The sequence below is a fragment of the Dermacentor andersoni genome, chromosome 6 (genome assembly GCF_023375885.2).
Source record: "Dermacentor andersoni chromosome 6, qqDerAnde1_hic_scaffold, whole genome shotgun sequence".
Lineage (NCBI taxonomy): Eukaryota > Metazoa > Arthropoda > Arachnida > Ixodida > Ixodidae > Dermacentor > Dermacentor andersoni.
Window position 1 is genome coordinate 90917363 of NC_092819.1, and position 261183 is coordinate 91178545.

At 44.2% G+C, this 261183-nt stretch overlaps 8 protein-coding genes across 13 annotated transcripts; 2 read left to right on the plus strand and 6 right to left on the minus strand.

Moving 5' to 3' along the window:
• Nucleotides 1-2586: 2586 nt before the first annotated feature.
• On the minus strand, nucleotides 2587-52558 carry CNBP (CCHC-type zinc finger nucleic acid binding protein). Of its 4 annotated transcripts, XM_050171344.3 has the most exons (7): nucleotides 52271-52558; nucleotides 46207-46456; nucleotides 36050-36175; nucleotides 28982-29106; nucleotides 27983-28048; nucleotides 27826-27892; nucleotides 23753-24980 (listed from the first exon to the last, which is right to left on the minus strand). In XM_050171344.3, the coding sequence occupies exons 2-7, from the start codon at nucleotides 46379-46381 to the stop codon at nucleotides 24892-24894; spliced, it is 648 nt and encodes a 215-aa protein (XP_050027301.3). In that variant the 5' UTR covers nucleotides 46382-46456; nucleotides 52271-52558; the 3' UTR covers nucleotides 23753-24891. The 4 variants fall into 4 exon arrangements, with proteins under 4 accessions (XP_050027300.1, XP_050027298.1, XP_050027299.1 ...); XM_050171343.3 differs by lacking the exons at nucleotides 23753-24980; nucleotides 27826-27892; nucleotides 27983-28048 and adding exons at nucleotides 2587-6672; nucleotides 12937-13091 and having other exon boundaries at nucleotides 52271-52543; XM_050171341.3 differs by lacking the exons at nucleotides 23753-24980; nucleotides 27826-27892; nucleotides 27983-28048 and adding exons at nucleotides 2587-6672; nucleotides 12937-13115 and having other exon boundaries at nucleotides 52271-52538.
• A 585-nt stretch (nucleotides 52559-53143) lies between these two features.
• Nucleotides 53144-80970, minus strand: Ssadh (succinic semialdehyde dehydrogenase). Its single transcript, XM_050171333.3, has 11 exons — nucleotides 80795-80970; nucleotides 80330-80458; nucleotides 77069-77191; nucleotides 73887-73970; nucleotides 71402-71572; nucleotides 66061-66321; nucleotides 65102-65245; nucleotides 63199-63357; nucleotides 60234-60403; nucleotides 57840-57898; nucleotides 53144-54263 (listed from the first exon to the last, which is right to left on the minus strand). Exons 1-11 carry the CDS (start codon nucleotides 80825-80827, stop codon nucleotides 54055-54057), a joined length of 1542 nt encoding a protein of 513 aa, XP_050027290.1. The 5' UTR covers nucleotides 80828-80970; the 3' UTR covers nucleotides 53144-54054.
• Nucleotides 80971-81146: 176 nt separating this feature from the next.
• LOC126522568 (mitochondrial carnitine/acylcarnitine carrier protein-like) lies at nucleotides 81147-110429 on the plus strand. 2 transcript variants are annotated; one of them, XM_050171338.3, is made up of 9 exons: nucleotides 81147-81466; nucleotides 93629-93721; nucleotides 94791-94918; nucleotides 95608-95698; nucleotides 99219-99348; nucleotides 100651-100723; nucleotides 102294-102403; nucleotides 105551-105675; nucleotides 108193-110429. In XM_050171338.3, exons 1-9 carry the CDS (start codon nucleotides 81365-81367, stop codon nucleotides 108253-108255), a joined length of 915 nt encoding a protein of 304 aa, XP_050027295.1. In that variant the 5' UTR covers nucleotides 81147-81364; the 3' UTR covers nucleotides 108256-110429. The 2 variants fall into 2 exon arrangements, with proteins under 2 accessions (XP_050027295.1, XP_050027296.1); XM_050171339.3 differs by lacking the exon at nucleotides 81147-81466 and adding an exon at nucleotides 81745-82269.
• A 1522-nt stretch (nucleotides 110430-111951) lies between these two features.
• Arpc4 (Actin-related protein 2/3 complex, subunit 4) lies at nucleotides 111952-125241 on the minus strand. Its single transcript, XM_050171345.3, has 5 exons — nucleotides 125130-125241; nucleotides 121880-121998; nucleotides 113529-113736; nucleotides 112514-112684; nucleotides 111952-112067 (listed from the first exon to the last, which is right to left on the minus strand). Exons 1-5 carry the CDS (start codon nucleotides 125130-125132, stop codon nucleotides 112062-112064), a joined length of 507 nt encoding a protein of 168 aa, XP_050027302.1. The 5' UTR covers nucleotides 125133-125241; the 3' UTR covers nucleotides 111952-112061.
• Nucleotides 125242-125640: 399 nt separating this feature from the next.
• Nucleotides 125641-195831, plus strand: LOC126522559 (ubiquitin carboxyl-terminal hydrolase 15-like). Of its 2 annotated transcripts, none has more exons than XM_050171327.3 (21): nucleotides 125641-125808; nucleotides 126641-126771; nucleotides 132915-133081; nucleotides 134764-134854; nucleotides 134972-135117; nucleotides 136075-136130; nucleotides 136244-136312; nucleotides 138384-138528; nucleotides 145906-146079; nucleotides 151281-151439; nucleotides 154680-154904; nucleotides 156735-156818; nucleotides 158980-159071; nucleotides 159201-159266; nucleotides 162191-162319; nucleotides 165944-166014; nucleotides 173656-173918; nucleotides 178498-178760; nucleotides 181804-181907; nucleotides 187296-187384; nucleotides 193987-195831. In XM_050171327.3, the coding sequence occupies exons 1-21, from the start codon at nucleotides 125714-125716 to the stop codon at nucleotides 194128-194130; spliced, it is 2763 nt and encodes a 920-aa protein (XP_050027284.2). In that variant the 5' UTR covers nucleotides 125641-125713; the 3' UTR covers nucleotides 194131-195831. The 2 variants fall into 2 exon arrangements, with proteins under 2 accessions (XP_050027284.2, XP_050027285.2); XM_050171328.3 differs by having other exon boundaries at nucleotides 136247-136312.
• Nucleotides 195832-207110: 11279 nt separating this feature from the next.
• On the minus strand, nucleotides 207111-224626 carry LOC126522565 (isocitrate dehydrogenase [NAD] subunit gamma, mitochondrial-like). Its single transcript, XM_050171335.3, has 10 exons — nucleotides 224458-224626; nucleotides 223312-223442; nucleotides 221066-221181; nucleotides 219646-219836; nucleotides 217107-217240; nucleotides 215582-215684; nucleotides 213891-214037; nucleotides 210877-210971; nucleotides 210544-210604; nucleotides 207111-208745 (listed from the first exon to the last, which is right to left on the minus strand). Exons 1-10 carry the CDS (start codon nucleotides 224545-224547, stop codon nucleotides 208656-208658), a joined length of 1158 nt encoding a protein of 385 aa, XP_050027292.2. The 5' UTR covers nucleotides 224548-224626; the 3' UTR covers nucleotides 207111-208655.
• A 13908-nt stretch (nucleotides 224627-238534) lies between these two features.
• Nucleotides 238535-241882, minus strand: LOC140218772 (uncharacterized). Its single transcript, XM_072288533.1, has 3 exons — nucleotides 241780-241882; nucleotides 240768-241119; nucleotides 238535-239045 (listed from the first exon to the last, which is right to left on the minus strand). The coding sequence occupies exons 1-3, from the start codon at nucleotides 241880-241882 to the stop codon at nucleotides 238766-238768; spliced, it is 735 nt and encodes a 244-aa protein (XP_072144634.1). The 3' UTR covers nucleotides 238535-238765.
• A 1164-nt stretch (nucleotides 241883-243046) lies between these two features.
• On the minus strand, nucleotides 243047-259271 carry LOC126522564 (uncharacterized). Its single transcript, XM_050171334.3, has 8 exons — nucleotides 259233-259271; nucleotides 256682-256920; nucleotides 254940-255086; nucleotides 253218-253341; nucleotides 246934-247235; nucleotides 245979-246126; nucleotides 244265-244390; nucleotides 243047-243252 (listed from the first exon to the last, which is right to left on the minus strand). Exons 1-8 carry the CDS (start codon nucleotides 259255-259257, stop codon nucleotides 243047-243049), a joined length of 1317 nt encoding a protein of 438 aa, XP_050027291.3. The 5' UTR covers nucleotides 259258-259271.
• Between the last annotated feature and the right edge of the window lie 1912 nt (nucleotides 259272-261183).

Below are 261183 nucleotides of genomic sequence, written 5' to 3' on the forward strand. Positions count from 1 at the left end.
AGTTAAACCCTAATATAATCTCAATATAATGAAATTCTCCATATAACTTCTATATAAAAAGTATTCAACTTTTTATATAGAAGCTTATCCATAGAACACCACGTATTCTGAACTCCGATATAACAAAATGTGTATGTACAATTTCACTATAACAAAACTGCACTGCCCCAACGAAGGAATACCGAAGCACTAAATAGAAACTGCTGTGGATGCAGATGGTCAAGTGGTTGAATTGCATGCAGCTGCTTGCGAATGCACATCTGAAATCACGCAACAGGGTGGCCACCGAAACGGAGCAGCGCAGCAACAAGGCCCTCTTGCCGTAATGTTCCATATAAAGTCTAAGCGTCCTATCGCGCCCCACATGCATGGAAAGTGTGCAGGGCTAAGACCAAAAAGACCAAAAGTATGGTGAATTGATGCACAAGCAAGAGGAAGGGGGGAGGGGAGGGGTGGGGGGCAGCTGAGCATGCGTCTCACCTGCCCTCCACTACACAAAAGCTGCAAAGACTGCACAAGTCAAGATGGTGGTGGCTTCATGTACGTTTCTTCCCAAGTGTTCAGTAGTAGAGGTCATGTAATCTTGATATTCAAAGACAAGTTAAGGCGAAAAGCCAGACAAAGCATTCGCTCCCTTCTGCCTGCGCTTTTCATGGTAGTGTTGGACGCAGTGGGACAACACTATCGGCTGCGAGTGGACACGAAAGTGTTTCAGGCTTCGCTTCATACTGCTGCTGTGAAGATACTGTTGATACGGCATGAAGCTGTACCTTTGGTCACCAGCTCTCAAATTCAACAAAACTTCTTTTCTCATTAAAATTCGTTTTTTTATTATGTGATAATTCCAGAAAATATTGCAGTGCCTTCCGTGCAACAAAAGTCCATCGGCAACCGAACTTATCTGCATAAATGATCAAATTTCAACATAGCAAAATTTTAGTATAACGGAGCAAAATGATTTTACAGACTTCGTTATATGGAGGTTTATCTATATATTAAAGATTCTGCAGTCTTAATTTTTAGAGATTGTACAAAAAGAAAGCCTACGGGCTTCGGCATCTAAAAGAGTTGCTCTAAACTGCAAGGTTCAGGGGAACGGTGTACCATGGCACCATAGGTCCATAGCTGGCGTGCAACATATCACTGTTTGTTGTTGGGCTAGTTGGTTCATACTTGTGGTGTAATAGGCGATGTCTAAAACCCAATGTCTATGACATGTTTCCAATTCCCACAATCGCTCCAGCGCATGCAAGCAGCAAGAGCATAGCCATCCAGAGGGCACCATGTGCATGGCCACTGGCGCTCTCTGGCCACTGGTGCATGGATTCAAGATTTGGATACAGCCTTAGTATATGAAGTTTTCCATCCTGTTGTTCACATTATTTTGCATCCTATTACACAGTAAAAAAAAAGCTAGCATGCAGATATGTAAAGCACAAGCACATGATGCACTGACAAACTTGCACATTTTCACACTGCATTGAAGGAAGCACATACCCGCCGCGGTTGATTAGTGGCTATGGTGTTGGGCTGCTAAGCGCAAGGTCGCAGGATCGAATCCCGGCCACGGTGGATGCATTTCAGTGGGGTGAAATGCAAAAACACCATTGTACTTCGATTTAGGTGCACGTTAAAGAACCCCGGTTGAATGAACAATTCTTTTCAATTGTTTTACTTTCGTCTGTGACCTGTCTCCAGTGTTCTTTCCTCTTCCCTGCCTATCTTTTCATTAAGTTTCTGTTCCCTCTTTTCTGAAAAGTAGGTAGGTGTGGTGCCCCTTCCGGTTGCAATTGCCAACCTGTTTAACTTTTTTTTTTCCAGTCAATGGTTTACTTGTTTACAAACTAAATAATTCACCGAAATCACGCTATGTAAATGGTCATCTTATGAAAGCCAGTTGTGTCAACAAACACAGGCTAAGCACCCTTGCAGGGGGTGTGCTCTCAGTCTATTGAATGGAATGTCACGCAAAGATGGACCTTGATATAAGCTATTAATGTTTATTATTTCTTTCACAATATCTTTGAGAGAATGTTGATGCTGTTTGATAAAAGAATTCAAAATATATTCAGGTTCAGCTATAATACAATCGAAACATAGGATGTTGGATGCTGGTTCGGTATTTTCTGTGTGTGGAATGAATTCTGCGCTAAAATTGTCAAGTTGCTTACGAAAGCCATGTTCTCAGTAAAAGCAAGGCTTGGTACATTTCATAGCATATCTTATTGCTTCAGCTTGTCTTGGTGTTTGCCATTAATGTCCCTTAAGCTTCCTCAAAGAAATTTATTTAATTTAAAGAGTTTTAGCATGTCCAGTATTTGAGCAAACGCAAGCGGGCTGGGCATTTTACTGGATGAGCGGAGGTGCAAACACGAGTGGCTTGCATAGTGCAGCCACCTAGTGGCACAGAGTTCAACCAGACAGACGCAGCTAGTATTGCAGTAACCAAGTGTATTTTACTTTGCTGCTGGTGTAAATTTTCGGTAGCAACGTCATCACCTCATTTGCCAGGAATTGCAGAAAGCGCCAAGCACTTCGACCCAGTGCACATGCTTGTGACACTAAGAGAGAAGTCAGACATAACACTTTTTTTGGACCTTTTCCAATCCATTTTTATTCTTTTTTTTTTTCTCATTTCACATCCCAGTTTGTACACCTTGATGTCACTGGATAACATTAGATAGCACAGGTCTCCTCTGTGATTGGGGCTGCATGAATGCCCCGAAAAACAACGAGAACAAAAATTAAACCGAAAAAGGTACAATGACAGAAGGCTCCGGCTGCATGCGAGATAACACTGTGGACGTTCCAAGATGGCTGAGCAGCCCGGTCACCGAGGTCTGCGATTTACACGACTGGGCAACTTGCGACAAAGCGGAAAGGCATTGCCATACACTGCCTCTCCACTCCTACTGCCTGCCGCTTGCATTGACAAAACTTGCAGGCATCAAGTTTTCTAAGCATATCACATAAAGGAGTTGTTCACAAGTAACAGCGCGCATTGGGCTGCAGAACTTGGTAATGCAACATCTAAATCTGAGCCAGCTGGGACGTAGCAACGATTAACTGAGCCGAAGGGAGAATACGCACGGAAAGAACCAACGTGAGATCTCAAAACTGCTGATGCTGATGGTCACTGTTCTGGAGAAAACAAATTATCTCTGTTTATTGCGGTTGCTTACGATCTAAACTTTAACCCAACAAATATGGCTGCCATTAGTCAGCTGTGCTGGAAGGCCTAAATGTGAAATTAAATGGGGGGAAAAAATGCTGCCAAGTTTGTTGTAATTGTAAGATGAATGGATCTGCAGAAAGAACCAACACAAATGGACAATGCACACCACAACATAGTGAAGCATTTGAAGAAAGGGCCATTTGGCCAGGTAAAGCCACAGTGACAATCATAAACCTTAATATTACTTCTATGCATTGTCACTTAGTCACCACTTTCAATAGATCAACTATTCCAGTAGCAACTGCCTTGAACTGCTGGAGATGTCCATAGGGGACACTGAAACATCATTTTCGGCATTAAGAATAGTGACAATGTTCACAATTGCTGCAACTGACTATAATAGTTAGCAGATGTCTTGACCTTTCATGTTGATTCTGGGCATCAATTCAGTTGACCAATTACAAACTTAACATTTTTTTTCAGCTCTGTAATTTCAAATTTCTACTCAGCTGACCTTTACCAACCATGGTTTGTCAGTAACAGACTTCAGATTGTAAGACTCCATAATGTGAGAATGAAGGCAATTTGTTTTCTTTAGAAACGGTGCCCATGAGCATTTTTCATGACTTATCCAACTGTGTTTTGTCACCTTGGGCGCTCTACTTATCTGGCTTCGGTGTCAGACAGTCGGGCTCACTTAGAACTCTTCTGAGGCTTCAGAATATGCCTCGTCAGAGACGCCACCACACATGGCAATGTGTGTTTTAACACATTCTATGTACGCAATGTGCACCTGCCAGCACTGGTATCACTAGCTTAGCATTTGCAAAGCTGTTATACCAAAGACAAGTGCTTATGGCCTGCCATAAGCACTTGTAACCACTAAGCGGTGCAGACACTTTGCTGCCCAGTTCATCGAAGACGGCTCTCAGGCTATGCATTTATTGCACATTGGTATGGCTGCCCCATAGTGGGAGGTGCAAAATGTGATGTGTTGTTGATGCCACCACCAGGAATTTTGGGAGGAAGTAACAGCAATAAGGATGCATGCTAAATTTGCACCCATCATCAGTACGTTCGAGACTCTTACAAATGTTGAACAACCTCTTCGTCTACTACCAAAACGTACTGTGATGCCAATGCCAATTGAATTAATGGCTTGCTTCTGGTGTCATCGATGACGCAGCTCACACGGTATTGGCTACCAGTCACTAAACATACGGCAACACAAATGCACGAAAGCGTTGTCATTCCACCTTTCAAATCACAGCTAGGCATTCACAAGTATGCCAGTCATGTAAACCTCAGCCAAGATGTTTCTGGTGCGCATCTTGATCCCGGAGTGAGGTATACTTTTTTTTTTTTTTGGTCGTAATACGCAAGTGCTTGTAAAGAAGACTAGTGTTTTGTCGGCTGAGACATGTACGTTCCCCCCTTCCCCCCCCCCCCCCCCAACCGTACTTTTCTTTCAGTTGGTGGGTGTCGTGCAAAAAAAGAAAAGGAAAAAAAAAAAACAGAAAACGCAGGGTGCTTAACTGCGTCTCTACTGAAACTCTGCCTCTGGGATGGAATCCAAACAACCTCAGATAACTTGTGATGAACCAGCTGTAAATATCTCTGGGAAACTTTCTCTTCTTCAACAAATATTTACACATTATATTATTTATATATATATATATATATATTATATATATATACTCATGCCTCCACCTACACAACGTGCACATTGCAGCATCAAAGTACAGTTTGAGGGAACGGGCAAGGCTCAACAATTCAAGGTGTGGTGTGTGTGTGCGTCCACCTAATGGTCGTCACAGATCTCTGAAGCCTTTGGTCTTTCTCTGGAGCTGGGCCCCTCTTGTCACTTTTTTTTTTTTTTCTGTTACGAAGCTGTAACGCAGCACGCCCTACAAAAGGTACTCTCAAAAAGACTGGGTGCGGGAGCAGAGTTTGTCAAAAAAGCAGAGCTTCCTGGGCAAACACATGTAACACGCTCACACCAAACTAGAACAGTGCAGCAAGATCAGATTGCCAAGAGCCTCTATCCCCATGCCCAGAAAAGCCCTTACCCCTCCCCCAATGCAAAAATCCCCGCTGGAGAGGAACCCTCTCTCTCTCTCTCTCTCTTTGAGCGCAAGTGTCACGTCATCACTCTATCTCGTCTTTTCTTTTTGTACAATGCTGCTCGAAATCTCACTTTTGTACACCACCAATCCTTGGCATTCTTCCTCAACGAGGGGGTGGGGAGGGTTGAGGAAACAACAAAACCTATGGGCCCGCACAACAAACTGCGGAAGCGGAAACAAGCTATCCACCCCCTCCCCTCGTCGAGATTACGCCTCACGGAAGGGCAAAAGACCATCCGCCTTTTCTCACTGTTAGCAGTACAAGTTACACGGTCTTTATTCAACAAAAATAAATAATGTTTCTCATCCCCCCCACGTCACTTACTGGTCTTTGTTGCCACCTTTCCATCGCCACGTTTCAAAATTCAAGAGACTGCACGCTGCTTTTCACACTATTGACATTCCTGCAGAGTTTACTGCAGTCCAACCTTGTCATGACACATCAATGCTTCACAGACGAAATGAGACAGAAACCAGAAGCTTCTGCAAACCTGCATTGGGACTACCCTGTCCTTCAGGATAACACCCCTTTCTCGCTTTCTTTAAACTCTGCTCAAAGCAGAAGTCTCTCAAAGAAACACTTCAATACACCTTCTTTTCACATTCTACAAGGACTTTGATCAACTGTGCACATGCAAAGCTTTTTTTCCCCATTCCTGTTGGCTTGACAAAGGGGGGGGAAGAGAGAGGGGTCAAGGGCACTGAGAGAAGCTTACAGCAGAAACATCCCCACAACAATGTCAACAACAACAACAAACGATGGCCCCCACAGGATGCCTGCTCCCCCGCTGGCCCCCTCGCGATTGTGTCACAGAGAAAAGGGCAGGAGCCCGCCCCCCTCGCAAATCTGCTGCGCCTGCCAAACAAACACAGAAGAAGGAACACTCGCCACCATCGTGGAACAATGGTCAACAACAACAATAACGGCAAGCCAGCCCCCACCAATGACCAACACAGACCCTCAGCATCTCTTTGACCCTCGTGCCAAATAAACCAACATAATTCCACTTCTGGGCAACACTTGGGTCAGGAACCTTGCTCTCCATCCTTCCTCGCCTTACTAGAGACAGCATGTGGCTGCCAGCGTGCGATGCAGATGCAAACGGGGCTGTTGCGCAAGCAGCAGAGGGGGTGAGGGAGCAGCTACTTCTTTCCCAAGAGAGACGAGTGGGAGAGGAGGGCAGGGGCAACGGAACTGTCCGTCGCGCATCAAAGGTGGCGCTGTGCAGCGGCTCGAACAGCGGGAGGAGCGTCTCTCAGGCCTTCATCTCGCACTCCCGTGCCAGGTGGCCCACCTCACCGCAGTGGTAGCAGCGGTTGTTGGCGCGTGTGGACCGGCAGTTACGTGCTATGTGCCCACGCTCATTGCAGCTGCAATTTAGGAAAGGGAGGGGGTAAACGATGCAGCAGGTGTCAAGACAATGCAAAAAAACACTATGTTGGGTATCTAATAGGCAATGAGTGCTATTAACGAAGGTGTACCAACATTTATGGCCCAAATAGCCAGCTTGGGAATCTGGCAAGTTCTAGAGTTTGCCTCATGGGAGTAACCAGTCCACTAAACTGGAACTGAGTTTCTTTTTTTTCAAAATTTTTCAAGTGCCTACCCATCATGTATGACAGTAGCCGACCTTTATGCAGTGTGTTGCTTACTTTCCCAAATTACACATTATTAGCGCAAAGAAAGGACAAAGTTATGTTAACATTTTGGCAGCATTCAAGCTAGTGTCTTCACTATCAGCCCAAGGTTAGCAGACTTTTGGGCATAAAAACCTTTGGGCTATCATCACCTGTAGGTCAGCATACTCACTAACGAGCAAACCCCCCTCCCCAAATCATGATCACTTTACACTCATCTCACAGGCTTGAGATTGAGCATCAATGAGTGAAGAAAGCTGTGAGTGGACGTGAGGATAAACGAGAGTGAATATGAGCAGGGAGTGAGTGCCAGTTAATGTGGGTACGAACAAAAGCCACTGACCGTGATTTTAATCCACAGGGGGACTTGTTGGGCTAGTTGGTGTCTGCTTAACGACATATTGCAGTGCAAAGGCACAATCACAAAAAGAACACACATAGACACATGTCACAGGCATCCATGACATGTGTCTGTGTGTATTTGTGATTGTGCCTTTGCACTACAATATGTCATTAAGTGACTTTAAGTAGACCTGTGTATATGAGCATGAGTTACTATAGTCAAGTGTGAGTGGACCTGATTATGTAGTAAGCGGGTCGCCGGTGAATGGAAGTGGACACGAGTATGAGCGTGAACGGGTGCAGGTAAGTGTTAATGGAAGAGATCATGAGTGTGAGTGAATGTTGGTGAGTGTAAGTAGGCACGAGCAGCAACGTGAGTGAGTACCGACGAGTTTGACTACATGTGCGTGAGTACAGAGCCTGCAAAAATATTGGTGACCGAGTAGCCGCTTATTCATTGTAAGGTTCGTTACAGCGCAACACAAGGCACGGACAAAAGGAAGGTATAAAACGACACGTCGCTGACTGGCTAACATATATATAGGTGCCAGTTCATAACCATGACATGCACGAGACACAGAGATACATCGAGGGAACTGTGACCAGCTGACGCATAATCAAAATTGACATAGGTAACGCAGTTCCTTGTCATGAAGAGCGACAGACGGTCCACTGATACATGCCTTGTCCCTAATCTTTATATTGTAAGCCTCAGTGATTTCCCTTGTCAATTGGCTCTCGTGTTTATAAATGACATTAGTTCTTTTAAAATAGGGGCGACAACTAGACGACTTGCAATGCTCCGGGAGAGGAAGTGGCGCAACCCCTTGAAGAGATAGCTCATGCTCCTTTAAGTCTAACATTCACACAGCGCTTCGTTTGTCCCATGTACTCTCTAGGAATGGCATATACAACCTGCTTAACACAAGTGATGTACCCATTCACACGGTTGACAGTGCACTTTCCCTTTACTTGCTTATCCTTCAGCATATTATCAACTAACGGGCATATGTGACCTATCTTATGTTTCGCAGAAAAATGAACATCAATGCTGTACTTTGAACCAACGTTCTTAAGCCCATGCTTTAGATTGTGTACGTACGGTACTACTGCATTTTTCCTTTTTTTTTTCTAATTTAGTTTTACCACCTTGGTCATTTATGCTCTTGACGCCACAAACCATACTTTCACTCACAGATGAAATAATCGCTTCAGGGTAACCAGCGTCCATTAAACGATTTACCTGATCAGAAAAGGCAGCCTTCGACATATGAAAACACTATTTCTTTAACGCAGCATTTAGGATTGTCTTCGCTATAGCCCGCTTCACTACCTTAGAATTATCGGATTTATAGTTCAAAATGGGCTTAACCAACCTGGGATCATATTTTCAGCACACATGATTTTTACCAAAGGTTAATCTCAGGTCTAGAAACTGCAGTTGATGATCCTTAGGGACTTCGAAAGTAAAATCAAGGCCCATGCCGTTCTGCCTAAATAACGTTAAAAATTCATCAACACGCTCAGGGTGAATGCCACTGGTAAAAAATACAACGAAATCATCAACATAGCGGAAAACCTTATTGGAAAGCTTAGCAAGGTTGCCCTCTAGTTGTCTATCAATATAACCTAGAAAAATGTCGCTAATGATGGGAGCTACACACGAGCCAATGCATACCTCCAATTTTTGTATATACAGGCCATGAAACATGAAACAAACGTAGGTCTCAAGTAAACAGAAAGAAGTGCAAGAAAGGCTTCCATTGAGATACCGCAACAATTGATGAAGGCTTCTTCATCATTGTCACACTATGCTGTCTTTAACACATTTCATAACCAGGGCATGTGGAAGGGAGTAATATAAGTTTTCCACATCTATGCTGAAGGCACACCGGATGTTCAACAAACTGTCTTCCAGCTACTTGCACACGGTATTCTAATTCTCTATCTGGAAAGGATCAACTATATATTAAGCGCACAAGATTCCTCTGTAGAAATCGTGACATAACCCTTTCAGAGTCGATTTTTTTATTGCAGATTACAATTCTTCTGAGGGACCTATTTCGAAAAAAAAATTTACCGTAATTTTTCTAGGGTGACCGTAAAGTGAGAAAAAATATTTTGTGTTAGTATATATGTACTCTTTATTCATGAATAACAATAAAACAAGAAAGTAAACTTATAAGAATTAAAAATTTGATGCATTGCTATAGTTCAAGGCTTAGAATATGTGTACACGAGAATATTTTGCAAGTCTCAAATGTTCCTGCTCTTACATTAATATTTACGTCATTGCATAATGGAACTTGGTAGGTGAGTGCACTCAAGAAAACTGTGTGGTTGTGTGCCTGTCAAAAAAGCAAAACGTGTGAACAAATTTCCACTAATCTTCATCTTATCACCAACCAGAGGCAATTAGATATTGCGAGTCTCCCAAAAAAAAGAAAAGAAAAGGAAACGCATGCATGGCAGCATCCTTCCTATGCTCACCCCTGTGAGCAATAAACGAGCGAGAAACAGGCGGCTGCCCTTTGAGCGATTAGTAACGAGATAGCCATCAGTTTCATGAGCACAAGAAACCAAGACCGCCTGCGGAACAAAACCTAAATCGCCGGCCGCCAGCGCATGCACGCCAATGCGCAAGCGGTAGTATATAGACGTGCCGGAGCAAACTAGCTCTAAAACAAACCATGCAACGAAAACCGAGAGAGAGAGGCATGAGAAAAAATTCCCTGTATTCCACATAGTGGCAGCACATGCCAGGAGAGAAAAAATGAGGAAATTGGTGCGCTTTTTAAACGTACAGACAGCGCTGTAAATATACAGCATCGACCATTTTGGACTTGTTCTCGGTGCCGTATATTTACGTCATTGACCCTGAAAGGGTTAACTGCCAGCTGCCCTTTTCTGAGACTATGGCCCAGAACAGCATGCTTGGCATATTTGGCATGTTGCCAAATATGCGAAACTTATTATGCCATACCTTTTGCCTGTGTCTTGTGTTGTGCTGTAACGAACCTTGCAATGAATCCTAACCAACTGGCCCAACTTGCCGTCTTGATCTGCTTATTTTGCATTCTGCCGACCTATGTCGTCATCCCTGTGCTGGTACTGGTAGCTTAGGCAAGTGTGGATGTCAGGTTAACATAAACAATTACTAACTAGGGATTGCACCTTTAACAACTCTTTTTTAGCAAAGACGTGTAAATTTCACACATTGCTGGGAAATTTGGGGTCTGTAGCTAATTGTGGACGAAGCAAATAAGAGATGTTCAGAGCATGAAACTACAGACTACACTGGTTCAATGGACCTTTTCCAGGTAGACCTGTGCCCATGTGCAGTCACGATGCGATTATTATTGGGGGTCGTCCACACTCTACAAAGTGGGCGCAGTAGGATGTATGAACATGGGCTGGTGGCCCGATCAAATATGCATGTAGTGCACAATAAACGAGAACAATAGAAAGCAGCTGAAGGTTGGCAGTAGGTGTGGCCCTTCATCCCTCTTTTGTGCATGCGTATTGCTCACTGCAACGAAGCAGGCCATGCATTGCATCAGCACAGACAGATCACAGCTGCCTTCTAAACATTGCTCAACGCTCAAGAGTTAGAAGAAGCAAGTCAGTTCGAAGAAGCAAGTCAGTTCGAAGAAGCAAGTCACAAGAGCATGTACACATACACACAGAACATGACAGCACACGAACCTACTTGCATGCTCAATGCAGCTAAAAGAACACACACGGTCGGACCCATTGAGCCACGTTGGTTAGATCCCCGGTTGCGTTTTTGGCAGCAGCCACTAGCGGCACTTTTATGACATGGAAAAGATCCATTGCAGAACTGCCAACTTATTAGGCGAGTGTATGCAAATCCTGTGTATGTATTCTCTCACATTTCACGTTGGACTTGCATGGCGTTTTGACTGATGGGTCCTTTTCTATAAAGCAGTTTGCAAGTGTGAGACTGTGTCTTGTGTTTGTGAAAACCTACAACAAAGTCACTGCCTGAAATGTTTTTTGAGGTCATGCAAAATACTGCTATATGCCCTGACACTTCCGCACTTTTACTCCACCTTCGGTGTTGTCATGTTTGGTTTGTGTCTGGTATAAAACCGTATTTTCAGCTCTTGAGCAAGATACATTAGCAGTATCAGACTGCTATTACACCACAAGCATTGTAGGTTTTACCACAGCAGACCTATGTTTATCAGATGAACCGAATGTGCGTAAGCACATTCTGAAATTGCCACAATGCTTGTCAGATGATCCAGAATATGTGATGGCACCTCATGAATAGGAGGCCAATAATCAGCTGTGGCATTTGATTCAACACCTGCAGACCATGCCCTGCTAGTAGTCAGGCTTGATTTTTGAAGGCACAAGTTTGCCCATTTAAAAGTTTCCATTTATGATGTCCTCATCTACCGCCTGCCTATATCAATCACTTCCATATGGTGCACGTACAGTGCTGTCCACTATTAAAGGGAACACATGAATGTCAATCCCGTGCAATTTTTCCCCTCTGTAGGAATCCCCCCACTTTGCAGCAGATGACTTCTGGTTGGTGGTGCTGGCACCTTTCTACACATTGGTACACGGCATTGACGTAGCTTCAGCACATGCGTGCAGCTGCAGCACCAACAGAGCGAGAGCCGCACATTAGCGTGTTCCCTTTAACAGTGGACTGCACTGCACATAACGTTAACGTTGTAAGTCATATGTGGGGCTAATGAGGACTTGTATTTATATTCACAATGCGAAGTTGAAGAAGACATGCCCTAAGAAAGAAACAAAATAGACGGGATGAGTGCTGGATGAGTGCATCTGATAAGTGATGAGTATTATCTTGTTTCTTTCTATGCGAGCGTCTTCTTCAATTTTGTCTCGCTCCATGTATGAATGCAAGACTCCCTGCAACCAACTAGCCCGCACCTTACTACCCTGGCACCAATGTGGATGTTTTAACTTAGCATAAGCAGTTGTTAAGTGGGTATTGTTGTTCTTACTTGGCAGTGTACTGAGAGACCTGTGGACGTAATTATTACCGCACCATGAAAACAAGCACCACACAACACATTGTTTGTTTTCGTGAATCATTACGCATTATTTAATATTGCATACCCAGAAATATTCTCTTACTGCTCTATCTCAGGCAATGCTTGTCTCTACAACTCGAAGCATGACTCACTGTTCAGTGCCCCCATGATTCGAATTTTTGGCTGATTACACCTTGCTGTGCGATCTGCCATCCTTGTGGTTAGCCCAAATTGTAGAGCAACTAGCCTGAAAGGCATTGGCGCCTGGTTTGATTACTGGGCAAGGATGAATTTTTCTTTAACTGGGAGGCTTTCTTTTTGAGAAACCTGTATAAGTTTCCTTTGCAGCTGTGGCTACTGTTGGGCAGATGACAAATTTTCCCTTTCATAATTCTTCCTCTACCTTGCAGGCTTCTTCAGAACTGATTAGTGCTGTCTGTCATCTCTGTGAAATGTTACGATAGCTGAGCCAGTAGTTATAGCTATCATTACCTTCAGGCACGAGGGATTTTGAGTCATAGCTGGAAAGCAGACAGGATTGGTGTCAGCAGACAGCATGGCAAAAGGCAATGTCTGATATAAAAAGAGAGAGAGGGGGGGGGGGGAGGGGACCTCTCACCGGTAGCAGACGTCGGCGACCGCGTCGTTGCCTCCTGCCTCGGGGCAGTCCCGGCTGATGTGTCCCAGGTGTCCGCAGTTGTAGCACTTACGGTCATCTCGCTCGCTGTTGGGGCAGTCTCGGGAGATGTGGCCCAGCTTGCCGCACAGGTAGCACTGGAGAGACAGGCCAGCACCACTCTTGTGGGGAGGAGGGGAGAGCAGCGCTTTCGAATGAGTCCCAAACACAGGAGAAGAAAGGCAACAAAACAAACGCAAAAGAGAAATGAAACCGAGGCAAACACAAAAAGAGGATAGTGCAAACTAACGAAAAAGAAAAAAAATGAAAGATTCTAGTGATGGAGGGAATAGCCTCTTGTGCAGTCTCCTTCAGCGAAGATTTATGGAAAAGCACCACTGTGCAAGGGTGCTGCAAACAAGGTACACACACTATACTTCAGATGCTAGCATAAAAACACAACACTTTGGCTGAGTTTGTAGTTCTGCTGAGCTTTACTGAATTCTTAGTAGTACTAGAGAGTCCTGTCACAATGTATGCCTTCTACGTCTGACGCTGCACCTAATGCACGGTACCAAAAGGAGCACAATGTAACCGAACCAACAGGCTCCTTCAGATCTTGAGGTGAAAAGGACTGAGATTTCCCACCTACACAAAATATCTTCAAACATAAATAACATAGTATTTTCTCAGGACAACGTAGAGATAAAAACATACTGTTTCCCACTTTTTTTGCATGCGTGACACTTATCTCTTACTGCACACTCCTGTCCACAGCTGCGACCCGCAACACGTTAACACTGACCCACATTCAAGCTACCCTGTAATCATGTTAGCAAGAAGCACTGCACAAGAGGCCCAAATTGACACTGCCACAACAGCCGTAAGTTTTCCGAGCACTTTGCAGTGCAAGGCGCACATGGAAAGTACAAATGTAGCCTTACACGTCAAGTACTGCCTTCGAATTTCAAGTGAATTACTGTGCCCCGCAACATCCACACACCCGGTCATCTGCAATACTTAAAGGAGTACCAACACATTCTCAGAGGTACAAAAACGCTACCACATGCTCCTCATACATGTAAAGAGATGACACTCTGCAAGCGCGAAGGTTGTTAAACACATATAAGATATTTAAATTCGATGGTAAAGCTGGCTCAGAAGTGAATTTTCCGAATTTTGAAATGGAGGACTCGAATTTTTGTTGCTTTAGTTGGTAAGGACCATTAATTTCAATTCATGAAGCGTGGTCATTACTATGGGTAAACACCATTTTTAACACTTCTTTTCCTGCGCCACAGAGTGCTTCCAGGCAGCACTCATTCTGTAGCTCTGCCTGGTGTCATTCGACATTATTGTGACATCATGGCACAGAGCGAAATTTGCTGACATTGTGCAGCAATGAGGCTGCATATGATGGTGTTGCAAAAAGTTAACAAAAGCATTTCACTCACTACTTCTGGCTGTGGCCACTTGTAGCCACAGTGATCACAAGTACAGAGCAAGCCAATGTGTCATGACGATATGACGTGCCCACCTGCTGGGCATTGAAACTAGAACAGGTTCATTGAAAGAAATATAATAGATTATATAGGGCACTTAGACACTTGCCAGTATTTTTCTAAGGCTTGGAGGGTGTGGACCTTCTTTAAATGCAAACAAAAAAAGTCAAGTCAGGAACATCACGTCAGTACTCCTTTAAACACCGCAGGTCTTTTATAGCGGAAGCCAACATTTGCGAGAAAGCAAATAGGCACAAATAGCACTGCTAGTTCATTAAACTGTTGTGACAGGTCACCACAAACGAATTTAAACAGGGAAAACAAAGGGAGAAACCAAATGACATTACTGCAAAGAAATAACTGGCAAATAATAAGCAAAAATGAACACCCCAGGACTTGGACGTTGACGTTCCGAGCCAAACTATGTCCCTGAACCTTCAGGTACACAACTACACAGCGGATTTCGAGATTTCAAACAAACAAGAAGTCTGTATATTGCAGGGCCTGTGACTGTGTTTGCTAATGACTTTAAAAACAATTTGCATATCCTGTTTTTTTTTTTTTTTTTCAAGATAATGCAACAACAGTGTTTCCACTCATGAGGCCAAGGCATCATTATTTGAGAAAGGCATAAATACTTTACAACTACCTTTACATAAGTTGGCAATCTCACGCTTGGAGGCAACTTTTTCCTACAGTAAAAATAAGGCGACAGCTGCAAAGTAATTATTAGGGCATAGTAATATGCCTGCTTCTGTCACATGTTTTGCTGCTTCCATTGCACCAGTCACTGGTTTTCCAAGGCAGCATGTAGCATGTGCATTATGTGTAACACACATGCATAGCGTTATGCACAGCATGTGTAGTGAAGCGAATCTTCAATCGACTTCTAACTGCTAGAAAAGTTTGGCATATTAAGGTATGGCCAGTTTTTAAATCAGTTGCCACAACCACTGTCAAAAAACAAGCAAGACCACTTAAACATTCAGTGCTGTGAAGTCTTCGCTGTGCTGTGTCACATTCGTAGAACTTCTGGCACTATAAATTTCTGAAATATGAATGCCATAGTTAGTGACAACAAAGAATTCCATGCAAATACAAGTTGTACAGGTGAGCAGGCCAATTATATTTGCTAATTTTCGAGACTTCACACCAAAGTTCAACTTCTTTCGATGTTGGCATTCTGCTGGTACTATATTTTTGGAGGCACACAGGGCAAGTGCAGTGTAATTCTTGTGCTGTATTCTGAGGTTGTCGCAGGGAATAGAGTTTGCATCACTCTCCAGGTGCTTTTGAGCAGTGTAAGTGTAACAGGAAGTCAACTGGACACTACAGAATAGTGTAGCCACAACTGTCACAAGGATAGTAAACTATAGGGAAAGGAGAGTAGGAGACATTTCGTGGATCTAGATTCTTAATAAAGAGGTACTACGCACTCAAGTGAGGAAAAACAACCTAACTCGCACAACTCGAAAATGAAACAGAACTGGTAAGCAACATTATTTCCAGGACTACACATGCATAGTGAAATGAAGCCACTGTGCTTGTCTGCTAAGATTGCAGAAGCACAGAAAAAAAGTTCGGCAGCATGTTAAACTCCTGTAACATGTGAAGACAAAAGCCTGCTGCACACTTGGTAATGCATTGTTATAAGATCAGAGGGGTCAGACTAAGACATAACGAGCTGCAGTGTGAAGTACACACGTGGCAAGCCATTGTCTGAGAGTTTTGGCCACCTCTCCACGTTGCCATTTCGCATTGTCACGTTGCTGCTTTCACAGTTGGGTTTCTTTGGCTTGTTTTCGATGCTTAGCTGTGGCTTCGCGCGCTTGTATAGCAGACTCTCGCAAATGACATTCCTCTTCCACTTTACGCTACATCCTCTCAGCAGGGGAAAGCAGCACTCGCAGTCGAACGCCTTGCTCCTGCCACTTCACATGTCGCGCCTCATTTGTCGCTTGGCAAGCATCCTCGGCCATAACGTACTTCCTAGGGAAATGTGCAGTTTTATTGATGGTTCGTATGCTTGTTTTGGGCTTGTTTTTTATTGAAACATATGCTGTTTTGTATGTTGTACAGGTGATTTCAATAAATGTATGAGCCATTGCATTTTTGCTTGCTTACGGAGTTATGAGCCATTGATGATGATGATCATTTTTGTTCCACTCAACTAGACACCACCTTAAGGGGATATGAGCCATTGCTTATGGCTTTAACCTTAATAAAGTGGTTCATTTATTTCTAATTTGATATGCCTACCAAACAGATATTTGAGAAGTTCTTGGAGAATTTTTTAAACCTGGATTGAAAATCTATCAAATCTAGGCAGATTCGGATGTTATACTGGCAACTGGCAGCACTTAAAAAATATATATGTGCAAATAAACAAATACCACAGCTGTGCTAGGTGAAAACGGGAGAGGTGGTGGCAGCCATACTCCAGAGTCAAACAAGGATAATGGTTGACAGTGGCTTCTTTTCTACTGATAAAGGTTGTATACATGTGGTTAGTGAGCTTTACGAGGTAGATGAATGTTAATGTGGCCCCCACAATGACACTGCTTTCCATTATGGCATGCAACAATGTGTAGTCAGCACTTCTTTCAATGGTCACTACTGCTACCGTTACTCATGGCGTTTCTCACTGGTCGATTTGGAGCAGGATTTCTTGCTCCGCGGCAACGAATTCTAATTTCACTGGTCGGCCTGGAGCTGGTTCGCGCTTTCCACTGGTCGTTTCGGATCAACTCACTCTGCGCAAGATCACTCTCACTTGCTCCACCACCGAGGCATGAATTCAGGAGGAAATAGCTCATGTCACTTCCATCTTCAAGTGAAATGGGTACCTGGTGGGTATGCACAACATTTTGTTGCTTCGCAATGTGGCTGCTTTCTGTGCTGCTGTAGAGCTCGTGTTCAGCTATGAGAGCTTGGACGACAGTGATTACGAGGTGACGCAGGTGCTGTACAAAGCCTTTTATGTATGTTGTTCATGCACAGTCCTTGCGGGTGCGGCATGGAAATGACGGACTCTGCGACTGTGGCGGTCAAATTACGCACAGGGAACGGCAACTTTGCTTGCTGTGGAATTGTACAGAGCAAAAATCGGGCACGGTTTCCGAAACCGGTTTGTGTGACATGTACGCAGACTTTCTGTGCAATCCCCCCCGGAGCATTTTTGCGCTCCACTGGCCGATTCAGATTTGTGAAACCAGGGCGCTTGCTCAAGGATTTCGGCGGCTGCTCCAGATCGACCAGTGAAAAACGTTACTAGGAAAAAGGGCAATGTAAAGATACTTAAATGATGAGGAAAGGGTGTTAATATTATTGGTGAAATCTCCACTACCACCAACAATTACCAAAAATTTGTGAGTCTATCTTCTTTAAATTTTGCCACCACGAGCTACTCATAGCCTATCTCTCAGTGGCTGTGAGGGAGACGAATAAAGTGAACCTAATGGCTCGATTTCTAGCCTAGTAGCAACCACATTGAGCCAGCAAGTGATGCCAAGAAAAGCACAGAAAAATTGACATACTTAAAAACTGTGCTATTGAAGTAATTCGAGGAGAATGTTGAATGTGTGATAATCCGATCAATTTTTACAAAAGAGAAGGAAATTCAAAGTAGAAGAAAAGATAACTTGCTACCAGTGGAAGCTGAACTGACAACCTTAGTCCAACACATACAGTGCTCTCTCAATGGAGCTTTGGGTGCAGTTGAAGAACCCCAGGAGGCTAAAATATGGAGCACTGCACCGGTTAGGATGTTAACACAGACCTGCCCGTCAACCACCTGTCAGTCTTGTCCAGAGCAACCCAACAGCATATTTATCTATCCATCCACCCACTCACTCAATCAATCCAGCAATCAACCAATCAATGCTACAGTTTCAAGTGCCACCACCTCCATTACGTACATTTTGTTGTAGACTTTGTTGATTTTGTGTTTCAGGATGTGCAAATTATCCAGAGATTGTTTGTGGCAGACAGCAATTCTGTCACTTTAGCTGGATTACTTGAGGAAGCGGGGGCATTATTTGCACAGCAAATCACAATATAAGATTTGGCTAACATGGGTTCACCGATCATTCCTTCAATTATCTCTTTTATTTCATTTTGCAGCTGTGGAGTTCCAAGCCAGTCAGTGTTCATGACATGTACATTTCATGCGAATATTAGGACAGCACAAGCTAAAAATTATCAGCTTATTATTGTCTGCTGCAGAACAAGGGCCCTTCCCAGCAATTTTCTATTGCTATTGTCTTGCATAAGCCAATTCCATCATAGGCCTGTAAGCTTTCTTAATTAATCGCATTACCTGATCCTCTACCTCGGCGCCCACTGTTACTGTAACAGGCCACTTGCCATTTTCTCTGCACATTACAAAACATGCCACTCTGTATTCTCCTAGACAATGAAGTAACCCTGTCTGCTAATGTCCTGCCCATTTTTTTCTTCATTCCATTGCTCGCTGCGTGGTCCATAGCTTCATCTCAAGACACACTATGGATGCAAGAGATGCAAGATTTTTGAATAAGTACAATACTCTTGCTACCCATTAGCATCACATTGGCTGTTATTCTATCATTTACTACTGTTTATCCCCAGACCACGCTTAATTCCAAGTGCTGCCACAACACACATAAGGAGAAGGAAAAGGAAGGAAGGTAGGGAGGTCAACTAGATGCACGTCCGGTTTGCTACCCTACACAGGGGAAAGGGTTAAAGGAAAGAAAGGAGAGGGAGGGAAGAGGGTACTATCAGTGTGAATACGTGCGGTTGTGCACAACACATATATTTTCAAGAAGTTTGGTAAGCTTCCATAATGCCTGCCACAAGTGCTCTAACCCATATTTCATTAGTCTGAAGACGTCATGATACATGATTTTCCTGTTGAGACTTTTCCCAGATAAAAAGACTCAATAGATTGTGTAACCAATCACAAACATTTGTGCCCTTGGCAGGTTACTGAACCTTACCCGTCTTTTACATTTAATCTTCAACATACCCTTACATTTTGACAATTCAGATTTTCATTTATGGTTTAGATCATTTCGAGCATTGATAAACAGGACAATGCAATCTGCAAACTATATAGGTTGATTTCATATTAATTCTTACACCTCATCATTCCAAATCTAGCACCTAGAGTACTCCTTTGCAAGCATGCTGCAAATAACATTGGGCTTCATCTCAAGACACATTGCGTATGCAAGGGATGCAAGCTTCCTGAAAAGTACAATACTCTTGCCACCTTACCACACCAGCGGTTATTCCATCATCTACTGCTGTTTTTATCGCACTTCCACCAGACCCACAGGAAAGAAACAAGGCATCAATTCCTCAGAGAAGTAAAAAGGTATAAAAAAAGTATTCCTAAGGGGGGACACTCTTTCTGGCTGCAAGAAAATACTGTACCCATTACCTGTCTGTCCCACAAGTGAGCTTGTTGCCAAACTGACCATGTGTGACAATATGAGAGCCCCTTTTTTTACTGCTGCAGAGTGTATGTCCCTTTTTAAGTGCTTATTGCTAACTCTACTGCTCATCGCAATAATTAGCTAATATATCCCGTCGCTTTGACTTGTTTGCCGAAACCAGCCACAGTTGCTATTTACCTGCACTATGGTTTGGGGGCATGATATGGAGCTACTGAGGGTGGCTAGGATGGGAGCTTGCCTTCAGCCTTAGCCGTATGCAGGGTGTACCCTATAACCTTTTTAGGGCATATTTCTCTGACTGTAGTCACAGTATTCCTACTATACAGGCACAGACATGAATCAAGCACAAAGTTGCTTGATTTTACAATTGCAATGTATGCATTAAAATAAGTAAACAAAATGCTAATTTGTGATATGTGGTTGCTTAGGCAATTGAAGGGGCCCTGAACCACTTTTCATCGAAGTGGAGAAAGGCATTTGAAGTAAAAATAGGCTATTTCAGAAACTCTTTGCCGCAAAAAGTACTTCAATGCATTCAGCAAAAGCGGAGTTATTGGCAAACACGGCCTCCAATGTGCTCCTGTTCCTTCTTCTATGCCTTGGAGTGCAAAGGCTACGGCACAGTGGAGCGCGCCCACAACACTCTGCCTTCTAAGTGTCACCGTGGCACGCAGGTCAAATTTCATTTTGGATGTTAGATGTCACAACTTCCGCCTTTGGTGCCTACGACGCGCTATACATAAGCCAAACACGGTTGTCCTCAGCGAGCCGCAGTGTGCATAGTCAGTGGACTCATAGCAGCATCCCACGGCAACTGTGGTATCTACACCGTGTAGCCGGCCGCAGCTTGATGTCAGCTATTGGCTAATAGCAGCCGTCTAAGGGAATTATGAAATAAAGCGTCCGATGACGAAATAAAGCGTTCAGAAGAGAGTGAGGACAGGGCCTTCCGTTGAAAAGAGAGAAAAAGGCAACTTTGCAATTCGCTTGCGAGCTCCACGCACCACATACGACAGCAAAACTTGGACAAGATGTTCATAGCAGTGTATGCTACCTGCACGACTACGTTATTTCCCCAAGGCCAAGATTGTGGTACGATTGGTCGCTCAAGTAACGAAAGAACCCCTAGGCAATCCAGCTGAAGCGCTGAAGTGACGTACGAGAGGTTACTTCATAAAACCTTTATAAACAAAAGAATAACACGCGTGGCGTAGGCCATCAAACAAATATGATGAACTCCACATCTCTTCCTTGGGACATGTTTGCTTGGTACAGTTAATTTCGTTCTATTATTTACTTTGTGAAATGTTTGTGATTACATAATGTTGCAATCAGTACAGATACAGATTATCTTACAGTTCACTGGGTTAATGCATCTCCTTAGTGCTCAGCCATAAACACAATCACTGTTTATGCAGACCGATATGTAGTTGCAATATGAACTTGGAGTAACAATTATTCTTATATTATGTGCTGGGTGGTTTCATGCCTTGGAGTTCCAGCATTGCCTTATAAATGAATCGAGGTGTTTGGACTACAAAGAGTGCTACAAAAGGCCTAGGGACATTCAGGCACACTCTCTTTGTAATGCCCATAATGTGAACATATTTGTGGTTAAGCTGAACTTAGCCTATTGCTTTTCAAGCCTATTGCAGTTATGCCCAATCACAAGGAAAAACTAACAGCATTTATATACGCAGCATTAAACTCTGTTTCAAGCTCCCATAACCACAATTAGTGTGTTCGTGCAAACAGTGTGAAACGCCTTGAGTGTTTTGTATAAGCTTCTGACAATGAGTGATACAGCTAGAGTTGATACCTGTCCAGGTTTTCATAGGCACAGTCAGTCTTTACAGATGCTGTTGGTCACCGATTCAACCTCTTGGCTGACCACATATTTGACGGTTTCCTAGTATTGCCTGAATGAACATCCTAAAAACCATATCTCGAGAATAAATTTCAGGTAGATGGAGTCCATTAAAAAGCGATGGAAAATGAGCAAATTCTACTTCTGTACTATCCAATGCCAATTTTGGTTTTCAGGTTGTGTAAAACTTACTAGTTTGCTTTGTGTAAGCGTGTGTGTGCCTTTTCAAAAGCAAATGTACTATATTATTCCAATCCCCACCAGGAGGGTTACTGACCACTTGCAACATAGAACCGATACATATCGCCACGTGCACAATTGTGCATGCCACAGCAGTTCATCAACACCACTTATGAAAGTAGTATTTAAAATGTGTTGCATTCATATTGAAACAGTTCCGGTTGGGTCTGTGCTGCAAGTTTGAATACATAGTACGTTTAAAATGCTTTAGCAGGAGCTGGAACACACATGGTTGTGTGAGTGCTCTCAATATCAATATGTTTTCATGTAGCAGGTTTACTCTTTCATAGTTTTTATTTATGTTTTACATCAGGCATATTCTTCAAGTGGCTAGATTCCTTCTAAGTATGCTAAGCATAAAACAATTGATGTTATCGCATCTGATGTTCCTGTGAAGAGTTCTCGGATAAAGCCCACATTCTGTAAGCTTGAAAAAACTCACCCAAGAACTGACAGTGCTTAATCCCTTCTGCAGCTGTATGGTTTTCGCAGTTCTCAAGATGAAAGAAGTGTGGTCAAATTGGATAAAATTGGTGCCTGAAGGTGATGCGCATAGAATAAGGTCACAATGCTTGTAATGATGAAGAATTACATAAAGATGCCTTAAAAGGTGCTCTTTTCAACATTTACAATTGTACTGTCAAGTGCTAATGATGCATGACAATGACTTGGCACCAATACACTGACTGCCTCTTCCAGCTTCCACTATGGCCTTTGTATTGGCCTTTGGACACAAGCGCTCCTCCTACAATCGAATACACGTGCTTGCACATCAAAGAGCAGCTGTGATGACAAGGCTTGATGTGAATGATTTTAGTTTTTTTTTCTGGTATTAGTATTTTAATGTTTGCTTTCTTTGCTTGCTGTTCACAAGTCAGCAACAATTGCTTTACGCGTCAAAAGCAATCTGAACAGCTGCTATCAGGTTCTCGCATGCAATGCAAGAATGGCAGGAATTTGAAAAAGCCCCAGGCAAGCAAAAGCATAAAGCAACTCTGTAGGTTCCCAGCCGCACTTTAACGAACTATACCTGTCTGAAGTGTTCGCAGCAGCATTGCTAGCAAATGGGTGGGTATTTTACCTCATTTCACAGCGATGTTTTGACAGTCATCAGAATTGGGGGATGGCCATCTACACTGCCTAACTGATAAAGACAGCAGCACTGCTCTCTTTTTCTTCTGTTAGTTTTGCTTATTTTGTGCACACTGTTTTCAGCAACTTGCATTGCCTGTGTGTTTTAGGCACGCTTTAATTCTAAAAGGCATAAACCTGCTGGTAGTTAGCATTGCCGCCATATCCCTTGCTGTTTTAGCCTCGGCACTGTTAGTTCTTATGGTGAAAGACACCATGCAAGAAGAAATGTCTCCTGCAGTGTCAGGTCTCATCGCTCTGTGTGCCCCAGCGACATCAACTTCAGTGCCATTGACTGTTCACTTTTCCTTGTGTGCAAAGAGTCCAATGACTGTAATGCATAGGCATCGATTGACCACCTCCAGTGTGCCATTAATTCACGACCTCCCTTGCAGCAGGATTGCTGTGAAGGTAGCTTAAGTGACACCTACTTCACTCATGCGCATGCTTGAACATGGTGGTGTGCTGCTGCAGGCTAAGAGCTACTAAGCTTGTGGTGGAGAAAATTCAAGCTTTAATGCAAGGGGATGCCTCCATACATGCACAGAAACATCAGCATGCCCACAACTACAAACAGTTTCAACTGCTCTCATGCAAAAAAAGAAGAAAGAAAAAACGAAACTGCCCTTTGTTTTCTCTTTTTTTTTTAATCACTCCCACTTTATTTTATCACCTGAGTGAACAAGAAAATAGCTCCTTTATGTACAGCCAACGAACCACAACGCACAGCTTGTCTTTTCTCAGTGCAACACAGCCAACAAGTGACGAGGAAAAAAAGGCAGCCTATAACTTTACGCAGGCATTAACAGAAAACTACAATATCTAAATCTTAGAAGAGGAAGAAACTGAAAGCAAGGGGGAGAGAGGGGTGTACAAAGGAGAGAGAAAGAACAAAACACACTGCACCTCTTTTTGGCACTAGGAACTACTGAACTTCATCTCGAAATTAATGGAAAAAATAACCAAACAATTAGAAAAACTACACCCGCAACGTGCAAGGTTACAAGTCTACAACAATAAAAATTAATGCTTTTGACAAACAAAACTGCCAAATTAAACAAAGCAGTTACAGCAGCATTTGGCTAAACTGAACACCTGGGCCTCCTTTTAAGGGCAAAGTCTAGGGCCAAATATTTTCAATACACATCTATTTTCCGAGTTACGGTGCTGAAAACTTGCAGATATATAATTCTGTGCAATTTTTTCCAAATACATTATCTATTTTAGTCTCATTGGTTCCAGTATGCCAGTATGGGGGCGAAGGACTCCCTCAAGCCATCCTTGAATGGCTTTTCCCTTCGCCTCCCATCACATGTATATGTGATAAACCAATAAAGAATTAATAAATCAATAAATCAATCAGTTAAAATATTATATAAACAAAAAATAGGCTTCATTCAGAAAACGTGTATGTTACGTAACACAATTACATACATCCAGCTTTCAGCACCTTAACTCAGAGAATAAAGACTAAAAAGATCTGTTTTTTTCTTTTTGTCTAATTCCTAACTTGCCCCTTAATAACATGCACAAAAGAACAAAAATAATTAGAAAATAGGGAACAGATTCTCAAGGAGCATTTTCAACAGCGAGGGTGATACGAAGGAGAGCTCAGTTTCTGGGAAAGGCAGCAGCCGGAGAACAACACGCCGCCATCTCTCCATAGCAGCTGGGACAAGCAGCAGGGGGAGGCACGCATGGGATGGGGAAGGACGAGGAAGTGTGCGAAATTCCATTCCCGCTCTGTGCACGAGAAAAACGCTGCCGCCGTCGCGGCCTACGGTGATGGTGGTGGTTCGTCTTGGAGGGGGCTCCCGTTCTCTAAAGAGTCGACCCTGCCGCCCCCCGAATTCATCATTCGGGACGCTGAAATGGGGGGAGGGGGGCCAAAGTCAAGAAGTGAGGAGAGGGGCAAAAAAAAATCAACCTTTTTCAAGAAAAGTTGGGAAAACAAACAAAAATCCACCCCATCCACCCCCGAAATCAAATCAGCAACCACAATCAATGCCACCACAAAGCATGCAGCATGCAAGAGGACAAGCCAAGCACAGGATGTATGTGTGTGCAAGCCAGAGCAAGAGACCAAGCTGTGGCCTGCCAGAGACAGAACACACACAAGTACTTAGTAGAAGACAGAAAATTAACTGCTGGTCATTTTGACCACTATTATGCCATTTCCCCCCATGGTCAATAACCTCATGAGAAGTCATGTAATGTTTGTCTTTCAGAACTGTGCTTGCAACGACCAATCAACTCTTTAGTTATTGAATGCACATTGCAAGTCTATTTAATTCGTCTCTGCTCACTCAACTATTTCAAAAGGGGCTTCACTTCGCACAGATGTCCCCATTTGTTTTACAGTAAGGAATTCACGAGGCTTTAGGGAGGAGTCACCGGGGGTCACCAGGATCATGCTGTACCGTAGTGTAGATAGGTCTGTTCACTTTGTGAACTATCATATTTTCCGGTGTACAAGTCCCACCCCCCTCAAAATGGCAGTTTATGCAAAATATAGATATATGCACCTGTTCATTCAGTAAGCGATTAAAAAAATATACAGTGATGTTTCACTTCGCAAAAGTGGGTGATGCGCAAGCAATGATATGGACCCTCTAGGCACATTTCTGCCATCATGGTCACCGCAATGTTCTATATAAAGTCCAAAGGTGATGAGATTGTACCCGTGCACCGTATGCTGTACGTGCGAGTGAAGGCGTGCGATAGTGAGCCGAATCACACACGAGGGAGGAAAGCGGGAAGGTAGCGCGAGAGGGAGGGTGGCTTGTACTTTGAGAGCAACTGCATAGTTTGCGAACCGGTGCGTACCACACCTTGAAAGTTATCTGCAGATGCGACGACTTCTTCAGAGTCGGTTGACTAGCAGTCGGCCTGCCGCCGCTTGCGTTGCTCCTCCATCCTTCTCGCACAGTGCTCACCAACTCGATCACGAGAAGAACCTGCTACCTTAATAGCGCACACACAACCCGTAGCAACTGCCAGAGAACACCAACCCAGCGCACTTGGCGTGGCCATAGCATCCAATCCAATTTTGACGGCAGTTTTTTCTTTTAAAAGAAAAGTATATAAGTTCAATAAAACCCACCGATGAAAAATTCAGAAAGAAAAAGTGACTTATACAATGAAAAATACGGTAATCGGTTCTTGCCAGTTGAGTGCCAGTTCTTGCACTTGCAGAACTGGCATGGCACCACACCATCTGCAGAAGCCCTGCACTAGCTCTCAAACGAGTGCAAGGAATACCTAGAATGTGTCCTGCCCGAAGCCTGCACTGTGCAAAACGAATAGCCAAGTGCAGCACCTCCAAAACTAGCTCAGGAAGTGCAGGTAAATCGAAATGGTGTGATACAAATCTTTAGGTGCAGACACAGTGTAACAAATGCCGTTATAGCCGCTTCCAGATGGGCACTACCTTCACGCTTCCCTTAAAAACATCACTGATCACAGTGTCACGCATAGGCACAGCTGGTTAACTTTGCATTTTTCGTGAATGCATGCGTCTCTCAGAAATGCAGCAGACTTGAGTGATGCACAGTTAGCCTGGCTGAAAAATTATAAAAGCTAATTGGACACACAGTCATGCTCCTTCCGCTCAATCAACTCGGCAGTAAAGCAAGGCTACCGTTCTAGGGAGGAGGGACACTGCGCCTGATGTCTCTCAACTCTGCACTAGAGGAGAAGCCCCAAAGTCTTTTGTTTTTCGCAATTTCGGCAAGTGGTAGCCTACAAAAAGATTATAATTTTAACTAGCCTTTCACTCTTTTCTTTTAGTTCCTTGAGCAGGATCACATTCTCTGACTCGAAGGACCGTGGCTTTGCGAATTCCCCTCTCGAAAAGCACCGTTTTGGAAGGAGACGTATGTGCTTTCTAACGAAAGTGCTAATGGTTACTCGCGGGGACAATTGAATGGTGTGCCAAAAGTATGTCTTTCTAGTAGCTCTTGAGATAAAGTTGCTTCAATGATTTTGCATGAAGTTGCACACTGACAAACGTTTGACGAAGAAACAGTCACGTCATATGATTCATTGAGCTTTAAAGAGTCCAGAGAAAATGATGCCGGAACAGTGCACATTTCTCCTAGAAATGCATTGCCACCTCTCACATGGTAGACCTATGATCGGAGAGTCATCTCATGGCATCGACATTGTCAGTCAGTTTTACCTTACACCTTGCCGACTGAATTCTGAAGTTTTACATGCCAAAACACCGATTTGATTATGAGGCACGCCGTAGTGGGGGACTCCAGGTTAATTTTGACCGCCAGGGGATCTTTAACGTGCCCCCAATGCACTGGACCACGGGCGTTTTTGCATTTCGCCCCAATCGAACTGCGGCTTACCCTTTGCTCTGCACAAACCTGAAGTCAGTTCACACAGTGCAGAATTGGTGTAGCAAATCTGCAGTCATTTACTAGTTGGCAGAATGTGACATTTGAAGTGCCTGTTTCATCATATGGCTGGAACGTTACTTCTATGGCTACATTAAAATCCCCAAGATATGCAGCAGAAGACATCAGCACATTTTTTTTTTTTTTTCTTTTTGGCCAGTGCTTCACTGCCAATTTACATCAGCATCCTGTTCAATGTAGCATACAAGTCAAATGCTGACTAAAGTTCAAGCTACAAAGAAAGTGAAGACAGACAGAAAGGCACACAGAGACAGTACAGGTGTTAAGGTGCTGCCGATGCCTACCTGGAACACTGCCTGCCAGAGTGAACCGACACCGTGGTAAGCGAGACAGCAGACTGGTGAGTGCATGCTATTGCAGGACAAAGCTCAATTAGGCTGAGAGGAAAAAACAAGTGTGTCGAAATATGGGGGGGAGGCAGAAAGTGCTGGCGGAGCGTACCTGAGTAGTCCCAGCCAGAGTGAACCGACACCTTGGTACGTGGGACAGCACTTGTGCTAGTGCACGCTATTGTGAAACAAAACTGGACATGAACTTGCAGAGCTTGAGGCATGCAAAGTACAATGTGCGTTGTACAGCAGAGAATGCGTGCAATAGCTTCAGCAGCCTTCACTAGTCCACGCACTGAACTCTGGTTACTGGGAGTTCCGAGTGTGCTGTAATGCATTGTTTGTCATGTGTAAAGTCACATTAGAATGTCTTCAACTTTCTAACCCTAGAGGCATCCCAAAGCCTCACTGTCATGCGGAGATGCCTCTTGGCAGGGTAAATTTTAATGTAAGCTGACAGCTTAATGTCCGGCATGTTGGAACACTAATGTAAATTGATTTATGCTTTCTGGTTTCCTTCTTGCTCACAATGTGTGTGAACATGTACCAAGCATCCGGAGAATGCAACGGTACATCACAGTAAACTTTCACCTTTCTTAGCGATCAAACAAAACTGCATGTGAAGAGAAATAAGTGTTCTAGAAACTCTCATGAGAAATGGATCTTTCAAGTGTCCATTTTTAATAAGTCTTAGTGCCAGACACAAGTAAACACAAACACCTATCAAACAGATAACAGTTGAAAGGGGCAGCAGACACCAAAATACTGATGAAGCACATATATTGCAGTAGGGGAGCTGCTGTTACCTTGTGACAGGAGCCACAGCAACACTGCACACAGCCCAGCTGTTTAGCTCAAGCAACAAAGTGCCACTTGAAAGAGACAAGAGTTTACAGCCATACATCATGCACTGTGCACAAGGTTCACCGGGACCTTGTGATGGGTACATTGTGGCAAGGGGTTAAAAAAAAGGGAGGGAAGTACACAAAGGCAGGCACAGCAAATAGGAATCAAGACACCAGAGAGCATAGTGGTTGCACCTCCATGACAAACAAAACACGCAGGACAATGGACACGAGTTAAAAGCAGGAGAGACGACTGGAGTGCTCACCCTTCTCTCATCCTGCTCGCAGTCCCTGGAGATGTGTCCCTGCTTGTGGCAGATGTAGCATGTCTTCTCCTGCTCCTTGCACTCACGCGCAATGTGGCCCATTTTGCCACAGTTGTAGCACGACACTGGTCAGAGAAAAAGAAAAGGGTGCGAGAGTTCCGTGCTTACATGACTGCCCCCATATGCTTAAGGGCAAAGTGCGCCGAAATTTCACTTTGGTTATAAATGAATACTTACAGCATGACTACTTATAATGAAGAGCAGAATATAAGTAACAATAATAATAAATTCTGGCGTCTTATAAGCCAAAACCACAATCTGATTATGAGGCATGGCGTAGTGGAGGACTCCGGATTAATTTTGTCCGCCTTGGATTCATTAACGTGGACCTAATGCACGGTACCCGGGCGTTATCGCATATTGCCCCATCGAAGCGTGGCCGGGATTTGATCCTGTGGCCTCATGCTTGGCAGTGCAATGCCACAGCCATAGCTACTCCGGCAGCTTATAGTAGTAAGGTCTTGTCTGACTACCATTTACTCTCTCATAGAATTCAATTTATACATAACACTAGTGCCAGTTATAGTAGTCATAATGCAAAACACCAGTCATAATGCAGCTGTTGAAAAATCCTGCAGACAAGTGCAGCACTGCTACTATTTGTGTGCTTGTGTGTGCCTCGCACAAATACCAGCCAGACCAGGGCCTCGAAAATTTTCAGCATGCCACATCTCGGAGGTCATGCACCGGTATTACGCGGATTTTAAACATCAAGGAGCTTTGTCATTTTTTGCAAGCAATAAAGTTTCGGTACAAAAGCGCCCATTTCTGTGAGCTTCTTGCAACCCATCTATTTGTATTTCAATCATCTTACTTTTTGCAAGGAAGCTGTTCTATGTATATGCTGTTCTGGGCTTCTTACAGCACCCATTACAGTTGGCATTTCATTGCAGTTCGTTGGAGTTGGCCTTAAAGAGCTGTGTCATCAACATAAATTGAAATGCGAATGGAAAATAACTGTTTGGAACACTTGTTCCACATGGGCACATTGAAGTGAAACATGTACAGTAGAACAACATCGATACGATCCAGTTTCGTACAATGTCCTGGCACCAACGTTTGCAATCAAGAACACAAAAGGATGGGACCTAATACAGCTACAGTCGAACCCACTTATAACGAACCCAGATACATCAATAATGACCACATTTCACTGCACTTACGGCAAAGCCGAGAAGGCAGGCAAAAAAACAAAGACTTTCACTTTAACAATTGGGCAGAAGCAATCAGAGGATTATTATCAAGCCCAAGCAATAGCTTCCTAGCAGACCTACTGGGATACCAGTTGTGATATGCTGCTTGAAACACTTATTGTTTCTGTCTATTGCTTAATGCTGTGAGCTGCATCAATGTACTGTGACCTCACACTATCTCTATTATTGGTCCGCGGTAAACATCACGTTATAATTCCTGCGACGACCCATCATGAACTGGTATATCAGGATCAGTTCATCGAGTCAGCATGACAAGTGATGGTATGACGAAGCTGAAATGACGACGATGGCACAACCGCAATGACATGACGACGGTATGACAATGGATGCATGATAGCGACTGCATGACGAAAGACATCACGAAGCTAGAATGACGACGATGGCACTATACCGACGACATCACAACCATGAACCATATCACAACCATATCTAGTGGCCCAAGCAGGTAGACAACTTGGGAAAATGGGTCTGCACAAAGGCTAGATAGATAGATATAGCTATATAGGCTCAACGCAACTTAACTAGGCAAAGAATGCTAATTACATTAAAAATGGCAGTGACTGCACATGTATTTTTTAAATAGCAGGTGATCACAACAGGTCAGGTGCAGTTTTGAAATAGCTACAATGCCGCATTTCGTTCTTGAAATGACATTTTGTAACGGAAACTTGCAGCTTGATGCGATAAAGTGCCATGAATAAAAATTAAGATATATGTAGTGGAACCCTGATTATATGACTTTCTCGGGACCGCGAAAAAGCTTAGTAAAATGCGGGTGCCGTAAAATTCGAACATAAGTTATGCCTATAAAAATACTACTTATTTCGTGCGACGGATTTACGAGAAACTCCAATGTAAACTACTAACATACTCTGCAGTGCTTGTAAAAGCAAATTACCAAAAAAGTAAATGCGATAAGAAATAATGTTGCAGTACAGGTACCAATCATGCTTTATTCAAACGAACCTTTACGGCACTCCACTGCCCACTGCCGCGATTCCCGCCAGCTGGCGCGAAATTTTAAAAAGGTCGGTAAGTTTCTTTTGGACCTTGTTTGATGCGTGAACCAAGAGCTTTCGCTTCAGTTGGGCAACGTCCAAAAGGAGGTCCTCTGCGGTGTCGCGTGAACAGATGAAGTTCCGAATGCCGTCTATGTGCTGTAGCACCTCGGCGAACATGGTAGGCACAGGCACGGCATCTGTGGCGTCATCGTCGTCCTTGTCTAATGTCGCAGCAGTGTCGGCACTAGGCAAAGCCTCCTCGATGGCGTCATCCAGCAACACCTCGCTGCAGATCGCAACGTTCTCGTCGGCCTCCACGTACTCGGCGAAGGTCGTGGTAAGGTTTAAACCCTCGAACTCGTCGTCGGCGAAGCCTGCATCGGCCTCGAGCGGCATCGAGGTTGTGTCCCCAGCAGAGGAGGCAGAAGCCGCAGTGCTTGAACGAGTTAGTGATTGTGCTTCGCGACACTGTGTTCCTCGAACTGGCAATAAAATGCATGGCGTCGAGCACAGTGATCCTTTTTTCCAACTCACTGTGCTCCATTGCCGCCAGCCGACGCTGCACTAACCGCTTCCGGTACCCTTGCTTGACGCATTTAATGATGCCGGCATCTAGTGGCTGCAGCCGGCTTGTGCAGTTGGGCAGAAAAAAAAACAACCTTTATGTTCCTCAGACTGGACATATCGGGTGGGTGGCACGGTGCAATATTTTCCTCGCCTTAGCACCCATTTTGTTATCCAGCTGCTGCAAGAAATTGCTGAAGAACGAAGACGTCATCCATGCCTTTTTGTTGTAGCTGCACGGCAGCGTCTTCAAGTTCTTAAAGCACTGTGGCTTTGCAAACTTTCCAACAACGAGCACGGGCAGCCTCTCGAAACCGTCCTCGTTAGCACAGAATAGTGCCGTCACACACTCTTTACTATGGTTGCCACCATGACAGCTGTCCCCCTTAAACGCAACGGTTTGCTTGGGCTGCATATGGCAAAAAATACCGCTCTCACCGGCGTTCAAAGCGTCGCACGGCTTGTATGCAGCAATCATCTCCGGCAGTGACTCCATCCACTCATTCACCGTCGAAACGTCCACGGAAGTGCTTTCTCCGCAGGAGCGGCTGTACACAATCCTGTTTCGTTTTTTAAAGCAATCCAGCCACCCGTTCGATGCCTGCAAGTCGTCGATGCCCAGACGCAATGCCACAAGGTCCGCCTTTTCTTTTATAATGGTGCCGTTAACGTTGATCGCAGAGCTACGTGCTTGATGCAGCTGCTTGACGAGAACTTTTTCTAACTTTTGATCGAACGAACACGCTGATAGCGCTGCTCGGTCGGCTCTTCAAGGGGACGAAGAGGAGCTGATACCGTTATCAAGGACAGATGCCGCTCTAAAACTTCGAATGATCAGCCGTGACATCACGTTCTCCTTGTGGAACGCTGGAAGTTTTCACGACTACCGACTCCACAATCTTGACTCCTCTCTACGCCTTTGTATTCCACCTGGACTCTGCCGTCGCGAAGCTACCCTGCTTTGTCGACTAAGGCTAGGGGTGGCTTTCACCAAGTCTTTCGCTTACCGAATTGGATGGGCCGACGACGCCTCGTGTGAGGACTGTGGTGACGAGGAGACTTTTCAACACCTTCTTTGTGACTGTCCTCGATATAATTTACAGAGACAATCACTCGCAACCGCGATAGCGCGCTTCGACCAAAGACCTCTCACAGAGGAACTTATTTTAAAATACCGCCATCATAAGCCTTCGCAGCAGAGGGCGACGAGTGCACTGTTGCGGTTTTTGAGGGCGACAGAATTGGACAGGCGGCTGTAGCCTGAACAGATGTTGACAGTGCTTCAGGTGTCACTGTGCTGTGCGATGACAGTATTCGGTGACAGTGACTGATTGTGATTGTGTGTCTATGCTCCTTCCTTTCCTTATCTCTACTTTGTTACCACTTTACCTCTCCCTCCCTCTCTCCCCAGCGTAGGGTAGCCAACCGAATCTTTTTCCCTGGTTAACCTCCCTGCCTTTCCCCTTTCCTCTCTCTCTCTCTCCGCTTGAACCCGAACTTGTTGGCATCCTGCAATATCATTGCTTCGTTTGACAGGATCGTCTTAAGCAAAGATTCGGGTAACTTAAGGTCCCGGTATATGCTGGCTTTCGTGGATCCATGTCGCTTTTCCACTTCCTCGATAATATTCAGCTTATCACCGAGCGACAGAACTGTCCGCTTTCGGGACATCGTGCGTCGCGCTGCTCCACACAACTCAAAACCTCCGCTGAATGCTGGTCGCTAGGATTACAACGAAGAACACATGTTATAAACCTAGGCCTCTCCGCGCTACCTCGTCGGCGATCTGCTGCTGGGAAACTGGAAGGAGAGAAACGCTGCCCCAACACTACAAGTGGTGACACCGCTGAGAAGAGAGGGAGAAAGTGATTGTGGAGAAGAAAAGGCGCTATTTCAGCACAGTGGGCATCGCGGGCGGCTGCTGGTAGGGGAGAGAGAAACGAACGATGAGACGAGGCATGCGGAGAGACGGAGCGAAGAAAGAGACCCGCGGCACTTTTGTTTCGTCCGCCGTTCCGTCCAGCGCTTCACGAGGGTCATTGTATAACATCGGTCAGGTGTAAAATTGCATCCGATAACAGAGGTTTTTAATGCATTGCTTTTATGGGGACTTCGCCAGGACTGCACTAATCCGTCGTAAAACGCGGGTTGTCGCAAAACCAGGGGACGTATAACCGGGGTTCCACTCTACTGAAAATATGGTTTTCAAACCAAACAAATCACAACTGCAGATGCCAGCTTCAGTGTTGTTAATTTTTGTACGTATTGAAGGGCAAGTCCACATATAATGAGCTACTGATACAACTACTTTTCACGGAACTATCGAGTTTGTTATAAATGGATTAGACTTTTACACTTCCTTTTTACTGGTTAATACACTTCCGGAAAACATCTCTCGGCACCAATGTCCAGTAAATCGTCAAACTGCTATCGCATAATATGTTTTCTGGCCAGTAGATCCCGTGTAAATAAGAAACGCTGTGAGGCACACGCGATTAAGAGCAGTAATCGCCCTCAACAGCAGTTTTCCCACAGTACTCACCTGCCCGGGTCCACTGCATTAAGCATCTTCATTTATCTATTTAACAGCGCATGTGGCGTAGAAAGCGTACTGCATGCTTTTAATAAGCAATAACTCAAATGACCCAAATGTGACGCCGTTCCGATGTCAGTGTCATGTTTCGCTCTGGCAGAGATTCCCAATTGCCGCCAAGTGGGCACGTCAAAACTTCCCACCAAAATGCATGCCTGAAGAAGCTGCTGACCCAGGCCAAACTCAAGTAGCGCAAACATAAGCTTGCTGAAGCCTCAAAAACGACAATGCACATCTCGGGCCACTCAGGCCCCACCAGATAGGCGCTGATCGGCATCTCATGCCACAACACATCGCATTACGTAGATGTCAATTAGAGTTGAGTCTGTTGAATTTTTTAGCGACTTCGCAACGAACATTCTCCCGGTTAGCACATTTTTTTCTTAAAATATATACACATACTTTTCAAGGCAGCTTAAAGGGACACTAAAAAGAAACACTGAATCACTTTAGATGGATAAAATATTCTTTTGAAACAATTTTCATTTAATTCGCGGTAATACGTTGATTAGTAAAGAAAATTATGGTCAAAGCTCTATTTTCTTTCATTTTGCACCGAAGCTCCAGCAAAGGAGGTGTCACCGCCGGTCTTTCGTTTTATAGCACATCTCTTAGGCACCCGTCCCTGCAGCGAGTGTCGGCGTGACCAAACGAACAAGCCCAACAGCGAAGGATGAAAGAGAAACACAGCACAGCAGCGAATGAAAGGCGGCGACAGCGAAGAGAGCGTGCGGTAAAAAGTGGAGGAGGAGGGTGCAGCAGAACCATGAGGCAGAAAGCGTAGGAAGAGGGTATGGTGAAAGCGCAAGAAGAAAAACAGTGCTACGCAAGACGTGCTCTGCGACGACTGCTGCGAGATGGCACCGGAGTACCGTGCGTCCGTCTGTTCACTTCTTTAATCTTTCTTCAGTCACTACTTTTCACTGGCTAACAAATGTTAAACATTGTCCTTCAATGCACGGTGTGACTGCATGTATCAGAAGTTTCTCGAATGTTATAAATAGTTCTATTCTTTGGCTGTTGTCACCAAAGCTTTTTGTAATTTGATTGTATGCGCAACGCGAACTGTGTAGTGCAGTACTTTCTGAAAGCCATGCAGGCACCAGCAATTGCATTGGAACTTTCAACGATTCACGTACAAAATCCAATGTGCTTGACCCACAAATCAGATTTTAGACAATCGCCGACTCCGCTCGCTGTGCCCCATGCAAAAGCATCAATGCTTTACCGAGCTGCTGATCCATCACTATGTAATGTACATATGTAATGATATAAATATAAATACACTTCTCATCAGCATTAAAGCTCAATTAGGAGCTGCCACTATGTGTCTGGTTTGCATCAGCTGTGTCTAGCCACGATGTACTCTGGGAGCAAGTTTAAAAGTTTGCACTTTGAAAATTGCTTTGCGTGGCTTGTATTTCCTCAACATTTGTTTGTGGTTGTATGGCTTTTTCTGTGTGCCAGATGTTTTCAACTTCAGTCATTCCTCCAGCATCTGTCTACTGTACCTGTTAACACCTTTAAAATTACGTTATGCCTGCTCCATATTGACACTGAACACCATATTGACACTGAAGGTATAGAACTAAACAAATAAATATGAGAGAATGTAGCAGGCGAGGACGGCACTCACTTTCATCTGGGCCATGCTGGCAGTCCTTGGAGATGTGACCAGTGCCGTTGCAGCGGTAACACCGGTCCTCGGCCTCCTTGCAGTCCCTGGCAAAGTGGCCTATCCGGTTGCACTTGTAGCACTTCTCTGTCCCCCGCAGGAGGAAGAACAAGAGACAAAACAGCTGTTGCAGATGCCTGCCATTCAAAGTGGGACAAGCCCATCAGGAAAAAAAGACAGTGGCAACTTGCAACCAAGAAAAGAGCACACCCCTATCAGTGGTGTGGCTGCCCAGCCATTGCCAACACAAGGCCATTAACATTGCGAGTTAGTCTTGTGTGACAGCAGGGGCTAACACCTGATAACATTCTGAAAGCAAACTTGAAACCTTGTGCAAGAGCTGCTCCTTGCAGTATAATAATAAACAGTGTGGCTCACCTCGCACAGAAGCTAGAGACTCAACAATCTTGCTGGTTCATAGGTGTGTGCGAATACCAATATACAATAGATTACGCTTCAGAAATCAAAGGGACAGATAAATGTGTTCAGTTTATTCAAAGCTTAATTTATGCAAAGTGCACATAAACCATCAATAATCATTTTATTCGAAGAGTGTGAGTGTTTTATTATTACTGCGGAGAAAAAAGAAAAGACCTTCACAGGCTTTGTTTCTGATATAGTACAGCCAATTTCTATTAATTCGACCCTGATAGAACCGAAGAAATTGATCAAAGTATTCAGTGGGCTGAATTAAACAAGATGCATAAAAATGCCAAAACTAACTGCTGATTCATTTAGCAGCATTTGCTCAATTCTTACACCCACGTAAATAAAATATGCACCCACTTTCTATGTGTCCAAAGTAGAAAACTAAAGTAGAAATGACGTTAAAACTCCTAAACAAAGTAGAAATAACATTCACCTGTTTTCTTAGTAATAAAAATGATCAAAGGCCTATTATGTGTTGAACAGTGGCCAGTTTGTTAAAACAGCTTTGCCACATGGTTTTTAAAGTTGGCTTCGCCGCAATGTATGGTGCTATGCGGTAAAGCATACACACATTGCAGAGGTGGTTTTAGTATCATGTCGGAGTGCACTAGGCATGCAATTTTTGGCTCAAATTTCCTGGGGAGAAAAATGCAGCAGATCCAATGTGCCCTGTTTTAATGTATATAAAGTGAAGCTTACAAGGCGGTGTTCACACGCACTTTCTAATTTGGGTCATGGATGCACCGAATGAGGCGTTCTGCAATGCAATGCACCTTTCAATGAACCAGCATTATATATGCAATTTGTTCGGGGTAACCGACTCGACAGCGCCCCCCCCTTCTGGAGGAGCAGATGCGACTGGCCAGGCAGTTGCTAGGCGGCGCAATGCACGTCCAATGTGCTGCCATCTCCTCCAGTGCCATATCTTCTATCTCAGTGCAGCTTTCTTGTCACAGCCCCCTCGCCCTCTCTATCAGTGGCCAACGAACCACATCCACAGGCCGGATTCGCCCCTCTACCTTCCACTGCTGCGGGTAAGTAATGTGAGCCATCACTCCTAGATGGTGCCGTTGTCTCGCAGCCGAGTGTAAGCTATTTGGCGAGACAGCATCAGGCGGCAGTCATGGTCAGCAAGCCAGGCACAAGAGGTTTGCAAAGAAAGCTTTGCTTTAAAAGAAGATGCATATTACAATCGGGTAAATACTTTAATGAGACATTGTGAGCTATGCTTATTGCCTGAATATGTTCCTAGGGGAGGCCGAAAATAGCCATTTTCAATGGGAGATGACGCGTGTTCAACGCTTCACCGTCCCCCTAAGCTCTGCTGAGATAGATGCTGCCACTAAAAGGGTCGTTACTGGGGTCACCATAGGCATCAGGCACGTGCATGATGACAGTTCACGTTCGAATTATCCAGCAAAGGCAAATTTTAGGATTAGAATAACAGAAGTATGGGCCCATAGAAATGCATGGGCACTGGCCAGGACCTTCAGTTGAGATCAAATTAGCACAAACCTACTGCAGTTTCCTTTTTTTTGCAGGGTTGTGTTCATGAGCAAAACAATGACATGCAATTCCACACACTCCTCACATCCAATATAGCGCTGCAGACAATAACTGCCATCTGGTCGGACACAGCGACACACACACTAAAACAGCAATACCTATGTATCCTTCAATATAACCATGGCCTTCATCACAAACTTTAATATCTTCTCATCAGAGCAGGTAACAAAGGCATTGTCTGAGATCACTCAATCCTGGCGGCGTGAACAAAGCAGTAGCGGCAACCTGACTGGAAAGAAATTACCAAATCCATAGTGTTCTCTTCTTTTTCTGGGATCATTACTTGCCCAGTCTTCATGATAGAAACACTGTTGCAACTTCGGCATCCTTAATTTGAACTAACTATCCTACAACTGCCTTATGGATTGGATTTTCTCCGCCATTTATAGCATCATCGTTTCACATGTTTGTCCGACATTTCCTGTTCCATACACTGATGAGGTAGGGGGTATTTTCAGTTAATGTTTCGTTTAACCGAAGTTCACAAAAGGATGCGTTCCATTTCAAGCAAAGCTTGTTACCATTGCGCCTATGGGCGGCCAACCAACGTTGCTACCATCGCTTTGTTTATCCAGCATTTGCATTCGAGAGAGTTTAATCAAAGTGCACTGTATCACATATTAATTGAATAGTGCCAGAAGCAAACCAAATATTGAATACCTTCTGACGAGTTTTCAAATAACAAAAAGCCATTTTCCTCATTAATATAATATTGCTGCTCCCTTCACAGTATATTCGTAATGTTAGCGAGTTTATCATTACATTGCACATTATAAAGTGTTGTTTGCTAAAGGTACAAATGGAGCAGTAGGAGCAAATAAGCACTCTTTTTGCACACTTGGGACTCCCTGGTGAGTGCAAATAAAAGCGGTTTAGCCAGAAATATTTGGTTCCCTGAGCAACATATAGTGCCCACTACATAACTTCTTATGTTAGTGTATGTGCACACTGAGTGCTAGGATAAAATTTATCTCACTTTTTCTCCAATTTTACACTTGATCACCCAATGTTGGGGATTTGATATATTAGGAAAATTATTGGAACATATCCATGTTTAACAATGGGGCCCGAATATTGAATAGGGCAATATTCAATTTGTTATTTGAAAGTTTTGAATATTTGCACATCCCCAGGGCTGGGCAAAGATACTACTTTGCAATTATGATATGATACAAGCTACTTGGGCAACAAGTATTTGAGATACAGATACAAGATACAACCACAATTATTGTATCTGATACGATACTTTCCATCTGTATTTTAAGATACTTCGATACATTCACAGATTTCTTATTATAGATCTATACAATGTAGCAGCAATCGTGTGTATGCACAAAAATGTTTGCTTGGAGATTTCTCAATTTTGACTAACCTTGTTTCATTTGAATGAAATGTCTGTTAGTACAGTAAAACGTCGTTAAACTGTATCCGCTTAAAGAGTAGTTTTGTTTTAAAATTAGTAAAGTCAAATGCCCGACTCAGCGGCCACTGAACATAATGCGTTCTGTATTAGTATAAACTATACCAGCTTATTGCGTACGCATCGGTTAATGCGTAGTGCTTCCACTTTTCGTCGCGCAATCACAGCGGTGCATCGTCCCATAGAGTTATTACACTGACTATGCATCATCCCCATCAGGCAGCCCGGCAGAACAACAAGCCTCAGAGATCACAACGGCCTCCAAGCGCCCTGTTCTCTATGTGCCCCGTACATGTGTTTGCGCGTGAAGCCACATCAACATCATTCTGGTGCCATGCCAGAGAGTGTTGTGGCGTTATGCAAGCTACGACCCACGTCATGCCGAAGCAAAAAGCACTGGGTGCTGAAAGAAAAATTGGACATCATTCGTGCTATCGAACGTGGCACAAAGAAGTCGGCCCTGGCACATGACGTGACATTAAGCTCAGCATTACCGCTGCCGTTACCATGAAAAGATGTCTGCTACAAGGTTCGAGTGTTCGTCATCGTTTCCTCTGTTGCTGCCGAAGTGTAACCTCGTGACAGTGATGAGGAAAGTGAAGCACGGAAAGTGACAGCATGGGCGATTCAGACCCAACAGTGGCAGAAGCTGCGCATTAAGTCAGCCTCATGAATGCAATTATCACGACAAGAACGCTCCCCTCAGCGTACGTTAGTGGACTGCGCCACGTGCTAACAAAGGGAGACCGTAGGCCACCCCATGCTGCTGCTGGCCCAGGTTTTAGTCACCCCTGAAGAAGGGACCAAGCTGGTCCTGAAACGTTGGGTTTCAAATATGTAAATTATTGGTTGGAGTTAATTTTTTCAATTCAATAAGAAGCCTCTGGACGATGGCGCAGATACCGCTGTGGAGCTTTACCTTGTCCGTAAATGTATTACTGTTTAGGCATGTAATGTAGCCCCAAAAAATTGCTTTTGGTGCTTGCAAGCAATAACATACACAACATAGCCGCCTTGTACACAAGCCTCCTGGAGGCAGCACCAGCCATGCTTTGGTTCACAACAGTCAAAGTTGCATTCACGAGATCCTTCAAATCGCTGATGTGTGAAATTCACTATACCAGGGTGTCTACCAAGCTGACATTTCCAAATTCCCCGAGTTTTCCAGGTTTTCCCTGAGTGCCTTCGCGAAATTCCCTGAGTGATGCAGAACTGTGTTTTATGTCAAGACGGGCTGAAACCATATCGCCCGACGCTGTCACTCTCTAGCAAACATATGAAAAAAATACCGACTTAATCCAATTTGAATACAAAGGAGTAGGGTTTATGCTACTGAAAAAAAGAAAGTAGAAGGGAGGGGTTAGTAATATGCACAGCAAATAAAATGTCTTCGAAAAAAATTGCAAATCGAGTCGGACATTCTCAAAAAGAAATAAAAAGGGGATGCATACAGAAGCAAATATTTTCGAATACGAGCTTTTCTATCAACTGATAGCAAGCTCAGTGGTACCGAACTTTTTCACAATTGAGATTCTCTCTCAACAGCTCGTAAGTCAAGCGCAACTGTCCTGACATACTTTCAGCCCACGCACGAAGTCTGTGTTGTTTCACTGCTTTAAACAGTTTACTTTGGTTTTGGTGAGGGACACCTGCATCTCGGCATCAGCCAACACTTTGTTTTTTGAGCTCAGGCTCCTTCAAAGAAGCAGTCGCTTACTTCATTCCCCGTTCATTCCTCAATGCGCCAGTCCTTTCTGTTCTCATCCTCCTTTCGCCGCGCGTTCGCCCCGCGGACCATTTGAAGCATACTTTTGGTCAGTTTACAGTCAACGTCCAATTTCTTGGACCCCCTAGGGGCCGTGAAAACTTGAGAAAAATCAGGCAGTCCGAAAAAATAAATACATGTCTTTTACTGCCCTTTAGGGCTCAAATCGACAAGGGAACGTCTGAAAAAGATCTGAATGCCTGCCAGTATACATATTAGGCATATCGGTGCTCCTACTGTGACAGGAGAGGGCAGGTACAGGCATGTCAAATTAAGGAATACATACAGTGTCCCGCCCCTTCCTACGCTTGTTAAGCTTCACCGCAATACTTTGCTAAGGCTTCACCGCGTCACACAACTGTATTGAGGCAAAACTAACTTTCGGGACCAAGTATTATGCAATGCGTTGTGCTTTCCGAGCTTCGAAGCCAAAATTATTGCTGATAGCGGAGAAATGAAGAAACACGGAATCGAACGGCAAGAAGCTTAATAGCGAACGTCGAAGCAGCTAGGCCTAGCGTTGCCGCAGTGGTGGCTACGACTGGCAGCGGATCTGTGCGCGAGAGCGCCAGTTCGTGGCGGCGAGGTAATCAAAATGGCAGCGGTGGTGGCTTCGGTTAAAGGGACACTAAAGGTTACCAGAAACTCAAGTTAAAGTGGTAGAGCAATGTTCTAGAACATCTAAGGCGTCAATTTAATCGCGAACAGAGCTTTAGTAACAGAGAAATTAAGGTAAATGCACGACACGATTTGAGACCCCCCAGCGACATTCCGGTACTAGCCCGATGACGAAAGGACTCCTCATAATTTGTGTTACTAATACTCAACTACTCGTATTAAAAATTTTTCATTCGATTATAAGACAGAAAAAAATGCTACTTGTCTACGTCTATTCGACTCTAAGAAAAAATAACATTTTGACGTTACCCTTCAGTAATATGGGTGTTCAAAAGGTTTCGTTTTCGCTCGACTCTACGCGCTCGACTCTGCGCCGCGCACGCTTTGGAGTTTCAGTATTTTCGTTATCGCGTCGTGCTGTGAGGGTTCTGCTGGCTCGCGAAACTTTCATTTGGAACAAGCAGCGAGAATGCCACGTCCATGTGATGTGGGAAGCCCTCGTTGCTTTCCCGCTCCGGAGAGCCGGTGTCGAGGCCTCCGTCGTAGTACGCAACGACGCCGGCAGTGCGAGCCCTCAGCAGCAGGTCGCGCTCGTCGGTGCTCAAATCCCTGACGTTGAGCCCACCATCGCGAGCCAATCTGTCGGTGTCGGGGTCCATTGCGACAAGCGTCGAAGTTTGCGTCATAGAATGAAGTACCAGCTTATGGGCGTCTTGCGCTGGAGTTTGAGGTATAGTAGCGGCGCCTGGTGGCGGTGCGGGAAACGACATCTGGGTCGTGCCAGCTTGGGTCGTATTGAGCCCTGGCTGTGGCGAAGCACGTTTCTAGGCCGATTTTTGCGTCGATTCGCACTTTTTTATGCCCTGTTGCGAGTGCGAAAAGGCTCATCACTTCTCACAGACCACGCCGACCACGCTGCGAGCTCGCTGCAGCCTATAGTTTAACGAAAACGGACTCTCCGTGTGCCGTGGGACGTAATTCGTTTCTCCTTCCGCTAGCCACCATACTCCCGCTTTCGTTCTGCTGTCGGCTCTGTCTTGGCTCTGTTTCTGGCCGCGCGTTTGCGTTTTGTGCAGAAAAGCCGTAGCGTCGTCTGCGGACGCCGTTCTACTCACCGATGGCGCAACGTCACTATGAGACCATGATGTCAGTACTCCTCGATCGGAGGGCGGGCGATTTGAACTGCGCTGGAGGTACGCGGACGCTTCAGAACGCATTTTCTCTTGAAATAAGTCTCTCCTTGGCACGAAACAAGCGTTTCGAGGTTTCTGTGATGGTATTTCAACAGTCCACGTTGACTTAATAGTAACCTTTAGTGTCCCTTTAATGCCGTTTCAGACGGCGAAGAGTCCTTGCGTCCGAAATTTCCGACATCTGATACATTGACTCTATGGGGTACGTGGCGGTGCCACGAAGCCGTCCAAATTATCGGGAATCCGGAAAGTCGGTCGTTGACTGTACACTGGCAACTCCTCCAGCCGAGGACAGGGCGTCAAAGACGATTCGTTACGATTCCTGTGTGTTACTCCAGCCAGCATTGCCGCGACTTTAGACCCTTTCAATAAAATTACAGCTAATTTTCCCTGATACAGGCACAAATTCCCCGAGTTCTTCCAGACTACTCAAAACCCCTGAGAATTCCCGGATTTCCCGGTTTGTAGACACCCTGTATACGCAAAGCAACCCCATTTTTGCATTCTTCAGACTGCGTAACAAAGCACCACACAAGAGAAACTTTGATAGCGACACTATAGCGGCATCAGAATTTGTGCGAGAGACGCCGCACGCATCACAGTACAGTGGCTACAAGCATCATGACAGCGATGCAACTAAAAACAAAAAAATCAAGGAAGCAAAAGATTGGTTGTGTGCAGACAGTTGAGTGCTTGTTTTGTCGAGACAGCGCAAGCACCACCACCTGACCATGTGACACCAATAGAGACGCACAGACCTCATCACCTGACCTCACTGGAGGGCTCTGGTGTAAAGATAAAAGAATGTCACTGCTTTTAGTTTTAATCAGGTGGCTCAGTGGTAGCAGTATAATCTTGAGAAGTGGAGTTTAGCAAACATTTATAGTTTCGCATGGTGATGTTGCAATAGCAGTATCTTGTATATTCAGATACACTATATACGCTTTCGTGTATCGGCAACACAGTGTTATGTTTGCGCCCTGGGATTTGCCTGACGGGAGGCCAGTGCTGTGGTGGGTCGACCGTGGAGGCAGCATTCATCCCCGCATGGTGCCTGCTTCGGGCACACGACGACTACGTGCATGGCTCGGGTTTCCTCGCAGCTGCACGGCATCTACAACGGAAGCGGCCGCCGGCTCACGGACTGCTATTCGGCCCCTCCCCGTGCCGGCAGCAATGCAGCCCCCCCCCCCCCCCACCTCCTTTGTGTGGAGGCGGCCAGGGCACCCCTTGGACCGACCACCCAAGGAGGGCTATGTTTCGACCCCGTGCCTTGCAGTTGGTTCCCCTTGTCCTATGCCGGGCCATAAAACTTGCCCGGCGCACCATTCCGACCGACTGCCAGATTGGCCTGACGACGCAGCGTGGTGCCCGGAGGCGCTGGCCACTGAAAGCGGCGTTGGGACCACGGAGGCTGCCCGGACCCACTCTCTCTCGACCATGTTCGTCCTTAGGGACTGTCTGGGGAATCTTGGTACTGAGGGGTGTTATTTAAGATGCTTGTAGCTGCTCTGTTGGTCTCTCCTGATAACCACACCAACTTGTAAACATTGTACAAAGAATTCTTCGCCAAGAAAGCTCCCCTAGTCTCTGACTCTGCGTGAAGTGGGGTCAAGACCTCCTGCCGGCCACGTATACCTCGGCACACGCAACAACAGATACATGTCTTGCCAGACACTGAAGCTTCCTTATTCCTTAACACAAAGCGGTGAACTTATTAATATGCTAGCAGCGAAAGCACTTTTCAGTTACATGAAAGGTTTTACTGCAGTCCTGTTAAGCTGACCTTCCCGTAAGATGAACTGATTTCCAAAGTGCCTTCAAGCATGTCGAATGACAAACCATACAACGAAATTTTTAAAGCAAGCTACTTCCTGAATTAAAGAACCTTGCCAGCCTGGCTGCTTGAAGAGCACTTTTTCAGCTGACCAGAAACTGAAGGTGAGCTGTAGCTCTTTTTATCATTCAGCTGCTCAGTTGATTTGACATGCAAATAGCACTGCATGTACTAAAGAACATACGATTTCATCTATACTACCTTTTCTGATTTTGTTTCACTGTAGGCAATAACGTAGTCATTATCTCAATATATATCTAAAGCCTTTATTTTTCAAACATTGATTCATAGTTGACGGCAAGCAAATTTGTCTCTCATCTTTCCTGTGTTTTGATTACCTTGCGAGGCAATAACTGCCACATTGGGGACATACATTTAGCTATTGCGCTATTGGGCACATATATTTAAGCACTTCTGCTGATAGCATAACTTCACTGGCACGAAAATGAGTTTGATAAATCAAGGATTATGCACACACTTAATCAAGCTTTACAAACTTATGACGTGCATGGCCACTTATTCAATGCTCCACAAGGTGCAAATAACATTATAGTTCTGGAGATGTGGGGAACTGGGGCCATAATGCCAATGAATCACTTTCGGAGATGTCACTTTTAGTGTACACGGACTGGCGATTAAGCCAACAGAAGGCCGGTGTGACGAAAAAAATGGCACAGCTCCAATGAGCATTATTTTTTAGTCGCATAACTTTCAACTGCATTGACAAGATCAGTCTTGATCCAGCAAAGCCTTCAATCATGGGCCTCATATCGTGAAACAGTAAAAATATGCCCACGGGTGACTGAATGACAGCACATGCTCCAGTTAAAAGCATCTGCTCAAGTTACGATGCAAAGAGTAGCTTTAATGCTGAAGAGTGGTAGCAAGACTATATATGCTTAGGCTACAAAAACACTGACAGTTTTCAGGGAGCTGACATGCCCAACCTTCACTTTAGCAGCAGCCTTTGAACATTAAAACTTCGTGAAAATTCAGGTGGGTACCACACCTTAAGTCTTAAGCAATCCAATGCACACCATTGAACTTAATTAGTAGATCCTTAACAGACAGCTTTTCTGGGTAGGCCGCACACTAACATGGAGAAGAAAAAGCAGGACTCAATATAACACTACAGTTTTACCACAGCAGGTAAAGCCCTCCAGTTGTCTCACCCTCACCTAGACTGTCACCACTTAAAAGTGCAAACCAACAGAGGCACATCCTATTGTGCTCGGCAAAATGAACAGCATTCGGTACAAAAAAAAGCGAACAGCTGACAGGCGTGCTCACCTCTAATCGGAGGCTTGTAGTCCATGCGGCCTCGGGAGGCGCCGCGGCCCCCGCCCCGTGGTCCCCCTCCGCCCATGCCACCTCGTCCCCCTCCCCCACTGCCACCATCCTGGAAGCACTCGCGGGCAAAGTGTCCCAGCTTGTGGCACTTGTAGCACTCCGTGGTGGCACTCATACTTCCCTGGCCTCCTCACCCTCGGCTCTCGACTCACTCCACCCGCCCCTCGGCGCCCACCTGCTGCGGCTCCTCCTGCATTGAGGGAGAAAACAGCATGGCAATTACTGATAAAGATCAGCCAGAGAGTCTCATACTGATTTACTGATTCACGAGTAGTAACATCCCAAAGCAATACTGGCTTTATGAGACACACAAGTGGACGGTTCCGGAATAACCTTGACTGCCTGGAGTTCTGTAATGTGAACCTAAATCTAGGTAAATAAGCTTTCTTGCATTTTACCTATATTGGAATATGGCTGCTGCAGCCAGGTATCAAACCCACAAGCTCTTGCATGCTCACAAGCAGAACACCATGGCCAATGAACCTCCGCAGCAGGCAAGTTTCGTACTGATATCAGTGGAGAGAAGTCTAGCAGTGCTCCAATCATTCTACCACAATAGGAATCGTGTGTGGTAGAACATGTCCAAGACGTGTCTAACAGCATAACAGGGGCTCGGAGAAAAATAAACGTTTAAAAAAATATGCCTTGAAAACAAATCTTTCATGATACTAGACTTCCACTGCTTTTCTTGCGTGTTTCAACTCTTAATCACACGTCAGCAATTCATTACAGCTATTGTACACATTCATATTTGTCGTAATCTCAATTAAGACAATTTTGCCGAGTGCCAACTGCTGGAGACTAAGATAACAAACGTGCAATGTTTGACTCAAGAAAAAAGAAAGGTAAGGAAAACAAACATGAATAGGAGGCCAGGCTTAGTTAAGTAGTAGTTTTGCAGCTTTTTCTCACTAGCCCCTTTTGCTCAAGAAAAATTAAATTTTGATTCATTGAATTCACATAACTACCAGTGCTCTGGGCTGTTCACTCAACAGCACAAAAGAGCAACAACAGGCATTTGTGGCATGTACTTAACAATGTGTGAAAAGGTTATCTTATAGGTTTTCCTATTTAGCCAGTAACTAAATGGTACAGTGGTGGTCACTGCCCAGAATAAAATGGATGAAGTGATTTCCAGTGTACTATGCTGAAAATTCGTTCCACGCAGTTGAAACTTAAATCCTTCCCATTTTTTTTTTTTTTTTTTCATTTTCTATGAATACTCAGTCATCACCGTTTGCATATCCTGTTGCCATGTCCAAAAAATTTGGACCAACATACGATGTAACATTGCCGAAAGTTCACTCAGCACTAAACATGTTACTATTACAATACTCCCACATCCGTGTCATTTACGTGTCCTAAACAAACAAATTTCTTAACTCCACTGGCCACCTCCGAGCGCAATAGAAAAACCTAGCTTACGTGGAAGCCCACCGGATATCTAAGAAAGATCATCGTGCGGCAGGCTATTGTGTCTTGCTGGACAGCGCTTTGCCCTTTACAGGTGCATCAATCACCCTGAGCTTGTGGCACGACAGCAACAGCTGCAAGGCAGTATTCAGGCCTTGGGCGACAAGGTTTGCTGCCTTTGCACTGCTTAAAATTTCATTCCTCCAGCCTGCCAATAAGAGCTTGCTTCTCATAACTTTTTGTACACTTGCACAACTCTTCAAAATATCTGGTCACGACTGTCTTTCCACTCGAAGTAGGCTACTTTAATTGATCAGCAAAATTGCGAGGAAAAACGAAATCTGGTTAGTAAAACTTGCTGTTGGGCTAGTTGGTCAGTGATAACTGGTGTGAAATAAGACGTGCAAGGACCACAGAGGGGTGAGGAGAGAGAAAAGGGCAACACTCGCAATTGATTTTTCACAGAAAAGCAGCTTACTATACAGCCGTTCCAAACATGCGCAAACCACATCACTTCAAACGTTCCATCAAATTACACCATATAAGAGAATTCCCAGAAACTTTCTAATCTAGTTGAAGAATGAGAAAATTTGTATTTGCCACCACACAGAACCAGACACTGACACATACCTCTTTTCTTTTTAATGTAGCACGCTTCCATCATCTCACATACCAGGGTATCTGTACTCTCACCGAGAATGCAAACACCAGAAAACCTCAGCTCACACATACACAAATCACAATGGACAAGCAAATGTGCTGAAAGCTTGTTTTTTATCAAAAGTTTGTGTTCTCTAGCTCTGTCATCTGGGCACCAGCCTGTTTGGTCTATGTAAACCCTACTGCCGCTAAGCAGGATTTCATACACCATGCCAACCGAGCGGGCGGCCTAGAGTGCCTCTTCCCGCACAGGGAAGGCCTCGGTGCTCTGGAAATGTGTGGGGGCAGAGGCTAGTCAACTTAAGTGGGGCCAAGAAAACCGCAGGTACCTTGTACCTGTTAGCCACACTCTCACGGTTCTGCGCAATCTTATGAACATAAGGCACAACCATTGACCTTTTGTCTATTGACTACCCCACTTCTTGAAGGAGGGTTTCAGAAACAGTGACGATGACAGAGCTAGTATAGCCAGCTGAATGCAGCCACTTGACCTGATCATCGAAACTTTCCTGCATCTTGCAAGGACAAGATTTCACCAGTGCCCCCTCCAGTCACATGGAAGCAATGGCCCTCTTAAAAAGTTTGGAATGGGCTTTAAAAGCTCCTTGCGTCAGCCTGGGCAATAAGATCAACATATGTGCTGCTCCGAGAATGTCAGGCTCGGGTCTAAAATCTGCAACTTGCCATTAGTGGGAAGCATGCGTAAAAGAAAGCCCTTTGGCACCGTTTTCTAGATAGTGCTAAAATTTTTTCCACAAAAGGACTAGCTGTTAAGATCACTGAAAAGTCACCATACCTAAAGGTCTTCATTTTTTGCATCGTCAAGTACCTGAGCCAATTCTCTGTCAAAGGCAGCTAAAAACGTGTTGCACAAAAATGACGCGACACACAAGCCAATGCGGATCCCTTTTTGCCGAATATAAAGGTGATTATCGTAAGAGACAAACGTTGAGCACGGATAAAATTTTAATAAGTTGTCAAGATAAATGCCTGTAGCCCTCTCAGAGGCGAGAACCCCATCTTGTTCAATGCAGGTTCTTGCAATTAAAAACAGCTCTGTGTGTGGTACAGAATAAATCTTCGACGTCAACAGAAAAGGCACCGCCACCACTGTGAAAGTTCTGCAAGAACTGCATAACATCAGCTGACATGAGTACATAAATCAAAGTTTTGCATCATGCAAATCCAATCAATGTCTGTTTACATCTACTGCTTGGCTTTAAGGATGTTTCATATATAGTTTTGTGTTGTGGACATTTTGATGCACCAGCAATGTTAGAGATTATTTAATTACACCTGTTAAAATTAATTTCTGATCAAAGATTATCACAGTCCTTTCAACAGTTTTAATGGGAGGCTACCATAATAGGGAAGTCTAACATGAACTTCTCACGAGGAGTCTAAGGGGCTCAAGACAATTTGCATGCAGACTTGGAGTATAACATGCTATTACTAGGTATAAATGCGTGAATAATATTCTATATATTATGCATATGTGCTTTTTTTTGCAATGGTATATTCTGAACCATGCACAATAAATATAGTTAGTAATATGATGTCCCTTTCCACATCTTATGCACACACTGTGGTATACTGCACATAATTATCAGCTAGTCCAGCAGTCCATACACAGCACGGCTCCCACATGATTGATCTGTCTTTGTGTGGTTATAGTGTTTGTATGTAGTTGAAAAGCGGTTTGTGCTGACAAAAGAGGCAAATGATTGAGACACCGCAGAAGTTATGCACATCCTGCTTAAAGCATTTTCTTTGCTCCTCTTTCGAATATGGACATTGTCACATAAGGGCTGGTATTTTGTAAAAATTCTATTACACCTATTTTCCTATTCCACACTTTGCCAGTGGTGTGGGTGGCGCTACATTTGCAGTATCACCAGAATATTCAAGTTGCGAGTGCTAGAGAAGAAACATAACTGAGTGACAGGAATCACCACATTAAACCTGCCCAGTGGAAAAGTGAAAACACATGCGATAGTTACTAGCTTTGCAGCCACTTTCTAAAAAATCCTGTGGTCTACAAGAAGGCAACCAGATGCCAAGTGCATAAAGCAATTCCACTGCTTGCAGTGCTTCGTGACAGAGCTCACCTTAATGAATTGTGACAATTGCATTTTCTTCCCTCTTGACATTAAAATACTAAACACTTTGGTGCACGACCCGCGAGATGTCATATGAATGAACTGACTGCCAAAAACTGGTTGCGAAAACATGACAAGACGCAGACGTGCTGAAAAACAAAAATAATAATGGAAATGTAGCATGTAACCTGAACGCCCAGGTATTTAACGAGTCACTTATGCAATCTCAGCAGCAACGACCGCCGCCGACACCGTTTTCACAACAACCAGGGCGATTAAGCAATCCACAACCAGCTGCGGGCGTCCGAGAGTGTTGCAGCGCAAACTGCGATGTAAACGAGATTCTGGTTAGCTCGATCGATGCACATACGATCACTTCAGTATAGTCGCAATGAAGCTACCCCGCTTAACGAGGTCGGGACGCCGCAAAAAAACACTTTGAAGAGCTTACGTGCCGACAAACGGCACGATTGGCTAGGCACAAAACAAACGCTCCACAAAACCGCGGGAACGCACGAGTCGTCGCTCCGCTGTTTCGGCCCCTCGCGTTTCCGCCTTCGACCGGTCTGGGGGACGCTCGAAGCGTTTTATTTCTCGCGTTCTCGTGCCGATTTCCCAAACGAAACACGCCGGCGGAGGAGCTGCGCCAGGACGGCCATTGCTCGGATATTTACACGCCGGTTCGTCGCTGCCTCGACCACGAAATCCCGCCGCGCTTCCGCGATGGCGAGTGCACGCGTTTGCAAGGGAAGGGCAGAAAGGGAGGGGAGGCGACCTTCGAATCACCGCAGAGAGTGCGGGCAAACGCGCCCCTGCGACGCGCTGAAGTGACGCGGTCCCCACCGTAACCGTTTATAAAGGGGTCCGTCCCATCTTGTTTTGGAATGCGCGAGGTGGCGACAGAGTTCAAGGTCAGCCCCCTCGAACTGGGTCATCATCGTTGCTGCGGGAAAGAGGTGCTCTCCCGCGTCCTCCCGGCTTCGCACAATCAGCTGAACCACCGAAGCTCTCTCTCTCTCTCTCTCTCTCTGTTTGGCCAAAGCTACCGCGGACGCACACGAACGCATGAGCCGAACCCCCAGAGCGACAATCCCGACTCGCTGCAGCAACACACTGCGCCTTCAAGCTTTCTCGCACCGACGCTCCTCTCTTCCGCGTCGTAGTTGAGACAAGCGAAATGAAAGATCAAGAAAAACAAAACAAAAAAGCGAAAGAAAGGTGAGGAGGGAGCAGCAGCGAATACGAAGACGGAGAGTGGAGCAAGACCGGGAAGCGTTATTTCCCCGCTAGGAGAACAGCGCGGCGACCAGCGTTTCGGATTAAAAAGCGAGATTCTACACAACCGCGCGACCCGAAGGAGCTTATCGAAGGGGAAAGATAGTACACTAAAAACAAACACAACGGAGCAACAGCTGAGAGCGCCACGGGCTCGCTCGAAAGAGAAACACCTATCGCTCCCGGAAAGACAGCTACTGCTAACCTTCGGAACGAAACACAACATTAGGCTTACTTTTATTTGTTTCCTCCCCTAGCAGCGCTGACAGCCACGGTGTTGGAGCGATTACGAAAGCAGCGTCCCGGCGGGAATCGGCGAGCAGCCTCCGGTAACCGCTTCAAACCAGCTGTGATTCGACCTGGCCGCCAGTTAGACGGATAGGCTTAAAGGCCCTTTTTTTTTTCTCTCTCTCTTCTTCCTTCCTCACCTCGCGCCACGGAGTCGTCGGGGTGAACGCGGCCCCTTGATCGCCCAGGCTCAACTGGCTCCTAGCCACCGAGAGCGGTGCGCGCACAGGTCGTACGGGGCTTGAAAAAGTCTACCCACGGGTGCTTACCTGGTTTGCCGGCCTGATCTTCGTCAGTTGAGCGCCGTGTTTGTTTTACAATATGGAATAAAAGGTAACTACGGAAGGAACCGCGCGTCACACGTGGGATTTGCACACGGCCCGCCACTTTAATGTGGAGGCGGAGTACGCAAGCACGTTTGCGCACAGCCGATGCGCAGCGGCCACCGCGACTCTGGCGAATGCTCGGGGAACTACAAGAAATGTACCGCTTTTGAAAGCTTCCCGGTGCATTTTGCGGTGCAAAATGCGTGCCGGCGAAGCGGCTCCAGATCGCGCGTAAAGCGACGTCAAATAAACCGCTCGCGGCTTACCAAACCGCGATTGCATACGTTTGCGCTTCTCCTCGCCTCCGCTGGAGAGAGCCACATGATAAGACGCAGCCACGTGACCATGCCTAGCCAACGGCAGTGAGTCTTTTTGGCGCGCATGCATTCAGCTGTAGTCCATGTGTAGTCTGCTGTTGGAGGAAGCTTGCTTGCGTGCTGTTGACGTGGCATTCTTCACCGATTCAAAAATGTGACCTAGTCATTTCTTTCACTACCGCACGTTTATTGAATTGCGCCTCCAAAACATGCAGCAGACGATTGATGTGGGCGAGTTGGTTTTGCACACTTGAAGAAATGAGCGCTACGAAGACGCGAACCATAGGGAGCCTCCGCGTACCGCGTCATGGAGGCTCCCTAGGGGACCAAAGGAGGAACAAAGGAGCGCCTTGTCCGTCGTACATGTTCCTCCTTAGGTCCGCGTCTTTGCAGCGCTCATTTCTTCAAGTATGCAAAACATGCGTTGGCGCTATCAGGACAGGTTACATTCTTTAAAAGAAAAACTCGATTTTCACCAGATTGCAAGCATGTATAGTGCTTCTGGATGACAGTTTTTCGATATATTTATTTATTTATTTAAAATACCTTACAGGCCCTATGGGGCATTGTGTAAGGGGGGTTACAATATCATATATCTACATAAACCTCGAAAATGTCCACTGGCGTTATCTGGGTAACAAATGGCGATTTTTTTTTTGTCAAAAACAAATAATTTTATTGCAATGGAAGACAGTTCAGGAAAGAAATTCCACCCTCTATGACAGTATTAAAATCCATGAGCACGTACAGTAATCATGCTGGAAGCAATACGTACAATTCTAGAGTGATACTTCTAGACACTCATGGGCATATTGTGAAGGAAGCAATTCTATAGAATGAGCAGAGGTGTCTGAGCTCAAATTAATTGAATGGAACAATCATGGTGTTATAACCACTAAACTAGCTGCAGTTCCATCTAATCTGTATTGTGGTCCACTGTTGAAAAGAACGCCTAACCAATAAAGCCAATGTAACTGCAACATTTCTTCACCTTTATCAGAAAGAAGTGGCTGATACAATCAAATGGAAGCGTATACATATCTGTGGACCTTTGCATCTTATCTCAGCAATAATCAATGGTGGAATATATGTTCCATTTAACATTTCACTTACCAGTAGTACATACCATACAGAACCAATGATGTATGTTTGATGTTCAGATTTCTATTAAGGAAATGCTCATATAAATATGTCACTCTGTCTCGGTTTGTTAAGGGCCATCACAGTGAGCGCGGAGCAGAGACAAACAGTACAATTTCTAATTGCCATATAATGCAACAATGCTGACCATTTAAACAAATACAGGGGAAGCAGAGCTTTTGGCCCTCTAGCTTATATTCACATATGGAGGCTCGTACGTGGTCCCTATGTAGTAGCCACAGTGTGATCCTCAACCAAAATGTGACGTGTTCACTCTAAACCACCGAAACAGATGTATTTGATATGTGTAAATTCGTCGAGCCCATAGCGTGACCCCTCACGGCCAAGTCCAGACTCCTTAACACCACCGAATGCTGCTTCAGCACAAGATATTATGCCTTCGTTGACACCAACCATGCCCACTTCGAGTGCTTTGGCAACACGCCAGCCCTGTGCAATGTTCTCTGTGTAGAAGTAGCCTGAAAGAGAAAAATGCATAGACATTGTTCAGCTTTGTTTTTCATGTACAGTGCAGGCAGCTCACTTGGAAACAAGAGATAGTTGTTTAATAAACATTATCTAGAGAAAAAAGAAAGCAAAAACAGAGACATACATGGCAAAGCATTCTTAGCAAAAGCCTGCCACTGTCAATGTTGCTATAATGTCAAATTTGAACTTTATCACAGATTTTTACTGTGATAGCGATTATATGGAAACTCCAGGCGCATTTTTGCCATCGCCTTATGTTCCATATAAAGTGCAAGGGCGATAACACCATCACCGTGCACTCTATGTTGTACATGCAAGTAAAAGTGTGCGAGGGTGAGCCAAAAATCGGGGCTCAATTTTGTGCGCACTGGGGAGGAAGTGTGCCGCCTCCCACTGCGTGCAAGAAACTGGAGGGGGGGTGGGAGGTAAGGGGTGCGTTCTACTTTAGTAGCAACTGCGTGTGGTGTGGTAATGCAGGCTTTATCTTGAAAGCGGCCTGCTTTGGGGGCAGAGTATAGATGGGCTGACAGATTGTAGCTTTGTGGTGCTCTGTTGTCACCGCCCAGTTTGCATCGAAGCGACAGACAGCCTGAATTAAAGTTTTGACAGTGAGTGTCTGCAGTCATCGAGTGTGATGTATGCATGTTTGCCTGTTTGCACAGACACCATGCTTGTTAATTTAGTTAGCAAGCGAGTGTTTACAAGCTTATACAGCTGATAAACCTACTGTTCTTACTTATTATGGCTGTATACTAATTTGGTATTGCAATCGATGCTTCGCGTTTCGGACGAAACTGTTAATTTTTTCAATGTAAGCTGTCAGTTGCAGAAATCTTTTACTGTCTGACAATTAGCCTCGAAGTATTGCAGTTTGAATTAAATTCACTACATTTTTAATAAATATATGAGGTTAACAATGCAATAGCAGTTTCATGTAAGAGCCTGGGACAGAGTAACATTCCACAAGGAAGCGTAGAACATTTAGCCAAGCTGCGGTGAGTTTTAGCACATTTAAGCCAAATGTGTACGTAAAAAAGAGATCAGTAATGAAATGTAACTTTATCAGAGGTACGTCTCATTGGTGGATGCGACTATAACCCTTTCAGGTGCCAAATAATTCTGCCTATGGAAAATTCGTTTTGACCACATTTCCGCCATATTCAGAATCACGAAAAGCATACAGCTGCAGAATAAACTAAGAATTTTCAGTTCTTCAGTGAGGTCTGCCAAATTTGCAGAATGTTGACTCAGCGCAACAACTCTCTACAAGAACATCAGATATGAGAACGAACTATTTTGTGTCTAACATAGTTGGAGAATACTTACATGACGAATTGAAGAATGTGCCGAGTGTAAAACATTGTGAACGATAATGAAAGAAGTGAACTGCTGCATGACAACATAATGACACCGAGTGCAAACATCCAGTCGTCTACTTTCCAATGCGTCTTACTTAAATACTTCACATGTAATATTCAAGCTTGCAACACAGGTCTAATCAGAAGTGTTTTGAGATGCATGCGGTACATTTCAAATATCATTATTTTCATCACTCATCTCGGCATGCAAACAGCGCCTGAAGGGGATGTGCACCCTCGGCAAGTAGGCAACAGGTTGTTTACTAAGCACTCAATTGGTCAAACCAGTAAGCCACCCATGCCTTACTTGAAGTTTTTAACAGCCATGATCTTGACTCATGGTTGCAAGCAGACCTTACAACATTTCACAGCATTTTCGCAACCTCCATGCCCTGCCATTTGTCCTCACTGTCACCGTTTCACTCAAGGCCCTCTCCACTGAACATATTTTTCTCTTTCATATATACTTGGAACGAAAGAGCAAAACAACAAGGAGGTGAAAACATTTTTCTGAGGATCTGTTCAGTCCGAGCACTATGTTGCATGAAGACCACAGAAAAGTGGTCTCAAACTTTGCGAACTTAAAAGCTCATCTGCAAGGGGGAAAAAAAAAAAGAAAGCTGGCGCAGATACAACTACAATGTACACAAAAGAAAAAGAGCAACAGCATGCCATGTAAGATTTCAAAGCCACCACAGTCCATGATTCTGTATTGCAATATGCGTCAGTTCAAAAGGCTACATTGGAACACATTTCAATGTGCAACTTGTACTTGGGAGCAGTTCCACTTGCATACGACGAAGGTTTTGAGGTGCCATTGATAAGCCTGCAGAATGATTCGAGAATTATCTTCCCCTTCTGTAATGTCGCAGGAATAATTAATGTTCATTTTACAGTTGACATCCCTGTTAGTGCTGAGGTTGACAGAATAATATATTCTTAAAATATGTTAGATTAAAGGATAAACACACAAAGCAATACATAGGGGCTATGAGAGATGCCTTATATAGCTGGGGGCTCCAGAGTAATTTAGACAGCCTGGGGTTCTTTAATGTGTTCCCAAATCTCTGCACATGTTTTTTTTTTCCTTTTTCTTTTTAATTTTGCCTGCATCAGAGTGCTATCGTTTGAGCCGGGAATCGAACACACAACCTGATGCTGAGGCAGTCACCATGGCGGGTTAGCAGAATTACCGACTGTTAAGTTTTGATGCCTCACAACCATCGACTGTATTGGCCATGAAGGATACCACATTCTGGGCATTCATTTTGACCCTCTGAGGTTCCTCAACATGCGTCAGTCTCAGCATGCATGCATTTCTGCATTCCACCCCCATGGAAATGTGACCATGATGGCGGAAGCAAACTTGCAGACACTTGCCCAACAGCAGAATTCCATAGACAATGAGCTACCACAGCGAGTGTCGATAAGATGTATTTGCTATAGTGGGTGACTGCCCAAGAATGTAGTTGCAAATACAGAAACTTGATCAGAATTTACATAGATGCGTCAGTCAACTACGCTTGCTCACTTCAATGATGTCGAGGCAGAGGCAATCTTCTTTCAAGAGAGGTGCCTCTCTATAACTACGATATTTACTCATGTAAGACCCACCCTCATGTATAAACATCTGCTTCCATACTTTCACGGTCAAATATATGGAAAGAAAAAAAAAGAAAGTTTTGTCAAAGACTGGATCTTGAACGCATGATGTTTTGTATCAGCTGGTACCACTGCTAGATGTTTTAATGTTGTTGGAATATTTAACAGCATGGATGCCACCAAGGACAACCATCTTTAGGAATGTGCCAATGAGGTAGTAAGCTTCAGTGGGGATGGCAGCAACACAGAGAGGAGAAAGATGGAAAATGCGTTGGAACTTGAACAGTGGTTCCGAATTTTGAATATAGATGTGCGTGTGCAGTATGTAGCCAGTGTTATCATTGTTCTGAACATTATTCACAACAGTGTCCATGGTTCAAGCATCTAGTCATATGCCTGATTCATGTAAGAGCCATACCCTGCCAATATTTCGGAAAAAAGTACAGGTCTTACACAAGTAAATACGATGTTTTGCAACGTGGAGGCATAGGCCAGCTACAGTAGGGTGCTGTGCACAAAGCTTGTAGTACCTAATTTACAGACTGTCAACATGTACAGCGCAGATGGTAATGTCGCTCTTCACCTTAGTTTCAAAAACCCCCTTACCTGCAAGTCCAACCCTGGTGGAGTTTGCAAGCTCTATGGCTTCCTCTTCAGTTTTGAACCTAATTGGCAGCATACACAACAGATAAAAATTGAATGTTATTGCAGTCACAGCACTTATATTGCAGTTGACACCCCAATTTCATGTAGTTCAATCATACAAACTTCTAAGTTTCACAAGAAATTTTCAATTGTATGATGATAAGACATAGAGCTCAATGTATCAACAAACTTGATCTTACAAAATAAGTTTTACCTGAAGCCTGCTTCTATGAATCGTTGCAGAATAAGTGGGAATAATGCCACGGAGAACGTTTATGTGCACAAAATGGCATGAAACAGCAATCAACCCCAAACACAGCCTGAAATCTCAAATGCAATGTAATTAGCTATAAAGCATAGCAGATCTTGTGCAGCCCGGCAACATGCGATCTAATTCAATCAACAGGATCGGGTATATATTGTGGGCAGCCTGATATACAAATTTTGCTCACGTCTTGGCAATTAGCACGCCATGTGCTGTCACATGCTATGGAGTTTTCAAGAAAGAAACTTAAAGAAAGGTAACCAGTTGACCCTTCGGAGGTTTGGTGGCCTCCACAAAGAAATTGAGGATATGAACTCAACACATTTGTTACAGCCAAAAAGCGCGTAGCCCCAGTCTCGAAAGAATGAAATTGAGAGTAGAATAATGGTTCTACTTGACGTCAACGAACTTAGCACCCAACTGTCACGTAGTATTTTTTCAGTTTTACTAAATTTTTCATTTCGCAAAGTTCACCCACCCCATAGATTTCATAAAATTGGGTCTAAACAATTTACGTTGACAATCTGGCACCCAGCATTCTTACCCATACTTCAATTCACGTCTACACTTGGTTGAGAGTAGAAATGCAATGGATGAAACATGGTGCAATATACAGCAGAAAATGCAATAAGAACAGAGAGTGTACGTTGACATTAATCATGCAATCATTCAGCTTGTGCTAGGAAGTAAACTTCCTTCTTGGTCAATATTACCTATCACACCACATTAGATTTGGATTGGACTTCATCAAACCATGCTTGAATGAGCAAACTCTAAACATTACAGTTATTTTGAAAAGGCATGTAGTAGGGCCGCTATGGTAGGTAAATACTGAGTGCTGCATAACTATGTATATGAGTGCCGGATATACATGACTTCGTGCTAAGCCATTGTCTGATCTAGGCTTAAATTTCACACAGAAGTACCATTTTGCCTGCAAATTAAGTGAAGTTTAGACAGCAACTTCACTTCACAAAGCATTTCTATATGCACAACACATGTGGGACATCTTTGTACTTTTATGGAAGGTTGCATTGCGAATCTGGGCACAAATCTGTGCGCGCTACTAAGGTCTTTCCTCATCTCGATTGAGTGAGTGTCTGACTGATTGAGTTTAATGTTCCAAAGCAATACGGCAGCTACAAAAAAAAAAATTATGGGGTTTTACGTGCCAAAACCACTTTCTGATTATGATGCACGCCATAGTGGAGGACTCCGGAAATGTCGACCACCTGGGGTTCTTTAACATGCACCTGAATCTAAGTACACGGGTGTTTTCGCATTTCACCCCCATCGAAATGTGGCTGCCGTGGCCGGGATTCGATCCCGCGACCTCGTGCTCAGCAAATACGGCAGCTACAGAAAGATGTGTAGTAATGGACTCTGGACTAAGTTATACTGACTGAGGTTTTTCAATGTGCACCCAAAGTTTGCAAGTACATGACCATTTTCACATACCACTTTAATTTGAATGTGGCTTTGTGTGCTCAAGAGCAAAATCCCATAGCCACTGTGGCAGGTTCTGTGCATAGTGGGCCACTCATTGCACATTTAAAGCCTGGGACCACACATCAATGGCACACGCCATATTGGCTTCTGAGACTACGGTCTGTGTTCTTGGAGCTTATTTCACAACACTTAATTGGGGCACCAACTGTCTGTTGAATTTTTTAAGGCACACACAATCTACATTAGTTTAAGCAATGCAGGACCACTTTTAATCTCATAACCAATTTTATCACTTAACTAGAAAAAAAGTGCATCCATCCTATAGGCTGTGCATTCGTACACGTGTGAAATTCACTATTCTCTTAATTGGAAGCTCATAGGGTTTGATTCTTGGGTTTGATTCTTGGCCGTGATGGTTGCATTGCAATAATGGGCAGAATGCAAAAACGCTTGTGTACACTGCTTAAGGTGCCTGTTAAAGACCCCAAGGTGGTCCGAATAAAATCAGAGCTCCCTGTAGCATTTCTTTTAGCCCAGGTGCTGCTTCAGGACATTAACCCTGCCCCCCCCATCAAAATCAGACAGTGACATCACATTTCCTTCTACATAACTGTTCGAACATACAAACAGAGGGCCCTCACTTGATAACTGAGGCCACAGGACCAAAGGTCTCCTCCGCACAGACCAACATGCTTCTGTTAACATTGGTGACAAGCGTCGGTTCAAAGAAGTTTCCTCCAAGCGCATGCCGCTTGCCTCCTACGAGCACCTTGCCTCCTTTCTTGATGGCGTCTGCCACATGGTGCTCAACCTGCAAGTTTCCAAGAGGAACGCCCGTACATGACCCGGGCATCCTGCGAGGGTAGGGCTTTGTCTGCAGCGCCCTCTGCTCGGGGCCACGGCTGAGACACCATCATGCTGGCACAGGAGCTGTGTGTACGCAGTGTGACAATGTGAAAGGAGACACCAGATATCAATTTCCAGTGTTGCAATAAATAAATTACCATAACTTGAACTCTAAGCATAAGAATTTTGCTGCTAATAGACATTATTAAGCCGAAGATTTCTTTGCCTACACTGATTTGCTCAACACTGATTTCCACATATGTGTCATCACCAGCCCAATTTTTTTCATCATCAGCCTAACTTGCATCCACTGCCGGATGAAGGCATTTCCCAGCGATCTCAAGGTATCCCTGTCCTGCATCAGCTAGCTCCATCCTACATGCCTGCAAATTTCTTTATTTCATCACACCACCTGACCACATGCCGTTCTTGACTGCATTTTCCTTCCCTTGTCATGCATTCAGTTACTCTAACAGACCAACAAATATTTGCTGTAAGTGCAATGCGGCCTGCTCCATTTCTTCCTCTTAATGTCAACTGGAATACTGGCTACCCCCATTTTCTGTCTAATTCACACTGTTTCCACACATTGTGATGAATAAGGGGGATCCGTGGGGCTTAATGTTTTGTCAATCACAACCATATGAAGAAACAGACAGTGAAGCCAGAGAAGGTGTAGGAGAACTTAATGATTATGGTTAATCTAAATGTAGGAATAATAAGTTAAAGGGAAGTGAAAGTGGATGAAAATAACACTTGTTGCAAGGGAGGACTGAATCCACATCTTCGACATTGTGCTAGCCGTGCTTTGCCCAAAAGGATGTTCCACAGCCCTGATACCATGAATGGCGCTAGCTAACACTCCCAGAGCTTGTCTTGTATACATACAGAAATAGCCAAGGAAATGGGTGGCAGGATGGCCACTGCGGTATAGCTTAATCTTTAAAGCTGCACACTCACAACGTGGAAGCAGTGTGTTCGACTCCTACCTGCAGCAAGATATCTTTTCGTCCACTTTCATTTTCCTTGATCTTACTATTTCTACACTTACATTTAAGAAACATAATTGATTTGAATAATTTCCCCCACGCTTTCTCTGGCTTCAGTGTATGTTTCTCCACGTGCTTGTGGCCACTTTGTTTCTGTCTCCCAACATTACGTCAATAGTTTTTTTGTTCTATCTCATTGCGCAGTCCTCAGCCTTCTTCTCAAGTGTCTCTGTTATCCTGCAAGTTTTCATCCTATACATAAGTACTGGCAAAAATATTTGCTGGCAAATAAATACATTCACTACTAAAAGACTCCGAACGAAAGGTAGAGCGCATTAGCTATGAAATAAATGGACTCTTGTGTCATCACTACTGTTTTCCTTTTGTGTGTGTCCTTTTAGTGTAAGATATATAGTTTACCAAATGCCCACTAGACCAGGAAGCAAATAAGGTGATGACACCAATTTTGCACACGCTATACCTCACTTGATCTGTACTGTATGAAGAACTCTTTAAATTAAGCAGTCTAAACAGCCAGGCAAAGCTAACTACTTGCATTACCCCATTCCTTTGCGACACCTCACTCGCACTGTCAGCTGACAGGCACACCTCAGTGCCTCCGCTCGAGCTCCTGCCGATGTTCCTCGTGACTTGAAGTTTTATTGAGCTGTTTACTGAAAGAGGCTAGTGCAATGCAATAATGTCCTTCAGGTACACCGAGACAGTTCGTGAAGCTGAGCTTCTTAAAGGACAGCATCATCGTTTCAAATGTTAAAAGTTAAGATTCAATTTCAACAATTCACGTACAAACTTTTTTTCTTGCTCTTCTTCTCTGAGAAATAGATGGAAAGCACTTAATATTCTATAGGTGCTTACATTTGAGAAAGTGAAATATTGCCACATGCATTGTCTCAGATGGAATGTGGTGTCCATTATCACTTTCAGTGTAGTGCGAGATGCGCTTGCCACATTTGAGTGTTCAAGCATCAGGAATGTTGTAGCTACTCGGAGAACGGCCGGCCTGTCATATCAGAGGGCATATATGAAAACCAACTACTGTACCTTGTTCTCAAACTTGTGCTGTTATTCTCACAATATAATCCAGACTGTATGAATACACCTTTACAAACAGGGAACAGCCCGATAGCCATGTCATGCGATTTGCCAACTGCACTGTTTTCTATTGCCACTGCTGAGTTGTACTCTGGATTACAGGGCACAAGTTCACCCAGTAAAGAGTTTTCTTCCAAGTTGGTTGTTTGTCTGCCTGCCAGCACTCACCAATACCATGCAACAGTATTGTGACGTGAAAAGTGAGCACGTGCACTAGACAGGAAGCCGGATGGGCAGAAATGACAGATTTCAGAGATGCAGACTATCTACCGGGGCAAGCTCGAGCATGATCAATGAAGGAACGAGCAGGCACCAGCGTTTGTAACTGGCACGATCAGCAAATGGAATACATATATATACTATCAGCAATGGTACATGGCTGACATATTGCTCCTGTTTATATATAGAGTGTCACTGCACATTCTCCTTAAGCTAGTAGTTATTGCAGCAATACCAAAAGCCCCGACAAGCATCACAACAAGTTTTCCAAATCTTCATACTCAGAAATTAGCCTTATCCTCTGTTTTTTCTTGCAGCTTAAAAAATTACTTCCATCAACAGCAGCAGTAATTCGCTTCCCTGGATGAATCTCAATTTTTTTGCAAACGAGACAGGAGTGGAGCAGACTTTTCTTGTCAGAGGACTTTGGGTTCTTTACCTTTTCAATTGCCTTAGAGTTGATGAGCGGGCCGAGAGTGGTGTCTGGCTCGAATCCATCGCCAATCTTCATCCTCTTTGGAATGGCCTCCGCAAGGGCAGCAACAAACTTGTCGTGGATGCCCTCTTGAACCAGAATTCTGTTGGCACTCACACACGTCTGGAAAGCAAAGTTTAAGATGTTTCCTCAAATATAGCACACTTCCTCCCAAATGTTCTCCAAACAAAAAAAAAAATCTTGAATGCACCTCGTTTGCACGAAGTTATATTGGCAATCAAATGCTTTGCTCGTCAGGCCCTTGCAGTGTTCCCATTACTTTTCGACATTCCTGGCTCACTTGAAACTGCGTTGTAGCACCGACTCAAAACAACACCTGCCATGTTCCCTCTATTATTACGCTCGGCTTTAATATTGGCATAGCCTCCAAGACAAGTCCAACGTTCCACCCAATCTTGGAGGCCACAACAATATTTGGCCCAGTGGTAATCGTCTTCACCACCATATGATGCCACCACTTTAACAGCCATGAGATATCTTCGTTTATGGTGAGATCTAAAGAAATCTAGCCAACGGTCATGGTCTTCATCCCTGGATACCAATATACAAGACCAATTGTGGAAATTTCAGAAAGTCTAAAGAAATAGCAGCCAGTCGTTTAAGTGCAGTTATAGCTTTTCTGTTATGTGTACGATAATAATCTTTGGATCAGGTGGTCACAAGAGCACCGCATAGTGAACAGGCAGGCCTCTTTAAAACATATTGCATGCATTTGAAAACACTTTCGGTGCGGGAAAACAAACGCCTATAAACACAAACGCTTGTGTGGCTGCTGACAGTGCCAGCGTGCAGTCACCTACAAGTTTCTATGCTTTTGTCATTTTTCTCATTTATTAATTATGCCAGGAAGGCCCCGCAAAGGCCTATAGAATGCTTTTTATTTTTTTTCCAAGAGCATTTCATGTGAAACACAAGTGAACTTTTTCCATAGCTCCACTATTCTTCTAGTTTGTGGCACAGAGTTAACATTATGTACGTAATGAATGTCTTTGATAAATTCAAGGTCTAGCTCTGTTCATATCCTGTTGCCTGCTTTTAATGATGGTGAAGGTATATCGAGTGTGGTAAAAAAAAAGATCTATGAGCAGAGTTAATTGATGCTTGAATGGAATAACTGCCACATAATTTTTTTTTTTGTACTTGCAATAAGTGCACGGTAACTTAATTCTGATTAACCTGGTGGCGACTATACTTGAGAACTGTGCTTTATTACTGTGTTTGGATGTCTCATTCTTTTTTTTATATAACAAATTAATGATTTTTGTCATGCACAGCCAAGATGGCCTTGCTGGATCATTATATATAAAAACAAGGAAACAAACATCGCATGTGTAACGACTGCCAGGCAACAAGACCACGCAATAAGACCATGCAATAAGACCCATTTTCATTTCCACTTTTTCCAAGGTTTTGCTATAACAACATACAGCCATATAAAATTATTGATACATACATAATCCAAATTAGTCCACATTATGTTAATCATATCAAAGTACTACCATAGGACAAAATCGAATTGTCACTAATGTATGCATTCCTAAGTGACACTTCAGTTTTATGATAAAATTCTGAGATGTGATATTTTGGCACGTTGCTGCATCAATCTGTATCTACGTTGTTACAGTGAAACAGAGAAAGAGTGCCATGTCGCACTTTTTCGCTGTTTGCAGCGACACACGACAAGGCAGTTTCGGCACATTCGGTGGCTCTTCTTGTGAGGAAATAAAAACAATTGTCAAGGAGGTCTCAGTTTGCAGTCTTCACTTGACCCTGCACTTGCACCGTAACAATACGCTTCGGAGTCTAAATTTCTGGTACTCCAACTGTTGAGAGAACAATAGCCGACCTGGCCGGTGTTTCTGAACTTGCAAGCCAGGGCTCCGTTGACAGCTTTCCCCAGGTTGGCAGAGTCAAAGACGATGAAGGGGGCATTCCCTCCGAGTTCCAGCGACACTTTCTTCACGCTGTCAGCACATTGTGCAAGCAGGAGCTGCAGAAAAAAAAATTTGCATTTTCATTGACTAAACCAGACATCCCAGCTGTCATGCAGTGAGCTTTAGAAACACACGGATTATTCTACACAAATAATCCCAAGTATATGTTATTTCGAGTCTTGTTGAGAAACCACCAGCAATTTTTTTAATCCCTGACATTCAATTAGTGAATAAAAGCAACAAGATACGTAACTATTTAGTTGTTGCTCTAATTGTCAAGATGTGAATTAAAGGGTTGTAGAATATTCTAAGAAACGTAAAAATGAAGCGTTTGCAGCAAAATTTACATAGTGTGTTTACTTTTCCTAGCAAATAGAGAAAGCCCGCAAAATATGAAAAAAATTCCCTGTGTCTGTGCTTCCATGCACATGCAATAAGCAGTGCCATCAAAAGGTCTCAGTTGGAAAGCAAGTTGTTGTTCTGTTACTAGAACAAGCAGCAGCAATAACAGTGGGCGTGTTCTTTCCACAACATGCATACAGTTTCCAGCAATTACTGTATATCAAGATCAAGAAAATGCACTGCACTGAATGGCAAACCCAAGATGAACAGCTTGCTTTCCCACTGAGACTGGGCTTACAAGGAATATCGTATATAACAAAGACATTTTTGTGTTGGACACAAATTCGTTATGACTAGGTTTGACTGTAGCCCAAAAGGTTGGCTCACGTGATAGCTTAAGCATTTATTCTATGCCTTATGTCTTTTTGGCACCCCATTCTATGTTTTGACTTAGTGCAACATAATTACGCCATCACAGGAAACCAATCAGCCACTGCGAATGTGTCACTGACACCAATGCTTGCTTCACCTTGCCAATAGCCGAGGATCCGGTGAAGGAGAGGGCGTGGATCTGGTGGTGCTCGCACAGGGCCTGGCCGACGCCGGGCGTGTTCTTCTCTGAGCTGGGCAATACATTCACCGTCCCTGGCGGGAAGCCGGCTTCGTGGGCCAGCTGGGCCAGGGCTAGCGCTGAGAGCGGGGTCTCCGGTGCGGGCTTGATGATGCAGGTGCAGCCCGCTGCCAGGGCAGCACCAATCTTCCGGGTGATCATAGCATTGGGGAAGTTCCACTGTGGCAAAAATTTTTCTTTTTTTTTAGACACACCTCTCACTTTTGAAAAGACAAACAGTGAGTCACTCGAGACGGCCTTTCTAGGAACCTCGCACTGCTTATTTTATGCCAAGAGATGCCACAGAATGAGAGAAAATGGTGACTGAATGAGCCACAGTATCCTTCAGTAGTTCAAATGGCCATTCTTTTGTTTCCCGTAAGCTTTGCAGCAAATCCTTTAAAAAAATAGAAAGAATTTAACAGCCCCTGATGATTCGGGTATCTTACACTGGCCATGCTGGCGATCTCGGAGGCCTTAATCTGTGGGGCCACTACTGCCTACTTTGAGCAAGAGGTCTACTCAGATAGTGCACTACAATCCCACAAACAGCACTGACAGATGTGTGTGCGTGCGTTTGCACCTGATATTTTACCAATATGGTAGCACATCAACAAGTTCTTTCATTGGGAAATCCAACTGAGTTCAACTGAGTTCCCAGTTAACTGAACTGCGCTTTGCATAACGTTCAACTTTTATACACCAATTACCTTTTAATCATCAGTGTTTGACTACAACCTACCAAGTATAAAAGTGACATGTTATGTTGCGGGTGCTGATAATACATTTTTGCAGTGACACTACCAATCCAGTCTATGGAATTTTCTCACTTATAAGAGCTTTGCTCTCAGTAAAAATGATGGTTTGGGCAACTCAGAATGCTTTACATTTTTCCCTTTAATCTTGACTTTGTATTTGTCTTTAGTGCTTGCATTAATGCCATACTAGGAAACAGAAAATATTAGTTTTTAAAACTATTTCTGTCAAGAAAACTTATCTTTGACTGTAGGAATACAGGTGCTTAATTGTGCACAAAATGAATGTGTTTTAGAAAAGCTTTTAGTCACAAGTGTTGGGTCTTACGGAAGAACCAGAAAAGAGCCAACTGACAGGAGGCCTGCAAGAAAATTCATCAGTGAATGACTAGATGATGCAGGACAGTGCTGTAAATTGTCAGTCTCATCTTTGAAACTTACAAGATAGAGTATAGTGCCTGATTGTATATCCTACTGTCAAAACTTGACTTGGCATAACATCTATGTCATTCAATGACACAATTATACAGTGAAGAGAAAAACTACATACAAAAAAGTCTATGCCCAGACCATCCATTAGACGATACGAGTTTGCAAAAACCAAATCCATAACACACGAATTGAGCTTCTTGACAGCTTTTAATGAGCCACACAAAGAAACTACCAAGATAAATGAAAATATCAATGAGAAAGACCTTGCTGCTTTCAATAATGTCCTGCTGAATGCCATCTTATATGAGGGCAAATCAGAAAGTCCTTGCCCTATATTTTTTAGACAAATTATGGCTGTAAATGCAAAGTCAATATATCCACTCCCAGCGGTGGACCTTTCTTGGACCGGCCCACCCTTATCTGCCGGTAGCTCCATGTCGTTGCTATCAGTTCTTGAAGATGATGGCTGTGCTTCGTATGTCCACGGCGTACGAGCAACAACGTGTGATTCGTTTTCTATAGAGCAAGGGACGAATTCCCATCGAAATCCACAGGGAAATGCAGCCCATATATGGGTTAAAAGGTGTCTCGCTTTGAAAAGTTTGAGGCGATGGTGTTGTGAGTTTGCAAAAGGCTGTGAAGACTTGCATGACAATGAGCGTTCGGGGAGGAGGCTGCGTGCATCGCTGACTGACGACAGGGGCATACCAAATTTAGTGCTGCAATGGGACAAATGTCTGAACCGGTGTGGGGACTATGTTGAAAAATAGTGTAAGGTACATAGAATAGTATGTATATTTGTAATCACCTGTATGTACCTTATTTTGGCTAATAACTAGCAAAGGCTTTCTGATTCACCCTCACATTTTGCGCCAGCAATAGAACCAAAATATTAACATGCGCTTGATGGAAGACAAGCCACTAAACCACTATAGTATATAGTGGTCTCGAATCCAGCAACATTGATGCCTTCAGGTAGCATGTGTGGGTTTATTGACCGGTTGCCGTCACCCAAAAAGATCACATTCTCGTGATGCCTGCGGCAGAAAGGATGTTCCATGTCCGCCGCCAAGGCCTGTGAGTGGTGGCGCTGGCTAACACTCCCAGGGTTCTACAAGGAAACATAAGTACTTAAGGAAGTGGACGGGGAAACGGCGCCGTGGTAGATTAATTGGTAGAACACCGCACGCGAAATACGAAGGTTGTGGGATCGTTCCCCACCTGCGGCAAGTTGTTTTTTCATCCACTTTGATTTCCATTAATTTATCGTTTCTTCATTTCATTTATTAAGCACAAGTAATTTCCCCTATGTTGTCCTTGGTGTCAGTGTTTGTTGGCTTCTTACGATATGACTAATGAAAATCGGGCCCCTCGGTTAACCCCATTTCTTCTCGTATAGTATATAATGACAGGTCAAGAACGCAGCAGCGAATGCCTCCCACAAGGAAATGAAACTCCTATGTCTTACATTCATCACCACTTATTATGTCCTCTCCTGGCATGTATACCGTATACACTCGTGCAAGGACCCCACTTTTTTTTTTTTTTTTTTTTTTTGCTATCATGACAAGATGCGATTTTCATACAGGGGCAGACTATTTCGGTTCATTTTTTTGAGCCATGCACAATCCTCGTGATCCCTTTGTAATAAAAGAGTGAACGTTATTGCTTTTATAGTGCATTTATTTGTTCAGACAAGCACATCATGTGCCTGGTGTCCCTTTAGTCGTCACCACTGTCACTATCAGCGCTGCTCAGGCTCAGTTCAGAAGCACATTCATGGATACAGTCGTCCCCCGTGCCATCCATATGCCTGTGACTTTAAAGCTTTTTACAACAATATTCAAAAACACCGCACTCTGCATGCGCAGACTCACAGAGGGGACATGCTGCGACACTTTTTTATGTGGTTAGCACCTTTTACCTACTTCAGGTGCTTTGACTTCATCTATCCACTAGCCTCTTACGCCGACCAAGTGACCAAAGTTTTCTACTAGCTTGGGCCACTAGGTATGCACTCATGATTGCTAAGCCACAGTGGTTGTGCCATCATCGTCATTCCAGCTTCATCATCTGAATCTCATCACGCGGTCGTCGTACCGTTATCATTTCAGGAACGTCATCCAAATGCTAAGACGAGTTTGAACAGCTGAACTAAAAGGACAAAGGAAGACAGACAAGGACATCACTGTACCAACAACTGAATTTATTTTCATGCTTGTGGCTGCATATATAGTCGCGCATGCACAAAAATGAAAAGACGGATATATAGATTCCACGCCTCGTATCGGCCACATAAAGAGAGATGGTACGTCACATGATCGCATGTCACCTGCCGGCAACATATGTTCTTTCTTTAGTCATCAAAAATACTGAGGGTATGCTTAAGCACATGCTCCTCTCCTTAGATATCTCAATGGCTTCCAGGATTACCCTCTTTCTTTTTTTGCTTGTTTCTGCTTTTTTTTTTTACGCTATCTTGATTAAAATGGGCTTGGCATGCACATTCCCTGCCATGGGCTGCCAGGTATCTGGTGTTGTCTTGAGTGAATCTGCATGCTCTCTGGTCCACTTATCAAGGTATCTTCCTGTTTGCCTGACATAGGCAAGGCTGGATGATACGGGGATACGATATACGACAGCTTGCTGAAACTGTGCGCATCTTCTTCTGTGGTTATTTTTGCATATTTCTTGTTCCCTGTCAGGATTCACACCTCTGCACAAGGTCAATGTCTTGTCTGGAGCTGAAAATACAATTTTCAAGCCCTGTCTGTTAGAGATCTTTTTAAGACCGTTACTCACGCCGCGAAAATATGGAAAGATGGCAGGCAGCCTCCTTGCATGGTCTTCATCTGTCAACAGTCTTGATAGGGTTCTTGCGTTTCAACTTCTGAAGCATGATCTCAAAGATGGCAACTAAATTCTCTTGGGGGCAGCTCGCATCGCTCAGCCTTGCAGCTCGTTTCTTAAGAGTGTCTAGCATCTCATGGTGGCATGATCTTCTTTTAATGAACATTAAAACCACAAAAGCAACAGCTCACTTCGTGGTTCCTGATTGGATGGAGGCATAAGGGAGCAGACCTACCTTGAAACAGGGCTCATACTTCCAGCAAACATGCCAAGTATTTTTGAGGACTAAAGAAAAACACACCTTGCCAGCCAGATGACATGTAATCACGTATCATCTCTCTTTACATGGCCGATATGACGAGGGACGCTATGGAAGAGTGTCTTTTTGTTTTCGGGCATGCACTACTATACATGTAGCCGCAAGCGTGAAGATAAATTCAGTTGTTAGTACAATGATGTCCTTGTCTGTCGTCCTTAGTCTTTTTTTTTTTTTTTCAGCTCCACTGTTGAAACTCGTCTTAGCTATGAACTAACTAGCTCAGTTAAATACTATTCTGTGATGCAATTTTCCTCATACCAGTCATGGTTGGTATGGTGGTTGTGCTTCATTTCGTGTGCGCAGCATGCATGTTTTCGAAATGTTAATTTGAATTTGTGGGTGATCTTTGCTTTAAATGCTTTCTTCTCTTTCTTTTCTCGAATAATATTTTGAATTTTTTTTTCGCAATGTGCTTGATTGTGCACTGTTAAACTTTATTATAATATTGATGTTTTTGCTTGAAAAACTGCTTAGACCACATTTATTGCTTTTGATTCTTTTTTTTTTTTCTTCATTTTGTTTCTTTCTTTTTCTTTTCAAACATGATTGTCTTTGTAATGCCCACCTGCTATGCTCTCAACTGAGAGTGGCAGTATTGAAAATAAATAAATTAATTAAATAACGTGCCATTAGCCTTCCGTAATATGTCAAAATTGCTTGCGCCCGCCCATACATACAAACGTGGCACCCGTTCATATAGGCTGGACCCAAGCCATTCCAACCTGCCACGAAGGGTCAATGGCGGATTCGGAATAAAAACAGAGTGGAAATGTTTTATATTATCCCTGCCCAGAAGTCTTGACTATGACACATGAAAAAGCACAAAACAAAAAGAAAATAAAAGCAAAAATGATAGTACGCTCAGGAAACTATGAGCATGGGAAATATGCAAAGCCAGACAGACCGGTGTGATGATGCCTGTGACGCCCACTGGCTGCTTGATGAAGACCATTTCCCTTCCTTTCACAGGAGCGGGCACGTAATCGCCGTACATGCGCCGGGCTTCTGCAGCGAACCACTCGAGAAAGGAGGCCCCGTAAACAATCTCTGAGCGTGATTCCACCATTGGTTTGCCCTGCAGCACGTAGGGGAGACATTAAAGGGGGTGGAACACCAATAAGTTGAACACCCATAAGTCCCTTTGACAAAGATATTAAAAAGTCATTTTTAGCAGAGCATTTTTGGTCTGCTCCACTCAGACCTCATATTACTCAGGCTGGTGTAACCTAATGTGATTACTCAGATCAATGTATCCTAACTATTTGCCTACAGCCACTCAGTGGGAGTGCTAGTGCTCATGCACACAATGCTCATACTGACAGTGGAATTTAGAAGGCTTCTCATGCTCTGTGACCAAGGCAATTGAGTGGTGCTTGAGGGTGCATCTATACTTGGTTCCTTTGTCATTCTACAGCCAAGCTGACTGAGTGTCGCCGGCATTTCGGTGAGACGGGCACGTTATAAAAGCAAAATCAATACAGCTCTCTGCAGCCACCTGAGCATGTGAAATTTGAGCAGAGTAGAATGTAAACGACGCTCTTCTAGAAATGTCTAATCTATCATACAATAGTTGCCTTTGACATGTATGCGTTGTCCCAATTCTTTTTTTTTTTATTGTATATTATGTTTTCAACTGTCGCATTTATGAAGGTTATTCTTTTTTGATATTGCTGATGTTTTACTATGTTATTTTGACACTTTTTACAAAGCTCTTTTTTTTCTGTTGATTCCTAGTGTCTCATAGTGTGGTCCTTTTGCTTGTGCATTCGTAGACGAATGACTACACTTTTGTAACTGCCCTTTTCTACGCCAGCTGGCCGGGCATCTGTAGTGATAATTCCTGCGAAGTAACGCTGTGCTTTTTCTCCATCGATTGCCTCCATGCATCCTTTCCTTTTTTCTCATGCCATGTTCTTCCCTGATAACTCAATGCTATATATTTTGTACCACTTTGAATAAAACCATTGATTGATGGTAAACACACATGTTTCATCTTTCCTTCTTGTCCTGCCTACACACAAACCAACTGTAACCCAATTTTGTACTGCTCTCCTTAAGTAAAGATGTGTTAGCAAATTATACTTTTTATTAGTAAATTATGCTACACAAAAGATCAAAGTCATTTTTGACAAATACATTAAGGAGAGAAGGCAGCATGCAAGTCAAGGATTCCTTGCTGTAATATGTCTAGAGGGATGGAAACATGCCATTTTTTTGTGTATTTTTTCCAGGATACTGGTATTTTCTTTTATTTATGCCAGCGAAATAGCAACTGAATGGTTACACTTCAGAAAGGATTTATATCTCTATATTAATCTATAGTTGTACAATGCAAGAGGAGGAATAATATCAAATCTCAAAAATATACCTTTTGTTGGCCAGAAAAAAAGGTACATTTGCTATACAGCAAACTGCATTTTTTTTTTATTATGGGATTTTACATGCCAAAACCACTTTCTGATTATGAGGCACGCCGTAGTGGAGGACTCCGGAAATTTAGACCCCCTGGGGTTCTTTAACGTGCACCGAAATCTAAGTACACGGCTGTTTTTGCATTTCGCCCCCATCGAAATGCGGCCGCCGTGGCCGGGATTTGATCCCGCGACCTCGTGCTCAGCAGCCTAACACCATAGCCACTGAGCAACCACGGCGGGTAGCGAACTGCTCCTTTTTGAAGCAAATGCAACATAGACAGGTTTGTAATACCCATGGTGCACTAAACAAGGCTACAGTATTGAAACAGTGAGAACACCAACATGTTGTACAGAATAACTGATTTTAGTAGGAAAAAAATATCACATTCGTGCAATAATACCAACATCAGAAGATGCCTTTTACACAGATATTCGACATGATCGTTCCAACACAAATTACTAGAAAAAAGTCACTCTAAGTGTTAAAACCGAACCAACACTCTCTAAATATTCATTTAATAGGTGTATGTTAGGTGAAACTTTCAGCATTTTTCCTCTTCCACATGTACACCACAACCTTTGTCTTGTAATTTATATGCAGTTTACTTTTTCCCATTGTCCAAAATTTGATAACACTTATTTCCTTGCTGTTCTAATTCCCTTTCTGTAGTTCCTGTAATAAATACTGCCGTGGTGTTGCAACTGGGCGACACCTGAGCTGTGAGGGCGAAAAAAAAAAAAAGCGGGGGGTGGGGCTCCGAACGTCAAAGAACGCGAGGTTCTTCAAGGTTGCTCAAAAGCACCTAAATGCCAGCACACAGAAATTTTTGCATGCTGCCCTTATCCATATTATGTATAGCTGCTACGGCAAGGAGTTGAACTCACAACCTTGTGCCCGTCAGCTGATTGCCACAACCATTAATAAACTAGGGACAGGAAAGATGTCAAAACAAAGTTTTAAGGTCTGCATCATACATTTTCAGCAGTCATGAGCTTGGCAAGGTCTTCGGCGTGCTTGTTTTGCAACTCGTACAACCTAAGTAGCATTGCTGACCGCTCCTGTAAAAGAATACGAGATCAAAGCAAGAGGACAAAGGTTAGCGCCATTATATTTTAGATTTAAATGCATTGCTACAACTCAGGAACAGGCAACATGTTGCATAATGGTTTCAAGAGGCAACAGCTGTGATGTTTTCACTACGTAATGTGAAAAGGTGGCGAGTACATTGGCAGCAAAGAACAAAGGCAAGTGACTACAGTGGCAAGAGCAGACAAGGTTGGATAAAGAATAAACAGAGGCAAAACAGAGGAAGACCTAAACACCAGCAATCCATGGAATGAGTGGGTGACTGATCAGGCAAAAAAAAGAGAGAGAGACACTACACAAGCCAGAAGCAGTGTCCTCATATACTGAGCATTGCATAAAGAAGTTGTGCCAGGTATATGCGACTATCCCAACTATACCACTGGCTGGTTTCTACTCCATTTCTGCCCCAATAAATTAGGTCCATTGAATACTTAGTCTCGCCGCACTTTTGTATCTTCAGAACGATGAAAAACATACTGCTGTAGAACGGATTAAGAATGTTCAATTCTTTTTTAACATGGAGGCCATATAGGATCATCATACAGGATCATCCTTGTCCAACATTCTTTCTCGTGTTTCATTTGTTCGTGCGCTGCCCAAGAATGGACCGTATAGGATGTAGCCTTCATGCTATAGAACAGGGGTGGCCAGGCAGGTAGAGGCTTCTGACATGTGACTGCACCAACTGTAGCTGTGGTGAGTATAGTAGATTGTCTGTAATAGACAGTCAATAAATTATCAAGCTTTAAGAACACATATTAATTTAATTATGGGGTTTAACGTGCCAAAACCACTTTCTGATTATGAGGCATGCCGTAGTGGAGGACTTCGAAAATTTCGACCACCTGGGGATCTTTAACGTGCACCTAAATCTAAGTACACGGGTGTTTTCGCATTTCGCCCCCATCGAAATGCGGCCGCCGTGGCCGGGATTCGATCCCGCGACCTCGTGCTCAGCAGCCCAACACCATAGCCACTGAGCAACCACGGCGGGTGTTAAGAACACATATCATGCAGGATAAAGATAAGTGAATAACTTGTGCAATGCTTAAACTGTGTTCCCTCTAGCCACAAATTTCTCTTAGCCTGCAGAAATGTGCACCGTCTTCAAACGTGAAAGTTACAATAAACTATCTTCTGTTGCCGCTCTGGTCTTATAAACCCCTTTGTAAGCAGGTGTGCATGTGTTCATTTATAAACAGGCTGTATGTTTGCCCAGCATTAGCATCCCAAGTGCATCTTCCTATAAGCAGGTGTACTGTTTACTATGCGCATGCACTAAAAACAAAGCAATAATCGGGGCACATGTGGCTTCGCATTAATGTGATCTACTCCACTTAAAATTATCTGTATAAACCTTGCGAAAGGATTTTTTGTGCTAGCAGACATGGACATAGTACACGGCATAGTACGGCATAGACATGGCATAGTAGAGGACACATGAGGCACTTCATGTGTCCTCTACCCCATTTTTAAGTCCACGTCTGTTAACACAAAAAAACATTTCGCAATACATAACCAACTCACCCAAATTGCCACCGACTTGATCTCCATATAAACCATCACCATACCAAGTCACAGAATATGGAGCCAAAGAAATTACGCAACATTTGAGGGCAAGTTATAGTAGTATAGTAGTAAAAATGCTTTTATTTTGTTGAAGGGGTGGCCTTGGGGTACCATAAAAACATTCTCTGACAATCATCCATTCACAGCCCACAGTCAGCAGCTACGCGGCCAACATCTGACAGCCATGAACAACCATTTGTGTTCCATATTTCTGGCTTCTTCTTGCTACACATGTAGCTACATATATGATATGCACACCTCACAGAAACCAATCCTGTGCCATAGAGCAACTAAATTTCACGGTTGTGCTACATATATATGAAAGGTCCTTTGTTTTCAGGTAAAACCCGTTAATTTTACATTTTTGCACCCCAAACAAGCTTTATGAAAATCGGGTTGAACCCAGTTTCTCCTGAAAGTTCCACCTTTTTGTAAAGGGTAAGAGCAGGTGTTACAAAACGAAGAGCATTGCTTGCCTGGCATGTGTGAAGTGGTGAATATATATTATTAGCATTATTTATAAATATGTAAAAATTATATGTGCTTTATTTTCACTTAGCACTCAAGAAAGAACAAACATATATAAAATATAATCACCACCTGTTGGTCTTGAGCGAATGAAAGCTTGTTGCTCTTTTAGCAGCCACATTTGCATGAATGAAATCACAGTGCAATACATCACATTCCCCGCACTTCGCATACATGTCATAGTGGTAACACACTAGTAGGTGAATTCAGCACTGACATTGCTCGAGCATTGCAAATGGTAGCTGCAACGTTTAGAGGACGTTTTCCCAAAAAAGGTATATTCAAAAGCTCGAGACAAGTGTAAGATGAACAGAAAACTGCTCAAATTGCAAACGATAATGCTTGTCGACAAGGTTTAGACAAGGAAAAGCATCACACCTCTTGAGAAGCATGCCTGTGTACACTACTATCTGTGCTTTTCTTTTCCTTTGTTAAAGTAATTAGGCAGCGAGCAAAGTAAACAAGGGATTGCCAAGCATGTGTCTATCTGTTGTTTTTCTTTTGTGGTTCCTTTAAAAGGTGTAAATAATACCTGTCAACAAGAATTTGTATAGATTATATAGTTCCTCATGACTTGTGAGCAGCTCTCTTTGTCATCATATGTTCCTGTGAATGATTGCCTTTTTAAACAAAATGTTAGTGTTCAAAAGCTAAAAAGCTAGAAGCCTGTGTTAATAATTTGTGAAAGCTACCAGGAAAATTTTGAAATTTATTTTAACTGCCACACAGCAAAACCACAGCTAGATTTCTCTTTGGTATTTAAATAACATCGAATTGCCCACTAAACAAAGGAATAAAAAAAAACATAACAAAGGACCCTGTATATATGCAGTAATGTTATGAAAAGGGTGTATCAGAATGTATAATGGCCTGGTTGCTGGAAGCAAACAGGAGAGAATTAACTGTGCTTTGGAGAATATGCAAACTGTACATATTTGGCTGAACATTTCGCAAATAATGTAAATAAGTGCACCTTTGCTGTAGTCTCCTTGAATGACTTGAAGGCAATAACGGCTGCCTGGACTGCTTCTTCAACATCCTCTAAGGAGCAGTCAGTGACATTGCAAATTACTTCCCCATTTGCAGGATTGAACACCTGAAATAAATTAAAGCAATTACTTTTATGTCCTCAGGTAGCATATATACATCTATAAGATTCAATTCAATTTCATTCAATTTGTTTTTCCATGATAGCAACGAGGGTGCAGCCGCATAAAGGCTACTGGACTAAGCAGCTTGTCGGAGGCGGCTGCCCCCTTCTTTGGCAGATGGACAGCTTAACATCAAAACATGCTTCAGACAGGCATCTATATAATAGCCAACAAAAACGCAAGATATATGGCCATACATGCACGCGTACATATATAAGTGCATAAAAACTTATGTACAGACATTTGCATCTTAAAATAGATTAAAAAGAAAGCAGCATTGTACATTATCACATAATGGTAGCGCTTATACAGATTACCTTAACTTAGAAAACGTACAGCCGGTTCAATGTTCAGTCAGACGAAGGCAAAGAGAATAAAACAGGAAGTATGGAAATAAATGTGATGTGGGACAATATTCCAGCATAGGATGGAATACGCATTCTAATAAAGCAGTGCAAAAAGAAATAATAAAATTGGAGCAATGACTCAAACAGAATCACAAGAATATATATGTAAGAGATCAAAAGTTAGATAATCAATGTGTCCGCCCATATGAGGGTTTCAGAATAGTATACACTTAAAATTTTAAAGGATTGAACAACTTTGATTTCTGTATTGTCAGAAGAGGGGTCTTGTGTTACTGTACTGAAAGTCTTTGTTTCTATGAAGAAACATTATTACTCTGGTCTTGTTAACATTCTGTTTCAAATTGTTTATAATGGACCAGTCTTCAAGCATGTTATTTGTTTGGTGATACATATTGATGGCAGACTGGCCGGAAGCGAACAAACTTGTGCTGTCTGTGTAAATAATTAAGTAATGTGTGGAGTTGTCAATGTGGATGATTTTATTAATGTACGGAATAAAAAAAAGGGGGGTGAGGCAGGCTCAAAATGCTTCCTTGCTGAGCACTGGAAGTAAGCAGTTTTACTGCAGATGAATAGAGAATGAATAGAGAATGTTTTGTAAGTACGATGATACCGATGAGCAGGATGCACCACAAACACTGTAACAGTGGAGATATTTAAGTAGGACTTCATGGTTACTGCGATCACAAGCTATGGTAAAATCTAAAAATAACCAAGACTAAGTTCTTGTTTTCGAAGTTGTGTGAAACAGAATCTTTTTGAGCTAGGAAGCGCTAGGTTGGTAGACTTGCTTCTTCTGAAACAATATTGTGCCATACTAATAATACTGAGGGCGGTCAATAAAGCATGAAATATAAACCCTTCAAGGCACTGTGTACACAATTGTGTACACCAAGTTAGTAATCAACAGCAATATCATTGATGAAAGTAATGATATTTAAAATATGCTGCACACATACTGAAACACTTCTGATTGAAATAGTGCTGCAAGTTTGAATAAAAAGTGCATATGTTTTAGTAAAACGAGTGGAAATGTACACGGTGTATGCTCGGTGTCAGTATGTCATTGCAGGTTGCGGGTTCATTTCTTTCACTGTTTTTCACAATGTTTCGCACTAGGCATTATTTTCAAGTGGCTAGATAGGTGCTTTTCAAGTCTGCTGGACATGAAATAGTTGATGTTATCACATTTGATGTTCCTGTAGTGAGTTTTTGCACAGAGTCCACATTCAGAAAAATTTGAAAAAACGCACTAAAGAATAGAAAATTCTTAATTTGCTTCTGCAGCTTTTTGAAAAAGCAGGCAAAATAGATATAGGGCAGTAGTTTGATAGTTTATTTCTATCTCCTCTTTTAAATATTACTGTTACCTTCACATGCTCAATATTGTGTGGGAATACCAATTTTGATAAATATTAATTGAATATATGCATTAATCAATAAGAAAAAGGTCATGGATGATGAATTTTACTAGTTTAATCTGTACACCAGATGCATCCAGAGCTTTGCTATTTTTTAGAGTGGTGTAAGTGACAAGAACCTCCCTTTTCTGATAGTGAATCTAGAAAAATAGTGTAGTTGTTGCAAAACTTCTGGTACGATAAGTCTCGGCAGTTTGATGAAGGATGCACTACAGAAAAAAAAAGATTGAAACCGTCCGATAGTTCAGTTCCTTGCATTTCTACACCATCTACAAGTTTAGTGACTGCTACCAATATGAAGCGAATATATTGAAGATTGCGGACATGTCAATTAAATGCCTCGCAGAAATTTGCATTGGTTTCCACATGAACTCGCATATACAGTGCACATACAGCAGCCACGATATATCAATCTACAGTATTGGTCAAAAGTTCACAGGCTATCGCATGCACAAACACATGTTGACTTCGTATGCTGTAGCAGCTAGTGCTTGTTTTCGATTCTAAGAGAATTTAGAAAAGGGAACATGGGGACAGAAAGCTGAGTTAGTTGGTAGGGATTCATAATAGAAAAAGGTATAGGCATGAAGTCACTACAGAAGTAGAGGGAAACGCGTCTTATGGTCGAGGCAATTGGTATGTATATAATGGTACGTGAAAGGGCGTACGCCGCTGGCCAGCCTTCGATTATCTTACTTAAAGATGAAATGCCATGAAACAGTTATCTTTTGTGTAGGCCCACACGTGTTCCCGATTGACGGTTAGCACTGCCTCCATAGAAAAACATATCTCTATGTGCCTCGATATCCTAGCTGAGCTTGTGCGTAAATTCATTTGACGGGTGGCACTGCCCCTTCTGAGCATATGCACCGATAAGTTTTGCGTTTACCTTCTTCTCCGCCACTGTGCAACCTTTCAGCTGACAGTCGTCATCGCTGTTGTCCGTTTCTATTTTTAATTGTGCCCATTGTCTGCAGGCAGCTTTCTTTGGGGGCAATATAAATTCACCACCATCCACAGCAAATTCGAGTGTCAAAATTACTTCAGGACGCCCACCACCCGTGTGAAAGCCAACGCGTTCGCGCACGCTGTAACCTATAACTGGGAGCTTTTGATAGATATATACAGCCGCGGGTCTACATATGTATATATATACACGTCTTTACGTATGTCACCGTCACGCAGCGAAAAGTGTCGATGCACCGGTCTGTAAACATCACATCGCTACGCCCGCGCGTATATGCGTTCACGAACAGCGGTTCGAGTATATTAACTATATACATGCGATACTCACGGGGAAAGTGGCGCCACTTTTCGACTGCCGCCAGCTACCATTGATGAAGGCTTTCTCGTGCGCCAGAGCATATTTATGCTGTAGTCGCACTGCCGAAGTCCCGCACGCACGTGACACCATGATGGGCACCTGAGTGACAGAAAGAGCGAAAAAGTCACCGCACAAGGCAGAGAAACTTCGTTACAGGAGCTACCTTAAATTATATCGCTCCGCGCGCAAATATGCGCTTCGTATAAGTTTCTGAAAGTGCAAGATACACACGCGCAGCGTGGTAAATGAAACTTACGACTCGCGCGATGCCCGATAAAACTGCTTCATTCTTAACTCGTTTTTTTTTTTTCGAGAACGAAAACGCAAACATCGCGCTGCGATAAACACTCGCGTAAAGTATGAGGGTTGCTCAAAAGCGTCTGCTAGCCACGGTGGTTTCGCCATCAGTTCACGCAATTCGTTAAAAGAACATACCAGGATTCCGGTGCTTCGAAGAAACGGCAGCATCTTTCGTCTCTCAGCGGCCTGTGCACGCCCTGCTAGCGGTACCTAATCAACACTAAACGACAGATAATAAAAACTTATTCCCGAGGTCTTTGCCACTGCACGAAAGCCATGTTCATGGCGCTGCGCAAACACGGCCAAGCCGCTTAGCCGCATTGTCGGGTCTACTCTGTGCGTTTTCGAGCGCACTATAGTTAGAACCACTACAATAAGATTTTAAATGTAAGTAAAGCGCTTTTACATCTCGTATTTTTAGCGTAAACATGCATGTGTGACAAAAAACATGTTTATTTGCTAGTTTCGTTTGGTTTCGTTTTGCAGCCGGCACGGGAGCAAGGACCAACCCACCTGACCCAGCCCACTTCCACTTTCCTCTCTTCGTAAAATCGTGAATGCTTCGTACTTATCATATTCCGCAATCACATCTATAAGAATCTCCTCAGCGAGGGCGTTACAGAAATCGTCTCGGGCGTGCGATCGGAGAGCTTGTGTCAACGTGCGTCTAGCTCACAACGTAGGGAAGAAAGTCTAGAAAAAAAGATGCCCGACAAGAGGAAAGTCAGCCCCGTGAAAGATTTCTTCGCCGGTGGTTTCGGCGGTGTTTGTCTCATACTCGCCGGCCACCCACTGGACACAATTAAGGTGAGTAGAACCAAACGCCGTCTCAGAGGCGTCTGCTATGACGTTACAACGCGTGGCTTTAATATTTCTGTCAAAGACGAACGTGTCATCCGATGTCAAGCTGTCGGATATGCAGCGCTTGTCTGAAAGGATGTTGTCGCAAGCGATGCGGCGCTGTACCGGTTGACGCGCGGCAGAGTACAGGTACGTGACCGCTTAAGAATTTCTGCGCGCGACGGCATACGAAGCACGTGCATAGGAAACACTTGTTGCTACAAACCGCGGCGCCTCGATCCGCTGCAGTGTCGAAAGGGGGAATCAATCGATCCGCGACAGTACGCGAAAGCGTTCGCTGCAGACACTTCGGTTGAGGTTGCACATCTTATCGCTGTCATTGCTGGTCCCGTTATGAGCCGGAAGACATACGCCACTCGTTTTTGCTATCTCGATCTCGTCTGCAACGTTACAGCTTCGATAAGGCGCCCGCAGCTTCGTTTTTCAACCGCTCTCTGAGAAGAGGAAGAAGAAACGGCCATGCACTCATTCAATGGCCGCGCGTCTTGATCCATGCGTTTAAGCAGCGCTATAGATTGGCCCCTCTGACGCGATTTTTCGTGATTGTCACTCGAACGTGGCCACTCGGTGAATAGAAGTCTGTGTTAACTGGGTTTACGGGTGTGTGTACAACTCGAGAGACCCGAACCGATCGGCGCGCGAGTACCATGGGTTCAAGAAACAAAGTCAGCCCGTTCAAGGACTTTATCTCCGGTGGCTTCGGCGGAGTCTGCACGGTGGTCTCCGGGCACCCTCTAGATACCATCAAGGTAATTAAATTATCTCATGGGAAAAGAAGGTACAGCGAAATGTGACCGCGTGCACAATGCGTGTGTCGCCTCACCTTCTGTGATATATAGTTCGAATCGTTAGTTCGCATACAGTCAGAAATGAACATGGTGCAACATTAACATTGGTTGAGCGATGCTTTGCTTGTTCGTTATCTAAACAAATACATGCATGCACAGTTTAATCAATGTATGAAAGGAAAGCTGCGTATCAGCAGCCTAAGCAGATAAGATGAGCATGCAGCGATTGCCAAATGTGGAAACATTGGTTATTTTATTCATTACACATATATTAAAACATATATATAGATGCATGTAGACATATATCACTATGAAAAGAAAAAAGAAGGTGATGAGAGTCTTGACTTATAACCTTTCCTGTATGCCTTTTCTACAAGTGTCTCTTTAATGCTGTCCTGCGCTTTAAAATGATCTACATTTAAAACTACCAATTGCCAAATACAGTGAACGATAAAGACCATGAGCTATCACTTTTGTGATGGAAGAGCTGATATGCAGTCTTCTCGTACTGCAGGCATTATTTTCCTATTATCATATTCAAGATCTGCTTGGGAAATAACCTTGAAAACCATCTATCAGCATGGACAGGAAGCAGATATATTTCTTGCAGTGGTGTGGAGCAATTAAGTCTCTCCAAGTGTTTATTTGAAGTGATGATAGTTTGAAGACACTAGTACACGCACATGATGATGATGATGGCCAATTGCTGTATTCAGCTGCTTATTATCACAGGACACTGTCATGTAGAATTTACAAATATGTGCTCAAATGTATTGCAAAAGAAAAATAAATTTGCGCAGAACCCATGTCACAATCTCATCATGAATATGTAGGTGTTAATTTGTTAATGCAATTAGCATTGAAGCAGTGTAGTTGACAAATTCTTCACTTCTACATAGCCAGCTTATTCAGTTTTATGTTACTGACATCTTTACTTCTCTGTAACTCCATGTTCCTCAATCAATGTACGCACTTCTCCCATTCTGTTCACTTCTTTTTCTGTACTCAACTGCTGTCGATAACGACTTCCTAACTTCTTGCGTCATGTTCTGCCCTACCTACCCATTGGTCACCTACCCAGTGGCACACGCCCACACTGGAGGATTGGCCAAGAGAGAGAGAGAGAGAGAGAGAAACTTTAGTTAAATGTGGAGAGGCTAACCTGAGTGACATCACTGACATGCCTCTAGCTCCACGTTGAGGAAGGCGTTTGTGGGAACAACAGGGACAGGTTAGGAAGATGATGGTAGTATGACGAAGATGATGACAAGAGCTGCTGCACAGCCTACTGTTTCTGTACAACATGCACATGGACGCTGCACGGCATATGCATTTTTATTGATGGAGAAGGGTTATTTATTTATTTATTTATTTATTTATTTATTTATTTATTTATTTATTTATTTGGTACCTGCTTTGCCATTCAGGCATTACAAGCAGGGAGGGTACAACTCATATAAACAACCACTCAAAATTACATTCATAAAGCTTGGAAGAAATCATCATCTGAACAAATACAGACAGTGTCAGGTGGTAGAGTATTCCAATCTCTTATAGTATGAACAAAGAAAGATTAGTGGAAAGCGTCGCTTTTAAAAGGAATCTCACTTATTTTTAATTTGTGATCTCGCCTTTTAGAAACATATGTGGGTGGCTGAAAATACAATTCCCTAGCTATATCCCCGTCTTAGAGTGGTATATGTTATGAAGAAATTTTAATCCGAGATTTCGATGGAGGTGTTCAAGAAGATGCCAATTTAATGCTTTTTTGCTTTCTGTTATGCTAAGCGTCCTGTCATGATTGCCAAGGACAAACCGAACTGCCCTGTTCTGCACTTTTTCTAGTTTATCTAAAGGTTCTGCAGTATATGGATCCCAGGAAACGCACATATACTCCAGTGTACTGCGGACTTGTGTGAAATACAGTTGCTCCCTAAGTTTCTGTGGCAAACTACTAAAGTTACATTTCAAGAAACCTAATGCTCCGACGGCCTTGTTCCTAACATGAATAGCATGTCTGTTCCACCTTAGATCTGCAGAAAAAAATACACCTAAGTATTTATATTTTGGCACTTGTTCAAGAGCAGGATTATTTATAGTGCAATGATTGCTGTCGTATGACCGCATCCTGATAAAGCTGACGTGGACACTCTTTTACACATTCAGTGACATTTTTTATTTTTCATAACATGTGGCAATCAAATCCAAATCATGTTGTAGTGCTTGTTGGTCAGATTCGCTGTTGATGACCCTATATACTATATATACCCACTATATACTATATGGGATATTTTCATTTAATTTCATTTATTAATACTGTCAGCCTCATTCAGGGGCTGTAACAGGAGTGGAAAAAGCAAAACGAAACCGAACTGCAAAATAAGTAGTACAGAACATATTGAAAACCATAGTTATACATTAAAGAAAAAAGATCATCTCGTGAAATGCACACTTAAACAAAACAAAAATGCATCACTCAGAAATCAGAACAGCCATCTTATGCAGCAGCAATCTGACCTCATCGCCCTGTGCTAGTGCCATAGATGAAATTATCTAAGTGGCGTAGAAATTCACCTAATGATGTCGACCGAACAGCAGAATCTGGAAGAGAGTTCCAGTCTCTACAAGTTCGGGGAAAATAACTAAACTTGAAACAATTATTTTTATAGTCGGTAATGGGATAAACTTACTATGACGATGCCTTGATGTTTCATTAGTCTTGATCTCAAAGTAAACTGATTTATTGATTTTAAGATAATTGTTGATAATGAGGTAAAGAGTTTTTAGTCTTTCATATCTGGTTCTGGTTTCTAGCATAGGTAGTTGGGCTTGTTGGCAGAGATCTGTTGAAGAATGGTTCCGGCGGTATTTATTAAAGATAAACCTTACAGCGAGTCGCTGAATCCTATCAAGCTTGTGACAATTAGTTGCTGTGTGAGGATCCGATATTACTTTAGCATATTCGATTATCGGTCTGACTAGGGTTTTGTAAGCGAGGCACTTTACATCCGGAGTAGCACTGTGCATAGTGCGCATCGCAGGTACCATAGTCTTTTAAAAGCTTTGGAAATGACAATTTCAATGTGGGTATTCCATCGTAGATCTGATGTAAATGTTATGCCTGGGTGCTTATACTGATCGACTCTTTCAAGCATATTACCATTGATTTGATAATTGTAATGAAGAACATTTTTCTTTCTAGTTAATGACATGAACACAGACTTTTTAAAGTTTAACTCCATCTGCCAGTCGTTACACCATTTCACTATTCTTTGCAGGTTTAAATTTAATTTAATCTGATCATCAACTGTATTTACGGTACTGTACATCACACAGTCGTCAGCAAAAAGTCTTAATGGAGCATCAATGTTACTTTGTAAATCATTAATAAAGATCAAAAATAGGAGTGGGCCTAAGACGCTACCTTGCGGTACACCAGAAGCAACAGGAATAATGTTGGACTGACAACCTCTAACAGTTACATACTGTTCACGAGAGGATATATATGCAGAAAACCATTGTGTGAGTGTTTGATTTTTAAAGACCGCGTTAATCTTATATAACAATTTTTGGTGCAAAACTTTATCAAATGCTTTCGCAATATCAAGGTCTATTTGACCACGTGAATTTATTGTTTCTGCGAGGTCATGAACTATTTCTATCAGTTGGGTAATCGTGGACAGTCCCTTTCGAAAGCCATGCTGATGATAATACAGGATATCATGCTGGTCGAGATAGCCAAGCAGGTGTTTGGATATGATGTGTTCAAGTAACTTCGAAACTGTACTAATGAGTGAGATTGGGCGATAATTACTAACAGAATTATTTCCGCTTTTATGAACCGGTATAACTTTTGCTCGCTTCCAGTCAGTTGGAAAGCATCCGCTACTAAAAGAAGACTGAAATAGTTTGGTCGTATTTAGATACCCATATATACTATATATATATATATATATATAGTCTCCTGGCTACACTACAGTAGCCTTAACGTCTACGGCATGCATGCTTCAGCAGCCGCTCTTGCCACAGGTGTATTTGAGCGAAGCAGCAGCTGCCAAAGGGCGTCATTTATTTGCTGGAGCATGACTTTGATGACTGGGTCAGTGGCCCTGTCTATTCAGGCACATACCCAGTGGGCACAGCTTGGCGTAAAAGAGGTTTAGTACGGACCAACATACTGAAAAGTGCGTGAAGATTCCAAAGAATGCTAATCACATTAAAACCAAAGTGGCATGTATTACGGTGGTCTAGTTAAGAATCGCTAAAGGACTCGTCGCAGTGTCTAAATGATTATGGTGCTGCGCTGCTGAACACAAGGTTGCGCATTTGATCCCCGCCACAGTGGCCACATTCCGATGAGGGTGAAACGTGAAAACAATGGTCATGTACTGTGCTTTGGGTGCACGTTAAAGAATCTCATGTGGCCAAAATTATTCTGAAGCTTCATGCCACACATCTCTCATGGCTCACTCTGCACTCATTCACTTTTGAATCACTCGAACCAAAACCTGGGTGAATTACATTTTCTTTTTCTTCAAAATTCATACTGCCCTACAATTTGGCTCAGCTGGGATTACATATATCGTAAGATTCGACTGTAGTCTTAGAATCATACCATTGCCATTCATTATGTTTTGATGACTCATTTGTGCATGTTATTGTAGATTCTCTGTATTTTATGACATTGTTCTCATGGTAACAACCCAAAGTAGAACCTCTGACTTGTTTTGTGGTTTATTGTCCATCTTTTAAGTACTTGCAATAAAATTCAGTGTAATAATAAAGGGAAAATGAGACATCCACCGAAATGTAGCTAAGTGCTACGAAGGAAACCCATACAGGTTCCTCAAAAGAAAAGCTTCGCAGTTGAATAAAATTCATCCTGGCGTGGGACTCGAACCTGGGACCACCGCCTTTCTGGGGCAGCCACTATACTACCTGAGCTAACCAGGCAGCTAGCAGATGGCAGGCGAAGCCGAATTTATCAACAACACAGAAGCAAAGACAAGAGTTTGACGTAATCATCCTGTGAAACCCGCAACAACCTTGCGGGTTCGAGTCCCGGACCAGGACGAATTTTTCTTCAACTGCGAGGCTTTTCTTTCAAGGAACCTATACAGGTTTCCTTTGTAGCACTTAGCTACGTTTGGGTGGATGTCTCATTTTCCCTTTATTAATTACTTCTCTCCACCTTGCAGGTTTCTGCAGAACTATTACATCAAATTCAGTATATTTGACTGGCTAGCTATACCATACCATTGCTACCAATTTATGTTCTCCCTTTGTAACAAATTATAGGCAGTTGTTTTTAACTGTTAGTAACCTGTTTGTCTTCAGTAAATTGGGTGTGCTCAAAATTATCACCTGGTTGTTTGCACATATTACAGCACCATGCATAGTCTTATCATCAGATAATAATTTATTTCTATTTTTTTCATGTCTATTCCTTTATTTTGAAGTAGTGTAACTGTGCATGGCACTTCTAAATGAAGGTATGTGGTTGATGACCTATATGGATGCTCTATGGTTGATGACACAGTTCTCAACTAATCAGGTGAAAGCAGGTATTCTTCCTTATGCTTTCCATTTATAGCATTATTTACCCTTCACCATTTGCTACTTGAGCACTGCAGTCACTCGTATCTACAACATTGTGTTGTCAAACAGGAGGTTGTGGGTTCGATTCCTGACCACTGTGGCCACATTCTGATGTAGGCAGAATGCAGGAACCCTCATACACTTAGATATAGGTGCACATTTTAGAATGTTATAAGCTCCATAAATTAACTATTTGTAATTTCAAGTGCATAGCAGTCAAGCCCTCAGCAAGGCCTTTTAACCATTTGCTTCCCCCCCACAAAGATGTCTGTGAAAACTTTATATTCCTCTCTTATTTCTGTCAAATGCTTGAAGGGGCATAAAATTGTGTGATTTTTAAAACATGGATGCATCGCTTACACTGCTACTGGAATTGCAATTTCCCACCATGCCTACAGGTCCTGTAGTATAACAGTGCACTTAAATTAACAGCTGCACTTGTTGCAGTTGGTAAACTTGGAGTGAATAGGGTATATACGAAATTCTGCAAGTGCACTTCCCTGCACATCTCGTTTGACCTACACATGATATTAGGACTTCACCTGCGTAGAAGTGGAAGTAAAACAGAAGTGCATGAAGGTTGGTGTTACTAGCCTGGCCACTATCTCTTCCTTATTACATCCTCACTGTTTGCAAGCCTACATCCATCGGTTTAGTAGGGCTATGAATGAGCTTGCTCGCAGAAGATGGAAGATGTCAAGATAATTGTAACTGATTTAAGCAGAAGGACCGTTGGCCTAGAGATGGTCCAGAGCAGAGAGAACATATGATATGGGTTGCGTGCGAGATTTGGCAGCATGCCCTACCACTCAGACAATAAGCCATGTGACTGCATACATACCCTAGTGATGCAGTATTCTGCTACGCTGTATGCGTATATGACGTGCATTACTTTTTAATGAATTAAATGCAGACATTGCTGTGTATACCAGAGCAACGTCTTTTTAGAAATTTACTCATTACTAAAGGCATTTTCAATTTCAGTTTCCATCTTTGCACACCTAAAAAGAAGTATTACTTTCTTTTCTACTATAGCTAAGTTCTGATATATGGTACGTTATATTTTACCTGTTATTGCAATACTTATATTTTGGGATGTTGCCAGTATTTTATGTATTTCGAAAGTTGCCTGATTGTTATTTGTTACTGTTACAATTTACGCTTTGAATACTATAGTTCCTACTCAGTTTGTATTTTTGTATTCACTGCTTTTAAATGTACTCCATTCTCTCGGGACAGTAGGTCCCTATATGTTCTATGCTCTGGTTCCTCCTGCTGTATATTCTGGTATGAATGTAGACTACTGACTTACGTGAATAAACTGAAGCTGATTCAGTTTTATTACTCTGTTAGCTCTGAGGGTTATTGCTTCGTATGTTCTACCTATGAAAGTGGTTACTTTAGTAATTGAAAATAACAAAATTATGAAACTAAAGTGTGCAGCTAGTACAACTGTCAGCTTCCATAGCAGCCCACTCAGAGTGAGTCTACAAAAAATCATTTTGGAATGTTGCAAGAAGCATGGACAAACAAAAACAGTAACAGTGCCAAGTGCCAGCTCTTTGTGTTCTTTGTTAGCCATGTTTAATGCACTGTCAAATGTTTACCAGCTTTTCCTGCATTAATTATTAAGCTAACAGTGAAACGAGTTGATCTAAAGCACTCTCACCATCATCCTTTAAGACCCACTGTGCCCCTCATCGTAGTTGCATTCAGCTATCAAGAAGAGAAGAAAGAGGGAGGGGGGAATTAGAGCTCACATTTTAGGTTGCACTACTATCAACGCTGTCCTAAAGACATTGCATGTTCTGTGGCAAATACTTGTTGCACACCAGCAATCGTTGCTTCTTGCACCCAGTTCCTATTCTCTTTCTAGCATATCATATGTTTGATGAGTTCCTCCCATTAGCACTGGCATATGTGTGGAATTGCTTGTGTACAAGCAACCTCTGCTCACAGAAGCGATGATTGTTGTAGGCCTCTAAGGCTGTAAGATTTTCACTGTAGTGGTTGAGGGAGAGAATTTACTTGAAATTTATCACCTGTGGTGAGGCAGTTTCCAGGCATGTGAATATTACCATGTGGAGTGTTGGGATCTCATGTGCCCTTGTATATGATGGAAACAGCACAACAGTTGTGTGAACACAAAAGGGGCATTTATTGCTCCTTCTGTACAAGAATGCCAGCTTGCCAAAGTGAAAGCAATAGTTCTTCAACGAATATATTTTTTTTTAGTGAACCTGCTCGAATTCACCACATCTTCAGGCTTGGAGTGGCGCCTAACACTGGCAAAAAGAAAAAAAAATGCCAAGAACCTGTGCGGCTAGACTAGTCCAGATGCAACCAAATTAGGAAGGCCCACTAAGCTTCAACAAAAGACACTCCCTCACTAGAACAGGAATTGGCCTCTCTAGTGCAGTATTCGGCCACTACCTCCTTCATGATTCCAGCCTTCAGTCCTCAGCAGCTGCAAAGCACATGACCAAGGCGGTGGTCAGACCTGCGATGCTGCAGAGGGTGCGAAGAATCTCTGGACTCGGACAGGCTACCACTCGAAACTGAACCTGGCAACATTCAATACAGGAACCCTCTCGTGTGAAGCTAGCTTAACAGGACTATTTGAGGAACTATCAGGCATTGCATGGGATGTTACTGGCCTTATTGAAGTTAGAAGAACTGGTGAGGCTTATACATTGCTGATCAACAACCACGTCCTCTGCTACAGAGGAGTTCCAGATAAGGAACAATACGGAGTAGGATCTCTAATCCATAATGACATAGTGGGCAACGTTGACAAATTCTGCAGCGTTAATGAGAGGGTAGCAGTAGTCCTAATAAAGCTAAACAGGAGGTATAGAATAAAGCTAGTACAAGCCTATACTTCAACCTCCAGTCACGATGAAGAAATCTAACAGTTTTATGAAGATTTTGAATTAGCGATGAGAAAAGTGAAAACTCCATATACTGTAGTCATGGGCAACTTCAATGCGAAAGTGGAGAAAAAGCAGGCTGGTGAACAAGCAATTGGCAACTATTGCACAGATTCTAGGAACACTACAGAAGAGATGATGGTGGAATTTGCGGAAAAGAATATGCTCAGAATAATGAATACCTTCTTCAAGAAGCCTAGTGATAGGAAGCAGACCTGGAAAAGCACTAATAGAGAAACAAGAAATGAATTAGATTTCATTCTCTCTGCTGATCCCAGCATAGTGCAGGATGTAGATGTGTTAGGTACTGTAAAGGTGCAGTGATCATAGGTTAGTGAGGGGTAGAATTTCCCTCAATACGAAGAAAGAGTAAAATTAGTCAAGAAGAAACAGGCCAACCTAGATGCAGTATGGGTAAAAGCATACCATTCAGGCTTGTGCTTGCAAACAAATATGCAGCTTTAGAACAGAGATGAAGATGACATATAGGTGATGAATGAAACCGTTACTAGGCTGGCTTCATAAGCAGCAATAGAAGTGGGAGGCAAGGCACTAAAGCAACCAGTAGGTAAGTTCCCCCAAATAACAAAGAAACAACAAAGTATGAAAGTGTCCAGTTCAAGAGACGAGATAGAATTCGTAGAACTGTCAAAACTCATCAACAAGGAGAAAGTAAGAGATATTCGAAATTATAACGTAAGGAAGACTGAGGAAGTAGTAAAACATGCATGCAGCATGAAATCAGTGAGAAGAAAACTTGGCATAGGACAAGCCAAGATGTATGCTCTGAAAAATAAGCAGGGTAATATCATCAGCAATTTCAAAGATGTAGTAAAAGCAGCGGAAGAATTTTATACTGACCTGTACAGTACCCAGAGTAGCCACGCTACTACCATTCGAAGTAATAATGATTAGGATACAGAGTCTCCCTCTATAACCATCAATGAAGTTAGAAAAGCATTGCAAGACATGACCAGGAGAAAAGCAGCAGGAGAAAGTGGAATAACAATCGACTTTATCAAACATGGAGGAGACATCTTGCTTGAAAAACTTGGAACACTAGATTCTAGTGTTCCTAGAATCTGTGCCATAGTTTCCAATTGCTTGTTCATCAGCCTGCTTTTTCTTCACTCCAGCCTGCTTTTTCTCCACCAAGTTCTACTTGCCACAACACCCGACACTGATGCCTGAGTCATTTGTGGTTGCATCCCCGCAAATGTAAACGCGTCCGAGCGATCACGTTTTTCAATGCCGCTGCCACATTAGGATGCCGAATGGGACGCCTTTACACAAGACAATACCACCAGCAATACCGATGATTTCGTGTGGTGGTGTCCTGCAGTTGAAGGAAGAAAGTTACGCTCGAGCATAGCCTTCTCTATGCTCAAGTTATCCATGCTGTCAGGTGGTGCTAGCATTAGAACACTCCCGCCATCTCTCGCTGTTGACTCTACGACTCTGACTTCCACCATCGCATATGTGTCACACGGGAAAGCCGAACATCGAAAGATGCGAGAGCCATGCAGGGCAGATGAACGTCAAGGGACGCAAGAGTGTCGAGCGCCCTCACAGGCGGGACACCAGTAGACTATGTAAAGTGCCAGTTGAATGTGTGGGACACAAGTCAAGGTCAGAGTGGAGATCGAGCATCCTGTGGTGGGGTGATCTGATTCCTGCAAGATAAGTTAATTTTTATGTGGAAAACGATTAGAGGGAACAGATAAGGCCATAGGGATTGTCATGGGGTGATAGGTGTAATAGGGATGGCTGTGATGTGATGTTTGTGTGGAGAAGGGAGTTAAGTGATCCTTGCAAACATGGTTGGTAATGTTGGTGCATGTATAGGTCACGATAAATCAACTAAATCATTGCCTTGCTGCACTTCTGACTGAATCATGCTTATCATTCTCATCATTCTTTTCACACAGAGACTCGATCGACACTATTAAGTGCATATCGACACGATTAAGTGCATATCTGAGTAAGTGTGGAATGAGCCAGCTCGCCACCTTAAGATGTCCTATAGGGAATTGTCCTCACCTACGCTCAGCTGCAGCTGTGCTGCGCAGAATTGCTGAGGTGGGACATGTAGTGTCCTCATTTGGTACGTACTGCACCACATTGAGCAGCATGCCTCCTGGTTTCACTTCTTTAATGGTGATGAGTTCGACGAAATTCTCATCTGGTATGCATGGGACATGTGGTGTAGTGATTGAAGCAGGCCACTTCTCACCAAAATATAAACAGCAAAAAAGGATCTGGTCATTATTAGTTCTTTTTTGAGGCGGGGGCAAATTTTGATAGTGTTGCTTCGATAATGGGATTGCAGATCACAGAGCTATGAATAGATAGACTGTGAAACAAGCAATTGTAAATCTGTTGTCTACATTTACCATCAGGATTATTACAGGACCTATGTTGAACAAAATGCCTTGGACAGGGTCCACACTTTTCCTTGTTGTAGATCTCTCAAAAAAATTTTGACAAGACAGCTACAAGCTACTCAGTAATTGGACGTCACTAAACGCGGCCAAAGCCTGCTAAATAACAATGCTGCTTGATATAATAATGATAATAATAATAAAACTATATTTTATCGCAAAAGAATACGAAGGTCCCAAAATTTCAAGTTTCTTCTCTTTACATTTTGGTGAATGTCTGTTCCAACCACTATAACACAATTTCACTTCCTTCCCTCAGCAATGTCACTTTAGCAGTCTGTCGTCCACCTTGCTTATGTTTGTGGTAAGTGTTCTTTTTTTCAGACAAATAGTTGCATTCCTTTTCAACAGGTACGGCTCCAGACTATGCCGAAGCCAGGTCCTGGAGAAAGCCCACGCTATACGGGTACCTTTGACTGTGCCAAGAAAACTATAGTCAAAGAGGTAAGCATGGCACCCTTTATGTGATTGTGTTGTACTGAAAGCTCTTCGAACAAGAGGTGTTGCTGTAGCCAATGTTTTGACACGAGAACTCATCTTTGTCAAGATCTGCTTGAATCTGCTTCATTTATGAAGCTTGTCGAAACATTGGCTCCAGCAACATCCCTTGTTCGACCTCTGTTAAACTTCGTCTTCATCTTCCTCTGAACCTCTGTCTTCTTTTTAAAGTGTTTCTTAGGTAGTCAGCGACTTCATGAGCATGGCTATTGTTACTGTTTGTGTCGTAGATTTATATAGAGAACACCTTAGATATTTTTGTTTTTTATTTTCTGATGATACACAGCCACATTGCCCTCGCAAGGTTGCATAAATTTGTATCTGGCTGTTTGAGCAAAGCGGTGGTTTGGGCTAGTTGGTAATCCATACTCTTAGACTTTTAGTGCAGAATTTTAGGACGACACTGAAACACACAAAATATTTACAAGTATAGCGCTTGTGCCAGTCATTTTGTGTGTTTCAGTGTCATCCTAAAATTCCGCGCTACAAGTTTGAGAGTATAGCTGTTTTATTATCTTCTGGTAATAAAAATTTGTACTTTAGTCATACTACGTAGAAAAAGCAAGGAGCCTTACTCTGATATACCTGCTAGCTTTCCAACACATGCACGAATAAGAACGGAAGACTGCACATGCGAAGCATGTATGCAGACAAGAAGAGTACGCATAAAACAGAGTCTACACACAATGCACATCACCATAACTGAAGCTGTTGTCCACAATCTGTCAGACATACACCTTGTAAAGTGTGCAAAATGCCTTTCTCATGCGTGGGAGAGGCATGCAGACCCCTGCCACAAAGAAGGTCCACGATGGAGTTGTGTAATGATGACTTCCTCTGTCAGATCCAAAATATGCAGTCACTCATGTAAAAGGGCAGGAATTGTAGCATAATGATGATACTTTATTGTGCTGTGCATTCGCCTGTCCTCTTTTAACAAGTTTCTTCTTTTATTGAGCGGTGAAATAATGGTCAGCGCGTAGGAATTCTGTTGTTTTATTTTCATGCCATATAGGGTTTCCTTGGGCTCTACAAAGGTATGGCTGCGCCCCTCACGGGAGTGACACCCATGTTTGCTGTCTGTTTCCTCGGATTTGGAATTGGCAAGAAGATCCAGCAGAAGCACCCCGAAGAAGAGCTCACGTAAGCTGGGGGAAGTGGCGCAAGCACGGATTATTTGATGATGACCGATGCCGCTTTATCTGGTTTTGTGTCCTCGAGTGGCACATGCTATGGCAGCCATAGTGGAGGGCTCTGAATTTATTTTTGACTACCTTGGATTTTTTAATGTGCACCCAGTGCTCGGCTAACGAGGTTTTTTTCCCACTCTGCTCTCGTTGGAATGTGGCCGCTGTGCCCAGGAATTGAACACTTGACCATGTGCTCAGCAGCGAATAGCCATGGCTAGTGAACTGCCTTCGCACATCTCTTATCTGAGATTAGCGTTTTTTTTTATGTGAGCCGTCTTTGCAGCTAAAGTCGATCCTGTGGCATTATGTGACCGCCACGTCTGGCTTCGTTGACATGTACTACTTCCTGCTTCATGCTTGAACCTGCACTCTGCTTGGCACCCATATTGAACTGGCAATTTAAAAGGTCATGTAATTAACTAATAACTGTTGCACTTTTGAAGGAATGAGTCTTCGTACCATAATTATTGTGTTGATAACTACACGATAAGAAGGAGGGGGAAAGAAAATGAAAAGAAACCAATACTTGCGCCAGGAGTTCTGGAGCCTCCACGATAGTGTCTATCATAGCTCTTGTGTCGCTTAGGACAATAAGATTGGTCTATAAATTAATGAATCAAATCTTCCGTGCATGCTGTACAGGTTGCCCCAGCTATTTTTAGCTGGCATGCTCTCTGGTGTCTTCACAACAGCAATTATGGCCCCTGGTGAACGGATCAAGTGCCTTCTTCAGGTGAGTTGTTAAGTTGCAGTCTTGTCAGTGATATGAAGTCCAAATACATTCAGGGCACAAAAGAAGGAAATAGCATAGAGCATAAGATGCCATATGTAATAGCATCTTGTAAATGTAATGAGACTTGATATGGAGGAGAATAGGGCCAAGTATCTAGTAGCCTTCTGAAAGGCAAGAGCCCCAAGTCTCCTGCCTGCTGCTGACAGTGCTTTTGCCACTGTATAGGCATACACGTTGCACAGAAATGTGTACTAGTGGATAGTGAAATTGTTGACTGAACGCAGCACAAGTATTCAGAGAAAGAAAACAAGAAAGAAAGAAAGCTTCGAATACTGAATATCTTCTCAATTCATCACAAGCAGAAGTGGTAAGAAAAAGAGGGCAAAGAAACGAAACAAGGCTGGTCGCTGGTGTTCAATACATGCGCTGCAACTCACAAATGGACATGCGTCAACACGTGCTTCACTGTACGAGATGCAAATGAACAACAGTCGAAAGGTCACCACATTGCCTGCGACCATGACATTGGCAATAATGAAGCAATGGAGCTGCAAGCGACACACAGAAAGTTAAATTTCTTACGTACTTGCAGCCCAAGTAAAGAATGACTGCTAATGGGATCGCCCGTTTCATTTTGTTGGCATCTGGCATTGCTCATAAAATCATATCCATTTCTGCCATTCTGCGGTGGGCGGCAAGTCTCAGTAAAAGTGGAAAGTGTTCCTTTGACAGGTCCAGTGTGAAATTAATCCGCAGTTTCATCATTGCCTTCATTATCATAATCAGCTCATTATACATGTATTATAGTTCACTGCAAAATGAAGGCCTTTACGCCTTCTTTCTAATGTCACCACTCCATGATCCTCCGCTGCCCTCGACGCAATTCCCCTCCTTAGGCAAGCCCTTTATCACTGTAGAGAATCACTGCCACCTGATCTATGCCTAAGGGACCTGCTGAATTCCACTCCTTGCTCCTAGCTCAAATGTAGTCTGTCTAACCCACGTTTGATCCCTTATCTACACTGTTGTCTATCTCTTAGTGCTACTATTTCTATAATTTTCTGTTCTGCAGCTCATTGCACAGCCCTTAAGCTGTAGATCTTGAAAATTTCCAGTGAAATCCTCATAGCCCATTTAAACATCACGTCCTGGTAATGTGTGCTAGCTTATGCACCTATAAAATAGCCTGCACTCGAGCCTCCTTACACCGAAATATCCTCCGGCCAAAAATAGCTTTGTCATATACATACAATATTCGTAATAAGCATATTACATTTGCACAGATATAATGAAAATTCTTTTTTGCTTCGAGATTTATAGCCTAAGAATGCATCTCGTATTATATTGCGGTGCATGACGCGAATATAATGCACGTGAAAAAAATTTGTTTATTTTATTTCCACCTGCTCGCTGTGCTCTCTCTGCCTGCTGCCACCTTGCCTCGCATAAGAGCTAGGTAGGAGTTGCCAATGTACAATTTATGCCACCTTTCTTCTCCTGATTTAGAATTGGAACATTGTTAGCATTGCATAAATGTGGTTATGGTGTACTAATCGCAACCTTGAACAAGGCAATAGGCACGGTCGCACAAGCACATCAATCGGGCATTCTTTGATCCACCACGCAATTATTGACAATTGATTGTGTCATGGGAACCTCTGAAGTGTTCTTTGATAACATTGGTAGATGTCTCAGAGGATGATGCCATTCTCATAGACTGTGGCAAAGGTGTCAGCACTAGTGCTTTTACATTATTTTGTGACAGCAGTTTGCAGTAATGATGAACAAAGCCCTGTTGACATCTACCTTTATGCAGCATTTTCTGTTTCTTTACAACATGACCTCGCATTATAATCGTAATATATATTTTTGTCTTTTTCTGAGAGACTGAAAGTCCCCCCTCTTGTTATATTCGTGGTTGCATTATTTATGTGCAAATATGGTATATTCGTTACACACTGATATCGGTGATACATGTTTTATATTTTTGTTATATTCATTAGTTTGGTATGTAGAGACACGGCTATTCAGATATCCACTTTCGAAAGTCAGCTAAGCACTAAAGTGTAGGTTTCCTAATTACACTGTCACGCTGAATAATGGTCATGATTTCAGCGAGGTGTTGGACAACCTTAGCCTAGTGAGAATGCAAAGTGTGGCACGTTATGCAGATTTTTTTGGCATTTTTACTTTCTTTGCATTCATTATCTTTTCCAAGTGTGATGCATTTGCTTGGTATATTGCATAGTTCACCTCATATATTTTATGATTTCAACAAAAGGCACAGTTATGCAAGAGGAGGATAAACACATCACCAGTGCTCTATTTGCCCTTTGTTGCAAAGGACAGGAGGACAAAAGTTCAAACATCTAGGTAGTCATCACTTCTCGTAGGTACAGTTAAAACTAAAAATCGAATGAAACCAGATTTTACGAAGTTCTCAATCTAATGAAGAAATTTCCATTCCCCGGCAAGTACTCATAGGGTTCAGTGTTGCCATAAACCCAAATTAACGAAACTAACTTGGCTGAACTCGATTTAACGAAGTTTTTCCTGAAATAAATGAGTGAAAAACCGGTAACTTCTTTCTAATTCTGACACAGACGGTTTTTTCTTCGAGCATGTACTCTAATGTTATCGCGTTAAAACATCTAGGTGCCCTAGTCATGGCCCTAGCTTTATTTTGACGAGGCCGCACACAGTGCCCATGCATGGAACAGCGGACTCGCCACTGCCTCGGTAGGGGCAGCAGTGGTTGCTTTTGTTATTTCATGGTTTATACGACAGATGGCTGAATTAGCAGCTAATACAATGCTGCAGTAGCTTTTGTGTTTAGAACGACAGAAAGCTGAGCTAGTTGGTAAGGATTCATAATGCAAAGAAGGGGTAAGGCATGCAGACCCAGACACAAGAGAAGTGGACAACACGAACGCCGACAGTCAGCATTCGTGTTGTCCACTTCTTTTCTCTTGTGTCCGTGTCTGCATACTTTACCTCTTCTTTGCATTACGAAGCTTTTGTGCGTCGCTGCATTACATTTTTAGACTTCGAAGGATTGAAAAATTCCTTTCTCAATTTTACGAACTTCCCAATTTAACTAAATATCAAGCATCACCATCACTTCGTTAAATTGAGTTTCAACTGTACTTATAGTCAAATTTAGTGGAATAATGAATGTGGTGATGATGAACATGCCTCGCAAATGAAAACATTTTGCTGGCACTGTATACATTTTTTGGAAAGGGGAGGTGTCCCAGGGGTCCCCCTTCTTTGCTGGCACTATGTATACTTCTTAGGGGGGGGGGGGGGGGGGGGTAGGCTGGGTACTGCTTTGAAACTGTTAGTGCTTGCGACATTCATTTTTATAAATAGAAATGAGTCCTCTGTCGTTTCCACAAAATTGCTTCAGTGGCCTTCCCGGGAGTGCAGAAGGTGTTTTAACATTCTGGAGTTGAAAGAAATCCACCTACACACACTGAATGAATGCCTCTTTGCTGGTCTGTGGTCACTGGAACAACAGGTTCAGCAGGCCCACGCAGACCATGGAGGCAAAGCCCGGTTCGCTGGACCTGTGGACTGTGCCAAGCAACTGTATCGCGAGGGGGGAATCCGCAGCATCTACAAGGGAACGGCTGCAACTCTTCTACGTGGTGAGTTGTGGGGGGATTGTTGCAGTCGCTTTCACATAGTGTTGTGTAGGTTTACTTTGGGGTCATGCGAATATTCAAAACTTCCGAATAACAAATAGAATATCTTTTTTATTTGATTCAGTCTTCAAATTGAATAGTCACTATTCGTAAATGTTAATACCTTTTTAATAGTATTTGAATGTTTCAGAATCATCAGCACTGCTCAATCAAACATAATATTGGAGCAAAAGTACAATAAATTTCATCCCTGTGGCAATATTGAGAATAAAGAAAAGTGAGAAGTTACGTAGTGTAGCAGGCTACTTCGCCGAGGGAGCCAAACCTGGCTAACTAAACTGTGATGGCTTGCACTCTTCAAAAAGCCCTAGCTATGCGTACAAGCTACATATTTGTTCGTAACATTCCCTTTGTGCTTTTAATAGGCAGGTCCTTATAATGTGCAGTGTAACGACAAAAGCTTGCTAACATTATTAATACGATAGTGTGAACATTGTTTTGTATTAACGGCAAGAAAACTCTTCATTATTCGAAAACTGTTAAAAAATATTCAATATTTGATCCGATTTGCTTCTGGTACTATTGATTCGTATTCAATTCAGTCATGAAAATTACTATTAGCACAGCCCTACTTCACTTACTGTTGTGGCTTCAAGGGCTGTCAAATCCTGCTGTCAAGCACAGCACAGTTGTGGGTTCGGTATCCAGCTTTCGTGGTCGCATTCCTGCATAAATATTGCTGAAAATGGTAAAAAACTAGTTTCAAAATAATTACTTCCGAAGTATAGTATAAAATGCATTTGCTTTTCAAAGATTTTTGCACTTCAGCACATAAAACGCCGTTTTGTTAAAAAGCTGCTAAAACAGTAAAAATTTGTTCATTTTACTGCTAGTTTGATGGTGCACATCTCGAAACTTGGAATTGCACGTCTTGGAATTGTTTCCAAATGGATATGCCTTGCTATCACATAGGCTACTATTAGTAAATTACGATATGTGCTGTGGAGTAATTTGTTGGAAACTTAGTGAAATTTTGTTATTAGCCAATCACTCATTTTGATTTATTGTACAAGTAATGCCTGCAACCTTGAGCAATACAGTTCAAGGATTAGAACTGCGCTATCTGCCGCAGCTAAATTTTAAAAGATCCTGTATACTAGTTAAAAGAAAGATGCGTGGTATATGCGCACATTGCACCTTCCCGAAATAAAATCCTGCCTATGCTACTTCTCTTGTAAGTGCAAGCGCAGTCATGCTAGCTTGCAATATGGGTCCCATTATGTCTTGACATTTTGTTGTGCGCAGATGTGCCGGCCAGTGGCATGTACTTTGCCAGCTACGAGTGGCTACAACGGGTGCTAACACCAAAAGGTGGCAGGTATGCATTCCTACTACTATGTTGTGTGTGTATGTGTGTGCTGCTGCCATTAAAAACACCTAGATATTTAATCCTTGTTTTTTATTGGTAAATTTCATTGGCCATGTTGAAGCAGCTCTTTATAACAGGAGAGTGTAACCTAACACCCTCAACAACAATGCCTCAGGGCAGTTGTATGTACGGAAAAGAAAAGGAGCACTAAATTGTGTGGTTTGGCATTAAATGCCTGTGGGCATATAAATCTTCGTACCTGTTAGCAGAATGTATGGCCTTGCTCTGTATCAGCTGTTGTTTTCACCAGTGGAGCAAGAACGAGTATCAAACAGTGAAATTATACCCACTTGTCTGGCATGCCTAGGTGGTCAAGGCGCTTGCATAAAACATTGCAGCTGGCCCCCATCAAGCAAAATGTGAATACAAAACATCGGTCGCATCTCAAGTTCTGAACCATGAGTGTCAGTGAGCTCTTTGCACTTGTAAAAGCAATTGTGTGAATTCACAGGGGCTTAAATGACTATGAACTATATTAAGCTATTGTGTAAATCATGAAAACAAATCTAAGAAAGCCTTGTTACAGCACTTGTATTTTTCTGGTTCAATTAAGAGTGTCCCTGTAACACAAGTAAGCACTATAGCACAGACCTATTGCTGTCATAGGAAAAGTCAAGTGCAGTGCTGGATTCCGGATTCTGCCTTTGCTTTGCAGCATGCTGTGAAAAGCGTATGTTGGTGCTTATGACTCAACAAAATACAGACAGAATATGAAGCAGCCATACAATTTGTTTAATGAGCTGCATGATATCTCTTGTAGTTACGTAAATAGACAGTTCTCAAGGATCTAGTTTTGTTCTTGGAATGTGGCTAATGAAATGAGGCTGCAGGCTAGCCAAAATATAGCAGATGTAGCCAGGCCTTTGCACAGTTTGGCACAATTGTTTCAGCAGTTGCATGACATAGGCTGCAACTGGTGTTGATGTTGACATATTTTTAAAAGGCATAATTAAAACGTGTTGAGCACACGCAATATTGGTGTACAGTTACAAGAGAAGGAAGTATTGCTAAGAGTGATGCCTTTATCGGCCCTAGGAATGTCGTCACGGAACCCAAAATCTGCAGACTTGCATTTCATAAACCACTAAGTTATGAAGGCCAGCGGAACATGCCCTTCACCAACAAGACATTCAATTTCATGTGAACGTGTTCTTTTGCATGCTGCTTGCCAAATTATGGATTACCAACTAGCCATTAGTACCTGCTTTCGTAACTTGCTTAGCAATTTGCTTTCAAGAAGCCATAGTGGCTAAAGACACATGTGCCACATAGAAGTTGAATGAGACAAGAAAGAGCCAGGCTGCTCATTACATAGTAAGTTATTAACACGTCAGATTCAAATCCACACATTACAAGTAAATGTTATTGAAAAACCAGTTTACTGTTGCCTCTCGTATTACTCAGAACTGTACCTCAGAGAACATGCATTTAGTATTTGAAATTTCGTTTCGCTCAGTTGATGCTTATTGTGTCGACTCACTGTGAACGGCTATCTGATGTGTTTGCACCTGCTGTCCAGCCGTTCAGACCTGAGTGTGAAGGTGACCCTGTTTGCTGGCGGCATGGCAGGCATCTTCAACTGGCTCGTGGCCATACCACCCGACGTGCTGAAGTCACGACTGCAAACAGGCAAGTCTCTTATGGTGGCTTGAAAGCTGACACGAGTGCAATCACCATGAGTGCTGTCCACTGGTATAACAGACAGATGGGCTGGAGGACAGTTAAGGCATGAGTTGGTTCTGCTGCAGCGGGAGGTTTTAGTGCACTGGATGGCCAGAGGTAGTAGCCAAGCTATGCATTGTAGATTGATGACTACTCTATGTTCTGTGGCTTCTAAGTGTGATCAGCGGACCGTGATCCCATTTATTGTGGCTACTAGATGCACTGCTACAACATATTCGCCATATCTGTGCTGGAGCTAAGGTTCCATGGAACCGCTTGTTTTTATACGACTACGCTGTTCATAACATGCATCCTGATGCAGTATGTGAATGAGTTATAGACTATTTTTGCATTGTCACTTTGAATACGGTTTCCTATTGCCAGGAAATAACCAAGTGCAGCTACAGAAGAATCGAGAGCTGGACGAGTTGGTACATTCTTGGAAGACTACAAACGGTGCCCAAAGGGCAGTGAAAAACACATCAGAGTGAAAACAGTGCCCATGTTGTGTTTTTCACTGTCCTGTGTCTTTCCTGCACTGTTTGTAGTCTTCCAAAAATGACTGCAGCTAGTCTGCCTACACCTTCACCTTAGCGCAGCCTGTCCATATTGAAAGGGAAAATTCACATCCACCTGACTGTAGCACCTGTGTTTGTAACTTCACGCTAAAGTCACGTGAATGGGTCTGACTGTAAAATGAAGATACAAATGTGCATGCTACAGTCCAAAAAAGCTAGATGCCAATTTTCCCTTTCATGAAACTTCTTCCAGCTTTCGGGTTTCCTCAAAACTGATTTGCCATAGTCTGTCCATCTGTTTCCACTTCCTGGACCCATCGGTGTGCATGTTCTGCACACCCATTAAAATTAAAATTTAATTTATAAGGTATGCTTTAGTGGGGATACTCTTGATTAATTTTGACCACCTGGGGTTTTTTAATGTGCACCCAATGCACAATACACAGCGTTTTTGCATTCTGCCCCCCATAAAAATGCAGCTGGTGCAGCCGGGATTCTATCCTGTACCCTCCTCATGCTTATCAGCGCAACGTCAAAGCCACTAGATCACCTCGACGGATCCTGCGGCTTTAGATTTTGATCTTAGAATCAAAATTGAGATGTGAGAACAGGTACTGGAATTAAAGTGGAGAAACAACAGAATTATGAATTACTTGCGAGAAATGCCATAAGATGGAGAAAGCAAAGGTAACAGTTCTGAAGCTGCCTTTGGCTACTTCACTGTAGAGCAAAGTTTCCAGTACAGTAGGCGTCACCCTTGTGTAGAGAATGGGGAATGGTGGCTGCCGGGACACTCGGGAGCCAGCAAGCAACATGTAACCATAGTTCCTGGGCCCAGCCGTGCCCAGCAGCTAGCGTTAGACATAGCTGGCTGCCTCAGGAGCACCCCGGAGGCCACCATTCCCACACTATTCCAAGGGTGATGCCAACTGTACATTTCACACCATGCTATGTTGCTTGACAAGCACTTATGAAATGATTCTTTCATTTGCCAAGGTAATTTCTTGTTTCTGTGCTCACATTTTCTATTTTCATAAGAATTTGGTGTTCACCTTATTAGTAATGGTCACAAAAACATTTATGAGGTGCATATTGCACACTACTGTTAAATAAAACTCTTCTTTCTACCATTTGCTGAGCCCCTTGTATAAAACTTTTGCAAGTTCGGCAATGGTATAATTGCATAAGCATATCAGTTGGGCACGTTTTGCTTGGGTGTTTCCTAAACAACTAAGTACTAACTGACCATGTTGGCTGGTGAAATGGTAGAGCATCTGCCTCGTATGCGGGACGTACTGGGTTCAAATCCTGGTGCTGCAAGAAACCCACCAGTTTTTCTAATGTGTAGAGACCTATCACGACCTGGTACTCGGTTGTTTATGCGAGTTCTCATCTTGAAAGGGGGCCCTATACAGCTTTGCAAGGGTCTCTGGATTTGCCTTATCCCCACTACAGCTTTGGCGAAATATTCGATCATCTGCCATTGCTGTGGGAGGGAGACGAATGCTGCCTCTGGGTACCTACCAGTAAATTAGGAACAAACGCGCTTCCGGCCTGGTGCTCTGCAACTACAGGAGTTCCAGACGCTTGGAAGGACACCCACCTATTTGGAAGTTGGCGTCATAGGACTGCCGGAGCCCCTTTTACCACAAATTGTTGAAATGATAGAACATCCGCCTCAAATGCAGGAGGTCCTGGGTTTGAATCCTAGTGCTGCCGGAAACCCACCGGTTTTTCTAATGGGTAGACATGTACCACGACCTGGCACTCAGATGTTTATATGGATTCTCATCTCAAAAGGGGGTCCCATAGAGATTTCTGAAGGTCTCTGGGTGCCCCCTTCTCCCACCACAGCATTGGCGAAATAGTCAAGCATCTGCTGCTGCTGTGGGAGGCAGATGAGTGCTGCTGCCGGGTGCCTACCAGTAAAATAGGTACACGGACGCTGCTGGCCTAGTGCTTGGCAAGTGCAAGAGTTCCAGACGTTCAAAAGGGCACCCACCTACTGGGAAATTGGTGGCACGGGACCGCCATGCTCCTTTATTTTTAAATGACTGCATGTTGGCAATTTTCTGAGCCTTCAGCCGTAACGTGTAATACCAGCACGTTGCGAAGCTTTTTCACACGAGTGCCCTTTTCTGAACAGTGTACAGCAGAAATACCCTCGTCGCAGTTTTTCTTTCAACCCCCTCCATTTGTTTTGTGTAAATGGAAAACAAATGAAATGAAAACAAAGTTTGATTTGATTTGGGGTTGTCTTAAAGAATGGAGAAGTGACAGCACTGTGCATTGAATCATCGATTGAAATCATGGTGTGCACCTGTGTTTGCCAAGTTCTATAAGAGGTATTGGCGTTAACTGCCAAGAGGGCTTTTTTGTTACTTTTTGTTACTCAGATGGTGATTAGGGCACAACTTATGAACAGCGTTCGCTCCCTCGTGAGGAAGGGTGTGCAGGCTTCTGTTTAAAATTTCAGCGGTTCGATACTTTGCAAACATGATTGCCCACATGTTGTCTACGAGCTGCACTTGTCCGTGTGCAAATTTCCAAATTTTGAGAGGGAGCTTCTAAGAATTCACGCCTCTCTCGTGTGCAGCACCCGAAGGAAAGTACCCAAATGGCATCAGAGACGTGTTTCGTGAGCTGATGAAGCACGAAGGTGTCCGTGCCTTGTACAAGGGTGCCGCCCCAGTCATGCTTCGAGCGTTCCCTGCAAACGCAGTAAGTACATTCGGTTTGGTGCAAAATGGCATAGTGGCACAAAGGTTTCAGAAGAAAGAGTTCCCTATGCACATGCAGACTTCAAGCTTACCACATCAGAATGATGTTACTATGAACTTCGTATTAGATTTTCTCAGAGTAACAAAAATTCGAAAATTCCCCAGTCAAAAGCCCATTTTTTTTATGTAAAAGAATATTTTTGTATTACAAATTGTGCAACGAACATTTGAAACATTGGGCGTGCCTTCATCAGTGCCAGATGGCTATGATTGCAATCCGTGCCAGACCTATCACAGTCGTCCACAATGACAAATCGCAGAAATGAAACCTACACAAATAGACACCGTTGGCCATAATTTCTTTCCTCCATGCCGTTGGTACTGTGAAGACTGCGAGACTACAATTTTAAGGATTGCATGGATTTTGAGATATACACCGTAAAACTTGCAATACAGATACACTGTTGTTCCAAATACCTTTTTATCAAATTGCCGCTTTCTGCATTGAAGCACAAAAGTAACTGGAATGCCTGTGTATTTCATCACACATTAGGAATGAATGTTTCAAAACTGGTGTCGCCATGAAAATTCAATCCAAGTGAGTACGCCTTGCGAACTCAGTAGCTGCAGCTGGTAAATTGCAGTATGTGCTGTAAAGTAATGAATAAAATAAGCGAACTAGAAAATATTTTTTGTTGGTCGATAATGCTATCAATTTCTCATGTAAGTAACGTCTGCCTCGGAGTAATCCAGCTTGAACAGAATTATGCTCTCTTCCATAGGCACTTCTTAAAAATCCTGTATGGTCTAAAAAAAAAAAAAAAAAAAGAACATGCGGTATTTCAAAGTAACAAATAATTTTCAGTGGTCCCATGAGATTCATTATATCGAGATTTCACTTTACATGTTTATTAGGGGCATCCGAATCACAAAATTTCTTAATTGAAAAATGAATGTTGTCTTGAACACGTTGAATACTATTATATTAGTACTAAACAATGTGAAATATAAAGCATGCATGGATTTCATTTGGTGAAACAAGGACTTATTTGTATTTGATAGTTGTATGCAATGATGTTCAGAACTGGTCATCCAGTCAACTGTGGAGCTTGTATGTGAAAAGTATTGGCTTTCGGTTATCTGGCACACCACCGACAGCAATGAAACACGGGAACAACAGCTCACTAGATGCATGTGGAGTGCTATGTGTTTTGAAGGAGTCAAGCGTAATACTACAGTGCCAAACATTGTTTTAATGTGATGCCAACATGGCCAGACTGGAGAAATAACAAATTGTTTTGCATAAATGAGGACCAGGTTTATAGGCTACCTAAAAGCGAGGTATCCTTTTAATATGGCAGGAAATTATTAAGCAGTATTATTATGCTCCGTGAATTCTCTCGAGAACTTGTGCTTCTGCAGCTGTAGCTATTCTGTAGCAGAATCATTCTCAATAGCACTCACGTGCATCAGTCTTTTGCCCCCGAGGCTCCAATCTGAGCCCGACAGGTTAGGTCTTTCGCAACGGTGCACTTGCGACCAGCGGGCTTGCCAAAGAGGTTGTGAAGTTTAAAAAAAAAATAAATTATGGGGTTTTACGTGCCAAAACCACTTTCTGATTATGAGGCACGCCGTAGTGGAGGACTCCGGAAATTTCGACCACCTGGGGTTCTTTAACGTGCACCTAACTCTAAGTACACGGGTGTTTTCGCATTTCGCCCCCATCGAAATGCGACCGCCGTGGCCGGGATTCGATCCCGCGACCTCGTGCTCGGCAGTCCAACACCATAGCCACTAAGCAACCACGGCGGGTTTGAGAAGTTTTTGCTTGCATACATCCCACCTGGTCAACTCTTCATGTGTGTCATACATACCAGGTGCGTGCTGGTCCCTTGGAGGAAGAAGAGAAGATTTGCGAGCATCACTGTCGGGTCCCATCGGTTGTGTGCAGTGACGCGTTCATAGATGCCAAGCCATTCTTAGATGTCGACTTTGTCGGTGCCGTTACCAGACAAGGTGCCAGGGTCGTGCGGATGGGTCAAGACGACAGACTGTTGCGGTGTCGTGAATGCTGATGGCCTGGGTGCGCTGCGTGCTGACGCCGTGCTTAACCCAGAGGCCTGATAGTCTGTCAGCATGGTAGTACGGCCGAAGACAAGCCCGCTGCGGAGTTCCGTCTTGTGAAATACCCAGCACCTCCACCAAAAATGAAACGGGCAGAGATGTAAGGTTAAATGGGACCGTGTTTATTCTGCACAAGATATATGGCCAGTACAACTGGTATGGCCATACGTTAGATTAGCCCCACTATGTCGTCTCTTTCGTCTTGTTGGTGATCGTTGTCTTTGTCCCTCTCGCGGCACCATGACAATATGTTAGCTCTTATAATCAAACAGAAATGAATATTTATCGATTTTGAATTGTGAAATCTTGATAGCAAAGACTGTTCAATGCGTGTTAGAAATTTTGAATATGTGCACACTCTTTCTTTGAATGGCTTTTTCTTTTCCCCTTGCAGGCTTGTTTCATGGGGTATGAAGTTGCGATGAAGCTCCTCAATTGGGCGGCACCCAACTTATGAAGAAAACAGCAGTGTGCGAAAACTTGGTCGACCCTCTCCCCTCCCTTGTGCAACGAAACCGGTGTGAACACAAGCTTCAACCTTAAGAGGTCATGGCTTGCTGTACTAAAGTCCATCCAGTGCTGTACATAAGCATGATGAACTCCTTTTAAACATGTTAACTGTTGCCTGCTAGCCTGCGAATTGATATGCTAGACATATGGCTGGGTCCAGATCAATAGTTGTTAGTTTTGCTTAGAATAGATTTCTGGTGCCTACGTGTACTTACTGCTGCTTTGCCAGCCTGGGACACTATATGCATGTGTTGAGAAAGCTAAGGGAAAGGTTGTTGGTTTTGTTGAAAGTGCAGTTTTTCCGCACATGGCTACGCTGGAGAAAAAAAAAAAAAAAAACAACCACTGAGTGGAGATATTGTGCTGTCTTTGGCAATGTTAGTGGTGCTGATTTTCAGCATGCAAGGTGGTTGCTCTTTTTGATGTTTAGGCACCTTGAGAAAGAACAAAGGTTAGCTGGTGGTATGTCATCGTTGTGTGACACTGTCAAAGTACTGTCAAGTGCCCTGATCCCAGGTCGTTCGCATACTAACTTAGCTTGACGCCACAATTGTTACATTTTTTTGTGTGGTCCATGGAAGTAGAACATGTTCTTCTGCAAGTACCATAGTTGACAATATCACAGCAGTTGGTGAGCAGCTATTTCTTCACGACTACTACATTGAACTGCTTTTTTACATAGTCTCATTCTGAGAGGCTGCAGCTACATGCACTTCATATATGTTGAAGGTTATTTGCTCAAATGCAGTTCTGCTGTGCAATTGTTATGCTGGGACCACTCAATTTTCTTTTTTTGTTCCAGTTTAAATGCACCGTTCATGGCATGCCACAGGCTCTGTTGCACATAAAAGCTCCTTTATACATCTCCATAAATGGACAAATATTAGCGATTACCAATTTTCTGCATTGTTGCATTCCTGTGCGATTCCAGTACATTGTTGAGACCTCTGCCTTGGAATCTTATGTGCAATAATGTGTCTCGAATATTGCTTAAACTTGTTAGTTTTCCTATGCTATGCAAAGAGATTATGTATACTTGTATGTAGTACAGTATGTATGAATGCACACAATTATACTATACTGGCATTGGTTGTATTTTCGATGTGTGGATCTCTTCCTAGTAATGCACACTAACTTCCACTCTTTTAGGATTGTACAGTAAAGCACCTGATTTACAGTATCTAGAATACGAAGCACAGTATCTCTGATGAGATAAGCAAATTAGGGACCACTATAAGGTTTCCTATAGACTCGGTGCTCTTTTATTGAGCTGAACAACAGAGGGAAAGGAAAGGCTGGGAGGTATCAGTTTTCAGTCTGCTACCCTGAACTTGGGTGGGGGAAATAGTAAGGAAATAAAGTTGAGGGAGAGAGCAAGGAAAAAAATTAACAGGAAGGGCATTTCAATAAGAGGGGTTCAGCAGGCAGATTTCGCAAAGCGTAGGTGTACTTGCACTGCTTTCTGATGCGATGTTGGGTCCCGAGATTTCAAGGGTGCTTATGAGCTAGCTTTGAAGTGAGTTGATGTAGCATTTTCGGGGCAGATTGCATTGGGGGATACCGCATCTATGAACATTCACCCAGAAAATATTGCGGGACGAGCAAGTGCGTGGCTGCACTTAATGGTGCACCAGTGCAGCTGCCCTGCATCAAAGCAAACTTGTGCAGGTGCAACGATGCCTGAAGACGTGGCTTCGTATCTGCTACATTGTTTGAGTGCGCTGACGAAAACGCTTACTGAAGTCAACAGCACACTGAACTGGGCTCGAGGTGGTGAAATCGTCCTTCCCTATCGCATGCAGTACACAAACGCAAGGCTCCCTTGTTGTGACGGTGACAGGCTACTGAAAGCAAACTTCAGGAGACCACAATGACAAGCAGGCTTGGCGAACCCAAACAATGTAGCACATTAAGCAAGGCCATGCGTATAGGCGTCCCTGTGCCTGCACAGGTTTGCTTCAATGTGCTGGCTGCACTGGTTCTCCACGGAGCATGGCCATGCACTCGCGTCCCCTGTATCGCATTGCGAGTGAGTGTACAAGCCATGGAGTGTTGCATAGCACAGATGCGGCAGTTTTGCCCCCACATTCAGTGTGTGAGAAATAAAAGTGATCAAATATGGTGGCGTGAAATTTCTCCGAAAGCAAGATTAATACGCACGGCCAAATTATAGGCAGTTACTTGGCAAAAGATTGGTGTTCGAAACGACAGGCAGACAAGAATAGGAAATGTGTCAACATAGTTGCACTGTGCTCATACTTAAAAATGTGCAGCCTGTCTGTAGGTGGATGCAAGCGGTATTGTGTGACAAGGTCACAATTTTTGTTTACACTAGCACATACTTGCAAGAGCCATTTATATGCGTGTCACACGGTGCACTTGATCGCGATCAAGCCCGATCCTGATCGAAGTTCTCGGTCGCGATTGGCTCCTCTGCATGGCTTGGGAGGGAGCCAATCAAGGTCAACAATTTCAATCTTGATTGGGCTCAACCACAATTAAGGGTAGCCATGTGACACCACTATTAGTCACCTGCGCACTTGTAGTACTTGAAGGGGTTTGCAAAAAACACATTGTAAACAAAGGCACTGCTTCTGGTGTCTTGTATACAGTGAGAAACAGGTCACATTTAGGAATAGCAATATATTTGGTGATACTACTTGCAATTTGTGCCAGCCATGCCTACATGGTTCCACTGCTTTGGCCAAAGATGTTTTGCAGATGGGCATGTTGCTTGTCAGCAGCCCTATCAAGTGATGAAGTTGACCGAGGGGAAGAAAAATCATCCTCCAGGCTCGACTTCTTTCCCTTATCTTTGAGGCAATTTTTGGCTGGTTCCCTAGGAACTGCCTATGTATAGCCACTGACCAATAATTCGGACTTGATGGGCACCATCAGAGAGTCCAAATAAGCGGAAGTCCAAAATATCGGATTCACCCGAAGCAACTTTATTCCACAAATGACCAGAAAAAGTGTGCTGTATTCACGGACAGTCGCTTACGAGGATACTTTCAATTTCGCACGATTAGAGCAAGATGCATCGTTCTTTGCACAGTGGCAAGCACACTAGCTTATCACAGTGCGGATGCGCTGCTACTCATAGATGCATCTGGTGCTACAGCCGTGTGAAATATTGCGAAAATGAAAGCAACTTTCAAAGTGATCGTTAAAGAATGTGGGCCAAGTTTGTGAACGTGCTGTTGCTTGCACATGTGCTTGCCTTTAGCCTAATTGAAGAGCATGTCACACTCTATTGTACTAGACCACATCTTGTACCTAGAAAGGTGTTCCAAAGCCACTGACTGACGAATTGCAGCATTCGTTTAAGTGCACTCTACACACATAGTGCCCTGCAGAGAGACATTGCAGACATTGCTTCCCCTAGAAATGAATGCACTTGTGAGAGTGGTCATTCAAGAATGGTGATAGTGTGTGAAGCTCAAAGGTGGGAAAGTACCAGGTGTGCATGAATGCAACACATTTCTGACACTTTCTAGAAATGAAGCTTGCATAGTGACCACGAGGGATGAAGCAGTGAAAGACCACGTGGAACAGCCTTGAACAAATGCCAATATAGCACTGCAGCATGCAGCCTCAACAGGAATTCTAGCTTTGCAAATGAAAGAAGCACCAAGGCTCAATATTATTAAAGAAAAATGTTTATTACAATAACATGATTCATATAGAATATTTATATAAATGTTCTTGTGTGTGTGGGAGAAAAACCATTGCCAGCAGCAGCAGATGACCTTGTCAAAACTGCAATGAGAAATGGTACACTTTCAGATCAACCGTACAAACAAGCATTCGAAGGTCTCCGATGAGCACCATGTTTCAGTAGAGGAATACAAGCTTATTGAGCAATATCAAATCTGTATTATAGGAGACACATAATCTATCACTATATCTCGAGACCCTTTGTCAACTGCCACAGTTGAGTTTGCAGGGCGACTACAGTCTGATCAAGAAATCCCTGTTCATTGCCGAAGAACTGGAACAGAAATTTCATTTGCACTAGCGAAATAACTGCCACAATTCCTAAGCTCTCTCTTATTACAGTTGTTTCAAGCATTCGAAAGCATAATGGTAAGAATGCCCATCTTCAAAGGCATATCAATTGAATATGACAAACTTTTGATATCTAAGCCTAGTCAGAAATGGGACAACCATGCACTCTCGTGATGCAGTGCAACACATGTACTCACCCGCTTAAGAAATTCTTCGGCACAAATACGTGCCCTTGCATTGAGTGACAGCTTCATTTCGCTGATCTCCTTGTCGATTTCCTCCATAAAGTGGATAACAAAGTCAACGAGCTTGTGCTTGTACATCTGCTCCGTATGGAAGTTTGTGATGAGGAACGAGATGTCGTAGCCCTGCAATGAAGCGTACATGTGTCAGTGCTACTTCCATTTGTCCGCAACACACGCCCAAGAAAGGAGAGTCTGATAGCAACACTGAAGTTAAAACCCATTTTGGCCTGACCTTGTGAACGTACAGTCAAACCCACTTATAACAACAACATTCAAGTATTGAGAAAATCCTACTGTCATAACCAATAAAAAGCAGAAGGGACAAACATCCAAACATTTTAATTAGGCATAAAGAAGCACAGGCGAACCCACTTATAACCTTACTGGTTTCAACAATGTAATCAGATTAACAATGAGCAACTGCCCCACTGTGAACGTTTGCGTGTGTTGAATGTTAAATAAACTGCCACATTATTGGCTATAAGAATTAAAGCTGGCTACTAGCACTGCTTAATCCAATTATCCAAGCATTTAATCTTTCTTTAGCTTTCTTTGCACATACCAATAACACTTCAGCAAGAGCACTGATGCATCGTGTCAAGACAGCACTTGTACATCAGGCTATGTAAGGAGTATAGTTGAACACAAGACTGCGTTCATTATATCCAACACTAGTTATACTAAACTATTTTTCACATGCTGATATTGGCGAGAAAATCTTTAGATTTGCTTTGCCATATCTGATAGTTTGCTATTTGTGCATTCACTATATAGAGGTCAGACTGTACTAGCATAACATTGTAGCCGAACTGTAGTTGTTACCATGAGTGGTCCAAATGATATGAAGCATACAAACACCCTAGAGTAAAGAAGTAAGGCACCAGCAGGGTTTATGTGCCCTCCTTGCTAGCCAACCACATGAACTAGGTGAACAAGCAGGCAGAAAGAGGCATGTCAAAACATTCACCTCAACGGGTTTGCGCCGCAGCACAATGAAGTTCTCGGCACGCATCATCATGAATCGCATGAACTTGTGGCAGAGGATGTGCTCGATGTCATCGGCCTGCTTGATGGCAATGCTGATGCGAAGTGAGTTGATGGAGCCCTCAATGAGCACCTTCTCCTTCTCATTGCGGCTGATCACCACGGGTGTCAGCAGAAGCTCCTTGCTGCTCCTGCGCGGTACAATAACACGCGTTGAGAGACCCGAGTCTGCTGCACACTGAATGCAACGTGAGCAATACAGTTTGTATCAGTCAGTCAGTGAGTCAGTCAGTCAGTCAGTCAGTGTTTTATTTTCACCAAACAAAAACATCTGTGAAAAAGGGGAGACGGCGAAAAAGCTGCGGATACTGCAGCTTGACTAAGCACCGTCCACCCTGTAGGAGCAATGACAGGGTAAATATACAAGCAAAAAGAGAATTATACAAGCAAAAAGTGAATAATTAAAGTGACAGGGTAAACACTCAAGCGAAAGCAATAATTATTATACACCAGTACGAAAAATTGTACATATAGGGTCATTTTTGCATATAATAAAGCAAGAGGAGACAAATTGGCATCGTACTTCTATGCTTAGTGAAAACAATGATATAATGCAATACAATTTAAGGAATGTGCAGTTACAGAAACAAGCTAACTACATTGGGAGGTTTTAGTGTTTTGATTTCGATGTCTTGTTGCTCATATGCGTTAAGAGTGCTTGGTAATGTGTAGCTAAGCCTTTGCGTTCCGTAAATAGTGCGTGAGAATGGAGTTTTCCAGGGGGGTTTATACCGATGGAAGTAAATACTTTGAGTAGGTTCAAGATTTGCAAGTATGAGAAATGTGTCAAGCTTCCCGCGAGTCGCACTAATGTAGGATTGTAGCAGCCTGCATTTGTATATATTGTTCGCCGTAACAATTTTATGCTTAAGAAAAAGATGGCTGGTGTGTTCAAGGTATGGTATGTTCTCTATTGCCCTAATAGCTCTTTTCTGAAGTATTTTTAGCTTATTCAAATTGGTTAATGTAGTGTTTCCCCATATTAAAGCACAGTAGTTCAAGTGAGCATGGAAGAGAGCTTGATAAATAAGTCGCTTTATGGTAAGAGGCAAAAGATATCGACAACGATTTAAAGCACCAACCACTGTAGGGATGTGCCAAGGGCTCGAAAAAGGACACATTTTGTTTTTGTTTCATTTAGCGTTAAATTGTTTTTAGTGCACCAATCGTGAAGCTTATAACAGGTGCTTGCTGCTAGTGCCTCGAGAGTACCTAACTTTCTTCCAGTAAAATATAGTGTGCATCATCAGCATAAATTATAAATTTGCAATCTTCGTCGATGTTGATTATGTCATTGATGTAATATAAAAATAATACAGGCACTAGAATGCTGCCTTGTGGCACCCCGGTTTTAATTGGTTGTGTGCGTGATTTAAAGCCATTTATTTCAACGTACTGAGACCGCGCACTCAAATACGACTGAACAAGTTTGAGCGAGATTCCTCTAAATCCATAGCATTTTAATTTATTTAATAATAATTCATGACTTACGCGATCAAACGCCTTACTGAAGTCCAAATATAATGCAAGTGTCAAAAGCCTGTTTTCGATATTGTCTAATATGATTTCTTTTTGGGCTAATAGAGCGCTCTCAGTTGAACGTTTCTTTCTGAAACCATACTGACATTCGGTAATAAGATCGTACTTTCTAGAGAACATATCAATTCTATCGTTTATTATTTTTTCAAGGCATTTCGAGAAAATGGGGAGTATGGATATTGGGTGATAATTGCTTAAATTGTTTTTGTCTCCTGTTTTGTATATTGCGGTAACTTTTGCTATTTGCATGAGCGTTGGAAAAATACCCGTTGATAACACCAAGTTGTAGATATGTGTTAGTACTTCCGCTATGATATCTAATACATACTTTATTGGTCGCATTTCTATGCCATCAGAATCACAGCTGCGACTATTTTTTATTCTACTGAATAGTGTAATTACTTCATAACTGGAAGTTGGTTTAAGAAAAAGCGTGTTTGGTATCGGATTTATGCCGGTTGTTGTTTGTGCGCTGTGGCTGGCGTTTCCTATTTTCACGAAGAAATCATTGAATTGCTCTGCAAGCTCAGTTCCGTTTAACCTTTTTCCGTCTATTTCCAGATTTTCGATTTTAGTGGGAGTGGCTCCTTTATTCAGAATGGAAATGCCATGGGTAATGATATTTTTAAAGGCCCCGTCACCAGGCTCGATCAGAAATTTTGGTTTTACACTGAAAGCTGTAAAGTGCTGTCTAGGGATCATTTTACCGCAGCCATTTCTCAAACTGGTTTCTCATTGAAGAAGAGGAGCAACACACACTGTTATGCGAACGATGAGACATGCCTCAGTATGGAGCCATATAGCCATTCGTAGGCAAGGATTATTTGCAGGAATTGGTGCCAATCAGTTGTGATAGTAAAAGGAAAGATAACAAAAGCACTGATCAATGAAAAACAATTCCGCCCTACGCTACGGAACTTGATTCAAATAAAACTTTGTAGAAGGCCACTCAAATGAATGCCTGAGTGGGCCCTTACCACACCTCACAGAAAAGTTTTGTTATACACTGAAATTAATACTTACAGCGTGCACTACAAGCACGGACCAAGAAGAGAGATGAAACCCAAGCGCTGACTCACGACTATAAAAGTTTATTGCAGTTTATTGCAGTAATAATAATGCAGATGTAATGACTCACCCAGCTAGCCACTGTATACACGAAAAGTCGTAAAGCGCCATCTAGGAGTTCTTTTACCACAACAAATTTTCAAATCAGTAAAGATATAGGAGAAACTGAAATGCTGTGGTGCAGTGCTGTCAGAGTATGAGCTTCACTGCTGACATAGACATACTCTTGCCACCACTAAAAGTCCACAAGTGACAATCCTTCCCTACCCTCTCCCGTACCAGAGCTGAGAGACTGCATCATGTTTATGTCATGAGCCCTGCCTTTTTTATTTTTTTTTTCTCTTCCTCTTTTGCAATGCAGTGCACTTGTAGAGGTAGTTCTGTGCGTGCTGCATTAGATGATGAATATATTCAAGTCATGACCACGATTCACGCTGCAGGCACTCGGTGTGACATCTATTTGCCGGGATGCAAGACGTCCTCAGACTGCACAATCTGTCATTTGAATTTTCAGTTTTTGTGATGTACATCAGTGTATTGTTACGGACACGAGTGCGTGACGTATGTGCCATACTTGTCTGCCCGCAATATGCAGGTCTGATGAGGGGCCTTTTCATCATTAGCAGCACACTTATGTCCACTGCAGGACAAAGGCATCTTCCAGCCATATCCAATTACCCTTCCTTGCACTGGCTGATCTGATCTTATGCCTGCGACTTTCCTCATTTCATCACACCACCTAATTCTCTGCCATCTTCGTCTGTGCTTCCCTTCTCTCTTGGCATCTACTCTAATTCTAACAGACCACCAGTTATCTGCCCTATGCGGTACATGGCTGGCTGAGCTCCATTTTTTTATCTTAATGTCGACTAGAATATCAGCTGGCCCCAATCGCTTCCTCTTTTGCTGCACAATGCACTTCTAGAGGTAGTTTTGTGCATCCTGCATTGGATGATTTACTGAAGTCACGACCGTGATTGATGACATTACAGGCACTCAGTGTGACATCTATCTGCCGCAATGCGTCCTAGGACTGCACAATATGTCATTTGAATCCTCAGTTGTCCTTGCGATGTACATCAGTCTACCACTGCGGACACAATTCCTGTACAGGGCCCCTCACCAGGCCCCATAGAAAATTTTGGTTATATGTTGGAAGTTGTTATGCGTCCTCGAGGGAGCGTTCTGCTGCAAAACTTTTTCAAATCGGCTCATTAATAGCCGAGATAGAAATATTTAAGTGTCGCAACCCATAATTTCAGGAGGCAAGCTTCACCGCAAACAGACTCTTTCTCCACTTGCCTCGTCTAGCCTCTGCACGCGAAATTCCTTCCCTACATTCTCCCATACCAGACCTCGAGGATTGTGTGACGCATACGTCACGGGCCCCGCCTTCATTTTTTTTTTTCTCCTCACTTTTTTGTGACATGGCGCACTTCCGCTGATGGCATCGCATGCGAGCTGTTGCGATTGTCTCGTTTCGTACAGCACACGATTTTGCACACTGTGCATGAGGACACCCGACTAGCGGTATAAGTCAGTGCTACACGAATACTGAGGCAGACAAGTGGATTACAGGGCATGATCCCACGCTGGAACACCATAGAAAACGACATAGTTTTGGTGTCTGCACACGCGACTGCACAATGTGGGAACAAGCAGACGAAACAGAAGTACATCTCTCTTGCTACGGTGCGAAGTAAAACAAAAACATGCAGACATTCGGTTTGTGCGTCTTATTTTTTCTCTAAGCTTTAATTCGTCTATTCTAGCAACATATTACACAAATAACAGATGTTGGCTTGAATAATTCTCAAAGTCATGTGTCACCATGAGCGACATCGCAGCGCAAACACGTGTACTTAGGTGCACTAGCACATCAACGTCATCCTCCGGCTTGGGAGCACGGCAGCCGTGAGGAGAAAGGAAAATGGTGTTTGGTGTGAAATTTCAGATCTTTCTGTGGTGCATAGCGATGTAATACTTTGCAGACACAATCTTTATCGCGCATTGTATGCTCTGCGCTTGTCAGCTAAAAATGGCCAGACCTGGTGAGGGGCCCTTTAAGGTTATGCCAAACATATTTCATTCGATCGTCCACTGCATAGTCCTTAATTTCTTCTCAAGCTTCTTTGCTCGACTCCATATGTAAGTAGTCATAAAATTCCATGACTGCACACTTTTCTATGATAGCAGTAAGTGCATGACCTCGTAATGCAGACACTAAATATGAATGTTGCGTCCTGCAGTGTTAGTAAATGGCCCGTCTTACTGCAGTGAGGAGGAAAGTTGGCGAGCCAGAAACGACGCACCAGCTCACCATAATGTCGCAGATTTTGACAGTATCTACTCGGGCATAGCTGTTTGTTTTACCGCAAGAAGGACAACTACATCGCATTCTGGTGGGGACCAGAGGCTCGATCTAACAAGTTCCTAGAAGTTTGATACGTCAGAATAGCTGAGGCACTAAAAAATACAGTTAAACCGGCAATTTGCTTCAATACATCGAAGTTCCATTGTATTGAAATTCGACCTTTCATACAATTAAGTACAGCCACCGATCGATTTTTCTTGCACCGAAAGGGGCAGCAGAATTTTCCGAATTATCGGGCAATCGAAAAAAGCATATTTGAATGAGAAAATTCATTTTGATGAATTTGGGAGTCGGCGACGAATGATACGGTTTTATGCAGTGTCGACAATATCTTCACATAGGCGGTACAAATTATGCAAAGCCAGCCACGCTTTCGCGTGCCCTCCGCTTCTGTGATTGATAGTGTCGCCCGCACTGTCACGATGCTACCGGGAGAAGTGCCGGCAGCGGGGGCAAATGCTTAGTCTGTCCCTCGCTCCAACGGGTCACCGAAACTCATGATTACACAAGCTTTAATACTAAACGCGCCCGAAGAGAGCTTCCATGATGCCACACCGTCTTGGCACCCCCACTCTTTACACACGCAGCAGATTACCTCTAACATGCACGGCTGCGTACGCGCTCAGCCACATTTACAGCCATGCGAAGCCACGGCCGAGATGCACACCAACTTACCCCACTACGCTGCTCATGTGCTCTCGATTGCGTTGCCGCGACCTCGCTCCCCTCCCCCTCTTTCCCTTTGCTCGAGCGGGGTGGGGGGGGGGTGAAGCAACCATCTTTCTATCTCACCTTCGCACACTTTCACTCACACCTAAAGCACGAAGTGTGCGGCACCAGGAAATGAGGAATGAAAGCTACGACCAACACTGTGGAGGTCACCTTGCGAGTGCGACTATAACTGTGTGGGACTCTTTCGGGCAGTGTAGTGGCAGTGCATGCAGGAGCCTTGGGGGCACAACAGGATCTTATTGCACATGATGTGGCTCCACTTCAGCAGCTCCTCTTGTCGCACAGTGCTCAATTTGAGAGGTGCGTTTGCAAGCAGCCTCTTGTAATTCATTCATTTGACCATCTGCGTCTACGGAAGTTTCCATTTATTGTCTCGGCATTTCCTTGCGGCGGCAGTGAAATTTCATTATATCGAAATCGCATACAAACACACTTCGTCATATTGAGGTTCTAAATACATGGTGTTCTATGGACAAAAGGTTATGAAAAGTTAAATACTTTGTTATATCGTGAATTTCGTTATATTGAACTTCGCTATATCAAGGTTTAACTGTACTTTAAGTTCTTGTGGTGTTGCACTAGTGCACGAGCGCTGCAGTTACGGTGTAATAACTTTCAGTAATAACTGAAGTTTTCCAATCAAAATTAATAAACAGTTTTGAAAAAGCACTTTGCCAGACAAAGCTTACCAGTCTATATTAAGCAGTCTAGTAATTTAAGAATACTTCGTGTGCATGCTTGCCTTTCACTCGTCCCTTCCTTAGCACTGTTCCCTGTGAATACGATGGCCAACGAAATTAGCTCTCAGAATCAAACTCCAGTGCAGTTGAAACTGGTTTAATGTTCAGGGTGTGTGAATATTTGAAATTTCCAGTACGAATAAAATAATTTGCGCTATTTTATACACCCTGAGTTTGAGAATTCACTATTTTAAGTCGGGCAATATTCATTTGTGTTCAAGTACATGGTACGACAACACTTATCGGAGGCTACAGGAAGTAAGACAGATGCACCTCGTGATTGTTCCAAATGATTCTACTGCAGAGGCACTAGTTGCTGAACAAACACATCAAGTATACAAACTCCGCTCAACAGGGTGTCTCACCTTAGGCAACTTACAAATTCCTTTTCTCAATTTAGGCAAATGAATTCATTTGGACAATATCACCATTTCCATCCCTTTAAGCAATGGGCAGTGCAGTAGCATTACACTTTGCGCCTTCAATAAACACAGCTCTCTAAGTACATCTGTTGACTATGCTATTCCTATTTCATTACTCTGTCATGGTGTGCCAGATACAACTGCTTTTCAGTCACTTCTCATTTACAAACTCGTCAGTTGATAAGACATACAGTTCTGATTGGCATGCAACTTTTATATTTCAGTGTGTTTAGAAATGAGAAAACACAATTGGTGTTCAATACAGTAATCGAACGCCATTTTTCTAACATATTCATTTTTGAGTAGAAAATGTTGCAGTTCGAACATCCCTAATAGTGCTGTTCTTTAGTGTCCCTTTCATGCTGTCTGGTCACACCGCACCATTCGTCTGCCGTCCAAAGAAAAAAAAAAAGGAGGAGGTAGAGTTTAACGTCCTGAAATTATCCAGTGGGTTACAAGGGATACCATAGTGGAGAATCTGGATTTATTTTGACCGTATGGGGTTCTTTAAAAGGGTTCTGCAAAAATTTTCTACGTAATTGTAGAACGACATCACTATTAAATTAGGTCGCCTCACGAATCTCCTACCACAAAAATTTGAATCCTTCAAGCAAGCAAAATTAGGCGCGGTTATCAGACCAATCAGTGGGTTTCTACACAGAGGAGATGGCAAGGGGGCACAAGGGAGCAATGCCCTGCTGGCCCCGGCCAAAGGTTGAATGCGAGACAGCTCGTGGCGGCACCCCGTAATGACCGCCACGTCTATGCCACTACGTGGCATAGATATTGCCACATAATGGCAATATCTATGCTACAGTTTTCATCTTGGAGCCTATGCGCAGCAGCAGATGCAACAACATGCATCCACTGTGTCTAAACCAGCAGTGCAGACATGAAATGGCTTTTCTGTCTTTTTGAGATCGCAGACATATATATTCTTTATTTATTTAACTCAAATGAGTAATAACTGTATTACTGAGAATGTGCTAGCAATGACGCTGCATGATGATGTTGTGGAAGCGAGAGCAAGAGTTTTTTTTGTTTTCATAGCTACTTGAGAATGTAAATTCCCTGCTGCATGCAGTGCAATAATATTTGCCTCATTAACAGATTGGTGACATTTTTGTCATTATGTTCAAAGAGTGTTTCAGGGCGCCTGTGCATCCAAAGCACGATACACAGGCATTTTTGCATTTCGCCTCCGTTGAAATGCCGCTGCAGTGTCCGGGCATCGAACCCACACTCTCATGCTCGGCAATGCAATTACATAGCCACAGAAACCTTGGCGGGTTTCACACAGTTCTCGAACGCCTTCCACGTGTCACTGAACCTTTTCACAAGTGAAAGCCGGGCAATGTCACACAACACCAAAAACGCCAACACATCAGAGTGCCTTTACCTCACTTCGACTTCAGGCTTGTTGTGCCTTTCCACGACCTGGGAGGAGAAGTCCTTTAAACACATGGCTGCATTCAAGGTGTGCCTCACAGCTGTGAGGTACGGCCGCAGCGTGGATGACTGGAATGCAGACGTAAAAAACTTGAGAGCCCCTCACAGTGACACACCGTTCATTCTCCACACAGAGATTATATAGCACTAAGGGCAACGTCACGAGACACCCCCATAGATCAGTACACTCACTCATGCTTGGACTGATTTTGCAGTTGTGAGTGAGAGTATGAGTGACAAAGGCTGAGAGTGTGTGAGAGTATGACTGTGAGCAAGTGCCGGCAAATGCGAATCTCAGTGTGTGTGAGTGGACGCAAGCATGAACATGAGTGAGAGCATATTGGAGAGCAACTGTGAGTGAGTGTCCGCTTATCCTGCCAATGTACGGACACCCCTGATGGTAACAACTTAAATGGGTCCTGAACCATCCCTTAAGCTTGGTGAAATAACAGTGTCCGTGGGTAGCATACGCAGCTGTGAATATCTCAGCCAAGCTTTACTGTCGTATGTGGTGCGTGGAGCTCGCAAGTGGATTTAGCAGCTACCTTTGTCTCAAACGCTCTCTTTTCAACAGAAGGCCCTGTCCTCCCTCTCTTCTAGACGAACTATTTCGTCATCGAATGCACTACTTCGTCATTCCCTTAAATGGCTGCTATTGGCCGATAGCTGATATCAAGCTGCAGTTGGCTACATGGCATAGATACCGTGGCAGCCGCTAGTCTACTGGCGAAGCGCACTGCGGCTAGGTGAGGACAAATACGTTTGTCTTATGTTTAGCGCGTCGTAGGCACCAAAGGCGGAAGTTGTGGCATGTACACTAACATCCAAAATGAAATTTGAATGGCGCACCACGGTGACATTTAGAAGGCAGAGTGTTGTGGGCATGCCCCACTGCGCTGTAGCCTTCACAGTGCAATGCACTGAAGAACGAACGGGAGCACTGTGAAGGCCATGTTTGACTGCCAATAACTCCGCTTCTGCTGAACGCATTGAAGTACTTTTTGCGACAAAGTAGTTCTGAAATAGCATGTTTTCACTTCAAATGCCTTTCTCCACTTCAATAAAACGTAGTTCAGGGCCCCTTAAATCAAAGGAGTATAGACGTGACATTTCCAAGGTGTCATTTCTTGTGCTAAAGGTTCAAGCCTTCTAAAGCCTAGAAGAAATGCTGGCAAGCATTGGAGTGCCCCAAATAATTTACTATAATACTTGCTTCTATGAACCATTTTCTGTACCAACCAGGTGGATGCATATTGATGTCATGACACACTGGCTCACTTTGTTCCTGAAATCACTGTGGTTGCTGCATGTGAGCGCAGCAAGAACTAACAAGCACAGCACTGTCGTTTTATTTTTTTAGTGAGCAATGTCATCATACCTAGCCTTAGTGCTACAAGTCAGCAAATTTGTGTCGTGGCACCACTACAAATGTTGACACCAGGTGCAGCATCTAAAAACCAACTTTAGTCTTGAAATGAAGTATATTAAAGGTGTTTTCTAAACTTCACACTTGCTATATGTTATCCTCATATTCACAAGAAACATTAGCAGAATTCCTGCAACTTCAAAAATATATGCTTCTGTACTCCTTTACCTCTACAAATGTTCACAATGGACTCTGAATGGTAGCTACATATGTGGAGCAGAGACAGGCTTTGCACAGTATGCCAAACTTGTCCCACTGCTGAAACATGCATGGAATGTTGACAGCAAGTAGGCTTGTTGGTAAGCAGCCACTATGTGTGCCATAGGCCACCCCAGACACGACACCTGTTGCAAGTACAACACAAATGTGCTCCTGTATGCCTCTTATTAGCCTGAATTTTTTACATACCTACTGCAAGAATATGTGCACACACATATGCACAAGTGGTGCAAAGCTTTGCCACTGATACTATACATAAAATTACCAATGGAATGCATGCAGTTAGTACCAACTGCAGAATTTTCAGGTGTTCAGTACTTAGTGCACATTGAACTAAACGAATTTGCACGCACAACCATTACTGTGTGTACAAGTGCACTGGGAAATAAATGTGCAGCACACTGGTTAATTTCGTTGAAGGCAAACAGTTCTACATGTGTAGTTCAGTCTGTGAAAAAATGAACTGATTGCCAGCTCCTTTGTGAAACTTTGGTCTGTTCGCCTTCGCTTAGAAAGACGAAAGTATGAAGATCGTTGGTACGCAATAAAAAAAAAAAAAAAGGAAGAAAGACGTAGTACACTCATGTGAGAATTGAAAGCTTATGAGGTTTAGTTTTAAACTTCCAATTGAATATTATACTTGTAGCATCCTGTAAGGTTTGCTAGGGCACCCTTCTTCCTGCCTTACGAAGGCGACAGAAACGTCCGTATTGTTCTCAGTTTCGTGCACGGCAGCACTTCTCATAATGAAACAAAAATTAAAAATCGCGGCTAAAGCATACTAAAAACACTCAAGCGCACTAGCGTGGGCTGCGTAGATGTAACAAAACACGAAGAACATTCTTGGTCGCAAGTCAAACCCAAAGCAGCGCAACTTTCTAAAAAGTCGAAGCAAAGCGGGAACAAGCTGCAATTAAATACAGTACTACACGCAGCGTGCCACAGCTAGTCGCTTTGTTACGGACATCGAGGAAACAAATGCAGCGCACAGATAGGTAGACAAAAAGTAATACAACACCGGAAAACACCGGACGCTGTGTTTACAGATTTGACTCAACGCAAGATGTCCCGTACAGAAGCTTTAAGGCTGCCTGCAAACGACCATTCTTTCTGAACAAAACGTTCGAGTCAATCATGCTTGCGACCCCCGTCTTCTAATGCGCCAAGTCACTTCGACAAGGAGTTTCAATCGACTTATTATTCACACATGAGCGATCAGCTAGCACTCCGAAAGCGAAGGACGGCTTCGGGTCGGTTGGCTCACCGCGCGAATTTAACGCTCAACGAGCTCACAAACAGTCTAGTTACAACTAATTCGTTGAAATACATGTAATACGTAAGTGGCATTTGTTGTGCGAGACGGAACAGAAAATGCGAAGCTTTTTCTTTAAAAGTGACAACGCCTATGCTCCCCTCGATGCAGCCATTGCATGGGACAGACCAAGTGAATGTAACGATAAGTGTTTCGGTATCCGTTTCACACTCAAAAAACATACATCGAGAGCAATGCTGCCAAATGAAATGACGCCACGCTAGGTTTGAAACTCGAGCTCACCATGATTGAGTGTTTTTCACCGGAGTTTCAATATCAATATCGGCCGGACATGACAAATGCAGCCCACCCACAACCGGCGCAAATGGGTCAAACGCTGGTAAGGCTTTGCCTTTTCATAGAAAAAAAAGGTGTAACGCGTTTGGTCAAGTAGTGCGCCACTGTACAGAAACTAAAAAAAGTTTTTAGTTTAACTATGAATAGCTCTCATTCATTATTATGTTAAAAAAACAAAGTAAAGGGTAATATTAAAAATGTGTATTTTGTAAGCTAATTGTATATTTTAAAAAGTTGCTCTTTTTGTCATGATTATTGTACTTTAGCTTAAATGCATACTTATCAAAATAAATTTACTTATAACACTTTAAAAATGCTTCACTTACAAAGATTGTGGGTAACTACATTTTTAATTGTGCAATCAAACAAAAATAATATTTTGTGACGTAAGGACATTGTGCGTAAACGTCACACAAACGTTGCAAATTTATTGATGGAAGTTGCAAAAGTAGTCACTCGCGAGAACACGTCTGCGCGAGCTCACCGCAAGAATAGTTACGTCACATCGGCCCCAGCTTCTTCGTTCCAAAATGGCGGAAGGTGGTCCCCCTGCTCCCGATTTGGAGACTCAGCGTACTGAGATAACAAATTTCTTCAAGAAACCATTGAAGAAGGACGACCTGTGGTAAGCACGCAAAGAGTCCGGCTGCCGTTGCGTGCATTCCGTGGTCGACGGGACCCGGGGAACTGCCGGGAAAGTGCGTCGTGCCTTGTCCCTTCGGCTAACGTACCGGTGAATGAGCGTCTATGAGGGGCAGAGAGGCAGCGCTTCGGCGCGCTGTTCTCCACGCAAACGGGACCCGATTCGAAGAGTCCGAGTTCCACGTCTCTGTGGCGAGCTCGTCCGAGCTGTTTGTGCCAACTTTCGGCGCACGAGGTTACCGCCCAAGGTCGCCGGTTGCTCGCCAGCTGAAAAAGAAATCCTCTGGCGTCTATTTGGCACTTGGCAATTATTACGCAGCGCGACTTCGCATTGGTGCGAATCCAAGCCGCGGCGCCCGCCGGTGAAACCCGAAAGTCATGTCGTATTTCGTCATATTGAGGGGACCCGGTGTCGTGCCTCTGGCGTGCGTCGGTGACCGATGATTTGTGAACTCCGAGGGGACTGCTGTGGACTCCGTGCACTCCGCGAGGCGCGCGCGGACTCGCTGCCCATTAGCCTTATTTGGCAGTTTTACGACATTTTTTTTTTTTTTTTAACCGACGCGCAGCGAAAAGACATGCGCCCACATTCGTAACTGCAGTCGGAAGCGACGGGTGGTAGTAGACTGTGCGTCCACTCCATAGTCGTCGCAACACGAGTTCCGGATTGAGCGCGCTTCCCCGACGGAACCGCTCCGAGCTGCGGCGGGCGTATCTTTTTATTAGCTTGCTGGCTGTTTGCGCGTGCCATACGCGTGCCTGGCACCGTTTGATACACCGATAACGCCACGAAATAACCGTCTACCCATTTGCAGGTACATGGTTGACAAGAAGTGGTTCAACCAGTGGAAGAGGTATGTCGGCTACGACTCGTGGGAGACGTCCAACGACATCGGGGAACAGACCACGCACCCGGGGCCGATTGACAATTCGCCGCTGCTTAAAGGTCAGTACCACAGCTCGCGGTTTTCTTTGCGCGGCTGTGATCGAAAGCGGCGTCGTGACATATGAATCGGGGGCTCTTAACGATGTCACGGAATGTGCAGCGTGAGTCATTGCGGATTGCACGACAGAGGAAGTTGCGCGGTTGATACGCTGGTGCTTACTTGGTGCTTGGGCCTTTCACTCGCGGGGCAGCTGCGTTATCGCGCAGTTTTCATGTACGGGCACGCAGTGTGACGCAACATTGTCACCTTGTTCAGTAGGATGCTGTATATAGAGTACGCAGTTGTTACTAGACACTATTGGAAGGTGCCCGTGTGTAGACAAATTCGTGCGAACAAAGGTTATCCATTACTAATAGGTTATGTATGAAATTAATATTGGCCTGTTGTTTATTTGGTCACAGTAGTAAGAACATGAAACACAGATACCAGGAGTCTTGTTGATACACAGATAAGACAAATGAGAATTCGTCTAGGTAGGTGTAATAAAAGAACATCTGTTGCAGATAGAAGTTATCAAAGCCCTGCAGTAAGTTCTAGGCATGCGTCAGCAGCTGAGAAAGACATCAATGCTGATGAAATTCTTCCTGTCCGTTCATTGTTTACTTGTGGCAGCTACGTCAATCTTAATTTTTATGCGAGAGAGAAGTGTTGGTGTGCACAAGGTGTATTATTAGTGGGGCTTTGTGTTATCAATGTCCTTGTCCAATGTCTGTTATCTGTTGCTGTGAATGAGTTCTGAGGTTTTACATGCCAAAACTACAATTTGATTACGAGGCACGCAGTAGTGGGAGACTCTGGATTAATTTTGACTATCTTTCGTGCCCCCAATGCATGAGACACTGGCATTTTTGCATTTCGCCCCCATCAAAATTCGACCGCCTTGACCGGGATTATCCTGCAACCTCGTGCTTAGCAGTTATCCGTTGCAACTCACTGATACATTGCCTCTCAGCACCACAGCTATGGTGATTGCTTGAAATGGAAGTTTTGGATGCTCTGCTAGAGGGCTCCACTTGCATTTGTAAATGAGAGCAGGATGTCAGCCAGCAGCAACAAGGTCAATACTAAAGCAATGAAAGGGGCTAGTTGGTGCTTGTTGATGGCTATGTCGCACTAAGTTTTACATTGGCAGAAAGTTGCAAAGGGAACAAAGACGTAGACGGACGTATTCTTGTCTACGTCCTTGTTTCATTCTTTGTACTTTTTTGCCAGTGTAAAACTCGGCTCAACATAATGATGAACGAGCACCAACTAGCTCGTTTCATGAAGATCCGTGGCAGTTGCACAGCACTGGTCCTGCCTGTCCTTCATGTTACGTTTTTCCATTACCACATATTCATTAGTGTCTGTTCTGCACTGTTTCAAGAACCAAAGTGCACGTGGTCATGCCTGTGTTTATAGGTAGCCCTGATGAATTTTTTATTTAGTGCATATGAGAAGTTCATGGCAGTTTTAGAACACTTCCTTCATTAGTCAATGACTTGCTGCCTTCTATTGTTGCAGCTTGTTGGTTTGGGCAATGTGGCGCTGTAAAACATGGCTTATTGGATGCTGTCAACCCAATTCTCGTAGTCATTATGGGGAGGATAATATTTCCAAAACACCAGTACATATGTGGTAGCATGTCACAACTGCTGATATTGTCACTGCTGGCATTACATGGCGTCGCACCTTGCATTGTGCGTGAACCTTACTGAAAGATGCTTATGGCAAACACGTTGAGCTAGACTGCTAACTTCCAGCCTTGTAGCTTGTTGGCGTTCGTTTCGCAGGAAATAAATGTATATGTCTGTTAGTTTCATTGGCAGGAAGCTGACAACAAATATGCACCACTAACCGTTTAATAAAAGGAAGGTGTCGGAACAGAGAATATTTCCACACGCATGCTGTACAAGGACAATCCAGTCTACCGTGAAATTTTTATTTCCTTCATCATTAAATGTTTGTGTCGATGAAGCCTACAGAAAAATGGGCTTATTGATAGGCTCAGTTGAGAATATTTTAGGGCATGTACAATACAAAAATAATCCAATCATTAAATTTTTTTTTTTCCTTTTCCGTTATCATCAGGCGTATAGATGGATGAAGTCTGTAGAGATAGGCTTTGTTTATTTGTGTGCCTGATGATAAAGGAAGAGAGAAAAAAAGCAACAATGATTGAAGACTCTGTATTGGACATGCTGAAATGTGCCACAGCTGGTAATGGTGCTTGCGTGAGTCCCATTCTCAGCGGGTTGACTGCTTCAAGCTGTTGACAAGGATGTACAATAAACTGTGACAACTTGCCCAGCAACAAGTTCTTTGAAGGTAATAGCATAGGAAACTGCGATTAAAAAGCACTGTTTCTTTTTCTCAACTTCTCTAATTCAACGTATGGTCCTGTTGCCACCGTGAGATTCTCATTATTTTTCCAAACTTGTGCCATTCCTTTTCATGAAAAGTCGGCATAAGCTGACTTTCGTAACTACAGTTTAAATGCTTTTTTTTATTATTATTTAGCAGTTGCCTACCATGAGGTTGTTATTGGGGGCAATCCATACTCAAATGTACTCCACTATGGGTGAAAGGTTCTTCAAACAAAATGTTTTAATGTCTTGCCCATGTGGGCCACTTCGTCAGGACACAGAAAAAAAGTAGTTCATCTGTACTGGGGGCGGACTGAAGTCACACTCAAGCTGAAGTCACACTTTAGTGCGTCTTGTACTTGCCATTGTGAACTATCCCAGTTCATAGGAGCTAACATAGTTTCGTCTAGAAAAAAAACTTAGGTGGAGAAGTGTAACAAGAAACACATTTTTATCCACACAGTACCACCCCTGTTTTTTGTGAAGCTGGATGAAAGGGGAAGGGATGAGGTTTAGTGTGACTGTTGTATGTATCTTAGCAACATTATGCTTCGAAGATATTTTCTTTTTGCCAGTGGCCAACTGTAACTGCAGACCGTGTAATGAATCACCTGTGATGTCTTATGTTTCAGCAAAACTGTGTGTTACGAGTTGTTTATCCAAGGAACAGTATATGCCGTTGTGAAAATCACGGGTAGTAATTAGTATGTAATGAAAACAGCACAAAGGTTGACGAAGCACAAAATCAGTTCCCTCTCTTTTGTTGCCTTTCATCCTGTTTTCATCACACATAAACTTAAGCGACTGTCACTTGCCCCACGCATGCCTGGAAAGCATGCGTGGTACCTTTTTCTTTCCTTCATTTTTGTGAGCTTGGAGAGCACTCTACACTTGACACCTTGGAACGTTCATGCCATGATCAAGTGATACCTTCAAAAGCAAAATGCAGGAAACAGTATCCACATTTCATTGTTTGAAGTGAATTTCGTTTACCTTTCTTTTTTTGGATGTCACTTTTAGCGACTCAAAGCTTTGTCGAAACACCAGGATAGTGTTTTCTTGCAAATATTTTTGCTAAATTTTATTCATATCAGCCAGTATTTGTTCTGCCTCAAAAATGGAGCCCTTTTCATATCCTGGCTTTAACCTGCCAGTGGGACCATGTGCTGAGATTAGATAATGTTTCCCTTCAGTACTTGTTGGCAGGGCACCTCTCGCTCAAGTGCAGGTACCAGATGTTCTTGCTGTGTTCTTGCAATGGGAATTTCCATACCTGTCGCAGTAGCTTAGCATTGCGCTGCTGAGCTTGAAGTCGCACGTTTGATCCTGGCCACAGCGACCACATTTCATTGGGTACAAAATGCAAGAGCACTCGTGCCATTAGATTTAGGCGCATGTAATGTTCCCCTGTTCCAGTCCATGACAGGACTGGAACAGGGGAAAAAGGCGCAGCACACAGCATGTACAGTCAACCACAAAATTTTATGCAACACGAGATATGAGAAAAAACTTAATGTCTGCGCAGCCCCAGCCTAGTATTCTCATTTGCAGCCTCTACCAGCATATGTGAACAACATTGTGATGTACGGTTTTACTGGCTGCTGTTACAGGCTGCTCGGAAATTGAACATTTTCTGTGATGCCGTGGTCTGTAAACTTTTGTCGTTGACGGTACTAGCAACATAATTTTTAGTGGTAGAATGAAGAACACTTGAAATTTCTAGATGGTCACAGTAGAAACTATCAATGAGGGCTGGCAATTGCACATGTAACGAATAAGTGCATCCTTCAAATGGGCACCAGTGCAATAGAAGCTGAATCTGAAATGCAGTTTATCACAAATTATGTCATATATATATAGTACTCATTCTTTAAGAAAATAATTCAGTTAGCACAATATGTTGATGCCTCCTTCTTATGTGTCTGTACTGTCATGCTGCTGCAGCCTGGAGCTGCTGCAATGCTACACATACCATATTTATTCAAGTATAGGTTGACCTTTTCTTTTTCCACTATCTTACTCAACATGAGCTATCAACCTACATTCGTGACCTAGGAATCTCTGCCTAAATTCTGGAACAAAGCTAGCAAAAGGGCTGGCCTAACAGAGTTCCTCAATCGTACACACCATAAAGCCAGTCTGGATAACCTCCAGACTTGCTTTAAGAAATGCTGCTCATCCAGCGCACTAGATGGCACCGAGCACGACGTCATTTGCTGAGGAATCCTGCAACGTATCCGATGAGGTCGATTTCTCTGGCAGTCCAAGTTCTCTGATTGTGTCAGATTTCTTTGGTGAGCAGCACCTAGCAGATGATGGTGTGCCAGGTGGTTCGCGTGAGCTTTGATTAAACCAAGCCATTTTACCATGGTTGACTGTGGCTTCTTCATTGTGCAGTTGACATTGAAAAGTTTACTAGCAGAATCCAAGAAATAGCTGACTACTTCCACAGACTGGGCATGCAAAAACCAGGGTGCCTGGGCACACAACAGTGTACATTTAGATGCCCAACCTGTACTAGTATATTTGTGCTGCATGCCTCTGCCAACTCTCTTGAATTAGTTGTAAAGTTAGCAAATTACGGTGTATTCTAAGAGTTAGGAATGTTATGTTTCAAAAAGAAGAGATTCTGTCCGCAAAAGTGTTCTAAGTTATTCAAGGATGAAGCGAGCAAGATTGAAAAAAATATCTATACGATGAAGAAATCGCAATTGTACCTGTGCCGCCTTTTGTGACAGTGCAAGGTGCTACACAGAAGGCTACTTACTTTGAGCAAGTATATTCAGACAACTTTCTTAAGCAGGCTATAAATCATCTAGAGCAAGGTTGTTGAAGTCACTGTGATTAAAAACACTGCGTTGCTTCTAGGTCTCTGCTGTGCCTAGCTTTCTGCTCCTTGTATGCTGTATCTCAACATAAAATGTCATAAAGTGCGCCTGTATCCCACAAAAAGGTCTCCGTTCAGAGCAAACAAGAACGCATGCTGCTCTCTCCCCCTCCTGGCCCTCACCCCCTCTCTTAGTCATGTCTGTGAGTATTTTTACGCTTGGCAGGTGTATTGCGTAATTGAGTTCGCAGGTTGGCAGATATGTTGTACAGTTTTACTGGATACGATGGCAAGCTGCTGAGAAATTCATTTTTTACAGATCCCTGCAGTCTAACTTGTTGGCACCAACTGCACATGGTGGTTCACTGTGTAACAGGAACACCTGATTTGCATCCTCACTCCTAGTGAATCAGAGTTATGCCGTGTCACTTTCTCAAGAGGTGTCAAAAAGGTCTCTGCTAGTTATACTTCAAGTTGTACTTCTACAGTAATCATTTGAATGTTGATTTCAAGAGTCTCTGATTGGGCTAATTTTGTACATATCATTTATAACAAACAATCACTAACAGGAGTTCAGAATTATTGTTTCTTTCTATGTGGACATCTGTTCATCAGCTCAATTTTGCACATGCTGTGTGACGGATGCTGACAATACGGTTCTTGGTGGACTTGGGTGCTTCACAATTTCTAACACTATGGATAAGAGGCAGGTCTAAAGGATCTGCCAGAGATACACCAGCTATATCTGTCAACATTTTTGGAGATTTATTAGAGAAGTGCGGCCTTATGATTTCATACAATGCTGTACTGAATGTAACCATTAGTGCTTCCTTCTGTATTTCCTCTGTCCCTTGCATCGTCCAATGTTTCTGCAACCAGAAGTGCTGAATTGCTGTGGAACACCCTTGTTCTACAGTCAGGAGCATGATTGCTGAGCAAACTGCCTGGAATTGTTCTTACACTTTTCCAGAGGACAACAGTGGAGAAACCAAGGACCACCTGATCGATGACCTGGACTTCCTGCTGCTCCCGCAGGAGGCATGGGACAAGATGGTCGCCTGGTACGGCCTCATGCCCGACCAGTCGCCCCTCCCGCGCAAGGTCATCGAGATTGGCCTGTTCGTCAAGAACTGCAAGGTATGACTTGCGCAAACTCTCCTGTGGGCCCTCATTCTTCCGTTTGCTTAGAGACCACCCAGGTGCAAACCTCGTTTTCTCGCAATGATGCAAGGTGCACACTGGACAAATGCTAATCTTTAGTGCCTTTCCTGCTTGCTTTGCATCTGCCCTGCCTGTTTTTATCATTAACAAGTTACAAATCACAACACCTTAAAACAAACTAGCTTGGATTTTGTGTGCACTACATACATGCTTGTTCCCGTAGGTGAGTAAGCTGTAGCGTCGCACTTCTGAGAACGAGCTTCTTGGTTCGATTGTTGATTGCGCTGGCCGCATTAGGCTGCAGCTGGAATATAATGAGGAGCTTGGGTACACAGGGCTTTTTATCTCATTGACCGCACATATTGAAAAAAAAAAAGAGAAGGCATATTAGGTAAAAATTTTGAGTGCCACAGTGTCCATCATTCACTTAAGCACGCAGAACATAAAAACTGATCATTGAGCGGTGGTCTCCTCAAACTTGATACAGTTGAACCTCGCAATGACAAAAATCTGTGGGGAACATGAAAAAATTCGCTCTCATGAGAATTTCGTTGCTGCAAAATGAGACAGCACAGATAGGTAATGTCTCAGAACAAAACATTACTGTCAAAATTTTGTTAGCACACTTTGGCAAGCTTGATTGAAGATATAGAACTGCATGCATCGATCAGCAGTGGCAGCACTGCCATGGAGCAGTATTCTCGGCCATTTGCATTCGGAGATACGATCACTCTTGTGAGATTTTGCATAACTTGGCACCGAATGCAGAGCAACAGTGCTTCACGCATGCAGCAGCATTTTTCCGTCGCACTGACGCATCTGGTGCCAAGCGCGACAATGATCGAATCTCGTATACCCAAAGGCGATCGATCAAGATTATAGCCCCTCAGTGCAAATCTACATCCGGCGCCAAATCTGCATGCGATGCCTGTTGGGTGGCACCAAAGCTCCAGCATTCCTGAAGCAAGAGATGCGTATTCTCAGACGATTGTTCAATGACAGTCATCTCGGGCGCCACAAACGATTCCACTTAGGTGCGACGTGGATTTCTTTATTTTGGCTGCATTTTTCTCACCGAGGTGCACACTATGCACTGCACTAGGTGTGCAAGAATCGCCGTCGCATGTTGATATCAACATGCGTGTTGCTTCAAATGGGCTATCGGCAAACAAGATGGCAGCCACGATGTATTTCCAGCTTATGTGATCACTTTCAACCTTTTGGTACGTGATTGTTTTGGAAACAAAAATGGCGGCATCCATGCAAGTGTAATGTGGCGGTACTTTACGCAATTTTAGTGCAAAGCAATCGTATTTGAGCCCATTTTGGGGCCTGCTAGCCCTGTGCGAGTAGGTAGTATGCGGGGTTAGGTTCCGGCAAATTTCATTGATGTGAGATTATAGTACAGCGACATTTAATTGTAGAGAGGTACGAAATGCATTGAATCCTATGGGCATTCGCCGGGGATACGAAAATATTTCGTTGTGAGAGTTTCGTTCTCCCGGGATTTTGTTATTGCAGGTTTCGACTGTAGTTAAAGGAAATTTGCATGCATAACTGGGGTGCAGCAATGGCTTCTGCTTGATTTTAAGTGTATCTCCTGCTGTAAAGGTTACGGGTCTTCTCTGAATGTGCTCGAATCTTCTCTCTTACTGCAGGTGGAAGTGTATCCAGTGGAATTCAAATTGTGCACAAATTCGAACATGGATCAGTTCGTCACACGAAGGTTCAGCAAAGTGGACACCATAGGTGTGTGTGCAATCATTGCTGTTTATTGATGTTGATTGGTATTTCTCATGATGTCATCTCTGAGCCCTCCAAGCTTTGAACCGTGTGTGTCCGGGCTGACTGCGTGTGCATACACAGCCCAGGTGGAGAAGGACATGCGCACCATCTTCAAAGTGCCACCTGAGAAGGAGACGAGGCTGTGGAGCCGCTGCAGCAGCAACACATACGAGCACTTGCCCGATCGGTCACGCACAATCCAGGACATAGGGCTGTACCCTGGCCAGGTAAGTACGAAGCAAGGTTGCCCACTTGTGACTTCTGGGTCCTTTTTCAATGCGATGACATTATGCTGATAGTTCGAGGGTGCTCAGCATTCTGGGTTATCATGGAAAACAGCTGGGAAAGAGGGGTAGGCAAGGAGGAAGAAAATAAATCGGGATGTTGAGCAGGGAATTTGGAAGAGGTTGGGAGGGGACTTGTGAATGCACTGTCATGTTACAGCCTGGCATCATCCTCTCTTTTAGAGTCATGCTGTTTGCATGGCTGTCTATGTCACCCTTTCGAGAGGGCAATTTTGCCCGAAGATGAGGCAGTCTTTGCTTGGGTGGAGAGACGGCATTGTCATGCTGAAGCATTGCATACTTTTTGTGTTCCACGTGATGCAGGGGCTGATCTAGGGTAGCGTCAAGAGAGACAGAAAGGGGAGGTGTGTAATAAAAAATAATGAACAAGGAGAGAGGGGACCCACTGCATGCTCAATTTTGTCAGCGCAGGATGAAAAATAGAAAAGGCAGAGCATCGAGCAGGCTGCAAATAGTTCCTCAGTCTCTTTAGCAGCTAATCCTATCAGCAACTGCTTCTTTTTTCCGTGCTATCCATTTGTGGCTCAGTGGTGAAGGGTAATTGCACCATTTACGGAATTCGACACTATCCAGGAGTTTCTGGGGACTGGCTTCATAATGGTACGTATTCTTTTAAAAAAATATTTTTTGCCAGAAGTCCTTGGGTAGATACAAGCAGTTTTCTCAAGCACCATAATCCAGCGCATTCTTAAATTAGGATAGCAGTAGTGACTGGCTCTGTGTGCTCTTGGGATGATGTGAGCCTGGCAATTCCTGTCCAATACCTTCATTGCTTGTGAAATCTTAGAGCAGTCTTTGTGCCTTGTTTGTGGTTGACTGTGTGGCCTCTTAATGGCACATCGTGCTGTAATCCAGAGTCCTATCTCTGTCACGTCCTAGATTCTCCTCCTGGAGGAACGGAATGATGATGGCACATGGCCAAGGCAAGTGAAAAGGTAAGTGAAAGGCCTCATTCCTTGCTTTTGTTCCGTCATCTTTCTTTCTTTTTTTTTTTTTTGTATCATCATATTCACAGTGAAGTCTCTGAAACGTGCTATTTTTCTTGCAGCAGCAAGTCCCCTTACACAAACAGCAGAGGATCGGAACATAAAACATATGGGGCACCAGGCAACACAATGTATGTCGCTAATGTGTTAAAGCATGTTGTAATGGAATGGTAGAATATTTAGGTCTTTTGTGTTGTGAGCATGTCCTTAGTTTGCGCACTTGTGAGCATTTGCATATAGTTAGGAGGGACAGTGACTTGCAAATTTTTTGGGTCCGTAGGACACTGGGAAAACGGGACAGTTTGAACCAAGTGTAGTTTCAGACTCAATTTCTTTTTAGTCCTGGCCAACAAAACCTACCATGGACAGCCTGTGATATGGTGGAACTTAAAGGCTTGCTATCGTAGAATTTCAGGATTGAACGTGGTGTCAGATAACTTTTTGAGATATTGTTGCCTGCATATGGCATATTGATGGTTGAGGCTTACCAATACAGTTTCAGGATTGAGGTACACTTTGATGTCAATTCTATCAGAATTGCTTTAGACCTATCAGCCAGGCTAAACTTTGAGCACTGAAAAACTGCTCTACCAAAAAAAAAAAAAAAATAAATAAACTGTTTTCTTTTGAATAGTGATACCTGCAATATCTCATGGTTGGACATTGTCCAAGAAAATTGAGCAAACTACTGTTGTGTTACTTATGATTTTTTTTGGTCAACATTATATACATTGGCTTTACAGAGCACATGGCACTTCTCCGTAAGGTTTGAATAATGTGTGTGAATCCGGAAAATCAGTTGCCTACTCCATCTATGCTACCACAGTCAGCAAATTTGAGGACTGACAATCATACTGTGCAGTTGTGCGCATTTAATTCACAAGTGTAATTGATAAAAGGATGGCACTACTCGATTGGGTTGCAAAAACAAGCATGTAGTTGGCTCATAGCAGATGGATGCAGGCACAATAGTACATTTAACTCGGAGGCAGCTAAGTGTCAACAGTGAAGAAGGTCCCGGCAACATGTGAGCAGTGCACGAAAATTCACTGTTGTGTCAGTTTATATATATTGTCGTTGAGACCTTATGCATGGTTTAGCTAGTGTGAGTCAACATTCAGCATAGCTGCGTTCTCACATAGCTCTCACAACGTAGCTGCGTGTCATGTAAGCATTTCGTGTGTCATGATGTACGTGCTCTGTTACCACCTGGGGCATTGAATGTTATGACATTTTAATGTGCATCTTGTGAAAAATCTGACATTTTATTAGTGTTGACCAGGTAATGCCACTTGCCATTGTCCTAAGAGTGTTGTCGCTGTTGTTTGATCCTGCAACTTACATGATTGGTTTTTAGTGACTGCTGTGCTTTTAGTGACAAGGGGAATGTCAAATCAAAAAACAGATGCAATGTGTGATAAGGTGGAATGACTATGCAAATCGGCATTGAAGAGCAGAAGGCATGTTAGTGAGCAATATAGAACTTTCCACATGATTTTTTTTTTTATGATGGTTCCGGTCACTCGCCTGACAAATGTGATTGTTTGTTGTCTTGCTGTCAAATACTTCTCATCTGATGTTTAATGTTGCGGGGACACACATCATGATTGATGCTAGTCTTTGTCATTTGTGTTAATGGTGCAGAGGATCCCTCAATTTTTTTTAGCATTAGAAGCAGGAATTTCTCAAGTGCATCTTCATTCAGTGCTCAGGTGGTGCCTGAGCAATCTTTGCCACAAGTGCACTTAATCGTGTGCCAAGATATTACTGTTCCGTCTACCCTGAGCCAATGAATTGGTGCCCCTAATAAGCAGTGTCAAAATATTGGAATAATTTGCTGAGACCAAGTGTTCATATGATAGTGCGTCTAAAATGGTGTGCAACGAGAATAAATGGTCCCATGAAATGTTTGCGAGACAAAAGTTTTCACTAATCTGTTCTAAAAAATTAAAGGGTAGGTCATCTCAAAAAATCAAATTTGTCGGCATTGTCGCAAGTTTGAGTGGTTGCACGTACCTATAACAGAACTGTGGAGGCGTTTGAGCTTTGTTTGATTTTTTACATGAAGTTTTCGATGCAGGGTGGGGTAAGCATGCCAAGTGTTAACACACACACATGCACCAACACAGCTATGTTAGTGTTTTCAGAGTGGCTAACATCTCGTGTTTTCTTTTTACTCCTTTTTCTTCCCTGCCCATGCAGTGCGACAAGGAGTTACAGTGCTGTAAGTAGCTCATACAGCAGCTACAGCAGCAGTTACAACTATGACCTCCAGGGGGGCAACACGCCAGGGCTCTGTGGTCTTGGTAACCTCGGCAACACCTGCTTCATGAATGCAGCCTTGCAGGTAATTACCGTAAACGAATGAAACAGATATGGGAAAGTGTAAAGTAAAATCAGTCTATAAGGTACCTGATAGTGTGAAGCGTTCTTATATACTACGTACTCGATTTCATACTCAACATGCAAAGTCGCAAAAGATATCTCAATACAGTAAAACCTCGTTAATACGTAGTCAGCTGAGAACGACGTTTAGGTACGTGCTAAACGATGTACGAATTAACCGCCAATGCCTGTTTAGAAGCTACTTACCGGCCGGGAAAGAAATACGTCACGATGCTCTCAAACACAGACTCGGACAGGCTTTATTTGTGGGTAGGCAGCAAAAAATCGGCGATCTTCACTTGCCACCGTGGTGGCCTCGCCGCAACATCTTCAAACTTGGTAAGGCCGCGAGTGAGTTTGTCCATGAGGCCCCGCTTCTCTGCTAAAGCTTGCAGGATCACACGCCATGTCAGATAATGAAGGGCCGTCGACCACTTCTGCATCGTCATTCGTCCATCTTCAGTGTCACTACCCAAGAACTCTGCACATGTAACAATGTTGACTTCTCTATAACATAAACACGACATGGTACAGGAAAGACCATTAAACACCACGACAACACTACGACTGCAAACACACTGGCGGAATGAAGAAAAAAAATCGCGTAGGAACTTCTTTGGTAGTTGTCTAAGTATGCGTAAGCACTGTGCCACTTGCTCATCTCCAAGCAGCCTGGTATCATTATCAATGTTATGAAGCTTCATCTGTCTGTTACAAACAAACGACTCAAGCGAGAGCGCTGTGGTGACACGAACTGGTGCGCACAGCGACACAAGGTGCATTGATAACGGAAGCAAAGTACTGCAGGTGGCAGCACCGGTGCGCTGATGACGTTTCGATTATTATAAGCCGTTATCGCTCTTTAGTGCCTTATCCATTCAGGTCAAACCATTATGAACTGTGACCAACATACACCGGCGCTGCCTGCTTATATGGCATGGCCGCACGGACCATATCTTGAAAACAATCTGTGATGCAGACAGAGTGCTGACTGCTAATAGCTCTGCGTGCTGAACAGAGACGTGCAGGCCTGCATCTTCAAAGCGATCTGCGAAAGGGGCAGGGTGCGGATTGTGCCGAGAGCTTTGTGAGTGCTGTGTTCTCGCTGCCTCATTCGTGTTGAAGTGACAGGCAGCGTGATGGTACAGTCGCTCGCTGCTGTGGGCTTTATTGCGAAAGTGGTCGTCTTGCGGGATGGACAGATGGAGGGACATTTTTTTCATTGGTTAAGCATAGAAATGCCTATGCATTTTAAAGAAATGTGCTTCTGCACGGTTACTACTTGATTGGATTGGGTTCGACGGTGAGAGCGAATTCGCACCCCTACAGGCAGCTTCTTCGCGTTACCGGAAGCGAATCTCGAAGGCTACACTTTTGTGCACTGCAATCGGCAACAGCTGTATGAGGAGGAACTACTTTTGGTGGCCAAGTTTAAACATTACTGTCGCTGGCGGCTGTCATGTGGATGTCACAACTCGAGTCGAACGTCTGCACACGAGATTTTGCCAATTTTGTGCCTGTGCGTGTAGAACAAGAAAGAACATGGTACACACTAGCTCTTTGGTGGGCACTGAGTGACTACAGCTTCAGCGGTTAGCCAATACGTTGGGTTCAACGGGGGCTGGGTGGGGGAATCTTCGCAACTACGTTTAAACCGCAATTACACATTAAGCGGGTACGTATTAACGAGGTTTGACTGTAGTGCAGTCAGAGCACCTTTCACTCTGTGTGCTTTGCAGCATAGTTGTTTTTGATCTGCAACACTTTCTACTTAGCGACAACTACAAATGTTGCAACTACAAGTTTTGGACATTATATCGCATGTTATTTGTGCACTTTCATGCTTCCGGTATGCAACAGGCTATGTTTTGATGCAGCGGTGCACCGTGGCTGTTGGTTGCAGAAGCATGTTGCTCTGCTTGTTTGGTGGTAAACAACTTCAGATCTGCGGCGCCTTACTATCGCTAATTGACATATTTTGCAATGTAAATGTATGAGAATTATTGTTATGCTAAGTTGCTTGAAGTGCATACAGTAGAATCTCGCTCATACATTTTGGAAAAACTGCAAGAAGAAACATACTAACCGGGAAAACGTACGATCAGAAGTGACTAAAGAAATTTGAGACTCAACTTTGTTGACATCTACGTAATGCGAAGCGTCGCACAGATCGGTGTGGCACGAGACGCCGACGCGCGTCGTGCTGGTGGTGCTGCGGCGGCGGCCCAAGACTAGATTTGTTGTTTTCCTATAGTGAGGTGTTTTAAGAGGGCGACGGGAAACAAGCGAAATTGAGCTGGTGGGCGAGGCTGGCTGCCACTTAAGCGAAAGGTGATGCCCACACCATGCCGCCTGCAGCAGGGAACGGCAGCACATTTTGCTTCATCATCATCATCAGCCTAGTTACGCCCACTGCAGGGCAAAGGCCTCTCCCATACTTCTCCAACTACCCCGGTCATGTACTAATTGTGGCCATGTTGTCCCTGCAAACGTCTTAATGTCATCCGCCCACCTAACTTTCTGCCGCCCCCTACTACGCTTTCCTTCCCTTGGAATCCAGTCCGTAACCCTTAAAGGGACACAGAATAAAAATCGAAGAATATAGAGAAAGCCCCACAATTGCATTCCTAAGACACGATTGCTTTAGTATATAGTCATTATTCGGGTTATTTTTGAGCGGCCACCACGTCACTCGCAAAGCGCTCCCAACAAGCCGGCGGATCTGACGTCACACCTACCCTCAGCAGCCGCGGAGCGAGCTGGCCGGCTGCGCAGTTTTGTATTCCTCGCGCTGCGCAGTGCAAAATGCAAAGTTCTAGTGAGAGCGATAGCATGAACGGAACTTATGACTCCGACTTGGATGAGCGGCCTACTGAACGACCACAAACGATAAATGCGTATGCCTACGATCCGTCCGCGTCGTCCAGCGAAATTGACGACGACCCGCCGCAGCAGTCCCCCTCCGCGGTGCTGAAAGAGTCTGGACCAGCAAAGTGGTGTTACACTGTGCATTCCATGTACACGCGTTCGCCTCGAGAGATCAGGGGTGGCATCATAGGTGGAAACCAGATATAAACGCGGTTCCTGTGGCTCGGATAGCAAGCTCGCACCTGTCACGAATGAGTTAGCGAGACGAAAGGCGCACGCCTGATTGACAGTGTTGCATCCGTGGCGGTGCGCCCAGCGTGATTCACTCACGCAAACGCTTTGCCATGTTTGGCTTCAACAGAGCGAGGACGCTTGTGCCTCAGGCTACGCAATGTCAGGCGACATAAGGAACTTACTCTGCGTTCTGCGCAAAGCGGCTTGCTCCGCCCGCTTGGATGGGTAGCTGCTAGCGCGTAAAACATGAAAGCCACCAATGCACAATACAGGTGCCGTGAGTACACACTGTACAAAAAAAAAAAAAACGTAGAAATCGTTGAAGATATTGACCCGTGTAGACCTCCCTGTACCTACGCCATCGGAGCAGGTGTGGCCGGCGGCGTCAGCAGTCGCTGCCGACTCTCGCGCGGCAGGTGCTTGATGCTCGCAAGTAGCTGCTTTGAGAATAGATGCGATGAAGCAACGGGTGAGGATTGAAGCCAGGCATGTGCAGTGACTGAAATGCGCCTCTGTAAGCAGGGAACGTCTTGTTATTCACGGAGTGAACGAGTACATGCGCAGCGGTTTCAGCATCCCGTTGTTTCATCGCAGCCGAGCACTCCTTCCCTTGGTGCACACGAGATGGCGCCACCAGTCTCATGTCGGCGAATTTTTTTTCGTCAGCCGTCGCTTCCGACGATGCGGATTTCGATTCATTCTGGCAGAATTGGCAAAACATCTGGCTCAGAACGTCGTACAAATGACAAATTATGGTCAAACGGCACCTGTGCGCAAAACTACAGCGTGAACAAGTACGCGAGAAAGACTACCGCTGCCTGCCGTTTTCACATGCGCACAGCAGACCCTCGGCATTTTGCGGCGTTGACACGGCTGCTCCACACATCAAACTACAAATCCACGAGATGAAAGACGAGGTTTTCGAACAGCTCACATGAGGAAGCGGTACGAATAGGATGGTCGTACAAGGAAAGCGCGTTGCTGCAAACGTCAACTCGCCCCTTCGCGCGCTCAGTGTGGACGATCGCTCGCAATGGGCCTCGAGGTGGGTAAGCGTGACGTGATATCCGGTTTTGCCAGAGCTTTCGGAGGAGGCCGGTAGGTGCTGTGATTTGAGAAATATTCACTAAAATAATTACTTTTCGCTCACTTCTCCTCAGAACGAGTGTTGTTTTGGTCGCTCTCGGTGCGACAGCTATCACTGGAGACAGAAATCTCGGCGACAAATTTTTTATTCACTATCCCTTTAATGACCATCGGTTATCTTCCCTCCTCATTACATGTCCGGCCCATGCCCATTTCTTTTTCTTGATTTCAACTAAGATGTCATTTACCCGCATTTGTTCCCTCACCCAATCTGCTCTTTTCTTATCCCTTAACGTTACACCTATCATTCTTCTTTCCATGGCTCGTTGTGTCGTCCTCAATTTCAGCAGAACCCTTTTCGTAAGCCTCCAGGTTTCTGCCCCGTAGGTGAGTACTGGTAAGACACAGCTGTTATACACTTTCCTCTTGAGGGATAGTGGCAAGCTGCTGTTCATGATTTGAGAATGCCTGCCAAACGCACCCCAGCCCATTCTTATTCTTCTGGTTATTTCAGTCTCATGATCCGGATCCGTGGTCACTACCTGCCCTAAGTAGATGTATTCCCTTACCACTTCCAGTGCCTCGCTACCTATCGTAAACTGCTGTTCTCTTCCGAGACTGTTAAACATTACTTTAGTTTTCTGTAGATTAATTTTCAGACCCACCCTTCTGCTTTGCCTCTCCAGGTCAGTGAGCATGCATTGCAATTGGTCTCCTGAGTTAATAAGCAAGGCAATATCATCAGCGAATCGCAAGTTGCTAAGGTATTCTCCATCAACTTTTATCCCCAATTCTTCCCACTCCAGGTCTCTGAATACCTCCTGTAAACACGCTGTGAATAGCATTGGAGATATCGTATCTCCCTGTCTGACGCCTTTCTTTATTGGGATTTTGTTGCTTTCTTTGTGGAGGATTACGGTGGCTGTGGAACCGCTATAGATAGCTTCCAGTATCTTTACATATGGCTCATCTACACCCTGATTCCGTAGTGCCTCCATGACTGCTGAGGTTTCGACTGAATCAAATGCTTTTTCGTAATCAATGAAGGCTATATATAAGGGTTGGTTATATTCCGCACATTTCTCTATCACCTGATTGATAGTGTGAATATGGTCTATTGTTGAGTAGCCTTTACGGAATCCTGCCTGGTCCTTTGGTTGACAGAAGTCTAAGGTATTCCTGATTCTATTTGCGATTACCTTAGTAAATACTTTGTAGGCAACGGACAGTAAGCTGATCGGTCTATAATTTTTCAAGTCTTTGGCGTCCCCTTTCTTATGGATTAGGATTATGTTAGCGTTCTTCCAAGATTCCGGTACGTTCGAGGTCATGAGGCATTGTGTATATAGGGCGGCCAACCTTTCTAGGACAGTGTTCCCACCATCCTTCAACAAATCTGCTGTTACCTGATCCTCCCCAGCTGCCTTCCCCCTTTGCATAGCTCCCAAGGCGTTCTTTACCTCTTCCGGTGTTACTTGTGGGATTTCAAGTTCCTCTAGACTATTCTCTCACCTTATCGTCGTGGGTGTTACTGGTACTGTATAAATCTCTATAAAACTCTTCAGCCACTTGAACTATCTCATCCATATTAGTAACGATATTGCCGGCTTTGTCTCTTAACGCACACATCTGATTCTTGCCTATTCCTAGTTTCTTCTTTACTGCTTTTAGGCTTCCTCCGTTCCTGAGAGCCTGTTCAATTCTATCCATATTATAGTTCCTTATGTCCGCTGTCTTACGCTTGTTGATTAACTTAGAAAGTTCTGCCAGTTCTATTCTAGCTGTAGGGTTAAAGGCTTTCATACATTGGCGTTTCTTGATAAGATCTTTCGTCTCCTGCGATAGCTTACTGGTTTCCTGTTTAACGGCGTTAACACCGACTTCTATTGCGCACTCCTTAATGATGCCCATAAGATTGTCGTTCATTGCTTCAACACTATGGTCCTCTTCCTGGGTTAAAGCCGAATACCTGTTCTGTAGCTTGATCCGGAATTCCTCTAGTTTCCCTCTTACCGCTAACTCATTGATTGGTTTCTTATGTACCAGTTTCTTCCGTTCCCTCCTCAAGTCAAGGCTAATTCGAGTTCTTACCATCCTATGGTCACTGCAGCGCACCTTGCCGAGCACGTCTACATCTTGTATGATGCCAGGGTTCGCGCAGAGTATAAAGTCGATTAGTCTAGTCTCACCATTCGGGCTCCTCCACGTCCACTTTCGGCTAACCCGCTTGCGGAAAAAGGTATTCATTATCCGCATATTATTCTGTTCTGCAAACTCTACTAATAACTCTCCTCTGCTATTCCTAGAGCCTATGCCATATTCCCCCACTGACTTGTCTCCGGCCTGCTTCTTGCCTACCCTGGCATTGAAATCGCCCATCAGTATACTGTATTTTGTTTTGACTTTACCCATCGCCGATTCCACGTCTTCATAGAAGCTTTCGACTTCCTGGTCATCATGACTAGATATAGGGGCGTAGACCTGTACAACCTTCATTTTGTACCTCTTATTATGTTTCACAACAAGACATGCCACCCTCTCGTTAATGCTATAGAATTCCTGTATGTTACCAGCTATGTTCTTATTAATCAGGAATCCGACTCCTAGTTCTCGTCTCTCTGCTAAGCCCCGGTAGCACAAGACGTGCCCGCTTTTTAGCACTGTATATGCTTCTTTTGGCCTCCTAACTTCACTGAGCCCTATTATATCCCATTTACTGCCCTCTAATTCCTCCAATAGCACTGCTAGACTCGCCTCACTAGATAACGTTCTAGCGTTAAACGTTGCCAGGTTCATATTCCAATGGCGGCCTGTCCGGCCTGCTTATCGCCTACTAAAAGCATGCAGTATGCTACCAATGGCACTACGCACCATGCGCTGTAAGAGATAGGTGAAGATGCTTATCGCAGTAGGTTTGGCAGTGATAGCTGTGAATGCGGCGTGCAACAACCAGAGCGGAGATTTGCTGGCACCTGAATGAGAAACTGTGCGCACTGTTGCTTTCATGTGAGAGGGGTGGCTATATACTGTTCTCAATTATGCACCCCTGGTGCCTTTTCTTGTTCACATGTTCTTGTTACTCTTCCTTCAGAAAAGCATTTGCTTGAGTTCTTTTTTTTTTCTCATTTTCTTTTTTCTTTTTCATATGCAGTGCATGAGCAACACCCCCCCTCTCACCGAGTACTTCACGACGGACCGGTACCTGTCGGAGCTGAACGACAGCAACCCACTGGGCATGCGAGGCGAGATCGCCAAGTCCTATGCCGATCTCGTCAAGGTCATGTGGTCTGGAAACTGTTCCAGTGTCATACCCAGGCCCTTCAAGGTGATGTCACAAACATGCATATGCAGCACTGTCAGTTGCTTAACCTGCTACCGTGTTGATGGCCACAGCAACAGCACGTCCTCATACCTGCTCCTGTAGCTTAGTGGTTATGAAATTTTGCTGCTGAGTTCGATCCCGGCCATAGTGACCACATATTGATGGGGGTAAAGTGTAAAAATGCTCATGTAGGTAGATTTAGGTGCATGTTAAAGAACCCCAGGTGGTCAAAATTAATCAAGAGTCCCCCGCTAGGGTATGCCTCATGGTCAGATCATAGTTTTGGCATGAAAAACCCTAGAATTTTTTTATTATTGACCTCTCGTCTGCACAATGTGCCACCTCTACAGTCACAAAAAAGATCCCTTTAATTTCTCTGATGCTGAGCAGAATTGAACCTATCACAAGGGTTCTTCAAGGGCAGCAACCTGATGCATTAGCAAGCTGTGCAACCAATGCACTGGTTATGTGCCGCTTTTCAATGAACGCCTTTTACGCCAACACTTTAGCGAGCTGCGTCATGAAACTGGGCATGCGCAGCTCTTCAATGACCCTCTTGCCAACTTGGGTCACTAAGTGTGTGGCAAGCGAGGGAACAATTGTAAACCTTTGACGGAACCGGCACGCCATGCTTGTCGTCTCGGAGGCCACACGTGGGCTTTTTGGCCGTGCCACTAGATGGCGCAGCATATCCAGAAAGCAGTACTCGAGAGGAGCCTGGTGCTTAGTTTTCACACGCACTGGTGTGCTGTTCATATTGGAGGCCATGTGCAGGCTTCATGGCGGTGGTGCTAGATGGTGCCATGCTCTTAGGGAAGCGTGGAGGAGGAGTCTTGCTGCAGTTACACGCCTCATACCTAAATCGTTTTGATGGTGGCAATAGGTTTCGCAATGTTGATTCAATGCTAATGCATTACCATCAACAGGCATCGTGAGATGAGTTCTGCCACATTTCTTCTTTTTCTCAGCTAGCAAAGATGCTTCTAGTTGAGAATGTTCCTCGGCTATATAAATACAGTGAACAGTAATTGTTTTGTTAAGTATTGCCCAATCACGGTTTGTAAAATGATAGTGGTCTGTTGCTTTCACTCACAGTAGTGCATAATATGTTATATATTGTGTGAAAGAAACAGGGGAAAAGCTATTGTAATTATACTGGGTATTTGGCGTAACTTTAGCCGAGAATTACAAAAAGAAAAGCTGTAAGCCACAGATGGGTGAAACTAACGGCATATTATTTGCCATCATGTGGCAGTCCTCAAGGTATTTTTATACAGTAGAACCCCGTTGACACGTTTTCAAAGGGACCGTGGAGAAATTTACCAGCTGAGAAAATGTAACCGTGAGGAAGGCTGCAAATCGCCACAGCACGACATCGTAGAGTCCGAGTGGCTGCCAGTGCAGTTATTAGATGTCTCGGGGCTCGTACTTTTATTAAGGGACATGTACAGTGTTCCATGACAGTGGCCCCTACCGCAGTATTGTGTGTACGCTTCACCCCATACCACGGTTCTACTGTGCTGAAGCTGAATAAAGAGAGCCGGCAATTGTCAAATGGCAAATAAGGCCCTGTACCTGGCAGAATTGGCCCGGTGTGCATGGTTCTCAGTAGATTTTAACCTATGTGCGCTTTTTCAGATGCTTCAACTACTCTGTGCATGTTTTCTCCCAATGTTTGTGCAGTGCCTGGCCTGTGCAACTTTGTTCGTTGTTGCAAACTTAGGTTGCTTGTTGCTTGCTGCAAAGAATTGGTTGCTTGTTGCAACATGCGAGAGCCAATTTCTCCCTGCACTGTTATATTTACGTGGCGGCCACTTTCAAATGCAGTGTAAGGTGTGGGAACGTTACAGAATGGTGCTGTATCAAATGGGAATATAATACAGTGGAGTCTCGGGGATACGAATCTCAAGGGGCGGCGAAAATATTAGTATCACCTGAAAATTAGTATCGCCTAAAAACGAGAACAGTCGCAGTTTCGCCTGAAAAGCGAAGCAACGATTGCGATACCAAATTAGTAGGTAGCTATACGGAGTAAGGATAGTAGTTTTATCGGCCATATAAACTTGCAGACATTCGCTTACTAACTAAATTAAAGGAGTACTGACACAAATTTTTGATCTTGTTTTTTTCTGCTGCAGTAAGTAGCTAATGACCCACTAATCGCTGCACGAAACAGCATTGGCTTCAGTGCGGGACAGGTAATTATTTGGAGTCTTGTTTGTAGCGACCAGTCTAAGTTTTGATTTGAAGAGCAATGAGATCGGCCAAAGAGCGAATGTAAACGCAGCTGGACATGTGATCGCACAAAACTGCAATGTGCGCACGCCAGCGCGAGAACTTTGTCTTGCTAAATTGTCTGCTACGCCTGCACATGCCTTGCGATTGGATTGGACAAACTTTATTAAAGGTCCTGCTTTGTGATGTCTTCACCATGATCGTCGTCCAGCGGTGACTATTTCCTGCTTGCGGTAGTCGCTGCCGAATTAGACCTGGCCAACCACATTTGATTGGATTCACTACAAAGCAGTGACTCGGAAAGTACGACTAACGATGGCTATCAATATGCATACGGACCAGTAGAAGTAGTATTCATTGAGGGCACTTTGGGAATGAAGCATGTTCCAAAGCAGGACGCAAAGCGAGGTAAAAGTCGACACAGCATCAGGCTTGGGGGTACGTAGTCTTGGTGGAAGATCATCGGACTGCTCTAAGCTCAGCCAGTTTTGTTTATACCAGGCACGCTCGAAATGAAACGAGCAAATCTGGCTGCTTTTCAGCGGGGTTCATTCTAAGCGTGCAGCGACGTGCACTAACTCAGACCTCTTCTGCCACTTATCGACGCCAAGCAAGCCAAACGAGCTGGCGATCACTCGCTAGCCGTCGTATCCAAGGCCTACAGCCCTTGCGACCCATCCGCAGCTGGTAACAGAGCATCTATATTCGTTGGCACAATCAACGTCTGCACATTTATGTTGCTCATAAGGGACAATACAGTTAGTCTTCCCGACGCCGTTGGTAGCGATGAGAAAACACGTTAGCCAGGCGAGCCGCTTCGCCGAGACGATTGCAGCGGTAGCTGCGCTGACTGCTTGCGAGTCAAAATCACGCCAACGATTTACTATATTGCGCAACATTTTATAACATGCACACTTTCGAGGTCACTTAGAGTTATTTCGTGTCAAACAAATATTAGCCGAGTTTTGTGCCGCCGTCAGCGGCGAAAAAGTCGGCGCCACGACCAGGACGATCAGAGCGGCAAGAAACTTGCTCACAGGGCCCGCCCCGACGGCAGGAAAAACTTGTGACGTAGTGTTTTCTCGTCTGTTTACATTCCTTTCTTGTAGATGTCGCAAGGTGCTGGGTGTTGCGGTTGGCTGCGTGCACATACTTTAAAATGGATTTTAAATATGTTCTAAGCTGTATTCGCTATTGATATTTTGCAGACGATGTGTGTGTGTTCACATAAATTGATCTCGCATGTTAACTTGACTTCGAAATTTTGTTTGAGTACTCCTTTAACAAGCACGGTGCCAAGCGCACACAGGTAAACATGAACACATCTCGCTTGAAGACCGCGGAAACTAGCCGTCAAAACGCTGGAGGGAGGAATCGCAGCACCAGCAGCGAGTAAATTGACCTCCGTGCACCTGTCACTTCAAAGCGAACGAAACTCGAAAGCATAGCGCATACGAAGGTACCGGCGCTATGCGCACTCTGCAAACATTGCGGATCGTTTTCAAGATACGGCGCCTGTACGGCCGAGCCGTAACAGCAGCTGCCGCCGGAGGATGACCCCCCCCATTGCAGTTGCCCCATATCTTGCATGCAGCAGGAGAAAGTGCGCTTTTGCTCGGCCATCTCACTGGCACATGCGAGAATGAACCGTATTTGCTGGCTCACGCTCGTGCACTTTCGCTCGCACATACAGCATAGGGCTCTCAGCGACGATTTTATCGCTGTTGGACTTTATATGGGAAATAAAAGATGGGAGGGGTCAGGGAGAACGAACAGGCATAGAGGGGGTGAAATGTTCTGTTGTTTGGAGCAGCACCTCGCCCACTGCTATTGTAAACATGCCAAGAGGAGGATTACCGTTGGAGGGGCGGAGGACTGATTGCTTTCGAGCCTCCACGCATCCACGACCGCAACGAAAATCCCGACCAGTCTGGTGTCCTGCCCCCGTCGCTGTCATCTGCTCGCACCTCGCGTGTTCATATCACTGCATCAGAGTGATAAATTTGTACAGATCATCCGAATTTTTTTACAATGTACACAATGCACTAAGGCATGAAAAAGGCATGAAGGCATGAAAGGCTCTAAGGTATGAAAAAGCATTGTGTACGAATTCAGTATTCAGAATAGAACATAAAATCTGGGTTGTGAAGGTTGGAGTTTTAGCTGCAAGTCTGTCATACTTGCCTGGAAAAGCTTATCCTTGTGCATACTTTGACTCAACAGATATATTAAGGCAGACATTATCGCAAGGGTTGCGCATCACTTGCACCGGAGTGATAAATGTGTACGGATCATCTGAATTTTTTACGTTATGCACAATGCACTTTGGCTGGGAATTTCCAAAAATTCATATTGCTATGAAATTCGTATCAGCCGAATTCATATCGCCGAAATTCCACTGTACATAGTAGTCAATGGGATTTAGGTCAGGACCACGAAAACACAACATAGCAGCCAAGAAAACGCAACAGCAAGCAGCGTATCAATGGGGTTCCACTGTATTCCACTTAATTAGTTGATTAACTACAATGAATTATGAAAGTTCTTTTAATATTCACTTTAGGCCCAAGTGTGTTTCATTATGTTCTACAGGGGGTGCAGAAATGCTTGGTCCACCTTCTTGTGGCAGCGTACCTTCTGTATGGTGCTTTCTTCCTGCAAAATGTGTATATTTTTCAAAATATGTGACGACGCTCATGCACTATCAAATTGTAGCGCTCTCAATCGTGTTTCAAGTCAAGAGAAGGGAAGGACAAGAGAGGATGGCAGAGGAGGTGGTATGGTGAAATTGTGAAATTTGCAGGTGTCGGATGGAGCCATTTCGTGCAAGACAAGGGTAATTAGAAATTGTTGAGAGGGAGTTCCATCCTGCCTTGGACATAAAATGGGATGATGATGACAGTATCTTAAAATAAGCGAAGAGCGATCATATGCACAGGTTTTTGAGTGGATAGGGGCACATCTTGCAGATGGCGGTGGGCCGGTTCGCACCACAGTTCTCTGGCTTCCAGCAGCAGGACTGCCAGGAGCTGATGGCCTTTCTTCTGGATGGCCTTCATGAAGACCTCAACAGGGTCATCAACAAACCTTACATCGAGCTCAAGGACAATGATGGACGGCCTGACGAGGTGTGTTATGTGAATGCTTGGCACAACCAAATTCTGAAAGCCATGCGTCATTTGTGTTGGATTTCTTTGAAGTAGTGCATCATAAGAGGGGCCAGTCTCTAAGGCATGAAAAACCAATGTGTGCGAACTTCAGCATTCAGAATAAAAAATAAAGTCTGGGTTGTGAACGTTGGAGCTTTAGCTGCAAGTCTGTAATACTTGCCTGGAAAAGCTTATCATTGTACTTAACTCAACAAATGTACTAAGGCAGACATTACCGCAAGGGTCGTGTGTATAGTTTAGAATACAGTCAACTCTCGTTACAACGGACCCTGATCTGAAGTCCGCAATATTCGAAACGCCCCATTTCTGAAACTTTCGTCGCGATGTCTAACAACTTTATTGCAAAGGGTGAGTGATGAACTTCCAAAGTAAAAAAAACGAACAAACAGTTTCACCCGAAAGGCGAAGCATTGATTGCAATAGCAAATTAAGCAAGATAAGTGCGGCCGCAGCAACGAGCGAGCTCATCTTTGTGCTATATATAGTTTCAATGTGAACTAAACGTCGAAAGCACAACACATATGAAGCTACCAGCTCTGGGTGCACTTTGTCCACATCCCAGATTGCTTTGAAGATACGGTGCCCACATGAGTGCGCACTTTGTCCACATCTCAGATCGCTTTCAATATACGGCGGCTGCGCGGATGAGCACTTTGTCCACATTGCAGATCGCTTTCAAGATACGGCAGCCACGCCGTAAGCAGAGTAGAACCCCCTCTCTCCTCCCCCTTGCACTCTGCAAAAGACTGCGTTTCCGCCCGCCTTCCTCCCTCATGCGCGCGATATTGAGCTGCAGGCTGACCCTCGCAAATCATTTGTCAGCCCGTGTCGACAGGGCAAAAGTATGTGTTAAACAGCCGATCTTGAAAAAAATTGACGCCAATTTCGTCAGCTGCAGCCGATAGTTCATTGTAGCGCAGTCCATTAAAAGTGAACTTCGTTGCATTAATAAAATAGGTAGAACAAACTAAGGCTGAAATATGGTCCATTATGTTAAAGTCTGTTGTACGTGGGTCTGTTGTAACCAGCATAGACTGTAATAATAGTTCTGAAGATTTTAAAACAAAAACATCCGCTTTAGCAATGCTAATTTGAACTTTGAAGTAAAATACGAAATTTTGGCCATTCTTAAAGGGCCCCTCACCAGGCCACCTAGTAAATTTCTGTTATATGCTGAAAGTTCTTACGTGCCCTCTAAGGCTGCTGCAAGAATTTTTCATATTGGTTCATTAATAGCTGAGATAGAAATATTTCAGTGCCACGAACCCATGATTTCAGGAGGCAACTGAGAGATACTCTCTCCACTTGCCCCATCTAGCCTCCACAAGTGAAATTCCTTCCCTGCGTTCGCTCATACCAGAAGTCGAGGATCACGTGACGTATATGTCACGGGCCCCACCTTCATTTCCTTTTTTTCTCCCCTCGCTTTCTTGCTGTGCGGCGCACTAGCACTGACAACGTCATGCGCAAGCTGTTGCGTTTGTCTTCTTTCGCGCAGCATACGATCTTGCGCGCTGTGCATGAGAATACTTAACTAGCGGTATAGGTGAGTGCTACGTGAATCCTGGGGCAGACACAAGCGGTTCATAGAGCATGATTGTGTGCTAGAACATGACTGCACGATGCAGGAACATGCAGACAAAATGGAAGTGCACCTCTCTTGCTGTGGTGTGAAAACAAGAACACGCAGACATTCGGTTTGTGTGCTTTATTATTTCTCTAAACTTTAATTTGTCTATTGAAGCAACAGATTACACAAACAACAGATGGTGCCTTCAATAATTGTCAGTCATGTGTCACTACGAACGACATCACAGCACTGTGATCTACATAGGCGCACTTGTGCGATTGAAGCTGACTTTCCGGCAGGGGGTGCGGCACCCAGGAGAACGGCTAGTGGCTTTCGGTTTGAAATTTCAGCTCTTTCTGCAGCACATAGCAATGTGTGCAGTAAAGCCTCATTAAACTGTACCCACTAAACAGTAGTTTCGCTTTGACAGTAATAAAGTCAAATCCCTGACTCGGCGACCATTTAACATAATGTGTTTATCCGGAAAAACCGTACCAGCTTATTGCGTACGTATCGGTTAACACATAGTGTTTCCACTTTTCGTCACGCAATCATGGCGGTTCGTTGTTCCCAACGGGTGGCCCGGCAGAACAAGCCTCGGAGATTGGAACAACGGCTTCCAAGCGCCCTGTGGGTTTTGCGTGTGAAGCCACATCATCATTTCGGTGCCGTGCCCGAGAGTGTTGTGGCGTCGTGCAAGCTAGGACTCGCATCATGCCGAAGCTCGGACGAGAAACACCGGGTGCTCAGCATAGAAGAAAAATTGGACATAGCTCGTGCTATTGAACGTGGCACGAAGTTGGCGCTGGCACGCGACAGGGATATACCGTTGACTACGTGCGTGGCGTTTGGAATGCGAAAAAGTTGCTCGGCGGCGCTGCTGCGACCGTAAAGAGATGTCAGCTGAAGGTACGACTTTTTGCTTTCGTTGCCTCTGTTGTTGCCAAAGTGTCACCTAACGACAAGTGATGAGGACGATACGGAATGCGACAGCACGGCGATTCAGGCCCGACAGTGGCAGAAGATGCGAGTTACGTCAGTCTCGTGAATGCAATTGTCGTGACGAGAACAGCAACATGCAATGAAAAAGGTGCCCTGCAATTTCTGCAGTACTACCGCGTCTGTGCACGGAGGATTTGCAATGCCAACGAGGAATCTGCCATGCGAGTGTTTGCTGAGAAGAGGGGGCTGGCTGAATAGCTGGCTTGCAGCTTCAGTAAGTTTGAGGCCGCTGTCGTCCCTGCTAGGCCACCGCAGCATCAAACAAAAATAACACTTTTGTCGTGTGAAGTGAATAACTACTGCATGTTTTTGCCCTTTCTTCACACTCTCTCTGAGTTCTGTTTTTGACAGGCAAGTGGGCGATCTTATGCTATTTCAGTTAAGCAGTACTACTGTTTAGTACCTACTTTTTGCGAGCTCGGTTTAACAAGGTTTCACTGTATTACTTAGCAGGCACGTTTGTTACCGTGCGTTGTATGCACGACGCTTGTCAGCACAAAATAGCCAGACCTGGCTAGGGGCCCTTTAAGGAAAGCCTCACCTTGGTGAAGTGGTGGCTGTGCTGCTTGGTTAGGACGAGTCCTGAATGCTTTTGCGCCTGTCCTTCTTTCGCACTTTGTCCTTAGGTGGTGGCGCATGAGGCGTGGCAGAACTACCTGATGCGCAACAACTCTATAATCGTGGACATCTTTCACGGGCTGCTCAAGTCTACGCTGGTGTGCCCAGACTGCCACAAGCTGTCGGTGACGTTTGACCCCTTCTGCTATCTGTCCTTGCCCCTGCCTTACAAGAAGGAGAAGCCGCTTGAGCTCATCCTCATTCGGGCAGACCCCTTTGAAAAACCTATCAAGGTAGGGGATCTTCTGGTGGGAGCCGGAAGGTTTTTGGCATATTTGGCATAGAGGTTGCATTCCGTAGCACAGCTCCTTTTATGCAGATGTTTCCTTTGCATAGTCTTCAGTAGCTTGATGCAAGCAAAAGGAATGCCATTCATCATCTTTTTAATAAAGCATTGTCAACCAAATTGTAGATTTTCTTTGTTGCATCTAGTAATCCGTAATGCAGATGAACCTCATTGTAACGAGCACAGATATAACAAGTAAATCTTGGCCATGCTTTACTTTAATGAGTATATTGTACTGCTTAAATGAAACTGAATATGCCAGATCTGAGATAATTATTGGTTACAGCAGAGCAAGTACAGTCGCTGACAGATTGTTGAGACCCCGATTATTCAGAGATGCTTGATTATTTGGATAGCTCCGTGGCACTACCACAGGCTCCATAGATTTGAGGTATAAGGACAACCAAAATTTTGGACAGCTTACTGCGATTGGTGTGATAATTCAGACTACGTTTGCACTACTGTGTTCTAATTTGGCCGCCAAGTTAAGCAGAAATAGCTATATTTTCATTTTGATACATCTTCAGCCATTTCGCTCGCATCTCCTCGAAACCGAAGTTATTGAAGCCTAGTCGATCTAGTACTCGTCAATCGTGCCCAAACTGCAGTACAATATGTACAAGCCACTAAGTTGTAAAGGCCACCGCTACTATGAATTTTTTTAATGTCTGTAAAGGCTGCATTCGCGATTTGTGTGATTTGGTGTGCGAGTTTCCTTCTGCTCTTACCAGCCACATTTCATGGCCAGCTGATTCCGTTAATAATGGAGGTGGACTGTCGCTCTCGCCACTGAGGAAGCGCGAAAAACGTAAAAGGAAAAGTAACATAAAAGGCATTGCTAGAAAAGCGTGAGTACAGGCAATGTAGGCCAAGGGCAAGTGTATGTGCACATAGTAATGCGTTGACAAACTTGGGCCATATTCTGAAATGATTACTTTCAAAGGTACTTTCAGTTTCGTGATATTTCGCGTGACTAGCACGTCACTAATTTCCTGGCTAATCCGGTATTTTTCACTCGATCGGGTGCTTCGACGGTCCCTATTGAGTCTGAATTATCTGTTGGTGACTGTGCTTGTGTTAGCTCGCAGCTCAGCATTTAAACTAAAGCAAGGTGTGAGAGTGGGCTAGTTAGTATTCCATGATGTAACCAGCGCAAAAGGGGACGCAGAGCACAAGAGAGGCAACAAGGACAAGGGCCGACTTCCAACTGGCGTTTATTACAAAAATGTATGAATATATAACCTCGCGCACTCGTTCGCAACCAGATATAAATGTGCAAGTTTACACGAGCACCACAAAGCAACAGGAACGCCGGGGACCGCCTTAGGCCTTGGTGCACTCTTGTTGATTTGTGGTGCTCATGAAATGCGCATGAAATATGATTTGCTCAGAGACGCCGTCGCTTGCGTTGCGATTTGGACTCCCCCTAGCGCCACCCGATCTTATCTGCCTCATATGCGTCTGAGCACCGGGAACTGTCCGAATTAGCCGAAGTATGATCATCTATGTCCGAATTAACGAGTTTCGTGCTATAGGTTTATGTACAAGTTTGATGGTACCAGATGGCGCGACCAAATTAACCAAATTTCTTAATTAATGGGGGCCTAATTAATTAGGTTTTACTGTACACATAATTATGATAGGACCACAGCATCAGTTCAAATTAACGAGATTCCACTGTATTATCGTTAAAAATGATTTTAGTGTGGTGGGTTGAATTCATTTTCTTGTTCCAGGAATTAATTTCACTCCTGACCTGGCTTTGATCCCTTTGCAGATAAAGGTGACTGTTTCAAAAATGAGCACCATCCAGGATGTGTGCAACTCCATATCTCGGTTGATGGACATCCCAGCCGACAGGGTCAGTAGCGACGACTACTACTGTGCGCTCTTTCAGCTACCAGTCTTGCTTGATTAGAACTGCTGATCCCACCATAACTTAAAACAAAAGGCATTTGCAACACCCAACCGTTTATCTTTTTTTTTAAATAAGTTGAACCTGGTGTAACTGTATGAAAGAAAAAGGGGGGGGGGGATTTAAAGGACATGTTGCTCTCTGCACCCTGTGCACGCAGTGAACCTGACCACATACGTATCTGCAAAGATGCGACTAACTGCATGCACACTTGACCATGTTTACAGGCATGGTTACAGGCAGTGTGAACTTGACAATGGGTCTGGAACAGCAGAACATGAGTGCTTTGTGTTCCTGTAATGTTTTTGCTGCCTGCAACCACACTCAAATGTTCCGGATGCTCTGGCAGTCTCCATTCTGGTTCACTTAGTTCGCTATTTCGAGTATGCTCAGAGTCAGCGTTTTGGAACTCAGCACGAAAGCCGCCCTGCTGTGTCAAGTTGACTGTCACAAGTAGCTTTCATGTTTGTGCACAGTTTATTTAGCTGAAGGAATGCGCAGAGAAAAGTACAAAGAGGGACACCTTTGACCAATGTCAGCACACACATAGTGTAGTTCCTACGAGCAGACTCTTCTGCAGTCTGTGGTTGATGCTTCCGAGGAAGGGAGGCATTTTTGTTGAAAACTGTGGATGTTTTGAATTATGTCAATAGAATCGTGTGCCGACTTTTATCTACCTTCTTTCTCAGTGCCCTTTTTCAGGAGAGTAAGGTGCCTTTGTCATAATAGTATCATTGCTAGCTGTCAGGATGTTGCTTATGTTTTTTTTTTTTATATAATATGTGAACTTGAAAATTGTTCCTGCCTCTTCATGGACAGCCATTTTGTTTGTCACCCTCGAGCTAAATTTAGCTGGTGGCGTGCTTCTTCAGAGTTTCTCAGTCATGCCAGTTCTGATGCTGTGCTTTAACTCCAGGCATGCTTGTGAGGGAAGGGGGGGAGGGGGTGATTGTTGCCTCACCTGTGATTGATAGGATGGAATTCATTGTCGTTATGAAAGGCATTAACAGGTTCTTAAAATGGCCACTTCAAATAAAAAATGAAATGATTGAAAAATCTGTTCGTCTGGATTTGCTTTTACATTGCTCGCCAACATACCGCAGTGGCTTAGTGGCAATGGTGCTGTACTGCTGAGTGCGAAGCCACCGGTTCCTTTCCCTGTTGTGGTGGCCGTATTCTGATGGGGATGGAATGCAAACAGGCACATGTACCGTCCTTTTGCATGCATATTAAGGAGCCACAGATGATAAAAAAATAATTTAGAGCCCCCTCCCCCACTGCAGCATCCTTCATAGTCCCTCCCGTGTGAAACTTCGAGACATTAAACCGCACAATTTAACATTGTGTACCGAGATCATTTGTTGTCGAGCTCAAAGAGTGTTCTGAAACACGAGGCCTTAGGGAAGTTTTGCAACTGGCGTGTGATGGAAGAGCCTTGGTCCATTTCGTCAAAGTTCACATCATTTTTGGAATGGCGACTCGGCAAGCTTAAGACGCCCTCTGCCTTACCGCATGGAAGCATCTTGCAATTGCTTCTGTGATGTTCAAGGAGGGTACATCAAACGATTCAGGCCAGCCTCATCCCAAGGCTCTGCACGTGCTCAAAAGCAGTGCCTTGCAGACGGCGTGCGCCACAAGGACCATTAGCCACTCTGCTTATCTTGGCTCCCTGCCTTCTGCCAAGTACTGATTGCTGTAAAAAAAATCTGAGAATCGCCCTACACACTGAGATAAAATGGTACGAAATGGAAAAGTAAAACTTCTGTAGATATGAAATTGCCACCTGCAACCAAGGAATTTCACGAGACCAGTCTCTTGCTTCATTAAAAGATAATGGCTTTGGCTAAATGAAGCATTGCAGGGATTTTTTCGACTTGTTACCCAAGATAATACAAACGTTTCAACTAAAAGAACAGATGGACCTGGCATTACTATACAGTAGTTGCTGCTCCAATAAAATCCAGATGCGTTTTCATACTTTTCTGGAGATGGAACATTGGCCCAAGCCATTGGTGCCATGGTCTGGCATTGCTGCACTGTTTTACTCTCTTCCATGCTTTCGGGTCTGTATGTATCTACAGATGTCACATGCTTTCATGCATTGCAGCTTGTGGTGACTGAAGTTCACAAACACCGGTTTCTCAGGGTGCTGACACACTCAGATCAGGTGGACACTCTCGAACGGAGTGACGTGTTTGTGTGAGTGCCCACCTTTCATCGTCTGACTAATTTGTGACAGAATTTGTCATGCCTGCCTTGTCATCATGGTTGGCATAATATTATTGTCCTCCTTTCTCTCTCTTCTTTTTTTTTCATTCTTATGGGCAGGTATGAGATGCCGCAGCCATTGGATAACTCCACATTGTTTTTGCCAGTCTATATGCGGGAAAAAAGGTGGGTGAGCAGTTCCTCTTGTTTCTCTTATTTCTTTGTCTTGGTAACTCCTTCGTGCACAGAAGTTGTTTTAGAAAAATTTATAATAGGAAGGGAAGAAATTGTGAGAAGGCAGTACTGACTTTAAAAAAGAATGTTGGCTGTCACCTTAGCATATGCTAAACAGGCTGAAGGTGAAAGCCTGTGCGCTCGCAAAACATTCATTACAGTCGGCGTCACCCTTGTGTAGAGCACGGGAACGGCGGCCTCCAGGGTGCTCCTGATGCAGCCAGCGACATCTAATGCTCGCTGGTGGGCCTGACACATAACGGGAGCTGCTGGGCATGTTTAGGCCAAGCAACAACCGTTAGACGCCGCTGGCTGGCTCCTGAGAACCATGGAGGCCGCCGTTCCCATGCTGTACACAAGGGTGACGCCGACTGCACATTAAGTGACATTTTCATTCGAATGCGTTGTTACTTCCTATTACAGTGGAATCTCGTTGATATGATCTATACGGAACCAGAGAATAATGTATGATACGAAAATCATGTTAGCCAAAGCAAGCTCTAAAAAATATGGAAATATTGGTACTCAGTGAATAACTCAATAGCAAAGGTCCGCTTGGTGTCTATTGACAGTGCTCTGCATAACACGTTATACGGAAGTTATGCGGAACAGCATCACTCAACGCCACGCAAACCCCAGCCAACACACTTTTATCCAGCAGTTATGAAATAGCTTGTCAGTTTGCGCCGAACTTTATTTATTTCATTGTCTGTAAAAGTTATTTTGGGAGTTAAAAAGGAAGCCACTGTTTCCTCAGTCAACTGATCAGTGTTGTGCTGCCAGTCAATGTGACCACACTGTCACAGCAGCATTTTACTGCTGGTGGCGCACCGCAAACGTTTCTCCTCCAGTGGGGCTGGGGCTTAACACGTTATTCTTGAGTCGTTAGAATAGTATTTAAGCTAGTACACTGGAATATAAAGCTGTGAGGTTTAAAAATACCGCTAAAACCCCACTTCTGCAGTCGTATTATCTCATTTTACGTACAAACTCAATTGCAGTAACTGTATGAAAATATATGGCTCCTATGAGACGTTGGCTGAGAAAAGAAAAAAAAAAGCATATTAGTATTAAAAAAAATATATTCAGAATCGTATCAACGAAACTCCACTGTACTTTTCTCCCACCAGAGTTTGTGGGTTCGAGTGCTTTAATTAACTCTATCATGATTAACTTTGCCTTAACACCAGAAGAAGTAGGTTCAACTCTCAGCCTTCACACTGTCAATTGGAATCCTCTTTGGAGATATGGCTGGTTCGCCCATATCTCGAAGTTCGTTTGCTTGAATTTTGGTGCTATCACGCTAGACAACGGATTTGTCGACCCATGAGCCATCGAAGGCTCATTAGTCGCCTTAATATGTTTTTGGCAGAAACTAAGGAGATTTGAGGTAACTATCATGCAGGTCCTTTAACTCATTTGCAGAACAGTTTTAAAATCCTGGATGATTCTCAGCAATCGAAAAACATAGGTCATGGCATGAACAAGTAATGCAGGCCACGTGCTTGTAGTGGGCATTGGCTACTTTCCTGCAGCAATGCCTGTTGGAAAACTGGCAGAGGTGGTGCTATGAATGTGTCAGGGAGGCAGTCCTCTGCTGCAGGGCTTCATTACTAGCCTTAGCACCCTCATGCTGGTCAACGATTGCTTGATGTTTTTGCAAAAATGAAACTTCAATTCAGCGGCCGTAGATGTTCTCAGGGTGTTTAAGAATGGAATAATGCTTAGAATAATAATAATAATGCTAAGAATAATAAGCTTTCCTGGTAAGCCGAAAAATTTAGGTCTACAGGATATTGTGAAGATAATGGTGGGTTCGCCTGCAAAAGAAGTTGTAAAAATAGATGACGATGGGAAAGCATGGCCTGGTGATCTGTAGTCTGCATCTTAAAAGGCAGCAGTCATCACACATGCGCATACATTCTCACGTGGTCCCAACGAGCAGGCGCATAGCAGGGTCAGCGCAAGCTGTGAAACATGGGCGTCATTGTCAGCATGAAATACAGAGGTTTATTTTAGCGCACATACTTCGCTATTCCAATGCCAAGTCCTATGAGGATTTACCGTCGATCGAAAAAGGTTACGGATCACACAAGCGCATGCCAAACTGCCTCTCCACGACACTTCCGTTGTGTCAGCAACTGCCAAGAGCAGTGCTAGGCTGGAAATGTCCTTTTGTTGTTCGCCGGCTTGTCAATATTCTTGCTTGGTGCAAGGCTTCTCTAGTTTTCTCACCTGTGGAAACGTGCTTCTGTGTTGCGAACAGTATCATTGGAGCTGATATTGCCGATACCGGCTGTGTGCCCCCGAGCTGGGATGATCATATTGCATGCCACTGTGCTTCACATGAGAATGAGGAAGTAGGAAAACTATGCACAGTGCTAGAAAATTTACACGACTGCAAAAAACAAGGGCCCGCTTCCGGCCTAGCACAGCTGTCGACTGCAGGTGTTGCACTGCTGCGGTGGCGAAAAGGGGCAGTTTGGTACGGGCTCCTGTGGTGCGGTAACTTTTGCTATTGACTGTTCATTTTTAAGGAGGGCCTTATAAAGAGAGCTGTTATAAACAAAGTGCTGTGAATATTTCTTTTTCTAAGCCTTTTATTCAAGTCATTGTATTAATGGATCTTCATTCGGTTACATTTGGTGAAATATGTTGCAAAAGTTTCGCCCGGTCTTTTTATTCCCTGTCATAATTAAAGGTGTTGTGCAAAGCGATGGAGGTACAGAACTTAAGTGAGAAAACAAAACACGACACTATATTAGATTAGACATAACGTTTTCTGTGCTGGTTTCTTGCAAGTTTTTTTAATTCTCTGTTGTCTTAATGCAACTACATTCGATTGCATCCGCTGGTGTCTGCTGTGGTGGTTCCAGCTCACAGTGCGATACCAACAGCCGAGCAGTGCCAAGCTGCCACCTGTTCAGCTACCCGTTCTTCGTGTCTGTGCCTGCCAAGGACTGCACCTACGACATGCTCTACGAGCGCATCCTCAAGTGCCTTGTGTAAGTGCTGATGACCCTTTGTTTTTTTGGCCCAGCTGTCCTATGTGAATCCTGCTTGCACTCAGTGCAAAAAAGCAGGTTGAGGGAAAGAGAAAGGCAAAAAGAGTTCCTGCGACTACTTTGCGAGCAGTGATAGCATTTATCAAGCAGTGATAACATGAAATCAAATGCCATGCTCTGAGGCTTGTCCAAGTCAACTGCTGCGTGGCCATGTATCACCGAATTAATAAGGGTTTCGTGCCACAGAACGACGCCTACATCTGCTGGATCTGGAAAGCTAGTCCAAATTATTTGATTTTCTCAACTAGTGATCGTAAAATTGATGAGGTTTTGCTCTATTGCATCATTGATTACAGAGCAAAAGCAAGAACTGGTGCACCGAATGGTTTTCACAACCCGAATGCCTCTTTGCTTTTCAATGCAGCTCCATGTAGCTGGCATGGCACAAAAGTAAAATGGACCAGCTTGCCTTCTATAACCAGCAATTGGCTTGCATATTTCTGAGATGTTCTCGAAACGCAGGTTATGCCATGTTGGCATTTTGAGCGAAATCAGAAGCCCTGTGATTCTATCACCTGTGGCAAAGTGGCGAATTTGACAAGTCTGCCTGTGTCCAGTGTAATACTCCTGACCAGCACTTAAAAGTATGTGTGTTGTGCAGATGATAGTAGCTGTATGTCAATCAAGTTTGTATATTCTTGCATATTGTGTTCTGAATGGATGGTCCAATTGCCATCAGGACCAGCCCTGTTGTTGCTAGCACCCCTCTAGCTTACTGTATGGAAGTGGTCATGCATTCCCTTCCGTGCAATTATAAGGAGGGCATATGAAACGACTCAGGCCGGCCTCATCCCAAGGCTAACCTCACTCCTGGTGTGTCTTGCAGAAGGCTTGCGCCACAGAGTAGCAAGGCTTGCACTAGAAAGAGCCTTGCTAACTGGTGCTGTTACTCTTGTAAATATTGCTTGATTTCACTTTGGCATAGGTGCCTGGCAAATGTTGTTGCTCAGCTATGGCACGTTTAAATGCATACCGTATTTACTCAATTCAAACGCGCCCTCGATTGTAACGCGTACTTTTTTCGTGACAAAAAAACGTGCACCTCATGCTTTCATACAGAAATACTGCTTACTCTCGTTTGGAAAAGCAGGTTTACTCCCAATGCACTAAAGGTGTGAGGAATAAAGAAGTCAGTTTCGCCCAAAAGGCGAAGCATCGATTGCGATAGCAAATTAGACAACTATATGAAGTAAGGGCAGTACTTCTATCAGCCGTATAAACTTGCAAACACTTGCTTACTAATTTAACAAGCATGGTGTCATGCACGCAGAAGCAAACGTGAACATATGTCATTCGATGACCGTAGAAACTCGCTATCAAAATGTTGGAGTGAAGAGGTACGGTAGCAGGAGCTAGCGAATTGACCTTCATGCTGCCTCTCGCTTAAACGCGAACACAGCAGGGTGCTCTTAGATGCATAGACTCTGTCCCCATAGCAGATCACTTCCAAGATGGGGCCATGCAATCGGTCGCACCATACACAGCAGCTACCGGGGTAGGATGCCTCTCCTCCTGTTTCCGCCAGTCCCACATGCAATTTTCAGGAACTCCAGAAGCGTAGGCTGTTGGGCCAGTTGGTGCATCATGTAGTGTCGTTAAGTGGAAATATGGGTGGGAAGAAATGGAGTGGACAGGACAGCGTCTGTCCTGCCCACTCTGTTTCTTCCCGCCCGAATTCAGGAAATCTGAACGCCTGTGATGTGGCTCGATGTCCATCCTTTTCTGCACACGTACTCACTTTCCTTTTAATTGCGGCATCATGATGAACTCAGCATGTCTTTGCAGTTGGTGCTTCCATGATGATAGAGCAAACACAAAAAACGGAAACCCAGACGGTGGACTAATCTAAGCACACGTTACTGCAGCACATGGAGGAAGCTACGGCAGCTAGGCTTGGAAGCATGTACGAGGCGGCCATCTTGAAATACTGTTGGCGACATGGTAACACAGATTTAGGGTCATACTCAATTCTAATGTGCACGCACTTTTTGGCCCCGTTTTATTGGAAAAAAGTGCACGTTAGATTCAAATAACCACGGTAATTTGATTTAATAATGAAATGGGCTGTGCTGCTATGCTCTTTTTTTTTGGCTTCCTTTTTGGCCTATGCTCTCGTGATGAAACTTCATGCACCACAAGAGCATCACCAGCTGCCAGTCTCCTGGCTGCTGGTGGACTTTGCCTTTGTGTGCACAGCATAGGGAACTACATAAGAGACTCCTGAGAACTGAAACATTAGTCATAGCAAGGCACTCTACCGGAACAGAACTAACAAAATGAGGCAAAATATATTGAAACGTGAGCTATAGTAGGGTAGCCAGACACCACAGAATTAACAATGGATGCAGATACGAGATACAGTACAAAGGATATAAAGGATACAAATACAAAGGATACAAGCACCAGATACAGTGTGCAGAAGTGTTTCAGAAACCCATGGAAAAATGTTCTGCTGTAATATTGGGAGTTACAGCCCACCCGTTTTGTAATTTGCCCCCAAAGGTGAAGGTATCATGGTGTCTAGGTAAAAAAAGTTTGTGATAAAATATTGTGTAAGAACTACATACAACCAGTAGTTGAGATGCCTTATAAATATTTTCCCGTAACACTGCAGAAAGCTCTTGACAGAAAAAAAAAAAAAGGAGTGTAGCAATAGAAAATTAAAGCAGTGAGCAGGCAGGAAAAGAACAAGTCCCACTGATAACTTCCATGCAGGATTTTTGTAGCATTGAGCAATCGCTTGATTGGGTGAAGACTCTGGATGATATGGTATGGAGATGAGATGCAGAGTATATATAGAGGTAGATATAGGGTCTGTGTAATTATTTGTTCTCTATTTTTACATTTCGCGGAAGTGCCTTTTATGAAATGTTACTGAGGGTGAACTCTTGCACCCGTAGAGTTTCCTTTAAAAAATTTTTAAATTTAATATATTAGCAAGCATAGGCATGATGGTACAGATTCGCCTAGACTTTGTCCTTTTGGCTTCACATAACTTTTTGACTTTGCACAAATTGGCCATCTTCAACAAGATGTATTGTGTTTTAAGTGCAGCCATTTGCTACAATTTCTTGTGCGTACAGATACTTGCTGTTTTCATGATTGCTAGGAAATTTAGAAAGATGAAGTGGAATACATAATGCTACAAGAATGTCTTATGCTACATGCACGAAGATTGGACCAATTCATGTTCCACCCATCATTCGTATGGTAACTGAAGTATTACGGCGTCAAATTTTCTTCTAGTAATTTTTGTAAGACCCAATGCTGGCACCCATATTTTGCCTTCCCCGAACCTTCTTCCGCCCTTTCCCCATCACCCAATTGCTGAGCTTGAGGTCGCAGGTTTGATTCGCGCCACGGCGGCCGCATTTGGGCGGGGGCAGAATGCAAAAATGCTCATGTGCCGTGCATTGGTTGCACGTTAAGGAACCCCAGGTGGTCAAAAATTAATTTGAAGTCCCCCGCTACGGCATGCCTCATAATTAGAATCGTGGTTCTGGTGCATGAAAACCTCAGAATTAAACTCTGCTTTCCATCACCTCCTCCTTCGCTTTTTGCCAGGAGGTACGTGACGCCCCCGAAACCGGGTGACAAGTGGTGCGATAGCGAAAGTATGGAGGAGCAGAACGGAGGTGAGTTTTTTTGCACATTGCCACTGGCTCTGAGTAAGGAGGCATCTGTTACTCTCGCAATGGGCTTCATGGTCCGTGTTGTTCAATGTATGCTGGAACAGTACAACTGAATAAAAACAAGGAAGCAAATGCTCGCCACAGGACTAGTGCTTGTCCTGTTGTGCAGGTTTTATTCTTTGTCGCTGTTTCAGCTTACTTTGAAGATGAACCAACTGCTGTACTATACTCCATTCTGTAATGCACCTTCAGTTGTAACATGCACTCGATTTTACGACCAGAAGTAAAAAGTGCAATGCCTTTGATGGTGACACACCGAGAAATTGTGAATACAACACCCTTGGTTGTTCACGCACCATTTTTTCATGGTGAAAGAGAGAATAACGGTGAAAATCTGTTTCCTCCGAACTGCAGTGAGTGGACGTCGCTCACTGTCACTTTCGGTAGCCTCCTTGATACTAACAACAGCCCAGATGATCTCGTCTTCGGTGTCTTCTATGGCATTTGATATACCATATTTCTTTACTCCTTGCAGATCATGGAAGACCAACTAAAGCCTCTAGAATATACAGTAGAACCTCATTGATACGTTCCCGTTAAGTTTGTTTTCCCGATGCCAACAATCTCAAACGAGAAAACAAAGTTACCCAGTAGAGTTCAGCCCATTTTTTCCTGGTTTATATGTTCCCACAAAAGATTTTTCGGCACCATCGTTCAGTGTGTCTCCAAACTGCGATCGTACGATATGTTTTCCGGCTGCTAGGCCCCATGTAAACAATAAGATTCGAGAGGTGCATGCGATCGAGAAAAGTATTTAGCTGTCTGCCGTGGCAGCTTCACCCTAATACTCGCCCGCCCGTCTCGTGTGAAAATGCCACCACACACTGTTTCTAATTTCAGTATACCAGCAAATCTCCTCCAGGGTCGTTGCACGTGGCATTCACAGCTATCACTGCCAATCCTATTGCGATAAGCATCTTCGCCTATCTGTTTCACCGTTCGTGGTGCCATCGGAAGCGTAGTGCACGCTTTTAACAGGCGATAACCAAAATGTGCTGCCGTTCCCTGCTGCAGACTACGATCTTATACGTTTTCCGGCCGCAACATCGCATGCGCCTTGGGCCTTTTCTTGTTCACATGCGATCGATAATGGTACATAGGCCGCCCGTCTCACGTGAAAACGGCAGCATGCCCAGTTTCTCATTTCGGTACCAGCAAATCGCCACCAGGGTCGTCGCATGCCGCCATTCACAGCTATTGCCGCCAAGCCTATAACAATAAGAATCTTCACCTATCTGTTTTACACCGCGTGGTGCATAGTGCCATTGGTAGTGCACTGCACACATATAGTAGGCAATAATCCAAACACGCCACTGTTCCCTGCTGCAGGTGGCACGACGTGGGCATCACGTTTTGCTCCGGTGGCATCCAGCGTCGTCCATGAGCTCGATTTCATTTCGGTTTCCCATCTCCACCTTAGAACACCACGCAATAGGAAAACAAAACACCTCTCGGATCGCCAGAGCACCACCAGCTTGACACGTGTTTGTGTCTTGCGCCGCAATGATCCGCACGACGCTTTGCATTACGTAAATGTCAACAATAGTTGAGTCTGTCAAGGTTTTTAGTTACTTCGGATTGTACATTTTCCTGGTTAGTAGCTTTTTCTCACATTCCTTTTTTTTTTTTTTTTTCAGCAATGTATCAATGAGGTTCTACTGTACTGTAGCCTAACGAACTCTCGATGCAGGCATGAAGGTACCACAGTGCTGTAGTTCACTATACACAGCTTCTGCAGCTGCATGGATGTATGGATCATGTTCGATTACAGAAATTTTAATGCCACTGATGATGACTTTTCACTAATGTTGTCTTATCTTCATACTTGAATTTAATGCACACTTTATTTTCGAGTGAGTGTTTCTGAAAACAAAGTTTGTGTTAAAAAGAGTAACTGCAGTAGTTTTCGCTGATAAAGTGACGCTGTCGTTGTAGTTTGGTCAGCTGCGCAGTGTGCCTAGTTGTGGCTGCGAAATCAATTGCAGCTTTTACAAACACTACATTCTGTAATGTGCTTTTTGATTTTTTTTTTCCATGAGATTGCTGTCAACTGTCAGTGTATAAAACTTATGGTATGCTGCGCTTAAATGCGTAGCAGCTCCCAAGGTTACAGATACCTATATTTCTTTTTTAAATCCCTGTCTTTTCTGCTCAACATGAGCCTAGTGTGTCTGGATTTCACAACCAGTGCATAGTTACAGCATGCACATGCTCACTGTGCTTTCCTATAGTACATACTGTTGCATTAAAAATGGGAATGAAGGTAACTGCGCTTTGTGTACAGAGCATCAGAATTTTGTGCCACCTGTCACTTCCAGTCTTGGAGTTCGAATTTCAATGTTAGCATGCACAAAGCCTTTGTTCCGCTGTGTGTCAACATCGCATTGATGCCAACCAGTGGCTCTTTTTTGTCTTCAGACAGCCATGGTTGGTATGCTGCGTTCCTATTAGCCATGTAATTTTATGTGTGGGTTAGCATTTTAAAGATCCAGAAAGAGCCTATGGGCAGCCGAGTGACCACCACCACTCTATAATACTGTTGTCAAAGGGACACTTAACAGAAACATTGTCAGATTGGACTTACAAAGAATTTTTTTCTTTCTTTCTTTTTTTTAAGGGGGTGGGGAGGCACCATGGTTCTGCAAAAGTTCTTGACTCACTAAGTTTAAAGTTTGGAATTTTTTTTAGCATACGGTGTAGCCCATCTTTACCAATATAAAAATGAGCTAGGCTTTGAGCAGACACTATCAAAATCCATGATGTGACGGCTAGTTGGTGCAAGGCGGCAGCGATACCTGTCTTTTGTTCTTGCATCATCTATGACTTATCAAGTCTCCTCTCATGAGGAAGAGTGGCTTCTTGGGTATTTTTTAGAAAGATAATCTAATACAGTTAAAGTTATTTCTGTTTAGTGTCCCTTTAAGCCTTGAGCATGTACAGACCTCAACTCTGTTAACAATATGCGAGCGCTTGGCTGGAGATGCCATCTATGCCTTCTCTACCAGCACACTGACATAATCAGCGAGATTATGTGTTGCACATGCTGCTGCTTAGGCTGCTGCATTTAGTTAAGCACGCAGTGTGTAATCTCTCTGATAACGCCTGTGTGCTAAAAGAAGGCATGGATGTTGTCTTCGGCAACACATTTGCACATTCTTGTTAAAAGGTCTGTGGTCATTACCATGCTGGACAAGGCACTGCGCTTATTCTATATTAAAAATAAGGCACCAGCTGTCTCTAGTCTTGGTAGTTCTAGCTTGCTTCTGTTATGTCCTTGGCTGACCAGTCACTAGCTTTCATGCCTTCATCCAGTGTTGGAGTCGCATAAGCCGTTATTGACAGCGTGTCAATTTCAAGGGTGTACATCTTCACACAGGGTGATTGAATATTATATGGCGACCAGGCTGTACCATTTGATACTGATAGCGTTGCTGCTGAGATGCCCCTCTGGCTTACACCACGGAAGTGGTCATACTCACCCTTCTGTGCATTATAAGGAGGGCACATAAAACGATGCAGGCTGGCCTCATCCCAAGGCACTAACCTGACTCCTGGGGTGCCTTGCAGAAGGCTTGTGCCACAGATAAACTTCTTCGCATGTGTTTGACTCTTGAGTATCTTCATCTGTCAGCTGTGTTCTATTTGTGCATGGAGTCATCATCATTCAATGAGCTTCCTGCGATTTCTGTCACATCACCTGCTCCTTCGTTATGTTATTAGAGTTTGAACCTTCTTTGGCGTTGTCCGCCCACTTCTGTGGCTGACCCCCCTTTCTTGTGCTGCCACCAGTCGGCCGTCATTGCCCTCTGTTTCCATGCCTGTTAGAGAACATTAGGTGGTCAAAATTATTCTGGAACACTCCACTGCCTTATCTCTTGGGTCTTGCATTAGAATGCAGATGCAGTCAGTAAATCAATTAACTCTTTGTTATGATCTAATCTTTCCTCTTCTCATTACGTGTCACTCTCCCCTTCTTCTTGCACTTTGTCAGTCCTCAGTGCTGTCTTGGCAGAGCATACAGTTTAACTTAAATAAAAGTCCTCCGCTGGACACGTAGTTTCCTATGTTATATTTCAGAGTCTTGCAAACGCCGGAAAAATATTAGGGGATCAAACAAGAAGAAGATGAAGTCGGTCCCTAGTAAGCATTGGCATAAAGCTTGAATAGATGATGTAGCTAAGGAAGTGCCACACATTTGTGAGGAGAGGATTTAATCTCTGGGCACCTTCATACAGAACAGAGCTTTCTGTAAAGGCTTGCATGTGTAGTGTGACATTGATAGTACAGTCGAATCTTGGTAATTCGAACTCGAAGGAGCCCAAAAATTTGTTCGAATTAAAGACGTTCGAATTAAAAAAAGCTAATTGAATGGAGGACTCGCATGCAGTGGCACATGTGCACTGAGCTAACACATGAGTGGGAAGTTCCAGAGGATTTATTCACACGTTTACAAGAACGCAGTCAGTTATTAAGCGTATCGGGGCTCATACTGTGATAGGAGACGGCGGGTGCATGCGTGTATAATTAAAGGAACCATACCACATCCCTCGACTATTGCCCCTTGGAACTTTTGGTATGCTTCACCGTGTAAGACTGCTGTATTGGGGCGAAGTTAACTTTTGGGAACCAGCATTATGCAACGCGCCATGCTTTCCGCACTCCGAAGCCGTTGGCGAGGATTACTAAGGCGAAGTCGGCACTGTTGCTAACAGCAGCGAATTGTTTCAGTGAAAAACACTGCACCAAACAGCAAGAAGCTTGGTAGCGAATGTTGAAGTAGCTAGGCTTAGCGTTGCAGTGGTGTGGCTACTGCTGCCAGAAAATCTGTGTGCGAGAGCGCCAGCTCAAGGCGGCGCGATAATCAGAATGGTGGTGGTGGTGGCTTCAATTAATGCCGTTTCGAACCTGCAGTCATGTCAAAAAGTCCGGAAAATTGGATGGCAAAAGCCCTTTGCATCCGAAATTTTAGACGTTCCTATACACCTGTCACACTGGCACCCGCGAACTCCGTTGACGTGAAACTCCGTAACGGAGATTTTCAGCAACGGAGTTGTGGCTGTGCTACACGGCCCAATGTGAGCTTTCGACGGGCGCCGCATGGGGCAGAAACGGCACTGCTGCGCATACTTGCTGCTGCGGGCAACTGCTCACTTACACAGTAGCCATTAAAGGTAGTTTTTCATTAACGCAGTATGTAATCTAATAAAAATCACAGCGAGAAAGTTTTCTGTATGTTACTGCAAGATTCGTTTTCCAAGCATAGTGAAGTTGAAAGCGATGCTGGCTACACTGCGCTCTCGCTTTCGTGCGTGGGCAGCGTGGATCATGTTCGACTGGTGCGCTTCGAGTTGTGATTCCATGCTGTTTAATAGTGTGTGTGTTTGCAGTGAGCTCAACTGCTTCCAGATGAGTGACAAAATTGATAAACGAAATGACAGAACATTTCCCCATACGGCATGGTGAAGCAGCGGTGTAGAGGGTACAGGCGCTACGTCGTTAAAAACAATTTAAACACTCCATTTACATGGTGTATAAACAAAGGCAAAAAAAAACGCTAACATTTGTAAGTGAGCCAGTTATGACGATGTTATTAGCGTGGTTTTCTTCGCACCTGTAGCTACCTGGGAACGAGCGTACTCCATCCAGCCGTAATGGTCATTGCTGAACTCCCTTCGGCAAAATCTCCATCTAACTTCCTTGGCACAAGGGAGGCCATGTGACATGGAGCGCAACTATGTTGATGTAAAGGCGAAGGAGTTAAATGGAGTTCGCGGGTGCCCGTGTGACAGGGGCACAATTGACTCTATGGGGTGCAGTGCCACGAAGGCGTCCGAATTATTGGGCATGTCCAAAAAATTAGGCGTCTGGAAAATCGGTCATTCAGTGTACTGTACACCCGTCACCAACAAGTGATGTGCTCCTGCACACGCTTGCACACAAATTTCCGCCGCATTTTTTTTTTTTTTTTCCTTTCCCGCTTGTGGCATTGAGGGGTCTCTCCTAAGCGCTTCCTCTATGGCGGGGTCAGAGGAATGCTGGTCGAAGGCACCACCGCATGATTTGGCACATTGCTGAGAGCATTGTTGGAGCTAAGTATGTTCGAATTAGCCATCGCAAATGCTTGCGCGTTCAAATTACCGAGTGTTTTTGCCCATTGGAATAGACATAACTTTGACGGGACTACAGCATCAGTTTGAATAAACCAAAAGATAGAATTAAGCGTGTGCGAATTAATGAGATTCGACTGTATTTGATACAAGTTGCAGCTACTTGTGGCATTCTTCAAGGATTGATAGTTTTTATGCCTGTCATGCAGTTCTGGATCTGGGAAATGGAATGCCCCTTTTTATCATTTTCTGCTGTTTTCCGGTCCTGAAAACTTATTAGTTTTGCTTCTCTAAGACTACCATTAGATATCGCTGAAGGAGTGTCGAAAAGTGTTGAAGGAATGTCATACAGGAGTGTCAAAAAACTTTTCGACTTATAGATGACTGCTTAGAACTGCATTTGTATAATGCGCATAGCCTACAACACCAGGCTGGGTAGTGCTAAACCAGACAGCAGCATGAAACATCAAGAAAGCACAAGGCTGTACCAGCTTTGCAGAAGTGGAAGTTGGGTCCAGTGCTTGTGCCATCACTCTCTGAACAACTTGCCCGCCTGTTAAATGAAGCAAGTGTTGCACCTAACTTTTCTTTTTCTCAAGAAACAACTTTTGTATTGATCGTGGAGCTTTTACTATAAAGCATGTGTGAATAGGACAGACCCTTTTTCTCAGTTCTCAGTGCTCAATCTGTTTCCTAACATAACACAAGTTTTCTCTTTAGCGGACCCCATTACTGGAACAGGCCAGTGGTAATCTGCCCTTAGTCTTTGGTGCGTCATACAGTTGACTTTTCATTAGTTGGATCCATGTGGGATCGCAAGATTTGGTTGAATTAATGGTAGAAGAATGAATGACTTCAAGTCTTCTTTCATTGCTTAAAATGGTGTCTTTTTGATTCTTGCTCTTAAAGCATGACTCAACCAGCATGCAGTGAAGAGCACCGACAAGTTTTAATGCTGCCTTGACGCGACATGACACGAAACAAGCAGAAACGAATGGCTCCATGGGCAGAAGGAGCATTGGCTACTAAAATATAAATAAAACAGATTCATGCCTAGGGAAGCAGCAGCGCCGTCTGCTGGAGTGCTTGTTTTCAAGCTTTTGGTAACCAGTGCACACATAAGTGGGGGGCACTGTAGAGGTCAAATTAAACTATGCGTCATGCTTTTGCATTCAAACTAAGCAAGTTTTCCTTCCATAGAAATGAATGTTTTCTCACAGGGACTTTCCACCGTGTTTGAATTAAGTGAAAAGTCCGAAACCGAGGTCAAACGAACGAGAGTTAATGGTGTCACATGTTTGCCTTAATGTGCTGCCTGCCTACTAATGCTTGACAAGTGCAGTTTTGTCCCTCTCTCGGCCATTGGTGTGTGGCTTTCACAGTGCCAGTTTTAACTGCCTTTCCTCCGGTGCCCCATGTCCCTCTTCTCCCTCCCTCCCTTCATGCGTACGGCATCCCTTGGGGGTGCGGAACGCAGAGGTTCAGAACGGCGAAGACGAGCTGTTTGCAGACGTGGATGAGGAGATGGCCAGCGAGACGGCTGCTGAGCCGCCGCCCAAGGAATGCCCGAACAAGAAGCGGCGCCTGTTCACGCTGCACTGCATCAACGAGAACAGCTCGCTCAACCTGGCCACCCTGGTGGACAACGGCCAGCCCCTGCAGCTGGCACCACGTACTTACCTGGGGGCCGACTGGCTGCCCAAGGTGCGCGCCCACTACTTCGACGAGACCAAAGCGGACGTGAGTGTCCTCTTGCTCATCTAAAAGTTGGAAACATTTTACAAAAGTTGGTCAATATGTATTGTAATCAAATTGTGGACATTTAGTAATGCGACTTGAAGTGGTATTCATCCATGCAGTAACAAAAGCAACCGTTCACAAAGCCAAAGGCGGGCAATCTCGGGCAAGTTCCTAACTCGCGAGATCGACCTAGACCTCACAAAGGGAGGTAAGGGTGAGAACTGCTAGGAATTCTGTGATGTTGAAAATTTTGGCCTTAACTCTTAGTTGCCGAGAGAAAATGGTAGTTTTTTTACAGATCGCGGAAAAAGATTATTTGACACTACAAATAATATTCCAGCACACATTGCAGCATAGCATATTGTGCATAATGAAATGCTCTTTCCAAAAACATACGTTGCCAAACAAAAAAGTTATTAATTAAAACATAAAAATTCTAGAAAGCGCCAGTTTTGCTGCCAGTTATAAAAACAGTAAAGAAACGTATACAAAAACATTAATATCAAAGGAAGTTCAGAATATGCATTTTAAAGATAAATAATCTATGAATAGTGTCTGAAGAAATAAATGCTCAGTACAGCGCTGTTCTTCGGATACAAAAAAAGAAACTAAGACCAGTTCATCGCTCATGCCATGCAGTCAAGCAGTTCCTGGATTTTGTGAAGCATAAAGTACGCTCTGCACTTTTCCCACAAGACGTCTGGTTTTTGCTCAACTTTGCGGTCCTCGTAAGACATTTTGCAGTTACTTCTTCCTGGCATCTTTTGAGGATGGTCCGATAAGTCCAACGAACGTACTTCACCAGTTCGTCTAGAGTCATGCACCTCTTCCAGGACCGATCGCTTTCAGCGTAGCTTGGCAACTACAAGATTATGCATCCAAGCATATCTGTTTGCCTTTTTGCAGATTGTCTTTATCACCCCTGCAGAGAAGAGTAGAAAGAAATCCCATGCCGTTGTAAACTGTCTAGCGCTGATCCGTAGTGCTGGGCAGCCTTCTTGGCGTGAACGGAAGTTGCTTTGCTGCCAATGGCAGCTCATCATAACCAAGCGAAGTATGCACTCTGGAGATAATCAGTAGAGCTTCCAGGTCATACAAAAAAATCTGCAGGTATGTGCACACGAGGAAGGAGACTGCTCAAGACCGTGAAGGAAACTCGCCAGTGAACAGCTGCAGATGTCCCGTGCCGACTCAAAACATTGTTGCTGTCACAGCTCGAATCTGCTTTGCTGTCATCTTCGGAATCATAACTAGAGGCCCCAACAGTAAATTGAAGTGCGGGTGCAGCATAGTTTTGAGCACAACGCCTTTCTCGCGACATAACTGCGTGGAACGATGCCATGGGAGCGACTCTCGATAACTGCACAGTGACACCGGCAGCACCCCTTGCTCTTGGATACTCTTGGAAACTGGGGAAAAATGCCAAGTTCACATGTTGGACATGCGGCGGACCTTCAGAAATATACTTTGGCTGAACAAAACGACTCGGACTCCAAACTAAAGCTCACTAGTGAACAGCTGGCATCATTTTTGGCTAATTATCACCACTCAGCATTGCCGGACGGCAAAGCCGGCGATATAATTTAATCTTTGACTTGCTGGGAGTCAGTTGACTACATTTTGATGCTAGTGGAGCATAATCGTGAACGGCAAGCTTTTTTTCTTGAGCACAGCAGAAGGTGACAGTCAAAAATCGCAATATTGCTTAAGTGTGAAAATTTAAACTGATTCTGAAGGTGCAGTGCCTGTACTAACTACTGGATGACTTTAAGTGGATAAGAAACGGCTCCAACAAATTGAAATTGGCAGGCATCGATTGCCAGTGATCGATTTGAATACACATGGTAATGAAAGAGTTAAGCACACGGATCAGTTCGAACTCGAGTGACATCAGCTGCTCAGCGAGGTCGAGTTGCTAGTTTGTTTTCCTCAACTGCTTATGCGTATGTAACTGTTCTTTTTGAACTACTAATCGGTTCGTGTCTTCTCGTATTACATTTCAACATGAAAGTGCTCTCTGCCGAGTTCCAGCAAAGATCAGTCCCATGTATGCACCTCACACAGTTGTCATCATGCAAATTTCCTGGCATTTTTGCAAGATGACACTGCTTTGCCGTTTTGTGCAAAGCTTTAGTTTTGTGAGGCAGTGCGGGCTGAAAGTGAGACAGGCAGAGAAGGGTGAGATGACATGGAGGAGGGAGGGAGCAGACGCCCGCAGTAGGGTGCGGGGTTGGGACGCTCATTTGAAAAGGGGAGGGCCGAAGGAAACGGCGTGCCCGCTCTGCCTAGGTTGTTTGCTTAGCACCACATTCTCGCCTTCAGCCCAGGGATGCCAACCTATAAGTTTACGACGGTGACTGAAGCTGCGGATGCCGAAAGTTGTCTGGCTCGATATTTCAGACGTGACTTGCGTGCATAGTGGCTTCAAAAATGGCAGCCGCGAAGAAAGCTTGCACCATACAGTTTGTCCTCTATACTTTTGCTGGCGAGATGGTACCTTGGCTTTCTGAGAGCCGTACGGCCACTATGAATAGATTTTCATTGTAACCTTGGAAGGAAGGAGCAGGAGGAAAAAAATCCTTAAGGCCAACACGAAGGCCCAGTAAAGAAGAGCAGACGCTCCGCTAAGGCCCGTTGTTGATCCGCCTTGTTCGAGTGAAGCCAAGCGCTCCAGGAAGGTGGGAAAGGGCAAGGAAAATGAGAGGTAATAGCAGTGTTACACAAGTATAGAATGTGTTCTGTATCTGCCATTATCTCCGGACATTAGGGGCACTGAGCTGTGCTACGCCAACTGAAGTTACAGAGCATTAGTGGGGTGAGAAGAGTGTTCGTTTGAACTTTGCAAAGGATATGTGCTTGTTCCGTGTTGAGTGAAAGATGAGGTTGGGGTAAAATAGTGCAGTTATCCCTGTGTTCTTGTAGTGTTCAGCTCTTTGGTCTTTGTACGTTGCGGCATCTTCCACTGTTGTTAGGTTTGGCCAGGGAATCGAGGGTGCCTGAAGGTTAATGGTCATCGACACCTGGCGAAGCATGCTGGTTAGGCCTAACAATTGAGGCAGGCTTGGAAGTGGGTGGCAAACTGGCGCAAGAAGTTTGGCTCTCGTCATTTATCAGGCCCGCGATCATGCCCACAGGCTAGTTTGAGGAGCAAGGAGCATGCCTCGCAAGTTGCTGTGGGAATAAAAAATACTAAATGGCTATTTCTTGTATACAACTTTATAAACACAAACATCTGGCAGTTTCTAATGGCAATTGCTATTCTACAAGTCACAAATGGGTTTTCATGTAATGCATTTTGTTTATCATAAAGTTATGTTAATCACACAAGTCCTTGTGCCTGGGCAGGGTTCAAACACATGGCTTTTTGGTTTAGGTGAAATGTTTTAACCTGACCACATTCGGGTTTAACCCGACCAACTCGCGTGCCGCTCATGTGACGCACTACTCGTGAGATGCGCTACTTCGTTTGGGCTTCCCAGAAGAACATGTCATCGCAAGCAATGAAATGCTGCCCATGATAGAGAATAGGCAGAGTTTTGTGTGCCAACAGATTTCTGGTGTGATGAATGTTAAACATGAAACACTTTTCAAAGGTAGTGTCAATGAATGGGCAGTCTGTGCATGTGTGGTTTGCACATTGTAATATCATAAGAAGCCAACAAACACTTACACCAAGGACAACATAGGGGAAATTACTTGTGTTCAATAAATTAAGATAAAGAAATGATAAATAAATGGAAATGAAAGTAGATGAAAAAACAACTTGCCACAGGTGGGGAACGATCCCACAACCTTCGCATTATGCGTGTGATGCTCTACCAATTGTGGGATCATTCCCCATTTGCGGCAAGTTGTTTTTTCATCCACTTTCATTTCCATTAATTTATTGTTTCTTTATTTTCATTTATTGAACACAAATAATATCCCCTATGTTATCCTTGGTGTCAGTGTTTGTTACAGACTTCTTATGATATGACTAATAAAATTCGGGCCTCTTTGTTAACCCCCTTTCTTCTCGTTTATTACATAACGAGGGTCTCAAATCCGACAGCATGGTTGCCTTCAACCAAAAGATAACATTCTCGTGATGCCTGCGGCACAAAGAAGGTTCCACATCTGCTGCCAAGGTTTGTGAGTGGTGGTGCTGGCTAACACTCCCAGGGTTCTACTAGGAAACATAAATACCCAATAAAGTGGATGGGGAAACGGCACCGCTGTAGCTCAATTGGTAGAGCATCGCACGTGCAATGCGAAGGTTGTGAGATCGTTTCCCACCTGCGGCAAGTTGTTTTTCATCCACTTTCATTTCCATTAATCTATCGTTTCTTTATATTCATTTGTTGAACACAAGTAATTTCCCCTATGTTGTCCTTGGTGTCAGTTTTTATTGGCTTCTTATGATATGACTAATAAAAATCGGGCCCCCTCTGTTAACCCCCTTTCTCTCTTTTGCACATTGTAAATTACACAAAAGTTTGTGAGCTACCTATGCCAGTGCATTAGGTGCTCCCTGGTTTTGTTGTCGCCATAACATACATGTAGAGTTCCGGTTACAACGGTAAGAGTGCATGCTGTGCAGGACGTGCTGATCCACGAGTCTGTGCACCAGCGAGCGGTGAAACGACAGCTGCAGCTGCGCGAGTGTCTGGAGCTGTTCACAACGACCGAGAAGCTGGGTGCCGAGGACCCCTGGTTCTGCCCCACATGCCGCAGTCAAAAGCAGGCCACCAAGAAGCTCGACCTGTGGAGCCTGCCCCGAGTGCTCATCATCCACCTCAAGCGCTTCTCCTACAACCGCTTTTGGCGCGACAAGATCGACACCCACGTTGACTTCCCCATCACGTAAGTCCATATCGCATATCGCCTGACCGTTTGTGGCTGTGGGAGGTGTAGCGAGGGGTCCAGATGTGGACCTAGTTCCAGAATTTCAATTTTATGTGAAATTTCGAACATGAGAAATGGGAGCTTTGTTGTCTACCTGCCACGGTAGCTCAATTATGGCATTTTGCTGCAGGGCGTGAGTTCACTGAATCAAATCCTGGCCACAGTGGCCTCGTTTCAATGGGGACAAAGTGCAAGAACACCCGTGTACTTAGATTTAGGTGCACGTTAAAGAACCCCAGGTGCTCAAAATAACCCAGAGTCCTCCACTACAGTGTGCCTCATAATGAGATCGTGGTTTTGGCATGTAAAACCCCATCATTAAAATTTTTAGCATTGATTTGGGTGTTGAACAGCATGAATCAATTACATTTTCTTTACTGTATGGTCGGCCAAGGAAATTTACCAAAAGCAGGTTCCACAACAAATGTGAATTTGTGCTTTGTAAAAGCATATCGCTTCAGTTTAATAAATTACCGGGCAGGTCATAAAAAGTATATTACAGACTGCTTTTTAGCAAATCTCATGTCCTGTAAATATTTGTGGCCAACTGTGTATTGCGTATATGTAAATTTAAAGCATTAGTTTCCTTCAGGTGTGCATAAATTGAATTTATTGTTAGCAATACAGTATCTGCATATTTATATAAACCTTATGGAATACAAACAGAATTGTTGGAAGGTTCCCCCATTCTATTTCTGGTAGCAGTGTGTAAATACAGTCAAATCTCGATAATTTGAACTCGAAGGGGCCCGAAAATTTGTTCGAAATAAAAGAAGTTCGAATTTATTTTCTTGAAGCATTCGTGCACCATAGCATGATGCATGAACGGTGCAAGTCGTGAAGCGGCGCACAAGCACACAGTGAGCGAGGACCACGTAAGAGCCCACTCTGGCTAACACTCGCTTCCCTATAACGGCAGAAAACAAAACTTGAAGAAGCAAACTTGCCACCGCGGCGAGCCGTGAGAAATCTGCCCAAGACCAGTCCCTCCTGCGGTGCGCATTTTGCCACAAGTGTGGCTGGGGCATTACGGCACGACACAGAAGCAAGCGATCTTGCCATCTGAGAGTTTTTGTCCCCTTCAGGCATGGTGTTGAGGGGTCTCTCCTAAGGTTTTCCTCTATGCTAATTGGAGGCACCGCCGCGTGAATTGGTCCACTGCTGAGAACATTCTCGGAGTGTGGTATGTTAAAATTAACCGTCACAAATGTTTGTGTGTTTGAATTACCGGGCGTTTTCGCCTATTGGAATACACATAACTTTGACAGGAACACAGCGTCAAGTTTGAATTAAGCCTGCTTAAATTAAGGAGATTTGACTGTACTGGCAGGAGTTGCAAGCAGAGACATTATTACATAAAATGCCAAGATAGTACCAGAACAATGAATGGAGAAACATTCTAACTTGTTGCTTGAACAAACAAAGCTCTGGGATAATGCAAAAAGCATGACAGCATATATTGCATGATGACCAACTGTCACATCATAATTTTTTAGGAAACTAGACTCAAATGATTTACACAGTAAAACCTGTTAATTCGGATATCACGGGACTGAAAAAAATTTTCGCATTAATTGAATGTCGAATTATCAAGGGTACCAAGAGAACAATAAACTAAGTCATAAACCTTAACACTATTTCATTTACCGAATGAATCAGCAAATCCTGTTTCTACACAAAGACAGTTCGGAAGCTGCAGTTCTCGTCGTCTTGTGACTGATTAGCGGACGCAGCGGCAAAGGCCCTGTGGCTTTTTTTCGCATTAGTCTTGCCGCAAAACCTACGCCTTCGTCCGGGACGTGCTTTTCATTAGTGCATGCACGTCCTAATGATTCTGTCACCAGTGAGGTGGTTGGCGACAAATTGTGCGTCCATTGTGATATAGCCAGCGGATTAAATGCCAGCACTGAGTGAAAACGGAACTATAGCTCGCCGCAACCACTGCGAATGAAACCGTGGTCGCTATCCTGAAGGCACACAGGCAACATGCGGAGTCAAAACGAAAATACTGTTTGCCGCTTCCGCTGTGGATGAAACTGTGGCCGCTATCGGCACCGTGATCACAAATGCTGACGATTCAGCTCTGAAGGCACATGCCCAATGCACTCTCAGTTGAAACAAAACTACTACTTGCCGTAACTGTAGCGGACGAAACCACGGTCATGAATGGCATGATCATGGATGGTGACTTCACGGTTCTAAAAGGCGTGCAGCCAGTGCACACACCAATCAAAACGAAACTACTGTTAGCGCAAATGCTGCGGGTGGAACCATGGTAACTAATGACGCGATCATGGATGGCGACTTCACAGTTCTAAAGGCAAGCGCCCAACGCAGTGTCATGTGCAGCAGCAAACGCAAGAATAAGGGCTATAAAGACAAACATGAAGCATTCTGGCGTTTCTGTCATTTTCCACTGATGAATGCCAAGGCGGACTCTGGTGCTTCATTTCAGTTGAACGCTAGTGCGGCTTTTGCTCTTCCACGTCTCAAGTGTGTGCCACTCGCTGCACTCCAAGGTTTGACTGAATGAACAGGTGTACGGCCAAATAGTATGTCCAAATTAAAGAGAATTTGGTGCCACTAAATGTTGCATATGCCTGCCGGGACCAGAGGACAAATCCGAATTATCTGATTTTCCAAATTAACGATGGTCAAATTAACAAGGTTTTACAGTGTCAAGATCATGAAGGACATCAATTGACCTTTTGTTTCATTTAATGGTTCTTTGCTCTTTTAAGTTAAGGCACCTGCATCTTGTGGTGACTGTCATGTAGCACGCTGGCATTCAGAAAGCGCCTGCCGAAATAGGAAGAAAACAAACGTCTTTGCTGTCTTTCCTTCATCAATTCTGCCTTTGCACCTGTGCTAAGGTGCAGTCTGAATGCATTGCAACTGCAAACTTTGTTGGTCGGGCAGTGTAGAGCAGCCTGCATGCACCTCAGTTGCTAACGAAGCAGCTTGGAGCATGAAGCCATTCCCTACTCCTTTTTTCTTCCAGTGATCTGTGCATGGATGACTACATAATCAACCGGAAGCACGAGCGAGCTGTGTACGACCTCATCGCAGTTGCCAACCACTACGGGGGCATGGGAGGTGGCCACTGTAAGTATGGGTAGTGTAATTGTTTGTGAAAGTTATTTAGGCACTCACTGTGAGCATTATTAAAGCACAACTAGCACAATGAAGCGAGTGTTAAACTTAACGAGCACAGGGACCAGATGTGCAGTGCACTTCCAGCTGATTTGATATTTAAAGCATTTCGTCAACATCAGGCACGTTCCTTAGCGCTGGCATTTCCTTGCTGAGTCTACACTGAGGCAGACTTCGTTGAGGCATACTTTCCACTTTCTTTGTGCATCGTCCTTTTCAATTGGTCAGCCTAGCTTACTCAGTCCTAGTCTTTAGTCTAGTCGAACCTGAGTTGGCCTAGTTGATCAGCCAGCCCAGAAGTGGCAATATCAAGTCAGTGCAGCTCTGCTAGCAAAATTAAAGGGATACTAAAGGGAACACTGTGGTATTTTATAAGGGTGTGCAAATATCAAAATTAGCTAATTGAATTCGATACAAATACAGCCGTCTGATTTCTTGGTAGTCAGTTAATCAGGTAGTCAAAAAAGAAAATGAATGCATGCCTTTTTGTGCTCCATGCCTCCTTGTGTCAATTCGAGCGCTTTAGCTCAAAGCGCCACCGGCATGTCCGAAATAACTTTAAAAGCCTGCCAGTACTTTCATTAGGTGTATTGTTGCTTGGACTGCGACAGGAGATGGCGGGTGCACCTGTGTATGCAATTAAAAATAAATACTGTGTCCCGTGACAAGGACCCCCTTCTATTCTTGGTATGATTCACCACACTGCATTGCGACAAAGGCAGAGTCAGTGCCATGGCATACAGTGTTCTACTCTGGCGGCAGTTGCAGTCATGCGGCCCCTATCTTGAAACCAATCTGCGGTGGGTACAGAGTCTAGGCACACTGAGGACTGTGTATGTGCTCTGTTCTAGCTGCTTAGTTTGCATTGAAGCAAGAGGCAGAACTAAGGGAAATTCACTTGCTGCTGCCGCCGTTCTTGTTCTATTGCTGATAAGTTCTCGGAAGACACTTTCAAGGAAGTGCTGCGCCGATTGCGCCACCTTGCGCCAAACCATCGAGCTGCGGCAACCTGCGCTAAAACTCCAATTTCTAATGAAGTTTCCAAATTTAGCAGGCGGGCACTTTGTCCCGATCGCAGATCACTTTCAAGATTTGGCGTCCGTGCTGGCGCGCACTTCATCCACATTGCAGATCGCTTTCAAGATGCGATGCCCACGCCGGCGCGCACTTCGTCCATATCACAGATCTCTTTCAAGATGCGGTGAGCGCGCACTTTGTCCACATTGCAGATCACCTTCAAGATGCTGCGCCTAGTGCTCGCGTGCACTTTGTCCCCATCACAAATCACTTTGAAGATGCGGCGAGTGCTCACTTTGTCTGCATCGCAGATCGCTTTCAAGATGCGGCGTTCGTGCTGGCGTGCACATTGTCCACATCGCAGATCGCTTTCAAGATGCGGCGGCCGCGCCGGTAACAGCAGCCATCGCAGTAGAACCCCCTCTTTCCTTCGCCTCCCCCCTTGCCTCGCGTGTGAAAGACGGCGCGCTTCCGCCCCGATTTCCTCCCACCCTCCCTCTAATTTCCTCTGCTGTAGCCGATAGTCCATTGTAGTGCGGTTCGTTAAAAGTGAACTTCGTTGCGTTAATAAAATAGGTAGGATAAACTAAGGCTGCAATATGGTCCGTTACATCCAAAAGTCTGCTGTAGGTGGGTCCGTTGTAACAATGTTGACTGTATACACAGTGCACTGATGATGCCGTTTACGTATGAGGCCACTTATATTACTGGTGTGGGGACATGTTGTCACATGTATTTTTAAAGGAAATTTCCCAGGCTTTGTACTAATTTTCTTCTGTAACAAAAAAGGGACCACACTTGACCTGGGTTGTCATATATGCTGTCATCGGTCATTTCTCGATGTATTCCACAACCTTTGCATGGGCATCTTGTTAAATAATTAAGGCAAAAAATGTTAGTTAATTAAAATTGTTGCTTTTTCACAATGGAAAAAGAAAGGCTAGCCTCAACATAAGCCTATCAACATAGGGTGGGCTCTGTTCACAGAAAGCCCTTGTTTTTTTCGTGGCCACAGTTAGCACATTCAGTATGTAATTTAGTGGTGGTTTTTCAAAAACCTGTGCGGGTTTACTGTGCAGCTTCATGTTACAGTCGGGTGGATGACAGTTCTTCAGTGATGAATTTTCCTCATCTTGCAGAACTGATTAGCCATAATCTAACATTGCTCCGCGAAGTCAAATAAGGAACACTTTTTCTTCATATGCCAGTATTTCAATCATATTGACCTTTACCAAGCTGCTCCAAAACAGACAATCCATGCCCCAATGTGCCAAATTTGCTGCTCCCAGGGATGCTTCAAAACTTCCTTGACTGCTTCCATCCCTGCACTTTACTGATCTGTGCAAATCCATGCTAGGCTCCCTGTACAGTCAAATCTCAGCACATCAAATCCGGTGAGACCAGCGAAAATAGCTCAATATTCTGAAAGGTCGTTATAGTGAAAGCCCCAAAGTGAACCATTTTGCCCATCAGTCCATCAGTTCATAAGTTGTAACCGTTTGAGCTATCCACGAAATCATTTTTGTTGGCTCTTAGCCCGCGCTGTTGCTATTTTCCATAGATTCCGCTGCCACCCACCACTGAAGCACTGTATAGTACGAGTGATGCGCATAAAGCAGACGCTGACGCTGAGGAAACTACTGAATGAAAGGAAGCTTCAGGTCACCTCCAAAGTGCTGTGTTTCTTGTTTGTTTTTCATATTCCTTGCCGGGGGCACCACAACTGTCTCACTAGAGGCGGACACCTGAGCTATTCCAAAGCGCAAGCGTGCGTAAACGACATCGTCCGGAAAGTGCAAAGTGCAACTGTGTGGCATCCCCGCGAGTACAGAGGTTAATTTCTCTGTGCACGCTAGTACGGCTGCAGAAAAAAGGGCGAAAAAAGAGACATGCCTTCTTGACTAGGCCAGACTTGCCTGGGCAGAGCACGCGCTTACAAAACCTGTTGCGTCGTCTCCTCCGCAGTAGATTTTTGAAAAATTCTCTCCTGCATTTTTTAATTGAGCGCTGTTTCGGGTTTTCGGAACTCATGTGCCGTGGCATTTGCTTTCTGCAGTGTGTCATCTGCTAGCCTGCAGTTTCGGCTGCCATGAAGGATACAGGGAAATCTAAGAATCCTCACATGTCAAAATATTAGTTCATAGTGCTGAGGCTTTGTTAACATGACACGGAAACTGAGTGACGATTGTTATTCTGAAAAGTTCAGTATTCCGAAGTTCGTAGTACTGAAATGTTCTTATATTGAAACCATATGAAGTCAACTGGGGATTTCTGAAAAGTTTGTTAATCTAAAGAGTTTGTTAATGTGGTGTTCATAGTAACGAGGTTTCACTATATTTGCTTTATTTTGTTGTTTTGTTTCCACAGTGTGACATGTGTGTCCAGGTCTAGACACTACCGTAAAAAGCCGGGTATAATACGAAACCGCACATAGTACGAGGTGAAATTTTTGGGACACGAAATGGGAAAAAGAGTTTTATCCGCGTATAATACGAGTTAGGAAAACTCGAGGAAAGCATTTATTTAAATTACACTCCACACTTCACTCGCTATCTTCCTCAGCTGCACTTTCTTCGGATTGTTCCTTGTCGGAAATATCTTCCCAGGGGTACTCATCCTCTGTGCCATCGAGCGTGTTCGAGATGCTGCACTTCTTGATTTTGCAACGCACAAGGTCCTCTGGTATGCTAGCCCATGCGTCCACAATCCACTTGCATAGCGTGGCTGGCGCTTGACCGCGTCCTTGAACGGCTTGCTCACGTAAACATCTAAAAGCTGCAGCTGAGACGCCATCCCACCCGGGATAACGACAAGTTCAGAGCCGGATTCGTGCAACAGCCTCTTCACTGAGTCGGCCAAAGGGCAACAAAATGCGTCCAGCACGAGGACGGACAGGAATGATAACAGTGCGCCGGGCCGCCTACACCAGATGGACTTTATCCAGTCGAGCACAAGATTTTTGTTCATCCAGCCTTTCTCATGACATCTCACCACCACATTCTTTAGGCACTGTCTTGCGCTTGAAGACGACATAGGGCGGGAACTTGCTTCCGTCTGCCGTGCATGGCAACATGACGGTAACTCGCGTTTTCTCGTCGCCAGTGGACCAGACATAAACTTGTTTAGAGCCCTTTTCGTGCATGGTGAGGGGCCATGGCATGTCCAGATAAGGCGGCGTTTGGTCAGCATTGCCGGTTTGCCCTACACTCTATAACAAAATTACACCCTTTGGGTTGCATCTTGCCATACAACAATAAACGTCATCTGTCTTCTCCGCATTTCCTTTCTTTAATGCTGCAAGCTTGGTACTTCCCAGTAACGAACAGCATGCACATAATCAGCATGACAGCATTCCTGACAGGAAAGTAGCGGGTGCGGCGTTTTCAAGAAAGGAAATGCAAGCAAGGCAGATGACGATTATTGTTGTGTGCCAGATATACACCCCAAATGGTGTACCTTTGTCTAAGAGTGTAGCTGGAAGTTCTTGGACTTGCGCAGCGAAATAATGTGGCGCTGAAAAGCCACAAGCAGCTCTTCGAACGATTCTGGCAGCTTTTGCGAAATTGCAGTTCGCCGGCGTAAGGAAAAACCAGCACGGCACATGTAGCGATAAATCCAGTTCTTGCTCACTTAGAAGGCGGAGCTCGGTAGCCCTTTTTCTCTTGCAAGCTCCTTAGCTTTTGCCTGCATAAGCTCCACACTCATAGCTAGATGCGCGGCACGCTGCTGGCGTGCGAACTCCAACGGGGTAAGTTCAATTTCCGGGAATGTCCGCAAAAGCTTCTTCGTGTTTTGCTGCATGCGAAACACACATGCTGCATGCCTTCTGTCAACACCATCCGCGAATGCTCCCCTTGTTGACACCCAACTGCCTCCCGGCCGCACTGTTGCCGATGTCCTGTGCGGCTAAAATAACCTTTCTCTTGAAAGCAGACGAGTACTGTTTTTGTGGTCCAGACATCTTGGTCCTTCAATGCGAAATAAGAAAGATGCATTTCACGAAGTGTGGTTTGCACATGTGCTGCCAAGGTGCGCACTCAACAATAAAGAAATGATGCTGTAGTCACGCAGCAATAATGAACCCAAGCCGTAGCCACGCAGCAATAACGAAACCAAAACTTCTAGCCCAAATTTCTGACTGAATTTTTTGTTCGGATCCGCATATAGTACAAAGCAAAAATTTGGGGCGCTAATAACTGAAAAGAAACCTCGTATTATACGTCGGTTTTTACGGTATAAGTTCCACTTCAAATGGAGTGCCAAGGTAGGTGCAGGTAACCGTGGCAACTTTTTTTTCTTTCTTTCTTTTTTTCCTTGTTGCAGACACTGCTTACGCCAAGAACAAGGAAACGCAGAAGTGGTACCACTTTGATGACTCGAGCATTTCCTCAGCCACAGAGGACAATGTTGTGGTAAGTGTTGCTTAATGGTGTGCCTGGTAGTGTGTGGAGAGAAAAAGTGTCAGCTGCATAAAATTAGAGATTTATTTATTAGGGGTGTGCAAATACTTGAATTCTGAAATAATTCAATTCACAAATTGGTATATTCAGTGAAAGACCCGACCAAGGTGTGTGTAGAATTGACATTTGGGCAAGTTGGTACTAGTTGAACATCTTGAAGGGGCAGCACAAGACGACTAGTCATCTTGCGCTGCCTTTTCAACCTGGTCGGTGCCTTGATGGCGCGCAATCTTGAACTTTACGTACATGAACAAGGTTCATTCAAGTCGACAGGACTGATCTCAACGATAACAGGACGCAGAAAGAGGGAACGGCAACAAAAACAGCATGCATGGACTGCATGGAAGAATGTGCAAAGACTTGACTGATTAGCCATCAGAAGGCAGGCAGATCATTTCGGATAGGCATGTTACCACATGCATTCTGGAGCTTTTTGTCCACACACAAGCTTAAGAACAGAAACAAACTTGCTCTGGATCTGCCAGCACGTAATTGACACACTAATCAACATATCAGCACTGTTGCGCACGTGTTTGGCTTCCGTCAGTCATGGTTTGGTGTGTTATCTTTCATCTTGAATGTCATTGCTCTTGATAAGAAACCTACAATAATGCATAGATGAGTGAATTTTTTTACTGCTCTACACACCACAATGCAGCATGCACCGCATTCTATAAAGGCATCTTCATGGAAAGAAAGTGTTGGATGCACAAAAGTTTATTGGGGAGGCTCTCCCCTCCCACTTTTGTTTTTGCGAGATGTCAGCAGATTAACTCTGACCATACTGAGTATCAGTGAGACCCCCTGTTTTCATTCTCTCTATGCTTTAATAAGGTTTTATAGCAAGTCTGTGTACCAACACATCGATGGAAAAAAGCAGAGGGAAAGGGTTCTATGACACTCTGGGAAAAGTGGTGGGATTCCCCAAGGCCAGAAAGTTTGAGAAGTGCTATGCTAGGAAATTCAGCGTTTTCTCAGATCTTGCAGACTGTAAACTTCTGATGCAAACTGTACTGCTTTAGGTAAGCAAAATCCAAGACAGGGCAAAGTAGAATGTATTGTCATTGCTTCCACAGCTGTGTGATGTTGGTGTAGTTTTATATGCAGTTTGTGGCCTATTCCATCCTTGGCAACCACATAAGTAGGGGTGCGAAATCATGCTCTTCAGTTATTGCATCTAAAAGTTGTTGCACTTCAAACTTTCCAATTTATGTTCCTTTCGTCTATGATAGTACTTGTTTTAGTATGCAACACTGTTCAGCTTTTCTCAATGTTTAGGGTGAATGTAGTACCCAATATAGCAGGATTCTCCAGGATTTTTTTTTTTTTTTATTGCACACAGTTAAGCTAGTGAATTCATTCTGCACGTAATGCATTGTACAATATCTTGAAACTGTAATTGCAACTAGCTTCACTTCACTTTCAGGATGTAAGTAACTATGCACACTGGCATGTAAGTACTTACTGCAGCACGTAACTTGGGACGATATACACAATTTTAGGAACATGTTTTGGTAAGTAGCATCAGTAATCTAACAGAAAAAGAAATGCCTAATAAAGTTTGTCATGCATGCATAGCTAAATTTAGTGCCTTTATCCAGGCCCTATTTAGCCCTATGGAAGTTCTTAGTTACAGAACATGTTGCAGTAATTGGTGTACAGTGTGATTATGTAACCGGTGTAATGTAGAACATATGGCATAGATGAAATCCGCCTTTGCATACTCTGAGCGGGCATGTGCTGAACCATAGCGGCGAGCGCTGGAATTGTTTTGTACAGCATCAGTAGACAGTTATAGCATATGCAACTATAGCGTACAGTATACACTATAGTATAGCGTACGTTAAGTAGCAAACGTTTGTTACAGTTTTAGTTGCCCCGCGAGATCTTCGGGTCTCAGAGGCCATATGCTGTCGTTGGGGCTATCTCCCGACTGCAACAATAGGTGGAGCTGACATTTCGAGTCTTTCTTTCATTAGGCTTCGACTCGTTCGAAACGAGAAGCGATCTCAAACTCCACAAGGTTATCCATAATACTCTGTCGTCGAAGTGGCCTGAGACTAAGCAAAAGCCATTTATGCAGTCATTTGCTATGAACTGAGTGAATTTTACACAATCAACACTAAATTCAATTCGAAGCAAGCAGCCGCGACTACCGGCATGTTTCACGCAAGCTACGCAAACCATGCAAAGACGCTAACGCTAAATCTGAGAAATAGCATGCAGTAACAACCCGTTATATTATAGCGTACGCAATAGTATAGCGTACGCTAAACTAAAACTGTCTAGGGGTTTGCGGAGCAGACAACTCACTTGTCGCAGCAACTGCGCTTGCATATACATTTGAACCTCATTATAGCAAAATGGGATATAATGAAATAATGGATGTAATGAAGTAAATAAGATTCCCCCTGAAGTCCCCATAGATATCCATGCTTTTATGGCCTTGTTTTAACAAAGTGAAATTCTCCTACCAATGGATATAACGAACTAGATTCGTTTCCGAAACCAAAAAAACACCTGACTGTTGCTTGCCGAGCGCATTCCTTTCCACAGTGTTGGTACTCGTTCTCCATGGCAGTTCAAAACTCCTGCGCACCCGCGTTTAACACGTCATCGAGCAATATTCTGAGATGGCATTGGCATCAGTGCAGTCTCTGAGGCCAAAACCCAGCCCAGCCAAGCCAGTGCGGTGAAGTGCACTAACGTCCTTGATCACACAGTGAAGTGCTGTGTTGTGTGCCACGTGTATCTAGATTGCAACGAGCCAAGTGCAAAGCGGACATGAATGACTATAACAATGGAACAGAAGGCAGCCATCTACAGTCTGTCGCACCAGGTGCCCAGTCACGTGTTGTACATCGACGATTCTTTTGTTGTTTTATTCAAATTGAATTGCATTTGTGACTGTGTAACGGTTGCACAGGCCGCAAGGCTGTTTTCTTATTTCTGTTTACAATTGTGCACCCCATTGGGCATACGTTGCAGTAAATCGCAATAATGGGTACAACGAAGTAATGGATATAGCAAGGTAATCTTAGCTCCCCATTCAACTTCGCTATAACGAGATTCAAGTTGTATATTTATTGTTGCACAAAGTGAGTCAAAATGTACTTCTCAAGTTGAAATGCACAATATACAGCCCTTGCCAGCTGTCTACATCAAATTTGAGGCGGTGTTGATCGAAGGTTGCCAGTTGCACTTGCCGGCACTACCATAAAAAAAATGCAACTACATAGACTGGTAGATCTGTGTGTATATTGTTATGCTGACTGACTAGCTTATTAGTTACCAAGACGCACGGTTTGCCTCTTATTTCAAGCAGGCAACAAGTGATGGCCCTCTCGATACTGCAGCATAAGCGACCACCTCGCTTAGTTACCATGCAAGTACGGCAGGCATCAGCGTTCTTGCTTGAAAGCACCACACTCTCTAAATGAGCGCTTATATGCGCAATGTTTTCTTTCGCTAACAGAATGCTATAGAACATGCTATAGAACACACACACTTTATACCTGGAGAGCCCTAAAAATCAGAATGAGCTATCAAAATCAGCAGTAGCCACCTTGGCCCAGCTATAGCATTAGCCAAGCTGTTCAACAACAATAACAAAAAAAAATAATAATAATGTAAGTCTTATAATTCACATCTTGCACTGAGATTTTTGTGTGTGTATGTTCTTTTTTCTTCTTTGAACAGCTTGGCTAGTGTTAGCTGGGACACCCTATATATTTAAACCTGGTTCTGCGATGTACGTCAGTAGACTGCGATGTTGGAGATAAAGAAGCGGGGAGATCTAGTATGAGTGCCTGCCTGTAGCATCTCTTTAATAAAACATGAGTGTATCCTGGAAGCGGTGCACGAGCTACTGCTCGCGGGCCAAATAGGCTTAGTACAAATGCACAAAAGCCACAGAAAGTGAACAAATGAATGAATGAGGGAACACCGGAGGTTTTAAAATAGTACCTTGCATCGTGTTTTTAAACATCCTTTTTTTGTTGTTGTTGTTGAAGAGTTTGGCGAACATTAGCTAGGACATCGTATAGTACAACCACCTATAGTCGCTATATTCGAATTGCCCGAGTCACTCATATCTGCTCGCCTCAATGTGATGCAACGGTTCTAACATGCGCAACTTGCATGTTTTGCAACATATTTTTCATCATTTGATGTCAGCGGTGCGCGGTTTTCACTGTACTTGAAACAAACGGCAAGCGGTGTCCCATATATCTGCCAATGTAAACAAATGTGGCGCTCTAGTGTTGTATATGTAAGCACTCTCAGCCAAGTTTTGCAATCTTGCATGGCGCATGGAGATCACGGGCAGATCTCGAAGTCACCTTTTTCTCGAACACTCTATTTCAACAGAAGCCTGCTCCTCACTCTTTTCTGGATGCTTTATTTTGTAATATAGGAGCTTCCCATACATAGCTGCTATTGGCCATTAGCTGACATCAATCAAGAGAAGGGTGTTTGGATCGGTGCACTTTTTCCTGCTGTTATGTGTATATTCATTGACGCAGTTTAATAGAAAGGCTGAAGTAAGCGAAAATGTGCTTTCGAATTTTTATAATAATTACGTACTTCCGGAAGAACCTGACTATCATCTGCTCACGCTTGGCTGTGGCCGGCTGCATAGGAAATAATCTTTAATCACCTTGCTTATCGGTGTTGTAGCCATCAGGTCTCGCGAATTCGGCTGGTTTTGAACACACAGTTAGCTTCGAAACTCTTGAAACTTAAGGTCAGACCACACGCACACTTGCCAGTGTACATTAGACAGTTAGACGCCTTGGCAGGAATCGCTTCGCATTGAGCTATTGATAGCGTTTAAAAAATGCGAAAGTTGGATGTGGCTACTATCCGTTGGTCAAGCTGGCGCAAGACAAAGCCAGTCCATACCACTTAGCATGACCAGGCTGGAGCATATAAGCGCGAGCACACGATCAAGCCCGGTTGTGCAGAATGCAAACGCTGTGCATACACACTACAATTGCATGTGGCTAGAGTCTGCTACGTAGTGTAGATACCGTGGCCGCCATGACGAGTCCGCTGGCTGAGCACACTGCGGCTTGTTGCGGACAACTGCCTTTGGCCGTTTGGCACGCGGTAGGTGCCAAAATCGGAAGTACAGTGATGTCTGCATGAACATCCAAAATCAAATTTGAACTGCGCGCCTCGGTGACATTCAGTAGGCAGAGTGTTGTGGGCAGGCCCCACTCCGCCGTAGCCTTCACAGTGCAAGGCATTGAAGAAATAGCAGAAACAATGCGAATTAGGTCATATGCAACCTTTGGTTGCCCTATAAGTCCACTTTTGCTGAACACATTGAAGTACTTTTTATGCCAAAGTATTTTTGAAATAGTCTATCTTAACTTCAGATGCGTTTCTCCACTTCAATAAAAAGTGGTTCAGGGCCTCTTTAAAGAGTCACTATAGTCAAAACTGAACTATAAGAGCAGTTTTTATCTTAACGAGCACATTTAGTGCAGGTCTAATAGTAGCAAATATGTGAACTTGGCTGATACGCTATAGCTAACCTTCGCTCAGCGGAATCGACCCTGTCTCAAACATAATGTGGGCGGCTGGCGAGTTCTCAAGATCGTGCATTTCTACTACCGAAGCATGTTTCGATTCATATTCGGCCTGACTAAACATGAATACAATTGTAGGCATTGTGGCAATTGCATTCCGGTGCTATGTATTCATTCAGCGGCCCATTGCAATGTGATTCGTTTTGTCAGCATAGCTGCACGAAAGCCTGTCATCACATATCAGACTCGCATTTGTCACTCGCACCATTGTCCTGCTTAGGAAGCATCCAGTAACACAAAATGGAAATTACAAGAATGACTCACAAATGCACAAACATGTCAGCTTGCTTCATGCAGCACGTGTCTCGCAGCACCCCGACGCCGTTCATTCTGTTTCTTGTAGCGCTCGCGAAGGTGGCACCACACCAGGTTCGGGCAAAACAACTGAGGGTGTCCTTTCAACAACGGACAAAGGAAATAAACTAGGAGGGAGCATTACATGATGCAGCCAGCCTTCACAAGCCAACTCTCCATAAAGCCACCCCCATCTCTTTTGTCTACCTCAAAAATTCAGCCAAACATGCGATCCTGCACTCTGAGGACTTAGTCCAGTGCACTTGGTTCCCGGTAGGCTTTAATCAATGTGTTCAGGTGGTTTGCCAACCGCTCTGTGCACATTTTTCTCCCAAAATGCTTGTGCAAACTTGGTCGTTTCTTTCGTTGTATACATTTTTCGTTTTCATTGCAATATGTAAGTGTGGCAGTGGCACCAGTTGTCTTTTTGTAGTAACATGTGTTGAGCATGGTGCGGCAGTGGAACATTAAAACTTAACACATGACACAATCGTGTATTAATTGAAAATAATCAAAAGATGCTGACCACATGTTAGGCTAACATTTTCTGGGTTGAGCTTTATACGTTATGCTTGCCTCCTGCCTAGGTATAATCTTCCTCCATGCTCTCAACAATGTTTGTATCGCTCCGTGCATCTACCCCACGTTTTCCATTTTTCTACGCAGTCCAAGGCAGCCTACGTGCTGTTCTATGCCCGGCGTGACTCTGGAGATCGGACGTCCCCCAAGAAGCAGAGCACCACAGCAGCGGCAACAAGCAGGCAGAGCTGCTCCACGACGGTCGACGAAGAGCGGATGGACCTCAGTTAGGGCGCTGCCGAGACACGAGTGACAGCGGTGCCTCGAAAGGTGGCTGGTGGTGTTGGCGCTCGCCTTGTGAGAGAGACCATGTGGTGCGCCACAGATGGCAGACTGTTGCCGCTCGCTGCTTCTGCGGCTGGGCACATCAGGGCATCCGAGAAGGACGGGGGCGACAAAACGTGGAACTTTGGGTCAACGCATGCGACGGCCTTACTGCTCGCTTGGTGCAAGTTCTTGGCCCTGGGAAGCGTGAAGCTGTGTGCCGGCAAGCCGTCCCGACCGAAAGGTGGAGAAGAGGGTTCGTGATGCCGATGTGGCAAAGGTTCACTACTGAGCCTCCTTTAGCTTTGTCGTCTCTTAACTTGCTGCTGCATTCCTCACCTCCCAGTTGTTGTTTGTGTGATTTTATTTTTTTCTTTGTTTTGTAGCTCCCCTAAATGGAGCTAAAAAGCAGTGTGCACGCCTCATACTTTTTTTTTAATCTTCCAAGTATACCACTTCTGTGATGCGACTTTGAGGCTGCTGTTACAAAGCGGAGGTCAGTGTAGACTAGCTCTTAATCAGTTCCATGTACTAGGTTATATATAGTCAGTTATGCTTTCGAGCCACAGAGAAATTTCCAATCCAGATACATTAGCAAAATCTTTGCTGCTTTTCCATGCTTTGCATTACAGCAGTTTCACAAGAGTTAATTTTTTCTTTTCTTAGTTTGCATGAAAAATTTTTGGTAGTTGGCTGAAGCCCCATCACAAATTTGCACTTGCCAATCTACAGAAGCTAGCAAATTGAAAAGAAGGCGAAAGAAGTCATCTATCTGATGACTCGTACAGAGCTATTTTTTTGCACAAGTGTGACTAGCTGAGTGATTTGTGGTTTCCAGTTGTGTCAGACGTTTGCCACACTTCGTGACTGAAGTGTCCGTGCAAATGTCAGCTGTTGCAGCAAGAGGGTGCAAGTGCAGATCAGGAAGTGTGCATGTGAGCTAAGCGGATGGTGGCATCCAGAACCCAAGGCAATGCAAACTGCATTGTTCAGATTTAGAGGCTTCGGAAGTTCATCAAAATATGGAAGTCGTGCGATCAGAAGGGTGTCCTGCAGAGACAGCTTGCAGGCACTGTTGGTGAGCTTTCTTCTGTTGTCTTCTTTTTCCCAGCATACTTGTATTAACACCCTTGGTTGTGGGTGCGAGCGCAGTGTGCATGAGAAGGCTGCTTTTTAAAAGGGAGATGATCTCGCACGAGTTGATAAGCTGGTTGCTATGGCATGTTGTGAGCGAAGCAGCTTACAACATCAGCGTCTCAGTGCCACTGTATGTCTATACCAACCGTTGCGTTGAGAGTGATTTTTTAGGGTTATTTTTGCTTTGACGAATGGTGTAATTTATTTTTAGTCATTTTGATCAATCGCTGAACAACCTGTGTGATGGCTTGCAGGCTTTTGCGTCCTTTGTACATGTTTTCTTGTTGAGTTGTATAAATTTCAATGAGTACCTCCCCCCCCTCCTTTTCTTCCTAATTTTTTTTCCTTTGTTTTCCTTATTTTCCTTCTTATTCCCAAAGACTGTTGCTGCAAATGGCAGCATGTTACTAGAGTGTCTGCGAGTTCTGGCCGTGAATTTCGACAACGGAGCTAGATATTCGAATGCTGGTCGAGAGAATGTGATGCTGTCATTTTTACATGAAAAAATAATAAAGAACCTTGCAGGCATGAGGGTTGGCTGCCTTTTCTTGCTTAATGCAACATTTAGTGTAGGTTTTATTTTTTTAACCTGGAATTGGCAAAACACTTGGCACTCTACATGGTGCTAGTTAATATCACTTGCAGTGTGCATGAAAAACTCGGAATGTTAAAAGAAAAATTGTACAATGGCAACAGCAAAGCCGTGTCCTTGGGTGGCACTGTCAACTGCTGGAATTGCAAGTCTGCTTAAAAAAAAAAAAAGTTTTTATTCAATATTCTTCGCATTCAGTGAGGATATTGCAAACACTGTTGTCTTTCAAGTAGCAGTTGGCTGCTAGCATTTCATACCTCCTAGGTTATGCTTCGCTCTAGGGAAGGAGAAAAAACATCGCTCTGAAAGGTGGAAAAGTGGTGGGAGTACGCATAACGTTGTTGGAGAGAGCAGAGAGCAAGTGGTGTTGAGAAGGTTTGCGTGTTAGGGGGCGAGGCTGCTGCTGAACAGGCACTGCATTGTGTAGGCTGCACAGCAGAGTATATTATGCAGTGAGGTGGTATAAGCAAGTGTGATACGACTGTGACGGGGTCCAAGAGTATGGGCCTAATTTTGTGTGTGGCATTGAGTAGAGAAAAATGAGGCGTAACACATAGCCAAGGTTTATGAAGGTTATGTCTGTGGAAGAAGCTAACAGAAGCTGTTGTAGTGCTGAGGTGCCTAATTGACATACACATCCATAAGCGCTCAGAGTGGTAGAGTGTTGGCTCTTTGAAAATGAAATAGCTGAAGAACAGACTCGGAGTCTTGGTGGGTGTAGAGAACAGTAAATACATGTCTGTTCATACTGAGGCTCGTGTAGCACCCACAATTGGTGGTCACTCGATGGGCAACCAGCACTAAAGCTTTGCATTCCAACAGCAGTACTGTAACCCAGCCTAGTGAGTGGAGGAAACCATTGTCAGTAGTACATTCTGTGGTTTTGCATCGGCAAATTCACTGCTCATTTGAAGTGCACGTCTGGCTTCTGATCTGACTGGGCACCAGCGTTCTAGAATGTAGGAGCACATGGCCGCAAACGGAGCTTGGCTGGATGCATTGGACTAAAGCAGACATTGGTACATGTATATGACTTATTCTACGTCTCGTGCCATTTTCGTGGCCTCCCGACTGGGCAGTGCCAGCATATTTTAAGAATTCGATACTCTTCCGGTCTGTGAAGGATGACGACCAGTGAAGCTGTGTATGTGGGCCCCTTAATGGTGAACTGCTCCTCCACCGCGGGTCGGCCCGGCATTGCACTATCATTGGGATCAGCACACGTATGAGGTGCGCTTAACGCCTGCTTCACCTCAGCCACGGCTCAGCCCGGCATTGCACTACCTTCGAGTCCGGCCCTTGTATGGGGCATGCTTAACGTCTTCTTCACCTCCGCCTCGGGTTGGCCCGGCATTGCAATATCTTCGGGATCAGCCCATGTATGGTGAGTTTTGTGTCTACACATGGGCACGATGCTGGGAGAACTAACTCTTAACAGCTTCGCTGTAGTAATTGCACATTCAAACTGCCATAGTGCCTCCTGGCTTGCGCTGGTTCCCCTAATGGTGCTTAGGGCTGAACCACATTGAGAACACATGTACAATGACCAGGACAAACATCAGTAAAACACATGCCACCCATGCTTTTGCATGTCTTGCTCAACTGTAGCAAGAGGGGCCCCTAATTGTTTGACATGTAACGTCAAAAGTAGATACACTACTTTCACACTTGCGGTGTACTTGGCCATAGAAAGTACCATGTACATTGAAGCCTTAAAAATGCTTAAGGAAACATTAATATTTTTTCCTGCCTATGGAGTTATCATGCAAGCAACTGGAGCATTTTAAATTCCAGGAAACCTTCATGTAAACAGTTCTTCCATGTACCCTTTGTTTGCGTTTGATACCTACTGAATGCTCCGTACATATGCTTCGCTACAATGTGATGCTGTGGCAACTATGGTCATAGAGCAGTTGAGAAAGCACCCTAACCTGTGGCACCCAGCACCAGATTCCATGGATGGTGCAGCATGGTCAAAGCTAGCATTGCTTTTCATAGATCTGCTAGGTTTCAAAGCTGCCACACTTGCTCGCCACCTTTCAGTGCTATCTCACTTTTTCCAACGTAATGGCATGTATTAAAAATTTCACTTGCACTGCTGACCGACATCCTCCTGTTAGTAGCTTGATTAGTGTAGCTATCACCTCAGAAAGGTGGCTGTGCAAGGTTTCATCCGTGGCCTGCATTGGCATGGCCTACGTTGGGTTTGGGGGTGGCCGAACCCCGTCCCTCCCCCGAAATTTTCTGATGAGACCCCCCCACCCCTTTCTCACAGAACAAAGTTTAAGGATGTGGGCTCCGAAAAAGTGATATGACAAAAGTGATATGAAAAAGATCAAGATCGACGGAACGGTTTATAGAGGTGCCTCTCTGTCAAATTTAACGATTACTTTCTCACTGTATGTGCTAATAACAATGTCACTACTACCGGTCCAGACCCTACTCACTATCTGCTTAATTGTTCTGCAAGTTCACTCTATCTCAAGCCGGCGACGCCATACGAGATGCAGAAGTACGTGTCACCACTAAAGAATAATTCTACTAGAACTAACAATATTAAAGCGGAAGCAGTGAAAACTATAACTAATCGAGTTGCACCCGTCCTGGTGCACATATGTAACCTAATGTTAGAAAAAGGGATATGTATTTCCGCAGCAGTTGAAAACGGCTAGGGTGTGTGTCATTCACAAAGGCGGGCCCAATCTCAGTTTTATCTGTTTTTTCCAAAATTGCAGAAAATGTTATCAAGAGCTGATTGACGTCTTACCTCGCTAAAACATCAGCAATAATAATTGATCGGTATGGTTTCCAAAAGGAAAATGCACTGAAATGGCACTTATCAAAATAAAAGACAAAATTATTAGTAATATCGAAAATAAGTTTATTACACTTCGGTTATTCCTAGACTTCAAAAAAGCGTTCGATTCTATTAAACATGAAATATTATTACGTAAATTACTGTTTTATGGAATAAGGGTATTTCTCTGGAACTTATTCATAGCTGTTTATCGTCAAGAATACAGTGCACAGTTGTAAACGGCGTTCCATCTGCTTTTGGCACAATATGTACAGGTGTTCCACAGGGCTTCATTTTAGGGCCCTTACTTTTCCTACTTTACATTAATGATATTATCAATGTACCTAGTTCAGCTGATATAGTTCTGTATGCAGATGACTCTAACATATTTTTCTCCAGTAATGACTTCTTGAACACTATAGCAAATGCAAACAAATATTTGTCTGAACTATCATTATGGATACATGCCAATGAGCTTCAGCTAAATGTGAAAAAAACTAAATTTATAGTATTTAAACCTAAAAATAAAATTCTTACCTTTGAGCCTGTCCTCAGTTTGAGGAGAAAACATTGAACATGTGAGGTCCACATGTTTTCTTGGTGTGGTCTTCAGTGAGCAGTTAACCTGGACTGAGCATATTGATTACTTGCGTTCCAAGATATCATGCTCAGTCGGACTAATGCATAAATTAAGGCTTCTACCAACCAGGCTAAAAAAACTATATTTTACCCTTATCCAGTCACTTCTCCATTACTGCTTATATGTATGGGGTAGAACAACATCTACAAACCTAAACTTATTTATCTTACAAAAAAAGCAATTAGAGCGATCCTTAATGTTCCCTGCACTTCGAGTACACGAGAATACTGGCGACCACTGGGCAATCTTAACATATATAAGTTAATAACACTTCGACAGGCAATAGAGGCTCATTGCTTGATCCACAGCAAACCTAACCTTAGCTTTTGTTCAGTTGCACGGCCTGATGCTGTTTATGAACTCCGATATGTCTCTCGCAAAACTCCTGAGGTTAGAACTAACTATGGGCTTCAGACCTTTGAACATACCATTATAACTTTCTTGAATGACAACAAAGATATCGAAACGCTAATACACAGGTTCCCAAGTAAAATACTTTACAAAAAAAGAGTTATGGATCTGTTACTTAGGTCATAACACACAACTTAGACCTACTGTAGTCTTAACGTGGCAGATTATTTACAACATTGCTAGATAATGGTGGTTTACTTATTTATTGATTTTTGTGTGCTCTCTTTCCTGTTTCTTTTCACAGCTGTAATTTCAAAAAGTAGTATGTTGAAACATTTATATACTGTACAGAATAGTGGATGTTCCTTTTTTGTGCAATTTTAATGTTACTTTAGAAGAAAGCTTGTTGTCGTCTCAAATGCACTGTTTGTCACCACGAGGAGGATAGGCCTCGTCAGGCATATACAGTCTTTAGTCTCCCTCCTGATGTGGCGATGTATGTTTGGATGCTGTATATAACATTGAAAAAGAGAGAATAAACTTTACTAATAATCATCAGCCTAATTTTATGTCCACTGCAGGACGAAGGCCTCTCCCTGCGATCTCCAATTACCCCTGTCCTGCGCCAACCGATTCCAACTAGCACCCGCAAATTTCCTAATTTCTTCACACCACCTAGTCTTCTGCCATCCTCTACTGCGCTTCCCTTCTCTTGGTACCCATTCTGTCACCCTAATGGTCCAACAATTATCTAATCGGTGCATTACATGATCTGCCCAGCTCCCTTTTTTTCTCTTAATGCCAATTAGAATGTTGTCTATACCCGCTTGCTCTCTGATCCAAACCGCTCTCTTTCTGTCTCTTAAAGATATGCTTAGCATTGTTCGTTTCATCGCTCTTTGCACGGTTTTTAACTTGTTCTCAAGCTTCTTTGTCAGTCTCCAAGTCTCTGCCCCATATGTCAGCACTGGTAAAATGCACCGATTATACACCTTCCTTTTCAATGGTAATGGTAAGCTCCCAGTCAGGAGCTCACAATGTCTGCTGTATACGATCCAACCCATTTTTATTCTTCTGTGAATTTCCTTCTCATGGTCAGGATTCCCTGTAATTGACCTAGGTAAACGTACTCCTTCCCAGACTACAGGCTGACTTGTGATCCTGAACTCTCATTCCCTTGCTCGGTTATTCATCATTATCTTTGTCTTCTGCATATTAATCTTCAACCCCACTCTTACACTCTTCCTGTTAAGGTCCTCAATCATTTGTTGTAACTCGTCTGCAGTGTTGATGAATAGAACAACGTCATCGGCAAACCGAAGGTTGCTGAGGTATTCGCCGTCGATCCTTACTCCTACCAGTTTAATAGCTTGAGTACTGCTTCCAAGCACACAGTGAATAGCACTGGAGAGATTGTGTCTCCTTGTCTGACCCCTTTCTTTGTAGGTATTTTCCTACTTTTCTTGTGTAGAATTAAGGTGGCTGTGGAATCTCTGTAGATATTATCTAGGGTATTTGCGTAAGCGGTCTGTACATCTCGATTACACAATGCCTCTATGACTGCTGGTATCTCTACTGAATCAAATGGTTTTTCGTAATCTATGAAAGCCATATAGAGAGAGAGGCTTACTGTACTCTGTGGATTTCTTGATAACCTGATTAATGACATGGGTGCAATACATTGTGGAGTATCCCTTCCTGAAGCCAGCCTGTTCCCTTGGTTGACTAAAGTCCAATGTTGCCCTTATTCTATTGGAGATTATTTTGGTAAATATTTTATATAATACTGGGAGTGAGCTAATGGGCCTATAATTTTTCAGTTCTTTAACGTCGCCCTTTTTGTGGATTAGTATAACGTGTGCATTCTTCCAGTTTTCTGGGACCCTCGCAGTCGACAGACATCTTGTATAGAGAGCCGCCAGTTTTTCTAGCATTATGTCTCCTCCATCTTTCATTGAATTGACTGTTATTCCATCTTCTGGAAATGGAAGATGGGTGGTGCTTTTTGCGCCGTTTTGGCTGTGATGTTACAGATTTTTGTGGATTGTACACGGTTTAGTTCACTGGTTATTTGTAAAGGACTACATGGAATTTTAAAGGGACTGAAGGTTTGACCTAGAACGTTTGAAGAATGTTTCCTTGGTCAAAACAGCCAAAATATGAAGATACCATCAAACCTGGATATAGTGAACAAGAATATAAAAATATAAGATATAAGTAATATCTAAATTACTTCTTGCTGATATTGGCATGTAATGAATATATGCTTAAATGAACATTGGATTAACAAAAATATTTGCGTGTCATATGAGGCTGCTATACAAAGCTTGACTGTGCTCTTAAATTTGGGATTGTGTGATCTGTTTGACAACATACAAGCGCTGAGGTGTCAATGTGAAATTCAGTAAAGGAAATTGGGGCCTTCATTGTCTGCAGTAATAATCAACCTAATGAATGGAAAGAAATTGTTTTGAAAGGCTACCATTAAAAACTGATTTAATGTTGCTTTTTAGTTCTGAGCAAATCTGTAGGCTAAAGTTTGTGCTTCTTTGCAACTACAAGGCTGCTCCTGTGTGGTTGTCATCATATCAAAAGATATTGGAACTCGAATAAAATGCAAGGTGAATAATTTATGTGCCTGAATCTGGAACACAACCAGAAGAGTGCAAAAACTGATCCTAATGGAGGCATGGTAGCTGTATCGGCTTTCTCCATTCATGCTTGACTGGTGAGGCTCACAAGCACAAGTTTTGCTTTGTCCACATGATGAGCCCTCCTCGTGTAAGCACAAGTGAGCACTAACCATGGCTGAGGTGGCACCAGCTTATTCTCTTATTTTCACCAGTGCTCCAATGCAAGCCATGCTAATTCCTACATACAACAGGCTGACAGACTAATAACTGTAATCTTGCTGTGTTTATGGCAAACCTTTTCTTTCAACAGCAAGATTTGGTTGCTGGGCCCCAAAAACAAGATTTGCTTCACAGTGTTGTGGAGTTGGCCACTTCCATTGCCATACTGTTGTTCAACAAAGACCACAACATCTTTGAGGAGGTGCTACAGGATTGGGTGTCCTTTCAACTCTAGAGTTTAGTGAGCATAAGGAGACCTCAGAGAAGAATGAAAAGATTGTCTGAAAAACAGACAGCTGAAGCCAAATCCTTTTGTCACAGTGCAGCAAAGAAAGCCCAGCTGGAGGAGAAAGCTATCAGTGGATCTACCGTTGCAAAGCCATCCTGGCAACTGCTCTGCCGGAACGTTCCTTAACAGAGCTAAACATCCCACAGAGTTAAATTTGGTGAGGTCGTGTCGCACATCACTGACGCTTCAGAGAGAGATAAACAAGGCAGACATTCCGAGTTCATTTTTGCACTTTTTACAATGTGCTCTCAAATAACTTGAGAATGATGCAAAAACGCTTTTCGAGTTATTGGCTTTCCCTAAAACAATTTGATGAGGCTATTCATTTATTACCACTTGGTGCCAAGAAGATTGTAAAGTGATCCTCTTGGAGTGCAAGCCCCCAGATGCCTGCAACAACAGCCAAAGGTGGGGGCAACCATGGGTTCACGCACAAGAGAAGGCTAAGAGTATGATCCATTGTTAAAGAGCACTCAGTAGTCTACCTTCTGTTATTGCTGCTATATTACATAAGGGCACACAGGCTAGTATTTTGCTATGTATACACATACGTCCGGTGGATCATGTCAGCTACTTCTTTCTAATAAAGTTAAAAGGAGCATTCCAGTCATATTAGCTCTATTACTTATTAGGTGTTCCCTTTAACAGCAGACGATACTTGTACATGCTGAGCACCAGTGGTTTTACACTTTGGCATAAGGTGCTCAAAAATAAAAGCCTGCTGTCAGCTGCTAAAACAATCAAATTGGTTACACATGCACTCCGTGTTTGGTAAATTTCTTCCCATGTTCACCTATCAGCCAAAAAAGTGATGCAGAGGCATGTTGAGACTCGAGATTTGCAAAGTCCATTTTGGTAGCAGAAATGCCTCCTGTAAGTAGTTAATGCTGAAATTTTCTTTTGCTCCTGATAAGGTGGTGCTGGGTAAAGTGATGTAAGAGACTATTGTAGTACGTCAGTCCAGTTTCCCTGTCAGAGCATCGTCTACCAGAAAGAACTCCTTGTCCTACGCTATATCAAACTTGCGCGGGCATACAATGTCGAACGCTGATCAGCATGTCCTGCACCACGATGATGCAGAAGTGTGCATGAAGCATTCTGAGGGGCCATTTAATGGAAAGCAGCACGTTTCATGAAAGATGCGAGATGTGTGTGACCTCAAAGGTCATCTCCTTGCTGGCAAATGTTTTTCAACAAAAAGTTGTATATGTGCCTTGTATTAAACCTTTAGGCATTCAAATTCAGCCATGACCTTTGCAGCACTATCCTCCTTGTCACTTCTGCTACACTCAAAACTGTCTTCTGTGCACATTCAAGCACAGCAATGCCAAGCGTGCTCTGACCGCCATTGTGCAAAGCTTTCATGCTGGTGCGACCTAGAGATTGTGTGGTGCAGTCTTCGGTTGTGCAGTCCATCCTGAAAGCAGCAGTGTCATTGTTCCCTGCTATGAAGTGGTGCCACACACCCGCCATTGATAAGCTTTCTCTGCCTTTGACTTTGGCAGCCGCTACTCCAGTTGAGCGCTACATAGTGTAAGGTATTGTTTGGTAGTAGAATGGCACTTGTGAACTGTGGTAATTAACTGAAGCGAAACATAAATCGTAGATTGCAAAGATAAAATGTTTATTTCATACTGCATTGTTAAAGATGATGATTAAGTACATTTTACATTAGAGTATGTACATATATACATGACATAATTACTTGATGTCCGTATCACTTTACTGACCAGGGGTCATCTTGTTCATTGTTACTTCTTTCCTTTCTGCAGAGTAGACAGGCCTTGTGCTCCTTTTGGAAGCAGTTGCCAGCCCCTTGCTTTCCCTTTGCCCTCTTTTGAGTGTATATATGTTTGCACGCTAAATAAGAATGATAATAATGACTGTGGTATGGATCAGGTCTTGACCAGCGGCATGAGTGGTGGTATCACAGGTGTATTCACCGGTTAGGACGGAGTAAGTGCAATGTGCATTATTGCTGATGTCAATGTGCACTTATCCAAGAACACAGATGTGCTAAGCCCAGAATTCGAGAATGGACGTGTCATGTGATAGGTGATTGCACATTGAGTGCTATCTGGACACTTGATAACAGCTGTGTGCTCCATGTATGGGGTCCTAGGCCACTGTTTGAGACGTTCTGTTCGAATGCATAGCCTGCAGTACTGGGCCATGAAAATGGTTGGATAACTGGCAGGAAAAAATACGCAAGTAACAGGAGCGAAAATACAACCATATCAAATGTATAGATAATAGCACAGCGTGGCTTTCACAGATATGCACAGGGATACAAAAATTATTAGAGCACAGCTGTGAGGCACCCGTTCCTGCAGCAAGCATCGGCAGCGTCCCTCGACATCCTTGTAACCAAGTGAACGAGCACAGAAAAAGTAAGAGCCAACACAAAGCACGGATGAAAGATGGCGATAGCAAAGTGAGGGCAAGGAGGAAAGCAGAGGAGGAGGGTATGGTGAAAGCATTAGAAAAGCGTAGTGCCACACACAACGGGCTTTGCTATGATGATAGCTACGAGATGGCGCCAGAGTAGCGCACATCGTCTGTATGGAAACAAGGCGCTGCATGAGCAGAGGTCTGTCTGTGGTGGTGGCTGTGAATCACGCCCACACGTCATGATTAACGAGGCAGCGAAACAGTTGTGCCACACATTGCTCCTTTTGCAATGTGCCGCCCAAGGCAGATTGTCCGTGCCAGTCAATATATCGCAAAATGAACAGATCTATACAACTGCGCTCAAATTTCGCATTAGGAAGTGTCATAATCATTGGCAAATTTTTTTAGTAAGGAAAAGATTTTATCACCAGAATAGTTGTTCACTGAAGCATCACCTGTCAATGTATAGCTAATTTGGCAATAAATTTTTTCCCAGTTTCTCCTAAGCATTTCTGTGAAACTACTTTTTAGTCGGTTGGATTTTAGCTTTCTTTTTTTTTTTCATTATTTGTTGATCACCTGGTGCTATGCGAAGCATATATAGCCTAGTCATGTATTTACGTATTGGTATATCCTCTTTTCACACTTTCATATTTTCTTTACATATACATAACTTTCGTCTCTACTATATCTTTACTCTTAACCTCCGTCTTTCTCATGGCCGCAGCTGGACATTTAAAGTGTCCCCTGAGATGCAAGTTATGTAGTTCACGGTCCTTCATTGCCTACCTCCTTTCGTGCTTATTACAACAAATTACTGCTATACTAATAGCCAGCATCAAAAATTCCATAGACAATGATGTTGACATTAACGAGTGTACCAATGATGGTGGGTTGGCACAATGGCTCACACGTTGCGGGCTCAGTATCCAATACTGGGTGAGGACAGATAAAGTTTTCTTTCATAGGGCAACTTCTGCCAGGGAGGTGACAATTCTAAACATGATGATTATACCAGTGGTAGACAATGAAAGCTGTAGGGAAAAAAAGCTGCTGCCGTAAAATTTACGAGCGTGCAAGCATTGTCATGTTTGAGTGGGGACAATTCAAGCATTTGCTTCTGGCAACTCTCTCTTTTGCCAATGAAACATGATCATGATACTGGCAACAGATGCCACGAAAGCTTGAGAAAGAAGCCTTAACGGCCAAATGCAACTAAATTTCACTCTGGGTAATCAGTATATACTATTTCAATCTTGGCAAAGGTGCAGGGCTGGTACTTGTCTACTTTTCATAATAGCAGCCTTTAAATAGCACCTGAACTGACAAGCGTGCCACCTTGTGGCTAATGGATATGACATAAATCTTAGCATGTTGCCTGGGAGATATCCCAGTGTGCCACAGGCACTACCTAATCTTGGAGATCATACCCAGGAGCTGTGCCGTTTGTCAGTGTTCTGGGTCATGCGTCACTTGCGGTGAGTGGCAAAGGCAGTGGTTTTTTTTTTTTTTTTTTTTTTTTTTCAGTTTCAGCATCAAAAACGCCTACTTTAAGTAATGCATCCACTTGCATTTCAAACATAACATTTTGCACGTAGGCTACACTATCCTAAACTAGGTGTTTTACGTGGTCCAGTATTTCGTTGCAGTTGTCCTTCAATGAGCCATCACTGTAAAAATGTTGAATGTTAAAGGACTCTTGAGTGGGGAGAAATAGGGTATTTGTTTATGGTAAATTTTTCTTCTGCCAACGCAATATGACGATGACACTGGCATGGATGCCATGAAAACGGGAGAAGGTACCCTTTAATGGGCTATCACTATAAAAAGGTTGAGTGTGTGAGCAACATTGTTGTGGTCTGTTGCCTTTTTACAGAAGAAACAGATGGCTCCAGATGTGCTTTTTCAAAAACTGTTTAATGACATGGCGTTGACTTGCCATATAGCCAAAGCCTTGAAGCCGCCTGTGTCCAGTTCAGAAATCCAACTGTGTGAATGCTCTCTATACAGTCACAACTCAGGAGCTGCCTATAATGGTTGCAGAAATCAAAAACACTTTCTGAACCTTGGGCATAGACAATACTAAAAGCTATTTTGTACAAGTGGGAATAAATATGCTCATAAATATTGCTAAAGTGAATATAAATAAAGTAAACATGACCAGACTTACAAGCATATAAGAGCTTGAGGTGCTGTATTTGCATTAAACAAGTGCAAAGAAATTATGTATTGCTCTTCACCACCATTTTTCAGGAACTGGACATGAACTGCTCCATTTCCAGTTTTATCCTCAAGTTTTTCCTGCAGAACAGAGCACCGGTCTTGAAAACATCTCGAGCTGCGTGCCTGACCTGCAAAGCTTGTTGAAAATTACGGGATGAATGTCCCAAAAGTGCTCAGTGTGTTATCAGGGATGCCACGGTAGAGGGCTTTGGATTAATTTTGATCACCTAAGTAAAACATTCACTTTAAGCATAGTATTACTACTATTGCGCAGTAGTTGCTGCTGTAGTAGCAGTGCTGCTAGCTACCATTGCTAGCAGTAGTGCTACTACAGTGCACATGAACGAACCTTCTCCTTTTGCCTTTTCCTTCTTTCTTTCAATTCCTAACCCCTCTTACTTACACAGGGCAGCCAACCAGACATCTGTCTGGCTGACCTTTCTGCCTTGTTTTCTCTCTTTCTCTCAACCAAAGCATGGTGCCAAGCATTTTTGCATTACGCCTCCATCAGAATGTGGCTGCCATGGCCATGGATTGAAACAACCTCGTGCATGGCATTGCAGAGGTTGTGCGTGACCTGAACAGCCCACTTGACCAGTTACTTAAACTTTTCTCACGCTTGTGTTGTGGCAGTCTTTGAGGGTCGCTGGGTGCATTCACGCCGACTCATTTTCGTTTTCTGAAACCAAGAACTTCACGATTCACTTTCCAAATGTTGTAATTTGGATGCACTGAAGTTTAAGACACAAGAAATTTTCCTGAGCCCCCCCCCCTTTTTTTTTTCCACTATTAAGTGGCCTTCACATGGGTATGTGATCATTGCAATAGTGTTAATAAACACAAAGCGAACTTATGGCTCTGTTCACTCAAACCCATGTACCTATTCTGCCTTTGTTAAGGAAGACACAATTACATATCCACCAGATGCTTGGGCAGTGGCTGGCCAAGCAGGACACAAAACAGGAGCCCTCGGTACCTGCCATTTTGCAGCCAGGCTAACCACACTCTTGCTTGAGAAATACTTTTCTTAATAATCTTACAGAATACTTGATCGACATTAACACTGCTTTTCACGGATGCTAAGTACGTCTAATTCAAGTGCACCAGGCTGTGAAATCTTAAAAATAACAATCTCCCCCTCTTCAACAGAGCAGAGCTTGTGTCGTGACTACCACGTGTAAGTAGATGCACATAATTCAGCACAGGTATCCGTTGAAGGCCTAAAGCCTCGTGGTCTCTTGCACATCTTTGATGATGTTGTTGACGACATCTCGAGTGCTTGCTTGGCCACCCAGATCTGGTGTATGGATCTGTTGAAAAAAAAAAGAGAATAAACATGGTGTCCGAAAACAGCAAAGCACGATGGCAACAATGCTTTTGATGTTCATCAAAAGCACTGTTCACAATGTATTTGTGCGTGATTTTCATATCTGCTTTGAAGAGATCATCCAGTGACAACATGACCATTTCAAGGCTTGAAGTGCACCACATTTTTCTATATTAGAAACAACTGACGAGTACCTTTTTAAACACCAACAAAATTTTAAGAAAAGTAATTTTTTTTTCTTGTTTACAGAACTTGATACCATGTGCCTTGGATGATATAATAATATGTGTTAGCATGCTCATTTTTATTTGTGTGCTTGTTTTCATCTTTTCTTTATTAGTACAGCCGACGGCTATCAGATTAAATCTTAGCAGGATGCACAGCATGAAACTGACATGCGAGAGGTGGTGAACATAAAAGTATAAAACAAATGCACATAAAACGCAGAAGAGGGATGTATCTGGTAGCACACAATAAATTAGATGACCTATGGGTACATGATGAAAAAATAACAACCAAGATATTGAATGGGTGAATGCATTACCAAAGCAATTATGACAGCAGCGAGAAACATATGCTGGTGAACCTTTGTAAGGAAACAAGAATATCTGAAACTGTGCAAGTTAATGAAGTTGCACAATTCTTGGCAAAGGTGAATTAGACTCTAGACAGCAGGCACAAAAAAGCATGCATGAAAATGCAGGCCTGACCTGCATAAACGACGCAAAAATGTGAGAGCAAAACCAGCTCAAAGCATGAGACGTGGGGAATGGAAAGGCATCTGTGACCTCGTGCATCCCATGGGAATTGCAAAATATGCATGAGATGTTTTCATTAGGAGTGTTCAAATAACGCTTTCATGGCACACTGCTTTGGTCACTCTAGGTCATCCGAGAAGGACCATTCAGGCTTCATTCATACAAATTGACTTCTCCTAGTTGAAATAAGCACAGTCATTATTATACCTTGGGCCTTTTCCACAGGCTGTGCACTGATCTTGCTGTCATCGTGCTATAGTACAGCTTATTCATGGACGCAAATATATTGTTGGACATAAAAATATTGCACTATGGACTGAACTGTCATCTACCAAGAATGCTACTGGAGCGCTGCCAAACTTTTTAAAGATGACTGTCCTTTGCAACTGTCTTTGAATACACAGTGAACATTGTTGCTCCTTTCCTTTTTGCTGCAGGCTGCAGTGTTAGCGGCTCGGAATTGTGCTATGCACACTACACAAGCTCTTTCTACTTTCCTTTCTTCCACACCAACTGATTTTATATAATTAGGCATGCTGGCAATAAAGCCTTTTTCTTGCTAGTTGATGCCTTGGTTTTCAATTGCAATGCAGCCCGATTGCTTGCTATCATAACACTTTTTGTCCTGTTTCTCCCTTCCCCTGTGTAGGGTAGCAAACCAGCTGCAACCTGGTTGCCCTCTCTGCATTTCCTTATTTTCTTTTTTCTCCATCTCTCTCTCTCTCTTTGAGCATGCCTTGTTTTCCACCACAGCTGTGCACTGCAGCAGAAACACACGCCCAACGATGCCAAGTGTACTTAGCTGCTGATCCCATGAACCCAGTACAAAGAAGACTACTATATCCCAAAGTAGAGGCACAATGCCAACGTTACACAGGAGAGCACATGCAGAATTGCATACAGTAATTCTGGGTTGCTTGCATTAAGCCGCAAGGAGGTTGCATGCACATCGCTCGTGGTTCCATAAACGTATGTCCTGAACAATACACCGGCTTGATTAACTTTTCCAAGCGCTTAACATACCTTGTCAACATTCAGAGTTTTGTCGATTGCATGTCTTATCACAGTTGCATGGTCCTTCAATCTGAAAAAAAAAAAAAAAATGTTATGCTCAATTAAAAAGGGAAAGAAAAATAGGACTAACATTTTAGCAATGCTCTTGCTTGCAACAAAGTTTAGACATTTATTTGGCAGTGCTACAGTGAGCAGACATTTTAAAGTTGGCTGGTACTTCTCTCATGCACCTGTGGATACCACTGAAGAAGCTGCCCTAAAGGCAGGCACATTCTGAAATTTCTGGATGGCACCATTCGTCATGTACAATTGCAATTGTGCCCAGTTCCAGAGCAGGCTTACCCCAAATGATCCAGCAGGTCGACACTTGCATTCATCATGGCCAAAGGGTTGGCAATGTTCTTGCCAGCAATTGACTTTCCGGTGTTGCGTGTCCCCTGAATCAGATCAGAGCCCTGCTTTTAGCAATTTTTCACCATACTATGTTCAAGGCAGGCTCACCCACACGCATGTTCTGCGCACAACACTTGATGGTGTAGAATGGTTCATTTGAAAAGGCTCCCTGAGGTTTCAAGTTCCACTGACAGACATTAGTGCGCTTGCAATAAATAGCCTGCATTCTTCACTCAGTATTGGGAAGGGTATGACAGCCTAGGAGTGCAACTACAGAAGTGTTGTAAAACACTGTAAGATGTTTGAAAGTTTCAATGTCTCCCCTTAGTTCGTAAACATGGTTTCCGTGCTTCCAACCTTCGATAATGTTTTAGGTGCAGGAACAAAGTCACTTGTTTCAAAGGCAGCACAACCCATTTTGGGCTACTTGTAGCTCAAGAGTTTGGAAAAGTTCCAGCCAGAAAAGGCAGTCCTTGATACACGTAACAGCTGTCACGTGGTTGACAGGTTTTTTTCACAGGTTCTTTTATGGCATCCCTCCTTCAGGTGGCCGTTCGTGCCCTCACTTTATTGAGTGCCCATGAGTCAAAAGATTTCTTGATCCCCAGCTATTGTCGCTATCACGAGCTATCGTCATTTGCTATGCACATCAAGGACTTGCCTGGCGTAAATCAGTACGGTCAAAGACACCATAACAAACACCACGAAACGAAGCAGCCATCACGCCACTTATGTGTGTCCAACTTCTGGCACTTTTTTCTAATGCACATCAAGCATGATGATAGCTGTTGTAATAAAACCACGCATAACATGAGCACATGGAGGAGGCAGCTGCATGTCACCATTACTCATTTATTCTTCTCTTACCACGTCTCCCGCAATTCGCACCTTGGTCATCTTATTCAGCCCTTGTAGCCCGCTTAAACTGATCTTGTGACACTGGTGAAATCAAAAGCAAGAAGAATAAGAGGAACAAGGGACTTGATATTTTAGTAACAACCAGACGATGCTAGGAGTCAATGAAGCCAAGGAAAGCACTGGGGAACATAATTTTTTTTTTTTGACTGAGAAAGCATTATAGGCAGGCCTCGCACACTTTTTAGCTATGTCTGAGGAAAAAATGCGGCGCAGTCTTGAAGCCAGCGCAGTTTAACACAGCATTTCAAAACGCTAGCTATCACAAGGGAAGAATGTGAGAATATGGCATGTAATGCATGTGTCAGATGTTTCAAAGAGTGACTTTGGCACAGGGAAACCGTGCGCGTGGTTGTGGCCTAATGGTTAGAGTAGTATTGGGTTGCTGTGTTGTAATACAGAGGTTCAAATCTTCCTATCAGTCACTCATTGATTTACACATTTTAGGCCCATTTCATCCGCTTTGGAGGTATCTAACAGAAAACTCTAGGTGTGTTGAGCATGCGCAAGCATCATCACAGTGTGCACGGAACTGCAAGTTTATTATAAGAGACACGAGATGTAGAAACATCACTTTGATAAATGAGAGTGTGCAAGGTCACCCATGACGTACACACATGAAGCTGTAGGGACATCACAATCCAAGTATGCTATTGTATACTGAGAGAATTAGTGGTGCTAAGTTGTGGCCTAGTTATTGAATTAAGTTTTTGAAATAATTATGAATCACAGTTAACCCTTTAATGACGAATGTTGACCACAGGCAACATATCAGAAAATTTTTTTTTTCTTACCAAGTTTTGGTATTGTATACAAAGTTTCTGAATAAATGTTTTTGGCCAACGCTGAATGACAGGATGCAAGCATCACTAGTTGGTTTAGAGAAGGTACACAGAACAAAGCAGATGAAGCTCAGCATGCGACTCGCATTCTTTTGAAAGCTCAGTCAGGCAAGACAGACCAATGGTTGCTGTCCAGCTGCAGTAGTGTCACACACGTGATGTAAAGCAAATGAAATGTACACCTATGGTTCACATATGACAAGAGCTGTCTGTACAAATTCCAAACAATGCGATAGGTGGCATGGGCTGAAGCCCACCTTCAGTTTTCTGCTTGTGGTTTCCCCCTATTGCTGAAAAAGTTGCCGTAAATTATTTTTTTGTTGTGTTGATTATGTTTATTCTCTGTTTTGCCATTTAGATAGAAAACATTTATTTGTGGGGGGGAGGGGGGAGTATTTAATGTGCCATCATCAAAGGGTTAAGTTTTCAATGGGCTTTATACTCTTAATAAAGGGAAAGAAATAAAATTGAGAAAAATGGGCAACCTACTGAACATAGGAGCTGAAACCACCACCATGAAATGCATGCAATGATCTACAAATTGAGCTATGGTGGCAGCTGCCCTCTGTCCACTTACTTGGGCAACTGTGTACATGTATTAAACCTAGCCCTGGAAGAGCTAGCCAGCATCGTTCTAAAATATGACAGCCGCGATGTGGAACATCCTTTCAACCACAGGCATCACGGTTGATGCCTGCGGTTAATGCGTACCCCGACACATGCTTTCCTTGTTTTTGTCATCTGGTGGTTTCGTGTGGAGGTCAAATTCTTAGATGGGATGCCTTAAATAAGAAACATGAAATATGTTTTTTAAGTATAGTTATCTTTGTTAATGGCTATTCTCAGATGCAGGCAATGCATGTGCAATTGTAGACATGTGGCCCAATGACAATAATGTATAAGACCTAGGTGACTAGACTAACTTCAAGCTGAATTCATTGTAACACCACTGTGTCTATTGTAACTTCTGCTTGGACTCTTTTTACATGGGTTCACACAGCAATAGCAACATCTCGAACGAAAATCGGTTTTGGTAAAAGCTATCCAAACAGTGCAAATGTCTACGATAATCATGGGAAGCACTTGATACTGATTCCTAATTAAAGGCATACTGAGTGTTCTGTGTTACTCAAGCCCTTCATTTGCTGCATTGGGTTCAGAGTGCAATGATCTTGAATGACTGCTCAGAAAAGAGTGTGTGCTGACCGTTTCAAACACAGCATAATCATGGCCATAGTTCCTCCCAGATGTGATGCCTGGTCCACCAACAAGGCCACAGGCGATGTTGGTTAGGATGTTCCCATACAGGTTGGGCAGAAGGAGTACATCAAACTGTGATGGGTTTGACACAAGCTGCAAAAAACAGGCGTCAACAAACAATTTTAGCACAGTATGTTTTAAACTTTTACATAGATACGTGAAAAATGGCTACAGCCCTGCTAAACACATCCTTCAGGAAGCTATTAGCTGTGTGTTCCGCAATTGAAGTGCGGGGCCAATAATAAATGCTGCAGCACCATCTCGTAGATAGAAATCAAAGCACTTTTGCAGCAACAATAGAATCTTTTATTAGGCCTAGCACTGTTATAATGGGTAGCTGATCTCAATAATTATGACAATCCATCACTGACACTTTGTCCTCCAAGTGCAATGAGACTAAGCAAGAGCTCATTTGACGATTTATTTCTAGCTGCTCTGACAAAATAAGCAGCAAGGTCAAATTTTGATTGAAGCAAAGCCACTTAAAGCCCGTAACACTAAAATCAAAACTCAGTGTGTGTGCAGGACCCACAAAATTCTTCATTGCATATTGCTCATGTGCACATTGGACATGTTACTTTATAGCTTTTGGAAGAACTTTGCAAGCACTTTGCAAGCAAAACGCTATAACGTGAAATTTTGTTAAACTATAGGTTGTCCTGCAGAAATCTATAAGGTGGCGGAAGTCTCAAGTGAAGAAAAGTCGCTGCTGACGGGAATGTATTGAAATATTGCTACAAAGAGCCACTGATTTCAGCACCCTCAAAAAGCAAATTTCACATATGAAATCAAATCCAACCCAGTTAAGGGGTTCGAACCCCTGATTGCACGTTTCTAAGGCAATCACTCTGCCATTTGAGCTTACTAGGAGACTGTAGATGATAACATGCAAGACTGAATTGACTGGCAACTTCATCTGCAAAACTTTTAATTTAGCATTGCCACCACATGAATCTTAAATAAGTTGCATAGTTGTTGCATATGCGCGCGCGCGCGCACGCACACACACACACACACACACACACACACACACACACACACACACACACACACACACACACACACACACACACACACACACACACACACACACACACACACACACACACACACACACACACACACACACACACACACACACACACACACACACACACACACACACACACACACACACACACACACACACACACACACACACACACACACACACACACACACACACACACACACACACACACACACACACACACACACACACACACACACACACACACACACACACACACACACACACACACACACACACACACACACACACACACACACACACACACACACACACACACACACACACACACACACACACACACACACACACACACACACACACACACACACACACACACACACACACACACACACACACACACACACACACACACACACACACACACACACACACACACACACACACACACACACACACACACACACACACACACACACACACACACACACACACACACACACACACACACACACACACACACACACACTGGTCTTCAAATAGTGAATACCACATGCTGTTAAGTGACAGTATCTACTACAAGCCTTGGCAACGAGATTACACTGACCTGCATGCTGCAGTTGTCAATTATCATGTTGTCGAACTCAATCTCAGGGTAGTCCTTTGAAACCTCTCCGCAGCACTTGAGGAACAAGCCATCAGAGAGTTTCCTGTAAAGACCACGGTCAGTGCATGTGGACGGCGTGATGAAAAGTGCATTTTCCTACGTTCAAAGTTATGCCATATAACTAATGTAGAGTACATAAGGGAGACATGTATAAACAGTTCTTCTGGCTGAACTGCTGGCTCATTCATGCTGAGACTTCTCACAGAAGCAGCACTTCACTGCGTACAGTGTCAACAACTATGCCTGGGTGCACTATTTGCCCGTTTCATTCAGAGTAAATTGGAAGTGCAATGCAGGCCAGGAAATGTAGATCTTGTGAGCAACTGGAATGGTGGAGCCATTTGTCACAGTTCCAAGCAAGACATGATGCACACAGTATTTTGTTGCCTGACAGTGTCAGCTGACACTACCGTGCCTTTCACTGAGATAACACATTGTTTGGTCCTGTTTTGCCGCAGACGACATGTGGTTGTGACTCATTCAGTACAAAACAAACTGAATGCTGCACCCAGAAGTAATCTTCAGCAGCACGCATTGTAAAAGATACAGGCAACATTTCTCAAAGCGTGGTATGTGCAGAAGTGCACTGGTCCTCAACAGAGTTCAAGGGGGTATGCAGTGGTCTTCTTAGAGGTGTACCTTTAATGTCTATTGAAGACTGAGTGAGATGCTTGGTAAGACGTTTCCAACGAAAACTGAAAACAGATAGGAGTGATGTATGTCGAGCCCTCCTTTGACCTTACTGCCTTCAATATATGTAGACTGATATCACCTCACTTCATTTCATGCTTGGGGCATCATTGTACTCACTGGTCACAAACTGTTTCAGACTTACAATACACTTAACAATGTTTGAAAACTGAAATGCAGTAGGCTTTTAACTGTTAGAGGTTCAAAATGAAATCTTGTTGTTTTTTGTGCATACATTATTTTTTAAAACAACAGACATGCCTGTGAGCAAGTCAAAGGGCAGTGAAGTTCAAGATGCACCGCACTGCAGTAAGCACACTGGTATGACCACCCTGTGGACACTTTGTCATAATTTATGTCATGCATGACGCATGAAATATGACACATACTGTATATACATTGCAGCACTTTGCATTTGTTACCTGCGTTTTGCTCTTGTAACACAGCCAGAGTGGCAACAGTTTTGTGAATGCTATGTACGCACTATAAACAACACTTCACTATGCATACAATCAATTTCATTTCACCACAAGGCCACTTTATGATATTTACTGACATAGCTGCATCTTCTGAAATAATTTAATGCTATGCCATCTGTATGCTCCTTTGCAGTAACATCCGATCGCCATGTAGAACCTGGCCCAGATACAGTCAAGAACATAGGTAAATCTCAGTGCAGCATGAACATGTTGCATGCAATACCGATATGTATTGCATGCAGTTCTTGAACATGCTACCAACAATGCTAAGAATAGCGCCACACAAAACAGCTCACATGATGTTGGCCTTGTGAACAGCTGTTATCTTCTTTCTGCCATTTTGTCGTGCAAACTCAAAAGCGTAGCGTGCAATCTCCTCTGATTTGTTCCTTGTTATCAGCTTCAGGCTCTCCACTACACCTGGAACGCTCTAATATACATGGAAAAGGACATGGGAGAAAGAACAGGTGGAGACACTTCAGTGGTTCTGCACCAGTGCATCTGGCCCAGTTTATCAGTTTAAAATGTTATACAATATATGGCGTTGCAAATGCGATAGAATGCATAGTATGATGTAACGCATTGTGTTATACGATGCATAAAGCATGACATTGTCTTTTGGTTACAGGTCATAACGAAAAAAAATCTAGCCCCAATTGGGTTCCCCTTCTTGTCCTCACTCATAATGCATGAAATTTCAACCAGTTTATATTAACTCTTTAAGGCACTGTGTACAGAATTGTGTACGCCCAGATTGTGCACAGAAATAGCACTGATTAATATAATGATATTTAAAATGTCTTGCATACATCCTGAAACACTTCCAATTGGAATTGTACTGTAAGCTTGAATAAAATGCGCAAAACGTTTTAGTAAAATGGGTGCAACGATAGACAGTTGGGTATTTTCTTTAGCTCAGTGTGAGTACGTTGCTGTATGCAGTCAGTTCACTTCTTTCATTGTTTTTCACAATGTATTGCACCAGGCATAATTTTCAAGTGGCTGGATAGGTGCTTTCCAATTCCACTGGACATGAAATAGTAGATGTGATATCGGATGTTCCTGTAGTGAGTTTTCACATGGAGGCCACATTCTGTAAACTTGACAAAACTCAAGAAAGCATTGAAAATTTGTATTCTTCTCTGCAGCTGTACGCTTTTTATGATTCTGAAGATGTAAGGAATGCGGTGAAATTAAGCTTTAAATCCACAGAATAAACTGTTACCTGAAAGCATTATATTGCAGCTTTATCTATCAGGGCATTTACAATCATGTGGGCCTTGTTGCTTCTGAGCCTTGCTTCTGTATTCACAAAGTGGTCAAGACATATGACTTTTCCTTGGCTTTCATGAGTGTACTTAGGACAACACTGCCACTTGGCTAAGCAGAGATTCCTATATAAAAAGCTGCTTGATAGATGTATTTTCACTTGTGATGTACAACTATCAATAGTACTATTGATACTATTAGCAGTTTAGTCATTATCAAAGATAGTAATATCAAGTGCACTCTCAATAGCACTATTTATAGTGCGCTATCAATAATGCAATATCACGCGACATACCACACGTAAACATTGCAACATAACTTTCGAAAGATGAAGCGCCAACAGAGACAGCACAATAAGAAAGAACAAGGACAGGAAGCGCCTTTTCCTGTGTTTGTTCTTTCTTACTGTGCTGTCTCTGTTGGCACTTTATCTTCTGAAAGCTATGAACCAACTAGTGCCACAACATGTTCTATTGCAACATAAACTTGGTAACATTTTCCTGTTCCCAAGTGCATGAACCGAGTGTTACTGATGGTCAGTTATTGCAAATTTTCTGGTTATATAACTAGCCAGGAAATACAAAACTAATGATTGCACTGTCAATAGCGAACTTTCGCAATACTATTCGTAGTAGTCAATAGTTCTTGTCAAACTATCGATAGTTTCATAGCAAAACTGTAATGCTATCAGCAGTGCTGTCAATAACTATCAATAGTCTTTTTTACAGTAATAGTAATCAGTTTATCAATTGTTTTGTGTCACTAATTTCTACACTGCTGTCTTGAGTAGACTATAAATGAGCCTTGGTACAAAATTCTGACTCAGGAATTGCCAAGATGGGTTAGTGAGGCACAATGGCCACTTCAACTGGGTGCCAGTGCTGCCCTCCTTATTTAGGAGTGGGAAGTGTAGTGTTCAGTAGATGAATCCACAACAATACAGGGATCAATTACTATACTACATGCAGGGGTCTCTTAGGTTGTCTATTGCAGTCAAACTTCAATAAAACACAGATATAACGAATTATTGAATGTAATGAAGCAATTATAAAATTTTTCCCACCAATATCAGCATATATCAGAATATATGCTTATAACAAATGTTGGATAAAATGAAAGCATTTTTGTGTCATATGCAACACTGTTAAAGCAAGGCTCCACTGTACTGCTTCCGAGTGGCAGAAAAAGGGCACATAATGTGGCAGATAGGCATTTCCCACATTTATTCCATGGAGTCTACTGCGTTTAGCTCAAAAGCCTGCAATTTTTCTTCCTTTGTATCACAGCCAACATGGTGGGACAGCACTAAAATAAGTGGCTAGCTGTTTAATAAAATGTATGATCAACTTGACAGTCTTGCACCTGATCACCATTATTGTGCCAGGTACACACATTCTAATGGTGACATTACAGTGGATTCTACAGTATGTCTAGCATGTCTGTTTCTAACAAATTTTCAGTTGAGTCAGTGCCTACCCCATCTGCAGATTTATGGTCTTTGTGCCCTCCTACATGCTCCACTGACAAAGCCAATGCAGCGAGGCAAAGATGTTGCAGAGAACTGACCTCATGCTCAGCACAGCTGTATTCTCCCTCTGTGTTTTGCCGTATCAGCACGATGTCGATGTTGTTGTGGCGAGTCGGAACACCGGGCTGGCTCTTGCAGTGAATCACATTGACAAAAAGCTTCAGCCGTAGGCGCAACTCTACATTGCGGGACTTGGAGGTGGGCGAGTTGTGCCTCGTCTCGATGTTGCCTTCCAAGAGAAACAATGTGTTCACAAACATGCTGCCAAAGCACCAAACATGAAAGAATACAACTAAAGACGGAATGCTACAGTTAAGATATTTTGAACATTCTGCAAACAAGATGAAGCCATAACACGAGAAATGTGAGAGAAGTGTTCTTGATTGCAACAAATGCTAGAGGCAAAGACAGGGCTTGAGAACTGCAATACATACATTGTTCTGCTTTTCGCCAGTGACCGGTTGCACTGGATTATCACTGTTATCAAGTTTTGGCTTGGCGGAATACGTGCCTGCTGTATACAATATTTCCTGATCATTACTGCCAATTCTATGACAAAAGAAATATGTCTAATCAGACTGCACATGCAACGTAAATTATGTTATACATTATAGAATTTACACAGGTACCAACAATTACGCTATAATGAAGGTGATACATGCATAAATAGCAGATGAACTTGACCCGTGAAATTAAAGTCGATGATTGCTGAGTGTGCCTGTTGCTGCCATTGTCACTAGAGTGTCACTTTGCTTTCTGGGCACAAGTTCACCCAATAAAGAAAGTCACCCAATAAAGAATGCACAAAGATCAGATCAATATATGTAGAGGACAACATAGAAATGGACCTTCTCGAGGAGCGATGGCTAAGTGCTCTGACTAGCTTGGAACTATATGACTAACTATGGGCAATCCAGCGGGCCTGGGCAGTGGTGGAAAGGCTATGTCTCACCGCACATAATGCCCGGGTGGCCTGAGCCCGGGTGGCCTGAGCCCGGGTGGCCTGAGCCCGGGCTGGCAACCTTGCAGGTCCTCATGTCTCATTAAAGTTTTTTCGGTACATCTGTCTGGTCTTTCATTCACAGTTCTGTTGATGATTCTGATTTTTCATCACTACTGCACTAAGACGATATGCTCTACACTTTTACAGCTACTCTAGCCTCAAGAATTATTTGTTTGTAATAAGTAGCTTACATAGATATCTCTCTACTAATAAGCAAATACTTATGTGAAGAGCTCTCAACACATATGCTTTGCAACTCACATTTATACGGGACACCCACGTTTATAATCCAGTGAAATTAACATTAACAGGTCCTGCTTGTAAGTATTGTGCACTAAAAGAATCATAGCATGAATACGGGGGCCGACCAGAGACGGCGCAATAAAGACACAATGTGTTGTGTTATAAGATAAGGCAAATGTGTTGTGTTGAGACAAAGACAAACATTTAAAAACCTTTCAAGGCAACGCCGTTTCTCTTGATGGCCGTGATGGCTTCATCAACGTTCTCCAGATCATCCTGGGTAGAGTCAAGATGAACCTCTTCAAAATCCACAGGCACACCACCATATCTGAAAGCAGTAGAGCACAAGTGGTACATTGCTATACTATATGCATGAACCTCACAATGCTGCCTTAGAACTGATACAGAAAACTACACAGGTCTCGTGTTCATATGTCCGTGTACATCCGGACTGTGTACACAACCGTCGGCTAAACTTCTTGGACCAATAAAATGCCTTGATTTTGCATTTGTCCTTGGAGTCAAATGCTAAAGCGCTATGAGATTATATCTCACCAAAGTTTCACAAAAGTTACCTTGCATGAAGTAAAGGTAATGGTTTGCTGCTGCCCTGGCTATCTGGCTATCACCTTTTTCACTATATTACTAGCTGGTGCCCTATGGCTAGTTGTCAGACACAGACAGTCCAGTGTGCATAAGTTACTGTGAAGCCATGCTATGCCTGTGGAAACAGTCAGCTTGAAATGCTATGTTCCAATTTGGGAGTTATACCATGGTACTTTTTTTATCAGCTACTTATGTGTGTCCTTGCAAACCTGTGTATCACAAGGTGTACTTACAGGACGGAGGTCGTGTGAATCTGGCCCTGAATTTCCAAGCACATGAGCATTTATCAAAGCATTTCTTACATACAGGCTCATGAAGCTAGGAGGAACACATGTAATGCAAGTAACTGCTAAAAGCAAGTGCTACATGATAACTGACAAATCATAATGCTGCATTTTATATTGATCCTTGCTGCGGACATAGTATGACCTCATAATAAGTAAAGTATGCAGCACTGTCTGTGTGGAATGACTAGCCACAGGGAATGGCAGCACACAGACTTTAGCACACATTTACCACACACATACAAATTCGTAGCAGTAGGCCTGTGTTTTTCATGCACGAAATTTGACAAGGTGAAATGGCCAACTTACAATGAAAGACCACCAAAGCAACAACTCGGCAACACCGCTGGCAGCAACAGCTGTCCCCCAACTTGGATTTTGAAATTTCTTGTTTTCCTGTCTTGTAGCTATGACTTGTCACCATGAACACCTTGTTGCTATGCTAACCTAGCTTACGCAAAGCTGAAAGGCAGGTGGGGAATTGATTGATTGATTCAGGGCACTGACAGTTTGCCTCAGTGCCTCTTCGTGATCTTTTTTCCAAACTGGCTTACATGTATGTGATACAGTCAGTGCTGCCTTATAGTTTGCTGTAACATAGTGACATTATTTACAAGATTGATCTGTGCACTTCTGTTGAAATCATAGTTTTTTACAAAAACGACTAGAGCGAACTTTGCACTAGTGTAGTTTTCTAAAAAAGAACAAATAGTATGAGAGAGCACTCGAGCGCTATGGTGTCTATGGGAGGTGCAAACATATAGTGGTTAAGCCAGCATAGGAATGATGGGCAGTACATATATTCGGCTGAATATTGTCCTTCTGGCTCCAAATGGCTTTGCGACTTCACAAATTAATCATTATCAACAAAACATTCCGTTATGAATGCAACAACTCGCAATGATCATTGCGAATTGCTGACAGTATAGTGCTAGGCCAACATAATGTAATGGTATCTATTCCAATTCTTTTCCCTTTCACACTTCATTGGTAGTCTGAACAGTGCTCTGCCTACGCAGTCACCAGGATCAGCTTGTCATGAGTGAGGGGTGATAAGGTAGCAAAAGAATTGAGCAAAAGGAATCAGTAGATTATGCCAGACCTATATTCAGAATGGCTAGGGTTGGGGCTAGTACAGTTGTACAGGTTGAAGTTAGACATGCTAGTGAGTCACAAAAATGAACATCTAAAGGAAATTTTGTTCAATCTTGTCCAAGAGCAGTGTGAGACCGTTCATTGTTTGTTCTTGTGACTTTCACTTCAATGTAGTTTCTGGATTTTTACTTGGTTGACACACCATGTGCACTGCCTGGCTTCAACTCTGCAAGTGCGAGTCATGTGCTTTAAGGTAAATAAATAAAGTCCCCATAATTATTTATATTGAATTGATTAACAAGTTTGCCAATGAATATTACAGAATTTCTGATGCCGACAGGCATAATGTTCTGCAGAAAAGTAACCGATTTTTTATCACCCTGCGCTGTTTTTAAGAATTTATGTTTGACGAATCATTGGGTGTGTCTATGGAGGCCCAGGAAGATTGTGGCAATATGCTGGAAGCAATCTACCTGAAAACTTCACGAACGTGCTTCATCAGTTCAGGGCCGATTCCATCACCAGGTAGCACTGTAACCATAAAGCGACCTCCATATTTTGCCTTTGCTGTCGCATGTGGAGGCTGTGCCTGCCCTGAAAAGTACTGAAGACAAATAAAAATAACACCACTTTCAATTTTACGAAGCAAAACGCCTTTGGTCAAGAAAAATGCACACACACAGGCACATTTATTGTTGTAGCAATATGTGATAGCAATGTAGTGCAAGCAAAATTTTGCACAGCTTTTATTGTGGTCAGGACACCAAGCTTGATTTCATAACGCACTCATTTCCTGAAAGATTTTCTTATTTTAATTCATTTTGTTGTCATTGTTATAAAATAGTTTAATTCCCACATGTAAAACGGCTTTGAATTACTATACGGAAGCGGAATGCAAAAAACGCTCGTGTTCCGTGCATTAATACATTGGGTGCACATTAAAGAACCCCAGGCGGTAAAAATTAATCCGGAGCCCCTCACTACGGCGTGACTCGTAATGAAGTCGTTTTGGCACGATAAAAGCCCAGAAATATAATTTAAATGTTTTAAGCTTTTATTTCCATGCCAAGTTTCTGCAGAGTGACGGAAATCCGCAGGATAACGTTTCGAATTCGGCACTTGACTGAACGTGCCAGAGTTAGTAAAAACCTGTGATATCACACAGGCTTTTCATTAGGCGTGTATATCTACAGAACGACGGCGATGCTTCGGCGACGGGAGCCCGCAACACGCATCACGGGCGTTCTTATAATGCGAAAGTTTTTCTTTTTTTACTTCGCAGTGAGGGCAATCACGAATTTGATAACTTCAGCTTTGCGTACTTTTGCTCGAACTATGCGCACAACCCAAACACACCACGATAGAGCGCTGGCGATCGGGCAAGGCGTCTGCTTCGCAGATAAGGAATGCATGCGCTGATAAGAGATCATAGGGCAACTACACCTCCGCGCGGGACAAGGAAGATGCGCTCCAAATGATAAGACCCGACACGGTCGCTTATTTAGATAATTCGGGGAGTTTGCTGCTCAATTTTCCGGCTGACCTTAGAATCGTCCTGCGCCGCTGCACATGCGCACTTTGCATATCCGGAGTCCGGCACGGAGGCACGGACGGATTACCTTTCGCGGCGTGCTGGTTGTTCCTACGGGAAGCAGTTTACGAGGCACAGATCGAGACACATTAGTTAGCAAACGCACTGAATTTGCCATTATTACGAGTTCCTGCAATGCGCAGTCCCTGCCCGGATATGGAAACCCAAACTACAAACTGCTGCGATGCGCTGGACCGCTGGAGGGTGTGAGGGTGTGAGCTGATGATGATGCTTGTAATGTGGCGGTGCTGTGTGCAACGCCACTGTGGTGGAAAGTGTCAGTTGTCAGACATTTACGCGATACAAATTACATCAGTGTACTTTGTTTTGCAGGTGTAGGTAATCAAACTGAATAAAATTTTTGCTGTCGACACGTACATCGGAAACCTCTCGCAAAGCGGGCTTTTATCGAAAATCCATGCGCCTAGCTGCCACGTCATTTACCCATTTTTCCCTTTATTCCTTTTTCTTTTGTTGTTGTTGATGACATTGTTGTCAGCGTACAGCACTTGTAATCGTTATTTGCATTGAGGACAACAGCGACAATGAGACCAGCAACACCAGCAGCAACAAGAAAACAAATTTTCAGTCGTCTTGTCCATTTTTCGGACTCCATGCACTGTAACCTTACACATTAATGCACAATATTAATGAAAGCAACTTGTAATTTTCTTGCATAGACCGAGAAAATTAAAAAAAAAATGTTTCTTTGGTACTTTTTGCGAGTTATGCATAAAAGAAGTTTGTCTCAAGAAATGGCACATGTGAAAGTCCTGCGCACGGCTTCTTTTCAGTATCACTACCTGCACAATTATGAAGTGATCAAGGTGCCTGTTAGCAGCCGCTATGACTACGTACTTACTTCATCCTTTAATGAGCGGTTGCGGTTAGTCACACGTCACGTGTCTTTGTTTTAGCAAGCAAGCGTCGGAGGCAACGTTCCACGCTTACTACTGACGGCTTGTACGAAAGTCTGCTTTCGCCGCATCATAAATATATCTTAGGTGAAGCATCCTTTCAGGGGGGAAAGGGGGGGGGGGGGTAAAAGTGTTGTCGCAGTGTCGCTGAAAACCTTTTCGCGTACTAAAAATAATGACTTAAGCGCAGTTCATTCATGGCGGGAAATAACACAAGAATATTGCTGGACTACCTGCTATGTCTAATTAACTCTATACCAACCGATCACAAAGCGACGGAAGCTCATCAGTTAATTTAGTAGTTTTCAGTCTTCTAACCATTGCGGACCCCTATAGAGCTGACCCGCTCACAGATTATTGTGAGTGGGCGTTTACATAAAAAAAACTCCTCTACAGAAACCGATGTCGGGATGTGGCCCATAACAAATACGGTACGTTATGCTCAATACTGCATCCCTTCCAAGCTAATTTGGTTGCGCAGCTCGAAGATGGAGACAAAATAGCTCGTGGTTATTCTAATTGGTATAAAAAACCGTTCTTACTTCGCATTGCGTTTGATATCTGGAAGTGAGCTAAGTAGCTGTGCAAGTCAGGACTACTAGAGCCAGCCAGGGATTTCTAGTCTCAACGTACCATTGCAAGCGGACTTAATCATTGTCACCTCTTCTGGAAAACCGGTTTACTGGTTTAATATCAGTGCCGAAGCCGCTATGATGACGTCGTGTTTCGAGTGTATTTTTCACCGTGTAACTCAGTGCACACTGAAGCACACCTTTTCACTCAGTGTCATGCCCACATTTAACGACGTACGCGTCTGCAGAGTAACACAAGCAATGAACTCGTGCTCATCTTGGTATACGGTAGAGTACGTTACAATAGGATTAATTATTTAGACAACAGGTAGAGAATACGGCTGCCTAGGGGACCGGCGAAAGCGTTGGAAAAGATTGACCTGTACGAGCCACATGTCCCCCTTTCTCTGTATATGCTTTCCCCACTGAAACAAATATCAGCATACAGTGATAGAAAAGCTGCACGGCTGTATACCTGCGCACCGTATATAGAAGAACAGGAAATATAAGTGCTTATTTATACATCCAAAGCCATTAAATAAGTATAGGTGGAACTTAAAAAAAGAAACAAGCAAACAAAAACTATCAACTTAGATTTAGGTGCACGTCAAAGATTCCTGTGGATTGGTCAAAAATTATTCTGGAACCCTCCACTACGGCATCTCTCACTGTCCCAGTGTTGCTTTGGTGCGTTAAACCTCACATATCAATCAATCAATCAATCAATCAATCAATCAATCAATCAATCAATCAATCAATCAATCAATCAATCAATCAATCAATCAATCAATCAATCAATCAATCAATCAATTAATCAGTAACAAGCTTGCATGACAAAATGACTTTTATTGATGAAAACATCGTGTACAATAAGAACACGAAAACGAGCAAACCAAGGAAACGCGCGCACGCACACGCGCACACACACACACACACACGCGCGCGCTCTTGCTATTATACTGCCTAATGTCCTTACTAGGTTAAACAATAAAAAAAGAAAAAATTGAACTACCACACTCAAATTTTCTGATCCCCTATTGCGAACTGTGGTTTTGTACGTCTCCGTCTTTTTGTACTTTCCCTACTTTTCTTCTACCAATCCTCCACTCGCCTCTTACTAATGCCTATTACGGACATGTTTGCTTTACCACTGCTCCCGCTCAACCCAAGGGCTTCAAGGAGGCCAGTGGTGCCTAAATCTACCGCTGGATAGACGTCTTCACATTCTAATAAAATATGCTCCATAGTTTCCCTAACTTTACTTCAGCAAGCACATGCTTCTTCTTCCTTCTTATATCTCGCTTTATAGGTGCGTGTTCTAAGGCATCCCGACCTCGCTTCGAGAAGTAATGAGCTTTCCTTCGAGTTATCATAAATTGTTCCTTTCCTGTTTTCGTTTTTTCCTCTTAAGTAGTTACTCGTGGCAGGTTTCTTTTCCATTGCCGCCACCCATGAGATTATTTCAGCCTCTCTGACTTTCCACTTGACCTTCTTTGTTGCTGTGTTGTCCACCCTACAGGCCGCATACTTGCTGGTAAGCTTCCTAGTTCTTTTCCTCCACTGTGAATCAATGTTTTTCCTGTACAGATACCTCAACACTCTCCCAGCCCATTTACTTTCTTCCACATTCCTCAGCCGTTCTTCATACTCAATTTTACTGCGAGCTTCCCTCACTTCAAAACTAGAGTCCAGCCCATATCACCCTGCACAGCTTAATTTGTAGTCTTCCCGTGAGTGCCCAATGCGACGCGACCCACTGACCTTTAGTTCCCGTCGAGTCCTGATTGTACCCCTGATTTAAAGCAAACAACCGCATTTCTGAACTCCCCGCGCCATCTGGTGGCGCTGCCGAGAAGTCCGCGCGTGGCCTCCGAGACGAGCGTGGCGTGGCGCGCCGGTGCCAGCGAACGCTGAGAACTGTTCCCTCGCTTTCCGCACATCCAGTGTCACGTATACAGTGATCCAAGTTTGCGAGAGGTTCGTTGAAGAGCAGCACATACCCAGTGCATTCGTGGCGTACGTGGCTCGCTAAAGCGTTGGCGCGAAAGAAGTTCGTTGAAAAGCGGCGCGTACACCCAGTGCATTTGTGGTGCCGCCTGCTAAAGCGTCGGTTTGCTGCCATTGAGGAACCCGCGTGACGTGGTTTCGATAGCGCCCATCATCGTAAAAATTTGAAGGACCTTTATTCTCATGGTAGAGTGGCACACACCTACTGGCGTATACCCATTGAGTCGTTAAAATCAAAGAGCTTCACTGAAGGCCAGCACAGACTGATTGGCACTCACCCAGTGCTCCAAGTCGGTGTCTAAGAGTTTCATTGAAGAGCGGTACATTCGCAGTCCCGCGTCTACAGTGACCCCCATCGGCGGGAAAGAGGTTCATCGAAGAGCGGCACATATACACCCGACGACAAAATATTACGGACCATGAAATCTGAGAAAAAGCTTAATATTTCCGTAACCTCACAACGCAGCCTGGTACTTGCATTTCGGGCTTCGACTAGAATATGCTAACAACATTGCCGTATGCACTTTTACTGGCTACTGCTACATGCTGCTCGGAAATTGAAGGTTTCCTGAGATCCCGTGGTCCGTAAACTTTTGTGGCCGGGTGTACACATTGCAATTTTCTTAGGCTCGTTTTCGTCGATTTTACCAAAGCTTTCGGTTCCATCATTCTCAACATCATTTTTCTTTAAACTCCAGTCAATGGGCATAGAAGGTCCTGATTTGCAGTTAATAAAAAGCTATGCACTAGACTGAGGAATGACGGTTGGTATTTTAGGTAACCTCTCCAGTACCTCAACTACTAATGAAGGCGTTCCTCAAGGGTCTATCCTTAATTGGTCCACTACAATCTTTAATTTATATTGATCTTCCTAATTGTCTTTCTCCTTCTGAGCAATGCGTCATTTATGCTGGTAACACAACCGTCTTCTCTTCCAGGCATGATATTGATTCTGTTGTTAATAAGATAAACCGTGATATAAATAGCCTTGTCTTATAGTGTGTGGGGATGCGCGACTCTCGCGCGTCCCCTGATGTTTTTCCCGCATAGCGCATCCCCTGATATGCTGTTTTCCCGCACGGCTCGCGTGGCCTGGCGCCCGCGGCGTGGTACAAGCGCGGTGCGAGAGATGGCGCGACTGTCGCGGCGGGGTTACTCGGGCGCCGAAAGGGAAGGCGCTTGGCCTCTTGGGTTGGAGACAGCAAGCAGCACGGACGTGCCGTGCCGCGGGTGGAGCGACCCTTTTTCCCGGCGGGTCGGGCGCACGGCGTGGACGTCCCACGCGCGCGCGGCGACCCATGCTTCTGCGAGACCGCCTCGCGTGGCGGCCTTCGAGCGTGCCTCCGTTGGCGTGACCGAACACGCGAACGACCAGGCGTTGGGATCCAGCATGGGGCGAACATATTCGCTCGCTCGCGGTGAGTCGGACTTCTAGATTTGTCGCGCGCCCATCGGCATGTTTTGGGGATAGCAACTCGGCTGGCTAGCAGGCATTGATCTATGAAAGGTGCAATAAATGCCCTTGTGACTGTTTGCACTACTGTGTGTTGTCGTTCCTTTGTCCCAAGAGTACGGAGGAGAACCCCGTATCTCCCACATCTGGCTGCCCAACGTGGACCTCTTGGGGCATCGGACGATAATTTTAAGTGTTGCTTCGTTCGAGACCTTTGTTCGAACCGAAGCGTAGGCCTAGCGTGGATTTTGATCGCTAGCGTCGGCGGCGTGCTTTCTTGAGCGAGGCGGCGGTGGCCGTAGTGTGTTTGAACATGTCAACATGCTAAGCCTTTTCGCAAGTGTTTTTTTTTAATGACATTCGTCAGTACGAGAGCCACGTGGTCTGCATCCTGGGAGAGCGAGGCTGAGCGCCCGCGGAGCAGTGGCAAGCCTGAAGCGAGTGAGTACGGAAGCCTCGTGGGTGGTCCGAATTTCTTATGTAAATAGCTTCTTCTATCTCTTTGACTCGGATGAAGTCGCGGCTCTGGGAGCCGGGTGGCCGCGGGCCACGGGTGCCACGACGGGCTGACTGGTATTGCGGCCTGGCACCGGGCGCTCCGACACCGTCTGGGACGGTGGGCGCCGTCAACTCGGATGCTGTGTGCACCGAGCGGAGTAGGACCACCTAATAGAGCTGACGTCTCCTCGCGGCTGCCTGTTTTGCGCCCATTTTGGGTGTTGTTTTTGGATGCCGGTTGTTGTCAGGGTAGCGACGCTTTAGGCCTAAGGCTTTACGAAGCTGCCTGTCGCACGTGGAGGGACACAACCTGGTGGACCGTGGCGTTGAGGCGTTGCAATTTGCTTCCCTCATTCTGTTTAGCCTCGCACGAATTGAAATTACTCGTTCGGCTCAAGGAAGCGAGCTTCGTTCACGTGAACTTAGCATCTGAGTAGCTGCCCGATCTTTTGCTAGCCGAGTTGAACATCGTACTACGTGGGCGATGCGCATGCAGATTTCCTCTCTCTTGCACTACTTTAGTGTTTGCCGAGTGTTTTGAGTGTACGCAGCGTGATTGGAGTCACCCCTGGCTTGCTGTCACCTGCACATCGTCTGCGCTGCTGCCCCGGACTACGATCGAGTCACCCCGGGCGATGGTGATGCTGTGGCCAGTTCGGCGCAGCGACTTCGGCGGCCTCCTGCATCCAGCTCACAACCCTCGGCGGCGGACAAAGGAGCCAGCGGTCACCGACAGCTACGGCGGCTCTTGCCAGCAGGGCGCGTCGGCGCGAGCGACGCTTGCTCGTACCGACTACGGCGTCGTCGTCTCCGGAGTCCTGGCCTGGAATGATGCCGTGGAGTCTGCAAAGCTGCTGCTGTGACCGGCGGACGCCAGCGGTGTACCCCAAGGACAGTCGGCTCGCATGTTACGGACAGCGTGTGGACATTTCCCCCGGCGCGGCCACTGTTGCATGTACCACCTTGTTCGCGAAGCACGGGTTAATGTTAGACCGTGTGACATGTTTCGCCGGAATAAGAAGTGATTTAAGGTTGGGGGGATGTGGGGATGCGCGACTCTCGCGCGTCCCCTGATGTTTTTCCCGCATAGCGCATCCCCTGATATGCTGTTTTCCCGCACGGCTCGCGTGGCCTGGCGCCCGCGGCGTGGTACAAGCGCGGTGCGAGAGATGGCGCGACTGTCGCGGCGGGGTTACTCGGGCGCCGAAAGGGAAGGCGCTTGGCCCCTTGGGTTGGAGACAGCAAGCAGCACGGACGTGCCGTGCCGCGGGTGGAGCGACCCTCTTTCCCGGCGGGTCGGCGAACAGCGCCGGACGTACCGCGCGCGCGCGCCGACCATGTTTCTGCGAGACCGCCTCGCGTGGCGGCCTTCGAGCGCGCCTCCGTTGGCGTGACCGAACACGCGAACGACCAGGCGTTGGGATCCAGCATGGGGCGAACATATTCGCTCGCTCGCGGTGAGTCGGACTTCTAGATTTGTCGCGCGCCCATCGGCAGGTTTTGGGGATATCAACTCGGCTAGCAGGCATGGTATGAAAGGTGCAATAAATGCCCTTGTGACTGTTTGCACTACTGTACTGTCGCTCCTTTGTCCCAAGAGTACGGAGGAGAACCCCGTATCTCCCACAAGTGTGAGAAGAATAAATCGATAATTACTCCCTCTATGACAAATTGTATGATCTTTAGCTCACATTCCTAAATCCGCCACAGTAATTATCCGATTTGCATTACCTCTTACTCAATTTACTCCTAGAGCGATGCTCATATTTCTGGGCACCGAACTTGACAATCACCCGAAATTTACGGCGCATATCGCATCTCTAAAAATCTTAATCTCATATGATATCCGAATCCTTATGAAAGCGCGTCACTATTTTAATGTCTCAACGCTACTTGCGCTTTACTTTGATTTTATGCACACTCATTTCAATTATTGCAATGAAACATGGGGCTTGACATATCCTTCACACTTAGCGCCAGTGCAACTCATTCAGCGTCAGGCTATTCGAATCATTACTCATAGTGCATACTATGCACCTGCCTCCCATATAGTTTCAGAAAGCTGAAATTTCTTTCCGTTGACTAATCTCATTTCATTTATAACCTAGATACTATAGATGACCGTCTAATTCATAATCCTAAGGTTTTGGTCATTACTGGCACCGCACAGACCATTCATTCGAATACATCTAGACTTTTCAGTCAAAATAAGCCTTTTCTTCCAAAGGTAAACAAACGATCCGGTTTTTCGCCATAAAATTTTGGAATGATTTACCAGGTCATATTAAAGCAATCGGATGCCTAACAAGGCTAAAACGAATGCTAAAAACATACATCTCATAATTTATTCTCATAAACTGTACTATGGTCCTTTTTTTCTATGTTTCGCTTTTGCTGATGCTATTTTTTTCTGCTAATTTAGCTTTTTTCTTGTTCGTAATGATAATTCTGTACGTGCACTACTTTGTTTAGCTGCTATTCTGCTTATGTTTTAAGAGACATTTTAACAACAGGTCCTCTCACAGTGTTTAACTCTAGGACCTCTTTCTGTACACTTGTTACCGCACACCGTAGTATATTTGAATCAATAAACTGAAACTGAAGCTAGAAATTATCTCAACAGCAGAAGCCAGCCAGTCTTGAGGTCGGATGGCTAAGGTGGCCGGCCAGCGGCAGACAACACCCCTACGAAAGAAGAGTTTTTATGAATTCAACTTGTTTTTCTCTTCATTCAGGCAACGTCACGCTGCCAGAAAAAAAAGAAAAGATATGACTGTCGATTGGCGCTGCTTTAAATCCCTATAACATGCGCCAGTCATGGTCGCGTTTTGATTGTTTTGTCGCAGGAAAGAAAAGGCAGGGAACAAATGCGGAAAACTTTGGAGAGGGTGAGAGGAGAGTTGCTGCTTGCCACCTTTAGTCAAAACGTCTACAGCTCCTCTGCGTATCTGCACTAAAGGTAGAAAATTCGAGGAAACGTCTGCAGCGTCACATTTGAATTTTGCCTCATTATATGCCGAATGTCCATTGCTTTCGGTAAGTAAAAAAGCGAATCTTAATTACGAACGTTAATCTGCCAGACTGGACGCACCTTGCATTTCATTTATTTAATTTCATTTATTTTTTACCCTCAGGACCTTTCGGTATATACAGAGGGGGATATTATTACCTTGTCTTCATTGAGTTAGCTCTTATTGCACGAACATATTGAATTAGCGACCACTCGTCATTATAATACAGAAGAAACATAAGAAAGCGCCCGGAGTGCGTTCTAGCGGTTCCCGTGTTCCCGTGTCCGCGTTGGCGCATTATTTTGTTTCTGCAGACGTTCCAGTTAATGTGCAGTGCGTTTGTCTTGTCGGTGCACCGAGTTTCACGGAGCGCTGTTAACGTACGTGTCACGTAAGCCAAGTAACCACTCAACTCGCCCAGCTTTGGACATTCTTTGCACCATAGTGTTGCTTTGTTACGTTATTATTCTTCCGAAAATTAATGTGCCCAGACTCGTACACGTTGTAGTTTTCTCGTAAAAGTTCGGAGTTTTGGCTGCTATTGCTTATTCTTTGACGGGCGTGACGCGGAGTTCTGGTGAATTATTTGAATGCGAACAGCATTCTTGCATTCTTGGCACTGTCAGACCAGCTTTCTTTCCGGCTGTCTAGCTACCTATTAACTACCCACCTGTGCCGCCGAAAATGTGCGCCGATCCAGAAGATGGTGCAGTCTCAAAATGTGGGCCGTTTACCTGGGCGTGTGCCCCTGGTATGTGCCGCCCTTTAACGAACCCCTTTGACGCCAACTCGGTGCTGCGCGCGTGCCACGGGACATGCGCAGACTTCACGGCGGCGCCGCCAGAAGGCGCAGCGTGTCCAGTGGAAAGCGCGCGAGAGGAGCGCGGCCGAAGTATGCTCCTCATACACATGCAGATGATGCGTTTCGGCGATTCGCGTACTTGTATAGTGCTCGTAGGCAAGTTCTGCCCGTTGTAATGCATTAGCATTGTTAGGGCACTTCACGGAATTTCCGGGGGCCATCTATCTATCTATCTATCTATCTATCTATCTATCTATCTATCTATCTATCTATCTATCTATCTATCTATCTATGTATGTATGTATGTATGTATGTATGTATGTATGTATGTATGTATGTATGTATGTATGTATGTATGTATGTATGCATGTATGTATGTATGTATGTATGTATGTATGTAACCTGGGTCGTCCGTGGTTGAATGGGTAGCGCATCGGGCTATTGTGTTGAGGGAACAGGGTTCTAAGAACCATCGGGTCAACTTGGGTCACTGAGTTTAGGAGGCCACGCGCAGGCTTCGCGGCGGCAGCAGCGCAAGATGACTCCGAGTGTTCTCAGGGAAGCGCGAAAGAGGAATCCCGCTCTTAGTACACGCCTCATACCTAACTCGTTTCGATGGTGGCAATACGTTGTGTCGCCGTATCGATTCACCGGCGACAGTAATCGAGAGATGGGTTCCGCCGGTGTTTTTCTTTCTCTCTCTCTCTCTCTTTCTTTTTCACTGCGGCAGGAGTTAGAAGCTCGAATCATGGTTCTTGAAGGTATTATCTGCGGCGGGTGCAAAGAGTAGGCGACATCAGATCGCCGATGGCTTCGCGTGGGCTGTGTCAGCTGTGTTCTCGCTCGTTCAGAGGCAGCACGAAGGGAAATTCGACCGCCGCTGTTGCTGCTCATCACCATGCCGGCGTTGTGACTGCGAGTGTTCGCGGTCATTGAGCGAGATATGTTCATGCTTTCCCGTACGCGCGTGGCACCGTGCTTGTTAACTTAATTAGAAAGCACATGTGTGCTGCAATCTCTATGGCCAATAAAACTACGAACCTTATTTGGTGTAGTTATCCAATACTTTGCCATTACTATCTATGCTTCGCCTTTAAGGCGGAACTGCTACTTTATTTATTTTTAAGTTACAACGTGTATGAGCACTTCTTACCATGGGAAGTATAGTCATACCGGTATAGCACAGAAAGATGAGCAAAATGAGAACGAATGTTGTGGGATTCTCACACCCGTGCTCTTGGGACAAGAGCACGGGTGTGAGCAAGAGCACGGGCGTTGCCCAAAAGCACACCCGTGCTTTTGGGCAGCGACCCTGGGCGCGACAATTTGCAGCGGTATGTGTTTAAAACAAATGGAGCTTCGAACTTTTTCTCGCAAATGCCGCCAGTATAACGCTTGTAAAAGTAATGTTGGATCCTGGTAATTCTACTGCGATTGGCGTAAGCTTAATTCCTCACCTTACCTTGGGCCCGATATTAGCAATATATTGGGCTAATTATCATCAAGGCTATTATTTCGGTCAAAGAGCCCCGCTTATACAAACACTGATATCTGCTATCAGTGGCCACAAATATGAGAATGTCCACCTACATGATGTTGATGAAAATTGTTTTTTATTAAGGGGTGGCTCGAAGGCCTATTATTGTACATATATAAATAAATGATATATTAATGCTGTAGAAAATTTGGAAGACGCTTAAGCTTCGCCTTAAAGAGTGGAACGCGATACCCTTCAGAGATCCCTGACTGCTTCTCACGCTTCCCGGCAACTGCAGCTTATGTAACCGTGATGTCTACCGAGAAACGCTGGCGGCGAACTCTATGCACGAAGGCGAACTTTAAGGTTCTTTGTTTCTCCTTCACCTCCGCTTGCCAGTGCCGCGGATGTGCAGAGGCGAGCGCAATCTGGATGGTGTTGTTGCAAAGAACCGAGCGAGGCGCGCCGCTCGATGACTGGTAGAAACGCTGAAAGAGAGGTATGCATTTAAGTTTCCTCGTAACAGAATTATGTTTTCTCGTGGATTCAACTTACAGTCCGACGTTATCACGTCTGTAGGTTGTGTGTAGGTTGTACTTTGCGATTTTACTGACGCATTTTACTTTGAGACATGCAATTATTTCAGCAACGCCCCTGCGCCATGCGGATGGCCTGCGTGGCTCAGTGGTTCGGAATGATTTTTCGCTCACAAGATGGTCGGCGCCGGACGCCGACGCCGGATTTCTTGCGACAAGGGGCCCTGAACGCTGTATCGCGTTAGAAGGGATAAAATTACGTAAGATGGAAAATTTGCTGGAATCCACATGAATCCACATGGAATCCCATTCGCTATGTAATGCTCCAATCCGGCGCGAATGCTGTGCACTGGAAGTGACACGACGATCAACCACTTGGTATGCCTTGAATTGCGAGGGCATTTCAAGCCTCCGGCTTCGGGCGGAGTGGGGGAAGAGAGGAGAAGCGCTCGGTTCGGCTTCGCTCTGGTCTCGCAAAAACAGTCGCTCTGCCACAACCGCACACTCACTGCTCGTTCTCCGCCGTTGTAGTAGGATTTTAAAATTTTCGCGCCACTCCTGTCAAACTTTAGAAAATTATTAACCGGACATGACTAATCGATTAAGTCGATTAAATGAAAGGCGGACATCGATGAAGATTAATCGTTCTGCGGGATACTTTGAATCCATCAATCGTTCATCAATATTGTGAAGCCTAAATCTGGTTCTTCTTTTTTCTTTCCCCAGCACAACCGGCGCCGCCGCTGCCGCGGATGCGCGGAGACCAGCGCCATCTGGTGGTGGCTCAAGGAACCCAGCGGCGGTGACGCGCGCCTCCTGCGCGCTGTGATTGGTCGGCCTATTCGGCGACAGAACAGCAACGCGTCTCCCACGGTCACGAAAACCTGGTGACGTTCGCAAAGGAAAAGCTTCGTTTTTGAGATTACGCTGTGGGGCTTGTTGGTCACACATTATTAAGACTGTTGCGCAGAGGCTTCGTCGCTTTGCGCAACAGTTTTAACCAAGAGAGAAACCACATGCGGGGCAAATGCTGGATTCCACCAATTCTCGCGTTCGCGCGTGCGTGGGCATATGTACACGCCGGACACGAAGCCCCCAGCGTCGCAACGACGGACCTGAATGAAAAAAAAAAAACTAAAGAAAAAAGAGAAAAAGAAACATGGCCACAGCATGGCTCTCATGTCACCGAAGCGCAAAATTTTTTAATCCTATTATTCTCAGTGTTTCTATATAGGTTATTTGTGTGCGTTGGTGTAATGTGGAGACAAGAGCCCGAATTCCGATACTGTTTGAGACTATATATATATATATATATATATATATATAAGAAGCAATAAATAAATGACAGGCCGGCCTGGACGCAAAGAAATCCGAACTGCGGAAATTAAAAGGAACCTTCTCAGGTTCCCTTGCACACACTTTCAGCATGCTCTTTTCTCAGCTCCTCTCTCTCTCTCTCTCTCTCTCTCTCCCTCCGCCACCTTTCTTTCTTTTCGCTCCTCGTGATGCGTAGACAGCTGCGCAAACTCTCCTTCTTACTCTGTTTGCTCTAATTACAAGGGAAATAAATTGCCATTGATGTCGGAGGTCTAGTACGCGAGAAAAAGAAAGAAACAACGTCGAGGGGCAAAAAGCAAAAATTCAAATAGAACAGGCTCAAATTAAGGAAAGGCTGCCTATATTTGAGCAAAAAAATATAAAAAATACATAAATACGGTTTTTTGTTTCGCCTTCAATCCGAGCCTGCTCCTGTCATTCGACACCGGAAAGCCTTAGCTGCGAAGTGCTCGTTACGACTTTCTTTTTTTGTGTGTGTGTGACAGTTTTGAACAGAATTGCGTTGCTTAGTTTGACGCGATTTTTTTCTGAACTGTGGTTTGAGCGCCGAAGCACGCGTCAAATGCAGTGTGTCCTTCGTGCTTAAAGTGGCTCGCTGGAACATTCGCAAACAATGTGCCAACTGAACCACGGGGGCACAAGGGCCAGATGTGGCCAAAACTGAATCGCGGCCTGCGTGTCTATAAATTGTTCCCGGCTGCTCTCGCATTGCCAGTGCTGCTGTTCCCGTCGTCATGTCACCGCGGCTTATACAGTGGCTCGAGCGCAGCGCTAAACCGTGACCACTGCGTTAGATTTGATTTGGTTTAGCCGACAGACTTAATTGATCCAATTTATAAAATATATTCACATGGCATTCTTTTGGTCGGGACCGGAACTCTGCTCGCAAATCAGCTGGCACTATTCCCTCTCGTCGTTGCTAACTGAAAGTTGAAGTTCAATCGATCTCTCGAAATATTCGATAGTGCCGCCCATCGAGTTACGCTGGCGCGTTGCGTCGAAGTTTGACAGACGCCCAAAAGTACAGTGTCCAAAATTCCGGGACTTGAGTCCTGACGAAGCCAACTCCCCCTTATTGAAACGTTTGCCCTCGCTCGAGCTTATTTTTGAAGGGATAGACGACGCAACGGGCTATGGAAAGAAGAATTATGGGTGTAACGTTAAGGGATAAGAAGAGCAGATCGGGTGAGGGAACAACGCGAGTTAATGACATCATAGTTGAAATCAAGAAAAAGAAATGGGCATGGGTAGGACATGTAATGAGGAGGGAAGATAACCGATGGTCATTAAGGGTTACGGACTGGATTCCAAGGGAAGGGAAGCGTAGCAGGGGGCGGCAGGAAGTTAGGTGGGCGGATGAGATTAGGAAGTTTGCAGGGACAACATGGCCACAATTAGTACATGACCGGGGTAATTGGAGAAGTATGGGAGAGGCCTTTACCCTGCAGTGGGCGTAACCAGGCTGATGATCATGATGAGACACTACGAGCTTCCTGCATTCAGGAACAACAGGCCTTTTTCTCGGCTTTATTTTGAGCACATCGCCACAGGCATGTACCAGCAGCCACGCAGACACTGCGCAGCGATCCGAGAGTCGCACCCGGAAGGATCGACATCGTCATCAGCTGCCGCAGTTGTGCTGCGCGTCGCCAGACGTGCTGCAGCTCCGGCCTCCTTCCAGACTCCGCCAGCTCGCGGCGACGACTGTCACCGAGGCTGGTGCAGCTACGTCGGACGTCGAAAGGGCGGCGCGTTTCCGGACGCAGCCGTGTACGTCGGCGTCGTGGAGTGCTGCCGCTGAGGTGCCGAGCGGCCAATCATCATCTGCATGGCGAGGTCGACGTCCGGGCCGAAAGGGCCGCCCCACGGTGCGCTCATCTGGTGCCACCCGGCCAGGTTCACGCCCAGCTGCGAAGGTTGCGGCTGCCGGGCAGCAGCTTGTTGCGGCTGCTGCTGCTGCTGCTGTTGTACAGCCTGTTGCTGCACCAGGGGCCGAGAGTGGTACCTGCGAGTTGTCAAGGAGGTTGGGTAATTGAAGTCGAGTATTCCTTTTTCTGGGAGTATAATGGCGCGTTGTTCGGTAAAAAAGCGTCCCTAGTGATTTTAATCTTTAGAAAAGTATAAAGGTGGATGTATATAATTATACTTATTCATACCTGCCGACTCTCCCTATTGGATTGGATTGGAGCCAACTTTATTTGTGTCTGCAGTTGGACGCTCGCGCGCCCCGACCAAGGCCTACGTCACCTACGAAGTCGCCGTCACTCGGCGCGGGTCCCCACTTTCTTTTTTTTTTTTTCTCGTGAGGCTTACGAATCTGGGCCCATTTTACGGCTTTACTTGCGTCAAGTGTTACGAACGATTACTTCTATCTGCGAAAATCTATCGCACGGCAGTTTTCGTAACTTCCGTTGAAAGTTTTCTGGTGGTGAAAGGATGCGAGAGGAATACTTGCTTCGAGCAACTATACACAAAAATAGTTTCAGTTACACTTCTTTTGGGCCTAGTTGGTACATACTTTTGAACTAAACGTAACAGCGCAAACTCGTCTGGCTCGTCTTAGTTGTTTGCGCTGTTACGTTTAGTACGAAAATAGTTATTCAAGTGGATGAAATTGACAACAGCCTAGTCTCTGTGGAAGTCGCTGTTATCCATACAAAGAGTTAGTTGCTTATTATTTGCTGTTCCAAGTTTGCTGCTGCGAGGCGTGCTGCGTCTAAACTATTCGAGTAGAGTACGCTGCTGGACTAGTTGGTTCACTCTTGCGCAGAATAATGAGCCCACACTTTAGACGGGACAAGTGACACACGTAGGAGGGACAGACGCTCGTCCCTTAGCACCTGTTTCTTGCCTGTGTCACTGTCTCGTCGAAACTTTGCGCTTATTATTCCACGCGAGAGAAATATTTGTTACTCAAGTGTGCTTGTATCGCTGGAAAGGTGTGTATCCAGGGAAGCTTCAAAAAATAATGCGTGCTATACTTTAGCAGTGTTTTGCAAGCCAACACACTACTAAGTCGCAGCAGGGATGTTACGACCAAGTGCCATGAATGCGTGTGTTTTTGGAAGGGGGTACACTGTCGACTTTGCCAACTGAAAGTTCTTGAAATTTGGCCGATCTTTCGAAATATTCTTTTTTTTAATTTAATGCTGCCTATTAAGCTAGTCCACTGTGGTGAAGTTCGACAAATGGGCGAAGGGGCATTGTCCAGAATATTTTGAGCATTTCATGTTTCTACATATCTGCACTCTACTGCGGTCTTGTGAACCTTTAAAGCCGTTTTAATTGTTAGTTGTGCCAAATCTGTTGAGTGACTCGCATTGCATACACTTACAACCAAGACGCGGGCCGCCAGGAAATACACAGCTAGTCAAGCTCTCGACCATGTCTGTACCGCTGTCTTGTTCTGCTGCTTGAAGTATACCGCAATTATGAAATACCATCTAGCTGCCATGCGTCTCTTCGTAGCAAACGCGTTGCATTATAGTCGAAGAAGCGGTGTTTTAAACTGGACAAAAGACGACGGCACGCACGATTCCCAACCGTAACGTTTATCAAGAACAGGACGCATCACACAAGCTATGACAACTACTCTTTGAGCAGTGACCAAACCGGCTCAAATTAGCATTCTGTTGTAGCTACAGCGATCACTCTGCCCAGTCCCGACTGGTTAGCTATAGCACGGTTCTATAGACTGTTACGCGTACGCAGTGGGAACAGGACTGACCGGTCACCAGGAGGTCGTCCGCGCGCGTGGTTCGAGCCGCTGGTTGCGGGCTCCGGGAAGAGCGTCGGCGTGCCCATCAAGATGGCGCCGCCACCGTGGCCCGCGGACGCACCGAGCAGCGCACCGTAGGGCTGAGCGCCGAAGCCCTGAGCACCGGCGCCCGCACAGCACACCTGCGCCGCGTAGGGACAGGCGACGGCGGTGCCGGCCATCTCGTGGCCCGAGGCCGCGAAGGCGCACTGCTGGAAAGGGCCGCCGGCGTCCCGGCGCTGCGCGGGCTGGCCCGCTGCCGGTGGCCACAGCGTTGCGGCCGCGCTGGAGGCCCCAGCGCGTGCTGGGCCCCGGTGTGGCGCTGGACGAGGCACAACGTGCGCATCGTGTCGACCCAAGACTGCACGCTTTATCGCTCAAAGGAGTGGCGAATGCTTTCGCTAGACGTTCGTATCGAGCCTCTGTGCCGCTGTGCAGTGAAGACTGACGCGTGCGGCGAGGAGCATTGCTAGAGCGCAGGAGATATGCACCAGACTGAGCAGAAAGATGCGCAATGGCTGAATAGTTTTAAGGGACGCCGGCGTTTTTAAGTCGCGGTGGTGTTGGTGTACCGTGGATGTGCGGTAACGAACTGCTCGCTGTTTAAAAGTTAGGCCAAATGGGACGCTTGTGACACATGTGTGTATATGTGGCTACGTGGCTGTGTGCTTAGCGCTACATTCCTTATAAAGAATGCAGTGCTAGCGGAAGCACTTAAAGTGTTCTGGCTATCTAGATGTAGCCGACGGCGCTCAGACGCTAAGGACGCTCGGCGTTGTGCACGTGCGTTCTCACTATCACTCCTGTAATTGGCTGACGCCAGCTGTAACTTGTACTCGTGTGCCAAAGAGTTTTGAAACAGTGTAGGATGTGGGGGAGTACAGACACAATCAGGAGCGTTAATGGCATTGATGAAGAAGCCAAAGGAACCCGTAAAATGAAGGCAGGTATAGCGCAACAGCGCATCTCGTGGTCGTCTTACTCGCGGTCTGCTGCTGCTGGCGGCTTGCCGTGGTCGCAATCCCGGTTCCGTTCAGTGTGCTCCTGGTGGCGTTGATGCTGTTCCTTTGTTGCTCGTGCTGCATTGCATAGGGAAGGTCGCCATGAAGGACGGGATTCGAGGGCTCTATCGCGTGTAGGAAGTTATACATGGTAGGCGTTATGACTGACGACAGTGCCGCAAAATGTAATCAGAGCTACGGCATACGCCACCTCCAATGTTCCATCATCATCATCATCATCATCATCATCATCATCATCATCATCATCATCATCATTTTATGTCCGCTGCAGGACAAAAAGCTCAGTCTCGGCGATATCCAGTTAAATTGCCCCTGTCTTGCGCGGTCTGACTTCATCCTCTGCCTGCAAATTTCCCTGCTCCGTCGCACCATACAGTTCTCTGCCGTCATCTCATCCAACTCATTTTTATTCTTCTGTAGGCGTTTCATTGTATGTTTCCGCCGGTACATTTTCGCTAAGCTGAATGTTTGTTACAGCCTGTCCAGACGCGAACACCCGCCTTTTCGGAATATCGGAGACATAGAATGGGAGCAGCAGCGCTGGTAGCGCCGTCTAGTGACGTTGTGTGCAACCCAATGCGTTGGCAGATTCATTGAAAGAGCATACAAAGCCTGCTTACGGCTCCGTAACTGATCGGCGCTGCCGACGGCTGAACATAGGTCAGCAGCATGTGACACACATGAGGAAAGGAAGAAAGGTGAAAGAGAGCAGGGATGCTTATCTGGATGCGGTTAATTTTTGCTATGTTGTCTAATTCGCCATCTTTTTCAGCTCTGATTGGCTCAAAGGTCTGCTACGCACGTTCTGATTGACTCAACGCCAACATGGCGGAATTTAGAGTCCAGAATACGACGACTCCGGAACGCGGTATCATATTCGTCGCTTTCGTGAATAGGACTTGTAACATTTCCCTTGTCTGTCGGTTATAAGGCGATATCACTAAGAATCCACAGCCAAGCGGCGGCGTTACATCTGCAGCGCTATTTGCCTCAACAAGCTGGTCCGTATAACACAGTCATCGTGTATGCTGCCTCTAACGGTGCCGTGCGGATTTCCCGCTGGTTACTTCGTGCTATGCATGGCTACTGCACTTGGAATATTCCAGTCCCAAATGCATGCACTGCGCAGGGGACCACGAGAAGCGGGGAGTAAGGCCATATATCCGATAACTGGATTTCACTGCAACTCATTTTGAACACGTAACAGCGACCGTGGACAACTGGAGTTCAGAAACTCGCCTGCATCGCACTGAAGAACTGCATAGAGTCAGGTCCGGCTGTTGCGTCATGCCTGGTCGGTGGCATCGGCGGACCTGGCACGGCGAAGTGGTGTCTGGCCACCGCGGGGGTCACAGCCGCGGGCAGTAGCAAGGGCAAAGATGGCGTCAGGGTCGAAGGTCCAGCCGTAGCCAGAAGCGGCCAGCACAACACCGCTGCGTCGTGGCGCGCATAGCCCGCGATTGCGCACCACGACTTTGACAACGAAGCAGGAAACAGAAATGTGCGCAGCGAACAGTGCAAAGTTGTTCGTTAGGAAATCTAGAAGCACCGCCCAGACGCCACTAGAACCCGTTTCAGTTAATAAATGAACGCAAACCACGGCCTGCGAGATCAGGCGGCTCCGCAAACGCACATTCCCATCTCGGACGTAACGTGAAATTCTTAATTGTAGAAGGTGCCACAAAATTACGGAGTACTCAGTCCGCGGCTCTTCTTGTGAACTGTTCAGGCTCTGCTGACGGTAGTCCAACGGGAAGCGTATGGTTGTGCTCGGTTTTGGTGAGAATGACCTTGACCGGTGTAAGGAATGCCATAGAGGCAGTAGGAGCTAACCGTTTAAGCCAGCCGTTCTAATTCTGAAGCTAGACCGTCTTTCTATTGGACACAAGTCTTGCCGTTCTAGTGCATTTTCTGCTAGGCTTAGGTGACTTAGGCTTTCTTTAGCAGATTTTTCAGCAGATTTCAAATTTTTCTTCGACGATTCATTGCGAATTCGAAGAAATATTTGTCGGAAAGTAAATACTGAATGTTACGGGCTGAAAAGAAATGATGACACCACTGACGACTTTGTGTGCGTGCCTTTCTTAATGGAGACAGTATACAAACATGTTTTCTTTGCTAAGACTCTTGTGGCACATTTTAAACAACTTCGACAGCACACAAATTTACCCGCCATAGATGCGTGTTCTTTACGATTTTCGGCGTCGTTGTAACGATGCATGCCTTTCTGTAATGCGCCCATGTTTGTCCTTACTAATGTCCTCTATATCGTCGAAATTTTTTAATTTGGGGATTTTTTTCTTTTTTTTTAAAGCGGGGCTCCGCAGTAAACATTTAGGACGTGGTATCTGGCGGGAATATGAAATGTCGTTTTAATGTACGCCCTTTGCGAGAAAAAAGAAAATGGGAACCCCTGTACAGGAGCGCAGAGACAACGACACGCACGTGTTGCGGCCACTCCCAAAGCCACGTGAGCAGCAGCGGCCTGGGCGGTGTCGAAGAACCACCCCAGTTGTCGGGCGCTTCCGTCGGCTGCGTGTGGCAAGCCAGAACCACTCATTTGCGGATGAGCTGCGGAGACGAGGGAAACCGCGTTTGAGCTGCAGGGTTTATACAACGACGACAACAGTGACAGCGATAGCAACGACAAACAACAACACGCTACAATAACAGGGACAACAAACATGACAACAGATCGGCTGACTTGAGAAATTTCATGAAATACAGGAAATGGGAAAAAATAGACCTCCTTTGAGCAGGCTATCTCCAAATCCATCCCCAACCCCAGCCAAGGGAACGGGCCTCGGAGCGGGAATTAATGTGAACATTTTATGCCGACTAGAAACGGTGTCGTCTTCACTTACAATTGACTTTTATTTTATTTCTTCTTTGTGTTGGTGTCCGATGATACCCGAGAGCCCGAGAGCGAAGAAAGAACTTGAAGTTGATATTGAGTGTTCGCGTGAGACTTGGATCCTGAGTTTGAAGTTTACGGTTAAAAGAATTTGATTTTGATTTTACCCATCGTAAGTAATCAGTATGTATTCATGAGAGCCCCCTTCATCGTAATAATTATCTTAACGTGTAGAATATATAATCAATTACACGCCCGTCATAAAGATTGCCAAACGCATTAACGTCGCCAATCATATCCAAGAAATGTGAGCACCGCCATGTTTGTCTTTACAAGCCTTCTAGATTACTCTTGAAACAAGAATACGAAATCGAATACATTGTTGATTATAATCGGTCCGTTTATTTCAGAACTTGGCACACCACTTCGTCGTGCTGTCGAGTCCAACTACTCTACATGGTTCTCAATTGAAAAACCAGTATTCGAAATTCTGAATTTTTCTTAAGGATGCTTCTTTCAAATATTCTTTTCTACTTGATTATTGACGGGCTGATTATAAACAAATATGATCTAAGTGACGAACCGATAACCACTGGACCAGAAACATGAAGCCATTGAGTGATTGAACGTCGTCGGAGAGCTATCCGAGAGGTTGGCGTTGTAATAAAATAAAGCGTGCAAAAATTATTGAAATATCTATTTGATGTTCACCGGATTCGATATCGTCTTTATTCGATTTGCACTGCTTTTGTCACCGTTGTTTGATTCGTGCTGAATATGTTTTCAATGCCACTATCTGCCCGCTAACGCCTTTGTTGCTTTGTTTCTTCCACTGCTTGTTTTACACCCTATTAAAAAGATTAACTTATCAGTTTGATATGCAAAGCGCGTATTTTCTGTATGTTTGTACTCGGTCGGAAAATTTTACTATTCGCAGTGAAAAATAGTTAATGAAATAATTTTAACGACGACAATAACAAAAACAACGACAACGACGACACTGACGAGGACAACAATGACAACAACAACCAGGCACGACATAATTAGTATAGTAAATGATTAATTCGTAACTGGTCTGTTGAACTATCCACAGCTGAAACTTCACTCCAGCATATCAAAAATGCTACCGTGGGATTTGCGTCAAGCTCCTTGCGCTAAAATAATTATTGAGGCATCAAACTCGGCGTAGCGTGTATGATACGTTGGGCCTTGTAGGGATAACTGAACGAATGCGTTTGCGAATTTCAGATACCGCACCTAATGTTGAGTCTATAGCGAATGGCGGGAGGGTGGTCGTGTACTTACGCACGGCGGCGCAGTCTCTGCCACAGGCAACCAGCGGGCTCGGCTGGCTGAATGGATGAGCTGCAGCGGACTGAGCGGCGGACGCAGTGCCTCCTCTGACGGGGGCCCCGCGGAGTGATGGGGCCAGAGGACCGGGAAACCGGTGCACCTGGTCGCGCAATCAATCAATCAATCAATCAATCAATCAATCAATCAATCAATCAATCAATCAATCAATCAATCAATCAATCAATCAATCAATCAATCAATCAATCAATCAATCGATGTTTAATGAGTTCGTCAAACAAGCCCCTTGCCCGTAGCAGTTGGCGATTCTCCGCTCAGGCCGAGATCATAGGTTCGGCTACCGGCCATGCCGACAGAGTTAACTATGAGTGTGGAATAAGGCGCCACGAATTCGTAGAGGCGCCATTTCTGGCAAATGAATACAGTGGTTTAAGTTTTAGGCCTTTTAGGTTTACGTGTAAATTTAAGCTATTGAGAACCAAGTCGCACTTTCGGCCTAAGTCGGAGATCCTACGAAGAATTTCGCTGGCTGTGAAATATGCAGACCAAATACTTACGGCATCAGAAGTGTGTGGAAACAATGTAGTCAACATGTTTTGCATAAATGCGAACGTAAACGCAATCGCAAGTTCGTGTTCTTAAAAGCTGGCTTCTCCGCGACGTGAGTGTTTATAAGAAGAAGCCCACTTCACAGTGTAACCACATTTATATATGACGTTCCCGACTTGGCCGTTAAACGAGGGGACAAAAGTGCTTCATTGACTTTTTAATTCGCCGGTATATACTTCTCAGTTGCGAAACCGGCGGCCATCATTAGAATAAAATTGGTTACGTGTTTCTACGGCCTATGCTGGGTGAGGGACAGGTTGATTCTTTGCGGCTTGCATGCAAGCTTCGTTGTGCCGAACGCTCGAAAGCGGCACGTTCGAAGCACGCGGCATTTACGTACACTGTATGGCTGCGCAGCCGAGCGAGCTGATGCAGTGGCCGAGACAGCGGCCGTCGGCCTCGTTGGCGTCGCCTGGCCGGCGCCCGAAGACCGGGCAGTACTGGCTGCCCGTCGTCTGTTCCTCTGCGGCGGAGGCAGCGAATGGGGTAGCTGCTGGAAGTCCGGGCTGCTTCGATCCTGCGTCGCGGCCGTGGAAGCACTTGGCTCGTGGTCGCCAGAGCCGTCCATCTTGCTGGCAACCGCCTTGGCCCTGCGCTCCTGCTCCTTGCGTCGGCGGGCCTCGCGCGGGTTGTAGACGTAGCCTGCGGGATGACGGACGGCCGTCTCGGTAACGCGCTTGTTCGCGCTAGTCACACCACCGAGCTTCCTATATTCGCCTAATCAGAGGCGAAAAAAAAAAATGGGCCAGTTTCGTCCGAAGGGCCAAGCATTGGGAGCGATACGTGAAGGTCTACAGCGTTGCGCCGAAGTTCATCGGAACTGTGTTCAGCAATACGCGAGGGCAACATGTCTTGTTAGGGTGACACAGCAGGCGAAGCAACTGCTGCTGCGTCGCAGACGCAACGCCCAGGCATTAAGAAAAGAAAACAGCAAAAAAAAAAAAAAAGACGCACACGGGAAACATACAAGAAGACAGGAAAGAGGATCAATCCAGCCTCTTTCCTATCTTGTATGTTTCCTGTGTGCGTTTTCTTTTTGACTGTTTTTTTTTTCTTAATACAATGCACCAACTAGCCCAACAACGTGTTTTACTAGCGCCCAGGCATCTCACAACACTGGCGTTGTGAGGGGCGTCTACCCAAAATGGTGCAGTAAATGAAACCGAAGGAATACCGCCAGCGTTCGTAGCCTGAAGTGTGCTGTCCATTCCGCTCGGACCACTGTATGCGCCATGGGTATGGAAGGAACGCTGCTAGAGTTTGCGCGCACAATGCTCGTGCCAGCAGCGGGAGGAAGAATGAACGCTGCCCTGGCTTCGCTGCAGAGTCGCCCGAGCGAAATTCGGGGGGGGGGGGGGGGTGCGTCCGTTTGCCTTCCTCTCTTTCTTGAAAAAGGGAGCGTATTTCGCGTCTCTGCAAAACTTAAGCCTCCACGCGTGGGCGGCGCATGAGCGTCGATGCCTGGACAGCACGGCGACGGCGGCGGCAGCGGCGCATGCGTCTCAAGCGTCGGTATATTTGCTAATTGAAATATAGGTGGCGCCACGGCGCTGTTGCTAGCATGCGAGTGACGCAGCGCGGCTTCTTTTGAATAACATCTTTCAAGAGTCAGGATCCGCATTTTATAACTCCTTCTTTCTTCCATATGTGTTAGTGGTCGTCGTTGGCTTGTCCGAAGCCTCAGAGATCGCGCTTTCAGCTACCAATCTTGGATGCCAAGGCAATTTCTCATTATTATGATTATCTTGTCGTGTACATTATTGCGCGCCCGCGTGACGCAACGCGCAACCAATTTTGACGAGCGCGCGCGACAGACAAATGGAAGTGTCGTGCTTTAACCGGGCTCGTTGGCGGAGTTTCCATATTTGCAGTATCTAAGAACCGTCGGTCCTGCCTTTCCTTGTGTCGTCGCGTTACAGCGATCTTGTTTTCATTTGTTTGAACGCCGGGTGCAAATACTGACGCACCAGCAGCTACATTTATTTATATGAAAAGTAACCAAAATATATTGCAACTTATATAGTCATCATCATCAATGAACTACTGCCCGAGCAAAGCATATCTGTTCATAATCAATTGTCTCCCATTGATTATGAACATAATCATAAGGTAATCTATTATTACATAAGCTGGAACAGTATGGCCTGCGTGGGAAGTCGAACGACCTTCTGCGTTTATATGTCTACAGTACTGAAGTCAATTTGTTTAAAACTAATTTCAATTCACAGTCTAAAAACATTAACACTGGAGTCCCTCAAGGCAGCATATTTGGGCCACTCTTATTCATTGTCTATATAAACGACATTTCTGGCTCTGTTACAAATTGTCTATGTGTTCGCTATGCAGATGATACAGCACTTTTTTTTTCATGGATATGAAGCCAGATAGGATGGTGTATTTAGCAAATGATGCGCTTGCACAGGTATTAAATTGGTCAAGAAGAAATTGCTTGAAAATCAACACAGAAAGAAACACAGGCTATATTTTATAGCACGCAGTTGTTGAATTGATAGAAACCTTATATCTTGATAATGATGTAGTTGGTATTGTTAACGAGGTTAAGGCGTTGGGAGCGAGTTACATGTTCAGAGACACTATCATGGAACAAGGAAGTGGAAAGAATCTGCAATAACTTGAATTGCGTCGCTGGACCGATTATTAAAAACCGCCAAGTATTACCAGTAAACGTTAGACGTTTGATTTACAATGGATTATTTTTATCAACACTAAATTATTGCCGCCTTTTACGGGTCTATACATCATAAGGTAACATTAAGAAACTCAGTCTATGTCGAAAGCGCACAGTTCGTGCAGTTGCTAACGTTACATATGCTGCTCATACATCTGCTTACTTTAACGCATTTAAAATACTAAAAGTGGCATTTATCTACGCATTCCGTCTTTCTTTTACATACCGTTTCGCCATTGAAACCGATAACACTGACTTTATCGGTTTACGTTTAGCAGAGCGACACTACCTACACAACGCAAGAATTCGGGATCCTTGGCTCCAGCGATTACGCCGCACAAATTATGGAAAATCAGTCGCTATCATTCCAACTATAGCTGCGCTCTTAAACAAATATGCCAAACATGGTATAATCGCCGAGGCTGCATCCACGCGCACGTTTCATTTGTTCTTATCAGGGCAAGATATGATTTAGTTCACATACCCATCAAGCCGTGTTGCCGCCTGCTGCTTGCTTAGTTTCAGCAACACTGTGTATTATTTATCGCAGCAGTCGCAGAACTCTGTCAATTGTACTTGTAGCGAATGTATTTGTCAATGACTGTCTTATTCCTTTTTTCTCGAAGGCTGTGTGTTTTTTTTTTAGTTTTGGTGTTACTAACTTCTTACTATACATCGCAAAATTTTCTCTTTGCATATTGTCGGCTTTTTATTTAATTATGTTAATTTTACAGGTGACAGCAAATGGTAAGCTGTTTTCATTGTCTCTTTTCGTTCTAGATTTCACATGCTCGATACGACGCAGATTTTCCCACCTCATACATTGCGAGATTTTTTTTTATTTATTATATATTTGTATTTCACAGCTTCGTAATTCGTTTTGATCCTGTATTTCAGATATTCTCACGTTGTATGACAAATTAAAACCTATTCAGCTCTTTCTGTTTGCGTAAATTATAGGTTAGTTGTATATCTTTTGTCAAAGTGTATCTTTTTTCAATAAGTCCGTTTAGTTGTTTCCCAGTGACATTTACAAGTGCACCACGGCTCACTTGCTCCTGGACTTTGTAGGGGGCCGGAGCCTTGTCAAGCTGCAGTTAGCGGCTTTGTTTCCGTCACCCCCATATTTCTCGTGGAGAAATAAAAGCTCCTTTGATTGATTGAATTATTTTTAAGCGAAATACGCATTTTAATAACGCTTAACAATGTATAAATCAGCAAACAGCCTCCGATTATCAAACAATTGAAGCAATAATTATATTGAACATATTATTCCAGTACTACTTTAACTTTCTGCAGTTATTTATTCAATCATCCACTAGCTCAGACATTCTAAAAAGAAAAAAAAAACTTGCAGCACGGTCAAGTTTCGCCTTTAAGAGGAAGATGCAGCTCGGGTGCCCCTATCTAAATACATGTAAAAGAAGAATTCATTTTCCTCGGCAACCACTGCACCAAACTTGAGATTTGTCGCACTTAAAAGAAAAACTTAAGATCTAGTGACTGCTTATTTCGAATTTTTGATTTAGATTGTCAAATTTTCACTAGAACTGTCAGAAATCGCAAATTTCGAGGAAACTACCAAGTTTAGAACTCCGTAACTCATCAATGAAAAACGATATCACAATGCTGTGAACTTCATCTTATAGTACATCTAAAGCGCACAAAATTTATAGGTTAAATATCAACCTAAAAAAATTTAGTAATATGTAAATACAGCTTTTGCAGAACCCTTGTACGCAACGTAATGTATTCACGTTAGATGTAAATTGAGATGTCAACTTTGGCCGCTTTGAATGATCTACAGGATGCCGTTTACAGAACCGCGATATCTGTTGTTGATACACCGCTATTAACTGGTAAACTTCGTACTTCCATTTCTTCCGAACTTTCTAATTTTTGAAAATTCTCTTAAGAAAATTCAGGCCCTAAATCAAAATTTCGTTGCCAATAGTCATTATAATTTAACTTTCTTTATCAAATACAACAAATTTCATTAAAGTCGGTCCAGGGGTTACCTCGGAAAAGCGTTTATGCGTTTCACATGTATTTAAATTTAAATTAAATTATGGCGTTTTACGTGCCAAAACCATTTTCTGATTACGAGGCACGCCGTAGTGGAGGACTCCAGAAATTTCGACCAACTGAGGTTTTTTAACGTACACTTAAATCTAAGTACACTGATGTTTTCGCATTTTGCGACCATCGAAATGCGGCCGCCGTGGCCGGGATTCGATCCCGCGACCTCGTGCTCAGGAGCCCAACACCATAGCCACTGAGCAACCACGGCAAATTTCGACCAACTGAGGTTCTTTAACGTACACTTAAATCTAAGTACACTGATGTTTTCGCATTTTGCTCCCATCGAAATGCGGCCGCCGTGGCCGGGATTCGATCCCGCGACCTCGTGCTCAGGAGCCCTACACCATAGCCACTGAGCAACCACGGCGGGTTACATGTATTCGAATAGGTCGCGTCGTAGTTGGGCCCGAGCTGAAGGTTCCTCTTAAAGGGACACTAAAGGCAAATACTAAGTAGGCGTGGACTGTTCAAATGCCATTCCAGAAACCTCGCAATGCTTCTTTCGCACCAAGAAAAGGCTTAGTTTACGAGAAAATTGCATCTTAAGGGTCCGAATACCTTTTTCAAAATTCAAATCTCCCGCCGCCCAACCGGGGGAGTGGTGAAGTTGCATACGCCATCACCACCCTTTGCTGCCGTCGCTGAGTAAAACGGCGCCCGACAAAAGGCGGTACCGAGTCAAGACAGCAGTACGTGGATTCGACGCTGCAGCTGCTTTTTAGTAAAGTGGCCTATAGACCGTTCAGGTATCCCGAGACATCACATCGAAGTTGAATTCTCTGCTACTTGCAGTTAGTGCGAGTTTCGCGAACAAGCAAAAGCAGCGCAGCACTGCACGATAACGAAACTACTGAAACGCGAAAGCCCGGGCCGGGGCAGAGTCCAGAGGAAAGGAAACCTTTCGACCGCCCGCGTGGTTGCCAAGGGTAACTTCAATGAGTTCTTTTTTCTAAATATGAAATAGAACTGGGCATGTAGCATTTTATTTCATCTTATAATACAAGGATGTTTTTTTTTTCAACGAGTAGTTGAGTACTAAAGAAAGAATTTAACTGAGGAGTGCTTTCGTCATCGGGCAAATGCTTGAATGTCCCGGGGAAGTCTGATCGTCTCCTGCATTCACCTCAATTTCTCGATTATTAGGGATCTGTTCGCGATAATATTTACGCCTTAGAGATTATCGAGCACTAATGTATCACTTTAACTAGGCTTAATATTTGCTTTTGGTGTGCCTTTAAGAGTGGAACGCGATATCATTGCAAGATCCCTGACTGCTTCTCACGCTTCCCGGCAACTGCAGCTTATGTGACCTTAATGTTTTTCTGGAAACGCTGGCTGCGAACGCTATGAAGGAAGGCAAGCTCTCTGGCTCTTTATTTACCCCCCTCACCCCCACAGCGGGCGCCGCCGCTGCCACGGATGCGCGTAGGCAAGCGCCATCTGGATGGCGTTGCAAGGAACCGAGCGGGCTGCGCCGCTCCTGCTCAGTCATAAAACGGCAGCTGGAAAAGGAGTTCGTGTTTGACTTTCCGCGTAACAGAATTACGTTTTCTCGTCCATTAAGATTACAATCCGAGGCTATCGCGTCGGTAGGTTGTGCATAAGGTCGTACTTTACGAATTTTCTTAGCATTTCACTTTGAGAAATTCTGTTATATCAGTAACGCCAATGCGCCACGCGGAAGAAGACTCGCGTGGTTCGGGATGCGGGGTTAGGGATGATTTTTCCCTAACGGACAACGCCTCCGACGCCGACACCAGATTTTCTGCGACACGCCCGGGGCCCTTAACGCTATCGTGTAAAAAAATTTACTCAGGTGTTTTTTTTTTGTTTGTATGTGACAGTAAGTATACCTGGGTACTTCCTTCTGTGGACAGCAGCAGCTTCGGCCGCCTTGCGCAGATATGGCTCTTTGTCGGCTGCGCTCAGGGATCGCCACAGCTTACCCAGCCGGCTGCTTACACGCTGGTTGTTTTCCTGCACGGGGTGCGCCGATGAAGCAGGGCGTTATTGCATCGTGGCTATACGCTATTGCTAAAAGCTGGACTCGAGGGCATTGTGATCGAAACGTGGTTACGGCACTAATAAAGAGACCAAGACGTTAACACGACATGCACAGGATGGGACGTTGGACGTCAGCAGCGGCTTTGCTGCAATAATGACTGCGTCCACGAAAGGCACGATCGCGTCAAACATCGAGAATACACAACGTATAATGATTCGAGCCACCCATCATGCGCACGCACCACGCATCTTCATTAGGCATTAATAAATAAATAAATTAGTTATTTTTTATTGTGGCCATCAAAAGCTGAGGCCTTGGTTATGGTGCACTCAAACATCCTTTTGTTCATGCAATCAAACCTCTTTACTCGAGATCCCTACAGAAGATGTGCTAGTGTAGTTATTGGCTTCTTACACGCAAAGGGCTCCGTTTATCAATCGTAGTGACAAGTATAATAGCAAGAACGTACACTTGGTTTTGTACATAACCCACGAGTGCAAATTAAGATGACTACAAATTGTCATACGGCTTTAACAACGCGATTACACTGACTAAAAGCTCGAGCACAAATTTATAGAAAGCCTGCGCTAGTGGATAATTGAAGAGATAATTACAAAAACACAGTACTGGAATATTATATTCACTTTAATTTTAGTTTGTGCTTAAGTAATCGGAGGTTGTTTGCTGATTTATACAAGGTTAAGCGTTATTAAGCTGTCTTTTTCTGTTAAAAATGATCTGAGACAAGTGATTATGAACAGACATGCGCGGAACTGACGTGATATAAACACTTTTTATTATTATGCGTAGTACAGCTACCATGGCGTAATAGTTCTGCGGAATCCCGCAAGGAGGAGAGAAGTAATTTTTAAAGGGATATCATGGCTTTTCTTTCCAGGAACCCGTATGGTTTTCCTTTGTAGCAATTGCTATGGTTGGGTGGATATCTGATTTTCCCTTTATTACTTACTTCTCTCCACCTTGCCGGTTTCCGCAGAACTATTACGTCAAAACTCTTGCCTTTGCTTCGAGTTGTTGATAAGTTCGACTTCGCCCTGCCATCTGCTAGTCGCCTAGTTAGCTCAGATGGTAGAGCGGCTGCCCCGGAAAGGCGGTGGTCCTGGGTTCGAGTCCCGGATCAGGGCGAATTTTTCTTCAACTGCAAAGCTTTTCTTTCGAGGAACCCGTATGCGTTTCCTTTGTAGGAATTGCTACGACTAGGGCGGATGTCTGATTTTCCCTTTATTAATTATACCTACTTCGCAGCGAAATGAGCTGAAAATTAAAAGGAAGATCGACTCATTTTGAATGTGCCGAGAAGGGGAGCCATATGATTTAAGCGTTATTACGCGTACTGAAGTTGCGTAGCTCTTGCCTGCGGAACTACCAACGTAAAGGGAGCATTCAGTGCTGCCGAGGACCAATGCAGCAAAGAAAATTAGAGCCACATTTTGAAAGGAAAGCTTTCCGAATTTCCGACAGAGCCTTTCAAATACCCTAAGGTAGTTCACATCCCCCACGACATGTACGCACGTGATGCTCTTATAAACGGTTAACTGGCTGCACGTACATTGGGATTCTCAGCGGCCACCGATCGCCTTCTCTCCTGTGCAAACAGCATAAAGGCGTTCGGAGGCCGCGGAATGCGCGATCGCAGCTGGTAACTGTGCTGGACCTCGCTGCTCATCGATGGCCCCGGAACGCTGAGATCGACGACCTGCGTGGAATACATAAGTGTGGATATATAATTGTCTCTCTGTCTGTCTGTCTGTATGATGTGCTGTTTCGTTGTACACATTTCAAATATACATAACTATTGATCATTGACTTTGAACAGGTAACGTTTACAAGTACGTATGAGTGCCATACTGGTCCGCAGTAGTAAATGAATACGCGACAGCATCTTGAAGCCTTATGCTGTTGAGTCGCACAAGGGCTTCTAGCCGTGAGGTATGTATGAATACGTAGGTTAATGCACATATTTAGCACAGCGGAGACGCACTATAATGGACAAAGGCGTACCGGAGTAACGCTCCCAGCTCTCCAGCTCGACAGCACCTTGTGGCGCTTTTGTCGACAACACGCTAAATGTCCTTATTTTGCACGACTGTTCTCTCCAGAAAAGGAAAGGCTAGTATTTCTTACGACTGTGTCGATGTCTACGCGCATGTCACAGCACATGAGTGGCAGACAGTCGGTCTTTGCAAGCCTCAGTTATACGCGCTTATGTTGAACACGCACAAGTGCGTGTGCCAACTTGGCTGCATACCTCTGTCTTCCGATATCACGATAAACGTGCGCTCACAAGCCTCCGCTTTGTCAAAATTTTCAGATATTATCTGACAATATTTATCCAGAAACCAACCAAATTCAGAAGAGTTACCCAGTCTATGCGCTAATACCTTTCAAAGGATCCCGAAACACCGGTAGCTTAAGACTGCAGATACATATTGTGATGCTCTGCTGCCAGACAAAACTTCAGAAGATGTTGCTACCAGCGCCGTTACCGCCGTCCGCGGCTCCGGTAACCCGCTAATATGTAAACAATAAGTTTATAGACAAGGTAAAACTACCTATACAGGTAGCTTTAGACCAATATAATATAGCCTAAATGGGCAGTTTCAGGACAAGGTAGAGCTGCCTATATAGGTAATTCATGACAAACTGCCTATATAGGTAGTCCTAGGAGAAGGTAAGACTACTTATATATGTAGTTATACCGTTTAGGGTACCATTTATATAGGTGCAGTTTACGGATTACAGGGTTACCGAAGCCGTGGGCTGCAGTAACGACGCTGTTAGCGACCTTGCGTATAGCTTTGTCAAACTACGATGCGTATGAAACACTTTTGTGTTGCGTGGGTGTTCTCGTCAAATAAAAAATTATAAAATGACCGAATGCTAACAATTATCTTGTTGCCAACGCTTTGCACCACCCATTTAGTAGGATATATGATAGGTCACTGCAGCGTTAGCTTTATATATGCTGTACGGTTAAACTCTGCGACACAAGACGTCGCTAGAAGCGTTGCTGCTGCCATACGCCATCCCCGGTAATACGGTATTCCGCAAACGGGTAATACGTTTACGGCCAAGCCCTCCATAGCCAGAGGGGAGGCCACAACTATATATATGTCGCCCTCTCCCCCACCCCCGAAATTTCTCTTAGTAGGCGGCCTGTGCAGACCCGCCCCCCCCCCCCCCTCCGCTTTCTCGCCACCGGTCAAATGCCTCCCCCCCCCCCAAAAGAAAGGCTTCTGGCTACGTCACTGAGGCTAAGCTCTTGAGTTGTTCCTTCAAATCTGCGCGTACCACATCCAGCTCTGGCATCGTAGCTTCTTCCGCTGCGTCTCCTGCGCCGTCTGTTACAGCAGGTGCGTGCGGTTGGTCGTCTGCAGCCGCGGAGTCAGAAGCGGACGACGATGCATGACCGTCGCCGGCACCTTCAGCTACAGAGCCGAGACTTTCCAGAAAACCACTCTGGTCGTAGGATGAGCTGCTGCTCACCGACGAGTCGTTGTCTTGGTCATCATCGTCGTCCAGGAATGTGGCTGCAGCGACATAGTCCATCTCATCACCACCGCTTAACGCTGTTCACCGCAGGTAAAACGTTCACAGGAGTGGATTCTTGGTTCTGTTGCTCAAACACTGCTCAAACATTGCTCAAACCAAAGAGCGCGAAAGAACAGAGCCACAGAGATGAATGGAGCACTGTGGTGCGCATCTCTGCGTCTTCATCTTCTTGCGCTCTTGGTTTGAGTAAAATGTTGAATTGGTGTTACGTGTTTAAGCGGATGAAGCCAAGGGACAACGTAGCCAGGTAAAAGGCAGGGGAAATTAAGTATTACCGTATAAAGACAACAGACAATGAAACCAAGGAAAGCATCGGGGAAATTAGCTGTAGTTCAACTTGAAATGTAGAAAATAATAAAGAAAGGGAAATGGAAGTGGACTAAAAGATAACGTGTCGCCGGTGGGAGCCGTACGCATGACGGCTATCAAACCATCCACTAACTTGGGTATTTATGTTAAATTTAGCCCTAGGAGTGTTAGCCAGCGCCACTGGGAGCCAAGGTGGGCGGATGTGGAGCATCTTTCTTTTTTTTCCCCCGATGGCGTGGCGTAACACATGGTCTTAGGAGTGCGGGCACGTGGCTAATAAACCCTAGCATGCTCCCTGATGACATCAAGGCTGCCAGATTCGAGACCCTCGCAATAAATAAACGAGAGAAAAATGGGAACCAAGGGGCTCGATTTTGTTAATCATTACCATATAAAGCCAAAGGCAATGAAGCCAAGGAAAGCATCGGGCAAATTACTTGTAGCTGTAGTTAGCTGTATTTGTTTGCCATCACCTTCCTATCACAGGTTATTCCATACAGTCATCCCCTTGTATCTTACGCAATTGTTCTTTTTTTTTTTTACATATTGTACCGAAGCTAATGATAGTCGGCGAGCACCGCCATATACGAGGGTATTGTATAAAATAACTGCGATTCGAGGGGAGTACTTATGTTTGAGGAATTGCCGCGACATATTGCAAGCTAATCATAGCGATAATACGGAAGCAGAGGGTCTAGAAACGCAGGACCAGTGCTGTGCAACTTTGGTCAGACAACGTCAGTCGTGCGTGCACGTTCCTCTGTATTCGTCTTTTCGCGCTGGCCAACTTACGGTCACTACGACCGACCGTCCAGTGCGGGATTCTTCGACGTGCTTCGAAATAGCGGCACCGCCGGCGTTCTCGAATACCGCGTTTTCTGCGGGAAGCGGACGCTGCGGCCGGGAAATATGGATGAAGGAAAATGATTTGCAAGGTGCGCCACACGACACTCTTGCAGTCTAGTCACAGAAAAAAGATGCTAAGGAAAGGCTCATTGGGAGAAAGGTCCTTACCGCGTGATAGGCAAGCCAGTAACTTCTAGCGGTCTAGTGCGCGAAGACTACGGGAGAGAATAGTTCGGTTAGCGAGGGTAGATCGTCACGAGAGCACCAATGTAAGAGCTACCGTGACCGAAGATGATTGGGAGCCTACTTCCCAAGAGTCAATGCGCAGGTAGGCGGTGGAGAGGAGCGGCGGCGTTAGAGGAGGTTGGCTTGCTGAGGCTAGCTGCCTGCTGACATGCTCCCTCGTGGTTTCCTTTTTTCTTTCCTCCCTCCGCGAAAAAGTCTAGGAGGGATAGCCACATGACAACTTCAGCCTAGTCGTACAAAGTATAAAGGAAAAGCTAATAGGGGCTTTACCGCGGGATTGGCAAGCGTTAACCTCCAGCCGACGAGCGCGCGGAAACTATCGGGGAGAGAGCTGGGCCGATCGGAGTTTTAGATTTTGCGTAAGCAAACAGGTTTGTTGGATACCTCAAAGAGAGCCTTGCGCACGCAAAGCGCAAAGCCCGGCTTGCGTTCTTTCGAACCCGTTTGAGGTTCTTTTGTAAGCCCGGCGGTTTGCGTGCCCCCACTTTGCGTACGCCAAGTCTAAAGCTCTCTAATGCCCTGAAACGTCCGACGACCAAGGAGGTCGTATTTCCCAAGAGCCAACGCGCAGGTGGGCCCCGAAGCACGACTCTTTCGAGATCGGGCAGCGTGCGTCGCCCGACCTCGGAGGATGCACGCCCGGAATACAAGGAGGGGTGGAGTCGGAAGCGGTTGGCCTGCCACTGCTGAAAGTCCTTCCACACACGTCTACACGCCGACCAGCAAGAAAGCGGCGGTAGCGCGCGGGCGGAAGGACTTTCGGCGAGGCGCCCGACGTCATCCGTCCTCCACGGCCGGGGAAGCCACTCGGACTTGACCGGTTGCGCGTGCGGCAGAGTCGAACGCCATGGACCCCCTCCGCAGGCGTGGCGCATATACTGAAGCTTACGTGTGTTCAAGCCGGACGGCTTCATGGCGATCGAGGCCTCCGGCGGTCAGGGGGCAGTCGGTCCCGGCCGGAGTCCTGGCGAGAGGACCCCGCTGTTGCTGGAAGCGGGAGCGACAGTGTACGGGCGGAACCTCGGCAGAAGGGCGCCTCGATCTCGGCACGCGGGAACGAGCGCCCGCGCGAGAGGTGCGTGCGTTCGAGAACGAAGTGGCACGCGCGCATTTCTTCCTCGTCTCTATCGTGCATCCCATATATGGGCTTTTACCGAAGAGGAAGCAGAGCTGGTGGTGCGAGCTCTTGGCGCTCTTTGTGCTGTTCCGTAACAATGGATCTTACCCGACTACGGGGTTTCATCCAAGAAGCAGCTGTGCGGATTACAATCACGTTCTTTTCTTCTAAATAACAGAATCACCAAAGTAAAGCTAAGAATGTTGGAGCGTGGATGAGAAAGAAATTGCAGAAATGAGAAAAAAAAGAATATGAATTTTGAGATGAAGTAATTGATAATGAAGAAATAAGAAGGAAGCAATAGATACCTTTGGAAATTTAGTAAAGCAGTAGCGTTGTCTTCCTAATAAAAATTGTCAATTACAATTCAGGCGTCCCTGTGGCTGACACCCAGTGAAGAGACACTGAGGCGGCGTATGGCTGGCGAAGTTAGTGATAGCCCGAACAGGAGAAATGGAGCTTCCAAAAGTTTACTTTGTTTTAAAGATCGACGGGAAAATATTAGACAAGAAGCTGTTTCTCTGGAGACATTCTACCTCAGGCAACGTGATAACGACGTTTGCAGCCATTGAGGAATTCTCGATTTCCCCGCAAAATTTTAGATAGGCGACTTTCTCGCTAAATTTTTTATACATTACGTAATATATTCCTTTGACTTTCCCTCCAAATGTTTCTTTGGTTTTCTAGGCAGGAATAAATGTCTTTGTTAATTTCATCCTATTGTGGGCCAATACCCGTCAGCGGCCATGCGGCAAATTTACAAGGAAAATAACCAACAAACAGCCAGCGTACCATACGTTGAGAGCGACACCACCATGACAAACAACACCCAGCGCTGGCTGCAACCACATGGGACGCTTTTCGGACGTATTTTTGGAGCACCACTTCTCGATGACGGTGCGTCGTCCATGCTAGCTTAGCAATGACTTTGCTGTCAGCTGAAACTCGCTCCACGTGGCTATACAGGGTGCCTCAGCTATACCTAGCACGAAACTTCAAGAAAAGACGGACAGTAATTCTAGGCGAATAAGGCACAATGCATGTCGTTCAGTGTCTTACCGAAAAAAAAAACGGTAGCAAAAAAAAAAAAATCTAGAGTCAAAGAAAGCTATCTGCTTTAAAAGAAGGCACAGCTGCCGTAAGCACTAGAACCGTGTAAGGAAATGCCCTACTCTCCTAGGAAAAAGATCGCGTCAATTACTAACTAAAAGTTATAATAACTTCCTATCCGAAAGTTAACTAAGATTCTAGTAAGGCCAGCTAGAAAAGGCGCTGGTAGTTGTTTTTACTCCTCAAAGGAGGCGGTGCGTATATTACTGGCACAAGTAGTCAGTTTCCGAACCGTATACAGATATAGGTTCGTAAAACCATACAGGTTTCTGAGAAACCTGCATGGGTTTCCCTTGTGGCTCCGTGCTGCAATCCGGATGGATGCCAATTTTTTTCCGTTTCGTGTACTTTCTCCACCTTGCGGGCTTCCGCAGAACTGATTTACCATATACATATAATAATGACACCGGCGTAGTGGCATTTTGTATCCAATTAATTTAGAGTTGCCTGTCTTGTTTAGAAACAACGCTTCCATTGCGAAGAAATAACTAAGTCGTTATTGTTCTAGAAGCGTATTATAAACACGTACGCCAACACAAAAATAGTTGGGAACCTATAATTGTATAATGGACTGTCTGTGCATATGTGGGTCACAAGGCAGTGGATAACTATT

Coding starts and splice junctions, on each gene's coding strand:
- Ssadh (XM_050171333.3), bottom strand. CDS start 80,827: ATGCTGCCGTTTCTTCGAAGCACCGGAATCCTG. Junction 77,192..80,329: donor AAAGTGGCGCCACTTTCCCC/GTGAGTATCGCA, acceptor AATTTATTTCAG/GTGTTCAATCCTGCAAATGG. Junction 57,899..60,233: donor CCTGTGGCCTCAGTTATCAA/GTGAGGGCCCTC, acceptor GCTGCCAATTAG/GTTCAAAACTGAAGAGGAAG.
- LOC140218772 (XM_072288533.1), bottom strand. CDS start 241,882: ATGCAGCACGAGCAACAAAGGAACAGCATCAACGCCACCAGGAGCACA. Junction 241,120..241,779: donor CCAGCAGCAGCAGACCGCGA/GTAAGACGACCA, acceptor TGCCTCGTCCAG/CGCCACACCGGGGCCCAGCA. Junction 239,046..240,767: donor GGACGACCTCCTGGTGACCG/GTCAGTCCTGTT, acceptor GACAACTCGCAG/GTACCACTCTCGGCCCCTGG.
- Arpc4 (XM_050171345.3), bottom strand. Junction 113,737..121,879: donor AAGCCTGAAGTCGAAGTGAG/GTAAAGGCACTC, acceptor TGTACCGCGCAG/GAGCAGCAAGGAGCTTCTGC. Junction 112,685..113,528: donor TGCGGCGCAAACCCGTTGAG/GTGAATGTTTTG, acceptor GCTTCATTGCAG/GGCTACGACATCTCGTTCCT.
- LOC126522565 (XM_050171335.3), bottom strand. CDS start 224,547: ATGGCAAATTCAGTGCGTTTGCTAACTAATGTGTCTCGATCTGTGCCT. Junction 214,038..215,581: donor TTGACAACTGCAGCATGCAG/GTCAGTGTAATC, acceptor TGTTTTTTGCAG/CTTGTGTCAAACCCATCACA. Junction 210,972..213,890: donor ATTATGCTGTGTTTGAAACG/GTCAGCACACAC, acceptor GATCTGATTCAG/GGGACACGCAACACCGGAAA.
- CNBP (XM_050171341.3), bottom strand. CDS start 46,381: ATGAGTGCCACCACGGAGTGCTACAAGTGCCACAAGCTGGGACACTTT. Junction 29,107..36,049: donor CCAGCATGGCCCAGATGAAA/GTGAGTGCCGTC, acceptor TTCTCTGACCAG/TGTCGTGCTACAACTGTGGC. Junction 13,116..28,981: donor GCGAGCAGGATGAGAGAAGG/GTGAGCACTCCA, acceptor CCTCCCCACAAG/AGTGGTGCTGGCCTGTCTCT.
- LOC126522568 (XM_050171338.3), top strand. CDS start 81,365: ATGCCCGACAAGAGGAAAGTCAGCCCCGTGAAAGATTTCTTCGCCGGT. Junction 95,699..99,218: donor GGATCAAGTGCCTTCTTCAG/GTGAGTTGTTAA, acceptor CTGGAACAACAG/GTTCAGCAGGCCCACGCAGA. Junction 99,349..100,650: donor GGCTGCAACTCTTCTACGTG/GTGAGTTGTGGG, acceptor TGTTGTGCGCAG/ATGTGCCGGCCAGTGGCATG.
- LOC126522559 (XM_050171327.3), top strand. CDS start 125,714: ATGGCGGAAGGTGGTCCCCCTGCTCCCGATTTGGAGACTCAGCGTACT. Junction 125,809..126,640: donor TTGAAGAAGGACGACCTGTG/GTAAGCACGCAA, acceptor ACCCATTTGCAG/GTACATGGTTGACAAGAAGT. Junction 159,072..159,200: donor GAACGGAGTGACGTGTTTGT/GTGAGTGCCCAC, acceptor TCTTATGGGCAG/GTATGAGATGCCGCAGCCAT.
- LOC126522564 (XM_050171334.3), bottom strand. CDS start 259,257: ATGAAGCCGTCCGGCTTGAACACAC. Junction 255,087..256,681: donor CGATGCCAGAGCTGGATGTG/GTACGCGCAGAT, acceptor TATTCCACGCAG/GTCGTCGATCTCAGCGTTCC. Junction 244,391..245,978: donor CAGAGACTGCGCCGCCGTGC/GTAAGTACACGA, acceptor TCGTCTCCGCAG/CTCATCCGCAAATGAGTGGT.